The 266,656-nt window shown below is 38.1% G+C and overlaps 32 protein-coding genes and 2 long non-coding RNA genes across 71 annotated transcripts; 13 read left to right on the top strand and 21 right to left on the bottom strand.

Annotated features, from left to right (window-relative positions):
- The first annotated feature begins 3,215 nt into the window (after window positions 1-3,215).
- On the top strand, window positions 3,216-5,040 carry LOC135643330 (putative UDP-rhamnose:rhamnosyltransferase 1). The gene has a single exon (XM_065160145.1). The coding sequence runs from the start codon at window positions 3,332-3,334 to the stop codon at window positions 4,751-4,753; it is 1,422 nt and encodes a 473-aa protein (XP_065016217.1). The 5' UTR covers window positions 3,216-3,331; the 3' UTR covers window positions 4,754-5,040.
- Window positions 5,041-5,310: 270 nt separating this feature from the next.
- On the bottom strand, window positions 5,311-6,741 carry LOC103990759 (E3 ubiquitin-protein ligase PUB23-like). The gene has a single exon (XM_009410014.3). The coding sequence runs from the start codon at window positions 6,629-6,631 to the stop codon at window positions 5,393-5,395; it is 1,239 nt and encodes a 412-aa protein (XP_009408289.2). The 5' UTR covers window positions 6,632-6,741; the 3' UTR covers window positions 5,311-5,392.
- Window positions 6,742-11,858: 5,117 nt separating this feature from the next.
- LOC135642294 (protein MKS1-like) lies at window positions 11,859-12,961 on the top strand. Its single transcript, XM_065158311.1, has one exon. The coding sequence runs from the start codon at window positions 12,017-12,019 to the stop codon at window positions 12,668-12,670; it is 654 nt and encodes a 217-aa protein (XP_065014383.1). The 5' UTR covers window positions 11,859-12,016; the 3' UTR covers window positions 12,671-12,961.
- Window positions 12,962-19,754: 6,793 nt separating this feature from the next.
- Window positions 19,755-38,326, bottom strand: LOC135643664 (serine/threonine-protein kinase STY46-like). Of its 9 annotated transcripts, XR_010498336.1 has the most exons (17): window positions 37,664-38,326; window positions 37,237-37,360; window positions 35,120-35,235; window positions 34,829-34,942; window positions 32,301-32,373; window positions 30,274-30,384; window positions 28,521-28,574; window positions 28,202-28,338; window positions 27,987-28,094; window positions 27,809-27,882; window positions 24,441-24,616; window positions 23,815-23,910; window positions 22,211-22,291; window positions 22,057-22,107; window positions 21,498-21,638; window positions 20,508-20,586; window positions 19,755-20,380 (listed from the first exon to the last, which is right to left on the bottom strand). XR_010498336.1 is itself a non-coding variant. In XM_065160923.1 (16 exons), the coding sequence occupies exons 1-16, from the start codon at window positions 37,840-37,842 to the stop codon at window positions 21,195-21,197; spliced, it is 1,650 nt and encodes a 549-aa protein (XP_065016995.1). In that variant the 5' UTR covers window positions 37,843-38,305; the 3' UTR covers window positions 20,871-21,194. The 9 variants fall into 9 exon arrangements, 8 of the variants coding, with proteins under 8 accessions (XP_065016995.1, XP_065016998.1, XP_065016992.1 ...); XM_065160923.1 differs by lacking the exons at window positions 19,755-20,380; window positions 20,508-20,586 and adding an exon at window positions 20,871-21,218 and having other exon boundaries at window positions 37,246-37,360; window positions 37,664-38,305; XM_065160926.1 differs by lacking the exons at window positions 19,755-20,380; window positions 20,508-20,586 and adding an exon at window positions 20,871-21,218 and having other exon boundaries at window positions 35,120-35,226; window positions 37,246-37,360; window positions 37,664-38,202.
- A 560-nt stretch (window positions 38,327-38,886) lies between these two features.
- Window positions 38,887-51,494, bottom strand: LOC103990763 (soluble inorganic pyrophosphatase). Of its 2 annotated transcripts, none has more exons than XM_065160928.1 (13): window positions 51,350-51,494; window positions 50,446-50,573; window positions 50,333-50,361; window positions 48,313-48,378; window positions 48,057-48,164; window positions 47,764-47,829; window positions 47,565-47,685; window positions 47,369-47,450; window positions 46,104-47,213; window positions 40,384-40,576; window positions 39,640-39,793; window positions 39,124-39,543; window positions 38,887-39,057 (listed from the first exon to the last, which is right to left on the bottom strand). In XM_065160928.1, the coding sequence occupies exons 2-9, from the start codon at window positions 50,567-50,569 to the stop codon at window positions 47,171-47,173; spliced, it is 639 nt and encodes a 212-aa protein (XP_065017000.1). In that variant the 5' UTR covers window positions 50,570-50,573; window positions 51,350-51,494; the 3' UTR covers window positions 38,887-39,057; window positions 39,124-39,543; window positions 39,640-39,793; window positions 40,384-40,576; window positions 46,104-47,170. The 2 variants fall into 2 exon arrangements, with proteins under 2 accessions (XP_065017000.1, XP_065017002.1); XM_065160930.1 differs by having other exon boundaries at window positions 51,343-51,481.
- A 4,572-nt stretch (window positions 51,495-56,066) lies between these two features.
- LOC135643482 (sterol 3-beta-glucosyltransferase UGT80B1-like) lies at window positions 56,067-79,737 on the top strand. Of its 3 annotated transcripts, none has more exons than XM_065160489.1 (14): window positions 56,067-56,719; window positions 60,014-60,165; window positions 60,550-60,792; window positions 62,542-62,653; window positions 63,682-63,852; window positions 65,512-65,575; window positions 66,856-66,913; window positions 66,993-67,170; window positions 69,812-69,969; window positions 76,318-76,420; window positions 76,796-76,872; window positions 77,579-77,626; window positions 78,521-78,670; window positions 79,301-79,737. In XM_065160489.1, exons 1-14 carry the CDS (start codon window positions 56,569-56,571, stop codon window positions 79,490-79,492), a joined length of 1,857 nt encoding a protein of 618 aa, XP_065016561.1. In that variant the 5' UTR covers window positions 56,067-56,568; the 3' UTR covers window positions 79,493-79,737. The 3 variants fall into 3 exon arrangements, with proteins under 3 accessions (XP_065016561.1, XP_065016560.1, XP_065016563.1); XM_065160488.1 differs by having other exon boundaries at window positions 56,076-56,719; window positions 79,295-79,737; XM_065160491.1 differs by having other exon boundaries at window positions 56,085-56,719; window positions 69,839-69,969; window positions 79,295-79,737.
- A 2,068-nt stretch (window positions 79,738-81,805) lies between these two features.
- Window positions 81,806-86,182, top strand: LOC135643491 (large ribosomal subunit protein uL3). Its single transcript, XM_065160511.1, has 6 exons — window positions 81,806-81,859; window positions 82,026-82,130; window positions 82,791-82,901; window positions 83,882-84,186; window positions 85,164-85,573; window positions 85,727-86,182. The coding sequence occupies exons 2-6, from the start codon at window positions 82,046-82,048 to the stop codon at window positions 85,983-85,985; spliced, it is 1,170 nt and encodes a 389-aa protein (XP_065016583.1). The 5' UTR covers window positions 81,806-81,859; window positions 82,026-82,045; the 3' UTR covers window positions 85,986-86,182.
- Window positions 86,183-86,829: 647 nt separating this feature from the next.
- Window positions 86,830-88,914, bottom strand: LOC135643492 (ethylene-responsive transcription factor ERF037-like). 2 transcript variants are annotated; one of them, XM_065160514.1, is made up of 2 exons: window positions 88,397-88,914; window positions 86,830-87,776 (listed from the first exon to the last, which is right to left on the bottom strand). In XM_065160514.1, exons 1-2 carry the CDS (start codon window positions 88,755-88,757, stop codon window positions 87,061-87,063), a joined length of 1,077 nt encoding a protein of 358 aa, XP_065016586.1. In that variant the 5' UTR covers window positions 88,758-88,914; the 3' UTR covers window positions 86,830-87,060. The 2 variants fall into 2 exon arrangements, with proteins under 2 accessions (XP_065016586.1, XP_065016584.1); XM_065160512.1 differs by having other exon boundaries at window positions 86,830-87,782; window positions 88,397-88,910.
- Window positions 88,915-95,032: 6,118 nt separating this feature from the next.
- Window positions 95,033-95,972, top strand: LOC135642406 (uncharacterized). The gene is made up of 2 exons (XM_065158538.1): window positions 95,033-95,371; window positions 95,585-95,972. The coding sequence occupies exons 1-2, from the start codon at window positions 95,092-95,094 to the stop codon at window positions 95,902-95,904; spliced, it is 600 nt and encodes a 199-aa protein (XP_065014610.1). The 5' UTR covers window positions 95,033-95,091; the 3' UTR covers window positions 95,905-95,972.
- A 1,115-nt stretch (window positions 95,973-97,087) lies between these two features.
- Window positions 97,088-101,775, top strand: LOC135642787 (prohibitin-1, mitochondrial-like). The gene is made up of 5 exons (XM_065159223.1): window positions 97,088-97,425; window positions 98,286-98,402; window positions 100,456-100,626; window positions 100,744-100,956; window positions 101,415-101,775. Exons 1-5 carry the CDS (start codon window positions 97,255-97,257, stop codon window positions 101,613-101,615), a joined length of 873 nt encoding a protein of 290 aa, XP_065015295.1. The 5' UTR covers window positions 97,088-97,254; the 3' UTR covers window positions 101,616-101,775.
- Window positions 101,776-102,090: 315 nt separating this feature from the next.
- LOC135642687 (uncharacterized) lies at window positions 102,091-111,424 on the top strand. 7 transcript variants are annotated; one of them, XR_010498034.1, is made up of 7 exons: window positions 102,091-102,320; window positions 102,453-102,553; window positions 103,486-103,597; window positions 106,784-107,632; window positions 107,729-107,976; window positions 110,642-110,786; window positions 110,891-111,424. It is a non-coding gene; the product is annotated as an uncharacterized LOC135642687 (long non-coding RNA). The 7 variants fall into 7 exon arrangements; XR_010498030.1 differs by having other exon boundaries at window positions 102,092-102,320; window positions 103,467-103,597; XR_010498031.1 differs by having other exon boundaries at window positions 102,094-102,553; window positions 103,467-103,597; window positions 107,729-107,792; window positions 107,882-107,976.
- LOC135642686 (auxin-responsive protein IAA25-like) lies at window positions 104,005-107,227 on the bottom strand. Its single transcript, XM_065159032.1, has 5 exons — window positions 106,860-107,227; window positions 105,434-105,723; window positions 104,695-104,812; window positions 104,501-104,562; window positions 104,005-104,297 (listed from the first exon to the last, which is right to left on the bottom strand). Exons 1-5 carry the CDS (start codon window positions 107,225-107,227, stop codon window positions 104,293-104,295), a joined length of 843 nt encoding a protein of 280 aa, XP_065015104.1. The 3' UTR covers window positions 104,005-104,292.
- Window positions 111,425-112,743: 1,319 nt separating the features above from the next.
- On the top strand, window positions 112,744-113,453 carry LOC103991121 (uncharacterized). Its single transcript, XM_009410479.3, has one exon. The coding sequence runs from the start codon at window positions 112,761-112,763 to the stop codon at window positions 113,214-113,216; it is 456 nt and encodes a 151-aa protein (XP_009408754.2). The 5' UTR covers window positions 112,744-112,760; the 3' UTR covers window positions 113,217-113,453.
- A 653-nt stretch (window positions 113,454-114,106) lies between these two features.
- LOC135581544 (uncharacterized) lies at window positions 114,107-118,917 on the top strand. Of its 5 annotated transcripts, none has more exons than XM_065159187.1 (7): window positions 114,107-114,400; window positions 115,095-115,209; window positions 116,304-116,465; window positions 117,309-117,355; window positions 118,200-118,356; window positions 118,586-118,639; window positions 118,730-118,917. In XM_065159187.1, exons 1-7 carry the CDS (start codon window positions 114,185-114,187, stop codon window positions 118,843-118,845), a joined length of 867 nt encoding a protein of 288 aa, XP_065015259.1. In that variant the 5' UTR covers window positions 114,107-114,184; the 3' UTR covers window positions 118,846-118,917. The 5 variants fall into 5 exon arrangements, 4 of the variants coding, with proteins under 4 accessions (XP_065015259.1, XP_065015258.1, XP_065015261.1 ...); XM_065159186.1 differs by having other exon boundaries at window positions 114,108-114,400; window positions 118,577-118,639; XR_010498061.1 differs by having other exon boundaries at window positions 114,109-114,400; window positions 118,439-118,643; window positions 118,730-118,810.
- Window positions 118,918-121,868: 2,951 nt separating this feature from the next.
- On the bottom strand, window positions 121,869-128,028 carry LOC135642528 (ras-related protein RABC1-like). 4 transcript variants are annotated; one of them, XM_065158749.1, is made up of 7 exons: window positions 127,863-128,028; window positions 127,639-127,798; window positions 127,231-127,299; window positions 126,266-126,331; window positions 124,189-124,310; window positions 123,881-124,009; window positions 121,869-122,236 (listed from the first exon to the last, which is right to left on the bottom strand). In XM_065158749.1, exons 2-7 carry the CDS (start codon window positions 127,775-127,777, stop codon window positions 122,129-122,131), a joined length of 633 nt encoding a protein of 210 aa, XP_065014821.1. In that variant the 5' UTR covers window positions 127,778-127,798; window positions 127,863-128,028; the 3' UTR covers window positions 121,869-122,128. The 4 variants fall into 4 exon arrangements, with proteins under 4 accessions (XP_065014821.1, XP_065014820.1, XP_065014818.1 ...); XM_065158748.1 differs by having other exon boundaries at window positions 127,881-128,028; XM_065158746.1 differs by having other exon boundaries at window positions 121,894-122,236; window positions 126,266-126,346; window positions 127,881-128,020.
- Window positions 128,029-129,650: 1,622 nt separating this feature from the next.
- On the bottom strand, window positions 129,651-133,218 carry LOC135642673 (BTB/POZ domain-containing protein At2g13690-like). Its single transcript, XM_065158999.1, has 2 exons — window positions 132,364-133,218; window positions 129,651-130,778 (listed from the first exon to the last, which is right to left on the bottom strand). Exons 1-2 carry the CDS (start codon window positions 133,069-133,071, stop codon window positions 129,855-129,857), a joined length of 1,632 nt encoding a protein of 543 aa, XP_065015071.1. The 5' UTR covers window positions 133,072-133,218; the 3' UTR covers window positions 129,651-129,854.
- Window positions 133,219-133,711: 493 nt separating this feature from the next.
- On the bottom strand, window positions 133,712-135,371 carry LOC135642674 (stearoyl-[acyl-carrier-protein] 9-desaturase 1, chloroplastic-like). Its single transcript, XM_065159001.1, has 2 exons — window positions 134,762-135,371; window positions 133,712-134,670 (listed from the first exon to the last, which is right to left on the bottom strand). Exons 1-2 carry the CDS (start codon window positions 135,347-135,349, stop codon window positions 134,113-134,115), a joined length of 1,146 nt encoding a protein of 381 aa, XP_065015073.1. The 5' UTR covers window positions 135,350-135,371; the 3' UTR covers window positions 133,712-134,112.
- Window positions 135,372-136,047: 676 nt separating this feature from the next.
- Window positions 136,048-139,301, bottom strand: LOC135642672 (UDP-glucuronate:xylan alpha-glucuronosyltransferase 1-like). Its single transcript, XM_065158998.1, has 4 exons — window positions 139,028-139,301; window positions 138,025-138,225; window positions 137,311-137,954; window positions 136,048-137,247 (listed from the first exon to the last, which is right to left on the bottom strand). The coding sequence occupies exons 1-4, from the start codon at window positions 139,093-139,095 to the stop codon at window positions 136,265-136,267; spliced, it is 1,896 nt and encodes a 631-aa protein (XP_065015070.1). The 5' UTR covers window positions 139,096-139,301; the 3' UTR covers window positions 136,048-136,264.
- Window positions 139,302-142,005: 2,704 nt separating this feature from the next.
- Window positions 142,006-143,435, bottom strand: LOC135642597 (uncharacterized). Its single transcript, XM_065158872.1, has 3 exons — window positions 143,189-143,435; window positions 142,901-143,090; window positions 142,006-142,713 (listed from the first exon to the last, which is right to left on the bottom strand). Exons 1-3 carry the CDS (start codon window positions 143,324-143,326, stop codon window positions 142,259-142,261), a joined length of 783 nt encoding a protein of 260 aa, XP_065014944.1. The 5' UTR covers window positions 143,327-143,435; the 3' UTR covers window positions 142,006-142,258.
- Window positions 143,436-148,734: 5,299 nt separating this feature from the next.
- Window positions 148,735-151,238, bottom strand: DNAJ (uncharacterized). The gene is made up of 3 exons (XM_009410040.3): window positions 150,920-151,238; window positions 150,512-150,843; window positions 148,735-149,410 (listed from the first exon to the last, which is right to left on the bottom strand). Exons 1-3 carry the CDS (start codon window positions 151,094-151,096, stop codon window positions 148,963-148,965), a joined length of 957 nt encoding a protein of 318 aa, XP_009408315.2. The 5' UTR covers window positions 151,097-151,238; the 3' UTR covers window positions 148,735-148,962.
- A 2,533-nt stretch (window positions 151,239-153,771) lies between these two features.
- Window positions 153,772-154,943, bottom strand: LOC103990780 (uncharacterized). Its single transcript, XM_009410041.3, has 3 exons — window positions 154,473-154,943; window positions 154,199-154,317; window positions 153,772-154,111 (listed from the first exon to the last, which is right to left on the bottom strand). Exons 1-3 carry the CDS (start codon window positions 154,806-154,808, stop codon window positions 153,964-153,966), a joined length of 603 nt encoding a protein of 200 aa, XP_009408316.2. The 5' UTR covers window positions 154,809-154,943; the 3' UTR covers window positions 153,772-153,963.
- Window positions 154,944-155,615: 672 nt separating this feature from the next.
- Window positions 155,616-161,830, bottom strand: LOC135643203 (receptor homology region, transmembrane domain- and RING domain-containing protein 1-like). The gene is made up of 4 exons (XM_065159898.1): window positions 161,211-161,830; window positions 159,498-159,722; window positions 157,803-158,207; window positions 155,616-156,680 (listed from the first exon to the last, which is right to left on the bottom strand). The coding sequence occupies exons 1-4, from the start codon at window positions 161,356-161,358 to the stop codon at window positions 156,043-156,045; spliced, it is 1,416 nt and encodes a 471-aa protein (XP_065015970.1). The 5' UTR covers window positions 161,359-161,830; the 3' UTR covers window positions 155,616-156,042.
- A 2,614-nt stretch (window positions 161,831-164,444) lies between these two features.
- On the top strand, window positions 164,445-168,272 carry LOC103990782 (uncharacterized). Of its 3 annotated transcripts, XM_009410043.3 has the most exons (3): window positions 164,467-164,552; window positions 165,542-165,705; window positions 167,769-168,272. In XM_009410043.3, the coding sequence occupies exons 2-3, from the start codon at window positions 165,687-165,689 to the stop codon at window positions 168,098-168,100; spliced, it is 351 nt and encodes a 116-aa protein (XP_009408318.1). In that variant the 5' UTR covers window positions 164,467-164,552; window positions 165,542-165,686; the 3' UTR covers window positions 168,101-168,272. The 3 variants fall into 3 exon arrangements, with proteins under 3 accessions (XP_009408319.2, XP_009408318.1, XP_018684147.1); XM_009410044.3 differs by lacking the exon at window positions 165,542-165,705 and having other exon boundaries at window positions 164,445-164,552; XM_018828602.2 differs by lacking the exons at window positions 164,467-164,552; window positions 165,542-165,705 and adding an exon at window positions 164,559-164,700.
- A 3,588-nt stretch (window positions 168,273-171,860) lies between these two features.
- LOC135642232 (putative methylesterase 14, chloroplastic) lies at window positions 171,861-177,074 on the top strand. 2 transcript variants are annotated; one of them, XM_065158201.1, is made up of 6 exons: window positions 171,861-172,018; window positions 172,521-172,808; window positions 173,633-173,872; window positions 173,954-174,097; window positions 175,311-175,448; window positions 176,353-177,074. In XM_065158201.1, the coding sequence occupies exons 2-6, from the start codon at window positions 172,551-172,553 to the stop codon at window positions 176,623-176,625; spliced, it is 1,053 nt and encodes a 350-aa protein (XP_065014273.1). In that variant the 5' UTR covers window positions 171,861-172,018; window positions 172,521-172,550; the 3' UTR covers window positions 176,626-177,074. The 2 variants fall into 2 exon arrangements, with proteins under 2 accessions (XP_065014273.1, XP_065014271.1); XM_065158199.1 differs by having other exon boundaries at window positions 172,465-172,808.
- A 1,177-nt stretch (window positions 177,075-178,251) lies between these two features.
- Window positions 178,252-180,193, bottom strand: LOC103990784 (phytolongin Phyl1.1). Its single transcript, XM_009410048.3, has 2 exons — window positions 179,877-180,193; window positions 178,252-179,757 (listed from the first exon to the last, which is right to left on the bottom strand). The coding sequence occupies exon 2, from the start codon at window positions 179,508-179,510 to the stop codon at window positions 178,692-178,694; it is 819 nt and encodes a 272-aa protein (XP_009408323.2). The 5' UTR covers window positions 179,511-179,757; window positions 179,877-180,193; the 3' UTR covers window positions 178,252-178,691.
- A 1,130-nt stretch (window positions 180,194-181,323) lies between these two features.
- Window positions 181,324-185,260, bottom strand: LOC103991124 (11-beta-hydroxysteroid dehydrogenase B-like). Its single transcript, XM_018828959.2, has 6 exons — window positions 184,789-185,260; window positions 183,646-183,838; window positions 182,521-182,606; window positions 182,082-182,213; window positions 181,820-181,984; window positions 181,324-181,739 (listed from the first exon to the last, which is right to left on the bottom strand). The coding sequence occupies exons 1-6, from the start codon at window positions 185,140-185,142 to the stop codon at window positions 181,458-181,460; spliced, it is 1,212 nt and encodes a 403-aa protein (XP_018684504.2). The 5' UTR covers window positions 185,143-185,260; the 3' UTR covers window positions 181,324-181,457.
- A 205-nt stretch (window positions 185,261-185,465) lies between these two features.
- Window positions 185,466-190,092, bottom strand: LOC103990785 (uncharacterized). Its single transcript, XM_009410049.3, has 3 exons — window positions 189,827-190,092; window positions 187,481-187,595; window positions 185,466-185,777 (listed from the first exon to the last, which is right to left on the bottom strand). The coding sequence occupies exons 1-3, from the start codon at window positions 190,043-190,045 to the stop codon at window positions 185,704-185,706; spliced, it is 408 nt and encodes a 135-aa protein (XP_009408324.2). The 5' UTR covers window positions 190,046-190,092; the 3' UTR covers window positions 185,466-185,703.
- A 1,341-nt stretch (window positions 190,093-191,433) lies between these two features.
- LOC103990786 (MADS-box transcription factor 26-like) lies at window positions 191,434-194,462 on the bottom strand. The gene is made up of 7 exons (XM_009410050.3): window positions 194,208-194,462; window positions 194,018-194,105; window positions 192,981-193,042; window positions 192,138-192,240; window positions 192,002-192,043; window positions 191,813-191,854; window positions 191,434-191,735 (listed from the first exon to the last, which is right to left on the bottom strand). The coding sequence occupies exons 1-7, from the start codon at window positions 194,387-194,389 to the stop codon at window positions 191,574-191,576; spliced, it is 681 nt and encodes a 226-aa protein (XP_009408325.2). The 5' UTR covers window positions 194,390-194,462; the 3' UTR covers window positions 191,434-191,573.
- A 6,926-nt stretch (window positions 194,463-201,388) lies between these two features.
- On the top strand, window positions 201,389-211,217 carry LOC103990787 (protein root UVB sensitive 6-like). 6 transcript variants are annotated; one of them, XR_672166.3, is made up of 15 exons: window positions 201,389-201,993; window positions 202,895-202,993; window positions 203,132-203,245; window positions 204,473-204,544; window positions 204,649-204,759; window positions 204,849-204,968; window positions 206,941-207,042; window positions 207,142-207,214; window positions 208,028-208,111; window positions 208,197-208,261; window positions 208,471-208,572; window positions 208,643-208,834; window positions 210,360-210,592; window positions 210,692-210,819; window positions 210,892-211,217. XR_672166.3 is itself a non-coding variant. In XM_065160729.1 (13 exons), the coding sequence occupies exons 1-13, from the start codon at window positions 201,640-201,642 to the stop codon at window positions 210,426-210,428; spliced, it is 1,557 nt and encodes a 518-aa protein (XP_065016801.1). In that variant the 5' UTR covers window positions 201,389-201,639; the 3' UTR covers window positions 210,429-211,217. The 6 variants fall into 6 exon arrangements, 2 of the variants coding, with proteins under 2 accessions (XP_065016801.1, XP_065016802.1); XR_010498313.1 differs by having other exon boundaries at window positions 210,692-211,217; XR_010498312.1 differs by having other exon boundaries at window positions 210,360-210,819; window positions 210,895-211,217.
- A 1,889-nt stretch (window positions 211,218-213,106) lies between these two features.
- LOC135643849 (PHD finger protein ALFIN-LIKE 8-like) lies at window positions 213,107-221,577 on the bottom strand. Of its 2 annotated transcripts, none has more exons than XM_065161216.1 (5): window positions 221,297-221,577; window positions 221,161-221,193; window positions 216,329-216,557; window positions 213,731-213,857; window positions 213,107-213,649 (listed from the first exon to the last, which is right to left on the bottom strand). In XM_065161216.1, exons 1-5 carry the CDS (start codon window positions 221,388-221,390, stop codon window positions 213,371-213,373), a joined length of 762 nt encoding a protein of 253 aa, XP_065017288.1. In that variant the 5' UTR covers window positions 221,391-221,577; the 3' UTR covers window positions 213,107-213,370. The 2 variants fall into 2 exon arrangements, with proteins under 2 accessions (XP_065017288.1, XP_065017289.1); XM_065161217.1 differs by having other exon boundaries at window positions 213,107-213,646; window positions 221,297-221,549.
- A 1,869-nt stretch (window positions 221,578-223,446) lies between these two features.
- Window positions 223,447-227,838, bottom strand: LOC135642461 (uncharacterized). The gene is made up of 3 exons (XR_010497980.1): window positions 227,643-227,838; window positions 225,961-226,171; window positions 223,447-225,859 (listed from the first exon to the last, which is right to left on the bottom strand). It is a non-coding gene; the product is annotated as an uncharacterized LOC135642461 (long non-coding RNA).
- An 8,423-nt stretch (window positions 227,839-236,261) lies between these two features.
- On the top strand, window positions 236,262-251,406 carry LOC135643191 (sister chromatid cohesion 1 protein 4-like). 3 transcript variants are annotated; one of them, XM_065159874.1, is made up of 16 exons: window positions 236,573-236,841; window positions 240,275-240,524; window positions 240,663-240,760; window positions 240,860-240,909; window positions 242,420-242,487; window positions 244,004-244,086; window positions 244,207-245,091; window positions 245,233-245,583; window positions 245,751-245,892; window positions 246,308-246,444; window positions 247,900-248,295; window positions 248,377-248,867; window positions 249,174-249,207; window positions 250,537-250,645; window positions 250,727-250,856; window positions 251,040-251,344. In XM_065159874.1, the coding sequence occupies exons 1-16, from the start codon at window positions 236,718-236,720 to the stop codon at window positions 251,136-251,138; spliced, it is 3,447 nt and encodes a 1,148-aa protein (XP_065015946.1). In that variant the 5' UTR covers window positions 236,573-236,717; the 3' UTR covers window positions 251,139-251,344. The 3 variants fall into 3 exon arrangements, with proteins under 3 accessions (XP_065015945.1, XP_065015946.1, XP_065015944.1); XM_065159873.1 differs by having other exon boundaries at window positions 236,262-236,841; window positions 244,007-244,086; window positions 247,900-248,867; window positions 251,040-251,406; XM_065159872.1 differs by having other exon boundaries at window positions 247,900-248,867.
- Window positions 251,407-255,366: 3,960 nt separating this feature from the next.
- LOC103990791 (small ribosomal subunit protein mS80 (rPPR6)) lies at window positions 255,367-257,617 on the bottom strand. The gene has a single exon (XM_009410058.3). It carries the CDS (start codon window positions 257,442-257,444, stop codon window positions 255,630-255,632), a length of 1,815 nt encoding a protein of 604 aa, XP_009408333.2. The 5' UTR covers window positions 257,445-257,617; the 3' UTR covers window positions 255,367-255,629.
- A 261-nt stretch (window positions 257,618-257,878) lies between these two features.
- Window positions 257,879-262,737, bottom strand: LOC108952092 (protein IQ-DOMAIN 13-like). 2 transcript variants are annotated; one of them, XM_065159489.1, is made up of 7 exons: window positions 262,588-262,737; window positions 261,993-262,513; window positions 260,437-260,563; window positions 259,691-259,963; window positions 259,064-259,309; window positions 258,845-258,976; window positions 257,879-258,609 (listed from the first exon to the last, which is right to left on the bottom strand). In XM_065159489.1, the coding sequence occupies exons 3-7, from the start codon at window positions 260,527-260,529 to the stop codon at window positions 258,037-258,039; spliced, it is 1,317 nt and encodes a 438-aa protein (XP_065015561.1). In that variant the 5' UTR covers window positions 260,530-260,563; window positions 261,993-262,513; window positions 262,588-262,737; the 3' UTR covers window positions 257,879-258,036. The 2 variants fall into 2 exon arrangements, with proteins under 2 accessions (XP_065015561.1, XP_065015560.1); XM_065159488.1 differs by having other exon boundaries at window positions 261,966-262,513; window positions 262,588-262,736.
- Between the last annotated feature and the right edge of the window lie 3,919 nt (window positions 262,738-266,656).

Raw genomic sequence — 266,656 nt, 5'->3', positions numbered from 1 at the left:
ATTGGGTCCCGCCGCACCTCAAGGAGGGCCTGCCTCTGCTCGGTCCACCCGTCCCGGGGCCGCCTCAACTCCCTAGGAGGCAGTGGTCTTGGCTTTCTTCCGAGGATGCTCGTCCTCAATCTCCAGCGGGGCATCCTTCGAGCCAGGCTTCGGGTCGGCCGATGGGCGTGGAGAAGAAGCCGACGACGCCCGACCGCCTAGAAGGGATCGGAGGTTCACCATTTCTGTAAGAAGTCGGACAAAAGTTAGGACTAAGGGCGAGCCACGGAATACCCGGACCGGGCACTATTAACATACCCCGAGGCGTCGGACTGAGACCTGCCTCGACCAGCCACCGCTCGGTCATGTTCTGGATGCCCTGGGAACTGGGGAGAATCTCACGGAGCCTCCCCAGAGCCCGGCGCTCTTCGTCGCTGAGGCTCGGGGCGGTGTTATCGATCACTCTCGCGGACCACCGGACCCCGAAACCCCAATCTCTCGCACAACTGACATAAAAAAAACCTCCCATTTCATCCTTTGTTACTGGAAGGGGCCCCCCCGACTCGAAAACCCACTCGGGCTGACAGGAAATAACCCCTCAACCCCTTGGAAAGGCGATAATATGAAAGGAACAGGTTGAGGGTGGGGGTGATATTGGCGTAGTGACATTCCCCCAAGAACGCCACTGGGTAGCGCCAAGAGTTCGACGCCACCTGGGATGGCGAGATTCACCTCATAGAGATACAAGAGACAATGAGAGGGTGAAGGGGAAGGCGCAGACCCGCCTCTAGGGCGTCTAGGGTTAGCGCAAAACCCATCGAAATCAGGTCGTAGGCCCACTGCCCCGGTTCGGGGGCGCTGAGGATATAATCCTCCGGGATACTATAGCGCTCCCGAAGTCTCTTCAGCGACGACCCACTCACGGTGGAGTCGAGGTCATGCAGCCACATTAAGGCCTTAAGGGCCTGCGCCGCTTCCCTATTGGAGGACTCCACGGGGGATGGCGAAAGGGGTCTCTCCCTAGCTCTATTGGAGGATGAAGAAGAGGAAGAAGAAGAGGAGGTCATCCTCACCGACCTTAACGGGAAACAGGAAGGGGCTACGTGGGGAAGGGAGGTGACACTGGAGGTGAGGAGAACGACTAGAAAGTGGACGACGAGATTCGAAGGAGAAGACTCAGCAGCGAGAGATGGGAACGAAGCCGGACGCGCCCTATTTAAAGGAGAGATCCCGCCGAAACCAACGTCCCTTTGCCTCCCAAAAGTGGGCGACAGCCCACTCACGTGCTCGCCTGCCCGCCACGTCGCGTCAGGGAGGCCAAAGGCCTAACGCGGCAACTCAGGGGCAAGCCAAGCAAATGGTAGAGTCCTGGCGCCTCGATCTCGATGCCTGAAAGCATACTACAATGCAAAGAGCTGGCCCCCAAGAACTCACAAGGAAGGGGGGTTCTCAGTCCCCCACCACGGGCAAGTTGGTATAAAGGGACAACAACGCAAGTAGCTTCTCGGCTGCACGCCTCCCGAGACCACACCGGCGTGGCCAACCTGCCTGCGTCGTGCTCCTCGACTTTATGCTTCCCGAGACCACACCTGCACGGTCAGCCCGCCTGCGTCGTGCTCCTCGGCTCCATGCTTCCCAAGACCACACCCGCGCGGCCAGCCCGCCTGTGTCGTGCTCCTCGGCTCCATGCTTCCTGAGACCACACCTGCGCGGCCAGCCCGCCTGCGTCGTGCTTCTTGGCTCCACGTGCTCCTCGGCTGCATGCCTCCCAAGACCACACCTGTGCGGCCAGCCCGCCTGCGTCGTGCTCCTCGGCTCCATGCTTCCTGAGACCACACCTGCGTGGCCAGCTCGCCTATGTCGTGCTCCTCGACTCCACGCTTCCCAAGACCACACCTGCGCCGCCAGCCCGCCTGCGTCGTGCTCCTCGGCTCCATGCTTCCCGAGACCACACCTGTGCAGCCAGCCCGCCTGCGTCATGTTCCTAGACTCCACGCTTCCGGAGACCACACCTGCGCAGCCAGCTCGCCTACGAAACTCCACGACCCCCGCACCCCTAGCAACGGACCGGCTAACGCCCGACAGGGACAGTTTCTCAAAGCCGAAGCCATGCATCGGACTCCCAGTATGACAACCGACGCATAGCTTCTTTCCGGGGGGGAATAATGATGAGGATAATAATTGCGATAAGACTCGCATGACGTCAGCTGTCCCAAATAACGCCTCACAGCACCTAGTCAATGCAGATCGGAACACCGACCGAGGCACTTTAACACCCTGCTCAAGCTCAATCCTTCACGCTACGCCAACACCAGTGTCAGACGCTACCAGCTTGCCCCCTACAAGCGGGCAACTCAGGAAGCAGTAAGCTTCCCTATAAATACCCTCTCGTTCATCGGGGAGAGGGGCATCGGGGACCACTATCATATGACTTGATCGTCGGAGGGGTCGGGTCGAGCACCCCGACCCGACCTTTGTGCAGGTGCGAAGCAGAGGCCGCCCCGCCGGATGTGAAGGCGAGGAGTTCCTACCCGGAGGAAACAATGATCCCATCCCGACCACCGCATCATACCACCTCGGCGGATTCGAAGGCCGTCTCGAGAAGATCCCCTATCATCCGGACTTAACTGAGCTGCGTCGACCCAGAGGCAATGGCTCAAAGAGTGTTTCCATCAACAACTTCTAATACTAGGGTCCTGTAATTTTTTTTTGTGTCAAGCAAACTATTTGGTGAGTCAAATGAATACATATTCTACCAGAATAGTTAGCAAAGCTCAATTTGTTTTTGGAGAGATCATGGCAAATACAATCCGCCCTTTGAGTCTAATTTCTCTGTTACTGAGCTTTTGTCAGTTTATGTGATATTATTATTATTGTTGTTTGTGCTTCATTTTGCTTAGTATTGCTTACTGTAAAATTAAGTTCGGCAACTCAGCTTGATGCTCGTCTTTGTCAGTCAAGAAATTTATGCTCTATACATGTTAGTCAATATATACGACATGCACATTTATATGTTTACTGTTGTATCTGTCGGTGCAAATACTGTTCCATCGTTTTCCTTATCATTTATTATTATTGTCCTTGTGGATGTCACCCGACCGTCATTGGCGTGATGCTTCTGCCGACACCAAATTGTGGGGTAGGATGTTTAGATATTGGCCAGGTCGATCAACAGCGACGGCTGAGAGAGGAAGGCTTCTCCTATGACATGGCAGGATCGTCGTCATGCGAATAGAGTCTCTGCTTTGTTGCCCCATTCATTCGTCCTTCTTTCCCCAGTCTTCCCTTGCCGCATCTCTGTCTTCCACAAACAGCCCTGTCTTTGCTCTTCATTCTTCATCCTTCTCCCTCCATGGACAATGGCAGTCTGCATATTGTCATGCTCCCATGGGTGGCCTTCGGCCACATGCTTCCGTTCATGGAGCTCTCCAAGCGCATTGCCCAACATGGCCATCGCGTCTCCTTGCTCGTCACCAAGAGAAACATAGAGAGGCTCCCCAGAGTTCCTCCCCATCTCTCTTCCCTCCTCCAGTTTGTCGAACTTCCCATGCCAAGCATCGAACACCTGCCGGAGAACGCAGAGGCGTCGGTCGACCTTCCGTCCGACGAGCTCAGACCGTACCTGAGGCAGGCCTTCGACACCTTCCAACACCAGTTATCCAGCTTCCTCCGGCAAACGTTGCCCCGCGTGCCCGATTGGATCGTCTTCGACTACGCCGCCTACTGGGCGCCCCGAGTGGCCGCCGAGTTCGGCGTGCCGTGCGCCTATCTTAGCATCTTCAACGCCGCGGAGCTGAGCTTCGTAGGGCCGTCCGCATCGTTAATGGGGTCTGAAGGAGTGAGGGCGACGCCTGAGCAGTTCATGGAGCTGCCTGAGTGGGTTCCTTTCGAGTCCACCATCTTTTTAAAGCCCTACGAGGCTCGCGAGCTCTTCAAGCCCTGCGTTCTGCCGGACGCCTCCGGTGTGTCAGAAACTTATCGGTTCGGTAGGACCTTCGAAGATTGCCAATTGATAGCTGTTCGGAGCTGCCCAGAGTTCGAACCAGATTGGCTTCACCTCCTCGGGAAGCTACACAAAAGGCCAGTGATTCCCGTAGGATTCTTCCCTCCCTCACCTCAGGAATCAGACACCGATGCAGAGAGCGAAAGCAGGTGGCGCAGCATCTTCCAGTGGCTAGCGAAACAAAAGCCAGAATCAGTCGTTTACGTTGCATTCGGCAGCGAGGTAAAGCTGACAAGCTCTCAAGTGCATGAGATTGCTCTCGGCCTGGAGCGATCCCAATTACCCTTCGTTTTGGTTCTGAGAGCACCGGCAGACTCGCACGGCAGCCCCGCCGCACTGCCCGAAGGATTCGAGGAGCGGACGCAGGGGCGCGGGCTGGTGTGCTTGGGTTGGGTCCCTCAAGCCCGGCTCCTTGCGCACCCGTCCATGGGCGGATTCCTAACGCATGCCGGTTGGAGCTCGATCATCGAGGGGCTCGCGCTCGGGCTCCCGGTCGTGCTCATGCCGCTGATGTTCGGTCAAGGTCTGAATGCAAGAAACCTGGTCGAGCGGAAGATTAGCGTGGAGGTGCCGCGGAACGAGGAAGATGGATCGTTCACAGGAGAGGGGATAGCGACGACCTTGAGGTTGGTCATGGTAGAAGAACAAGGTCAGCCACTGAGAGCGAAGGCCAAGGAGTACAGAGAGGTGTTTGGAGACGAGAAGCTGCATGATCGACATGTGTGGGAATTCCTCAAATACTTGATAGAACATAGAAGACAACAAGCTTAACTCAGCTGCAATCGATATGAGATCTCAGTCTTGTCGTCGCTGTTCTCTGCTTTATTCGTGTTGTTGGATTCTCCTCGGTCACATGAAGCTTGGTGTCAACGTTACTTACTGCTCTGACCCCAAAGCTTCACCGTCTACTAGTAATTCCAACTTGGACTCTGGATTTTAATGGAGAATCACATGCTCCATCCAATCTTCTTAAATACTTATCCACCAAAACCTCTGTGACTGTCTTACGCACGCAATTACTTTTCCATTATGTCGTCAAGTTCATTACAGTTTCTTGATGTTGTTGGTGTTCGTATCAGTTGATTGGCAGCTTTGTGAGTCTTGTTGAGAGAGAACAGAGATATTATCTTTTGTTAATGCTCCAAACTATTCATCAGTAGAAGAAGAGCTTTCCCCTGCCAAATTTGAGGTCATTAACATAGACAAAAACGTAACATAGTATGGGCACGATCGGCACCATTATTTCCCAAACTCACTACAATTTCCTTGGATTTGAAGCTAGATGAGGTAAAAATGATGTTTTTGCTGATAAAAAACAAGCAATCAACTTATTGCTGGACTATTATCGTATATGTGTTCTTTGATACTGTGAGATTGAATCTACAAATTTGACTGTCTTCAATTTGACTGTCACGAAGAAGGATATGAAACCTGGAACTGTGGGGAAAGACAAGGGGAGCTCCTCCACACCCTCGAATGCATACTGAGGATGTCCTTCGCTTTCTCCCTGGTCTTAGCTTTGCAATCCACTTGGATCACCAGGCAGAGTTTGGACACCACTCCCATCTGCATCATCTCCTGCAGCAATCGAGGAGTAGCCGAGTGCCGCGCCACCGAGTGCAGTATCCTGACCGCCCTCTCGCTCGCCATCTCCGACACCCGCAATATCTTCTTCGACACCACCGGGATGCCGGCCGCGTGCCCCACGAGCTCCGCCCTCCCCTCGGCGCACCCGCAGAGCCGGTCCATCGCCACCAGCGCCAACTCGCAAATCCTCCTGTCGTCTTCTTCGAGCAGCAGCTCGATCAGGACGTGCACGGCGCCGGCATTTACCGCCTTGATTCGGTTCCTCGCACATGGGCACGCCTCGATGAGGGCATGCAATGCCGCCCTCGTCTCCTGGTTCGAGATCCGGTCGTGTATGACGTTCACTATCTCTTGGAATAGCTCCTCACCGAGATTGATCAGCTTCTCCTGCGAGAGCACTCCAAGCATCGATCTCAGCAACAGCGTCGCGTAGGCTCGTGACTGGTAACTCGATCGTCTCAGTATCGTCGTCAGTGACTCGATCATGCCGGCATGTCTCGTCACGAGGTCGAGGAGACCACCTTCGGAGATCGGAAGCGAGTGGAGAATGTTGAGTGCTTCGTCGCAGGCACCTGTGGACTCCAATCCATCATCGACCTCTTCGTTCGAGCTATATCCGTCGTTCGCTATGACGGATGCCAGGAAGTCCACGACACCGGCAGTCGCCTCGACGCACCGCTTGTTCCGCTCGCTCTCGGATACGATCGCCCGCAGCCTGGCCAGCGACCTGAGCTGGGACTGCGGCAGCTTCGCCTCATCGAGGAGCTTCACGATCTGGCCCTGCTCGACGGGGGCCTTCGGGGTGGGAACCCGCTCCACGCCGCTCGACGCGTTAACGGTGCACCAAGCTTGGATCAACCGCCGGAGAGTGTGGTTCGGAGTGACCTCGCAGTCCGGCAAGGCCCGCTTGGTGACCGGACACGTATTGTGCCCTCCGGAAAAGATCCACCGCTCGATGCTTTCGCGGTCGTAGGTGATCCCCGTCGACAGCGTCACCGGGTCCTTCATCAGTTGCAGAGATATAGGGCAAAGGAAGTAAGGCGGGATCTCTACTCCCTCCATCAACACCAACCAAAACCACAAGAACTAAACAGACGAGAAAGCTGAACGAGGATGCCTTTACTTGGTGCAACGCTTGAGACAGTTGGTGGGAGAAGAAGACGATCAGGTACTTAAAGACAGAAGGAAGAAGAAGCCGGCGAGGTCCACGCGGAGGGTACGCAAAGGGAGTCTACAAATGCATCGCTTGCTACGCGAGGAGGGAGAGTGTGGTCAAAGAGTTGACATAGCCATATGTAACACGGATGTAAATCCGCCCTCGTGTTGACCGGACCCTTTTCTATTCCACTTTGAGCTGTGTTTGAGGTGGAAGCACCGTCGCCATTACTTTGGGAACATGGACAGCATGCCCGACGAGACAAGGAAGCAAATCCAAGTATAAATCACTGCCGACGGCTCGTCCATCTTCCTCGTGTTGACTTTTCCAACACAATTGCGGCGGTGCATGTAATAGATCATCACGTGGCCTTCCGCGAATCTAATCTGTTCGGGCCAGGTTCATTGTCACGCAGTTAAACTACACTTAGGTGCCTTCAAATACTTGACGTATCTAATAACATTGTCAGCCAATCTCAGTTGCCAGAGGGAATCTCTCTGTAAGCCAATGGAAGAATACTATATAAAAATACTAATAGGATATCGGATGAATAGAGAGAGAGGAGTAAGTTTGAAATGGAGAATCGTAATACCAAAAGATTAAGCTGATAGGAGAATTGTAATGGAAAGTCAACGCCATGCGAGTAGTTTAATGTGGTGGGTGCATGGATCCAAGGCCAAGCCGTGGGTGGACAGCGTTGGAACAGTGGGAGGACAAGATGCCAGAGCACATGATGGTGATGATAGAGAGAAGAACTTAATGCAACCCACCACCCATCATACGGAAGAGAGATGAGGAAAGACTTTGACTTGTAATCCTACACTCTTTTGATTTTGTTTAGTGCTCCATTCTTTTATTTGTAATATTCATATATATATATATATATATATATATATATATATATATATATATGCATTTGTTTTCCTAAATAACATTAATAGAATTAAGAATTAAACGAAGAAAATTTTCTCAATTTGCAAGATTTATGAGTTCTCTTGTTAGTAGTAACATAAGAATGCCAATGTAGATTGGATCAAAGTTCCATATCACGGAGATTAAGTGGGTTCGGTAGGTGGCACTGTATCCATGGAAGAAACGAGGGGGATAAGTTAGGATGAATAATCATTAGGGATGTATATGAGCCAAATGGATAAGGTCTCCACAAAGTTACAGCCTATTGTTCCATTAAATTAATCGAGACATTGATGTTTGAACCACGGAATCCGATACTGAATCGAAGTCGGCAATCCCATGAGTGCATGAACTTTGACTTTTGATTACTTGCCTCTTGACCAATTTAATGGTTTATTAAGAGAGTTTAAAGCGTTCTATTCGGTCATCAATTCTTGTAATTGTATGCTTATGTGATCGAGTTTGAAACTTGTTTCAAAAGGAAAAAAGAAAGTGTTCGAGACTACTTGTTTAGTGTTACCATTAGGACATTGTTTGGTGTCTAAGTAGGAATGTAATAGGGAGTACCGAATTCAAATGTATTAATTAGATAGGTGTCCATATCTAAACTTAAATAAGATCAAAAGAAGATTTTAGTTTTCTATTTACATTGGGGAGGTCAATCGATTTCGGTCAATCTCCTTTCACATCGATGTGGTCCGGATGTCTACTGTAATTGCTGGATTCAATCACATACAAAATGTGTCGGGTCGCAATAACATTAAAGTTGGATTGGGCTGCTTGAACTTTGGTTGACTCTAACTCTTCTTGTGAAGATACTATCTTTAGATGCTAAGTTCACATGTTACGCTTTAAAGTTTCTAAGACCCTATCAAAGCCCTCCACATCTCGATTGTAAGTAGGTTTAATTAACATTAATGAAAAATCTACGATACGTCAGGGTCGTGAGCATATTGACGAAAAATATTTTTATACTATGAAGGATTTGAGAAAAAAATATATTTTATACAATAATTATTCGAAAGGATCCTAATAATCCACGTCGTACCTTTTTATAGAAAACTTTCATAAGCTATTGGAATTAAATAAAAAGTTAATCTAAATAGACGTTTACATAAAATAGTCCATCATTACTTGAACATGAGAGGTATGTGAAACCATTAAACATGCATGACTTATTAGATTATGTAGTTATATCTAATTAGATAAAATATATTATGGATATGATTATACTCTAATTACAGTTATCAATCAACATAAAATGATGTTTAATTAAAGTAAGATTATTTAAGAAATAATCTTGATAGAAGAGATTCTTTTAATTAATTATCCTAGACCCTCTTTCTAACTTATAAAAGGATAAGACATCTTAAAGATTTCATGTGAATATGTGACTATGCGAATATGCGAATATATGGATAAGATAAGATGGGATACGTGACATGAGATTATAGATCTTTTCATATATCCTCTTTATCTGACATTGAAAGGTACGTATAGTAAATTTGATCTATTGTTATTTGATTTCATATATATTAAAAAAATTTCGCATAATAAAAGTATAAGAATGATTTTTTATGCTCGTTAAGTGCACATGAATGGGTCCAAGAAGCCCAATTGATATGTCAAGATGATTGCATGTCTAAGATGATATTAAATCAACGTTGATGTTGGTGTAATATTCATTGGATATTATGTGGAGTTGATAATATGTATCGAAAGTATGATATAATAATGGTTCCTCTATATATCACTAAATATATGAGGACGTAATTATCATTTTTCATATATACAAAAAGTTAACTTTAAAGAAATTAAATTATCATCACTTTCTTTAATCCATTAATAAGATATTATATCATTAAAAGGAAATTTGGAAGTTATTGTATACCTCTATACACACATCCATAGAAGTTATGGAGTATCCACTAGTACTGCAAAGAAAACATTAAAAACCTCAATGGATTAAATCATCGTCAATCAAATATGGGCTTATTGTATGCTAAACATTGTGTATAGAACTTACTATGGTCATACAAAGAATACGAGACGGATGACGTCCTATAGTAGGAAGCTATTTACAGGAATATATTACATCACGATTTTGATCCCGACTTAAGCCATGAGTCTCCTACGTGGGGTGCATCCAAGCCGGCCACAGCATACGTCGAGTCGTGAGATGTCGTATGAGTAGGGAAAGCTTGAGAAGGGGATCGTACCAATCAAAACGATTCACGATCGATCTTATGTATTTGTTCTACAATGATCCATCGATCGATCTAGCTTGGATCACGCTAAGTTTAATGTGTTCGAAACACTCACGAAGATGGACACGACATGATCTACGACTCATTCAAAGAAAGCATGCAATAGGATGACCATTCAACTCTAAGGAACTAACTGTTCATCACCCCTCAGTTCTTAAGCAGATATGATTGAGAAGAGAAAGGAGGAGATTGAGAAGAGAAGGAAGAGAATTCCGACAAAGCCAAATCGGTATTCTTCTCATAAGCTAATAAACATGGATCCAAATCCTCTTTTGTTCGAGTTAGAACGAGAAATTCTAACTCGACTCATGTCAATTTGGGTCATCATAGGGATTACTTAGACCCAACAATTCATTAACTTGGGTCCATCTTGACCTCTAATTATATCTCTACTCAATTGGACATAACCATAAATAATACTAGTTAATATTTTTTGACAAAAAATATAACTTATGATAAGCAACTATCATAGAATTAATCAGCTAAGATTCACTTCAGAATAGATATAAAATTTTCTAAATTTAACCATAACAAATAAATAAAAAATTAACTTGAAAATTGAGAATATATATTTATAAGAAACCTCAACACTCACAATAACTGTATATATCTATATATATATATATATATAACATTTTATGCTAATCGAAATATGACATAGAGCCTAGTCACAAAGACATACCAAGTCAGCATAAACTTAAGGAAAGAATATAATAAAAAATATTTTTTACTAATATTATTCATTCTAAAAAATTTCTTTCACCGTCCTATAAATAAAAGTCTCTAAATAAAAAATATCTCTTTCGCTTTCAAAGTAACTTTATAAGGTGTATGACCCCAGCACACGCTAAAAGATTTGTCATAAGAAAGTCATTTCGAGGAAATATTCAACCTCCTTGAAGGTTCGATTTATGAGATTTAATAATTTTAGAAAGTAAATTCAAGTGTGTTTACTATGTGATATGGATCGATGATCAATTCTAGCACTAATGTATATATATACATATATATATATTAAATATTTAATAAGATAAAAAAAAAAATTAAAGTTATATTAGATTTTATTCAAATTATCCCATATCTCCTATCAAAATTTATATCAATGAAGCTAGTTAAATAAATATAACATCTCTCATCTCCTCTCTACCCTTCTTTTGGTCGAAGCCTTAGCATTATATAATGCGGCCGGCCGTCCCAATCGATGTGTATTCTCTCCGACATCCTCTTATACTTTTGTTTTATAGGCATCACAAAGTCATCAAAACTTGGTGTCGGAGAGACAAACTTCCCAACATTCTCGGTGACTTGCCATGTGGAGCTCTTAAGCTACTCAAGATTTATCTTTCATAACAACAAGACATGCAAGATTAGAGATTCCTCCGAGGAAGGCATCCAAAGTGCTTGCTTATTTATCAAGCTCGATAGAAATGGATCTGTCTTATCTATAAATATCGTATATTTTAAGATTAATTATCGCGTCATCATAAAAGAAGGAGTCTTTCTCTGGATTTCCTTTTTTCTCTAGTCTTCTTCTAATTAGTGGGCTGAATAATTGCTCATCAATCAGGTGTTTGTTTTCGTTTGGATGCCTTCAAAGGTTTGACCGGTTCTTGAACATTGACCGACCGATTGACTGCACGGGACGCGCAGAAGGTTCAAAGCCGGCAACTTGGTATCTTTCCTTCGCCTTTTTGGCAATTCCTGTTTGGCTTCCGACATGGACGTTATCAGAGCACCAATAACCATTCACCACCTATCACAATATACAATTTCCCACACCAAAGCACGATCGTGGCAGCGAATCCTCCATCTCTCGTTCATTGGTTGATGAAGCTGTTTGCTGAGTCGAATCTATATCACTGCATCCTTGTGTTAACCCCTCATGCACGTAGCCATCTCCGGAGGCCGTATTCAACACCGCCACAACTGCTGCTTTCTTCTCTCTCTCTCTCTCTCTCTCTGGCCTTTGGTTTGGATAAACTATTCGGGCACTGCATTGACCTTTTTGGCGTTTTAAGGAACTCTGGCGGAGTCCGAAGCTGTGCGTTGGATCTCCTGTCGAACGAGGTCTTTCGAGCTTTCTTCTTGGGCAGCTGTGACATCTCAAGCGACATGGAACCTTCCGATCTCTCCTTGAGCCGGCCGTCGCCCCGGCGCGAGCTCCAAGGCCCCCGACCGACCCCCCTCCAGGTCCGAAAGGACTCCCACAAGATCAGGAAGCCACCGGCCGCGGCGCCTTCCCAGACTCGGCAACCGGTCATCATCTACACCGTCTCGCCCAAGGTCATCCACGCCAGCCGCAGCGAGTTCATGTCGCTGGTGCAACGCCTCACCGGCGCCGCCTCGTCTTCCGCCGATCCTACTGCGGCTGCTTCGCGTTCTCGCGGGGACTCGGCCGGAGGAGCACCGCTGTCGCCGGCAGCTCGGTTAGCCGTGTTCGAGAGGACGTCTCACCCGGCGTCTAACCGAGATGTTCTGGATCAACTGGAGATCGATGGTCCGATGACATCGAGTCGAGCCGGTCTCTTCCCCGGCATCCTGTCCCCGGTCCCTTCTTCTCTGCCACCGGTGTCCCCCAACCTGTTCTCGGCGTCCACCGTCCCGAGTGAGCTTAACCTCTTCAACGAACTCAGCCCTGCTTTCCATGGGGGCAAGAGCTATGTCGAGAATCCCTTCTTGCCCAGCCCCAACAACTTCCTATCCACTCCCATCCTCCCTTCTCCCGGTGCATTTTGGGACCTCTTCAATCAAAACGAGGAGTGTTAGCTCAAGAGAAGGGCAAAGAAGACATGGTGAGGCCTTCTTATTCCTCTTGTGGGAGCTAATCGCATCTCATATGTAACAACAACAACCTCAACAATCGATCGATTTAGAGTAGTTGATGAATTCTTATTACACCATCAGATCATGATTCATGCAACACAGAATTGTAAGTTCTTTTTGTTTGCCTAATACTTGATTATTCTTTTGCCTTTCATTCATTCTCTCTTTATAGTTCTGCATGTTGCAAGATGAGATCAATTTAGAGTATGCAAATATGAACAACATTCGATCCTTCGAGTATGCTCTCATTTCTTCTGTAGCAGTAAGATCACATCCATCTATCTTAGCATGCCAAAAGTACAGACAGGTAGGTTGAGAACTGCATGTCATGAGCAGCTTCGAAGCACATGGAATCAATCCATTAACATGGAAAAGCCTGTCCTGCATAGAGTTATGGAGTACAAGCAAGTCACAATACAGAGACATGTATAGCCATTCTAAGAATAATTCTCCTCCTGTAACTTTGCAAACAAGAAAAATCTCATCTCAGGACAATGATAGAGAGAGACTAGCAGGCAGTGCACCGGAAAACTTCCAACCTATGCCTTTGTTCAGGTCAATGCCATCCTTTTCTTGTTCTTCATTTAGAACATTACTGACAAATTTGAGTAGGTACTTCAATTACCGGATCCACCTAAGCCTTGATTCTTTTAGAGGAAAGCCGAAACTTTGATTCTTATTAGTGGTAGCCAATATATATTTGCTTGAAAAGATCTATATTTAGTAGTTGACAATGGACATGGACAAATTAAGAGGCCTAAGCATGTGTAAACAAGAGAACTTTGATGTGTTCTTGTGGGCATTTCTTTAATGCTTTGAATATGAAAACCAAGTTGCATAAGCAAAACCAACAGTTGAAAAGGAGACCACAATCTAAAGGATTAGTTGATGCTTTCCACAGTGCTCTTATTCTTTAAACAAGCAAATCAGAATGGTGAGGGGAAGAACACAAGCCAAAGGATTAATTGGTCGATTGGCTTCACATTCTTTAACTTTATTTGCGCGTGGATTGGGTATGTCATGGATTGAAATCTTCCACAAATAAAAAGTATTTTTGGTGACCTGCCCATAGCTTTACAAGAAACATCCCACATAAGATAATGCATGCTTGGTGTATGTTAGATACCATTTCAAAGTAAATAATAATGAAGCCACCATCTCAAAATCTACTTTGTCGCCTTCCATCCTCTAACTCGTCGGACCTCCCAATGGTCGAGATCTGTAGTACGTTTTTGACTACTTTACTCGGACAATATATTCATGTGGGAGACGTCTAAGAATAGTACTTTGTTACTGAGAACTACAAAAGTCAAATGATATATATTGACCCGAAAGTTATCTACAAAATCACTATGAGATTGAATATTATTAAGTCGTAGATGAGACCCAATAATTTCTTATTAATGAATGACTTTTTCAGTCCTGATTAATGTTCTCTTGTGGAGCAACGTTTTAGTCTTTGATGATGATGATTCATCGGGAACTTATTGGAGCTATCTATGCATTTCCAATAATATTGTGAAATGACACAACGTAGGATTGCTTGGTTGTGGAAGAAAGCAACCAAAACAAAAGGGAGTCCTGTCTCTTTCTCCTCCCTGAACTCATCCCATGCTTCCTAGTACCAAATCCTTTGGATGAATCAGTCGACCAAACTGAGTTAATCTTTGATCGTTACTCTGAATCGTATGTGCTCAACAGTTGTTGTCTCTTTCTCGAAGGAAAACAAACAGTCTGAAGAGCATACGAAGCATGACAGAATGATCGAAGTAGGAATACTTTGCATCCATCAGTCAGGCGAGAGAGAGAGAGAGAGAGAGAGAGAGGCACGTGAATGCGTGCGAGGCATTGCTTCACCATGAACTGCTAATTCCTTGTAACACTGTGACTGCACACAACCCCTACCCCTCTTCCACTGTACGAAAAGAGGACCCATCGCTTCAGAGCTCAGCGGTGTTACAGGTGCAAGCAACAAGGACAGAGTGCTATCTTTTTCCTTAGTTTAGGGCTGCACACGGATGGCTTCCGAGGAGAAGACGACTGTGGCCACCGTTCACGTACATGGCCCGTGGCGCCCATGCCATGCCATGCCCCTACAGCAGTACCTTGCTCTTGGGGTCAAAATGATGGCCATGGATCACAAGACTAATAATGGTGACCAGTACCGCACAGCTGCGTCTACAATTTCCCCCAAGCTTTCCCTGTCATATCTCTCGTGGGATTCCTGCTCCGATAAGAGAAAGGTCACCCTCTGCAAGCGTCACCACACCTCCATATCTTTGTCCCCATTGAACTTCCAAGCAAGCAAGTAATATTTTCTTGGATGACATAAAGGTCGATATCATTCAAGATCGATGTAGAGATGAATCACCAAACAGTGGAAATAATTAGCGTAGTAGAGATAGATTCTTAATCTTCACAACTCCATGCTGCGAGCTGTCATAGAAGGAGCACTATGATGGGTTGGTTCTTAAAAGGAGGAGACAACAATTCATCCTTCAACTTGAAAAGGAGCATTTCATTTCTACACATTTTGACATTGAAGTCAACATTTTGCTTTGCTGCACATAATCAAAAGTGCAAGCCCAGTGGCATCTCTCTCTCTCTCTCTCTCTCTCTCTCTCTCTCTCTCTCTCTGACTATAGATATATGGGATATATAGAAAGAGATGGGACGCTGTGTGAAGCTTCGATCCCATAAAGGAGGAGAGAAAACAAAGAATGTGTTGAGGATATGAGAAGCCCACCTTTGGATGCAATCAATCACATTCCTTCTTAGAGCTGCAGCTGACACCTTCCTTTAAGGCGTCGTTTGACCATGCAAACCGATCGAGTTATGGCGCTTGGAAGGACCTGATGGAGGGATCGGCATCGCTCTAGGCAAGAACTCAAAGAAACCACCTGACTTCTTCTTACCTGCCGGGTTCTGATACCAGGCATGCATGGTTCTTGAGCCATCACAGCATGAAACCAAGAAGAGGATGAGAATTACCAGAGATATCGATCCTTTAGAGAGCAGTCCCATTGGAGCAAACCAAACAAAAAGAAGACACACCTACAAGTAATGAGAAAGAGGGTAAGCAAAGAGTAGATATCTCGACAAAGTCGAGGAATAGAGAGGACAGTGTGAGTTGGCAATAAAGTTACTATCGAGATGTCAAAGACAAGCATAATGAACGGGGAAGATATGCGTATGAATCATAGAAAGCTGTGTAGAGAAGTCCATTAATGTTGATAGAAGATGCAAGAGAAGTAGAAGATCCATGATCAGATGGGGAAGGCAAGAAGAAGACGAAGAAGACTCCAAGGAACACGAGAACACTTGAAGGCCGACTAAGAAATGGCTAGTGTTTGATGTGATATTACCTTTTCTCTCTCTCTCTCTCTCTCTCTCTCTCTCTCTCTCTCTCTCTCTCTCTCCTCCTCTATTTTTGGTCCATATTAACCTTATTTTTTGGATGCAGCAGGAGAAGTTATACAGGAGAGGCAATGAGTTATTTATTATCTGCTACAGCGGTATCGGAATAAACAGTATATAATATATACTGCATGGGATAGAAATCTTATGGGTGCTGCTCTCATTTTCCTCATACCATCCATATGTAAAATATCAGGATTGTTTGAAGGGTGATAAGCCTTTTTGATATTAATCATCTCACTAGCTGTAGTATGATCTGTCTATTCGGAGAAATTGAATCATTGATAAATTTGGTTCTTAATATAAAGTTTTGAAAAAATATATATATTCTCGACTTTTTTATATATCATAAAAGATATTAAACTATGTTATAAAGATATTTTTTCACTTCTCATTATATGAGGTGGTGTCGACTAGTTGATCAATCCAAGGAGCGGATAGTTATCTTTTGGACACATCTTTTTTAATCAGTATAGTTAACATATTTCTTCTAATTTCTATTTAACTTTTTAACAAGTATAACTTTGGTAAGTCACTACAAGCAATATACCTCGATAATAAACCTTGCTCCTAATAGTTTGTTAACTTTATTACTAATCGCCTACTAACGATTCAGGAGTACACTTGTTAGGCTTTTGTTTGATTGGTCGTGCTTCTAGAGAGATGTTCAGGTGATGTTGGGCTGCACCCGGATCAATTCTCGGTATATCGATCTATCTTTCAATCGACCCCTAAGGTTACGGTAATAGCTCTCAAAGTCTTCAAATGAACTCCCCGAGGTGTTCTCATCGTATGAGCTTCTTACTTTGCTCATTCAGATCGCGACAGTCTATTGTGTCATGGGCGTAATCGTGATAGAAATGATAATACTTGGATTCGTCTCTTTTCTCAAGTGGAGTCCTCGTCGATCAAGAATCTTTCAATAAGCCATTTTTTCTCTCTATAAAAAAACTTTAGTCCTAGTCAAGTTTAGGGGTAGTCAATTCGGACCTCGGGCTACATAGGTTGAGTCATTAACTTTTCTTCCACCGTGACGATCTTGGGGTGGGGGCGGATTGTGGTCACTCTTGCCTCAATTTCTTATGAGGTTCTCCACGTTTGCTCGAGATCATTACATTAGTGATAATGTATTGAATGGCCCTTTGAAGCACCTCGGGGATCGTCGATAATGTCCTTTCTACCAACAACCAAAATAGGCGAGAGAGTTTCAGTCCCATCATAAAGGACTGAATCACGAGCTACGGGTAAGCATTATTTATACCTCGGATCTCGTTAGTGAATCGGGTGACGAAATTTGAGAGTGTCTCCTCCTAGCTTGTTTAAGTCCAAGAAACATCGTCATCGTCGGCCTCGGGCACACATTTATAAGGAAGTGGAGCTTGAACTCTTTTATTAGTTGAGTAAAGGAGATAATATAGAGCAACTTTAGACAAGTGTATCATTCTCTTGCCAGACCTCTTAAGGTAGTCGGGACGGCACGACACATTAGGGCATCCGAAGTACTTTATAGTGATATCTGAGTTCAGAAGGTGATAACGTGCTCCACTAGGTCAATAGTGCCATCAAAGACTTCCAATAATGGGAGGCGAAAGTTTGTTGGGATCGGCTCTTCTTGAATATCCTGGATAAATGGTGATTGACCAAAGATAGGGTTGACTTGCCCATCACCCCTAGATTGATGAAAGTCTCGACGCATATCTTTCGAGCATTGGTTTATTTAATACAGTTGTATCCTAAGAGAGTTATCTATTAAATCAATTTAGTGGATCTTATATTCAAGCATAGTAGAGCGATGGTGGGGCATTCTACTGAACTCTACAATTGGGGAGTGGGGTGCTTCCTTAGCTGATGGTTTGATAGGCCTCGGATGCCTCTGAGATGCTGGCAACTCATTGGGTGGGGGGACCCCAACGGTCGTTGATGCTAATGGTTGCTAAACTAACGATAGTGGCTAAGGCGATAGCGTTGTCTATTGGTCTAGCCAAGGTAGAAGTGAGGGTAATGACCTGTATCATATTGGCTAGTGTTTCCATTTGCTAGGTGAGATTTAAGAATGCTTTGACATAAACGAGTAAATGGCTCAGTGGCACTCCCAGAGATGAGGGTCTAGGGTCGGATGCCAATATTGTATTGGTATTTGTGGCAAGGTGGATGTGTATATGTGGGGAAAGGGTGGTTATCACCCTATCTAAGTAAAAATACTATAGGTCGAGGGCATAGCCTCACCCAAGCGTGCATTGATAGAGTCAGTCTATGGACGCTCCTGAACTTCGAACAACCTTACACATATGAATCAGGGCCACGTCGTGTTGACAAATACGTCAACGACATTTTCCCTTAACATTTTGGCACTAGGAGGGCCCGATATCATAGGAGCGTCCATAGACTGACTCTATCAATGCACGCTTGGGTGAGGCTATGCCCTCGACCCATAGTATTTTTACTTAGATAAAAGTAAGTTAGTATTGAGGTGGCCCTGATTCTTATGTGTAAGTTAGTATTGAGGTCCACTCTTTAGCCTTGAGTCCTTTTTATCTAAAGTTCAGGGTTTGTTTTTTAACCTAATATTGAGAAGGCAAAATATCCCATAAAGATTCTACATAGAAGGTAATTTGTAACTGGTCCGAGTTGCCCTTTGAACTCCTAGGAATATTTATGTGAATATTCTGTAAATGAGATAGGTAATCGTCCCGAGCTGCCCCTAGATCCCCAAGAATATTCTTGTGATATATTTTACAAGGGAGGTAGTTTGATAACTGAGCCGCCCCTTAGACTTTCAGAATATTTCTATGAAGATTCTATAAAGGAGGCAGTACAGTAACTAACCCGAGCATTCTATAAAGGAGGCAGTACAATAACTAACCCGAGCTATCTCTTATACTCCTATCTATACTGGCGAATGGGTGTTGAGCCGTCTAGGCCTTTTTTTCTCCTATAGTCCTTATGTGGTATTTGCGCGATGATTGACAGATTATATATTCTCTATAATTATTTTTTATATAAAATTATCCAAAAAATATTACACTCGATTACACTCATTCATAAAACATATTAAAAAATTAATTTTTATATAAAATTATCCTAAATTCATCAAAAAAAACTTGAATTATCCTAAAAAATAATTTTTATATAAAAATTATTTTAAATTATCTAAAAATATTATACTCGAATTATACTAAGGTTATACTCAAGTTATACTCTTTTATAGTTATACTCTTATATATATATATATATATATATATATATATATATATATATATATATATATATATATATATATATATATATATATATATATAAAGCTATCATGAATTCATCATAAAATCAATCATAAAACCTATATTTTTTTTATTTTAAATATCGACTTAGTTACACTCAAAATTGAAATAAGTTAAACTTAATTATCTAACTTATTTTAAAATTAATATTTCTATTTTTATATAATTTTAGAAATTTTAAAATCAATCAAGCTTGAAACAAGCCGAATCAATAATATTATCGAAATTTTTCAAAAATGAGGAAAAACCAATTAAGATGTGCCATCCCATAATACCCTATTACTATGAGTATTCTCGATAAATTGTTCAATTTTTTTTTAAGTGAAAAAAAGTTAAACTGTGCTTATTACTTCTTTTACTTCGACCAATGGATGCATCTCTTTACAGCTCATTACTCCAATGTCAAACATTTATTTATTTGTTGTTGCGTGCAGAGATCGAATAAAAGACACGCTCTCCTTCTCTCACTTTTACGTCTATAAATGCATTCCTCTCGTCGCTGTTTCGTCTCACTCCCAAATCAACAGCAAAAGCGAGTAACCCAAGGCACGTGACGGCCGGTCGCGTTCCGTTCCATCAGCGTCTTACCGTCACGTGTGCCGCGGTGAGGGAGGGCTTACGGTCGTAGCACAGCGGCGTCGGCTGTCGTGGCCGCCGCACGCGAACCTCGCACCTGTGGGCGTCCCCCCTTGGAAATCCAAATCCATCCACGGTCGGTAGATGGATGATATCATTTGCGTGGCTTTCTAACACTGGAGCTGCTCCCAGTTGTGATGCAGAACTAATACATGGATAGTTGTGTTTTATGGGAGACATCAACAATCTGCTGTCACGATGGATGTGTTGTTCAAGCTGGAAATATAGTCTCCGTCAGAGCTCCTAAACATAGCTTGTTCTTTAGATCTGTTTGACTTCCTTGATTTGCGGGATCCTTCGATGGATTCTTACTTCGTATCACCTGTGTCCAAGAATCCGACCAATGTCAACTATACAACATTGTCTTTCATACATCAATCAAGTTTTCCTCCACAATAATTTGCTAATTTCACATTAAAAAATGGATATGTAATTGTCCGATAACACACCTGACGTCTGATTGCAAAGAAAATAACCAGAAGTTGCCCATAAAATGTCGAAAAGCAAATTTCCAAATTCTTAGTCTCCCTGCCAAACAAACACTTGAAAGGTAATTGTCCAGTGGAAATTTTCCTTGGGGTATTTTTGTTGCCACGGCACCATGCCATTAACATACTGTTTCAGCATTCCTCTACGAATTATAGATCGGCATGCATATCGATCGATCAGTTAACAGCACATATTCAAGCTTATCTTTGCATAGCAATTGATCTCTATAAGTTTGTTACAGTGAAATAGTCGTTAAATAACAATGATTGGGTTCAAACTACCATAAAAAGAGTTTGGCTGCCAAAGGTTGATGCACAAAAACACATCCGAAACCGTCCATTTGTGATTTCCCAGTTCTATTTGACAGGAAAAAGGGTTAGTATATGTGAGACACAGGCATGGATGCCTCATCCATGAAAAAGCTCGAGGAATATTTACAGTAGAATTCAATGTCTCAGCTTCGTTGTAGGGGGACAGAACATGTACTTCCATGTAAAAACCTATAGTGGCGGTATGATGTATGAATCAATGCGACCGAGAAATCTCAAGTCCTTTGTACACAATGCCAAACCTAATGTCCTGCAAGGTAGACCGTAAAACTTTGGTGCTCACAATTGACATTAAACTTGAATCTCTGGGTACGTTCATCATGGGCTTGTTTTACTCGATGCCTGCAAGATGAACATTACCCAAAATGTGTAAACTTCCATTGAAATGGCTTGTCAAAGAGAGCACCATATTCTTAGGATATTCTATGATGACCGTGATCGCAATTAAACAAGCCTAATATGCAAGTAGTCGGTCATAGCTATTGCCTTTACGAACAAAATCTATTTAGAAAGATTAACAGCTCAAAGATAGCAGTTGCAATAGTTAGTTGAATAATGGCATTGATGTATCATTGACACCATATCTGAAAAATTAGTTGAATAGCTAGTTAGAAGGTGAACCTGAACTTGGTGCAAGAGTTCCTCGAGTTCTTGAGTTATCTCTTCAAAAGAGGGTCGTTTAGAAGGAACCTCGTCCCAGCATCTCTGCATCAAAGCTGCTAATCTAGGATGCATATCCTTTGGAATATCTGGCCGTAGGCCCTGGCATCACACAAGTATCAGTTATACAATATTATTAAGCACCTTAACAAAAAGTTTATTGCTTCTGAACAAGTATCTTAAACAAAGGGATATGCAGGTCTAAAACAAGCTAGCCATCTACAAACTATGCAATAAAAATCAATCATATCTTACCCATCCCACAAAAAACTTGATACTCCAAAAGAAATTAGTGTGAAGCAAAGCAATAACAAAATTTTCTATCCTTTCTATGATTATTAGTTCTCTTGAAGCATTCTACAAAAGCTATAACCTCTTTCGGGTGTCCAAAGTGCATTTTAAAAAAGGGCAATCATGTTACTTCAATTTTGCATGAAGGTATCAGTAATTGGAACTTTTTCCAAAATCCGAGCAGGTGTAAAAGAATACATTTATCCAGGGTGTGAGAGAAAAGAAAGACCTGTCTTACTCCCAGAGCAGCTTGCAAGGGTGTCATATTATCATATGGAACCTTCAGGACAAAAGAAACTTTTTACTGTTACAGATATTAACATAGGTCCAATTTCTTGACCACAAATCAGTATCATGAAGTAGGATGTTTCTCAAGTGCTTACCCTTGATGTTGCTAACTCCCATAGAACAATTGCAAAACTGAACACGTCTGCCTTATTATCATAGTGTTGATGGTTTATAACCTTCAAAAACAATAGTATAAAAGCACATTAGAAACAATAATTTTTAAAGCCGTAAAGGCACAGTAGCATTATACATAAGGTGTAAAATTTGTTAAGATTCATCCAGAGATTGGAAGGACCTAAATGTGCAGAACTTTATGCTTTAACACCTACATATCAGCATTTACCATAGTCATCATCATGATAAAAGAGTCAAGCTGTTGCAATTCCGAGAAAGTGCACAATTTTATGTTTTAACTTATACATATTATCACTAACTATGGCCGTGATATGGCCCATGACATGTAAATATTTTCTGTAGTAACAACAATTTCCAAAACCCATGATATTTTACTCTTTTTTGAAAATTCGCTTTCCGTATTCCTTCTTCCCACAAGGATTCATAACCTCACATTGTAGGTAGAAACAAATCTGGAAATTTTAGCAGGGAAAAATTTTGCACAGACTTAGAAACATGTTAGATTCAGTCAGGCATCCAGGATATTAAAATTTCAAATGCATTTGAAGTTAATTTACCTTGTTATTATTGTCATTTTTTTCTACTAAACTGGTATCTCTTTGATGGGCATTCACCATTATGCTCAAATTAATCATAGAACCATCAGAATCTTTAAAAATCTTTAATGTCTCATGGCTTCGGATTCTAAAATCAAAAGAAATTCATCTAAATTAAAGCATTACCTCATTGTAAATGATGCAATTAATTTGCTCTCAAGCATAAATTCTTACAATGTTCCATTTGGTTCCAAAGATAATTTTTGACAGCCCAAAAAGAATGGCCACATGCATGATACACCTACAAATATAAGGTCTAAGGAGGATCAATGCATGAAACCTTACCCTAAGTGGAGAGATTGTTTTTGTTACTCAAACTCAAACCCTAGTCACTCAGATCACAAGAACAACTTTACTGTTGTACCAAAGCCCACCATCTAAAACATTTGATAGTATAAACCGACATATGATTTTACAGTTGTATATCTTGTTTCAATCAAAATGTTCCATAATCTAAATCATTCTGTTTCTGGCAAACATTTTAGCCCGAAGGTAATTTTTTTGTATTACAAAGTACAATGACTGTACCATTTCCATATAGTTTGCTCCCACACCCAGAAATTTGGTGACTTTGTATCAGTTTCGCCAATCTTGTTGAAGTACAATGATCACCAAAGACCATGTGCACTAGAAGAACAAAGACATCGAATGTCATACATGGTATCATGCAATTTATTCTCCGACGTGATGTTGTTTTAATTTATAACTAACAGAATTTATACTTTCATATTAACATTCGAGAAATAATCAATATCATCATCTAGTGACCCAATGCTGAAACTGCATTTTGTGTTTTGATGACACAATTTAAGCAACCAAGTTAGTAGAAGTCACTAAGAATGAAAAGTCTGCTAAAATTTAATGGTAAGAGAAACTCAAAGACTGAGGTAAATTAATAAAGTGTAAATCAGTTTTTACTACCAGGTGATAACAGCAAAAAGGACAGTCTATAAACAGAATAAACCTACCTCAGGGGCCATCCATCTGTATGTACCAGTTTCAGCAGTCATGACTCCCTCTTGATTCTGAAACCGAGCCACACCAAAGTCACCCACCTTTACAACCTACATTGATTGACAAATTGCACTGGAATTTATCAAACAAAACAAGATAGCATTACCTCATGGAATTCATTAATTACATTAGCATTATTAACGGAAAGAACAGCCACTCGCCTAAATGGGTGTAAAGATAGATTCCTGTAACTCAAATAAATCACTACAACCCCAAACAAATGTCAAAATGCATCTCTTCAACTAAAATAAACACTCACAAGAACAAGCATACAAACAAACAAGGGCAAGAAGAATATTCTGGACTAACAAACTTACAAACTGAAGCCATAAATAAGAACAGAATCCACTGAAAATCAAATTAAATTTATAGGTGTCCTGAGCAATGGCTTGATTCTGCGTCCCCCTTCCATTTGGAAGAGGTGACATGTAACTTCAGTGAGATTTTTTCCCTAGTTATGGACAAGTACAGTATTTGGAAAAAAATGATATATGACATAAATGAAATATACACACAAAACTAAGGTGGCATCAAATCTGAGTGATAATACAGGATAAAAAAAAAAAAAAAAGCTGCATACACTGTTGGCATCCAACAGCAGGTTTGCTGTCTTGAGATCCCTATGAATAATGTTGTTTTGGTGCAAATAGTCCATTCCTTTGCAGATATCAATGGAGAACTTCAGCAAGTGTGGGAGCTCCAAAGATATGTGCTGCTTATGTAGATGATCATAAAGGTTTCCACCAGTCATGTATTCTGAATAAAAAATATTTCACTTGTAAGCAAAGAATTTAAACAAAATGTTAACAAGAAACACTGAAGTAACAACATGCTAATAAAATTGGAGGGAAAAAAAAAATACTGTTTTAATGTCGTACTCACTCTAATTATTAACAAACTAACCATCGACAGTTTGTTGCAGTTTATTGTTTGAAGAATTATAATGATATGGGGCTCTTGATGCAAGAGAGTTTATTTCAGTTTTAATCAATAAAAATTTAGAGACTTCATCCTTTTCCCTTCAATCTAATTCTTGAGAGGGTGATATGTTGCTATTAAACCTAGGTGTTCCTCCTGCGAGATTTCTCTTTCCTCCTTTATTTTCTATTCATTTCATGGTGTATTCTCTACATAAGCTTCTCAGTTGGACTATTATTCATGTTTCCTTTAATATGTTTCTGCTGATTTCAGAGATCATAACCTTGGTCTAGGCCTACTGTATAGATTATAAGCTGTAAGAAACTTTTAACAACGTCCCAAGTACTGGTTGAACTAGCATGTAGAAATTGATATTTATAAATCTGATTTTTTTTTTCACAATTTTCTTTTTCTGGTGAAGCCGGTCGGTACAGGTTGGGTACATAGCTTGGTATACCAGTTTATCCACCTGCCAAAACTGGTATCAGATAGGCCCTCAAGAAGAATATTAACATATCTTTTTGGAGAGGTCAAATATACTAGTTTGGTTTCTAGAGAAAATTAGTGATGCAACTATAACCCAAAAGGAAAAAATCTAGTGTTTATAGGTCTGCTACAAAATTCTAATATAGCCATATTGAGTCACCAACATGATTTGCATTGAAGCACTGATTAATGTAACATATCCACTTTTCTTAAGTCTTTTACACTTTTCAACAATCTATCAGTCTTCTTTATGCATTTAATGTTGTCTAATTCTGTACTTCTCTTTCCTCAATTAACAAGTTTGTCTGTATCCTTTATTAGATGTGGAAGTGGTCTGTAGGTAAAAAAGTTGCCAACTAGCTCCTTTAAAGAAGGGGACTTTTTACACATTTCCTAGCAGAGTTGAGAATAATATATTTGCCAATACAAATCCCAGTGTAGCATACATGTCCTGTCAAATATTATGATTTTCCTTATATAACCATTTGATTAAAATTTATATGGAAAATTCAGGTTAACCACTAGCAACCATGGTTTTTAGTAGCTAGTCTAAAATTAAAAGATATAAGAGAATACAAAACAACCAAAATACACCTTAATATTTTTTATCATCATAGTTTTGAAGTACCAAATTGATGATTATCAATTCCAATTAAAGTTTGAAAGTCAACTATCAAATGATAGTCGACTGATGAATATGCAAGTTTCTTGGTCTTGCAGATGCTATACTTAAATCCAGAGAGATAAACATGAAAAATTATTGAAGGGATACTTGTTGCAACTTTGTCTTCAAAGAAAATTAGAATGCAAGCAAGAAACTGACATAAGGAGAAAATACACATTGAATTTTTATTATAAAAATCAAAGAAAATATTTAATGCTGTATGAAGTACTTTAACTTGAAGCACCTTTATCTTTTTCTTACATAATATCTAGACTAACAAACTAGATCTAGCACACTGATATATCAAACCCAGAAAAGTCTTAAAATTGTAGCAGAGCCACAAAATACTAGATTTTTCCTACCAGGCTATATGGCTAACCTCATCATTCTTTTCTGTCACATCCAGGTTCAGGTGTTGCAAGAGGTGGATGCTAATGTGTCTCTATGAAAAGTTAATATTTAGACTATTATAAAAGCCAGCTGCTAGCGTTCTGAACTATCAACATAAAGATACACTTGTTAATAGTTTTTTTTTCTACATAAAACAAAACAAGAAACCACTACATGAAAAGTCTAAAAAGTTATTTGACTAAAAGAACCTTACATTCTAACGCAGTTCCTCATAATTATATATATAGTCTGTGAAAGGACAGGACAGAGGTTTATCTCATAGTGCTAGAATATAATCCATCGCACAAGAAAATATTTTGATACCTCACATGGGCAAACAAAAAACTTACCTGTCTGTCTACACAGATGTGTCAAAATGCTATGATTTTACTATGACACATAAATGTACTGATGTATTCTTTTTGCCTATAATTCAGGCAAACATAATATTATAATCACATTCTAGTGGTGTAGTTTAACTTCAAGTACTAACAAGGAGCGGGAAAAAGCATCATACATGTTGTTAATTTAATTAAGAGAGAATGACTATTGAAGACAACTTTAGCAAGACCATAGAAGAGTTGAAACTTTAGCCAAAACCGATGTTCAAGAAGGCCCAAAAGATTGTGCCTAATATGTTTGATCTATTTGTTATCAAGTACAGAAGATTAAAGAAGAAATCATAATAAATTAAGTAAGATGACTAAAGTGAACAGTGTATCCCAAGAGTGTTGTCTGACTGTTGTCTGCACCTCATCATCCCAGAACATTAACAATTTTACAGACAAATACAATTAGAAAACAGCGTATCCAAAGAGACAATGTGCCATGAGGATGGTGAGATGAATATGTGGATTAGTAAAAAAGAAAGAGCAAGAGATGTTTGCAACTGTGAATTACTGAAGGTGATAACTATCAAAAATAAAATGAAGGATGCACATTTAAGATTGTTTAGACATCCAATAAAGATCCAGAAATCAAGTTTCAGGACACCAACTAATCCCAAGGCTTAAATAAGGCATAAGTTCAGACCTTAACATCATGGCTTCTGGATTCACTAGTATCATCATAAGATTGATGATCATTGTCATCCAAATCAATCTAATGAGAAGCAAAAAGAGAAAGGAGAAAAGGAATAAATCAGAAAAGAGCATAGCAAAATTGAGGGCTTAGGAAGGCTGGTGATCTGCCTTTAGGGTGATACATGATACATGCATGGGCCTAGCAAGGACGTCAGGGACTTTAGTGAATGGCTTTCATTAGCATGTGTTTCTACCCATCCTCAAAGGGCAACTTCTAATAACTTAACCCAGGTGGTATTCAGGCTCGGGATGTGACAGTCATTACTGAAAAGTATTAGCATCAAGATAAAAGTGAATCTTTAGCTTAACATCAACCTAATACTGGTATGAGCTAACTTAAAGAATGAAATAATGCCCTTTCTTCTAAACCGTGAAAAAAAAAATTGTCATTGTCAATTTAAGATTTACCTGTTATTATGCAAAGTTCTGTAGGCTTCACACATGCACCTATATAGTGAACAATGTTTTTATGGTGAACTCTCCTGAAATAAAAAGAGACTTCAGAACAATAATGACTAAGTTGACATAGTATAATAGGAGTTATAAGACGTTGAAAGTCTCAAATGCAGTTATATTTATGAAACACCTTAAAATATCTACTTCTTGATTAAATTCCAGCAACAAAGCTTCATTTAGCTGATCAGCTCTAAGAATCTTCACCGCAACATCCTGACCCAAGTAAGTTGCACGATACCTTTATGAAGCATCAAAACACCAATACACATACAGTTAAGATATAAAACTATAAGACAAAAGGTGAAGAAGCAGAAGCAGCAATATCTCATAAATTTCCAGACTTACAAATCTCCACAAGATCCACGTGCAATCTTTTTTCCCATCTTCAAAAATCTTCTATCAATTTCCCAATCAACAACCTTTGATTGTGAACCCAGCACCTTTTCGGTGGACGAACAACGAGATGCGCCAGACAAGGAACCCTATATTAATCCCAGAAAAAAGAGCATCATTCATTTTAAGTATTGCATCATTGATTAAGCAGGAACTGCTAAATGTTTAAATATACAAAATTTTGAAAATATACAAAGTTCTTCTTTTTGACACAAATAAATCCAATAAAAAAAGTAAAAGTAATTTCTTGTGGAACATAACATAACTATACCTCATTATATGCAATGGCTGCATCATCCAGCTCCTTCAGCAAACCATCTGTTTCCTGACCACACCCATTGCAAAGTCAGCAACATTTTGGCTTGGAATAGATCCCTGCCATTAGAAGAAACCAGGATCACAGTGCCCTTTATTAATTTAAGGGCCCATGTGGACAGAGCATTATCCATCACACACACTATATTACCTGGTTCGTGGGCAGAACAGAAGGAAACAGCTATGCCCAGAGGAACCACACATTACAATTAGAGGATTAATTTGTGCAACATATAACCAGACAAACATAGACAGCAAGGATGCAGTAGGAGAAATATGCAGTGGAACTGAAATAATATAAAGCAAAAACCATAACAGTTAGTCAACCTCCACTTTCACACTGTCAAGAAAAAACTCCAATTGGTTGAAGATATTAGATTAAAATGTGTTCTAAATGGTTAAAATTATCTCAACCTCTAGAATGTTCTACACCACAAAAAAACTAAGATAAATTGGAAAAGCCTATAGTGCAGGAAGATCTCATTATCGAAAACTTATTTTAGTCAACTAGAGGGTCGATCCTTTAACAGATTCCTTCTCTGCTGAATTGTGTATCAATTGGTGACATGTCCACTACAGGTGCTTTGTTTCATGTGATCGAGAATTATGATATGAGTCTCAATTCCAGGTGACTTAAACGTAAAATTCACTTGGAAGTAATTTACAATGCAAAGCATTTCAAGAAATTATTTCTGTTAAGTGCACTTCTATTGGCAAAACAGAGGAGATGCTTGAAACAACTAGCAGAAAGACAATAAGCATAAATGATCACTGCACCAACAACCAAGGATTCTACAACAAACACAAACATAAAATATGCAAACTATAAAGATAATTTGTTTCGTGCAAGGAGACTAAAATTCAATAATAATCGCTGAAGCTGTGATGCTTAGGGATGGCTTAAAGATTGCATGGTAGATTTTGATACAGATTTATAGCTTAAACAAAATAAGAAAATATTGTAGACTTTGATGCCGCCAAAAGGTACATTAAATAATGTCAAATCAAACACACACACACACAGATACACACACATATAACTACCCTAATATACCATTTAATTACATCTATCACAGATCAATTTGGTGGATATATAAACAAAGGTACCATATAAGAATAACGTAGAGATGAAGGAAGAATGAAGCAAAGAAATAATCTTTTACACGATAAGCAGGAGGTCTAACAAGATATCAAGATAGATAGAGGTAGATGTTAGTTGACTGACAAGTATAGGGACTTTGAGTTGCCTTTTCCTGAACGTAGAGGTCCAACAACTGACATTTATTCAAATAATGGACTAACAAGGATAAGACACAATGCCAGCTGCAACATGGAGCAATCAATCTGGTTAAGGCCATAATCTATCAACTAAATCAAATTAAATATAAATAAATCTACTTCGGAAGCCTCTTTACCATGCAAATGTTCTCTTTTTCACACAAAAGGTTGTTCACGTGTAAACTTCCTTTACCTTCTTATTTACACTAATTTACATGATTATTCCAAAGGCTGTGAATTCACAATCAGTAGCCTTTTTTTCTAATTTTCATACATAGCCTTGGGCAAGATTGACTATAAATAAAACAATAAGACTTCCATCTTGGCAAGGAAACTAAATGAGTACAACTCAGCTGTTTAAATAACTTTTTTTGTGGCCACAACTTATCCAGGAAGAAAAAAGAGAAAAAGAAAGAACAAAGAAAGATTACCTCTTCTGGCCAACCATCAACTTCAAACACGTCCAAGGAATAACCATCAGTTGTTGAAAAAACATGAGCTTCACGGATGTTCAACCCAATGTCGGCAAGCAAAGCAGATAACTAAAAGAGTAGATTTAATTTAAACTTGAAAAAAATGTAATGAGAAACAATGGAAGTAATCATAATAATTCACCTTAAACTTATGGAGTGAGATATTTATGTCAACCATAAAAAAGTGTTTATGAAACATCAGTTTGGAAAACAGGAGCAAAGGAAAGAGAATGCAATCCTCATCAGACAACTTTAGCAACACCAGTATACAAAATGCATTAAAATATCACCAGTGCATTTAATATAGATCACATACTTGATCTGCTTCTCTATGAAGTACATCATCATCAAGCAGGTAGAATATGTAGTTGTATAAAAGTTTTGGTTAGTTACTACCTGGTTCCTATGACTAGCTTGATAACCACCATCATACAATTCACCCATATCTAGTATCTAGAGCTTCATGGAACCATCTGCAAAAAGCTGAACCACTTTGCAAATTGGTGGCACCAGTTAGTTCAGTCTAACTCCAAATATGGGCCCACGATGCTCCATCATGAGAATCTCCCACTCCTAGGAGGTGGCATCGGTTAGTTCAGCCTAACACCTAAGGAAGGCCTGCTATATCAATGTTCTATCAGGAGGATATTTAAGCCTATGCCTCAAAAGCTTTGTTATTAATTGAGTAGGATTCTTAAGCCAAGAGGAGCATCTTGTTTCCAAAAATAACATCCAAAATAAGAAGGGAAGAAAAAAAGATTATTGCTTTTTTTAGTGTGTGTGTGTGTGTGTGCTGAAGTTGACTGGTTTCCACCTTTTCTGCCACTAAGGTTTAGGGGTCATGTCATATACAAAAACTAGTTATTTTAGATCTAAAATCCTAGAAATTATATTGAATGAAACCATGTTTTCAGCTTTTGGATGGTGACAACTATTTATGCAGGAACAAGCAACCATGTCAGAGAGCAACAATCTATTTATGCTTCAGTTGCTTGGCAACCATTTAACTAAACAAGGGATATTGCCCTACTTATAGATCAATGGCAGAAAAGGAATCATCTAGCCAATCCCAAATAGTTGGGACATTATGTATTATTGTTCTTGTTATACTTTAGTTGCTGGCAAAAGCCTATACCTTACATATGTGCTCCAAGTTCACCTAATCACTGTATGTTCATCCTACTGGTACTTTTTTTCCATTACTAATCTACCATTCAGCGACTCTGTCAAACATTAAAATTTTTGGAGGTGCAAATATCATGTGTATGCTCATTTAGACATTTAACAAAGTTTAATCAACAATGAAGCAGTTCTAGGCGCTTGTAGGGAGAAGAATGTGGCTGAAATGGGAAAATCAGTTCAAGATGTCGAGCAGGTAAGCACATCCACAGAAAAAGCTCTAATCGTAGTCAGAATATTATATCAGAGATTACAAATATAAAGGCACATATGTATGACATCTAGTACATTTGGTACCCTAGCTTTTTTCTATTTTGGTAAAAAGGGCTAAAACTCTTACAAGGATCAATATAACCCTGACCAGAAACATCAAAGTACAAGCAAGCACAAGAATTTTGGAAATATCCAGTGATTGCCCACAAATATTACGCATTACAGTAGATGTTGCACACTAATGCTGGCCATTATGCTAATGAGTAGATAATATTATAAGGCTAGAATAGTTTCCTATCAGCTACAAAATATTTCAAGCATCATCAACCTCCGCAACTAAATTGTTATATAGGTTCTCTCGCCAAAAAGGCACTGCACAAATGGTGATTCTTTGTTGCACAGAAATCTTAATAGTGCTACTGTGGAAGCATATGCTAAGCAAATCATCCCAGGAACAACATGTATTTCCCCCTTTCCAGAGGACGTCAATGATGAAGAAACTGTAAACAAGAAATCTGGATAGCAAATCTATAGTGCAGAAACATGAAAAAAAAGACAGATCTTATGATTCTGAAAAGAAAAAATCATCCTACCTGGCTAAGGAGCTTGGGCTTGTCAATTGATGAAAATATTATCTCATGAATCGCGACATCCTTGATATCGTGCCTGCACATGACGAAATACAATTTTCTTAGCAAATAGCTAAATATAAAGGATTTCTCATAAGTTTTTAAATGCTGATCAAGGTCTTGATAAATGTGGATAGGTACAATGCAAGCTAGGCACCAAAAGACACCAAGGTGGCAAAATACCCAAGGCGCTAGACGATCGCTTAAGCACCTACCGAAGCGAAGCGAGGCACTCCCGAATATTAAAATTTAAAAATATATATTATGTTTGATAAATATGATCATAAAAATAAAAATGACACATTAAATTAGAATCATATAAAGTACCAAATTACATTATCCATCTTCTAATAACAAAAAATGTCAAAATAGTGAAGTTAAACATCAAATTCAATGATCATCATAATCAACTTCATTATTCTCAAACCCATCATCTTCCTCTTCCCCTTCAATGTTTTTATATCAATGTGATATTCCTACCTAAGTGAAATTAGAACTTCTAAGTTCTAACTCCTAACAGCGCACGACCTCATGTTGGTGCAGCAAGTTAATCAACGCAAGACTATTACCTATAAAATGAGAAAGAGAGGACTAAGGAAACGGAGAAGTAACCAGAGAAAGGCTGCGGAGGAAGGTGGGGAAGGTAGAAACCAATGACAAACGAAGCTGAAGACGACAACAAACGAAGCTGTAGTAGTGAACAAAGCTGCAAACGATGACGGACAAAGTTGCATAACGAAGATGAGCCTTGTGTGTTCAAGAAAGTAAGTGAGAGTGCTATCACCTTCTTGGTGTTATATGTGGATGGCATCTTAATCATGGGGAATGATGTAGGAATGCTCTCCATAGTAAAGACTTGGCTCTCTAGACATTTCTCCACGAACGGACGAAGCGAACGAAGCTGTAGTGGATAATGAAGTTGCTGACAATAATGAGCGAAGCGAATGAAAGCGACGGACAAAGCATACGAAGGTGACCGACGAGCGGTAGGGTTTCACTTCGTTGATTTCTTTCACTAGATTGAGCACGCGGGGGTGTGTTAGGGTAAGTGATATTAGTTGGTTCGATTGAACTAACTTACTCGCCCAATTGAACCAAAGCTCGAACTCGCCTAATTTGGCTCGAGCACATGCCCGAGGCGCCTAGCACTTGGACTGAGGCGTGTGCCTGAGCAACGCTATATTGAAAAGCCTCGCACCAAGGTGTTGCAAGGCACTCAGGTTTCGTCTCGGCCCAAGGTGTTGCATGGTGCTCGAGTCTCACCTTGCTCGAGCATCTGAGTGCGTGCCAAAGCACTTTTTGAAAACACTGGATACCGAGTGGTAGACTGAACCCATACCACCCAATAACACTAGAAAAAATAATAAAAGGTAGACCGAGCAATTTCATGCTATATGGTCCATTATCATTGTTGGACCGGTAAATGTTGATTGGGATATACTAATTGGACTGATAAATACCATATGGTATGTAACAGTTTGACAAGTATTTAGGCCATGGTATCTCAAGCAACTAATGGAGAATAATATTGAGAACATTCAATTTCGCATTTTATTTACTTCGCTCTTGTTTTACAATTCCAAAGCTTGTTCCAAAGTGGTAGGATCTCATGCCACCCCACATACTGGCCCCACCTTGGCCAACAGTAGTAAGGGCTGGGCCAGCCCCCTTAGAATCAAGACGAAGCAAGAAGAATCCCTAGATGAATTGGTTGACTGCTATTATCAAAGTGTTGATTCTAGATTATTTTCTAGTTAGAATAGGAGTATTTTAGGATTTTCTAAATAATTCTATGGTCTTTTGGCAAGATTTGTTCTTAATTTTAGTAGCTATTTTAAAAAATGTCCAGAGTCATTTATAAGCTTATTTGGGGTCTAAGAGGTACAATATAGGTCTATGCTAGACAAGTTGTGTTAACAGTTAGATGCATGTTTTAAGAATTCAAAACTTCTGTCTGCCACTGTGCAGTTTTGCAGAGTGGCAAGTGTAACTTTTCTACATCAACCTCCATACATATGAGAACTTGTAAGGCCTAAAGGTCATGGAGTCAGTCTTGGCTAAATAAAGAATTCCATTTTGTGACTAAATTTAAGCTACCAGAGTCACTTCTGTTCCTTTCTCACATGAACCTTGTCCATGTCAGCAAAATGAACTATTTCTTGAGAACAGGATTCCTTCACAATTTATGTCATATTATTCTCTATCTCTTCACTGAGCTCTCAATTTGTTCAATAATAAACACTGATGTGTACAGAAATTTAAAAAAAATTATCTACATAAAATGAAAATCAAAACTGGAGGTCAATAAATCTGAACTATAAGGGTTTAGCCAATCATTTAACTTTTCAGAGTCCTCCAGATTTGAAAAACAATATATCTATATGACATTTGACTAGTTATATAAGTTATAGGAATTCATATAACTAACATGTAACTAATGGTTTGAACTGAGTCTCACTTATGAGAACTGATTGGTATAATAAGGCATATACCTCATAGAATGAACCTCCTTTGAATCTCTGATTTCTTGAGCAATATCTTTAACATCTAAATTCAGATCTTCAAGCTTTGAACAAGGTTCAAATTCAATTCCCCGGTCTCTGTTTCTTCCAAACTAATTAGTATCAGTTAGCAATACAAAACAAAAGTATCACAAGAAATACGAAAGAGCAAAAAAGTTTGTGTGACAGGTGCAGATCAGGCAGAATTGAACAAAATGTATCAGTTAACTTCAAACAATCAGAAATACCTCATAGTAGAAAAGATTTTGATGGGTAGAGTACCTTAAATTTGGCACCATGTCTCCTTCATGGACAATATCACTATATCCTTTTCCATTTGAATCAATTCTCACAGATTGTTGCTGGGCATCATCCTCACATGCACCGGTCTGAATGCACTACCCAGTATGACATAAAACATACGAGAATTATAACAAAAAGTAATACTTGGGATAACACACATTCAGAATACAAAATCCACAACTTTTGTAAATACAGCGGGAGTCATGTATTGTCAAGGCAAAGTTATAACATTCCAGCCATACGAAGTTACCAATCACATGAAAATTTAAAGGATATGTCATAGCTATCCTGAAGGATCCGATGCAAGAAAAAACTTGTCTTCATTTGGCAGTTTCACGAAGCAAACAATATCTGGTTAACAAAAAAGCTGCAACATACACTGAACATAACAAGTATCGCCTGGCAGTTTTCAGTTTTCGTACAACATAAGGTGAACTCATGACCATAAATCCCTAAAGCAGTCACATAAAGTATAGCACATGTGTGGACTTACTCAAGTCTGCTTAAATTGATATATGAGATTACCTAAAGTTGCGAGAAAGCACTTATCTGCATTGATCACACTTTGCAAAGTGAAAAATGACCAAATTGATAAGAGTGTCTCGAGTGTATATTTTAATTACTTATTCTTTTTGTTGTTTGCCCTAATTCATCCTTTTCTTTTCCTTTCCTTTTGTTTTTCTTTGCGTGTTACGCCTGGCTATAAAAGCAAAGTCACTCTTCCTTGGATACCTACATCATGGTATTTCATGGTTGAATCAATTAAAAAAACCTAGAGTTAATGATTTATCAATAGGTAATGTTGCTCCAATACCTAACCAAACAGCAACTGCGGTACCAATCAAAAAGCTTGTTGTAGCTACTGGACAACGAAATGAAATTTATTAACATTATCCAAAAAGTACCATCAATAATCCCGTTGGTACTGAAACCATTAGAAGAACACCTAATGATTTATTGGCTACTGTGACAAGTATTTGAAATTTAACAAAGATGTGGATCCTACCTACCTACAAATAGAAGTTACATATGAAAACACTAAAAGCGAGACTTAGACAAGTGCATTTAAAGAAGGATTGACTACATAAAAGGTTTGCTTAATTGAACGTTAGGAAGAATGAGAAATTTGAAAACAAAACTAAAAATTGATAAGTGTGATCAAACATGTAGCAAGGAAGGAATTCTCTGTAAGATAGTTGATGAAGTAACCAAATCACAATACATTGTGTTGTGTAGTTGCTGATGATGTTCCTAGCAATCTTTAGTATACAATAAATAAGGTCCAATGATAAAAAAAAAAAAAAACATACGTGATGAGAAAAGCAGGGCAAGATAAGCCACAGCATCTTTTACTCACAACAAAACATATGATCAGAGTTAAGTAATTATATAAATCATGATGATCTCCTGTAGTAGTCAACTTTTTTTCTCTAAACAGCCACAACTGAGACTTGATGCAATCATCTAGAGCATGTTTGCTTAACCTGAAACAGAAGTACCCAAAGCAAGGATCTATGACCCTGGTTTTGGTAAAGCTATTGGAATGGTACAGTACCGAGCAACATACTGACCTACACTGTCCATTATATTAAAAATGCAGTATAAAAAACCAATATCAAGCTACATGTTTTGATATCGATGCTTGGTCAAATTGGTAAATAATAGTCAGTACGTGCTGATCCTTGACTTAGGTGTGAATAATAAGCACAACAAAGTTAAGAAGAATATATGCATAAACATGGTGCAAGAAACAGATCATTTTTCTTTTAGACCATCACACTGAGAGATTTGACACATTCTTCATGGTCTAACCTGTACCTGAAATACCCTCAGGTAAGAACTACACAGTTTCCAAGGCTCTCTTGTGACTAACAAGGTAATTTTTTATGGTCCAAAAGAATGTCATAGTTCATACTGACAATTACAACGATCGAGAGCTAAGTAAGAGGTCAATGATAGAAGGACCTGATAGAAAGACAAGCATACAAATCATGAAACCACAGAACATTTAAAAATCATATTTGATCAGTTCCACAAAACCTGCAACGAAGCTTGTAATGAAAAGGGTTGTATTCATGACAGGCGTTCTCTGGTACCTTTTGTACCTTCATGAAGCGGACATGGAAGATCGGTCGTTTGTCTGGGTCCTCAGCATCTGCAAGAATCTTCTGATGCAATAGCACGTCCTCTACTCTTTCCATGTTCAGATCAAGCCCATATCTAATAAACACATCATACATGGGATAGTAACAATCCCGATAGCGAAAAAATTGGAAACACAACTTCACCTCTTAACAATTTGTTAAACCAATCAGCTCAAACATTACTAACTATAACACCAAACGCGCCAAGACTGCAACTATACATCTTCGCCTCAACAAGTTGAGAAAAAAAGATCGATGTTCAAGTCAAGGTAAAGACTCAGGATATTGATCACGAAGCAGATAACACAAGTGATCCGACTCAAACATCGAACAAGGGCAGAGTCATAAAGAGAGACAAAGAAGCAAGGGGGCGGAGAACCTGAGGGGCAAGCGGCTGAGGTGGGCGTCGAGCAGGTCGCGGAGGTTGGGATTGGATATGACCTCCTCGTTGCCGCTGTCGAGCAGCCGCTCGTAGATTTCGTTCCTTAAGGCGTCGCGGGGGGAGGGGCCGCCGAGGGGCCTCGCGGGCGACGAGCTCTCGCCCTCGCCTTCGTCCATGTCGGTCGCGGGGCTGGAGCTCCGAGGCTAGGACTCGGAAGCGGAACCGCCCATGTCCACGGACCGAAGCTAGGGTTCCGAATGAAAAGGGAACAAGAAGAAGGATCTCCGGCAGTCAAGGAATACTGCAAAGCGGCGGAGATACCGGAGGAACTGAAGCGGAGGAGAAAAGAAAAGCGCAGAATGTTTCGGCGTTAGTGGAAAGTCCGAAGAGACGGCCTAAAGAAGGATTTTTTTTATCCCTTCTTTTCGGATAGGAGCAGCCTTACGATCGCCATGTCACGTCCAAGCCCTCTGCTTCCTTCCTTTCGATACATTCCTTCCGAGAACGAACAATTCCCCCACCCGAAGAAATTTCATCTTTTTAGCCCCTGATATTTTGTTATTTTATTTTGCTCCCTGACAATTATATGAGTTAATTATAAATTATTTCTTAAAATTAATTATTTTTAATATTCTGATTTTTATATTTTTTTTTTAAAATTTTAATTAAAATCTTTATGTTAAACTCATTGCTCCAATAAAACTCTTCTCTTTCTTAATATTTTACTTTCGTAAATATTAAAATTCAAAAACATAGGACTGAAATATTAAAAATAACTAATTATAAAAATAATCTATAATTAACCAAAATCACATACATAAAATCTTGATATAACTACATAATTTTATTATAAAATCATGATATTATGTAAATCCCATGCACATTTTTTTGAACTTCAAGGATCTCTCTTTTGTTAGGAGACTGACATTGTTAAAACTTCTCTTTTTAGAATCATCAATTAGTAGCTGTTCACATTGGTATCATTCAAAATGTTGTTAAAGCATTCATGAACTGTGGGGAGGATCACCAAATTTCTCTATAGTAACACAATTGGTGGTCTCTATTTTTCTCGCCATATGTAGAGATAAATAATGACTGAAATGTTCTGGGATACCTTCCAACCGCTGGATTTAGCACAAATGGGAGGACATTTTAGCATGTCGTGAGCAACATCGAGTCATGGAGAAGGCAAGCGATCGGAGAGATGACTCTTGAGAAGCTGAAGAAGTAAGCATCGGAATTAATAATTGACAAAGGTCAAATCCTAGAACGATGGATAGATTAAAATCTTCCAATAAGCAGTGCCTAAAGGCTGCTATAGACTACATTATATACGCCGTCATTTGTTTCTTCTACAGGTTGACATTAAAGTTTCCTTGGAAAAGTTCCACCTGCATTCAAACGACGTCAGTTGACAGTATAGCACGCAAGATGTCTGACGAAATGGAAAAGCCAACCTGAGTAGTGCTGCTTGATGAGGAGACAGGAATTGGTCCTTGAACATGTCAACTGACGAAGATTCATGTCGTTGGTTCCCTGAAGCCCCAGCTTCGCATATGCAGGAGAAGGCTCCATGGTGGGCCGGCTCTCGAGTGTCTCACACGCATGACATGATTGATTCAGGCGAGGATGATCCTGTTGTCTTGTATTATACTCTTGCCCAATCAATCATGGATCTTGTGCCTGGCTTTGCTAAAGGCAAAATCCAGCTCAAGAACATGCCTCCACTTCCGCCAAGTGGATGATTGACCTGATTGCTTACATCTGGGGCAATGTTCTTTGATTCTGCCTCCCCAGAATAGACGAGGCTTGAAGAATCTGTGGACTGGCCTCTCCATGGCAATGTCAATATCGATTCCAGAAGGAGGTTCTCCATCCTGTAGGGATAAGTATCAAATAGAAGAGAAAACTATAGGAAGAGAGCTCCTCTCAAATAAATAATAATCAAGAGGGGTATATAAGTATGGCCATACCTGCCGACCAATAAGAGCCGTCCCTTTCCTGGATAATGGCTCGATAGAGACAGGTGATTAAATAAACCCTCAAAAGGTTGGGAAACAAAGACATCCAGTGATGCGAGAATGCATGCTGAGCCACCAGGAATTCCTAGATGTTGTCAGTCCCTCTCTGCTGGTGAATAAAGTGGACTGTGAGTGGCCACAACAAGAAAAAACTATGACAATGGATGTACCAGTAGTACAAAAGTATCTTCACTACTGATAAGAAACTACTGTACCAAGATCCCACGACAAAAGGTTGAATTTTCCTACCAAGAGTAGCTCAAACTCTTCTGCTAGGAAAAAAGATTCCATTTCCAATAGGACTAGATGCATCCAACAAGGTCATGTGGCCCTTACACTAGTTTGTGAGTGTGAAAAAAGTCAACCCAGAAAATATTCTTAACTGGAGATGAAGGATCAAGGAAAGTTCCTGCTTTGTCTAAGCTCAGCTTAAATAATAAGTAATAAGCATGTTCCACGACCGACAGTGATGTTTGTGAAGAATATGCATGGAAAATAGGCATGCCATCCATGTCACCCCATGTAGTCCTTTGACAATGGATTAGCTTACCAAATGGTTAACCAGTGTCATAATATATACATCTGCATTGATCAAGTATTAGGTATCACATAATCCAAGCAAATAATTGATAGAAGGTGAGGTTCTCATTGGGTTTAATGCACAAACAAAGATCAATGAAAATGATAGGCATGCACCTTGATTAGTTTTTGATTCTCATGTTCATACAAGCAAGCTGTGGTATCCAATTCCAAGCAGCAGCACCACCACCTTCCTGCAGTAGCTTCCTCTGATGCCAAAGCAGGTCTCTCCATCTCAGGGTTCATGCACATTAGCCTGTTCTACAGGGCTATAACAGACACCGTCAAGCTCACAGAACCATATCATAAGCTGCAGGGAATAAAGAACATTTCATCAAATGGATAAAAGCTAGTCTACTAAAGGAGAGAAAATAAGACGCTCAATTAATTGAACAATAACACAAATGATGTCTTTTTGCAATCCTCATTCAAATAAAAATAGGACGGAGGATAGAAAAGTAGAGGAATGAGGGAACAGAACACTCCAAAGTCATATCTACATTCAGTTAGCTAATGTACCCAAGAAAGTCCACAGATGCAAAAGATACATGTATGACTTAAATCTTTCACATTCTACATCCATAAACACAGTAACAAGCTCACAAACATGACCAGCAACATACTATGATGTGAAGGATCTAAAGCATTTATACCAGCAAGGAGGTGGGTGAAGATTGTCTCTCTTCTGAACAGAATTAAAGTCCATCACATGCTTTAAAATGCTTTCCAAAAAATAAACCAATTAACAACATAGTCTCATTGTTTATTTGCTGACTGAATTTGACATGCTAATAGAAGCAAATGACTAATCTTGCCAACTTGTCATATTTTCACTGAGAAATCTCCAGAGCAACAGTACAATTCAGATTTTGTTTAAGGAAATCTTTGAATGCTGCATATATTTCAAATGTATAGGTTCTGAAGAAAACCTCAAAATGGCTCTCTCCAGAACCATGAGAACCAAAGAAAGCGGATGAAGATCCTACTGACTTGTCGTGCTCATAAAGTATCATTCCAGATATCCCTATCTGTTGGACTAGATCTTCGGTCTTCCAGTGGTCTTGTGAACCTTGAGATGGAATACGAGTTTCAAACTACTAGATAACCATTACATTCCAAAAGTGTAATACTTCCAAGACCAGTTGCAGTCTACTGAAGCTCACTAAGGCATAGTGTGTTTCCTCATCTCCATGCCAAAACAGATTCTCCAAATCAAGGCTCTAGTTGTGAAATGCATATCCTTCTACTGCAGACTCTGCTATGACATAGTGATGTAAACAAAGGAGGTTACAGAAAATAAACATTCTACTACACAAATTCATTGGCACCGGTACTTGGAAATACAAAGTGGACTTGTTTGTCTCAACAAAATATATGTGCATATATATACATATGTGTATTTATTATTATATAATAAGAGAACTTGTCTAGAGGCCTAGTAGATTAATATGAACATGTTCTTCTACCAACAAGTTCTGTTAAGTTGGGCGTTTTCAATCAGCCTTTAGAATGAGGACTTGGTGCAAGAATTTTCAATTCTGAAGTTGCACTACACTACCATAGAAAAGAGGGAAAAAAAACCAAATGAGGTGTCTCTTCAAATTATTATTTCCTCCATAATGAAGGGGTTAGGCAGGTCTCATATGAATATAATTGTTGGCAAAACTAGTGATTTAAAAAGGCGCTCGGGCGCTCGCCTAGGCGCTCGAGCGAGGCGAGGTGAGGCGAGGCCCGAGCGCCTCGCTTCACTTCCACGCGGCGCGCTTCAAAGAGGCGAGCGCCCAGTCACTTTCAAGTGGCGCGCTTCAAAGAGGCGCCGCTTGGGCGCTCGCCCGAGCCCAGGCGCTGGGCGCTTCGGACGAACACCTGGGTTAAACCAGACGATCGAACCAGGATTTTAGGTCTGGTTCGGTCTCCGGTGGTTAGTTGGTTCAATCAAACCAACTAAAACCGATATCAGTTGTCGCTGCCCAACCCTAACCCTGCTCGTTGCCACTGCCGCTCCCGCTCCCGTTGCTCGTCGCTCCTGTTCCCGCTGTCGTTGTCGCTGCTCACCGCTGCCGCTGCTACTACCACTCGCCGCTCCCGCTCCCGCCCCGCTGCCACTGCCGTTGTCGCTTCCTCTTTTCTCAATCAGCACCCCCTTATACTCCTCTTTCTTCTTCTCCTTCTGTATATTGTTAACAGTATACTAATAATAGTATTTGTATTTATTAGATTAATAATATATTATTTTGATTTTGTAACTTAGATTTTCTTAATTTAATAATATATTTTTATTTAAAATTTTAAATAATTATATTTATTAATTATATTTTATATTTTTATATTTTAGCGTCTCGTTTCACTCGGGCGAGCGCCTAGCGCCTCGAGCGTTTTTGGACCTCGGCGCCTAGCGCTTTTTAAATCACTGGGCAAAACTCAACGCAGGCCATTTTGGTTTTGGAACCTTTATCAGATTGGTCCTCGTGTGAGCACATGCACATTTGTCCCAATTTAGTCACTAATAGAAGACCCAACAAATACGTGAATGTATTATTTTAATGTTTCAAATTAAATTGTAAAACTATTTGTCAATAGTAATTTGATTCACACTGTGATGTCACTGCTCTCCATCAGTTGTTTATGAAAAACTGGTTCTGTTTGATTCTAAACATACATAACTAATAGGAATTTTTAAATCAAATTTTAATATTTAAAAATTTTTGATGGAGAATGATGGGAATTAACCCCTGAACATCAATCAAGTCCTATATTGTTAGCCGTATTACAGAAATAGATGCAAGCTGTGAAAGGTACAAATTAAAGAAATTTTATCTTTTCACACAATAAGGCTACAACTACGGCTCCCACAACAAGAAATTGTATATCCCATAAAAATCATTTGGTAATTGCATAATAGACTAAACATGCGGGAAAAAACCATGATAATTTTCAAAATAGCATGAAACTCCCACAACATTTATGTTCTACTAGTCTTAAAGAACTACTGAGTGACTTTTTCTTAAGATTGAAATGTGCAGCCTGTGCTATTGCCTAAGCTCTGTAAAAGTCCATCACCTAGGCTATTTGAATAACGTGATTATATGAGATAAAGAGTGCTAATTCTAGTAAGCAAACTAGTATGAAAACTGTAAAACAGATTTTTTCGATTAACCATCAGTATCAGATTATAAGTCTGCTATTTTGACTTTATAAATAAAACAATATGCAAAAGATTTAAAAAAAGACTCCTGTGGTGGCCTAAGTCCATAAGATGAGCCCATGTTGACCTAAGTATCGAACCAGAAAAGTTATGTTTCCTATCCATACATTTTCTTCCTAAGCAAAACTGAACCAAAACTCGGTACACTTGGTTAATTAATCATACACAAACGTTGACTTTGGTGTAGCTCCAATCGAGCATAAGCCTGTCTTGTCCTTGCCCTCAGCATGATCCACCCTCCTCTCTCAAATTTAGGCTTCATGGAACTTTTCAAAATGCTTGTCCAAATGCTAGTCCAGAATGTCTGCGTCTGTACAGGCTACAGTATGATTCCTGTACTTTGGGGTCTAAAACCAGCCTTTAGGACAAAAAACTGAGGATGACTATGATCAATGACAAAGTCCAGTTGGGTGAAATACCTCATGTAGTTCAACTATATATATATACATATATACATATATACATACATATATATATATATATATACATATATACATACATATATATATATATATATATATACATATATATATATATATATATAATGCCCCCAACCTAGCGGAAAATGCAAAGCCAGAACGATACAGCATCACAATCTTATAGGTTTCCCTATAAGAATGCAAAGCCAGAACCAGAATAAATAGCTTTCACATAATAATTATTACATAATTCAATTCACAATCAATCAACTCACGGGACATTAATAACATAATTCAATTCAAAATCAATTCACCCATAAGATATTTAAAAGATTCAACAACTCTTTAAAAGTCACAACCTTCCAATCTAAATAACATATACACAGTAATTTCAATGTATAGTGATCACAATAGAATAATTACATAATTCAATCAATGAGCAAACCACAACTCAATAAGCATCGTGACTCATATGCTAGATAAAACTTATCATAAATAAATATTTTGTTTAAAAAATGAATTATTTATGCATTCAAAACATGCTTCGAAAGATGCATGAATACCAAATATTTTTCTTATGCTCATTCAAAAACTTAAACTTTACATGCATTTCAAAATCATAACTTATTAACATAAAATGCATGAATATCAAATCTTTTATCACACTTATACAATTTATAAACCATCAGTTTCATATACATTTGAAATCATGTCTTCTTAATAATACTTTTCAAAACAAGATACATTTAAATGTATTTTCATAAAGTATAAGTATAGCAAATGTCACATATTAAAGCATAAACATTGTAGTCCAAAGAATATTATTCATATAAATATAACTAAGAGTTCATAAATATAAATATAGCTAAGGTGTACAATCAAAACAGAAGTTGTAGTAGCATCAATAGCCACGACCACGTATATCCCCATGACAATGCACAGAACCATCTTTAACCCTCATAGTGTAGGTAACACATATCTTCCCCATTTTCCTCCTTTTTATTTCCTTCACAACATAAATATCCAATTAACCAAAAACATCAAGATTCATCAACCTATAATTCAGAACATAAATCTAATTAATAAGGATATAATAGAATTCAAAACCATATCTGATATAATTTTCCTAGGCTTGATCTGAATCCATTCGATAACAAAACGAGTCCTCCATAATTTTCTTCTTATTTTTCTCCTATTTTCTTCCTTTTCTTTTCTTTTTTTCTTTTCTCTCACTGTTTCTTTCTATCCTGCGAACACGGATCCTTTTTTTTTCCTCTTTTTTCCCTTCTCATCCTTTCGTTTTCTTCTCCTGCTTTCCTTTCCTTCCACTTCTTCTTTCTCTCTCACACCCAATCCTCTACTGCTTTTTTTTTCTCTTTTCTTTTCTTTCCCCTCTTCTTCTTCTTCTGTTTCCCTCTTCTCTCCTCCTTTTACTTCTGCTCTTCTTCTCATAGCGGAGACCTCTTTCCTCTCTCTCCTTTCTTCCTTCTCTCGTTACACAGATCCTTTCTCTCCTTCTCTTCTTCTACTTTTCCTTCCTCTCTTCTTCCTCTTTTCTTGTTCTTTTCGTCTCCTTTAATTCCCTCACTGTTTCCCTTTTTCTCTCCCACACGCTCCCACCACCTCAGCCTCATCTTTTTTTTCTACTTCTTGCATTTTAGTCCCTACAATTCTTGTATTTACAAATAGGTTTTCAGGTTAAATTTGGGGTATTACAATATATATGTTGAAAAATTCAGCATGTAGTTCTCACAAACAGCATTCAGAATCCAAGACACCATGTGATCTTAACAGGACATCACACTTATCCCAAAGACCAATCAATTTAGGATTTTGGTCAAAGTGAACCAGAATGGAAAGATACATTACTACAATTACACACTTCAACCTTCCTCTATGAAAATTACCATCATGAAATTGAATTCTTGATTAACAGTACATTTTTTATCTCTATGTTTCTTGGGGATATGAAGAGACTTTAATTTGACGGCTTGAAAAAATTAGTATCCCACTAGAATCAGCTGGAGACAAACCTGTGAATCAAGATAGATGAATTACAAACATCCAAATTGAGCAGTCTCGACAAAATAACTAATTAGTTCCAAGACATCATAAATGCGTCATAACCAATCTATGAGATTATTATTCAGAACACACAAAGAAATAAAACAAGAGCACAAGTTCTACACAAAAGTGAAATAGAAGTAACTCACCAAATTTGGCTATCACTCATGGGGCGGCACCAAATCAAGCACCAAACACGAACCCCCTGGATACCCCATCATTGGCCCCTGTAAAGCCATCGACCTAACTCCACACTCCGCAGCCACCCTTGTCGTCCTCCTCCTCCCACATCACCAACTTTACTCTGACCCCCTCCCTGAGAACCAAACCCTACCATCCCCACCAATCACCTTCACCTTATTATTGGCCCCAGCGGTCGGCAGGACCCAATCCCCTACTGCTGAAAGAACGACAGCCTCGTCCTAGTCCACAGTCACAAGGTCGCGCCTCAACATCAACACTGTCGACCATGACGCGTCGGTTGCGAGCGACGACCGCAGCCCTCCGATCATCAAGATCCGCCCCCCGCCCACCCCCGCGACCAGCCGCGGGCGCTGGAGCGCGGTCCACCCGCCGAGATCGAGGAGGCGGCAGGAGAGGAGCCTCCACAGTCTCGGCCAGGGGTTGCCACGTCGCAGACGGCGAAGATCGCGCCGGCCATCATGACGGGCCTCCGGGAGGGAGAACTTGAGCCAACGGTGTGGGCCCGGGGCGCAGGGCAGCGCCGCAAGCTGGGTAAGTACGAGGGCGTCGCAAGCTGACCATGGCGAGCCTAACGGGGGGCGGAGACGGTGTGACCCGGTGAGTGGGTTGCAGACGGCGAGGTACCGGGAGGAGGCAGGGGTAGGCGGAGCCAGCGGCGGGCGAGGAGGCAAATGCAGGCATAGTCAGCGGAAACGGAGCAGATGGTACAGCGGAGGGCAAGGAGGGGTCGAGGGTTAGAGAGGAGAAAGGGCGGGAGGAGAGGGCGTTGCAGAAATGGCAATCGAATGCCCTGCCACCAAGTTTTCCAGGTCATATCCCTTCTGTATAGTGAAAGCATCTGCCTCCTCTCAGAACAACTTAATTACATTGTTGCACATTTAAGATCAACCCAACAACCATCTAAGCGGATATAACTAAATCCAGCGTTACAAGTTCACAAAGCGGAACAATGTCATGATACAACAGTCTTTAACGCCACATGATTTGAAATGCTCAACCAAAAGCTTGCAATCTACTGCCTCAAGCTCTGTAATATGTACTGAGCATAAAGATCCCTGCGATTGGTCCGCCGATAACAATGCATGAGTTTATTGTTGTTCATGGATGTAAGGGGAACTAGAATACTGAATGTACCAAAGGAGATAAACTTGAATACGAGGCACATATTTGGCATTAGATTCACAGATGAAGTTTTCCTGGAACAACTTACATAGAGTACTGGATGGCTTCACGGGCAGTAGTTGCAGGTAGGAACTCATTCACGGCAACCTCTTTGTTCTCGTTCTTCTTATCTGAAGAACTCAGTCAAGGATGTTAACATTTAGTCATAAACAATGCAATCAAACTAAAACCAAAAGCATTAAAAATTGTAAACTTTTATTGAAAAAGATGGATTGATGGGATACAGTCTTCAAAAAAACGACGAATCTCAGCGAGACGATGAGGAGGCAATTCACTGAGGTCGTTGTAGTGACGATACTCAGGATCATCAGCACAAACAGCAATGATCTTATCATCTTTCTCCCCCTGTTAGAATAGACACCAATAGTGATGCTTAATTTAGAGATATAACGATCATATTTATTTTGTTATCGAGATGACTACCTGATCAATCATAGGCATAAGACCGATGGCCCTGGCTCGTAGAAAGCTACCAGGAAGAACCGGCTCCTGTTTAAAACATTTGGGGTTTGCGATTAGCTAATGACAAGTAAGCCTTGGCATTCTGGTAATGGAAAGATAGAAGAATTCCAAGGGAAACACAAATGCAGTGGAAAAGACAGGCAATTTTCCTAAGAATAAAACAAACTAATAAATTAAGACATGAATTGGTATTTAGATGAGTAACTTTCCAGCAGTCACAAATTTGGCTGTAAGTAATAGAGGTTTTGAGTAACCTGCATAAGGATTAAAACATCCATGGGGTCATTATCTTCACAAAGAGTGCGAGGGATGAAACCATAATTATGAGGATAGACCACTGAGGAATATAAGATTCGATCTACCTGGAACAACATCCAGCAATTAAACAAAAACTATGGCAACAAACTAAACGAAGTAGAAACTATGACAGTCGTACTATGGTTTGTAATATTGATGAATGATATTTCAAAATAAGTGTGCATATCTACAATAATTAGAAAATGGACACACCTTAATCAGCCCAGTCTTCTTGTCAAGTTCGTATTTGACTTTACTTCCTTTTGTTATCTCCACAACCTAAATTAGTACATAAAAGAGGAGTGAGCAACAGTGCAGAAAATCTGAAATGAGAGAACAAGCCAAAATTGCATTTGTTGTAAATCGCTAACAATTGAAAAGGCTGGAAAAAGTCATAAATGGTTTTGATCTGTTAGTCAGAAAACGCTATCATTTTTTCGGAAGTCAACTTAACACCCATTTGTTGTCTTTTCCTATAATTGCAATACAAGTCTTGTACTATCTAGCTGCCTACAAGTAGACTTCCATTTTCTTTTGAACAGACTGGGACTCCATGATGCAATGTTACCTGCTGAGGAGAATGAAAACTGGCATTTCCTTCTTTTGCAGCCAATACAACCAAGCAATTGACTTGATAAATTAGAGAAGTCAGAGTGCACAAGCATTAGATATATAGTAGCTAGGGTACAATGATAGAAATGACAGTACAAAAAATTTGTAAGGTATATAATAACGTATAAGCAAGCAAAATCCGCATTTCGGTTTGTGTTTCCCACTAAGAGTTCTACCATTATCAGGAAGAAACAACGTAGTAACAAAAAATATGCTAATAGCCTGCTGAATTAGACCAAAACACAAAAAAATGAATGAGAATTTAAAATGAGCTGAAATATTTTTATATGCTTACACCCTAAATGGAAATGAGTTAACAAAAAAGAAATTGAATTGGACTAAATTTAAATCTACAGTTAAAAGTTTCCACATCTTAGGGCTGTCCAAATCCTTCATCTTCGCAGGCCTTACCACTGCCAGCTCCTGATAGTCTGCAAACGATTTTCTGCAACTTGCTACCTATTGATCATGTTCATCACTGAAGAAGAAGGTGAACTATCAAAGACAAGGAATAAATATCCTTATTTTTATCAATGAGATTACGTCTTTGTTTTTTCCTCATTTTCCTCTTAAGGAATGGATAGATCGAATATGTAACAATATCTATCTTTCTAATCTTAAATGCCATCTTTCCTATTTTGGTTTCCCCATATTTTTTGCTTCCCTTTTTGCTTTTTATTTTTCTTGTTGTTGGCATACTGGGCTAGCACATTTTATTCCAGTGGGCAGCCAGCAGCAGGTCTACCTCTGGAACATGAAAACACACAAGCATGATTATATGTAACCTTATTATCCCAAAGGTATATCTTTTTAATTAACTAACATTTCTACAATATTAGATGGTAGATTTATGCAGCTAATGCTAAGAGGCTGATGAATCTTTTCATGATGATTAGACACTACAGAAGAATAAAGACACGAGGAAAAAGAGTAAGATGAAAGAAACATCATGATACTATTCTAAGAGAGATCTTAGTTCTAGAAACAGAACCCTATAGTGATATTTTGGTTCTTCTAGAAATTTTACTAAAATTAAGAAAGTTACTGCCCAATAAAGTTTATTGATGCCTTTAAGCTTGTTCACTAATATTTGTATCTTATCATCCATAATAATCCACACATGTTTTCCCCCTCTAATGCTTCAAATAAAAGATATTTTAACACATACATTAAAGTTTACTGATGCTTTTAAGTTTGTTCCCTAATATTTGTATCTTATATCCATAATAATCTACACATGATTTCCTCCTCTAATGCTCCAAATAAAAGATATTTTGACACATACATTAAATGTCTAAAATTATTTCCTGTGTAGTATACATGCTCCAACATATCCTCTTCTTCTCAACAGTTTGATTGGTAGGTGTATATCTTGGGCCATATTAATGTCCATGAGCAACAGATTTTTTACTAAAAGATGATGTTCCTATAATGCGCGATCAATATTTGAGATAGAAGGCTAAATTTGTATTTGTGATGTGCAACACCTTTTCCTATCTGTCAATCATTTGGCTGTTTCAGTCAAGAACCTAACTTTTATATGCTAAAGAGAAGACTTGCTAAATATCATTTTACTTCAGTCAAGCATTCGACTCTGATATGATTAAAGGTGAAGACTTACAACATTAAACACAGCAGGAGCCCCGGGACCTGCATACAAGGTTACATGTTTAGTCAGCTTTGAATGTTTAAGTAGCAAGAATGGATCTACTACTGAAGCATGAGGGTGTATACCTATTTCAAGATCATGCCAAGGATGCGCAGCTACTGATCTCCTTGACATTGATGATAAAATCCTTTCATTGAGCCGTGGGACTGTGCGTGTCTCTGTTGAAGCCGCCCCATTTACTGTGCTCATGTTTCTATCATAAAGGACAAGTGAAAGAATGTCAGTGCATCGAAAGATAATATTTGCATCAAAGAAGTCATGCCACAATTCTATTGAAAATGTTTCCAAGTTCAAGTTGCAAAAGAACTTATATCATGGAAGTTTTGATGGGTATACTTTTAGGTTTTGATGGGTATGTAACCCAATACAGAAGAGAGAGAAGGAATCAACAGTCATTTAGATCAGCATGTCCATCTGAAAAGAATCGATTTCCGTGCAACAGTGGAAACTCGTAGATCGAAAAAAAAGGTCGGAATCAGTAGAAACTTTCATCAGGGAGAACAGATTGATCGATAAAACTCCACATGTGAGACATAAAACCCAAATAAAGGAACTACAGAAGTGAATGAAACTCACAAAGGAAAAAGAAGAAGTAGATGCCACCCCAAAAAAAAAAAGCTTAAAGGAATAATCTCATCTTTTTTCACATTTAAGAACCAAAAATCAAACCCACACATAGCGAATCCAACAACACAAAGTCAAACATGGAACGGCAATACCAGAAAAATCAGAGATCATGATGAGCTCAAGAATCCAAAATCTTCATCTAGATGATATGAAGACAATACAAGGTTTAAAGCCTCCTAATTAAAAAGAAACATCATATCAGAAAATAAGATACACGAAGAACGCACTTAAATCAACCCAAAAAAAAACCATAGAAATGGCGCAAAAAAAAGCTACTGAAACTTTTCACAGATGAACTGCCGTTGATCACCGAGAGATGCAAAGTGAAGAAAAACCTTTGACCTGTTTACGGGGGAGGAGAAGCCGTGAACACCTGGATCAAAGGATGCTGCGAACGCGGCGGAGGCGGTGGGCGTTAAAGCGACTGAGGGGGCAGATCAACCGGTGCTTCGAGGAGGAAGCACGTGCGCCTCGGAGCGGATTCGGTGGAGACAGCACGTGGGCCCTGACCTCCGTTTCCTCTGGGTGCGTGACGAGGCCGCCCGACCGGTCTGTCCTCGATCGCGGCTCGGTCGAACCCGGTTCGGTATCTTCATTTATCACACAACCTGAACCAACCGTTAATTTTTTTTGGATTAAGGTTTATTTTACTATTTTGATTATCGACCACTTAGGTATTTATGATTTATTCGTATCTAAAATAATTTTTATATTTTTAAAAATATAATACATAAGCTTCTCTCGTTAAATCTGAGTTAATAAGTGTTATGTTGACTCACAAACAACTATTGATATAATGATATATGAAATTTAAGTTTAAAAAAATTATGGTTCATTTTAATCCATATAGTTTTAACCATTGATCACTTAAGCCTTTATAGTTTATTTATATCTAAAATAATTTTTATATTTTTAAATATATAGTATATAAGCTTCTCCCGTCAAGTCTAAGTTACTTATGTGACATATTAACTTATGATAAACTATTAATATAATAATATATATAATTTAAATTAAAAAAAATTAAAATCACCATCAATTACAAGATGAGGTATTGTCATGTAAACAACCAGCAGCAGCAGCACCGAGCCATTGTTATCTAATAGGGCATCATACACATATAGCCTCTCTTGTGCTAACGACGAGCTCAAAAGCTTTCGCTTCCGCACCATGTGAATGTGCGGCAACTAATTCAGACGCAAGGTACATAGTGGTCTTCTAGGCTCTCTTCCTCCTCTTGGGTATTTTCATCCCACCACTTTTCACTCCGTCCTCTTCTATGCTCCCACTCACTGTGCCTACAATATTATGGTCTAGCTCTCCCTCTCCTCCGTCTTCGGCCTCTCATATCTCTATCTCTCCGCCTTCATCTACCACTAAGAGTTTTGTTGCTTTCTCTTCCTCGACAAGATAGGTCGTAATCTTTTTTAAACTTGAATTACATATGTAATTATATCGATAGTTTATTGTGAGTTGGTATTATTGAATCTTGGATTTTGATGATGAAATCAATTGATGAAATCTTGGATTTCACTACACTTTCGAACGAGATTTGAAGTTATCTTTCCGAGATCGATTTTATCGTATGAAGAATTTTTCGAACCGATGATTTTATCCACTGCACTAATTCCCCCCCCCCCCCTCTTAGTACCGACTCTTTCTTAACAAGTATGTCACATAAGCCTACTCTAACGTATGTTAACTCAAACTTGACGGAAGAGACTTATATGCTATATATTTTTAAAACATATAGGTTATTTTAGATATGAATAAACTATAATGAATGACTTAAATGGTCCAAGATCAAAATCATAAGGGATAAAATAGATCTTAATATTTTTTAAATATTAAATTAAATATATCATTATATTAATAATTTATTATGAGTCAACTAAGTAAACTTTTAATTCATAGTTAAAAGGAGGGGCTTATATGCTATATTTTTAAAAATATATGAGTTAATTTATATATGAGTAAACCATAAGCGTTTAAGTGATTCATCAAAATTATTGTTGTTAAGATGAAGTTTAATCCAATCTTTTTTATCATCAAAATCATATGTTTGAGGTATCAGTTTTTATTTTTCTTGATGATATTTCAGTGATCAATGGAAAATTGAAATTAGTATCCAACAAGTAGGAGACTAAAGAGGAAAAGTTGGAAGTGTTAAAGCACATGACGTGATGTATATAAAGCCGTCAATCTTTTTATATACAGATCTGAATGGAGGCAGATTATAAAGAAATTAAAAGAGAAAAGGAGACAGCTCATCTTCTCAAGGATCCATTTGGCTGACAACTACATCTAAAGCTATGTCCAGCTGTGACATGTAATTATAGTATGGAGATAGTACAGAGCAATACATGCTGTTGGATTGAATATATTATGTACACATTTCTCGGAAGGTATTCTTTTTCTAGTTTGGAATGGATGTCTCTCTATTTGTTGTAATTCCTAAAATGTCCCCTGACAAAACAGTTGAAATAGTAACATTGGGTGCACCATATGGATAGGGTGAAATGATCAATTTTTTATGTTATAATATTTTTAAACAAATTTATACTGTTTTGATTGATGCATTAAAAATATTATAACTAATATAAAAAATATCTACATGATTTTTTTTTCTTAAACCAATATGGATACTTGTTTGGAGTCCTATTTTTATAGACGAGTTTTAAATTTATTTTACCTAAGTTATAGTGTTTTGATCGACGAAGGTGTCAAAAATTAAGTCTATTTAAAAATACTATGACTAATCACGTAAATCTTGTACACTAGAGATTGGATCTATCGGATCAATTCTAATTGTCTTATCGAAGGATATTTCAATGATCATGACGAATAGGATATACCTTTTGAAAAATAAAAAATATATATCTCATGAAAAATAAAAAACCTTAAAAATAATTATTTCGATAATCAAAATTTTAAGTGGCGATAATCGATGATAGTATTGCATAATAGATGATAAAATTTAATAGAGCAGTTGCTATTATATTGGAGAGGGTTCTATCTATCCAGTTGGTGTTTTTAGCTTAACTTTGATTGACAACCGATTTCTTCTTTTTCAAAAGATAATGATTAATGCAATTGCTACAGTATGACAGTCTCTAAATAACTACAACAGCTCATCATATGCACTCACACTTCCAAATAATTCATCCGCTTCATACATGGCGTTCGATTGATTGGGTGCCGCATGAGAAGGCAAAGTGCGAGAGGCAGTGCTCATTACTCATTCATTAGCACTAGAATATACTGCCTGATTGATGCAAACACCTTTGCTTTGGGCTAACGCGTCTTAGCAAATCCTTCTTTTCTTTGCCTATCACAGCTGCGTTGGGTACTAAAAAAGGGAATCAATAGTGGAATAAAATAATGCTGGTTCCGTATATAAAATATAATAAATTAAACATAGATAGTTGGATGATTTATCGAGGAAGACCTTCACTCAAATAAAATCATATTTTTATTCATTCATTTAGATGCGAATATGAAAGACTAAGGATCGAGCCACCCCTTTGGGACTATGATGTAGAGGCCACTCGAGTTGGCCTTGTCAGTCTCCGTGAACAACAATCTATGAGCAATCGTTCTTCGAGTCTATCCCTTTTCGATTGACCTCCGTGGATAAAACACCGAAGGAAAAGTATTACGATCATTATAGACCTGTCGACACTTAGATAAAATACTAGGGGGAAGATGTTATGATCATTATAGACCTGCCACTCTCATAGATAAAACACTAAATGGAAGACATTACGATTATTATGAGATAGTGGTTCCATTGATTGGATAGATATAAAAGTCAACTTCCAACATCAACCCAAGAGTTGGATCTCGCGGTAATTATTCTTTTACACTACATTCCACTTCAAGAGCTAACCCGAACATCAGAAGAGTCTAATCGGGAAACTCCCTCGATACTAACCTTTGTGTAGGAACCCATCAGAACAATCTTGTATACCTCGATGTCCCCTCAACCGCTTCGTAAGACACCCACACGGATCTACCTTATACATCCTTGCACCTTCGGGTCAGATCGAATCGAGCCGACTTACATTAGACGGTACATTCCCAGACTAATAATATATTTAATTATCATACTAAAAATAATTGAATGAGTTTCGATGTTAATCAATAAAACTAATTCATAAAGCTCTTTGTTAAGTTTTTAGTTCCACAAGGATACACTAATCTAAAATTTAGAGGGATAAATATGAGAATATAAATTCTACAGGGATATAACTTGTAATGTTGTCTTAATATAATATAATATAATATATAATGGCAGCCTGGATCTAGTGCTCAACATGGCCCAGCAACATCCAACTGTCCGACGGCTCCTCGGTCAGCATTAAGTTGCGGTCAAATAAGCGATATAAATTAGGTCGCTTCACTTCCTGCCTTAAATGACCAATTACACGATCCGTTATAAGTTACGATATATTGACGTGACAACATCGTCTCAGACTGTGACGCCATCGTTTCGTCCGTCCATCCGTCGGACTTTATTAAGGCGTCAAGTATTTAATAGAGCCAATTTGATATTATTTTATATCTGTAATATATAAAAATAGGAGCACTTGCAACGGCCAGCTATTTAACCCGCGACTAACTTGGAGATTCGGATCTGGTTCGTGATTGGCACGCTCATTAAAGCATCGCACAAGTCCACATCATCAAGGTAGCGGTCTGTCTGAAGACACGTTTCACCCGGGCCCGTGGGGCCCATCCTGCCACGGAGACATTCCGCCGTTGCTATTCTCCACGTCACCTCAAGGGTCCCGGGATGGTCCAGCCGTCTCGTTTCGAGCAGAAGTTTTGATGGCATCTTGGCCGTTCACTGATTCAAACCACCGTGCCGACGACGAGTTATGACGCACGAACGAGCGGTTTTGGACAAGCTCGTCATTTCACGTCGGGCACAATGGTGTGTAATTTGCCGATGTGCGATGGGTATGGGATCGCATGTTGTTCTAGGTCGCGTAAGTTGGAACTTAGAACACTATCCTCTCCTTCCGCGTGTCATTCAGCGATGAATCCCTGCTTGGGTGGATCTCTTCTGATGCGCTTCGATTCTGTTAAAAGAAATGGTCTGAAAACCAGATCCAACTCGTCTTGCCGATGTTCTCCGTCGCTCCCTCCTTGTGAAAGGGATCTTCTACAGATTCCCGCTCGCTTCGGCTCCCGTTTCACCGATTCCGTTCCTCCTCCCCCTTTTTTTCCTCATCTGTATAAATCGATGCTCCTACATCCCTTCCCTTGGGATCTCCGACTAGGGTTTGGGGAAACCCGGAACTCCTCGGGGTTTTGTTAGGGCTTTGAAATTTCCTGGTTGGAATTCGTGTGTTTTAGGGTTCGTTAGGAACATGTGCTCTACTGTTGTAGTTTTGACTGGTAGTTGGTGCGAAGAATTTGTTCAACTAAAGTAAGACTTGCTCAGAAGTTGATATATCTATAGAGTTGTCGTCACTGATTCAATTTTGGAGTATTAGAAGCCGGAATCGGGTAGTTTCAAGGGAATCTGTGGCTTTGATGCGACTTGAGTGGATGAAATGGCGAGCACCGGGGTGGTCCAAAGGGAGGCGGAGTCGCCAGGCGAGGTGGGTAGCGGGAAAGAGCCTGGTATCTTCTCTGATATAGATGGGGTTGGCTATCCTCTGGCTGAATCATGGGCAACTCGCTCGTGGACATCGCCTCGGCCAGGTTGGTTTTCTAGCTAATGTTTAACGATTGTTTTTTCTCCTCTATGTGATGGTTGTGTCGAGTATGGACCGCTGAGTAACATTTTGGCCCAGGTTATAGGTGCCTAAATTGAAAAATGTCATCTTTTTCCCTTCCACGGACTTGGATCAAGATGTTCTTGGAGTACTCCATAAATTTGCAGGTTCAAACAGAGTCTATGCTATGTTTAGACAAAGATCAACACCACCATTGGATCTGTCTTTATAGATTTAATTGTTTAAGTTAATTTGACTAAATTTGGCTGGACAGTTTTCTGGCTCCAAATTTAAGGGGCTAGCATCTAGTTGACATCTGATTCTAAAAACTGTCGTAATTGTCTCTGTAGTGCTCATCCTACTAATTGGTGGGATCAATATAACACTTTTGTTTTTCTTCCAAAACAGAATTCACTGACAAGTGTTTTTTAGGTATCGTGTTAAAATTGTACTCTGTGTCCAGTTTGGTATTGAAATTGTACTAAATGTCCATGATGTAAAATATTTTCAAACTGCTTGTTAATATCATATATCTCGGTTTAACATATCTTTACATTGCCAATTTTAACCTTTTTAAAGCATCTCCAAGACTTTTTACATTGCTCCTGCCAATGTTCTTTCTTGTCTGTTCCTCGGCTTCCATCTCAAACAGGAGACAATGTGCTTTTAGTGTGCCTTGAACCCTTCTCATCTATGCAACCCTTATTGATGGCTGATTGCCTCAATTTTTCACTAATAAGATCACAAATTGCAGCTAGTATATACTGTGTGAATAGGTGTAGATAATTCAGTTCATTTTTTCATTGATGTAATTGATGCACATTTTTGTGACCAGCTGTAGCTTGGGCTACAACCTAACCAGTAACCACAAACCATAGAATAAGCTATGGCTGCATAGTTTAACACAGACCACAAAACATATGTACATGTACATATTCATTTGTGAATATGTATCCATGTGTACTCATACATTAAATGCAATTGTTTCTTGCAGTATAATAGTTGTATATCTTATGACAGCATTATATTTATCATAATTGCATTATGTTATGAAATTTATTAATTAATGCTGACTTATGATTTTAAATGTTGTATTCGACACTCTGAATTATGATATGTTTTTATATTATTTACCTATAGAGTATGAAACTTCAATTAAAAAACAAAGAGTAATGAGTTTACTTTAGTCATGGATTATATATATACATATCATAAGATTAGGAGACTTAGTCACAAGATTCACTGAATTTCTGATATATATACATATCACATTTTGTTTCCTGGCCAAATAGTTCTGTGCTTTTTTCTCCTGTCTGTGATTATTTACCAAATTAAATGAACGATGAACTAGACAAACTATTCATGGATTAGATAGATAAATGATGTTTGTTGTAATAAATTTTGTTATATAAGTTGGTTATATTGTGATATATATCTAAGCACTTATGGCATTTCTAATACTCCATACTTTTCATGAGCTTTCTCTGACTTTACGAAACCTTTTCCCTAAATCCAAATAACTATGTTTAGGAGCCTATGTTTCAACTTGGATTTTAGGCTACTTCTTCGCTTAGGTAATTTAACAAGGACACCAGTGTTGGAAAAAAGGAGACACAATGACATGCAGAAAAAATTAGCCGGTTTTACATTGAGAAGCAAATAGTTCCACCCATTTTGCTTTAATAATTGATATATAATTAAAGAGTGTGCTAACATTTAACTAGCAGATATGTATATAACTTTCTGACACATGCATGATGATTTTAGTGTGGTTTTGCCATCCTCGTTTGCAAACATATTCAATCTGATTTCATATTTGTATGTGCTGCAAAGTGACTAAAGATGTTTTAGGTAATTCAAGACGAGATATCGTTGTTTCTTCCTCTAGTTTTCTGATATTTCAATTTGTGGAAGACTGCTTGTTTAAACTTTATACACTGGTTTGCCATGCTGAGATATTAAACTTTCGGACAAATATGCAGGAACCTGGACTTTTTCTTTCTTTTCTTTTGGGAAATACATGAAACTGATAATTGACTTGAATGGTTCAACTCCTAAGAGTAATGATGCATGGCACATCATGTTTGGCTAAATTCATGATTTTGATACTTCTGTTAGTCAATCTTGCTCTGAGACAACTCTCAACTCTTAGCTGAAATAGCAAATAAAAAGGAATGAAGACCACAATCTGAGCAGCCATTGATTTGATGGTCAATTCCTCATGTAATTTATTTGATACAACCATTGATCTGAACCTTGATCTGAACCGTGAGAATCTATTTGTTGGTCTGTTCATTTAATTGCATACTGTTCGAGTAAGTTTAAGTTGTGCTTAATAATTAGATCTCTATTTGTTACAAATGTAAATAAATAAATTTGACATAGTAGGTCATGACAACTAAGTATTAATGAATGATAGTCTCCTAATTTTGGTATAGTATTGCACATCTGTTACTTTGGGAAAGATCCATGTAGCCAACTCCATATGGTAGGGACATACAGTTTTGATGGACTGCACACACAGTCATGAACTTCTAATTGCACATATAGTTAAAGTTGTCCAAGTGTGGGAAATTCTTATATGACCCGTGCAACCCCAGGTAGCTAGTTTTGACTGTATAGTGTGCCCATTAAAGAAGTTTAATACCTAGCTGAATCTGTATCATTTTTTTCCTGACATGGCTTATTTCCAATTAGAGGGTGTAAATAATGATGAGTACTTCCTTAGTTCCTTTTCGGTGTCCTACTCTTCTTCTTCCTGTTGGATTTTGAAGCCAAGGGTTGGAGGGGTTCAAGCTAGAGGGCCAGTGGAAGGAGCTCTTCTCTTCTTTATCCTTTTCCTGGTTGGGTTTGTTATGTGCTTCAAACGTTGGAGGCTGACCAGTTAGGCATTTAAAACTAGTCCAACCATATAGCTTTTACCGGACCTGTACTGATTCACTCTTAGTGAAACAAGAATACTAGTTTTAACTTACTGGTTCCATTTTAACTGGCATTATTCATCGAACATAATCAGTATGAGAAGTATTTGAAGAATAATGCGTATTTTGGTACATGCAGGGAAACACTGCCTCATAGGGTGGTTTTTTATCCAGTCACAACTCAAACAGGAAATTCTGATTACTGTACTCAATATTGGTTGGCTTTTTATTCTGTACTTGGGATCAAATACAGCTTTTTTTACCTTGACGCCTACCCTTGAGTTTCCTTGATGCTGTTAAAATAAAATTATAACTTCTTTCAGTAGAAAGCTTATTTTTTTTCCATAATATTAATTTAGGGTTGGAGCATTGTTATACTGCACCGGTGCGATCTAATAGTAGTGGACTATTGCCTAAAGGTCCAGAGCGTACCTTGCCTCGACCAAAGACAGAAAAAAAGGAAATTCCAAAGTATGACTTGAAATTGGATAGATTGCCGGAGAGTGAAAAGGTAAATATTTATCACAGATCATATATGTACTTTATGTTCATTTTTGAAGCAGTACCTGTTCTTCAGTGCTACAACTCCATGAAAATGTTCACGTGCTTTAATTTGAGTACATGCATGCTATTATATATGTTAACCAATTGTGTTAGCATCCGGTGAGTTAGTCATACCTAGGTCAGCCAGAGAAATGCTTGAACACGTCACTACTGTCGTTGATATACTACTTATAAGGTCATATTCCCTGTAAGCATATCTCTGTACATCATCATAAACAGTTCTGCTGGTCCTTGTCTTCTTGTTTATTCTGGAAACATTTCTTTAGGTATAAACTTTTATTTTCATTCTTTCTTCTGAGTTTTCCAGCTAAATTGTACTGTAACTTTTCAGAAAAAGCTAATTGAAAACCTAGTAAAGATCCAGAATGATGGTACATTGGAGGTGGATGTTGCAAGGACAGGCCCTGTAGCATCAGAACTATTGGAGCTTGATGCCATTGGTTCTATTCCAGGAGATATTAAAGACACCATCTTTGACTTCAGCAAATCAATCCCAAGACTGAAGATTGCAATTCTTGTGGTTGGAACAAGAGGAGATGTTCAGCCTTTTATTGCTTTTGCAAAGAAACTTCAGGCATGTATTCTTACAGTATTATACAGTATGGCACAAGTTTTAAAAGTTTATATCTTGTGTCTGTCACAAAATTGTTTTTACTAACAATGTTGGAGTTTAGCAGCATTCACTTGTGTGGTTTTTTTGTTATTTGGAACCTATTTGGATTTTGCTGGCCTAACTGCTCATGTTTTAGTGGTTAACATTTTTTTTTGTTGGAGTTAAATTATCTGAACATCAATCTAGCGGGAACAGAAGCAATCTCATATAAAAATTGGCCTATTGGAATTTTGATAAGGAGGTGAAGTTGGAAGTCTACAATATGTTTGTTCTTTTGTATTTACTTTTCCTGCTAGATTGTATAGTTGTGCTATCTTTATCTTTAATGGGCAAACCTACTTACAGATCTTTCACTTTAGTGACTTTTGGGGTTTCATTTTTCAAAGTTGCCAAGATAATGAATTCCATTACTATGGTACTGTTACTTGGAAGTTGCCAAGATTGTGTTATCTTTATCTTTAATGGGCAAACCTGTACTTATAGACCTCCAACTTCCCCTCCTTATCAAAATTCCAACTTCACCTCCTTATCAAAATTCTTTGTTCTACTGGCTGGTGAGGAACATTACAACAGTGTTGGTGAACAGAAAATATGATGGTTGCAGTAATTACTGTAGCAACAACAAGCAAAGTATTGGCAATTTGAACTGTTTCACAATGATAGTCAAATGCCTTTTTTTTGTCTTTCTTTTGCGTTGTCTTCCATTCCTTCATCTCTGTCCCTTCCCTGCATCTTTTTCTTCTTTGTTGGTTGTTGAATCATCTATAATAGACCAAGATTGGCAACCATGGTTGTATTCAGTCAACACTTGTTGATTTCAGTATTTTAATTGAATTAATCCTAGATGATATTGATACAGATCAGATGTATGTGAACTATGATTCTGAGCATTCCAATAGCACAAAGGATGAAAAGAAAATCCTTTAGTGCCTAATACCAGGTTTAATCTATCGAAAAATGAACATTACAAGGTGCCCTTCCCCCTTTCCCTTGTGCCCTATGAAAAGAGTAAAAAGGAAAATCCACAGGAGCTGAAAAAACATATGCATGTGAATTTTTTATGTCTGACAAGGTTTGCCATATCTTGGCATATGGATGGGCTGATACCTTTCTAACATGGTATTATTTCATGTTGTGCCAGTTGACACACCTATATGCCTGTTTGCAATGGCCAAAGATTGGCTTAGCTATATGTTGGCCTCTTCAGGACAGGTTGACACGACACAAGTTAGTGCCTTTTTAGAATGGTAAGAATCAATCCATGCCAACATTTGTTAGTTGGCCCTTGGCATGGTTATTATTGTATGGACATTCCAAAATATCAAATATTTCTTTGCAGAATAAAAAGAAAATACTACAGAATTATATGAATGTGCACATTGAGAAAAATATTGAGGGCTAGGCTAGATGCTTATATACAAAATAAGAAGATTTTGGATTGTCAAGGTGCACAGCTAAACAAAAGGACTGCTTCAAGATGTTTTTGTATTAATAATCTTCAGGGCATCAAATCTAATAAAGCATTGGAGTATTGGACTAACCAGAACTTTTTATGGAGTAAACAAAAACATATGGGCATATGGTTTGTGGCATGTTTTGTCCTTGCATTTAATTTTCAAGGAAGTGATAATTTATTTGCAGTTTATGAAGATGACTTTGTATTTTGGTTAGTCTGTGTTCACTGATGGATGATTTACCTGTCCTTTTCAGGAATTTGGTCATCGTGTTAGATTGGCAACTCATGTCAATTTCAGTACTTTTGTAAAGTCATGTGGTCTGGAATTTTACCCTTTGGGTGGTGATCCTCGAGTAATGGCTGGGTGTAAGTATTGAGAATTCTTGTCCAAAATCATTCTCTTTTTGTTCAAATTTCATACCATGACTCTTCTTTGTATAATTCACTGAATTTTTTATTTTTTATTGATTAGTCCTCTTTTTATTGTATGGGCAACATATCTATAGGTTTAACTAATAATAGTAGGCCTTTGCAGCATTTTCTCAACTACTAGGTCTAGGCCATATGAATTATATTTTTTCATTTATTTGTGAGATGAATACACTAATGTAATTCTCTTTTAGAGGTGAAAAGATTGGCTGGACAGCTATCCAATCTCACTGTATAGCAGAATGAAATAAAGTCCAAACTCCAAAGTAAACAAAAAATAAACAAAGAAAGTATAAGGAGAGAAAGGCAAGGATGGAACACAGGAAGAGGCAATTACATGGGTTCATAAGAACTAACAAGAACTTTAATGAAAAATTAAAAAATATAGAAAGCTCTTTCTGGTATATAGTTTCCCCAAGAGTGAAACCAACTAAGAGTGTCATTTCGAAATTCTTGTTCACTGTGAACCTTGCATTGTTTTTTTTTATCTTTCCAAATCATCCACTATAGTTTTCCATGTATCTAGATGGTGTATGTTAAATCGAGCCTATTTTAAAATGTATTGTGCATGCTACATCTTTGTGGACCTTAATGCCAGATCTTCATATTAACCTAGTAAAAACTCCCAAATTGTAATGGTACCTTAACATCTAAAAATTGAAAATGAACATCTTCAAGTGGCTTCCTGGTGAAGGTACTGATGATACATGATGTGATGCTTCATGCCATCAGATTCCTTTAGTATATGTACATAACATACATTTGCAATTTGAAAGGTTGATTTTTAGTACCAACCTAAGTAAATGATTTTGCATTTGGTTTGCATGGCCTGATAATCTGAGTACGAGTGGGTTTGAGGATCTCATTGCCTGTTCCTTAGCTCTAATTTTTTTAAATATATTGATACTAATTAGAGTTAGTCTCTACTTTCAAATTTATTACTCCTGGAATATTTTCAAATACAGATATGGCAAGAAACAAGGGTTTCATATTATCAGGACCAGCAGAGATTAATACACAACGGAAGCAACTGAAGGAAATAATTGATTCTCTACTCCCAGCATGCACAGAACCTGATTTAGATTCTGGGATGCCTTTCAGAGCTCAGGCAATTATAGCAAATCCACCTGCTTATGGTGAGATTGATAATAATGCATTTGCAGATATCTGAACTTTTTTGATTATATATGTATTTCAACCTTTCATAATTTTTATAAATCCAAAAGGAATTAGTGTTTCTTTATCAGCAATTAAGGAATTTCTTGATAATATCTTTTGATTGTTGTCTTTGATGTCGCCAGTTAGTCATTTTATAATGGATTTTTCGCTGTGGATCACATTTTATAAGAAGAAGATTTCAGCATTCTTTCTTCTCGTAGAATTTGTGTCAGCAAAAAACCAGATGCCGTTTTAATTATTTAATCACTCTCATGTGTGTGGGTGGGGTTGAAGGTCCCTCTAACCCAAACTGAAATAAAATTCTCGAAACACACCACCACCAAATGCAGCCTTGCATTGAAATTGGGTTGAAGGTCCCTCTAACCCAAACTGAAATAAAATTCTCGAAACACACTGCCACCAAATGCAGCCTTGCATTGAAATTTCCCTATCGTACCTGCATTAACTTCAGGTGGTTAAGTTGATTGGGTCTGGATGCAATGGGATAGGTCTGGTTGCATTATTGGTTTCATATTATACCAAATCGAATTTGTTTCAGGTTCAGGTATGTTTAGTTGAACTTCATTTGACTTGGATCTAAAGCTAGGCCACATTGAATTTGGTTGAGTTTTGAGATTTTTAACCTAAGTTCCAAAATTCTACCGTAATGGATTTGAAATGTAAACTTATATTAAGGTAAATTAATTGCAAAATGCTTTCATAGAGTGTCCGAAATCTCTTTTGCTACTTCTAGATCTGCTATTTGATTGGGTTGGGTTTAGTGGGTTCAGGTTGATCACAATCCACGTTGCAATCCTACTCATCTGTAATTTATTAGCATGCTTTCTGACCATTGTGGATTGACATGTTTGTATGATAGTTTAAAACGATATCCAACATGTTTTTAGGACTTTTTCTTATGTGTTATCTGCCTGAATATACACAATTGGGATGCTTATTTGTGGTGTGTACAGAAGAGAATATGTCATGGTTGAATTCTAATTTATATTTTCTTAATCTTGAATTCCCATGAAACAATTGTACTTCCAATCAACAAAATTACAATTGAAATACTATTATTTTCAATCATTCATTGGGATGACAGTTTCAATTTGGACTCCTGTTGCACCTGCTTGATCTGGCCTGATTTTTTCAGGTTTAAGCAGTTTTAACAGGGCAATGGGGTGAGCATACTTTTTAAAAATAATTTTCCCCTCCGTTAACTCAACCTGCCCTGTGAAAAAGTCATCCTAAAAGCTATATATGAATAATTTTCTTCATTATATTATAAATATAAATTAAATATGAAATAGGTCAGGGAGAAACCAATAGCATTGGCTTTTGTGCTATTCAAGATTGATATTTCATTTCTTTAACCGGATCAAAGTTGGTGCGGAGAAGTGGCTGGATTTTGAAGTGGCAGGGTGAGGATGGTCACGGTGAAACTCACCCCTTCTTGGCCAAACCACCCCCACCTGCCCATTACCATCCTTTATTCAAGCATCAGTATTGTTGATATCAGGTTGTCCATTTTTCGCTTAACAAAAACATCATAATTGAATTTGTTAGGAAACATAAATCCTCAGTCAAATACCAACTCTTGTACACTAACACCAACTCATGTCTACACTCTACAGGCCATTTACATGTAGCTGAAGCTCTTGGCGTGCCTCTTCACATCTTCTTCACAATGCCTTGGACGTAAGCCATAATTACCATGCTTTTCAGCAACTTTTTTTTATATTTTAACAGCTATTTTGTTGAAAGCTCAAGCATGGCTTATTTCCAGTGTGCACAAGTTGCAGTCCTCCATCATCTCAAATCTTGCAATCTACCATGTTCGACTAATTTATCTGGACCCTCAAATGTTCCAACTAGGACAATTTATTCAATCTTTTACTGGTCCAAACTTACTAAAGTTATAATGTTCATGATGTCTGAGCACTATATATCTTATTTTCCTTTATTTGGGAAATGCTCTAGATGACAAAACTGTTACTTATTTCTTTTTCTTGTACTTTTTTATACGTAGTAATTATCTGTTTCTTCAAAATATCAATTCAAATAGTAAAAGATTATGATTTTTTATTTGCTATTGGAACAGAAGTATCATATGTTTGCTGTCGTGATTGATGATCACAAGAATTTGTTTATTATGAAATAAAAGATTTTTTTGTTCCTACTAAAATTTATAGATTTGTAGTAAGGTTTCTCCTTTGTAACTTGGGAGACCAAGGTTGGAGTCATGAAAACAGCCTATTTAAATATTTAGAAATAAGGTTGTGTACATCAACCGTCCCCAGATCCTGTATTGGTGGGAGCCTCGTGCACTGGGTATGCCCCTTTTAGTAAAATTTACATATTTCTTTTTTCTTATCAACCTGTGAGTGAATGACTTTAGGCTCCATTTTAAGTTGATTATTATCCGTCATAATTAAGAAACACACATTAGTGTGTGGTAGCCAGCATTAGTTCCAAATATTTAACTCAGCTACATGGATTTCTACACCATATTAGCACTGTGACGGTGATCTTCCTCTGATTATTGAATGGCCATTGTGTTATTACTCACTGTTTATGATCAAAATTTCAGAATATTTGAACCCCCAGAGTCTTCTATTTTCTATTTAAGTTTAGCTGATGGAAGTAAAATGCAGAACAAACTGTTGTATGTATGGAATGGGATACTTGGTTGTAGTCTATGGGATTCTCCATCTATATAAGGTGTAGTTGAATGAACTTTTAAGTGTCAGTAACTGAATTAAAGTTGGAGTATTCAATTACAACCACTCTGTGGTTTGGAAACCTCATTGAATTAGCCTTGACAACCCAAACTTCTACTCTCTGGGTAGTCATAGGATGATTTGTCTTGGGTTGAAGACTGCAACCTTGAATTAATTCATTTTTTTTTGTTTGCTATATTCTTCTAACTTGATTATAGACAATAACACTTGCTCATTAACTTTTATTTTGTGTGGCAGGCCAACTAATGAATTTCCACATCCTTTCGCACGTGTTCCTCAAAGTGCAGCATACAGGGTATGCTTCTTGTATGCTTCTTTTTGCATCATGCATATTTTCTAGTTGGTTTATTTAGTATTTTTTTTGTTTTATTCAGCTATCATATCTTATTGTGGACTTAATAGTCTGGTGGGGTATAAGGGGATTTATTAATGACTTCAGAAAAAGGAAGTTGAAATTACCTCCGATTGCTTACTTCAGTACGTATCATGGATCTATATCTCATTTGCCAACAGGATACATGTGGAGTCCCCATCTTGTACCAAAGCCAACTGGTAAGTTGGCCATTTGTTTGATATATCGAGCAATCCGTTGGTTTATAATTATTCATTTGCCATTTTAAAGTTTATTTCATAGGCTGGAACTGTATTTTATCACTGTATTCCACTTTGACATATTCATATGTGTGAACATGCATGTAATGTCGAATTTAGACATTCTCATTCACGGAAATACTCATGTTAGGTGGAAAGTAATATATATGGTTAGGTAGTTTGAGATTTGAGACATAGACCAATGTTTAATAATTAATCATATGGAGCTTAATCCCACATAAATGGTGTCTGACATTTGTGTGCATGGCACAATCAAGATTAGTTTTTAGCTGCTGAGGTTCGATAGATCTGTTGTACTGTTCAGTGCAAAACGATGTTTTTATGAGCTCATAGTATATTAGATGACTCAGTTAAGGATGTATAAACTTTTATGCCAGTGTGGGAAGTGCATGGCCAAGTGTGGTAGTTAACCGACAATTATCTGATGTGCCAATGTGCTGTTAATGTAGTGCTATAACCAACTTACAATTATATCTATTATTATGTTGATGCCCGTAATTTATGATATCCATTGATTATGTGGCATTATCATAGAAATAGATGGGACTAGATGACTAGTACATGTCCACGTTAGCTTAGAATACATTAACATATTGTGCATTACTTTGGTTTCTACAAACAATGAGTTACATGAGCAACATGAATGAAATACATATGTGGGTCGACACTTTAAACATAATTGTAGGTTGAGCAGATAACCTGAAAAGAAGCTACCTATGATGTGCACTAGATCTTTGGGGCCTACCGGATTGTGTAACATAGTCGGATTGCACAAGGAGTCTGCTTATTGGTTTGGCAGTTGGTTACATGGTCAAATAACATATTAACATTGTAAGCTTACAACTTGTCTCAATATGAACCAATGTTTTCAAGCTTAGAAATATGTTACCTCAGAGAAATGGGTTACAAGTAAACGGGCAAAAGAGGCAAAAGGCAAGAGGGCAAGTGAAATCATCCTGATGTCATCATTTTGGAATCATATGGACGAGTTCTCAATAGGGGAAGAAGCGATCGGCGGAGGAAGACGCGGCCACAACCGTTGGAGGAAGACTCGTCGCTACTGCTGGAGGAAGATGTGCCACTATCGCTGCTTCCATCTTTCGCCGATGGCAAGAATGCCGTCACAAGAAACACAGTGTGAAAGAACGAGAACGACTTGTATGTTAGGGCTGCGGGCCGTTTACTATTCTGCGACATAAACTGGTTCAATCAAACTAGATGAGTTTTGGGTCGACTTAGGCTTGACCTGGCATGAGTTGAACCAAGTGGGCGCTTGGCCTGCTCAACGCCTAGACCCAGGCTCTTGCTTGGGCGATGCCCAAGTCAAGTCGCCTACTTAGACTAATAGGCAGGTGCTCGAGCCTTGCCTCACCTCGCCTGGGCGCCCAGTGGCTTCATTGTCATAGCCACACGAACCCTACCTGAGTCAAAGAACCCAACCTTTGTCATGCATTGTTGCCTTCCTCGGTGACATATTCCATAGCCTTTTGTCAATTGGTTATCTCCTCTTTCTTAGTTTATAGGTTACAGCAACTTTGTTAAATGATCTCCTATTTCCTGCACAAGTTTGAACACTTTGTTTAATGATATCCTATTTCCTAGATTTGTAAAATTGTTACGACAACATTGTTAGGTGGATACACTGTTAGGAGTTATGACATAACAGTACACTATCAGGTAGATAATAGGAACACCTCACTTTGCTCGCTCGGTATATATTTTTAAAATTATAAATAAAAAACAGGTATATATTTTTTGCATAATAATATTTGGGGGTGCCTTGCATTGCTTGGGCAAGTGCCTAATGCCTCGGGTGTTTTGGCATCCTTTGACGCCTAATGCTTTTGAAAACATTGATATGAACTTTTAGCATCACATTATATAACTAGACAATGATGAAAGCGAACAAGGTTGCATTGCACTTGACTAGGTGATAACTGGGCCCACTATATGTTTGCTCTGCTAAATGGTGTATACAACTTGCAAGATTGGTGTAAAATTTACTTTTATCAATTTTATAAGAGATGATTCTGTTTGAGGATTACGCCATCCGCCTTCTAAAATTTGTAAGCCTCTTAACAATTCGAGTGGTTATAATATGGCTACTGTCTCTTGAGCTACTGTTAGAGATGCATGATGGACATCAGATCGCCATCACAAAATTGTGATTTATTGTGGCTTATTGTAATTCAAGTCTTGTAGAATGCATTTAGGACTGTAAATTATGGAATATGTTTTGTCTGAACTTGAATGTCTACTGATTTCCATTTGCAAATTGCAGGTTGAAATACTTCTGTCAAGGTTCTCTGATGTAATATCTCTTTGTGAGTAACTTGAATGGGGTGTGCTAAGGCTAATCTTTAAGTAGAAACTGATATCAATGGGTCTAGATTAGATTATGTTACTAGACGCATATCTAGAATAGTATATAATATTATCACTAAATTGATTACATGCAAGTGCTCTTCTTTTTATTCAAACTTTCAGTTGCATATTTCTGTTGCTATTATCTTCAGATTCTCCGAGTAACAAAATATTTTCTTATTAAAATGTGAACCAAATATACTATTTTATCTGTCAGGAACCAAAATCTCACTTCCTTTTGCAGATTGGGGTGCCTTGGTTGATGTTGTTGGTTTCTGTTTCTTAAACCTTGGGATTGAATATCAACCTGAAAAGGAGTTTGTGCAGTGGATTGAACACGGACCAAAACCTATATACATAGGATTTGGTAGCATGGTATGTCTCTTAATTTATTAGTTTCTTGATTGGATAGTACTTGCTTTCCACTAGCAATATGACCATCTTGTTTGTGGTAACCATGGTTCATTTCTCTGCCTTGATAGGACCAAGGACTGCCATTCTGTCCGAAATGGATGAAACTGGTATTTCATATCGGTCTGCCAATTAATCGGAATGTGACCAGCCCGTTTCAGGCAGTACAAAGATGGGTTAGGTGTTGGTTGGTACGAGATGTATCGGTCGACACAATGTTGTATCAGCCCAGACAAATCAGTATCAATCAGAATTTGTTCAATAACAACCCATATTGGGTCAAGTTTTAACCCAACGCTCAAATTGATTGTTGGGGCCTCTTCTGGGCTTTAAGTCTCCTATCCTCTTACCTTTTTCACTCACTCTCCACTCTCATTCTCCCTCTCTTTCTCACTCTCCCTTTCTCACACTCTCACTTGTCATTAAAGTTTCTAGTCAGCAATTAGTGATAATCAAGCTATTGATTTGGATTTGGATAAAAGAGAGATTATAAAGTCTAACTAAAGTTTAATTAGAGTTAATAAGTGTTATTTTGATTGGTGTAGACGTAATTAGTGGTCATTAGGTATAATTTAGGCCTACTTAGGGGTTATTTGAAAGATAAATTCATTTGCTTATCCTTATTACTAGAATTTCTATTTATTTATGTCTAATATACACTCTACTTTTTATTTAAATACAATAAAAATATCACTAAATAAAGAACCTAAAATGGTTTTCTTTTGAATTTTCAGTCATTTTCTGACCTTTTTCCCGAAAATCAGCATTGACTCATCACGAATTTAGTTAGCTTTGCCTAAGCCGTGCGGCACCCTTATATGTCCGTTCGCAAAGGTCAGCCTCCCCGAAACCTCCTATAGTTCCTTAGGACCTACAAAAAAGAAAACGAGTTAGAGAAATCATTTCACTCAAGATCCATAAGGAATCATTTCAACAAACACTTTATAGTCAATGCAAATTACAACCATAGACTTCACAAGCTCTGAACGGTCGTAGAACAAAGGGTCCAAATTGGTCCACTACAGACCGAAATGTCCACAAGTGCTCATATGACACAACATTGGTTTACAAGCCTAAAATGACCACCAAGGCCAACCAAAATGAGGCAGTCAAGCCAACGACCAGCCCTCTCTATGCTGTGCAAAGTATGAACAAAACCGAAGAGCATAGACATACATGAGCATTACATTAAACACCTCGTTTATAATTTTGTCCATGACATTCTCCTCCACTTATTCCTTTGACGTCCTCGTCGAAGCCTTTGCAGACGTTGCATCTCCGTGCTTTTACTGAGTCTTCAATCTTCTGCCCTAGCTGCAACGCGCCTCTTGGCTCCCAGGTGCTCTCCGTCGTTATTGTTGAGTAGTCGAACTTTGATCTGCCATGCTGCTTCAACTCGCCAATGACTTTGATTCTGGTGTGGGGTCGGTTGAGTTGTGTCGATCCTTGTTGGTTTATGCGGATCCTTAAGATGAAAGAAAAGACATTCCTTATTATGTGCTAATCTCTCAAACGTCTCATGCTGCTTGAATTGGGTCGATGCTTGTTAGAGCTTTAATAAGTATCACTTCGCAAACTTTGAAGTTTTTAAGGTCTTTCCTTCACAAAATTTGCCTATCGATTCTTCTTCCACTTAATTGTCACTTCTTAGTAGGTTCGTATCACTTCCGCTTTTGATTGACATTTTGTTGAGAAATGAAGCGGACAATCTACTTTTAGTAGCACCAATCACCATTGGTGAGGATTTGACAACTATTGTCTTTCATTAGGTTTTTTTCGAAGGGCCTTTGAACCTGTGTAGAGCTTCTCTGTTGGATAAATAAGAGAATTGGGGTACTCGGTTTCGCCCATTCTCTTAAGAGTTGAGAAGACAAAGGTTATTTGACTTCGTCTGCCTCCTTGAGGTTTGTACTCCATGCATCGTGCTGGTCGGTAGCCTTCGCCTACTCTTTGCTCACACTTCCGAAGCACCCGAAGTGTTTCTACTCTTTATGTTGAGTTAGCTACTGTGATTCATCTTCTCAATGCCATTGAACTTCTAGAATGCAAGAAGTTTTTACCCAAACTTGGAGCAAGTCTCTAATAGTTTTAGTCGCATATGGGATTGTACCGTCTTCAACATCTCTATCGTCTACTCCTTTGAGTAGCAAATGTACAACATCACGTACTACTTCATTCCTTGGTGTTGCACTCTTGCATCGACCCGAAGTCCTCCACTTTCGGCTATCTTAATGTGAAGCTCGTTGACATCGGTCTTATAAAGTTTCCTGGACTTTTCCCTTTAGCCTTGTCTCGATACTTGGAGTTTGCCTCTGCATTCTCCACTACCTCATCCCCTTTCACGACCAAGCGCTCTCCCTCCATGAGAGCAAGGGATCGATGACTCCATAGAAGTCTCGCCTTTGCAGTACCATGACGTTGCTATGCCCACGACCCTACTATCCGTCACCTCACATCTGCGTCCCTTTCTTTGTGATTGGTAGATTCGCCTTTGCAGCACTATGACACTCCTCCGAGTCCATCTCCATTCTAACCGATGCTTGGTTTTTGGGTAGCTGAGTCACTCTGGACTCATCGTCGGTTCCTCGTCCCTTTCGACCACCTGCTTCAACACCTATATGTTCTCCGAACAGTTCCCCTTGGTTGATGGAAAGTCGGATTGCAACTCTCATGCATGGTCTTCACCATCATGTTGTAGGGCTCGCGCCGATTATGTTCTCCTTAGCTTCCTTGGTAGCAACGTTCGCTCACTCAGCCTTGTCATTTGACTTACCGGGTTCCTTTAAGCGAATATGAGCTCTGGAGTAATCCAACTCTTCAGTCGCTCCGATCATACAACCTATGTATGATCAAGTCCCCTCATGGGACTCACTTGTACTTGCATTTGGAATTCTCCCTCGGTGGTACACAACCCCCATATGTCGATGACCAAGGCTATCATCCGATACAAAATTTGATGCATGCATGGAAGACCCACCTTTGCGGTATGAAGACCCGCCTTTGCGGTACCATGACATTTACTCCTTGAATACATAGCCCTTCTCGTCGTCGTATTGTTCATCGAAGTGGAGCTTCTAGTGACACCCGATCATACCTTCGTATGATCTAGTCCCTCACGAGACCTGTCTCGTGTGTGTTGCATTGCCTCGAACCGCTCTAAAATGTCACGAACTTAGTTGGTTTTGTTTAAGTTGTACGGCACCCTTGCGTGTCCGTTCTTAAAGGTCTGCCTCCTCGAAATCTCCTATGGTCCCTTTAGACCTACAAAAAAAAAAAAGGGTTAGAGAAAATGTTTCACTCGGGATCTACAAGCAACAATTTCAACAAACACTTTATAGTCAATGCAAATTACAACCATAGACTTTATAAGCTCTGAACGATCGTACAACAAACGGTCCAAAATGATCCACTATAGGCCGAAATGTCCACAAGTGCTCACATGATACAACCTACGTTTATAAGCCTAAAACGACCATCAAAGCCAACCAAAATGGGGCTGCCAAGCCTACGGCCAGCCCTCTCCATGCTGTGCAAAGCATGAATACAACTGAAAGACACGGACATACATGAGCATTACATCAAACACCCCGTTTACAATTTTGTCCGTGACAGACCGGTTTGTATCGACCAGCTCAGGATGGATACCATTGGTTGACACGAGATAATAATCGTTGGATAGGACATCTTCTTAGTATAAGAATAATCTTCTATGGTTCTTAAGGTAAAATAAGTTTATTTTTTGATAGCTTAAAACTTAAATAGATCTTGTTTGTCTGTGCCAGTTTGGTGGAAGCATTTGTGGTGGACCATGTCATCTACCAACCAGGTTAATGCGTCTATCAATGGATTGAGCTTATGCTTCTAGATGGATTGGTAGGGTTCAAAACTTAAGAATTTAAGAGAACCAGAGCGGTTGAAGATAACTGTCCCTTATTCAGCTTAGTTGGATAAACTTCAAGCCTCAGCCCTTGCTTTCTCTTAACCCAAATTTACATGATCCCATAGGGTCTCTGGGAATAATCCTTGTTGGAATTGGCGCCTCCCACCCCTTTCCTAAACTGAGTGAGCCTCTGTGGCACTGCTACTTGTGTACTCACTACCTGTGTCCAATATAGATTTGGGAACCCAGGTTGTGGTTGTGTGAACTATTTGAAGCGTGCTATCAGTTTGCTACCTGAGAGAAATAGAGAGTCATGATGCTTACTGATGCCAGGATGGAGAGGAAATGAGTCAAAAATGGAATATAAGAGAAGATAAACCATCTCATTTTCACGATAACGTTCAAGGGATACAGATATCACTACCCAAAGGCTACCCTAAGGAGTCTAGATTTATATAAGACTTACGAACTCAGCACTTTAAGTAATCAACAAAAGAGATTCAGACTTATATGAGAAGGACAATACCTCTCAAGAAACTAGACTTGTATTAAAAATACTCTATGCTTTTGAGGCTTATAAGACATGATATGAGATACATATAATGATATGCTTGGAACACCCCTCCAAGCGTGAGTTATTAATTCTTCATTGTTTTCAATTTAAAATAAATGAAAACTAATTAAAGACCCATAGAGAATTATTAAAATTCAAAAGGTGATAAAAACTTTATTCCAATCTCGGTAGAGCAGCCATCATGACCTTTGTAGAGAGAATCGAGTATAAACTTTCTTCAGAGAACTTCAAATCAAATTGCATTGGGTTCCTACTCAAGAAGCTTTGCAATGATAATTATGTATAATTCATGTTATAAAAATCATATAATTCATCTCAGAATTAATGTGAAATGAGGATTAAAATTTTGATTCATTGGAAAATGAAAAACTATTGTGACTATCTTGACTTCCCTTGATTCAGAGTTTGGAGACACTCCCGTGTCACCTACCCACTCGTTACCTGTGACCAAAGAGCTTTGGTCTTCAGTGTCAGTGGCTTTTAACTTTGCTGACATGTTTCATTCATGCTATTGACCAGATAAAAATTTTCAAAAACAATCATAGAAAAGGTAGGTTGGTAAATGTAATGGCGTATTCCTTGATCATACGACAATTTTTGCTAGTATCTTGTCACAGACCAAGTGGCATATCATATGTGCACTTGTATGGTGACCTGGAACATGCATTTCTAGTTATATGTGATTCTAACCATATTCCTTTCCCAGCCATTAGTTTCCATGGGTATGCATAAACATAAGCCCATATGGTTCGAATATAGAAAAAAATGACCCAATTACGTGCTTCACTAGTTGCAAACCTGATAGTTCTACATAAATAAATCTTTAAAATGGTGATGCTTACTGCATCACTTCCTTGTCAGTTAATTTGGCATGCCAAGTGAGTACATACCATTTGGTAATTTTACTAAATAAAGGTTTAGAGTGGTTTAAATATCTACCGATGCTTGCCGAGTGAGTACTGTACCATGCTAATGCATGGGATGTACTACAAGTAACTCTTCGTTGCATAGGCTATGGCATGTTAATGTGTCACCTTGTGCTGGTTTTAACATGTTATGCAATTTTCTAACACTTAGTTTTGAACCAGTTGGGCAAGTTCTGGTTCTAATTTGAAATTTTGATGCCATGTTTAGCCAGTGAGTGTTTTAGCTCTGATTTTAGTTCAACGATGACAAACATATATTCTTCTCATTCTATGAATATTGCAAGAGCATTTAATTAGCTGGTTCTACTTTTATATAATCTAAAATCATGTTGTTATAGATGAGAAAACTCAGTCATGTTTGTAAGCCATCTTGACAGAGAAGATAAGCAAGTAATGCAGAATAGTAGAAGAGATAAAAGGTTTTTAATATGCTCATGGTACTTGATTGACTATTACATAGCAGGAAGCAATGCACACAGGCCGAAATGATACATTTATGAACGTCAAATTTCTAAATTATAATAAAATCTGAGTGCCAAAATCAAGGATCATTGTTTAGCTAAGGATCATGGATGAGATTTAAAGTTCAATATTCACATGTTTATTTGGTGATTGTAGTTGCACCTAACGCATATTGCAAAGAGAGCTTAAGCATTTAAGGGATCAAGTAATCCTCTTAGAATGTCTAATTGTCAATAAATTTGATACCCATCTCAAACTTTCTTTCTTTTTCTTCTAGGCTATATTTCTTGTTTTTGCAAGAGCATATTGTCTGTGTCATCCACTTGAGATACTTTTGTTATGCATGTAAGTGTAGTTCATAAGTTTATAACAGCTCCTGCTGATCTTAAGGCCTTAAGTCTTTCTTTATTACTTTTGATTGAAAGCTGTATATGATGTTTTGTTCTGGTTTTCAATATGTCTTTGTCAAGCCACTTGAAGATGCAAAGAAGACTACGACTATCATTTTGGAGGCACTAAGAGAGACAGGACAAAGGGGGATTATCAGCCGTGGTTGGGGAGATCTTGGAAGTTGTATGTATTTCCCATTTTGTTGTAATATACATACACATCTTAAATTGTCAGTAGGATTATTCTTGTTGGTTAGATGCAGTGAGTTTCCCATACTTTCCTACTAAGTGGAAACATATATATTATTTCTTTGTATGTTAATGTAATGCGTTATGTGCTAGAAGATTTTTCAAAGCTGTTTGTCCAATATGCAATTTAAATTTTAAAATATTTCACAAAGACACACTTAATGTTTGTGATATTCTTTCTTCTGTTCATGATATTAAATTCTTTCTTCTGTTCCCTTAGTTGTAGATAATATTGACATATGAATCAGTTTTTTTTTTGCATTTTATTTCTTTTGTAAAATAACTTCAGTTCTGTATCTCACTAATGCAGTGTCTGAAGTCCCTGTAGATGTCTATCTTCTTGGGGATTGCCCACACGATTGGTTGTTCCCTCATTGTGCTGCAGTGGTAAGCTTTCTATTTGGCGGTCAATTTTTTCATAATATGGTCTAGAAATGTGTGTATACACTTGGTCAAATAGATCTGTATTAGACATAACAAGCTATATTGTCTAATTGTTGTAGTTTGACACTTTGAATAATTATAATCTACACTTTTTATTCCTACAAAACATGTTTTTTTACTTCTGTTATTACAGACAATAACCTAAATTTATGTCTTTGTAATTCTGTCGTCAGAAATTTCTGGTACCACTAATTAAGCTTATACTCCGCTGGAAAATCTGATTCATTTACTGGTCTTGTATGCAGGATTTATAAATTCTAGATAAATTCTTGTCGATACTCCTCATAAATCACTCGTATAAAGCAACCTCTGCAGCAGAAAGCTAATATACAGTTAATATTGTGAATAATTGAATAGGAATGTTCTGCTACTTGGATGTCTTGTTTAAGTTGTTACATTTGAGATGATAATTTACAGCCTTCTTCTTAAGCTGGTTGAATGGCTGGTTTTGGATACCTATTTGACAAATAAGACATCATTAATTATTTCATATTTATTTTGTTTTTGTATTCTCAGAGGCTTTAGTTGCCTTCAAAAGAAAGAATTTTTTGTTTGATGAGACCAACTGCAAACTAGTTGCTATCTCATTTACTGAACTAAAATGGTGGTTTTCTCATCTTGGTGACTGATAATTCTGAAAAATGCTCAGGTTCACCATGGTGGAGCTGGGACAACGGCTTCAGGATTGAGAGCTGGGGTAATTGCCTCTTAGAACTTCTTATTATGTATTCTAAATAAACATGTGCATATATATAGCAACATGCATAAAGTCCCCCCTCTCTTTTCCTCTTTTCCCAAGCGCTACTATCTCCTTTGAGCATCTTTTGAAAGATGATGATGGTTGTTGTCAAAATTCTATTCTTTTTCCTAAAGGCACATGGGAAAAAAAAGGAAAATACAGAGAGAGGAGAAAAGAAATAAGTTGAGAGAAGCAAGGAGGTTAAAGAGGGAGAAAGAAAAGGGAAGGAAAAGAAAAAAAAAGAGCATTACAGTTGGGGAACCTTATTTTAAATGGTATAGCCCAGCAGTTATCGTGATTCCTATTGCAGCAGCAGCAGCAGCAGATGGAATTTTGCAGTCATGGAACTTGACTTTAAATGCTATAACCCAGCAATTATCATGTTTCCTACTGCTGCAGGAGCAGATGGAATTTTTGAATGTCAGTCATTATTGCTAAATGTGGACGATGCATGCGAGACCCAATGGCATGGCATTGGCTTTTTGTATGGAATGGGACATCGTAATGGCAGATGAAGTACTTGCCTTTGTGTTGCTTTATAATAGGGTTGCAGTAATGATGGTTTTTATTTTCCATTTTTAGAGGGTTTGGCAAGCTCGAATATAAGCTTGGAAGTATGTTTCTAATACTACAGTTCTTTTCACTTTGTTGTCTAGCAGACAAACATATTTGATGAATTCTTTGTGGTATTTCTTGCTTAGCAGTTCATTGGACAACATTGTGTCATTTCAAATGGGTTGATAGTTGTGGCTGCCTAAGTCAAATTTTGATTTGCTGGTGGAACATATGTTTCTATTAATATCATTATACATGTTTGTGCTATTAATTTACAATTGTACCTTTCTTGTGCAGTGTCCAACCACGATTGTACCTTTCTTCGGTGACCAGTTTTTCTGGGGTGAGAGGATTCATGCAATAGGAGTTGGACCTGCACCGATTCCCATATCTGAGCTCAATGTTGAACGCCTTTCAAGTGCTATAGAATTTATGCTTGACCCAGAGGTAACTGAAAGTGTTTGATTTAGACTATATGCCTATGACGTATCATGTTGTCTTGTTTTCTGTAGAAACAAGTTTTCCTGCAATAGCTAGGCAACAAAATCATCACATTGAATCATTTGAGCAGATAGTTGTGATGGACTGTGACATGCTTTTTCCATTGGCATCCTGATTACCAAGAAAATTTGCAAGCATCACATTTTGATAAGCCGTTGAGTTGGTTCTTATGCTTGCAATGAACTCTTAAGCATGGTTCCCTTAGTTACCTATTTTGTATGCATTCACACGTCCCCACCTTATCAATGATCCTGCATTACGAGGCCTAAATTTCTGCTCTGAAAATACTATTAGCTTTTAGGTCTTCTAAGTTGTAGTATCTGCATGCGTTTAACAATCCTTTTCTGATTTGTTGGTTGCATGACCTAAACATAGTTCTGGCTGTTGCATGTTTTCTTGAAATACTATAAACTCTTAGGCCTTCTAAGTTGTGGTATCTGCTTGCATTTAACAATCCTTTTCTGATTTGTTGGTTGCATGACTTAAACATAGTTCTGGCTGTCGCATGCATTTTTTCCTTTTCACCCTCCCTGACGATTTGTTTCTTTCTTTTTTTTCCCACTTATGGAGGTTAAGATGTGTACCATGGAATTAGCAAAGCAAATAGAGAATGAAGATGGTGTTGCCACTGCTGTAGATGCATTCCATAAGCATTTGCCTGCTGAATTACCGATTCCTCCTGCTTCATTGGATGATGAACCTCCAAATCCCATACGATGGCTGCTTCAGTTCTTTGAGAAATGGTGCTGTCTTCCATGCAGTTCATAGTCCTTTCTGAACTGTGTGTGCATAGTTGTTCATTATTCTTGGTTCTTTGCTAGCCATCATTTGTTATATTCTTTTTTGTGAATATGTGCAATAAAAGATAATTATATAGTTTTGATCTTTCTTGAATGTTTAGAGATTCATGAGATATGACTTACAATAGAATTTTGGTGTGTAATACTGTCAGTGGTGCACATTATCACTTTGTAAACAACTCCATCCTCTATGGTCTAAGTTGGTTGGTTTTAGCAGGTTGTTTGGTTATACCATTTGTATGATTCTTTTCTTTTAGAGAGTAGAACATCAAATCCCTTAAATCTTTTCTGGCAATCCTAATGTTATAATGCTCTTGCCATTCTTGGCTAAATGGTTCATGTGCTTTGGTGTATCAGTGAATTTTGTAACTTAAATGATAAGTAATTTGAAGTGGAGCAGCAGTGGGTGGATGAGCTGGATAAGCAGTATGCAACGTCCTCTCTTTTTTTTTGTGAAAACCAAACCAAAATGTAATATGTATTTTACTTTTTACTATGTATTTATATATACATATATTATTTTCGTATTTTAATTAAAATTTGAAGGTCTTCTTACTTGAAGACATACTATCTTTGTTATTTCTTCTTTCAATTATCTTTCGTTTCTTTAATGTTCTTGTGACATGCTTTTTAATTCTGCAGTGTTAATATTAAGAATGTTCAAAAGATTATTTGGTTTATACAGAAATTAAAGTCTTTTAGAAACCGAGTTGGTTTCTGTAGTGAAACGATTTCATTTGATTTGGTTTGTGATATTTCTGAAGTGTAATATATTGGTATCATTCATTTATACATCGAACCATGCATACACCAAAGCTGGATGCAGTTTTTTATTTTTGAAAGTGATAATACCTGATGATTGCATCACATACATTTAATTGGATCATTGGAACATCATCTTCCAATATGTTTGGCTATTTCCTCTTTCCTCTCTACATGGTTGCTCTAATCTGCATGCTGGAAAGCATGTTATCGTTAAGACAGTCGTCTCCATAACATTTTCATGGAACTCTTAGACATGCATGGGTGCATCTGCTAGCCTCAGGTGTTCTTAAATCTTGGATCCTTTTTCGCTCATATATATATGCGTTGGCTTTTTGTTCGTTGCAGTAGATCGAAGCATCAATGTTTTGAGATTGGCCGTCATTCAAGTTTCTGGGTTTCAAAGTCTCTTCCATCTCACCAATCAATTAGATTCAATTATGGACAGACATTTCCATTACATCGTTCTTTTCATGCTTGTCTTGTTAGTATTATGTGCAGTTTTGAAAACTCAAAGTCCTATTTGGTTGTGTTGCAAAATGTGGTTTATTGTTTGTGCCCATCAAAAAAAAATCCTCTACTCGTGGAATATTTGGTGTCTTACCGAAACGTACCACTCGTATCGGGTCCGTATCAAGCGGTATGTATCGGTTTGACAGGTTACCGGTACGCGGACCTTCCGGAATCATTATAGTGCTACAGTACTATACTATAGCACTGCTACAGTATGAAAAAAAAAATAAAATTATTCGGTACATCACGGTGTACCACTTGGTACGCCCGGGTCGAAACGTCGGTATAATACAGTACAAACTTTCGACTTTTGATTTTTACTGTTCAGGTTCACATAAAAGGTTGTTTTTGCATGTAATCTGTTTCTATTTCTTTAAATAGATTGGTGTTAGATCAATAATTACATATTAATTTATCATCAGGAATTGTCAATACTATTGATTTTTAATTTCCGTTATCTGCTCAGATAAGTAATTTACTATAGCTCAGGTTTATAATTACCCGCTTGAATATGATGATCTCTCCTTTTGAGTTACGCACACATACACATAAATAAAAGATCTTTGCCCTAACGAATTTAAATATAAGATATATATATTTGTTTCTCAAAAATCTAAGTTAATAAAATAAAAAATGTATGTTAATATAAAATAATTGAAAGTACTCTTTATATTATTATCATTAGGCTAATTATTGAAGGATATTAGTTGTATGTAAATGTACGTATGTACATTAAACTAAAATTTAGATACCATGCATTATTATTATCATCCTTTTAATCTGGACCGTCCATTGAAGATCATTCGACGAGCGCTTGATGTCTTCGGCAGTGCAAATTCTTCGAAATCAGCCGTCAATCTGCTTGATGTCAGTACGCCGTGATTCGCATTTGTTGATTATTCACGGACCATAAATTGTAGTTGACGATCATATTGTCGAAAGAAGAGGCCATTTTGGTCATTCTCGTTTGTAGGTCGCGCCGTGCCGTCTCATCTCGCAACTATATAAGCTTTAGGGCTTCGAAGGGATCGTGGGAGAAGGTCGCCGCCGCCGCTGCGTGGTAAGAACATGCTCACTCCTTTTCAATCCCTGGGCGTATCCTTCTTTCGTTCCTTCTGTTATCCTCGTCGGTTCCACAAATCTTATGATTCGCTCAGTTTAATTCATAGTTTTCTGTATTCGCCTCCTCTTTCGTAAGCATTGAATCGACCTGGTTCTATATTCAGGGTGAAGGGAGGTAAGAAGGATGTCTCATCGGAAGTTTGAACACCCAAGGCATGGGTCTCTTGGGTTTCTTCCCAGGAAGAGAGCCTCCCGCCATCGTGGGAAAGGTAAGTTAAATGTTTTTATCTGGATCTGAAGTTGTCATGGTTGTAAGTTAGTTAATTGTGTGTTTGTCTAATTTTTATTTTGAGCATATGCTCCATCGTCAGTGTATCTTGTGCTCAATTTTTCTGCACTGATGTGCTTTATTACTGATCTGATCGTTTATACATTATATCTTGTTATTTCTGGAACGAAATTGCAATGGAATTTTCCTTTCTGGAGCTTGTTTATTTCATGTATCTTTATCTTGTTAATATTGTTAAATACTGCCTTGAATCACTGATGTATGATAACAACGCATTCTGGCTTGCGAGCATTGTATCATTGAGCACAGCCTTGTATCATGCAGCAAAAGTTAATTGTGTGTTTATCTTTTATTGTGAGCTTGTGTTCCGTTCTCAGTGTATTATGTGTTCAACTTTGTTGCATTAATGTTCTTTGTTCCTGATCTGATTATTTATGTCTTGTTATTTCTGGAATGGAATTGCAATGTATTTTTTGCTTTCTGGAGCTTGTTATCTTATGTTTCATTTATCTTATTAATTTTACTAAATACTGCCTTGAGTCACTGCGGTATGAAAACAACACAATCTTGGTGGACCAGTTCTACGCGTTGACATTGCTGTATCATAGTGATGAGAAATATATATGATTTCTTGATGCAGTGAAGTCGTTCCCCAAGGATGACCCAAGAAAGCCCTGTAAGCTCACAGCTTTCCTTGGATACAAGTCTGGGATGACACACATTGTCCGTGAGGTCGACAAACCAGGATCGAGTAAGTATTTAGTAGCCAAATTTAGCTATAGTGCTTGAAGCAATATAGTGTAAGGCAGATTTGGAAGAATTATCATTTTCTATGCTATATTGAGTTTTTTCTCTTTTAGTTATTAACTTTTTACTATAACCAAATTCATTCAGTTGTTCCAAACTTAACATTCAATATTAGATATATATTGCTTGGTTGCCGAACCTAATATAATAAGATCATATCATATTTCATAGGGTGTTTTTGGCATCATCTATGCATTTCAAACTTCTAAAACTAAGAAAGCTGCTCTTTGCTTTGGATTTGTTGTTTTCTAAGAGTAGGTTGTGGTCACAATTTAACTATAACTTGTAGAAATGAAAAATAGAAGTGTTTAGCAATATCCAAACCAAAAAAAGAACTTTGAGAAGAAATTCCGCAACAATGGGGACGGGCTTCTTAGAGGGGGCAGGAGGCTTAATAGATATCATATTGCATGGGATGATGTTATATGATCCAAATCTCATGACTTTGGACATTCAAGATCTCACATTTTTTGTCATGTTGTCAAAATCAAGAGAAATGAATTCATAAATCTCTGGACTTTATTTATGCAGATATTTGCTGTATGTTTCTGTTTGTCTGTGACTTCTTGTATCACAAACATATTGCTTTTCTCTCTGGCGATGAATGTTTGATGCCTAGGTTTTGTCTATTTAACTGGATTTTTAAAACTATCTTTATTATGCTCGGGAGAACTGACAATGCATTAGTTCTCATTTGGTTGAGACTGGTAATTTATTTCATGTTTTGCAATTTTTTCTTTTTAATGGGCCCATGGACATCATATTCTACTATTGAATTCTTTAATTCCTTTTTAAATTGGAATTTTTTATACTGTCTGATGCTGCACCTTGTTTTTTTTAATGGAGATTGGACTTCTTTTGTATTCTACTCCACAATGCCTTTTCTCAAACTTGGAAGTTCTTATGCTATCTGATTCATTGCAGAGCTTCACAAGAAAGAGACCTGTGAGGCTGTGACTATCATAGAAACTCCACCAATGGTTGTTGTTGGAGTTGTCGCTTATGTGAAAACCCCACGTGGACTTCGTTCTCTTAATACAGTATGGGCTCAGCACCTGAGTGAAGAAGTGAGGAGGAGATTCTACAAAAGTTGGTGCAAGAGCAAAAAGAAAGCTTTTACGAAGTACTCTAAGAAATATGAAAGTGAAGAAGGAAAGAAGGAAATTCAGGTGCAGCTGGAGAAGATGAAGAAATATGCATCTGTTATTCGTGTGCTGGCTCATACCCAGGTACGTTCTGGTGCAATCATCCATTGTTGATATTAGTTAACTCTTGATATCTCATATTCATATGTCGAAGCTACACTATCAGCTGCTAGCACTCTTAATCCTTAATATACAATACAACCGTCTCATGGATTCCCAAATATCTAACCCTCTTCTCATATCTGAATGTCTTAAAGAAGTGTGGTTTACTAATATATTTGACCTGGTTAACATGTTTGTTGCAAAGTTCTCTGAAGGCTGGCTACATATTTTTATTGTTTTCTTTTCTAATACATAAGTTTGAGATGTGCATTTTTTTCTTATAGGGTGTATCTCCTTAAAAAAGAACATAATATGTCTTAAGTTTAGCATTGGCCTCATTATTGGCTGTGAATTTTATCAAAATTGCTAGTTCAGACTGAATTATTTGTTACCTTTTATATCAATCTAATTAGCCAAAAAATTCAGGATGATATTAATGTAATGTGCTGCTCCTTGCTTGTGTTATTTCAAACTACTATTTTCTGCAGTATCCTGTTGATAATATTTTTTTATAATTCTGGAGTTTTACTTCTGTTGCTATTATCCTATAGTTGTAGGCCATCATATGAAGTACACTCATGGTTCCAGTTTTTCTTTGACAATTATCATTGAGGCAATTACTGTTCCTAAATATTATTCCATGTCATAATGCCAAATTGTACAGGATGGTACAATATATTCTGTCAATTAATAAATCAACTTGTTGAGATTATAGTACATAAACAAATCACCAATTGGCTTTTCTTTTGATGGCAATTTTTCTAAAGTCAACCTAGGATTGGATGAATTTGCAAAATTTGCAATGAGTATTAAATGTGTTTTCTTTATGGCAGTGGAAGTATATCTGAAAGGTGCTTTGTATAGTTCACTTTGATATCATCTATTTTGTGTAGTCTTCTTTGATTCTATTATTTATTGAAGTTTGCTGATGCTCTTTCATGACCTGCTGTTTATGCCAGATAAGGAAGATGAAGGGTCTGAAACAGAAAAAAGCTCACCTGATGGAGATCCAGGTTAATGGAGGGACAGTCGCTCAGAAGGTGGACTTTGCATACAGCTTCTTTGAGAAGCAAATCCCCATTGATGCTGTTTTCCAGAAAGATGAGATGATTGATGTGATTGGTGTCACCAAAGGTAAGGGTTATGAAGGTGTTGTTACTCGTTGGGGTGTCACCCGCCTTCCACGAAAAACACACAGAGGTCTCCGCAAGGTCGCTTGTATTGGTGCGTGGCATCCTGCCAGAGTCTCCTACACTGTTGCACGTGCAGGACAGAACGGTTACCACCATCGTACTGAAATGAACAAAAAGATCTACAAAGTTGGTAAAACTGGAGATGAGTCACACAGTGCTATCACGGAGTTCGACAGGTAATCAGTTATCTATGCTTCGGTTGGTTTTATCACAGTGTCTAGAATATTGTTCAAGCTTATAGAGATTAAATTTTTATGTTACTAACAAATGCCAGTGCTAAGTTACCAAGAGGACTTCTGATTGATTGTCTGGCTCAATTGTTTGAACAGAACCGAGAAAGATATCACACCAATGGGTGGTTTCCCTCACTATGGTATCGTGAAAGATGATTACATAATGATCAAGGGTTGCTGTGTTGGGCCAAAGAAGAGGGTCGTCACGCTTAGACAGTCCCTATTGAAGCAGACTTCTCGTTTGGCCCTCGAGGAGATTAAGCTGAAGTTCATCGATACATCATCCAAGTTCGGGCATGGCCGGTTCCAGACGACTGAGGAGAAGAGGAAGTTCTATGGTAGGATGAAGGCTTGATTTGTTACATCTCTCTCTCTCTCTTTAGAAGCTTGGTTGTCGGTGTAGGCAGCACGGTTTAATTGTTCGTTGTGAGAGCAGAGAAAGAGGATAGTGGATACTAAGTTGAGCTACATTTCATCTTTGATTTGTCCTGTGATGATTTGAATTTTGGACTTGCCGACGATATCTAAATCTATTTCTGATTTGGAACCCTACCATGTTATATTTTCTTCCTTATGTTCATTTACAGCATGTAGGAGCTAAACAAAGAACCTGAAACAATGTTGGCAATTGCATTTGGGCTCAAAACCAGGGTAGGTCAACGAGTGATATTGTGCCGCACCAGAGCATGAGGTCATCTTCCTGCTCATAAACCCAAGGGAAGAACATGAGGATCCCGAAAGAGGCCACAAGACAGAAGCAGAGAAGACAGAACAGTATCAGAAAGATAGGATTGAAGATGATGAAGACAAAGACAGAAGCAGAGAAGACAGAAAAATATCAGAAAGATAAGATTGAAGATGATGAAGACCGAGATAGCGGGAAGAAGACATAAGGTTTTGGTTCTCAATGGGACAAAGAACAACGCGGAATGCTTTGCTTCAGGTAGTAGAAAAGGATGTTTGAGATTCTTTGAATTCGATCGTATTTTTTCTGTGGACATGCTTGAATGATATTTCACGTCAATTGTGTTCTAATCACAGAAAGATTTGGATAGCAAGGTTCAGCTCCTTAAGAGTCTTTGAGGCCTCATTTTTTATGATCATATTCAAACACTGGCAAATCCACGGGCATAGTTCTTGATGAGACAAGTTCTGGTTGCATGGAAGAGGTCGATGGCAGATCTAAAAGTGGATGAGAGTTGGATCTCAAAATGCAATCTTCAAATTGATTCCATCTGACAGAAGTGATTTGATGCAAGCAATGCAAAACAAGGAAACAACATCTTTATCGGCCGCCTTTCTGCAGAGTCCTATCTAGGCAATCACGACCCCTTTGTCACCATCCTACTTGATCTCCCAAAGCAGACCAAGTAACAAGAGAGAGAGAGAGAGAGAGAGAGAGAGAGAGAGAGAGACCGAGTGGCCTTTGTTCAGGTGTACCCAGAAGAAGATGGAGGAAACCCGGTTGAATCCATCCATGATGGGAGCTCGGCACCCACTGTCCAATTCATCTGATGCTCGATCGCACCAGAGTCGTAGAACAGAGGATAAGCGGAAGAAGAAGACGAAACAGAGGAAGAGGAAACAGAAAAGGTGGGAAAGGAATGAGAAGCCAAAGAGCCATCGTCCACCGCCGAAACCATCGTCGGCGCATAGCTGGAGTACATCACGCTATCAAAGAGGCTCGTTGCAGGAAGCCTTTGGTACTCCCCCGCTCCCTGCAACAGCCTCGAGTACTCCAAGTAGTCAGCCGTCGAGCTCTGAGCATCCCAAGGCGGCGCCGCCACCGAGCAGGAGACCGTCAACTGCGTCATAGGAGACACAGGTGGCGGCGGCTGATGCAGGCGGACGTTCTCGGGGAAGTTGAGCTTGGCTCTGCTGCCCCTGAAACGAAGGGCGGCCTCATCGTAGGCGCGCGCCGCCTGCTCTGCGGTCTCGAACGTCCCTAGCCACACCCTGGCCGCCTTGTGGGGGTCCCGTATCTCCGCCGCCCATTTTCCCCACGGCCTCTGGCGCACGCCGCGGTACTTCCTTTGGGCCGCCGCCTCCTCGTCCTTCTGGTGAGGAGGAGGAGGAGGAGGAGGAGGGGAGGGCTCTTCCATGGACATCGTTGGAGCTGCTGCTATCGGGCTCTGCTTGCGTTGGTCTGTAGCTGTATTGTCACAAAGCTTAGATGCAATGGATGGCCCGAATGGGTTATATAGGAGGAGATAAGCATCTTGGACGGAACAGTGGGATTACCATGGCGAGATAAAGCCAGAGATGACAACTTAGGTTCATGCATGTTTAACATAATTCTCCATTAAAATATGGATAAGAAAAGATGTACTTTATCCATTGTTCAATGTCACAAGGGATCAAACATCAGCACTGAGGTCATGTGGAGGTGCAAAGGTCGACCAGAGAGCTTATCTTCTGTTGTGTCTTGCGCAGGAACGCACAAGGGATAGGCGATCAGTGTTCTGTCGACATGCAGCCGAGGGGTGTTTCATATGTTGGCAGCATGCATTAAAAGATACAGGTGAGGATGGAAGAGCACCATCCTCTGCTCTGTCCTGTTTCTCCAGTTTGTGTGACATGCAAGATGCAGAGTTTGGCATGTCGCATAACTGGCAATCTTAATGTTGATGTCACTCTTGCAGACAGAATTAATTCGACAGCAACATTTTGGTGCTGCATTTACAACTCGATTGGATAATAGATAAGCCACGGGAATCATAGGAAGGACTCCGATGACCGAATGAAAACAGAGCGTTGCAGATTCACCTGCAACATGTAAAGGAGGAGTCTCCACTGGATGGCTTCCGGCGCCGACGAAGGCTCGGAAGTACGTCGATGGCACCTCCGGTGGCAGAGCCTCCCTCACTCTGCTCTGCCTGCCGGCCAAGCCGGTCTCGTCTCCCAGAGACTGCAGGGAGCAGGAAGAAGAGATGCAGGAGGAGGAGGAAGGAGAAGAGGAAGAGGAAGCCGAGATCGGCTCGGTGCCGGAGACGACACGGGTCAAGGCCGAGACGATGGCCGACATCTCCCAGGCCAACCGGTGGCCGGAGAGCAGTGGCGCCACGTTGTCGTCTTCTACCTCGCCGACTCCCGGCAACGGGCGCAGGCTCGCCACCTTGTGAGACATGGACGGCTGGGGATCGCTTCGAACGCTTTGCTTTGGGAACGAGGGAGGGAACGCATGCGTTTAAAAGGAAGCCAAAGATGGGGTGCCACAGATACGAACAAGCCGCCAATTCATGGAAGTGTTTTCCCGAGCTACAAACCTCTCTCTCTCTCTCTCTCTCTCTCTCTCTCTATCTTCTTGTGGTGTGGGGTTTCATGGGGGGGCTGTTAATCTCAGAAGTGGGAGGGAAGGGTGTATGTGCTGTTCACACATCCGTTGACTGTGAGAGAGAGAGAGAGAGAGAGAGAGAGAGAGAGAGAGAGAGATGCATGGGTGGGGAGAAGGACAAGTCGGCGTTGCACTGTGAGAGACGATAAGGCGACGGAGAGAGAGAGGTGAAGTGTTGCGGCCGACATAAAAAAATCGGCATTTCGTGGGTTTTTACCAAACTGTGTATAAAACATTAAAAAGGCTGTTTCTTTCTAAAGATGGGTGACATGGCAGAATCACCACCGTGTCTGATTGCCTCTCATGTTTTTTCCCACTCACCATTTTAGTGCATTTTATTGTTTATTTTTTTTATTATGTAAAAATACGTGCTCTACATGTCCCTTAACCATGAGAATATGTCAACTATTGAGCACTTAATTGTGTATATACATAAAAATTATACCATTTAATCTCTGTTATGACATTAGTATATTGTTGCACAAATGATAAGTATCAAATTTAAGTCCATATGTGTTAGATCTTGACCACTGGTTAAGCATGATTTAATATCTTTAATTTTTTTTAAAAAATATATATTCTATAAATTTCATAAGATGGTTTTTTTGAAAAAAAAATTATTTTTCGTTTTTTCCCCAAACGCATCCCATATTTTTGTTTTTCTTAGATAAAACTCTTATTTGTTGTAATCTCGTAAATGTTCTTCCCTTTCCTTTTCTGCTCATTGTATTCACCCTATCAACATTACATGTCCTTCCTCGATCATCATCTTTACCTCTTGCTCCCACCATGAGCCTCAATCGCCTTTGTGCAATACCCTCCCCTTCCTGTTATCGAGAGGCTTTACTTTTTTCTCATCGTGACCCATTTACGATGGCTCTCCTTCCCATTACGACTCTTTTTCGTGATGCTCGAGCGACCATTGGCTCTTGTCGTGTCACTATCCTATTACGGTCTTTGGTCCTGTAATAAGAAATAACTGGTTGTTGGAAATGGCACAAGGGCCAATGGCCCTATTGAGGACGACGATTGCTCGGGCATCATAGAAGGGAGTCATGATAGAAAAGTGGGGCATTATAGATGGGTCGTAGTAAGGAAGAATGCATAAAGGTGGAGGTGAGAGGCACGATGGGTGAGGCCTTACGACGACAAGTGAAGAAGGACATTATACAAAGATGACACTCGAGCGACCATTGGCCCTTGTCGTGTCACTATTCTACTACGATCCTTGGTCTTGTCATAAGAAACAACTTGTTGTTGGCAATGGCACAAGGGGCAACAGCCCTATTGAGGACAACGATTGCTCAGGCATCATAGAAGGGAGTCATGATAGAAAGGAGAGGAATTGTAGGTGAGTCATAGTGAAGAAGAATGCATAGAGGTGAAGGTGAGGGGTACGATGGGTGAGGCTTTACGATGACAAGTAAAGAAGGACATCATACAAAGATACGCTCGAGCGACCATTGGCCCTTGTCGTGTCACTATTCTACTACGATCTTTGGTCTTGTCATAAGAAACAACTTGTTGTTGGCAATGGCATAATGGGAAACGACCCTAATGAGGACGATGATTGTTCGGGCATCATAGAAGGGAGTCATGATAGAAAGAAGAGGCATTGTAGGTGGGTCGTAGTGACGAAGAATACATAGAGGTGGAGGTAAGGGGCACGATGGGTGAGGCTTTACGACGACAAGTGAAGAAGGATATCATACAAAGATACGCTCGAGCAACCATTGGCCCTTGTCGTGTCACTATTCTAATATGATATTTGGTCCTGTTATAAGAAATAACTTATTGTTGGCAATGGCATAAGGGGCAACGACCCTATAGAGGATGACAATTGCTTGAGCATCATAGAAGGGAGTCATGATAGAAAGGAGAGGCATTGTAGGTGGATCGTAGTGAGGAAGAATGCATAGAGGTGGAGGTGAGGCTTTACGACGACAAGTGAAGAAGGACATCATACAAAGATGACGAGACCTTACGATAGGAGCAGGAGGCAGTGGCAATAGGCGGGGAAGGGTAGGCGACATCGATTGGGCAAATGCGACAAAAGCGATTGGCGGAGAAGAGAAGGAAAGGATATTTGTAAGATTATAGAAAATAAGGGATACTATAGAAAAAACAAAAATAGATAAACCTTTTGATAAAAACAATAAAAAATAATTTTTTTCAGAAAAATAACCTAATTTTATTTCAATCGTATGCTAGACATGTACCCCAACCAATAGGTTGTATCAAACATATTAAAGAAAATATTGTATGTTTTGTTTTTCAGAGAAATAAAAGTATATACAAGATGTGTTTACTGTTGAGATTGCCAACTCAAAGATTATTAGTTTACCACGTTGGCATGTAATAGTTTTATTTTTCTTTTTCGTAAAGAAAAGACAATATATCAAGTCAAAATTGTAATAAATCAGTCTTCCAATTATGATCCATTCTTACATTTTTAACATGTATAATAATTAAGGAACGAGTATTTTTATTGCATCTTTACATCTACAAACAAAATAAATAGTTAAAAATATTATCAGTATAATTAGTCAAAACTTTAATCAAAAACAGATCATCAGACATAATTTTCAGCTTTCTTATTCCTTCCCTCATGACATGTGTTGTGTCTTGCTTGATGGTGAGAACCTGAATGATCTGTGACATGCTAAAAGACAAATCCATCAGCATTAGATCACAGTAGAAATCCAACACCTTCCTGACCAGATGAACTGTAACACAGATCTGTTGTCTATTCCAACCCAAGTTAGATGTGCATCATGTTCTCATCTTCTTGAGGTCCCCCCACTCATTACAGTCTCCTAAATTCTCTGTCTTCTTGTCATTTTACCTGCAGCCAAATCACCAAATTGAGTCCTCTATAATTTGCTCATCATTGAGGTCTTCATTCAGAAACATCACAATTCCCCCACTGTTGTTCTTGTTGCCTAAGACTTGCTACCTTTGGATTCATCTACTGGTCTTCCAAACACCACTAAAAAAAGCAATCCAAATAGATATAACAAAATAAAAATAAAAAAGGTAAAGAAGTCAACTCTTTCTCTCAATAAATACCATGTTTCAATAAGAAAGAATTCACAAGTCCCACTTGCTAAAGTTCATTGAAACAGTGGATTTAGTGGGACCTAATCATTTGGAAGCAAGCAAGCAAACATTCCTCAACTCATATAATATTGTTACTCCCCCACGTTTTCTTCCATGCATGATTTGGTCAGACTTCAACAGTCTCCATTTCCCTTATCAAACTAAAAAGAGAGAACTCACATTTTGTATAGATCAATAACCCCACAATTTGATTGGACTTCACCAGCCTCCATTTCTCTTTAGAGAAAAGGAAGAGAGAGAGAGAGAGAGAGAGCACACCGTTTCATGTTCTGATCTCTTGGTACATGCATTAATACCATGTTAAATGTGCTTTAGATGATGATGATTGATATCTTATGGCTAGATTGGGCAGGTTGGCTTTTAGGTGACTCAAGATGATAAGATGATTAATCTTTGGCACGTAAAAACTCTAAGAACAATGCTATAACAATAAGGGGGATAGAATAGAATAATTAAACACCCATCCAAGGATATATATATTTTTTAGACTGTCTCTCTCTTCTCTCTTCTCTCTCTCTCTCGGTTTTACATAGATTATGGAAGATGGAAATAAAAAGAAAGAAAGAAAGAAAGAAAGAAAATATTACATCGAAATGACTCCCATCATGAGGATGTGGGGCCATTGCAATCTTGCCTCTTGCGTTAGCGAATGTGTCATATCTAACAAACGATTCTACCAAAACAATTGCATGCACCCACTGACACACTTCACATGGATAGTTATGTAAAGGACACCCAAAGGATAAGTAGAGAAGCAAAAATATCTCGCCGTCGTACTATTTTGGCTTCATCCAATGTGGGGTCAAACCCCTTCACAAAGCTTCATGAATGAGAGAGAGAGAGAGAGAGAGAGAGAGAGAGAGGTGAGTACCAGGTTGGAAGAGGTTGGAGGAAGAGGAAGGATAAGCCTGTGTCAGATGTGTTCGAGATGCATGATGAGCACCTCAGATTTGATGTGGATAAAGATGAAGTGGGCCATGGAAGATATTAAGGTTGGTTTGTCCTCTTCTGTGTTGGATGGAAGGATGAGAGAAGACGACCGGACAGCGCTTATCATATGGTTCATGTGGTGGAATTTAGCAGCGTAGTTTGAGACACTTGTTCCCATGCAGACGCTACATTTGTCGTCGTCCTCTATATCTACCTCTCCTGTGGAGCCCGCCGATCCTCCGATTCCAAATTTATCTCGGTTCCAATCAGAATAAAAATCAGATCACAATTTCGAATCGAATGAGATCATACCATTCCATTCTAATTTCCATATTTCAAAATTAAAATACATAAATCGATTCAAGTGATTAATACTTTAAAAATAAAATTTAATAATTTATCTGTTAGTCATACGAAAAAAAATTTATGTCAAGATTGAAATCAAATAAAATTAAATCTAACAATATATTACGATACGTACCTTTCTTGTTGTTCAGAAGAATAAACCATCTACAAACGTTTTATCGTCGGATCTGAAATATCAATATGTAAGGAGAACTAGATCATTATCCTCTCTTCCTATTTTTTTGACAGGACCACCTAGACCACCTAGATCGATGGATTAATAGATAAAAAAAAAAAGAGATTGAGAGCTGAGACTCTGATTGACCAAAGTATTGTCACATCTTCTCTAATTAAATAGGATCACATAATCTAACATTGTCAGCTTTCACAGCCGAAGCTGATTGACCAAAGCAGAAACAAACAGGAAGCGTCGCCAATGAGCGATTAAAGGAATGTTCTGTAGACAAACATTACAAGTTGACGAATAGAGCTCAAAGGTGGCTTTCCCCAACTCGGGCTCCTTCTCCAGTTTCAGACCAGCGAGAGGCTGAGCTCTCTTGGTAGGGTGTGGACGCCATATCTTTTGACGTTGCTGTCAGTCTGCGGATTCCATTAACCTACAGATACTGACCAGGTCGAAAGACCCACTCAAGATTTCTTTCCTGTGATCGTCAAGCTGCTCTGAATCATGATTTCTATCTCCCTCACATCCTGTCGTCTCTATGCTCTGAACACAGACAGATAGATGGCCATGAAGTCAATGTTTTACGTTAGATGAGACGAGGCCTGCTGTCGGCAGAGTCAACTCCAACGAAACCAGCGACGCAGGACAAGGCTTCGTCGTTGGCGAGGGCAAGTAGACGGTGGACGGCCACTCTAGTCAACGAATGACGCGTGATGGTGGGAGGACGATGCACGGTGGAGCAACACTCGTCGAAATGCGGGGTTGACTCCGTGGGTTGACCCGCGTGACAGGACACTGTTTTTTTCTTTGTCACGGTTGATCGGCCAAAATTCTTAGAGAGAGAGAGATCGAGATAACGACGTCTGTGAACTCGATCCGTTCACCGACATGGAGTTTCTATTTCTGGCTTGCAAATTACTGAGACCGGTAAAGATAAATTAGTAAAACTGAACAAATGGTTATAAGTCAACCATTAAAATATTCTTATTTTTTATTCATAATTATTTTTTTAAATATCTAATATAATTTTTAAAGACATATTATGTAATTATATTTTAATTTTCTTATAATTTTAGTATACTTATTATGGTTTGAACTGGTCATCCATTGATTCGATCAATAACCCAATGGGCAGTTGCATCGCATTGGGCTCATTAATGTTACTTAAACATGGGCCGGTCGGGCTGTTTCATCACCGGCCCATGGTTGACTTTGACGTTAATTGACACATTGTTAATTGACACATTCGAGGCCCATCCGAAAGCCATTTGGGCCGTAGCGTTGGTATATGGTTTAGGTTCGGTCGAAAGAGCCTGGATCACAGAATCATGGACGGCTCAGGACGCGGACGCGGCTCCGTCAGGTATTGTTGAGATTCGCATGAAGGCCTGATGAGCGGCATGGATTCGATCAACGAGGGAAAAGAACACCTCGCTTTCATTATCTGAAACTTGAGATTCTTCGAATGACTTGTGATCATCTTCTTCGTTGTTTCTTGCACTTGCCTCCTCTCGTCTCCTTGCTCACTGTTCTACCCTGACAACAGACATGAATGACCGTGGAGAACACAAGCCATGCTGTTATTTCCACCCCATGGAAGCTGTCGAAGGCATCTGTGCTCTCTGCTTGAAGGAGAAGCTCCTGGTTTTGGCCTCCGAGCAAGGTCATCTTCCTCTATGCAGGAGGTACTTGAGAGTGCCGAAGAGGAAACCAGTCATCACGCTTCCTAAGGTCTTTGTTTTGGGCTCTTTCGGCCATCTCCTCGAGTCCCATCATCACACAAACAAAGATCACTCCGGTCGTGAAGGCCCCATTGCCAGCCTCGAAGGTAAAACTCCGTTCCACATTCCTCCATTGTTTAGGCTAATATATGTATGTATGAGATCAGTGTCCTGATCTGCAGTTTACCTTGTTATCATTCTTGCATGACTGATGGTTTGATGTAGTTCAACCTAGAACTTCCCATTCCTAGAGATCATCTTCATGTTTGTGGTTATCTTGGAGAGTGCCATGCATCTAAACGTGGTTTGGGTCTTGATAGACTCGTTCATATCGATTAAGTTTGAGGACGAAGGGCAAGTGTTATCGAAGAACAAGAAAGACAAGAGCTTTGAAGCTTCAACAGACACCACCACCATTGGCAAGGAAACCAAGGAAGTAAAGACAACGGTGGAGCAGTCAGACCACAGCGGGTTCCCGAGGTGGCGAAAGCACATCGGCCGCCTTCTCCATCAGGGAATCTGGAAGCGGTCCAATGAGGCAAGCACATGCCACTTTGGGTTTGGAGGTAAGGTGGAAGGAGTGAAGCGGACAAGAGGTTGGATAAGGAGTCTAACAAGGAGGACCACCACCTCTGGCTAGCGGACGTTCGAGATGGAGACTTGTGCTCTTCTCCACCCGACTTGATGTGTACTTTGTTCCAAACAATGTTCGAGTATATATATATATATATATATATATATATATATATATATATATATATATATATATATATATATATATATATATATATATATATATATATATATATATATATATATATATATCTATGTTCTTTGCTAGAGACTGAGGTAAATGGGTCATAATTCCCTCTACTTTTCCCCACTTTGTTATGGTGTTCTTCAACTGCAAACATAAAAGCATTGTAGATTTCAGGAAAATGGGTTAGCTCTTTTCTATATTTCGAGGATTTCTGATTTAGAAAAAGGAAGGAGACAACAAGAATTCATCTCTCTCGGTCTCCATGGCTGGACAACAAGAACACAACGAAAGGAAATATATTCCATTTGAGAGTAGAGAGCAACCATATCCAAATTGCACAGTCCCAATGCAACTCCATATGATCTCAGCTAAAGCTAGAATCAGCATGGATTAGAAGCCATATTTCGAGGAATCTAAGCATTTCTCGTCCTCCTTTTTCTTGTCTCATGGTTGCTGCAATGGAAGGGCTGCAGACACGCAAGTGTGCAGGTGAAGGACGCGAGATCACGGGCGATGTTGGTCGTCCAATCTATACTTTCTTCTGTGGAGGACTGCTTTGGCATCACGCAATCAATCATGCAAGCAGCTGACGGGAATCCACCATTTCCCTCGGCGAAGAGAACAAAAAGTAAGTCCGGTATCCCTTTCAGTCTTCTCGATTGATGTCGCGTATTGGAACACCAAGTGTTGCACTTGTAGATTTGGCACAAAAAATCTACATTTCCTTTATTGGCACAAAATATCTCGATAAATGCAACATTTGCCTTCGCTACCGCCTCTTGTTAATAAGACTGATCGATAAGGGCAATATGGACAAACATCATGCTAAAAATACTATTTCTAATATTTAATGAGGTCATCACGGGGTAGCACGTGTCATATTGGATGCCACGTCGTTGCCATGTCAATAAATGCTGTCTCAGCCATGGTTGGTTTCTTTGTCCAATTTAGCCTTTCACTCTACTGTTATTTGTGGCGAGAGACGGTTGGGGCATATAGTAAATTTAAGGAAGTTACATGTACCAACCGGTCTTTCTATTTTCGAAAGCCTCACTAGCCCAATCAAAATACCACACCTGTCCGCCGTTCTACCCAAACCCGCCCAAAACCCTAGCAGCTGCCCGACCCGATCGCCGCCGAATCTGTGTGTGTTCTTTACTAGGGTTTAAGGGATTTTGAGGGAGAAGACGAGTGCAGTGAGAAAGGTTCGGGTAGTCCGGGGCGGTAGCGATGAACTTCAAGAACGTGAAGGGACCGAGTGTGCCTTCGGCGGTGGGGACGCTCGTGAAGGTCGCGCTCATCGGAGGGACCGCAGTCTACGCTGCTCTCAACAGCCTTTACAACGTGGATGGCGGTCACCGCGCTATCGTCTTCAATCGCATCGTGGGCATCAAGGACAAGGTCCTGACACCCGATCGGAGATACAGAAATTTCGTTTTATGTGATTATTGTGCAAACTCTGATGGTTTAATTGCTCAAAATGCTCATTTTTTTTTTCCTTTCATCTTTATGCTTTTGTTGATGTAGATGTTGGGCTCCTCAATCAAGGGTTATATCTTTTGAGGTTTAGCTGGTGACTTGCAGAACTTGTTCCTTTTGGTTCTTGCTGTGTGTTGGCAACTGTATCAGTTAGCTGCTTTAAGGTTTACGTTATTCGGGACACAAGCACTTTGATGGTTACTAAGGAATCGTGTTTGCTGTGTAATCTATTGACAATGCTTAGTAAACCGGTAATTGTCCCAAATAGCTAATGTCCTGTATGTTCACCCACGTAATAAATCTTTATATCATTGCTTCAGGCTGTTAGGCAGTCTATATAGCTCATGTAATTTGGTTTTTATGGAAAATTGGACTAACCTTGCAAGTAAACATCTATTTGAAGTTAGTAATAATATAAGGATGACTATGTTCATTGGCGTGTCAGCAAAGAAGACTATGTAAATCTGAAACATTCGACTGTTACAAGTATGGGTATCTTTAGGTGCACTTATGGTTTGTATTTGGTTATACCGTGTTATTTTGAACTCACATTTTTGTGAAGTTTGATATGTGTGTTTTGTTTGTAAAATTTTAGCAGATTGTATTTTAGCAGTAGTGCTGCTACCCATGTGCTATAAAATGAAATATAAGTTGTGGTAAAATGTCCAGAACATTACCCACTTACTATGTTCACATCTTTTTCACAAGACTTTTGTCTGCACTATCGTTATTGGAAATTCATTCCCTTTCCTAGATGTATATTAAGAAAGGCTTGTCTACAGGTCTATCCTGAGGGAACTCATTTGATGATTCCCTGGTTTGAATGGCCTGTCATTTATGATGTTCGTGCCCGCCCGCATCTTGTGGAGAGTACTTCTGGGAGCCGTGATCTTCAAATGGTACCTGTCCTTTTCTTTCGTAAACTTTTGTTGGAGCTATTGCTTTTAACCGGTGTGTCTCTGTTTATGGATTATAAACTAATGTGAGAAATATCAGTCTCCTTTATTTTCATTATGAAATATCTGCCTGACTTTATGTTACAATGTGTCTGCAAGGGAACCATCCATGGTTGTATGCTAGTATGTCATTTAAGTTTACAAAGTTTTGGAGAAGCACTTTACAAAAGGGGAAATGGCTTAGATTCCTGTCAATAATATGTCTAAATATATCTTCTTACATGACCGATGGCATTTGCTGCTTTTGATGAACTACCCAGAAGCCAGGGATAACAAGATTAGGATCAGCGGGAACAATCGGTTTGAATTGGTGAGATTTAATTTGGTTAATATAGTATTTTAAAAATATATAAAACATAAAAATAACAAAACATTAAGAAATAAAAATATTATATATGTTAATTATATTCTTATATCTTTGTATTCTATAAGTTAAGATATCTGACTATAATATTTTATACGCCGTATCCTTTTATTTTTTGTCTCACCACACTTTTGTGGTCTTCCTTAACAGTGGACAACAATCATTGTGATAGTGGTGGTAGATGGTGAATGTGATGACTATAGTGAATGGGGAATGTATCAGCAGTAGCATCTAATATCTCCTTGGTTTCACATTCATAATTAGATTTTTTTTTCCTTGTATGGCTGTCACCTATGTTTAGCCATTGGCCTCCTTCCTCTCTCTCTCTCTCTCTCTCTCTCTCTCTCTATATATATATATATATATATATATATATATATATATATATATATATATCTTGTGATGTTGTCCAATTGGCTAAAAGTGGCCAAAATAGGGCAACTCTAACCAAGTTTATTTGTTTCTTGCTGATTTTAACTAATATTTGGTGTAAGTTCAGGAGGACTAAATTGTCCTTGGTCGATACCAGTACAGATCAGGGTGATTGTGTTGGAAAGATTGGATGGTTGGGTTCAGTTTCATGGTCAAATAGGTCGAGTTGGGTTACTTTGGCTTATTTATAGCTATGAGATAATAATTTTAGGTATATGAATGGTAGTAAACAAAGATATAAATTTTCATGCTGTATATTGTATATACTTCATATGCCAAATCAGAGATGAGAAGACTAGGTGCAGGTTAGATTCAATTTGGATTTGTATTAGGTTTTTGGCCAATGGAAACCAACATCCAACCCTTTCATTGGGATAGTTCATGAGTATTCACTTTAAACACATCCCAAGTTTGCACTCTAATTCAACGTGTATCCCTGATTACATTTTCAGATGAGTGTTTTGGGTGGTTGCAAGTCCATTAATTTTTTTTAAGGAAGAGAACAAGATTTATATCATGGGATATATATCTGTTATTAAAAGTAACCTGCTTTAGGCTTTTACGAGACCTTGCCCATGCAATGAATGACCTTTAGTCCATTATTATCTAGGATAATAATCCGTCGATGAGCTAGGCTGGTAAATTGTATCAAGTGAAGCTGGAATATGTCAATTTTTGGCCCAACAATTCTTGAAGATCATGCTGGCTTTTCCCTAGCAATGTGAATTTGGTAGTGTTTTTTTTGTCCCCCAGATTACTCTTTTAATGTAACCTTGCTGAATGGCAGTAAGTTTGCTGTTCCTTGCATCAGGAAGCAGCAACAAAAAGAACTTTACAATTATTTCTATGTGGGATACACACCAAATTGAATTTAGTCATTTATTTTGTGTTTCATACATGAGAAATACATCTAGAGTTATTTTGCATTTCATCTGTTATGAATAACTTGTCATTGTTTAACACTCCATTTTTCTCTCAGATTAATGTATGTGGATTATTAGCTCATTGTTGTTGTGACACTTGAGACCAGATAACTGACAATAGTTGCATGATTGACCTTTTTAATTTTTATTTTGTTGTTGTATGTTGCAGTATCTCACTCTGCTAGATGCAATTACTGATTTCCAGATTTTGGATGGTAGCTGTTACATGCATTGGTTCATTGGCATTCTAATGTTTGAAACATGGCATCTTATGCAGGTTAATATTGGGCTTAGGGTTCTTACTAGACCCATCCCAGATCAGCTACCTACAATCTACCGAACTCTTGGGGGGAACTACAATGAAAGGGTCCTTCCATCCATTATTCATGAAACCTTGAAGGCTGTGGTTGCACAATACAATGCTAGCCAACTGATCACACAAAGAGAGGTCTTCTGTTACAATAAAATTTCATATTATAATTTCTTGGTTGATAGTATATTAAGGAATGATAACTATGCAACCTACTGATACATATGAATTTGAAGAATCCACCTTTTGTTGTAGGCTGTAAGTAGGGAAATTCGAAAGATATTGACAGAAAGGGCCAGAAACTTCAATATTGTTCTGGATGATGTGTCCATAACGACCCTTAGCTTTGGGAAGGAGTTTACTATTGCAATCGAATCTAAACAGGTGGCTGCACAAGAAGCGGAACGTGCTAAGTTCATTGTTGAAAAGGCAGAGCAAGATAAGAAAAGTGCTATTATCAGAGCGCAGGTGAGAAAGATGTTTTATGGTAGTCAAGCATTACCTTGTACTTGTGAGATTTCAGCATATTATCTACATATTATCTATATCTACACAGATCCAGGACACTTGAATAGCTTTCATGGAAGAATGAAGTTTTTTACCTTCATCCACATTTAGTCAACAAGCTACTCTTAATCTAAATTTACAGAGCCTTTCTCATCATCGTTCCCGACTGCTAAAAAGTTAAATCTGTTTTGTGCAGTTAGGGTATGACCATGAGCTACAATCTCATTATGATGATAAATTTGATCCTTTTATTTGCTATCTGAAACTGTGTCATCTTGATGCTGGCAATGTTGTATTACCATCTTTACTTCGCTATAAGTATTGGAAAACTGCTTATGTTTATACGGCTAAATAAAAAGCAACTGCTTATTCTGATATTTATGGAGAATATGTGAATCTTATTTTCGTCGTCTTGACAGGGTGAGGCAACGAGTGCCCAGCTTATAGGTCAAGCTATTGCAAACAACCCTGCGTTCCTTGCTTTACGACAGATCGAGTCTGCAAGGGAGATAGCTCACACAATCGCAAATTCGTCAAACCGTGTTTTCCTGCAGTCTGATGATTTATTGCTTAACCTTCATGAACTCAACTTCGATGGCAAAGCCACGCTGAAGAAGTGAGAAGCCTGATTTGTCTGTTTTCTTTATGCTATATGTTTGTACTGAGAAAGTCCAACACCCTATCTATTTTCAGAAAACCAGAAATTTCATGTAGAAATTGTAAATCTACCGTCAAGGAATTTGCATGGTAGTGCATTTATGTTTTTTTTTTCTTGCGGCATTTAACATGGATCTATGATAATCCTTGAGCTACTTAATTTTTCTATGGAGTTCTAAGGAACGAAACCATGCAGTGGGTTGGTCAATTTTATTAGGATGAACAATTATAACTTTTTTGGTGAAGATTGTTGGAGCTTTTGATCTCCTGTGGTGATCGGTGTATGAGACTTCTTTCTTGATATAAATTAGTTCCATTTTCTGGAAAAAAAGAAGTCTGTTGTGTTTGGAAGCATTTAATTAGATCCTATGTTGTTCAAAATTGCATCTATTGATTTATGTGCAGCAGCAATTGGTCCTTGAGATGCCCATTTAGATTATGCTTTTAAAGAGGATTCAAGCAGGTAATCATGACGTGTCCGTCCTATTTAGTACAGGTAACCATGACATGACCCGTTTGAGTATATCTTTGCTTTCCCGAACATAGTTAAAAGTTTAGGTCGCCGCCGCCAATGGCTCCTCTCCCGTACTCCGCCGCGCCCACCACGGAAACCGCCTCTCCGCCTGCGTCCGCCGCCATTCCACCAACGATGGTCGGCCGTCCGTTAGGTCGTGGTTTCGCACTTGCATGAGCTCCTTCCGCTTTTTACGAATCTCTTGCGGTTCCTAAGACTGCACTTAAGACGCTTGCAAGAATGCCAAACCCTGTTTCTTCTGCAATTGGTATATTCTTGGAACCAGGTTTATGTGGATTCTAGGTGCTGTTCTGATATCCAGTACGAGAGAAGAGAACCAGATACGCAGGATGATGCTGACATTCTCGATTTGCTCATGAGCGTAAGGTCCGTCACACTAGCAATTCTTCGGCTTGTCAAGAATGTTAATGAACGCATGGCCCTCGTCTTCTTTCACATTGTCGAGTTTGCAACTCCTACCTGCAAGTCAAACCTCTTCATGATTTAATAATCTCCTTCACGTTTACGCAATACTACGGCTACTAGTTAATGCTTCTTTTTGGTTGTAAAAACTGTCAGCATATATTTTTTATCTTCACATTATGATGTAAGTTTATTATATCTCCCTTAGCATCCATATTTAGTCTTTGGTATTAAATCTTGACAATACAAGATCTACATTCATTGAGAATGAGCTTTCGCTACATGCGGACATATAGTTAAGCAGATTTGTCATCTGACATTCTGATTCAGTTAAAAAGACCTCTTGCTGATGTGATCATCATGTCTTTAAGTCACCATGATGTAGTGTTTCGGTTCCTTGCTTTAGCAAGTTGCAGCATTTCTTACAGCTGTAGGAATCATGCCCAAAGAGAGTTTTCTGAAGCTTTTTGAGTCTATATATTATTTAATTAGCATCATTTTATGGTTTGTCATCTAAACTCATGGGGGGTTGGTTGTGTAAGATCAAGTTTATATGTTAGATTTCTGTCTTGCGCTTTACGATTTTATGAGTTTATCATTTTGTTCTGTATGAATAATTTTCTAATCATAAGAATATATCTTTTTCTGCAAAAATTACTGAGGGATATTGCAAATAGCTTTCCCGTTTTCTGATGGTTACCAATTACGCTAACAGAGCCAATTATATAAGACAGTGTAAGATACAACTACATATGTTTTTATCTCACCGCAATTAAAATTTTGAATCCAATTAGATGCTGTCAAGTATCATCTATAATTAAATCTTCATCATGTTAAACTCATAACAGTGTATTTTTATTTTTGTTTGTCTTGACAGGTTATTGCCTTCCTTGCAGACATAGGAAGTATGCCAAAAGAGTAACATAGATCGCTTTCAAGCTGTACCTGAAGTATAGACTCATAAAATTCCATTGCAATGAAGTTGCATCCAACCATTCATGTAAGAAGGTTGGTATTGCTAATGTTCTTCAACACAATCTTCTCAATTTTCATTTTCCTTCAGATAGCTTATTCTTTTTGTAATTCTAGGTGCTGCAGATTTCTTGATACATACCAAATGAATGGAAGTACACCTTTCAATTTCAATAGTGGTTATGATTTTGTTTCACCAAAGACATTTTGTCTAACATAGTAACATTTGATGACTAAATTGCATCAGGATAATGCATTGCTAAATAAATAGCATTGAGAAGTGGACAAGTATATAAACAAACAATATTTTGATAAAATAGCCGTTGCATAATTATAGTTTGTAGTTTGGTCTGGAAAATCATGTCTGGAAGCCAAGCCAAAAGAAATATTAAAGAAGTAATACAAATTTACCATGACGTATCTCAAGTATCAAGGAAGTAAACTAGTCACAAAAATTTCCAAAATAATCATAGATTCTAAACTATAGAACACAATAAATAACTCATTGTTCTTGAGATTATTTATCACACAACCATATATGTTACACTGCCAAGATAAGCAACCTTCCAATCACCTCAAGTGGAAATCTAGTTTTAGATTGTGCGGCAACATCGCCACACTGAAATTCTGAAATATTTTCATGAAATCAACTCTTTTTCTTCATCATATCTTCAACTAAGCAAGTTGATACCTCTTCATTCTTCTGTATCTTTCATAGGTCCCGAATGTAATCAATCTGCAAAATCAATACCTACATTAACAAGCTGAAATCTGTAATTCCATATCTTTCATCTCTTTGTTAGTATAAGGTTTTGAATTTATAGAATGGACTGTTTATATCCATACTATAGTAAAGTTAATTCAAAGCATTAGCGCAAGGAACCTCATATAATTAAGAATGTTTATTAAAGAAAGCAGTATAAAAAGATTGTCACAAACCACATTTGTGTGCTCTAGGATCAAGTGTTATATATAATCTCTTCACTGAATGGATGAACAACCTGCAACAGTTCCTTAGCATCAGGAATGTCTTGTAATATGCATTCTCATATAGGGGTAAAACACCTCATATTGTTTGGAAGTAATTAATGATATCAAATAGACATCGGAAAATAAAAAATCCAAAGACATACTCCCAAGGCACATCACCAACAAGCATCCGGTCACCTTCACTGTCTTCATAAAGAAGAATATAACTTGGAGAAAGAACCTCTTCTTTTTCATCTTGCTTTGGATTGTTCAAGTAATTAGCTGATTCAGAAAGAAAGAAATGATCATGGTTAGCTTCTGTACATCTCAGACTTCTTATTAGACAAAATGGTTTTCTTCTAGAAAAATGATAAAAACAGGGATCAGGTACGAATTGAGCGAGTAGGGGAAAGGTCAGCATTAGGGTAATTATTTTCATGAAAAATAACAAATATGTAGTGGAAGTAACACAGAATACTTTTGGAAGAAAAGTAAAATTATTATGATTAAAGATAGAGACCTGTAGGTCTTTTTGGAGCTTAAATAATTTTACCTTCATAATATATAATGTACAACAAGAAATAATTCAACAACAATGGTATATGAAGAAAATCCATATGACTACATGAATATGTAACCTCCAAGGAGAACTCTATAAAGATGCCATTGTCATGTATAGTTTTTACCAAAAACAAATGTCGATTATTATATTTGACTGGATCTTTTATGATCATTCTCAAGATACTAATCATGTGCTTCCTATGATGATGTTTATACTATAGACCAGATGTTATACCATTGATTATAATTGAATAATTAAAACTAATAGAAAACGTGGTAATAAGAAGCAGGTAACTGCATGCAGTTGAAAATTCATATACTTCATAGTTTATAGTTATTTACCAGAGAACAAATTATGGAACATCTTCTGAAGAGCACGAGAGAGCGAGTCATAGCCATTGTGGAGTTTTAGGTCAATCTTCCTGCCCACTGTGCAACCTTCCATGTTCACCTTTACAAACATTGTGGGTCTCTCTTGCAGTTCATTGTTCACTTTCTCATCTTTTGCTACCTTTATTTTCTCAGGATTTGCCTCCGAGCTCATCGTAGAATTTGATTGGTTTTGATTCCCCAAGTTCTTTCGAAATGAACAGACTGGAGGCCAGCCCACCACTTGTGGAGGATGTGTGGATCTAATAATATTTTTCCCATATCATCATGAGAAGCACAATGACCGCAGAAAGTAGCATAACGAAAGAGAGTAATTGATGGATAACATCATTCACCAATTTAGAAGGGACATTGAAAAGTGAATTACCATTTAGATTTTCGATTGGGTGTTTGGCCAAGTATTTTATCAAGTTGGGTATACAAAGTATTTTGAGTTGTTTTATGTCAAGGGTAGGATAGTCAGATAACCCAGAAAAGGTGATGTTATGTGAGAGTAAAAAGATGTTAGGTATTCATTCTAAATTACTTAGAAAACGGTAAGTAGCATTGGTTGTGCAAAAAGACATATAAGTAGTTAAACCAAAATTCAATACTGATATATTTATTAGGAAAAAATAAGTAGCTAATCCTTTTTTTTGGATGAGCTGCTTCTTCCTCTAATGCACAGAATTCACTGCTTAAACCAACTACCGGTCTACCAGATCCAATCAAATCAAATAACCTATGTTGACAAAAAAAAGCCTAAAGAAAACAGAAAGAGCAAGAGAAGGTAGGGTAAGATTTTGTACCTTTTTTTTGATATATGGCTTGCTTGGCATAGACTATTTGTTATGTTTCTTATATCAAAATTTTGCCTTTTTCCTGTGCTTATGTTTATATGCACTTGTATCTCTTTGTAATTTTCATATTAGCCATTGGAATTACAAATATTAGTTCACTTCTTTAAGGGGAACTTACACAAAATTTGAGAACATTCTAACATGTTTTCACTCTTGATCCTGAACAACTTCATGGACTGAAATAAATTTAACAATATGTTAAGAATGTTCTCTCACTCTTGGCTAAGAACAGGCCTGTACAAAGGTTGATGCCAATATTTTAGAAAAAGAACAATATGTTCGATATGTTTTTTCACATTATGGGAAAAAATCTATGGTACATTAAATGAACACAAAAGATGAAGCAGAAATATCAATTAGAATCTTGAGCTTTTATTTATATTTTTCTTTTCAGGTAGGTGAATCCTGTTTCTTGCAACCCTTACGTTCTTCTATCGAATCATACTTTATCATACGGATGCAGTTAAACTTTCTGATAAATCTAGAGATTTGTGAGAGAATTTTAATATCTCATGGAGGGATAAGGGCAGCATTTGAACCTTGAGATTGCAAAAGGACCGAGCTTTTGGTGAGCTTGCTCTAAAGCTGCTGTCTCTTGCCGAGCTGCCAGACTCCATGGGTCGACAAAACCACCTGTGGTATCAGAGAAACACCTCTTGGCTCCTCCAAGACTGTGTCTATTCTTCTGGTGTTGCATGATTCCATCTTGGGTGGTGATATACCTTGGGATCGTTCCACCTGCACAACTGCCACGTTTCCCGTCACCAACTTCCTGACCATTCACTAGTGACATGCCAAGCCTCAGCTCCAAATTGTTCAGGTAGCCACTTGCAGTTTTATTAGCTCTGTCTTCATGAACTTCTCTTCTCCCATCTTTAGGAGGTGGTTCAAGTACTGTGGCCTTCATGGTCCTTCCTCTTGCTTGGGTGAGATGAGCTTTGTGGCTGTAAGGAATGATGAAAGGCAGGGTGCAAGACTGCTCTTTTTGTTGGGTGTTTGCGAGGTGAGAAAAATGAGGTGGAATGATGGTGGGAGGAGGGGTTGGATGAAAAAGGAAGGGAGCTTTGTGGGGACTCTGGTGGCTATTGAAGTGGAGTGGTGGGAGCAAGAATGTGAGAACTGTGAAGGGCAGGCAGGCTTTGCTTTGTGGGGCTGGAGAGAGCTACTTTATTTTGCTTTCTGCTTCTCTACCCATCAAATTCCTTTAGCTAAGTGGATATGTTTCCCACTTTTCTACCACACTGCCGATACATGCAGCCTCTCTATCACCTCACATAACCTGTTCAATGGGCCTTGAACAGGTACTACTTAGGTGAGTAATGAAATTCTTTATGTAAGGATCTATTTATGCTTTTCTTTTTAAGTACCCTTTCTAATAATTGTGATCTGTGATTGCATCTTTTACCAGGTTTATCATTTTGTGACTATCATGATGAGATATATGAGGATTGCTGCTCCATGCAAGGTCATTGGTACTCTAGCATGTCAAGGATTTTTTTTTTTTTTCTAATAAACATATGGGCTTATGTTTGGGTTGATGCAATATTGTTGTTGATTGCAGGAAATGATTAGCCAAATACAACCTGGAAAATTATAAGCCAAGATTTCCCAGCTGTAAGATGGGAAACTTGGGACATGAGTCTTCAGCTTAACACAGTGAGTTAACCAGCTTCTTGTTGTTCAATAGTTATCTATATGTTTAGTAGCCAAGTGAAGAAGACCAAAGCAGATTGCCATAGGTTTGTTGTGGTATCCGTTTTTCTCATTTCACTTCATCTAATTTAGGCAGACTAAAGACAATATTTGCTGAAATTGGATTAATATATAATCCAGCTATGATCTCACTTGAATCCACAGGAATTGCGTATCTTTTAAAACAAAGAATTGTGTTATGTACTCCAAGCAAACTTTATTACAAAGGTTTGCACATGACTAAATAATATCAGCATATTTGACATGCTGCAGCTGATTCTTATCCTATTCTTCACTTTTGCCCAAGATTGGTCTGTCTGCCATTCACTAGATAGATTGCACTCTTAGTTAGATCTGCGGCTCAGTGCAAGTGTCATCAGCTACTCCATAAATAAATATTCTTGTAAAGATCAGATGTGTCATTTTAACCAATGTACTTTATATTAATCATGCATTGTGATTGAAATTTTTCCACTAAGTATCTGCATATCTTTATTCTCAACACAAGTCACAGCTCTTGTTATAGTTGTTTTAAAGCATAAGGGTTGATTTCTCTCTCATAGATTGCAAGTTTTATGTGAAGAACTGTGTTTATAGCATTAGCACCATTGATGTTTAACTGCTGGACCAATCAACAAATGATGGTGTTACACGATTAGGGTTTATATTCTGAAGGTACCATAGAAATCATTAGTCATCTGATTAACATTTTCTTGATTCTTTTTCTTCTTCCTATAAAAAATAATTAGTCATCTTATGGATCACTCAATCTATTATGTTAGAAGATTCAAGAACTAACACTTGCTCGACTTGTCAATTCAATCTTAAAAGTCAGCCAGTCTTTTCAAGGTAAACTAACTTGGTGGAATTTGTTAGATACATTGATGTGAAGGGCACATTGTGGAGGCACATAAGAGTGGGTTTGGCCTAGTATGTAATAAATGTAATAATCTTATAAATATTAGATAGAGTGCATTATAAATTTTGAAGATTAAAAAAATTATGTACATATAAACTTCATTGTCTTAGCATATTTCTAGTTTGAAGTTTACCTTATTGATATTTACATTTCAGCACCACCAATCAATTTTTAATATTAAATTTCAGTTCATGCAACAATGGACTAACATAATGCAGATATTCAAAAATTTTAATTTTTAATTCCAAAACTTATTTAAATTTATGGATGAAACCATCCTGTTATTTTTCAAGACATAAAAAAGTTAGACTGAACAATCAAGAAGGTTTAATCAAAGAAATGAAAAAAATAAAAAATGGAAAAGAGAGGCCTTTAATGGTCACATGTATTTTGGAAGCTTATTTCTTTTTTTCTCCTAGTGTTAGATTAGAACGATGGAGATAAACTAAGTAAAAAGTGAGGACTTAAGTTCAGTGATCAAGGGAGAGCTTGAATTAGAGCATAAATTGTTATTAGGTTATCTAGCATAAACTTCAAACTTATAGCATCCGAAGAGTCCTGTGATGGATACCCACAATGGCAAATCATGTTCTTTTCATGTTAGTCTGATCCTTCATTTGTGCCAACCTTTCTCGGTGGTGGTGGACCAAAATATCATGTTATCCCCTGAGATCCAATCAGTAATTAGCAAATAGTTTGACTCTATTGTTCTATTACTACAATACACTGTTTGTTATGAGAGTCATCAGTCCACACAATGAGAATTGCTCAATTGTCATGCAGCTCAGCTGCAAATAGACATAGCTATGTTGAGTCACATCCATTTAGCACAAGGGCACTCATGAGTGTCTTTTTTGGTGGCCCTCCAAGCCCAAGGTATCATGAAGTTGCATTATGCTCAATGGCAGCTTGTCAAGTAGTGTCCTGCATGGTCCAGCTTGGAAGTGGCAATGTTCAAACAAGAAATCAATTAGCCAATTCCTCTCTGGTTCTCTTGTACAAGGTTGCAAATTGGAAGAGCCTTCTTGAGTAGATGATGAAGTTGCATATCATGTGATGCTAAAGTGCAATGGTGAGTCATGATCTCTCACAGTTGAGTTGCATCCAAACCACCATCTATGCTACAACAATCATCACAGATAAAGTTTCATCTCATTTCAGTCTACTCCAGCATGATAACCTCATACCCTTTTCTTCCATTGTTTCTCCTTTTCAGCCTGTATCATGTCTTGGTGGGATCAGAACCCAATGACTAAAAAAAAACAATTCCTCATCAGAGGAATTACATGTGCACCATCTTCCTTCAAAGAAGATCAACTAAAATTGAACTGAAAGCTGAGTGATGTTTCAATCCTTTTTGAGCCTGGTTTCTTGATCAAAAGTCATCTCTATGCAAGAAACAACAACAACAACAAAGTTGACTACATGGATCTCTTATGACTGTTAAGCTCTGTATAAAGTCTTTATTTATAGCCGTTTCTATGCAAGATTCAAGTTATTTTTGCATCACCAATTAATCATTCTCATTCATCCAAGGAAGTCATGGTTTCACTTCTTCTTAGCTTAAACAAGTTCCCACTCTGTTTCCAGCAGGAGATGGTTAAAAAAATATTGACCAATATTTATTTTTCATGGAGGCATACTGAATTTTTCTGATGATAAATTTAACCGGTCTTATTTGCTCATCACCACATTTATCATAATGCTCAGATACTAGATGGGAATGGGAAGAGTATACAAGTGGAGTAGAGCCTCTTGCGAAGAAATGGCCATCATCTCGATGTACCCCGAATGAACAGGAGAGAGAAGCCTTTTTGCTCCTTGTCAAGAGCAACATGGTTATCATCTTGGCATGGTAACCTTGTCTTCCTCCTGAAAGCTTCTTTAATTTTTTTTTATCTCTATCTATTCATCTTTATCTTCATAGTTGATGTTTGATTTCACATGCCAAATGAACAGGAGAGAAGGAAGTCATGTTTATCTCCCTCGGGAGACAACAAGATGGCAGTGAAGATACAGCAAGCTTGTTTTGGGATAGTCGTAATCATCAAAGCAAATCCACCATGAGAAGCTTGTCCTGAGGTTGAGCTTGTTCTGTTCTTGTCACTTGAGATTCCTGGTGGAGTTCCCTACACTTCTCTTTGTGGCTGTCTCTTTCCACCAAACCAACAACAGCTCAGTTCTTGACAATCTAATTGAGTGACAAATCTTCCATGGATGAATTATTTTACCAAGTTATGAGTTGAGAATAAATGGAAATAGAAGAGTGTAATATATTGAATGTGTTGTTAAATAGCTTTATGTGCAATCAAGAGGTCTGGATTTTGAGTTCTATTGTTGACCTCCAAAATCAGCATGAGGTGCAGCCCCATTTCTCATTCAGATAAAACTGAGAATTTGTATAGCATTAGAGGTCCTTAAAAGTTGTTACTTAATAGTCTTTTTGTATATATGTCTTATAATTTTATGTGAGGTTCTAAAACTATTTTTTTATATTGGAAATGACACCAATGCATGATAGTAAGATGGATTCATCCAATAATTATGCACATGCAAGGCATTGAAACCACAGGAATTATGGATAAAAAAACATGGGTTGTGGCATGGATTAATATACTCCCCATTTGCAACTTAATGAAGGTTTGGTCACAAAATGCATGCGATGATCGATAAAATTCCTTTTATTTTATTACCGTTTGTCCGAAAAGCTTAAACTCAAAGTAAAATATAACTTAAATTCTGAGATATGTGAATCGAATTAGATCTCACACATGAATCATCAAGTGAAACAAAAGAGACAGATAAACTACCATGATAATATTTTTGATTGGGCACCAATTCGAATAGTTTAAGGTATTAGGAAAGAATCGACTTTCCTAAAACTAACAATAATAACATCAAACCATTGGAATCCTTCTTTAATAATGATTGTAATCTCATGCCATGTGCCCAACATTAAGGTAATTAGATTGATGATATGAATCATTTAATAATTGTATCATGTGATACGGTGGTAGTATTATGTTTAGGTTAGTTGAGTACTATTCCTCCATTCATCTTTCTTGCTTAGCAACTCATTGACAAGACAATCAATTGTAGAGGCAATAATCTTATTGTTTGGTCCATCATTAGCCTCTCTAATCATTTCCTCTATCAATAGATAAGAAAGCTCTTTCTTATGTTAAGTACAGAAATCTACAACAACAGTCGATGCTATCTTTTAGTCCTACAATTGAATGGAAAAGAGTGTGCCTAATCTCATTGACTTCTTTGTGGTAGCAATTCCTATCTACATTGCATGCCCACCTGACTCTCTCTCTCTCTCTCTCTCTCTCTCTCTCTCTTGTTGTTTTGGTGGGTACAAAGCCATTACCTTGCATTAGACTAAATGACTCATTTTGTGCCCAACTTATGGAGCTTTATCATGCAATGTTTCGCTTAAGACATGTCAAAAGGCTTTATGAACCAAAAAGGAGTGCACTCATTTGTTTATTGGATCGTATGGATTGCATGTATATATTTTAGGTTAACATGATCAACATGGGATGCTTATATCCATCAAACCAATATAGTTTATTCTTTCATTTTGAGCCTAAAAATAAAATCTAAACAAAATTTTTTGTTTGTTTTGACTTGACTTTCCCAACAAATCCATTTACCGCATGGAAAAGGCGTTCATATTGCATGCATTATTGGAGTCTTTAACAACCGTTCATTTAGGAGATCAACGGCTGAGATGCTCCGATCTCGTAACACCCTGCGATAGCGGTCGGTGGTAATCCTCACCATAAGACGACGACGACGACGTGAAACAAAGAAGGAAAGAGCGATGGAAGAGCTCAGCTTCCCCACAGTCGATGACGAGGAAGACGACAGGTATCTCCGGAGAAGCTTCTCCGAGGGCGACGTCTACGTCACGCGGAGCTCCCCCGCGCTGCTCGGCGACGGCGATTCGGTGGAGTGCGAGGAGAGGATGGACTCGCTGTGGGAGGACCTGAACGAGGAGCTCTACCGCGTCCCGATCGATGCGGAGAAGAGCACGAGGAGGTGGAGGAGGAGGTCGGCGGGCATGGACGCACTGGCCGCCGCCGAGAGAAAGCTGCTGGTGGCCAAGAAGGAGCAGCAGGGAGCGGTGGAGCTGCGCTTGCTGCCGGCGTTGGAGGTGTCGAGGGGCGCCTCCCTGCGCCGGAAGCCTGGCTTCGTGGTGATGCTGAGGATGCTGAAGAACCTGTTCCGTGTGCGGAAAACGCACTCATCCAAGAGGAGATCGCAGCAGCAGAAGTAAGAGACGAAGCTGAATCATCTGAAAGGGAATCCAAGAAACAAAAGCGAGAGATCAAGTTATGTATTAGGGTTTGTGGAGCAGAAGGGATGTAGATGGAGGTGATGCATGTCAGATCTGCATCACAAAGCTGCAAAAATAAGGCATGAAAGTTCCAAGAATTTTGTTGTGTGTATAGTATATACATATATTCGACTGTAAATTTGTTGCATATATGAAACAAGTTCTGATTACAATCAACTGCTTGGGTCGATACTTCTCAATGATTTGGATTTCTTCTTCTTCTTCTTCTTCTTCTTCTATAGATACCAGTTCAAGATTCAAAGCAATGATCTGTAGGGAACTGTTTCTTCTGAACCCTAAGAAGGTGTGCCATTGCCTTTGTGATTCATGTTCTTCTTTGATTGCCATGAGTTTGGCATTGCATCAATAATTTTAGAAATAAAAGAATCAAACTAGAAAATATCATAGATGGGATTGTACTCAAAATCTTGTGATTATAATAGGGTTTTTTTTATTGCCTATCTAATGTTCAAAAGCTAATGTGTTTATCCCTATAAATTTTAATAGAAACATTTATATCTCATCTAAAAAATATATATATATATATATACATATTTATTATATAAAGCAATTAGACACTTTGATGTATTATATATATATAATACAAAATGAAAATAATAATAATATTCAAATTGGATTGGAAATAGATTTGAAGGCCTCACAGATTAAGTTCCTTTTAAAAATTAAAATTAATTGCATTGTTCTTTTATAAAATGAAAATAATTTTTTTTAAATTAAAGATTAATTTTTTATTTATCTCATTTTTGCTTCATAACGTTGAAACGTTGTTCCTAACGGCGTCGATGATAACGTTGAAACGTTGTTCCTAACGGCGTCAATTCTTGGTCGGTTCTCTTGCCGTTCTGTTCCGCCCTTCTCCCCTTGCCGGCCTCCTCTTTCGCCTTCTGATGGCAGCAGAGAAGGGTTTCGAAGACTTCGGCGATGTCTTCGGGGAAGCGACGCCGGAGTGGGATTCTGCGACCGCTACCACCGCTGCCGTGCCCCTCTTCCCCTCCCTCTTCTACGCCTACGCCCCCGACCCGTCCCGCGTCGAAGTCCTCGCCACCGACTTCCACTCCTTCACCTTCGCCCGCGTCCTCACGGTGCATGACATCGAAGACCTCGTAAGAACCCCATCCCCCCCTTCTCTATCTCTCATTCTAATAACCAAAAACCTTACTTGACCTATGCTTAATGATCCTGTTGTCGTCTTGCTTCGTTCTCTCGATTCTTGCCATTTGAATCTTAAGTTGCGGTTCGCAGTCTCGTGTCTTTCTATTGTGATTCGCGAATGGTGATTCATCTTCCAAGACGTATGTAGAAGACCCCTTCTATTTCTTTTTCTGTTCATCCGTATTCAGTATCAGCGGGTTAGGTGTTGCTGTTTGATCCGTCGTTTGGTTTAAGGTGTTGATGCCTTGAATGTTGATAGCACTATTGTTGACTGTGGTGAATAATTATGTTTGTTGACCACGAGAGGTGACGCCAATAAAAGGATTATGTCGCCCTTTGGTGAGTGGACTTCTTTTATGTCTGCGCTGCATGTTTACCTATTCACGTCGACATTGTAAGCTATCGAAGGTGAAGATCACATCGTTCAGAAAACTGTTTTCTTGATTTTTCTGGCTCATATTATCTCACAATCTCATCGTTCAGAAAATTTTGGTTTATGCAAACACTTTCTGATTTCATTCTATAATCAACAAGAAATTTTGTTTTACTTAATCGTACATTGTGATTTTGCTCTCATGAGAGATGTTCTAGTTTAGTTTTCCTTTGACAAAGGAGTTAAGCTTATATCTACATATTCCTATGCAGAGAGATGACATTGGAATTGGTGGCTCATGGTCTGAATTTGTTGACTACCTCAAATCATCTCTGTCTTCCGGAGATGTTAAGCTTATATTGGGTGGTTTGCAAAATGTAGGCTCTGGTGAGCCTTTCAGTCCTATAAACATCTTTATGTATGTATTCTGCATCAAGATGTATTGCTTTAATACATAAATATCATTATGAATCTGGGAAAAAAAAGTTTGCCATTTAAGTGCTAAACACAAATTTTAACATGCTGAGAAAATTTTGGTGGCCATTTTAAATGTAGGTTAACTTTAACTACTGTAACTTGCCCTCTTTATATATGTTTAGCTATAACTTTGATAAATATGTCTTCTTTCCATTTATAAGGCCTTGATAAGATTCTTAGCAAAGGAACTGTCTAAGAAAGTCCTTGACATGACTCCTGACTCCTTGAAACTTGTATATCAAGAATAGACAAACTGGAAAACATAAATTTGCTATTCATACATTTTTAATGCAAAAAACGTTTCAATTTCTTTCAGGGTTAATTGCATCAGATTTGAACCAACAGACATTGAGAATTATCATAGTGTTTTTGAATGGTTTTTGGTTGAGCTCTCCGAGGTCACACTTCTATATGCTGAATAATTGGAATTTCTTTTTCTACGGAGGAATTCATATCTTGGCACACCCTGTTGTACTTTGTTTGATTTCAGGAGTCCTAAGTAGTTTCTTTTTACATGTATTGGTTGTTCAATTTGAGATAAAGGCATTTAATATGCAAATGATATGTAATTATGTATAATCTTTAACTTGTTGGCTAATGTTTTATTTGCTTATGTGATTGTCTTTCTATTTCAAGTAATTACAGTTTTCTTAATTGTCGTACATGAGTAACTCACATCATTTAAAGGCTATTTTCTAAAGTAAATGTTGGGTGGTAAGAAAAATCCAAGATCTGAAATTTTGTGCATATCCATGAATTTCTTTTACTCTACTGACCACAGTGGCCTTGCATGGTTAGTTTTATTTAATCAGTTATGCCTACCGAGTTAGATTATTGTGATGGACTGATGGTTAAACTAAGAAGTCTCATTTATTTCCCTTTATGTATCAAATGACATAACAATAAGCAATTCTATGCATTGACTTGATACTTACCATACCTACTGTCTGTTCTCATAAGGATGCAATTTGATGCATGTCATAAATGCACGTCTGTTAATTCAGGGAACGTCCATGCAACCTTAATTGCTCTCAAGTCAAAGGGATTGCCTCGCATATCTCTGTCTCTCAACATAGTCTCAAATGTGCCAGCTAGTGATGCAATGGGAACACTGTCTCTAGCACTTTTCAGGGCATTTAAGAAAACACAAAGTGATGCTGTGAAAGGTTTCCATATCTTCCTCATACACTCTATTATCACTTTTTTTTAATATTTTTTGTTTCCTTGCATATTTGCTGACAAAAATCATTGATTTTGAGTTGATGAGAAAAATACTTATTGTTTATTTAAACATTTATGTACTTGCTATTTCTGAGTTAATCTTCTTAATTAGGTATTTAGTTATTCAGGTGCATGTGGTTAATTTATTTGTTTGAAGCTTATTCTTGATTTTCTATGTTTCCACATTATCTTTTTAGTCATTGAGGTTCCAATTTCTAAACTTACAAAAAAGGGAGCTCACTTACATGTTAAATCATTCTAGATTCTTCATTCTTTATTAGACCTTTTCAAGCCCGTGTATATTAAATATATTTTTCTTTAAGGTACTCCTCTACCAGTGTTTGTATATCATGACATTGAAGTGGCATTTGACAGTATCAGCTGGATTCTTCAGCTGAGAGACTTTACAAGGTTCAGCTCACGGGAATCGCTAGATGAAAATTTAATATTTGATTCTGGAATCCATTAGTCACCCGCCAAATGATTCTTAGTATACTAAACATTTAGGCATCAAGAATATCTCATTTTCTTCATGTGCCTACGTGTGTATTCCAGGCATTCATACATATGATTTGAGTTTGACTGAATCATTCTCCATAAATTACACTATATAAATAGGTTTTTTTTTCTTATTTTGCTGACAATCATATCATTCTCCTTAAATTTCTTTTTTTTTCTTATAATTTGTATCTATGCATATGCATAGGGTATAATATGCTTATCTGCATAACATGCATTTGTTTTTTTAAATTGATGGTAATCCTCTGATACTTGATTTTCTATTTTAGAACATCAACGCTCGTCTCAATTAATGGAATCCTTATCGTCTGAAAGGGTAGGCTACCTGTTATAGTTTATTATTAGTGACTTCATTTAAGTTGTTTTATTTTTCTTTTTGACAAATACATGTATATAATTCCTTTTTATAAAGTCCTAGTCTTACAATTGCTAATTCATTTGCATTTGCTGGATATGTTTAATCTCATTTGCTGCTGATATAAAGTCCAAGAATGTTGAAATTGTCATCCAATAATTGAATGGATAAGTTCATCAAATTTTCTTTTGCTACCATGTTGTTTGTTATATTTTGCATACATATGATACACTTGTAAGAATGCATATGCTTTTATATTTTTTAGAAAGGTTGTCTAGTTATCTCTTTTCAATGTTTTCGTGTTCTTTTGATATTCTCATTTGCTAAGTTACTCTTAGCATTTGTGTGTTATCTTTGAGAGCATCAATTTTTTCTGTTCATATTTCTTTATATTTGTTTTTTTCTCAATACATGATTATCTGACATAAAAGCTTTCGGTATCAATTTATATAATGAGTCTGATGAGATACGAGTTCGAAAGCTTATTTCTAGAAAATTATATACTTGCCTATGCTTTTGATCAGTTCAATCATCATGTTCCAATCCATGTGGATCCTTTCTATTGAGTTTTTAGTAAATATTAAGTCAAAAACATTGAATCAGCTGTTACATGTAGATAGATTTTCAGATATTAACTGTGTCTGTTTATCTAAATGGTAAAAGGTTTGAATCTTGTATCTGATTTGCCTTGGTTTTCTTCCTCAGTTATTTTTCACAATGCTTACAGCTTCTCATATTAGTATATGATGGAGAATTTGAAGCAGCTGACATGACAAATCAGCATGTTATTTCTTTTGTTAACCAGGAAAAGAATGATAATCTCGAAAAACAGCTTGATTCTCTTTCATTTCTAAGTAAACGGAAGGCATCTAAGCCAAATTTGGCGGTGAAGGCATCCACTGCTTCTGATGTCCTTCTCAACAACTTTGAAACATCTGATTCAGGACTGCAACAATTTTCAGGTAAGATGTCGATCTATCACCATGATTTTTTTTTTAATGTGTGTTTAACATCTTGTTGAGAATGAGGTCCAATTACTTGCAGAGTATATTATATTGGATTGGCATGGTGTTTTGTATAATATATCTTTGGTAGCAAGATTAATTTATACGAGGGATAAACCTTATGACGAAAATTATAGTTACCCGTAAGCCACTTTGGGTTACTGAACTTGTGATGTAGATGTCGCAGCTACAAAGGGTCCCCAAGTTACCAAAACTAGTAAGCGAGGTGCCCTGGTCTCTCGTAGGTAACTTTTTCTTGTTTCTATAATGCTTTCTACCCAGGTATATTCATGATGCATTGTCCTGTTTCTTTATTTTTTTTGTGGTCCAGGTCAAGAGTTAGAGGTGTTCTCTTGCAAGATATCAAGGATACTGATGACAACTAGGATGCAGGATTCCTCAAAAAGTTTCACTTGCAGACTTGTTGGTTTTCAAACTCCTGTGTAAGTCTAAAAAATAACGTACCAGTGCAAAAAGCTCGATCTTACTTTTAAATATTTAAAGAGATTATTTCTGTGACTCGATTCTTGAACTCTCATGTTACGAAAAAAACAATCTTATCGTTGTACCAAGGTTCGTCCTCTTAAGTGTATCGCTCCTAAGGAACAATCCGCTTTCTTGAGCCAACTTAGTATCATTTAATTTCACATTTGATCTCCTCATGCTCCCGAATCTCTGGCCCAATATATGCCCCACCCGAGCTTTGGAATTCATAAAAATGTGAGGACCTTTATCTATTGTACATGAATGTTTTCTCCGATAAGCTTCAAATTCTTTGCCATGGGGTGAAGACTATGTGCTACAAATCTCTAATCTCTGCTCATTATTTCCATATTTGCTTTATAGTTCTGAACCTTTCTTTATTGGGGTGAAGACTATGTGCAAGGCAACCCTCTCTTTAGTTTTCTTTTTCTCATGCTCTTTTGGAATCTTGATTTTGATTTTGCCTTTCAAACTGATGTCGTGAAAGGTAAACCTATTTATAAAAGACCGAGATTTCGAGGCACTCTACTGTAAAACTGAAAAACATAAAAATGAAAAAAAAAAAAAAAAAAGATAAATGTTGGAAGTGGGACAAAGGTGATTATTATTATTATTATTATTTTTGATAAATTTTTTAACTTGGGTAAAACATTGTGAAATGCTCAAGTCACATGAAGGAAGTCGATATAGCAGATAAAACATAAAGTAGATCCACAAAGTTTTCCTTAAAAAGAGGTCAAAGATACGAGACGTTAAAGATACAAACTCTTGTAGAGACAAAAATGAGATCATGTCGTTCCATGAGTCCCTCGTTCTAATAGAGCAGACTCATTTTGCATTGGGCTAAGTCAAAAGAAGCTTAAAGTTACATGCACCTTGTGTTGGCAATGAGAAGATGAATTGTAGTAGCTAACTCAACGCAAGGAGTGCAAACACTTCAGGTATTTCATAAGTGTGAGCAAAAAGCAGGCAAAGGCTAGCAACCGACTTGATGCATAAAGTACAACCCTCGAGGAGGCAAGCGAAGTCAAGAAAAATTTGCTTTCTCAACTCTTAAGAGAAATTGTGAAACAAAATACTCTAGTTCTTTTATTTATCCAGTAAAAGAGCTATGCAAATGTTCAAAGATCATTCGAAGAAATTTAATGGAAAACAATAATTATCAAATCCTCACCAATGGTGATCGATTCTATCGAGGGTAGACTATTCGCTTCATTTTTCAATATGATATCAAATGAAAGTGGAAGTGATGCGAAACTACTTGGAAGCGACAACTAAGTAGAATAGGAATTGATGATCAAATTTTATAGAGGAAAGACTAAAAGAACTTTAAAGTATGTGAGGGGATGCTCATTAAAACTCCAATAGACATCAACCTAATTCAAGCAACGTGAGACGTTTAAGTAATGACGTACAATAGGGAAGGTTTTTTCCTTTATACGAGGGATCCATAAGAACCAGCAAAAATCAACACAACTCAATTGACCTTACACTAGAGTCAGAGTCATTGGCGAGTTGAAGTGGCATTAGCGGATCAAAGCTCGACTACTCAACAACAATGACGAAGAGCAACTAGAAGCTAAGAGACACATTGCAACTAGAGCAGAAGATTAAAAATTCAGGAAAGACGAGGAGATGCGACATCTATAAAGACTATAATGAGGACGTTGAAGGAATAAATGAGGGAGAATGTCATAGGTAAAGCTGTAAACAAGGTGTTCGATGTAATGCTTGTATATGCCTATGTCTTTCGGTTTTGTTTATGATTTGCACAACATGTAAAGGACTTGCAGTAGGCTTGGTAGCACCATTATGGTTGGCTTTTGTGGTTGTTTCGGTCTTGTAAATGCAGGTTGTGTAATCATCGTGTAGAGGTAAAACTATCCAGAAATATGTCATGCAAACAACCATTTTGGGGGCTTTCTAGCTTCGTAGAGTGGTTTGGGGTGTCAGCCAACATAATACCCTGGAGCTACCTAGGTGGCACATGATTGGATGGGTCTTTGGGGCAAAGTCTATGGCTGGTTTACTGTCTTATTTCATAGCAATGTCATGTGAGCACTTGTGAGAACTTTTAGTTGCGACGGACCACCTTGGACCCTTTGTCGCGTGATAGCTCAAAGCTTGCGAAGTCTATATTTGTAATTTATATTCTCTATCAAGTGTTTCCTAAAATGACTGCTTGTAGGATCTCGAATTAAATACTTCCTTTGACCTGTTTTTTCTTTTGCAGGTCTTTAAAGGATCATAAAAGGATTTGAGGATGTTAACTCTTTACGAACAAACGTACCGTATAACTTAGGTAAAACCAGTTAAGTTTATGATAATAAAAATTCACTAGTGGATTTGGTGGGGGATTCGGTAGTGACACAATCGAGAAGGCGATGGTGATGCTGGGAAGCCTAGCGACCATCTAGGAGGGTCATGAGGCTCGTGGAGGTCAATAGCATCCCAACATTAGTCGTGACGATCTAGGTCGGGCTGACATGGGAGAGGGAGTTCACTATGCATGCCCTGCTCTGCTCTTACTCTGCACCGATAGCCCCGCAAAACCGTAGTGCGCCTCGATCATGATGAACGAGGACGAGGCCATAGCTAACATCCTTGGGCATGATGGCAACAATGAATGAGAGCATTACCGACGACAGCGGTAATAGCAAAGATGGATGATGGTGCAATGGCAACGACGGAGGTAGAAGATCATCTATATTTTTAGATTATAAGAAATGTTTTACAAAAATAAAGTAAAAAAAAGAATTATTTTATGAAAAAATAATTTTAAAAAAATATTTGCCTACCTTTTCCCCTCTCCGAGTATCAAAATTCATCACCCATATGCAAGATTCTCATTGATCAGTCTCCCACTCGAAAACTCGTAGGAAGAGAATGTTTGGGGATTGACCCATTTGGCTTCTCTATGACGAACTCGAGAGTTACCTCAGCACTAATGGAATATTTTGCTATGCATCCGTGGCCTGCCAAAGATATAACCAAAGTTGGCTGCCCAACAACTTCACAGAAAACTAAAATGGTAATATGTGTGAAATGGAACAGATTGCAGGACTATGACGAGATCCCATGAAAATACACAAAGAGTAACAACAGCCACAAATAAAAGGTGAAATATGCATATTATGATGGGGATTAAATGAGCTCGATTTCAATCTCTAGTGTACGTGCAGGAGAGAGGTATCACCACCAACCACCGTGTGCAACCAATCCATCATGAGGAGTCCGGCAATAGTTGTCAACAGCAGCTGCTGGCAGAAGCATCAGCTTGCGCTGGTTTTTGCGTAAAAATGTTCTTTTTAACACCTGCTGAACCCTCAGCACACAGACTTGGTGTGTCCAATATCTACATGATTGATGCCAAATCATTAGCCTATAGCTTACCAAAGGAAACAAGCAGATCGATCAGAGTAAATAAAGAGAATAGCCCGTTCAAAGAAGAGACATTTTTTTTAGTTAGTTCATCAAATGCAGCACCAGCAAATGTCAAGAGAAAAATCACTAACACAGCAAAACCAAAGAACAAAGTGCATCTTCCAGGTGTGGCACCGCCAGTGTTCACTGGTTGCTGGCGGTACCACACTTGTGAAGAGACAATTGAGTGCTCGGGTGTGAGGTGACGCCCCGATACTACTACTACATTACAGATGATAATGGATTAACAGCATATGGAATTACTACCAATAACTTCACTTCAGCCTTTTGGGAATGCTGGACAAAGTTAAATGATAATGGATTAATTACTACTAATTACTACTATGTCACAAATGATAATGGATTAGTAGGGAGATATGCTCTATTCAAGTTAAATGGACAAGGCCACACGAAGGCTGTGGACAAAGTTGAATGCCGATGGCTCTTTTGAGGCTGGGATGGAACTAGGAGGGGCAGGCTTCGTGCTTCAATCTGGTGATGCTGCTATTCAGGTTGCTGGATGCAAATTCCTATAAGGTGGTAGCTGCTGGGCCAGTGAACTCTTTATGGTCATAAAGGAAGGTGTCATTCACTTGGGTGTAACAAAACTCTTGATCGAGACTAATGTTGAGTGGATTGTAAATGTTTTGAGGGAGGAGGAACCTCCTAATTGGTTTTTGATTAATCCCATTAGGGATCTTTTTGCTGCCCTCTGATTTTTTGCAGGTCATACCTCTAGAGAGGGGAATAGGTGTGCCCATTGGTTGGCTAGCCATGTCAAGAAGTCCAAGGCTGACCATGTTTGGACTGCAGAGTGGCATCCAGAACTTAGGCTCATTTTGTGCTTAGATGAGCAAGGTGTAGTTTGTAATAGGCTTTTGAAGTAATCTATATATTTCTCTTTTTGGAGAATTTTTTTTTTTTTCAGGAATGCAACTAAGGAATGTTCTATTGATATTATTGGGCTATTAAGTCTATTGGGTTGGATCATGTCAAACAATATCATAACCTAGATAGAACAATGGAGGTACAGATTTAAAGGGTTAACATGAGTGGTGCAAGAGCATATTATGCAAAAGTTGTCACTATAGCACTATGCTTCAAATAAGTAGCCTGCTAGAGGATGATTCTAGATTGGGTGCTGTATGTAAGGCATTAAAATGGACATCAAACATTTAAACAAACAATAGTCCCACTGATGGGTCATGGCCTCAAACAGACAGGGAACTGTAGATAAGGGTCTCTCAAGGGGGAGTCTAAATTGCAACTAAGGCTTTTGTTATTAGAGCTTAAGCATTTTATCTGCATTGTCAAGGCCGATGTCTTTATAGCTATTGGCTGATAAGTCTATCTGGTTGGATCATGATAAGTTCAATGTAAGTAGGACTTGGTTTATGTAAATTTTATATAAATAATATGAGAAATAAATACCATAAGTGATATAGTTTAAAAATGAAACCACTTGCATTAAAGCTATAGAAGTTTCATTATATTAGAAGTTGCCAAGTAATACTACTCTATGAGCAAAAATCTGATAGAATTTGCAAAAACACACCATAACTTGAACATGACAAACCTTTAAGACAAGCTCCTCGAAGCATTTCTCCACATTGACCCGTGTTTTTGCGCTGCATTCCAAAAACAAGCATCCATATTCCCTAGCAAAGTCAATACCCTCTTTCTTGGTTACAGCTCTCTCACTTTCCTGCAACCAGGCAGAGATTCGTAACTCATCAAAGATATCTATAACAAGTCAAAGAACAGTGCAACAGATTAACAGGTAATGACAGCAGTATGGAAATGGCCAAAAAGGGAAGGGATCAATGGTGATGGCTGGCAACAAAAACAATCATCAACTATGAAGTGATGCACAGTGCAAACTACCTTGTCAACCTTGTTCCCTACTAGCATCTTAATGCAATCCTGATTGGTTGAATAAAGATCAATTTCCCTCGCCCATACATCAGAAAGATTGGTGAATGTCTCCCTTCGTGTCACATCATAAACTAAAAATTGTTAAAAAGAAAACAAAGATCAGCAAAATGTCAACCCTGCAATTATTTTTACTAAAGCAAATATATACTATTGGAACAAGGATCATACACTCAAAAAAACTTGATGATCAATGTTAGAACAGAAAGAAAATAATTTACCAGCATGGAACATGTTATCAGGATCATCTGGTGATATGGTGAGTCATCTAATTGAAGAAAATACCCTACCAGCATAGACCATATTATTGGGATCTTCAGGGCATATGGTGAGCCATCTAATTTAATGATTTAAACATGCAAATTGTAAGATAGTGCATAATTTACCGGGGAAACCCTAGACTTGATAAATGACTAAAAATGCCCCTGTTGTGATCTGTTTGACAAATAGCATCTGAAAGTGATCTTCCATTTCTGACCCTACTTTATCGTTGTAAATGGATGTAAATTTTCACCTCAAAGACGTTAGCTCACTAAGGGGCTATCCCACCTTGCATTATTAGGAGAAGCAGATTAGAAGTGAAGCTTCACCCTATGTTAGACTTACACTGTGTCATCCTTAGACAGATATGCTGTTTCCTCCTAAGCAAAGGGTACACTGGTTCATCCCTTCTCCATATTGAGTTCTATTCTTATGCTCTTGGCACTATTTCCTTTTAGCTTGACAGAGGTGGGCACCCAAAAGAGATGAAGAGAACAAACGGCAATAATGACATTGCTCACTCTGTCATGCTAATAGGGAATAATGCAAAGAGAATAATTTTCATGTCAAGCTAAAAGGGAATAATGACAGAACATGTTATGCATAAACAAAACATTTCAATAATTTATATATATTTTCAAGGTAAAACTCTTGCATACATCATCCAAGACAGTTATTGTCACCACTATTTTCCTTTTATTGGCATTAGTTACTAATATGTGTAGAAAATGAAGAGAACAAAAGCGTGAGATATCACCATAACAATTAAAGAGAAAGAGGTAACAGGAAGGACAATTTAAGGAAGGGAGCAAAGTGAGAGGGGAGGAAGCTGACCAAGGAAACGCCAATAATTCTTCCCCATCATTGTGTTGCAATAGGTTAGTTTGTTGTGTGGTGAGGAGAGAGAGGTGGGTGGCTAGGAGTCCAAGAGGGAATAGGGGCGAAGAGACTCTCATTCACAAGGTACTAAACTGTGACTATTCACATGTTATTAACTCTTGGTCCACCCCTTTTTATACTTGGTTAATAAAAACATATACAAAAGAATTTTTTTAAAGGGGAAAGTTCTCATGTATCAGTGTGAAATGACATAATATCTCATGTTCCTCTAGAAAATGCAAATATCTGAGAAACCCTCACAAACTTTGCAAATCCCTCCTTATCAGCCTTGTTAGATCTCATTAAGATCCAATTGCCTTAGCTCGGTTAAGGATGTAATAAGACTGCCGTTAGTAACCCTAATCCGTTGGTGACTCCCAGTGGGATCTAGGAGGGTCTAACATCAAGGGCACAGAAAGGATTTTGTTAAAATTTGCAAGTATAAATAAGAAATTTGCAAATTTAGATATAGGATATCATGGCTGTTTTCAGAAGTACACCAAAAGTTCTCCTTTTGAATCATTAATTATAAAAACTTCTACTCTTATTTTCAAATTTTCACTCATTTCAAATTTCTACTGTATTTGTTTATTTATAAATTATGTTTTGGATGATCTTGAACCGGCTGATCTAAATTGATGATCTCAGCACCAAATTCTACACCCTAACTGGACCCGAATCCATTTCTCATGCAATTGACCTAATTGATAGAATACACTATAGAACATAAACTCAATAATTCCAACAAGAACAACATAGAAACACAAGTTTTCTTTTTTAAAAGAACTTGTTAAATGACTGATAACATAAAACAACTTTCCCCTAACAAATATGAAATAAATCAATACTAGATCACAACATTATAATATTACAAAAAAAAGTTCCATACCCATGATGATGCCCTGTGCTCCTCTATAATATGAACTTGTTAAAGTTCTAAACCTCTCCTGCCCAGCTGCAACAGAGGTAGCTATTGCATTACCATTCATCTATGTTAATAGCATAGCACTTAACTGAAGTAAAAAAAATGGTATTGCAGGTTATTAGAAACATGCAGATGCTAGTTGCAAAGTAGAACTAGACCAAGGAAGACAGGTTGAATTAAATAACCAAAGAAGTTACAAGAGAAAAATCACCCAGGAGAAAGAAAAGGAGGAACGACACTTATAGGACTTAAGTATTGCTTTGACTAGATCCTCATAGTGTGCCTCATCTAAGGTTTTCAATTTTCATCCCTTATTAGCTTCTCGTTACTTGTAATCTGCTCTTTACCTCACATAATGTAAAACTTAACCATACTATCTCGTAGACAATAGAGTGAGGAGTGAATAGAATAACTTACATAATTGTGCTACTTTTTAGTTTAAACATAATTTTGAAATCACAACTTCATAGTTGCAAATCTGCATGATGAATACCAACAGAATATCTAGAAATGCAGTTCAAATTTCTTCAATGTTCTTAAGAGTGGTTGTGTATCCCTTTATGACTTTCATCCTCCTTCATAGTTATAGTACCCGTTCCTAGATGTAACATCAGTTTCCATCATTGATTTTTTCAAACCGCAAAGAAAACAACAATAGCACTATATTAAGCAGCAAAAAAATTAAGCCTAGTGCATGAGGCTTGTATTGGCTAGGGTCTACAGAGGGTCAACAAGTGTGGTCGTATACCTATGAGCAGAGTGGCTAACTTATGCAACCATGGACATCCAAGTTACAGACAAGCAATTTGCCCATCTTATTCAAGAAGCAAAAGAATAATTTATCTAGACCCCCAAAGTACAAATAAATAAGGCAAAACCAGGAAGTTGGAATTACGTCGTAAGAAACCAACAATGGGGAAAAAAATCACCTGTGTCCCAGATTGCAAGCTTTAGCTTTTTTCCGCCTAATGTAACCATCTTTACCTTGAAGTCCACACCTGAACATTGTAATTGAAACATCTAATCAAATTAGAGATGGAACAGAGAAAATTACCAAGGTAACAAATAGACTGGAAGTATTTGCTGAAAAGCCTTGACAAAGTATTACTGATCAATTCCTAACATTATGAGAACGAAAAGAGGAAACCTAGACACCAACATCCACAGGCAATCTACCATCACTTAAATCAACTTAGTATCTTATACAGTGATTACACTAAAAAGATTACTGCCTTCAAGATGCATACAAAAAAGTTCCAATTACAACCAACTAATGAGAAAAATAAATTATCCTGCATCGAGCGATGGAGCAGCGCAACGAACGAGAAGAATCGCACCTATAGTAGGAGAAAGATCCTCGAAAGAATCCAAAGTAAATCTCAGCAAGAGGCTGCTCTTCCCAACGCCGGAATCCCCGATCATCAACAGCTTGAACAAGTAATCGAACTCCGGCTGGCTTGACAAAGACGAATCCATCGGATCGCGCCCTCAGAAACCCTACAAAACGGAGAACAGATCAGGGGAACCGAAACGACAAGCCAAGATCGAAAAGACCACCAACCTCAGCGACGGCGCCTACCTGGAGCACGGAATCGTGCGGGACGGGGTAGAGACTGTAGCTGGAGATCGATAGGGATGCAATCGGTGCAAAAGGGACCGACAGGGATGGATTAGCAGACGGGAGGAAGAAAGGAATCGCGGGCCGGTAAGGAAAGCTGGAAAGTTCACAGTATTACTACGCAGAGAAGGAGCGAGGCGGTTGTGAATGTACCCCTCATAGATGACATATTTACTGTGTAAGGAGACGTACATGTATACGTATACATATACGAGTACAGCTAATAAAGCACTTTAATGTTATGAAATGGCTCTAAATTAGTGTACGTATGAGCTAATCTATATGTGCTGTTGGAAGAAGGAAGACCACGTAATTTAATTTAAGATGAGGGGTATTACAGTCTCTCTAGTGGCGGTCAACGAGTCCAGTGAGATTAATTCTGACCACATGGTGTTGTATCAAATGTTTTGGGTTCATCTCAGGATTGTAGGATCCAATAATGTGGATCCGATAGGTCAACCACCAAATCTAATGCTCATGTTGGATTAATTTGGATTTCTAATCAGACATGTTTTTGGTTAATCAAGATCTATAGGGACAAATATTTGTACTTACTTAAATCCAGCCTAAATTTCAATTTCAATTCCTTATCTTCATAATTAAATTGAATTGCGAATTATCAAATCGATAAAAAAAATATTAATAAAAAAATAATTATCATTATTGAGATTTGAATTTCTAAGACATATGATCCATTCAAATAGTAGTTGATATTTGTCATGATAAAGTTCCTACGAGAAGGATGTAAACAATGGTGATTAGGATATGGTTTGGAGGAAATCAATGGAGATTTTGGAATCTTGTCCATGGATTTTTTTTGTCATGAAGGAAGCTAATCTGCAAAGCTGCAATGGAAAGATGAGGTAGAAGTTTTGAGCAAAGAACAGTCTCAGCAAAGTCACAAGAACTGTAGCAAAGCCTCTCTTCACAGACTCCTTTGAATCAGTAAAAGATGAGCAATGTTGGAGTTAGAAAAAATTAAGGCAGTCATGGCAGATGAAACTGAAACCATCTGAAGGTGTACTGATTCTGGTGGTACATCATTCTAGAGTAGGGAGTTACTGAAAGCACTGCTAAATCTGAGAATGTGGTGACTGACCATAACAAAAGGATTTCTGATGCCATCACAGCTAAAGGTAAGAAAAATGTTGAAGATATTGCATATAATGGCAGTGATAAACAGAGAAGTCAGATAAAATTACTATTAGTTTGGAGTTAAAAAGTGGTGAAGAGGCACTCTTGACCACTGACAGAGGGGTAGTTAGTTGACAATACTACAGTTCAGCTGCACAAGTATGACTCTGGGAGGAAAGAACTCATTACTGCTAGTGCATCAGCATCATCAAGTTCTAATATTTCTCCTCTTGTGGTTGCACTCTGACATTATTACAAATACTGGTTTTGTGTTCCCTATTTCAAACAAAATTTAAAAAATCTGCAAGAGAGTGAACCAGACAAACAAGAAAACAGGAAATTTAACACAAAATGAGAAACTTGTATCTAAGTGATGAACCTGTTGACTCAAAATCCATCTCAAAGAGTATGTAGTTACTAGAAGGACAACTAGATATATCTCGATCAAAGAATGAAAAAGTTGAAAGATTCAGACACTGTAATTACACAACATCTTATTACTGACTAGAAACATGATGCTACCTGCACACTTTGAAATCAGAATAGTGGTAAAGAATAATTTTGTTAGGTCACAATGACTTCATGAAAACAGCAACCTCCAGAAAGAATAATTTGCATTAACTAGAAACAAAACCAGAGCAAATACTACATTATAAGCCACCATTCCTTCCAGTTAATCCTACATTTCTTTGTAAAAACATGGGGTACATTAAACAACATTACATTATTGAACTCTACCAGTAGTTAGTCTACAGGATACTTACACCACACGACAAATCTAACATTAGAAAATAGAAGATATCATCTACGTGCTTCACAAGTTCTTACAAATGACCTTCGCCACCATACCTGAAAGGCCTTGCACAAATTTGGGCATTCAGTTCCATGACCGGCAAAGCAGCGGAACCATTCCTCAAATAAGATCTGTTGCTGCTTCAGCCTAAGGGTAAGAATCACTTGACCCAAGCTTTCCTCCAACATCCTCATGTCAAGCCCCTTTGAACAACGTTGTAACCAGCCAAAGTCCATTAACATTGGGCCAAACCATAATTGAAGAATGCTGAATCTCATGCCACCTGGACACTGCAACTTCCTCAAGCCTAATGCAATAAACACATTTGCTGATATCCTACTGAGTTCATACCTCAACATCGGTGATGCCCTCTCATGCATCATAATCAATTCTTTTTGGTTTGCCCATAAACCCACAAAATCTTCTGCCATCTCCTTGTCTATAAGAATTTCTAGCAACCAATTAAGGTTTTCGACTTGCTTAGAGACCCTTTCAATCAGTGGCTTTGTTCGTTTCCCAGCTGTAATTTGATCCATAGGAATTAAGTTCAAGGCTTCTTCAAAGAGCTTGACCAGGGAATTCAGACAAGAATGGCAAACGTTGTATAGGCTGTCCTTGTTAAGGCCGACAGGTTCTTTCTGATAGACTGAGCTTTTGGATAGGAGACCATTCACTAAAGACCGCATCTCCCTCCTCGCATTGCCATTTGTTGCATTTGTAACAGACTGAATGAGCTGCACTGCGAGATCCTCTGAGTGGTTACAATCTTGTGGGTCTAACCTAGTTAACACATCTTCACATATTGCCTTATCAATTGTACTTGTTGCAAACAATCTCTTCAGCTTCTCCTCCTCAGTTTCAGTCCATGGAACAGCCTCAATATACTTCAAACAGGACCTCATGCCTCTATCGAACATAATTTTCAAACATACCTGAAGGACCAAGAAGCAATTAGTACTAAAAACAAGATTACAAAGAAAGATTGCATAATGAGCAACCTTTGACCATTTCGAGAATATTGTCCGTTCATATTTTATTTTGCCATTTAGCCACTACCACCAACACTAATTTCTGAGTCATCGTACCATCAAACTTCGAAACAAATAGTCCAGATGTGAACCAAAATAGCTTGCTTGTAAAAGATACACATGAAGGGAGTTAGCACTTGATTTTCAGAAATACAAGAGAGAAAACCGAGCTGATCACACATTTTGGAGAGACCAAATGATTCTAACTTGAACCAGACCCCAAATCAAGCATATTGTATCATGTTGAACAGAAAGTGTACAAAAAAGTATGATGGAGGTGGGACAAGAAGTAGTTCGATTAGAAACGTACATACGGTCAAAGAAAATGCATCATTCAAAGCCTGCTGAAGAGATTATTCTTGAAATGCATCATCTATGAGAGAGAATAATCAGCAAGCTGCCTCCTCATCACTTACTGTACAAGGATCACCACTAGAAGAGTAATTATGCAGCAGTGATGTTGTCGACATATGAATTTGCTTCTTTTTAGCTTACAAACTTTTGATTGCCTCTTCTTACTGACATATTTATTGCATTAGAGATATGTAATCAAGGTAATTGGTAACTTGGTTCCATCATAAAATAAAATACTTGTATATGATAATATACTCATAGCAGGGAGGAATTGTAAACTAGAATATTGTAAGCTATACCTGTACAATAGTCACCTTTGACAGAGTTATTATGTGGTGGGGCTAGTATGGGCCAATACATGTTCACTTGTTTTGTAGTCTACACACCTTTGCTTGCCTCTTCTTGTTGCCGTATTTATCTTAATGCATTGATAATACGTAATCAAGGTGATTGGTAGCTTGGGTCCTTTATTTATTTGTAACCGTTCAAATATCACTTGAGGGATGATGGACTACTCTGATGTAACAAAATTTGTTAATTAAACATTTGTTTTTTATAAACACATTTAGTCTCACATCGATTAAGTAGCAGAGGAACCAAAACCTTATAGGCGGTAGAGTCACCTCTACTCTACCCTCAAATGCTTTTCTTTATCCACCCAAAGGGACGAAAACGTGCAAGGCTCATCCAAAGAGGACAATTCCTAATGGACCCTTATGCTTGTGCGGATGAAGAGTTGAAGACAAATGATGACAAAGCAATTTGAGATTTTATAGGTCATGGATTCTTTAACACAAACATGAACTTTAGTTGCAAATGATGGTTCGGATGCTATATAATTAGAGAACCAAACTTAGTTATAGATTTCTTTTTCTGTCAAACAATCTGATGAAAGAACACAGACTCCTAAATTGTTCTCTACCAAGTTAATACTAAGTTATTATGTTACTTAATAGTTATATTCCATACTCTCCACTAAAAAAAAACTGTGATGGCATCATATTGCAACATTAGCATAACTTAATATTTTGAACATGCGAATTTCCTACACAGGTTCTCAAAGATAATAAGCTAAGCTAGATGACTAAAAGTGCAAACCCATCTTAAGATCTAGTCAAAAGTGAAGCATTCTAACCTCCAGAACACCGATTGCTCGAGACACTCCTGCCTTCATGAGCCATCTTGATGCATCCTTCTCATACATCAGCTCAATGGTCTCCTTAAAGACATCCACATCTTCGACACCAGCAACCTCGATCTTCTGGCAATCAGCATCCGAGACCTTCCGAGTAGAATCCATAACCCTGGCCGCAAAGAATGCGCTGCTTTCACACAGAACCGCAGAATCCAGTTCCAACACCAAGCATCTCCCATCTTTTCCCCTCAAACAAAGCCTCAAATCCAAAGATCTCTCCCTTAGCGAAACCCTAGTGTCCGTCTTTGGCTTATCTGGAACCAAAGATCGCTCCTTTGGGGCCGGATCTGGGCATTCCGGCTCCGATTCGACGGCCGTCGTAGAGATCGAGGCGGAATCGAGGATCCCCGGCAGGGGGCCGAGGGGAGTGTCGGAGTCGATGGGGGAGACCCTTCCGGGGGAGAGGATACGGCGGGGGTCGATGATGCCGAGGCCGAGCTTGCTGCTGGGGGAGGGGGAGCTGTGGAAGGAGCCCGGGTGGGAGAGTTTGGGCGGGGTCTTGGAGGGTCGGAGCTCACGGTGGGTGGAGGAGCTGCGGCGGTGGTCAGGGCTGTCGGGGGCGGCAACGAAGGAGCAGCACCAGACACGGCGGAGGCCGGGCGCCCGGCGGCCTGCGGAGGCGGATCTCACGCCTCTGGTTTCCGCCATTGCTTCGGCGATCGAGGAGTAGGATGATAAAAACCAGTACCGGTAAGGGTCAGGGTTTCCTCTCCGGCGCCATCGGAGAGAGATCCCCGAGGTATCTTTGCAAAGCTCTCGTCTTTGCTTGCTTTATTGGCTTTCGCCATTGTCGTCTTCTTAAAAGTGGGAGGCGACGACGAGAAAGGAGTAACGTTAGAAAAGAGGAAGAAACGGGATCAGATCCAAGGTAGAGAGCTCAAGGTGCTCGGACAATCGGTGTTCATATCGTGACACGTGGAGACGAGAAACGTCCAGATGGATATCGGCCGTTCGATGATCATTTCAGGACGTGAATTCATTCGATGGATGCCATGTGGATTTTCGTTAATATATATATATATATAGAAAGCATTTTTACAGGAAAAAGGCTCTAATATTATATTTTTACCTCATGACATCTATCGTATTTATTTTTTAATTCGAGACACTTTTTTTATATAATTATATACAATAATATTCATCTTAAAATTATTAATACTATTTTTTTATCATAAACTAGTACTGTTTTTAACATGCTATTTATTATTATACATGGTAAGATACTGTTCTTAACATGGTATTTATTATATATATATGGAAATGGATGCTGGTAACAGTGGATAGGTCGAAACATGAAAGAGATTTGTACTATATGCTTGTTTAAATGTATTTTCAATGTCACTACATCGATGATGAAACATAATTCTCCAGGTTTTCAGTCCCCTAAGTATTAAACAAATTTGCATTTCTACTCATTATGAAGCATAATGCAGTAACTCTATCACAAACTATGTTATTCCTGCAAAGATGACTTGTTCTTGTTCTTGTTCCTTCTCCTATCTGCCAAACATGTTGAATCCCAGTTCTTGGTATTGCTTGACATTCCACAATGCATCAAAAACTTGCAACATGATCCAACCAGAATGAAACTGGACATAGAGGAAGACAAATCCAACAATTAAGTTCACCAAATTGATCGGAAGTTACCAATCTGCATTGCCACGGTCTCTACCCTGAACTTTGTTATCTTTAGATCGTCACCTCCCTGTCGAAGATCCAGCTGAACTTTACTCTCTTTGGCTCCGCCACCTTGGCCCGCTCCTGCACCCTCCGCATCCTGGCCGGCAGACCGCAGACGAAGTCCCTCGCGCGACGACCCTCCCCGCTGAGCCCGGCCTCCAGCTTCTCCAGCCGCCACCGATCCACTAGGAACTCCACGATGGCCACGTAGTCGGCCACCGTGTATACTCCGAGCCGCTGCGCCACGGCCGAGTAGTGGTCGAACAGCCGCGAGTCGCGGCCGTCGACCATGAGGTGGGCCGGCATTGTGATCTTCTTGCGCATCATGTCGGCGATGGCGAGCATGGCGCCGTCCGGGTCCAGCTCCAGCAGCTTCTCGACGATGCGGGCGTAGGCGTTCTCGTGCCGCTTCTCGTCGGCCGCGATGGTGCCGCAGACGCGCGCCAGCACGGCGTCGCCCCGATCCTTGGCGAGGCGGGCGGTGTTGCCGTGCGAGATGAAGGTAGCGCGCTCCTGGAAGGAGGTGTACACGAAGCCCAGGTAGGGGTTGTTCTCTGTCCCCGGATCCTGCCATCGACCAAATGCACCATGAGAACTCACCTTGCAGCACATCACATTAAATTACATAAAGGTTCGATAAATCGAAGGATTCACACACCATGCCGGCGCCGATAAGGTACTGCACGGTCTTCTCGAGCATGCGCATGTCGACGCGGCCGGAGAGGTAGAGGTACTTCCCCAGGATGTCGCCGTGGCGGTTCTCCTCGGCGGTCCACTTCCGCGTCCACACGGCCCAGGGGCATTCGCTCGCCCCCGTCTCGTCCCGCACCCCGTCGAGCGTGTTGATCATCGTCTGGTACGTCGGCAGCGCCTCCTCCGTGATCATGTCGCCCACCAGCACCACGAAGTAGTCGTCCGGCAGCTCCGCCGTCCGGGCCCGCAGCGCCCGCACCTCCTCCTCGAACTCCTCTGTCGGGCGAGACGAGTCCGGCAGGAAGTCGGTCGGCTGCCAGCACTGCTCCACGGGCTTCAGTAGCGGCAGCAACGCCCGCGTGGCCCACCCCTCCAGCGACCGAAACACCTCCACCTTCTCCGGCGGCATCGAGTGCTGGACCGCATTGCGACGCAGGGGCGGCACAGCGATGGCCGACACTCGGAGTCTCCTCGACTCGCCCACTTTCGGGCTGATCAAGGGGGAGGAGAGGAGGCGGTGGTGTGGGGAGAGGGCGAGGGAATGGGCCTGCATGGCTGTAACGACGGGCGGTGAGGAGGAGCTGTTGGCGACAGCAAGGTGTTTGTCTGTGATTTATACAGGTGTGGCGATCCAAACGCCCATGGTAACCTAGAGAAGCCATCGGAATACCGGTGGTTTCCGTGTCACAGTGTGCGACGAGGCCATCCAAGGGGAGGAGGGGGGTTGATGGAATCCAAAAAGCACGCTAAGCCCACAATAACTGTGCTTTGCTGTTTCTGAGAAGCAAGAACAGAACAAGTGGGTGCAGTGGTTTCGAGGATTCCTGTGGGTGTTTCCATTGTTACAGAGGTGGAATTCGGAGAGGATTGGGAGGGATATCATTGTTAAGATCGAGCGGTTTGTTTTTAGGTTGGAGATGGCATTGAAGGAGGTAATGGCGAGCAACTACTCGACCACTGGGAGACTGGGGAGTGTCACTCCATATCTATCTACCTTTGACTTCACGTGGGAATCTTGTTGACAGTGGGACCCATTGTTTAGGAGAGGAAACCAGGATTACGGACCAGTGGTGGCTTAAGATTGGGTGGGAATCAGTGTGCTGTATCTTAAACCCACCGCGGTTATTCGTTACAAGTTAAATTTAAAGATTAAAATAATAATTTTACATTTTAATATATATATATATATATAGCTTGATTTCAGGATTAATCTATAGGTTGAAGTTGACCATGTAAAGAGTTGATACAAGATTAAGTAACTATGTCAACATGTCCTTATTGCATGTTTTAGGATGCACTTATTCTTCTGGCATTTTGTTGCCTACATTTGTGCAGTATAAATATATAGCTTTTCTGCAAGTTAAAGCTTGCTCTGTCTCCTCCATGTACTACTCTCTGTAAACCTCGACAGAGTAGTACATGGAGGTTCTTTTGCGGGGATCCGCCGCGGAGCTCGTGGTAATGGCTCTTATCCGGTGATTGATGCGTGCGGCTCGTCCCAGTGAAGCAACATGGCCTCCCACCGGCAGAATTTCTCGAAGCACACATGGCGTCTTGGGTCCGTCACGTTGCGCCTCCAGTGACGGTCGGGGAAGTTCGCCTTCTCCGCCTCCCGCCGAGCGTACTCCAGCCCAGCCTTCGTCAGCGTGGACAGCAGGCAGAAGCTCTGAAGGCTCTCCGGCATGCTGTCGTGCACCTTCCACCACGTGGCGTGCGCCTCGTCGCTGGCGAAGCTCCGGTAGGTGACGGAGTTCCAGTTGCAGTCGAAGTCCCGGAAGCACATCCATGGCTTCACCCCCAGGTAGTGCAGGACGTAGAGGCCGGGCGTCTCGGCCGCGAACAGTGCCGTCTTCTTTGCCCTCACCCGCTCGCTGTCGCCCTCCCAGAAGTGCTTCAGGAAGTTCATGTGCCTGGGGATGCGGTGCCACCACGTGAAGATCTCGTTGAGGTAGCCCTGGTCGCCCCCGTTGTACGACGTGATATCGTCGATGTGAGCCATCAGCAGCTGGAAGGTGAAGTTGCAGGGTTCGATCACCATCACGCCGGAGTTGAAGATGGTGGCGTTGTTCCCCGTCGCGGACACCTCCGGCATCCCGAACAGGAAGTCGATGTTCCTCAGGACGAGCAGGTCGGCGTCGATGAAGATGATCTTGTCGTAGTCAGTGAGCTGCCACAGCCGGAACTTGCTGTAGTTCCACTCGTTGTAGGCGTTCTTCTCGGCCTTGGGGTTTCGGATCCGTCGGATGGTTCGGACCTTCCACCCTGCAGCTTCGAGACCGCTCCGGTGACGGCCGCTGATCGACTCATCCACCAGTACGACGAGGTCCCTCGTCGACCCCGCCAAGCGGATGCTCCGAGCCACGGCGATCGCCCCGCAGGCGTATACCTCCACAGAGTGCAGTATCGTGGCATAAGCTTCTCGAGCTCCTCGACCTCCTGCTTGCGGCCGCACTGCAGGAAGAAACATGATGGTTCATTGTCATGATAGAAACCAAAGATGATCGAACAACTCACCTGCTGGTTTCAGTGGAACCGCGAGTTCGCACGACCCGACCGGAAGCTGGAGCTTCTCCTGCAACGCCGGTACGTCAGGCTTGTACAGCCAAGCATTGCCTTCTCTTCCGACGAGGCTTTTGCAGCTGAACAGGTTGGGGATCGGGAAGCACTCGGTGAGGAGGAGCACATGGACAGCGGAGGCTCCTCCTGCAGAAGCTACCGCGAGCTTGGCTGCCGAGAGCTGCAAGTGCAGCCTCGCGACGTCTCTGGCCCAGCTCTTCGACCTGCGGCAGGGCAGCTTCACGGCGACAACATCGAACCTTGATCCTTTCTTTAGTCGGGCCTGAGGCAGAGATGGACAAGTAGGCACTTCGTCTTCTTCTTCCTCGTCGATCCATTCGGGGTAGAGAACATCCCAAGTGATGCTCGCGTCTGCGTAGTCCAGCTGCACGACAGAAAGCTCTGCATTTGGCATCGTCCGCCTCCACACGCCGATCTCCGTGACATTGAAGTTGAGCAAGCCAATCCTGAGACTTCCTTCTCTGCCATCTACGCTTCGGAGAACATCCGATACCTGTCGCCAATCAACAACCAAGTCGGACAAGTATCGAGGATCCGAGAGTTTCTTCTGCCAAATCCGCCCAACATCTGCAAATCTGGACCTGCATTCGCAAACAAACCATTCAACGTCTACAAATCTAGACCTGCATTTGACAGCCAACATCTACAAACCTAGAACTGGACTGCAGGAGCTGCTCATTATGTGCTGCTGGGCAGTGGAGAAGGGTTAAGGCCGCACAACATGTCATCACAAACAGGGCCAGTTTCAATGAGTGGAACTTGCAGCCTGAGCTCCAACCCGAAAACATGACCCTGTACCTGTCTCCTTCCCTGGAATCTCTGCACCTCATCTTTCTTTTGCTTGTTTCATCACTGAAACAGAAACACACAAGGCATGAATCAAGGAAAGATAAATTCTCTTTCCAAATTATGCAATGAGATCTATGTATCCATTAGAAGTTTAGCCATCACTGTACACTACGGACATTCGACATTCAATCCCATATCTGCTTTTTCCCACATTCAATGCCACCTCTGCTTTTCCGCTTCCTCTGGCACATTAATGTTTCCATCTTAATCTGTGTTCCTCTGTCATCTATCTCTTCATTCATCCATCGACATCGTACATTGTGCAGTGACTAAAGAGATGGCCTTCCAGCTCAAGCTCACACCCACAAATTTGATCAGAGACAGCTATAGATTATGCGGTGGCTGATGCAGGGAACCTTCTTTTCCATGGTGCATGCCCCTCTCATGCTGTCATCGTTGTCCAGCTAAACTAAAGGGATGCCGTGGGAGATTAAGCATGACCAGACTCGCATCCTCAACAATCAAAGATGGTGTTCATGACATGGATGATCAGAATTCTGAGTCACAGAAATAGCCGTTCTGGTTGCAGAAAGAAATCACGATGGCCAGATCAGAGCATTCTTTTTTTGGTCATTGCGATGGAGAAATCACAATTCCAGAAGCTTATAGTGTTTCCTATGATTATTTCAGTGGTTCTTTAATTGGAAGATTTCTCCATCACACTGACCACAAAAAAAATGCTCTACACACAGTACGAAATGTCACAAACATTATCATCTATAAGAAGAGAGAGAGCAGAACAATAGGATACTACAGGATAAACCAATTCCAGAAGAATTCATGATCTATAAGAAGGAAAATGGACCTTATAGCCGATGAATACCGTCCTTCTGCGAGGTTGGGAGATGCGGTGTTTAGCCCTCTCATGTTCATCAGTCTGATGCAGGGGAAGGTCTCACCTGGTCTCCCATCAACAAAAAGAAGAAGATGAAGACATAATTCTCATGGCAGCAATCTGAGTGCTTCTCAAGAAAAGCTTCGAACTGTGACATGGAAGGCATGACCACTGGTAGGAGTATATAAAGATGACTATGGTTGGCAGCTGCAAGAAGGAAGGTTCAAGTAAGCAGTAAATAATGTGCTGCTGGTGCTGCTAGTAGACAACCAAAAGGAGTAGAAATGGGAAGACGCAGGGTGAGAAACTCACTTCCTAGTACGACATAGTCCAAGAAGCACGTTGAATACTGACCCTAAATCTCCGGAAGAAACCAGTCACTACAGGACAGTGAAGAGAACCAAATCAATCGCTGCGTCGACAGGGATACATTTACTGGAACGATCATCCTCACTAGAGAGCAGAAGATTAGATTATTGCAATGATCATTCTCTTTCGGCGTTAGATTACTGAACGCTGATGCTCCTTCCACAAGATTCTCGTCGGAGAACAGATTGATAACCATATCACCATGACATACGTAGCGTTGAATTGATCCAATGGGTAGCATTTTGATGAACAGGTTTTGCTTGTCGTCTTTGGAAGATAATGTTGGGAGTCACTCCATGCTCGAGTAGTAGAAGACCACAGTGTGTGCTGGGCCTTCGTTGTCGTGGGGTCGGGACGTGGGGCCATCTCACGTGGCGGACAACGACACACACAAATAAATAAATAAATAAATAAATAAATATATATATATATATATATATATATATATATATATATATATTAGAAATACAGACAAAATAATATTCATAAATTCTTGGTATCTTAGGTCGGAAAAAAATAATATTTTTATTATTATTTAGAAAAGTGATACTTGAGTGATCCGTATAAGCCCAATCTATCACGTCTCATTTGAGTGACTAGTCGAAAAGATCAAATATACAAGGATAATTCGATGATTCTGATCGCACGTTATTTGGGTGACTATTAAAAAAGATAAAATATGCAAGGATAATTAGTTGATTATGACTGATATGGATCACATAATTTACGTGGTCCAATAGATTCGATCAAATGATACGATAATTTTGTTTGTACGATGACCTTGTCTTCATCATAGATTACGATTTGTAGCTCGTGAATTAGGGTTTGATGCAATTGCACATCAACTTGATACCTACAATAAAAGATGGAGTATTTCCTACAGCTCTACCCTCTTATAAACATCAGTGTGTTCATTATATATGTGCATACTCATTTATCATTAGGAATCAAATCAATCTCTCATCTTTTCCTTCCAATTTGGCAAAATAGAATTCATCGAACACGACTGCATCGAGATGCGTGCAGCGCATCAATCTGACATGGTTTCCGGCCGCCCGGTCATCACCGCCGTCCACTTTACATCACGCGGTCCGGATCTGACGCCTGTCGCAGCTGACGCCACTTCCGAGTTAGGGGCCGGGACCCACCGGTGTGAGCCACAAGCAAGCTGGGGACCCACTAGATCCGAGGGTGGTCATCATTTCTGGTGGGTACAACCACCGTGGCACGGTTGGTACTGTCGAGGGGGCTATCGGTAATTATGGGACGTGTGGACATTTACTGCGAGGGGCAGGGCGGCATGAATGGACGGGTGCAACTCTTCGACATCACATCACCTCACATCATTTCATTTGGGGTGGACGAGAGATCTGTGTGAGTTGACATCAACATAAATTAGCAGATCAAGTAATCTCAGAATGACGAACATTTATATCCAAATTTAGGCGAACTTTACATCTTAAAAAAGGATGGTTTAGTACATACCATTCTCCTTTAATATAATAACTTTGTAAAAAATCAAATATTTTATTACTCAAAATTGATGGGATGATATTGAAAAGTTAATTTGGCCCCAACATCAAGAAGAGTTGAATGGTGTTGAAATTTGGCATTTGATCACATCAGATTCATTAGTGTTTCAACAAATTGGGTGAGAGAGAGAACATCTCATATCTCCTCATGGTAGCTAATCTTTCTAGAGAAGTAGAGGTCAAGCATCAGCACCAACTAAAGGTTGTGTTCTTTGCAGGCAAACTGAAGCTTAGTAGCTTCTTGCAGTGGCAGTATTTGCCAAGAAGTTGCAGTAAACCAGTGTGATGTATAGGAATCACAGTGCAAGTGGCAACCATGCAACTCAAGGTCTCATTCCTTCCAACAACCAAGAAGAAAAATAAGATGCAGAGAGTACAAGAAGCCCATGAGTTCTAACTCTTTCCATGTCCTGCTTGTCTCCCAACTAAGAGAAGCATTACACTTTCAGTGCCTTGTTAATGTCTTTACATCTGCAAATATGTTCCTACCATGATCTCTTTTACTCCCTATTGTACTGGCCTTCTCTTGCTCTCATGGCAAACCTCACCACAGCTCAAGCCTCTATTTTTATTCCTCTATTTTTATTGCCATGACACATACTGGCACTGCAACCCTTTTCTCTCTCTCTCTCTCTCTCTGCATGAATGTAGAGGACCCTAAAGCTGGGGATGGACATTTGGAAACCATGGCCTTGTCCTTTGCTCTTCATTTATGGGAAAAGGGACAGTTCCACATAGATTCACTGATAAAGGTTACATCATTAATCTCTTGTTTCATGCTACTCCCTCACCCACATAAAATGTTGATATATATATACACCTATGCTTTTTGCAGTTAAATGGATTGAGTTGGAGTTGATGTCAGGCCCATGCTTTCCCCCCATCCCCACCCTCACTCTTTTGAGAAGATTCCAAGCACCAAAACCTTCTCCCTGTTCTTTTCTCTTCAGTGGTTTTGGCTGCAGCGAGCACTCATTAATAGAAGACTGCTACTTGGCTTCAAACCAGCAACATATTTATGGAGGACAAAAAGTCATACATGCTCCCATAGAGAGCAGCCAAAACCAGGCAAGGAAGTGTTTACAAGGGGCAGCCACCAGCCCCTGCCAAAATGACCTTCCCATCTATTTCTAGAAGATGGACTCACATTCCAAAACTATTTCTCTCTGTCTCACTCTCACTACTTCCTTTAGCAAAACTGATTCAGTGTCTCAGTGCAGAAAGACATGACAAAAGTCCTGGTGACCCAAAGCCCCAAACTCATGAGGCCACAAACTACAATGTAAGACTGGAATCCAACTTAGCAGCAATTTATACTCAGGTGAGAGAACTGGCTGGAGAGAGCAGACCCTTTTGGCCCCTTGGATTCAGCATCCCTACCCTTGCTCTTGGTGGAGGCATGCCTTCCCTTGAGCTTGGCAATGTCCTGGATGGAGCTGCTGGTGTAGGGAATGGTTGAAGCCTTCTGACAGCAGGAGAGCCACTTGGCCTGCATGTAGCTGGATCTCCTCCATGGGGGGATGTGGAGCCCCCTCTCTCTCAGGGACTGCTGTGCAGCTGAGCACAGCAGGGAGACAACCTTCTTAAGCTTCTCTTCCTTGCCAACAAAGATAGGAGGCAGAATGCTGGAGAGCTGAGTGTAGGCTAAGGTGGGCCTGGCAAGCTCAAACTGGGACCTGAAGTCTATGTCTATTATTATCCTTGCTGAGACACCATTCCCATCCACCATTACTATATCTATGAATTCGTAATCACCTGCAGTAAGAAGAAGATGACTAGTTAAAGTTTGCTTTGGCTGCACTGATTCAGAGCACAATGCAAACTGCTTCTCTCTACAATCCACGAAATATTAAGAAAGACAATGGATTAAGGCCTATAATATGGATACAAACGCAAGAACGAGGACCTTCCGCCTCAGCAGAACATAAGTGAGAAGCATCACCTCCAGGACACTCCATGGTTGCAACCCAAGAAGACCTACAGAGTGAAGCATCATAGCCATCCATTCTTAGTCTCATCATTAGCCTCTTATTCACTTTGCTCCTCTTCCTTTCATCCCCTGCATCCCTAACATGCTTCAGGGCCTTCTCAAAGACCTCCATTTCAGCATGCGTGTTGTCCCCAAGAATTCCCTGTCACCAACAGGATCACCACGAGAAGAGATATATCATTGCAAAACCAGTGCATGCATGGAGTGAAGAGATGGACTAAGGAGATGTCTACTAAAGACCTCAAGGAGGAGGAGAGTTTGCTGGTGGAGGGAGATGGTTCCGGTGGTGGATGGAGTGGTGGGTGGTGGTGGTGGTGCGTCTGATTCCATGAAGTCATGGACCATCTGAACCAGCCTCTCTTCCTCTGAGCTGCCCATTCCCTCCTCTTTCTCCCCTCTTGCTCTGATGTAGCAGAGATGGAGGGAGGAAGTGAAGGAGGAGTGGTGCTTACTTGAGACTCTTGGTGGTGGTGGTGGGGAAAGTCCAAGACAGTGATGACAAGTGATGTCAACAGAGTGAAGAAGGGTGCTTGAAAGGTAAAGGAGGACTTGTGAGCTTTAGACTTGCAGAGAGTGGGATATGCAGCAATGATATCTATGGGCATATACTGTTCAGCACCCCACTGATCATGTGTATATACATATGTCACCTTGAAATTTGATTTATTTTCCATATATATCCTTCAAAAGAATTATATTATATATATATATATATATATATTGAAAGTTAATTCATTTAAATTAGTGGAATATCATAATTGTCATGATCCAAGATTTGACTCAAACTTGGACTAACATAATAAATACTCAACACATAGTAACTCATATAGAAATAGTGTGCTAATCTTAGTGGAACCTAAGCTCCAGTTAAGGACATATGGATCCCTTTATCGAAGTTGAGATTTCATCTCATATATCTTTTACACCTACAATATTAGTTGAAACATACAGACTTCCTAATTAATATTGGAGTCTGTAATAACTGATGGACTATTTATCATATACATTTCCAATAAGGACTTACTTATAATTCATGTATATTTATTTCTATGATAAGGACATGAAATATATGATAGTATATACGTAATATCTTTTACTATTATGGCTAGAATGTATTAAATGTCCCTTTATGATGATTGAGCATTTGCATATGAATGGGAGGTGGCAGACATTATACCTGTGGTAATTAGAAATGCTGTTTCCAGTTGTATTGTGAACACCAAAGCTCAGGTGAAGTATTACTCTCCTTGCTTGCTTTCATCATTACTTGCCTACTGCAGGCAATCAGGAGATGTAAGTGACCTAAATTAATACAGCAATAACTTGCAGTTAATTGAAGTTAATAGCTTGGGACTCTCTCCTTCCCTTCTTCTTAATGGGCAATAATAGCCCGTGTACATTCATATTTACTAGCAATTAATATACTCATAAAATACTTCAGCTCACCATGTACATGCCCCTCTTCAATACCAATTAAGTAACCTCTCTCTCTCTCTCTCTCTCTCTCATATACACCATGAGCATATGATATGTCTCTGGATATTATGGGTCCCGTGCACTTCTCTTTGGTTGTCTGTTTTATGGGTTATAAGTTATTGGTGATGAGTGTTAAAATGGTTTTGAGTTGTGAATTGCTGAGCTGATGAAGAGGAGGATAAAGGACTGAGATATGATGCTGCTGTCATGCACTTCATTGTAAGCATTGAAACAGAAGAAGGTGGACCAGTGGATATATGCACGACGGTGAGGTACAAGGATTAGGAGATGAAACAGCAGCAGCCCCAGAAGAGGAAGATGAGGGAGGCGAGGAGGCAGTATCGGAGAGATCAACGAGCTTCTCCTTGAGAAGATGGGAGCCGATGTGGCCGAAAGGATCGTCGGCGTAGCATCTGCTAACACATGAATTCTATGCATGGGATCACAATGGCAAACGTTCACCTTCATGTGACACACGGACACACTATCTCACGTAACACAGCAGCATTAAGGAACTAAGTTGTGGGTAGCCACTCTCACAAACTGGAACTAATGGTGGAATATAGTTAATACAATGGATTACGACAGAGAGGATATGTGATAGATAAGATTTTTTCAACTATAAGAGAAAATCTAAAAAATCCTTCCTCGTAATCTGCATAAATAGAAGAGGGAACATGTTAATGTATTTAAGCTTCTTTACTTTTTTAATAAAGTTTCTTCAATAAAATTTCTTTAATAATTATTATTATCTTTTATTCGAGGCTCCACGGTCAATCCTCATCTTCCTCATCGCGGTAGTATTTGCTAATCTGCTTACTGTATTTAAGCTTCTTCACTTTTTCAATAAAGCTTCTTCAATAATTATTTTTATCTTCTATTCTTTTCATCAATATGGTGGTGGCAGCTATGTTATATAAATTACTCATCTAATGACAGCTTCACTCCTTCATAGGAGTTGTAATGGTAGGCACAAACAAGATATTGGATCTAATATTTTAGTCGGAATAAGATTCTATCTAATATGAGTTTTTAGGTTTGAAATGTATCTTAAAAGACTAGTAAGTACTGTTAAGAGTGCAAAAGAATAGATTTTGTCTCAATTTAAATACTCGAGCTTTTAGATGACTTACGGTGTTTACTAATTTAATAAGATGAATTTGTCAATCTTAAATATAAATTTCACATATTAGATTTGAGTTAATCTTAATAATCTCTATGTGAGCGGGAGTGTTAAGAATATATCCTCGTAGAAAATTAAAAAAATCCCTGTGATTAATAAGTGAGGGAGTGGTAATCGATCTCTTAGTAATTAGAACTTTAATCTTAATGATATATTGTCAAAGTTATTTTTCAACATAGTACTATAGAAATTAACTAATGCAAAGATAATAAATGACTTGGAAATAGTGAAAAAGTGGATGCATGTTTAATAAGAAAACTCAATCTAAAAAAATTAAAGAAAAATATGATCAACATAAAATTCAAGAACGTTACATTTAGTTTGAGCATATAGCTAAGGAACTAAAATATAACGTTATGTATATGGTTGATGATGAGCTCGATTTTATTATGATCTCAATGTCGTCGACCAAGAGTCAGCATGGCTCGGTTTTGATTTAAAAGCACAGAATCGTCCACGTAATCCTTGAGATGAATGGATGGGATGGTCACAATGGGGGACGAGATGTCTGAGGTGGATTTGAGATGCTCTTCGTGCATCCAATGTCGGTTCCGATCTCCTTGGAGATTCTACACAAAGGTTAATATGGGGAGGGAGCAATGAGAGCAAGAGGGTTCAGCATGAGAGAGAAGGATCCAGCCTTTTAGGCAAGCACAAAGGGTCAACTTTTATACCTAGGCAGTCCGGAGGGACCATTCATGATTGTAATATATTTTCCTTTTGTTATTTATCCATGTGGACAACTGGTCCGTATGACTCCCTACGACTTGTCATTAACATAGGCTAATATAAGATGATATAGGTATGTTTAGTCGCTCGGGGACCCCTACCCCCAGTGGTTAGCGAGGTGGGCTCGAACAACTCCTTACGACCTATCATCCACAGAGATTGACAAAAGAGGGGTGCCAATTTGTTCGATCGTTTAGGGGCCATTGTCCTTGGCAACCGCTAAGGTCGACTCGTATTGCTCGTCAAGGACTATTATCCATGATGACTGATAGGTCATTGCCCAACTGCTGAGTGGGGGGATGACCTGACCTTTGACCTCCATGTCAGCTCCTCGTGACAGTCAGTTGGTGGGCTATAATTATTGTCATGATATATCCTATCAAATTCAATATCGAGAAGACAAGTCTTTCGATTGATATAGCTATTAATTTCTTTCTATCCAGACCTACCAAAACGATTTCTTTTAAGTATGTTTTTGTTCGAAACTTACCAAAAAGAGTTTTGTCGAACAAATTAGAATATTAAGAAACATGCATCTTTTTGGCCCTCCAACTAAAGTGAAACAATGACCCAACGTTATAATACTCGATCAAATCAACTTCATCATTAAGTCAAATCAACGTTCAAATTTAGCCTTATTATTAACCAAAGACGAATCCTCCTCCCTGAGATTATAAGAGCAAAAGCACTTGCAACTCCGACAAACCTTAACATGAAAATGGACACGACATAAAAATTAAGTGAAGACAAATCAGAAGCTCACAACTATCTCAAGCTAATGAGAGTAGAACCAGTTCCTAGTGATATTGATTCTGAGCCGAGTGGTTGATGGGCTTTGATGCATCCACTTGTTGCCACCCTTAACCTCGGAAACACCTCCTTGTGCGATCTCAAGAGATCAATCGTTTGATGCAACCGCTTCTCGGCTTCCTCCCAATCTTTCTTTTCTCTTATGGTAGTGTTGCATTGGATTAATTATAGATTATCCTACGGTCTCTTTGACATGCTGATCTCTAGATTTAAAAATTTATATTGAAATCCTTACTGTTGGACCTCTTTAGCATCATGATCTCTACACTTTAAAAATTTATATTAAAATTTTTACATTTTAATCTGATTTACTTATCCTATCGTCGTCGGTTTTATCGACGAAAAAGATGTAGCACGTAATAATACGTACATAAATAACATGAAAATAATTTATAAAAAGATAATTTCAACGATGGTGGTGGACGATGATATCGCGTGTGACTGTTATGGTAGTGATCGACGAAAACAACACGATGATCATCCTTGTCGATGTCACAAATTATATAAAACTGATTAGCAAAATGTAATTCCGATTCGATCTATATTTTACCCTAATGTCGGTAAAATCAACTTCACTTTCATAATCATAGAGATTTGAATGTAAATTTTTTTAAGTCCAGAGATCATCGAGATATTAAGAAGATTTAACTAAAAATAATAATTTTTAAAATTTTAAAAATTAAAATACTAAAAAAATCAGATAATTTATAATTAGCTTCGATGAAAACTCAGATCGACACGATTGCTACTGTGACCACGACCACAAGATGAACGGTGCCACCTTGGGGACCAATGCTTTACGATGGGTGACAGACGGCACATCACAGTCGTCTGATCGTGATCTGATGGGTCATCTGACTTGGACCCACAAAGACACCCTGGAGATCCATGAAGTGCCATGCTTTTCTCAATATAATATATATATTTTTTGTTTATAATTAAAAAATATTTGTTAGTACACCAAACAGGGGATAAGGTTTTAGAATCACGCCAAAGCCTATTTATTCTTTATGAGTTGGATGAGCAGAAGCCTAAAAAGATAGTTTCTTTATTCGAAATGATAGACTCGCAGACGTGGATCAACCTCGAACACAATCATCTTCTTTTTAATCGAGTGGGCTCTGTCAATGATGAATCCCAGAAAGTGATCATCCGGTGGTGACAAAAAGGTTGCTCGAACGTCTAGTTCTTGTGTGGGGGGATTTCATGAATAGAATCAACCTGACATTTCGATTGCCTAATTTTAAGATGTGGGCTGCTGAATGTGGTGGTGACATACAATTCCACAGAGAGAGCTTTGTATTCTTTGCTAAGTGGATAGGGTAATCTCTTTTGGAGGGCTCCTGTAAGAGTACAGGTTTGGTTATGCCATCACATGGACGATGGAAAGCAGCCAAGACAACAGCAAGACTTGCTGCATCCCCAACTGGTGGGAAAGAAAGAACACAAGGAATGTGGACATTCCTCCCATCGAAAGTATTGTACACATCAGAGGCACGGGTCTGAAAGCATTCTGATGAGAGCAAAGAATCATTGGCACATCAAGGAAGCATGCAAGAGGACATCATCATCGATATTATGCCTTGAGTGGCTGCTTGAAGAAAGCACCTCATTACCTAAAGGAAGATACAACATCTCCATCATGTCCTCAACTATAAAGAGTACAAACAAAGGGTGTGCGACGAGCACTACTTTATTCTCAGACCTACGAGCACCTCTTACATTGACATTTCCTCTATATATCTGGAAATATTTACGAATAAGATTCGTATATTCACAGTGAGACCGAAGTGGAAGAACGAATCTAGCTTCGAGTTCAGGTCATGTCCTTCAGAAGCTCTTTGATACCTGAAAGCTGCTCGTCGCTCAACTGAGTCGGGAACACAATGTGGAACTTAATTCGCAGATCTCCTCGGACTCCCTTGTCGTGAGCTGAGGGCATGCCCTGGCCTTTGATGACTTTCTCATATCCCGGGTAAATGATTTCGTCCTGGAAAGAGCAGCTCATCTTTTCCCCGGTTAGAAGACGGAAAGAGAAGAACCATCCTGTGAGAGCATTCACCAGAGGAACCTCGACTTTCATGACCAAGTCATTGCCTTTCCTCTTAAAAACGGGGTGTTCTTTCTCTGATATCACGAAGATGGCATCGGCAGGGAGGCAACCTCGTCGCTCGTCCCCCATCCCTTCGAATGTTATCTTTGTTCCTTTCTTCCATCCCGGCTTGACTCTGACCGTTTGTGTTTCTTCCTTGCGAACAATTAATCTACCAAAACCAAATCAGCATGCACATAAACAGTCAGCTCATGGTATTATCGTCAGAAAAAGTTAGAATCTTGAACTGACCAGAAAAGCTGCGTATGTAACTGAAAATTCAGACTACATCAAACAAATTCTTAATTGTTCCTGAGCTTTTGATGCATCTGCATTGTTGTTACAGAAGAAAAGAATCAAATACATGCCAACTTCATGTTTCCACCATCTGGACACCGAATTAACCATCCTTCAAGCTTACTCGAGCAATAGATCCGAGCCAGTTAATCAGTTGCTATAAAACCGAGAAGTTTAGCTTGCTGACAAGCTCTACAGAGTGAAAGACAAATACTAGCATTTGGGACTGTACATATGCTAGACAAAATCTGATTGTTCGATAAACTAGAAGGTGCAGGTTAAAGAAGGTTTTGACAGAAAAGAACTTGCATTCTTGATGACTTTGCCAACATCAATGCCGAGCCTCACGTTGCAACTAACATCGGAATTAAGTGAATTAATCAGGCCTAAGTTGAGGTGATAACGTTTGTTTTTAAGATTCCAGTGTACATAGGCAGAGCTACTCCAAAGGGTCAATACTTAAATAAATTTTCCGATTATAAATTTACTCAAATTATGCAAATAAAGAATTAAGCCCCCAAACATTACCCTCTCTATGATGGAAGATCAAAATGGACAATCTTAAAAACCTACTCAACTTAAACAACAAGTAGCACAAGTGTGATTTTGAAGAAATCATAGCACAGTTTATATACAATTGTGTGTTCTGAAGATGGAATTTACTTGGTGATTTTTCTACAATCCAACTCATAAAATAAATAAATAGAATATCTGATCTCTGAAAGTTATACATATATGAGAAGAACATACACCAAACTCTGAGTTCTTTATCTTCTCTAGACTTGACATTGTGGAATTTTGGGTAGAAGATCAAACAGAGAAATTTCCATTGAATTTATAAAGCTAGATTGAAATAATTTAGCAGCTACGAATTGTGGCTATTCAGTATAATTTCCACTTTCCAATCTCAGTTTTAATCACTCGAGAAATAACCAAAAAGAAAATAGAAATCAAAGAGAAGGAGCGGAGGATATACCCCTTGTTGGTGATGACGTTCCTCGTGAACTTGATCTCCTTCTTGCTGCCGCGACAGAGCTCCTCCAGCGTGCACTCAAGTTTCCTCTCGACGGGAGGAGGCTTTGTCTTGACGGGACCCGAAAACGACGAGAACGCCGGCCTCGCCACCGCCGTGGCCGCCACAGTGCCGGCCTTGGTCGAACGGTACTCATCCTTAAACTCCCTCGCCGAATTGCCCGCGCACCGCGGTTTCTGGAGCTCCTGGCTCCGGTGTCGCGGCTCCACGCCGCCTCCGGGCCGATCGTTATTGGCCCCAACCATCGATCTATTCTCCTGCTGATCATTCAGGGCCTAAAGAGAACAGAATCAACGACGGCAACAACAACGAGAAGAAGGAAACGGAGTTGGAAAGAGACCGAGGGGACACCTCATAGGCTTGAGAGATGGCTTTGAACTTGGCCTCGGCTTCGGGGCGGGAAGAAGGAGGGTGCTTGTCGGGGTGCCATTTCTTGACCAGGGCTCTGTAGGCGGTGCGGATTTCCTGGGGAGAGGAGTCCTTGGCAATGTTGAGCACCTGGTAGTAGACCTCCGCGGGGTTGCCCATTGCAGGCAAATACTGGCAGCACACCAACCGAGACGGAATCCCTAATGATGGTGCGCGATCGCCATGGAAGTGGGAGGAGGTGAGTGACAAGAAAGAGTGGGAGGAGGAAAGGAGATGCTAAAGAAAGGGATGAAGGAATGACCGAGAGGATATGAGGGTTTTCTTTCTTATTAGTGTTTTATATTATTATTATTATTATTATTATTATTATTATTATTATTTTATATATATATATATATATATATATATATATCCCCTTTGAAAGTCAATAATACTTTTTATTTATCCTTTTAAATTTAATTATAATTTATGTAAGACTGAATTATATAATTATTTTAAAAATCAAATAAACACTTTTTAGTTAATGAATATAATACATATGTGGAGCATCTTAATATTTAGAGTATATTATAATTTACATGGGAAAATATGCTATTTCTAAATGCTACAAAAAAAATTATACTATTGTGTCCATATTGTTTTTGTATGTTTCTTTTGTAAGAGATTATTTATATTTGGATACATATTCAAAGCTAAGAAAAAGAAGGCTTAAAATGATGTAAAATTCTGGTGAATTAAGATTGTATTCACTTTTTCAGTTGATAAAGATATTATAAAATGATATTACATAAACAAAAAAGAAGAAATGGTAGATGAAGCTTTGTCAAGCAAGTGTCTTCATCAAGACAGGATGGTGAACATAAGAGTTAATGTCATCTTTAAATGCAGGAAGACATTGTTGCTCCACTGGAGATGTGACTGAAGAATTGTGCATTGATGAGGGAGTGAAGAATAATACCTAAGAAACTTTTACTGGTGGCACAAACTTGATGTGGACTTTAATGGCTGCAGCCATATGGAGGACACTTATCAGTGCTGTGTGTGCTGGTGACAATTACATCATCCAAAAATGATTGGCCATACTGTATGGTTGAGATTCTTCTTACATCTTCTTCTTCTTCTTCTTCTTCTTCTTCTTTGATGGTGCATATTACTTGTCAGAGTTAATCCATACTTATGTTATCCTTCTTATTGATTTCAGTGTTTCAATATATTTTTCTCTTGAAGAAGATCACAAGAAGAAAATGATAGCAATTCATTAGAGTTACTAAACAAGCAATTATTCCTATCAAATCAAAAGATTTTGGGACATCAAATATTGCAGAAGAAACCAGTCTCCATCCTGGATATAGCTCACCAAGTGATGAGCACCCTTCAGTGTGTGGGACACAACCCCAAAGGAATCCTTGCGCAGGAAAACAATACGGAAAGTACCTCTCAGGAGAAGTCCAAGAAATGACTGCAACCAATGTCGCACGTTAGGACACTGATTCATGACCTCACGCTGGTCAGAGCAAGAAAGATGAAGCAGGGCCATGGAGGATGCTGTTGAGGGGTCGCTTTGGCCGACAATTATAACAAGTAAGAGATGCGAAGAAAGAAGAAGACTCTTCCTGTCGTGTACATTTCGATGAGCCTTTCCCTGTCTCCCGCAAACTCGAACTCTCAATGATGAATCAAAGCACAGCTGAGCGCCATCCTTAAACTCCGGTGGTGGATGAGCCACTCGGTGAGTGAGTCCAATCCTGAGCTGTGATGATGAGCCGAGGTTCATGCTTCTTCTTGTTTGTCTAATCCGATGAGCTCACGAGAGCTTAACATCTTGAAGATGTGGAGTTCTATCTTGCACCTGATTACAAAAGGATCCTTCTGCTTTAACATTTGAAAGCTTAGAGACGATTAAACGACAGACGATTCTCTCTTAGTGGGGAATCACCTCTCCCCCTGTTTGTACCCCAAAGATCTCAGAGACGCTGCCCTCATGAAACATGGGCCTCAAACCTTGCAAACCATCTCACAGCCACATGATTCATATCTTCTCTGGCACTTTACACATACATCAAACATATGTCTTTTGGCTCGACATGTTTAATTCCAGACATTGATGTACTAAATCATTTCATGTAGTGTCACCAAGATGTGGACCTGTGCAAGGAAGTCAGAGCAAAGCAATCAAGGCCATGAGACTCTGCAACTCTGCAAGTCTAATTTTCCTTTTTCTTTCTTGTAAGAACTCTCATCGATCTCATCCTAATAGATCTCTCACCATTTAGATTTTTCAGATGTATCTTACGAAAGCTTATCATAATTCTAACTTACAGTACTCCAAGAAGATGATAAATCAAGTAGATTCGGAGCAGGATTTAATAGTTGTCTTGCATGAACTAAACTCTGCCGCAATAGAAGCCATCCTAATGAAGTCTTCTCAGATAGAACAGTAGCAGGTCACTGAGGTTTTAGCACCCATTGCATCCTTGACATCAGCAGTTCCAGCAACGCTAATAGAGGGAGCTGTAGCAGTCAAACCGGTCGGACAGCCACCAATGAATTTGTTCATCAATGCCCATTATTATCTGTTCACGAGTGTTGGCCTTTTGCCTTCTCGGCCTTTAATGTCATGCATCCAATGCAAGCGCAGTCGCCTTCAGCATCAATGGAGATCACAAGAGAGTTTACTCTTCTTCTTGTTTACCGAATGATTGGTGATTAAGAGAAGATTTCTCTTATTTCGGATGGAGAGTGAGACAGGTTTTCGATCGAATTTAACCATACCAACAATACTATAGCTTGATTCAGGAACAGTGCGTAGGCCTGAATGGGATTCTGTGCTAAGATTTGCCATCATAATAGCAGATCCATCAAACATGCATTCATTGCTAATGAGATTTCAGCAGAAGAACATGGTGATGGGATCGGGGCAGGTGAGGTTGAGGTCAGTGCCATTAAGCTTTACATGTGTGAGCATCACTACAGCAGAAAGAAGGCGAGGCTCATTCTTTTGGGAGAGAGGATGAAGAGGATGTGAATTAGGCCAACAGCCAGAAGTCCTTCTGCCACCGAGTGCTGATCAAGTAGCCACCCACTCCCTTGCTCTGCTTCCTCACTGCCAGCGTGAGACACTCAGCTTTGTTGATGCACTGCTCCACGAACTCCTCACTTCTGCATCTGAACAGGCTACATTCCCACGAGCAAGAAAGAGGAGAAGATAACTACACTCAGAGTAAACAACGTACTCTAATGCAGAGAGAGAGCTAAGCTTACCAAGAGAAAGGGGAAGGCTTGGCTTGACCCAAGACCAGAACAGAAGCCTCCAGTTTCCTGACTTGGCTTAGCACAGTTGCCACCTTGGGTCCCTGAATCACCAGTGCTTCCACCTCCACCTTCTCATCAGATTTCAAGTAAATGATATCAGTCAAAAAGTTGTTCTCTATCTGATCTTTACCTTTATACATCACATAAAATGGACAAAGTTACTATGCCCACAGAAATGGAAGAAGATGACAACATCAAGGCAGGGAAAGATGAGCAGTAACACCTCAGGCTTGCAAGCTTTGCACAGGGCTTGCAGGGTTGCAAGGTTGGGTACATCATCCTCTCCTCCACCACTGTGAGGGACAACATGGAGAAGGGCGAGGCGATCCCCCTTGTTAGCCACATGGGTCAGTGCCCACATCATGGCATGCTTGGCCCTCGAACTCTGATCGATCACCACCATGACCCTCTTCTTGGCCACCATCCCACCACCGGTCTCCCCCCACCACCCCATGGCCTCCTCCCTCTCCTTTTGGCATCTCCTCCTTCCCCACCTCCTTGAGCCCCTCGAGGACTTGGAGAAGGAGGAGTTCCATCCCTCACTTCCACCAACCTCCATCACTTCCTCGACTCTCCTCTTGCTGTCAGTACTGATACTCGTAGTTGGAAGGCTTTTGGTGCAGTGGTTTTAAGTATAGGAGGGTCGGAAATGGACAAAAGGCCGCAAAGGAGAGATGGTTTAGTTTTATTGGACTTTCCAGCTCTGCCTTTATCTTTACAGTGAAGAAGAAGATGGGTGATCAGTATTATTACATTAGCACTTTGGAAGAATAACTCATCAGCACATACCAATCCTCCACCCAAGCAGACATTACATTGCAAGCTTCCAAAGCAAGCAGGTGGGATGGAGGAAATGATTTGAAGCAAATATTTGAAACAAAGCTTTATATTTGATTATATAATGACATCTAATAGACACATTTTAATGAAATTACAATCAGGAACAAAAAATTATGATTACAACATTCTAGTCCTCCAGACATTTACTACAACATCACCTATTGCTGATTCTTTATGCTATCTCAAACCAAAACAACCACACTTTACTATTTCTTTATCATCACTTCACAATATCATTAGTTTGTGTGTGTGAGTGTGTGTGTGTGTGTGTGTGTGTGTGAGAGAGAGAGAGAGAGAGAGAGAGAGAGAGAGCATGTTTCCAATCTTACAGCATTCAAGTTTGTGCCAAAATGAGACATCATTTTGTGACAAGATACACAACTTAGTGAATGAAATGCAAGTAACTGAAGAAAAAAGTTTTTGACTTGTCTGAGTAAATGTAGAACAGAAATTTAAGTTTTACTATTAAGAGTAGAAAAATGACTAATAGGGATTATCGGCAACAATTTACTAAGCAGACAAGATGTAGCCGTAACAACAGTTGATAAACTACAGAAAGTCCATAACATATCTATTTTACACGGATCAAGATAACCAGTAAAGAACCACAATATCTCATACTGGCAGAGCCTCACAACAATGGTTTCATGGGTTATTATAAACTGCAAGATTAACGCAATAACATATTACAGAATCCTCATTTTCGACCCATTCTGTACACAAACAATGATAGAATCTAGCTATCTCCTGGCGCGATGACAGTTGAATCATAGAACCCAAAATCACCATGTAGAGCACAGGAACCATCATACTGTTACAGTATGTGAACCAAATTATTGTTGTAGTATGATAACTGCCATTAATGCTGGCAACACATGCAATTAAGAACACATTGATCTTTAGCTTGCAGCCGTATCCGGTTTAAGACCTCATTGCAAAAAAGTTGACACAGATCAACATCCTGGTAGAGATTGCGCCGAGGCTAATGCTGACAGACTTGCCCCTGATTCAGTGCAATGTCTTAAGTATGACTGTTGACTGGAAGATGCCGCAAGATAGCTGGAGGACACATTACTTGAACATGGAATATAAGAGGATCCAAGTATTGAATTGATAGATGGTGATCTGGGAAAGCCCAAGGAGTGAGAAGATAGAAGATAAGCATGAGATCTCTGAGACGAAGCATTTCTAAGGTCAAGAGAACTTCGACTTGTCCTAAAAGCTGGTGAGTGGCCATAAGACCTATGCGGGTTAGGGATATGTGCAGTATAGTATGCACTTGATTGTGAGTGGGGAGTCATTGGAGCTATTTGAATAGCTGGGGAACAAGCACCAGACAACAAATGAGGTTGGGAGTTTGATTCTGGCCCGGAAGGCACTGGAAATATTTGGAGGGCTGGGGATGCTGCCATGGATGAACGAAATGATGACAATCCCACATTGGAAGATACGGTCACCTCACCAGAAGAAAGTAGAGGAGTGCACTCGGAAGCTGGAAGATTAGATCTGCCTGCTCTAGCATCTTGCTTGCAAACAGGGCAGAATGTTCTCCAAGTGGTAAGCCAGAAATCGACGCAAAATGCATGAAACTCTGTTCAATAATTTAACAAAGCATATTAGCATGGAAGACTTAGATAGACATCATAGACTTATATATACAAGTTATAATGATCGATAAAAGAAATGGTTGAACATAATATAGAAACAGTTATAAATCATATCCAACCACAAAGACACAATATAACATCCTATTACATTATTGATGCATCCTTGACATATGAAAGGTGAAAAAAAGTTCTGTAACACATCCCTCAATTAGATAGTGGTTTTACGCCTTTGTTTAATTCACTGATAATCTAGTCACCATAAATATACTACAGTTATACCTTAAGAAGACAATAAAGAGACACAACGCACAAATTGGAATATTAAGGAATAAGCAACAACTGAATCTACACACGTATTGTTAACAATTGACATGTACCTTGTATTGATGATATAAATCAAGGTTCGCCGTACCGTACCGTACCGGCGTTTCGACCCGCGCTCGGTACGGTACGGTACGGGTGTACCGACTGGTATACCGAGGTGTACCGAGCGGTACACCCGGGTGTGCCGAGCACTGTAGCAGTGCTACAGTGCTACAGTACTGCTACAGTACCGGAACGGCAAGAGGCGGTCCGCGTACCGAAAGTCTATCGGACCGGTACGTACCGCCCGTACCGAGCGGTACTGTTCGGTACGGCAAACCATGATATAAATATCCATCATATATGCAATATGTCAGTGTAAATGTCAATAGTACAAAGTGTTATACCATAAGCTTAAGTACTTAAGATGTATCAGAAAGAATACCGATCTTGATTCTTGAGGTGTTTGACACATACACAACAGACATTTTGAAGTATCCATGCTTTATAAATGCTGCAAAATTTTGAATGGTAAAAAAGATCATGAAGATAAAATCTAGTATTTAACAAGTACCTTTCAAAAAGAGGATGCAGACACATTTTATTTGAAAACATCTAAGTCATCATAATCAAAGAAAAGAATTTAATGTATGCAGTTCATTAAGAGTCCACATAACTTAGCAAAGTGTTGAAGAAAATAGCACTAAAGATTGACGTAGGCAACCAGAATAAAATAGGCCCTTTGCTTGCTATTATTATAAATAAGAAACTCTGGTGATTTAAATGGTGACCAAGATACTCACTGTGATGACATGGCAATATCCTAAGCTTCTCCCCAACACTATAGTCTTCCAAGCAAATTGCACAAGTTGTTGCAGTGCAATTATCTTCCACAACTGAGGTGAATATGAGACTTGGCATTGCTTTCACCAACTGGCTGCTCATTCCATGGAATTCTCGGATGTTAGGAGCTCTAGTCTGTTCAGGCCTGCCAAAGTGTCTGCGTATGAAAAAGCATGTAGCAAGCACAGCAGAGATGACGAGGAGTGCTATGAAGGAGATGACCATTATTGGCCATGCTGAATTCTCAAAGGTGGGTATAATCCACAACTCCAAATCAGTATTGCCAGCATATTTCATTAGCATTTCACCAGAAGCCTTGGAAACAAACACAGCGTATATATATATGCCAATTGAACTTCCTGCCACTGCAATATATTTATTGATATATGGATCAGTAGAAATCAAACTATTAGGAATTTGACAATAATGTCCAACAAATCAGGTTCTGGCACTGCTTCCAAGAAGGAACCAGTATTCATATATCAGAAAATGACATAGCACAAGAGGCTGACACAATTTGGGAGTTGCAGGGAGAACTAAGAAGGAAATAGGGAACTGACACCAAAACTTCTCTAATGCAGGAATAGGAAAATGTAATAGATAGAACAATCTCACAATGTATGTGTAAGAATTTGTTAAGAATATAGGTAAAATTTTGAAACTACATTTATTATAGATTCCTTCTAGAGGACAGACAAAACCTTAAGGTTTGCTAAGCAGTAGCTTCTTTTTCCTAGTGGTGTACCCATTAAGACCGCCGATGAAGAAACCATTACAGGGAGTTTGCTTCTTTCTTTGTCCTACTTTTGCCCTTTCCACAAAATACCTATTTTTGCTAACATGCAGACTTTGAAGATCCAGAATAAAGCAGTTGATCACAAATGGTAACCATCAAGGGAAACTATGATTGGTTGCAAAGAATGGAAATGATGGAAGTGAAAGCTGTCACAATATTTTTGTGTACTACAAAGAATAAACTGCATCTTGAACAAAGCTGGCCAGACGGTAAAGAGAAAGTACTTGTTTGATTTTAATCAAATGATTATTGCAATGAATGGATGTAGATTCTCGAACAAACCAACATATTAGTTCAACTAGACCTGCGATCTCTTGGAGTTGGAGGTAACTAACTTAATTTTATTAATGTTTGTTTGTTAATCACTAAGGTTGCTAATCAACATCAAATTACTTAAACAGTTGTTCTATCTTGTAACGGAAGTTACTTGGTATTTACTATTAGTAGCTGCATGATCATATCATGAAATGGTGTGATCATATATGATTATGCCTATTCCTAGGTGTTTCTATTACTTATGTTGGTGCATTACAAAGCAGAAGCATAGAAACCTATTTACCACTTCAGAGTGATTGTTTCCAAACAAGCTCCATTCATATTATGTTGAAGTCATGCTTCCTCAAAACTGATATATTTGTGATAAAATGCTTAGAATAATGTCTTGTTACATGGGTTATGATTGCAAAAAGGAGTGCAAAGTCTTTATAGAATGCATTAAATATGTAAATTTCTTTATAGAATACTTTAAACCATAGAATTCTTAATGATTTTTAATACATTTTGAATCATAAAATGTTCACGTCATAAAATATAACAGCTAATGCTAAAGCAGTTGATAAACCAAAAAAAGGGACCTTACTTGAAATCAGGGTTCCTCTATCTTCATTGTCGTATACAATTGCAGCTTTGAACCCAGCATTTTGTGCATTTCTGACTTTAACATCAAATGTACATCCTCCTCTTATAATTAGTGCAAATGGAGAATCTAAACCTTTAGCAACTTCATTAGTTAATGGAGCACATGCATCTAAAGGTTCTGCAACATATAATACCCCACATTCACCAGATCCTTTTACTGATGGAGCTGAACATACAAACAAAAGCAATTTAGTGGTAACTCCATATGAGAAAAAAATAAAAGAGATGTGATGTTCAATGGTAAGGTTGTTGTGATTCTTCGACCTTAATCGGGAACAAGAATATCGTAAGGAACCAAGATATTCTTAACTAACAAAATGACAGAATCAACATAAGCGATAAGTTGTAAGAAATTACAAAAATATAAGTACTATCATGGGTCACATGTATCATATTACCAAGATAACAATACCAGTTGAAACAATACTAACAAGGAGAACATATAAACCACATATATAATCATATTGTCATGTTTGCCAGAGCACAAGTGCAGTGAATTTCACATGGACACTTACACCACATATTGGTGATATAAGTGACATGGCTGCCTTGCACAGGGCAGTCATATGATTGGACATGCATATACATCCACATATATGGTCAGCTCGACCATATATTAAAACACTGATTAGCCACATGTTTCCTTCTACTTTGAAATAAGGCGGTTAACATAACTGCGATGAAGAAGAAGAAAGAAGGAAATAAAAAATTCAATTCTGGGTTTATGGATCTCAACGTCACATTGTACCCAATAAGTCATCGAGTCTATCAAGGAGTTATAATCCTTTAATAGGTGAGCCCTTGAGACAATTCTTACTGCTTTAAATTAAAGTATTGTCATCATTCTTTACCAAATATGGCACCTCTGTATGTGATATCCCTCCTTAATGATGCATTGTTGAACCATGGATCTAACATTCATCAATCAGAGTCTTCTACCTTGACAAAAATCCTTTTTAGATTTCATCACAAACTCCTTAAGTTTTAATATTTTGGCCGAAAAACCGGAAAAATATCAAGCCAAGAACATTTATCTCTTCACAGCTGAAAAAAGCTCCTCTTGGTTTCCTATACATCTACGCGAATTTCTTCTCTTAACAATAACAGATACTTTGCAGCATAAAATGTTCATGATTTTATCAATCAATCTTCCTAAAAAGAAAAAAATTACAATGCATTACTTACTCTTATTGTAGCTTTCAAATAACCAGCATCAGTTACATATTCCCTTGTGCATTTTGTTTAGAATAAAGTTCCAAGTATATCGATCTAATAAAATTCCTCAGATACAACTAAATCTGGTAAAACCCTTAGTCTGATCTGAATTATTCAACTTCATACTCCAACCAATCTTCTTTAGCTTTCTTATCAAGATAATATAGCCAGCACAACGTCAGACAACAAAAAGCTTAATTTTCCACCTGTTTAGTTTTAACATGTTGGTCTAAGATTTTCTTTTTTGCAGTCCTAGAATCAAATTGAAGTTCACCTCATGTATACACAGAATGTTCTATAATGACATGATGAGTATTTTGCAAACCACCAGAACGTACAAGAAAACCATGGAAACCACATGAAATCTACAATACAACTATATGATGCTACCTGCAGACTCAAAACAACAGGGGGAGAAGATAGGGGATGAAGCACTCACCAAAGGTGGCCTCGATGTCCGGAAACGACAAGGATACATTTCTCCCAATCAGCACTACGTCGCCACCCGCCGAACCAACCAACAGATCAAGAAGAAGGAAAGCAAATAAAGCAAACTTCCCCACAACCTCATACTTCAACACCCCCATCCCCCAGAACTCGCTTCCAGAAACACCACACCGTCTAGCTACTTCCAAAACCCAATATTTTTCTATGTGCTTCCTCTTCTCAACTGCAACAGCCCACACCTAATCCAAATCCGGGAACTCTGAGGGTAATGCACGCGAGTCAAAAACTTAAACGACCGAAGGCGGAGTTTCCGCGACCAAAACGGAAAATAGGACAATCAGAATCTAATATTTCGCGGAAAGAAAGATCTTTCTCAAAATCGAGGAGAAAAAAGGGGAGAACTGGAGCTCTGGGCGGTAGAAAAGGATCGGAAGAAGATCAGCAGAGACATCCGAACGAGCACAGGAGCAGTGTGGAGCGGAAGAAGCGAGACATCGGATTCCATGAGAAGGGCGAGAAATCGGAGGGGGGGAGGGCGCCGGAGCAGGTCAAGGAAGGAAGTGGAGCATCGAGCTTCGATCTCCACGAGCGGCGGAGCCTATCAATACCTCCCCAGGCGCCCCTAGAATCCTCTAATTATGCCCTTTCTTTTAACCTTTTTACGATTTCTTGTAATTTCCCAAATTTATCGCCACAAAGAAATCCATTATCCGGAAAAAGGTTAATATCTTATAAACATGTGACCACAATAATTAACTATCTAAAATAAAATTAAATTAAAAATATTTATCTTTGAAAATTCTCTGCAGGCTCCAAATTAAATAATATTAAATTGATTAAATAATTTTATTTTTAAATAATAATTTCATCTCTAATTTTTTAAACAAATAAAAAATTAGATTTTTATCATTAATACATAATTAATAAAAATAAAATAATGATATAAAGATTTAAGAAAACAAAGTATTTTAAGCGAATAAAATTAATTATTTTTAAATAATTTTAATCTTAATTAAAATATGCAAATTTAATCGCCATTCCAATCACCAATCAAATCGCGACGTTACGTTGCGGACGGAAACGGGTTTTGTCCGCCCGAAGGCGGCGAGTCGATGTATCATGCGGACTGGGGTCCACCGATTCCCATCGAACCTATGACGTCGTCTCTGCGGGTCCCGCGTCATTGACGAGACTCCATCAGTTCTGCATGCTCCACGTGGATCATATGATTCTCGCAGCCTCTGATGACGAGGAGGAGGAGAAAGTAGCAAGAACTCGAATTGCCGACTTCCTTCATCCTCTCTCTCTCTCTCAAAGTAGCAAGAACTCGAATTGCCGACTTCCTTCATCCCCCCTCCCCTCTCTCTCTCTCTCTCTCTCTCTCTCGTGTGTGTACAAGGAAACTTCCGCGCCACAGATGTTTAGATTTGTCTTCGTTCTTCTTATCTTATCTTCTGAGGAGTAGGACAAAGCTGGAAGAGGAGTCAGAGACTGCATCTATCTCTATCTTGTATCGACGGTGAGAGAGGAGAGAGAAATAGTTGTCTCTTTTGGATTTGTGCACGGTTCTGATGCATGGCGACGGTAAGCTTTGTAGCCTTGTTCGAAATTTTAGGAACTGATCAGAATGGACTCCATTTTACTTTGGTCATGTCATGTCCTTTTAGTGCAAATGCCTTCCCAGATGAGTTTTCATTGTAAAGGGAGTCTTTTTCTACGTTAAATCTGATAAATCTATTGTTATAATACATCCATACTCGAAGGAAGCATCGGTGTTGATATGGTATCATCACTCGATAGATAATAGATACTTATCATTATTGGATTATATTATTTTCTTTTATTAGATAAAATATATTTTAAATGTGATTAAATTCATTAGGAATTCATTTATAATAAGATTTTTTAGAAGATGAAAGAGACTATCTTAATTACTTATCCTGTAATCTCCTAAAGACTCAAAATGTATGACAACAAAACAAACACGAGTTTATAGATCTTTTCTCATCTTTCTTTAATTGTTATTCTATCATTCATAACGATCCTATAAAGAATAAAAAGATGGTCTTGTTATATTTTTATAGTTTAAATTATGAAGCATATTCTTATATTAAATAAATATTTTTTTTAAATGACATCGAAATGTATACCCATCTAATTTTTGATTTTATGATTATTTGATATTAGTTCTTAACATTAAATTTTTTATATAATAATTTTTTTTAATACTTAGGACAATAATTAGAGTTAATTATTACTTTTACAGATGATTCTCAAGTGATCAAATCACAAACTTTCGGACTATTCTTTACTTTTTATTTTCTTATACATTTGTTTGATTTCATGTTTTGCATGATTTTTATATCTTTTTCTAGCTTTTGAATGAGTTCGAATATTTATCCGTTTTAAATGAGTTCGAATGACTTTATCCCTTCCAAATGAACATTTATGAGGATAAAAGATTATTTTGATTTCTTGATTCTCCTTACCAAAATCAATTTTTAATGGTAAATATACAAGAATATATAATAATAATAATAATAATAATAATAATAATAATAATAATAATAATAATAATAATAATATGATCCTTCACCTATATTCCTATATGTAACACATAAATTATTATAACTATACAGAAAATAAAAAAGTTATAAAATTATTTTAAAGAAAAGTTTGACTAGTATAAGTGTCGATTGGAGTTTCAACATGTTGACCAAAACAGTCAACGAATGAATTCCACCGGATGACAGATGGGACATCACAATTTTGCCAAATACCTATTACATATCAACCTTAAAAGTACAATCAGATGTCCAATTATTTGGGTTTAATCATATGAATCTTTTTCGCAAATGCACATAATTAAATAAACAGGAATTATTTTATTATTTATAATAAATTTTAGATATTTTACTAAACAATTAAATATTATAAAATTCCCAAAGAATAGAAAAAGTTATACTAATGATCTTAAAATTAGTCCCAAACATGATTAGTTGATTTTTTTTTTCTATTTTATGATGATTAATTACTAAATTAATTTTTTTTTGAATAACATAAGTAAAAATATGAGGACATTTTTTTGAATAACATAAGTAAAATATCCAAAATATTTTCTTTTCTCCTTTTCAACACTGTTTTATTTTTTTGGTAATTCTAAAAACTAAAATGAAGATTATACATCAATTTATATTTTTATTGAAAGGAAAAGGAATATAATATGATATGATTCCTTTCTTTGGATACTTTCTTCTATTGTTTGGCTCCCCATTCGATCTCTTCTCTCTCACGCCCCTTTTTGGTCTTCTGCCGTTCGCTCGCACACTGAAAGGTCAGCGCCTCTCTCTCTCTTTTGTTCTTCCTTCGGTAGTAATTCGGTCAAAATCGGTTTTTTGGTACGTATTAGATCGAAAGGTTTTGTCTTGTTGACGATTTCCGAAAAGAGTTAGTTTGGCTGAGTGTCATCTCCGCCTTTTCGTGTAGGTTCTCTTTCTTTTCCTTTCCCCTCCTCCTCCAACAGATGTAGAATTCATTTGAGATTCCTTGTGTCTGGATCGGCTTTCTCTTCGTCATTTTTTGTTATGATGGTTGATCTTTTTCTTTCGCGAGATTGTGTGATCGGTTTGTTATGAGATCTTGATGATTGATGTGATGATCAAGTTGAGAACTTTGTAGCCTGGGATTGGATGCTTCCCAATTGAATGCAGAAAGAAAGATGAGTATCGGGTGAAATCTCGATGCCTTGGACTTGTGCATGGAACCGGATAATTCAATTCGTTGGAAAACATAATAAGATATACCGTATGGCTTAGAATGGTTGTAGGAAAAGGTGGATATTATTTATATAATTGGGCAAAGAAAGAGATTTCAGTTTTATATAGATGTATATGGGTCTTTTTGTTGAAGGAAGATATTTGAATCTGATTGAATCTTTTCATTTTCATTATTTAACTGTGATGCTAAAACTACAGAACATGAAAAACTGTAATTATAATGCTGATTTTTAATGTATCAAACCAAATTGGCTAATAATGTTAGTATCATGTGAAACAACCTAAATCGTCTTAATGTTTTAGTAGTTACCTAAATATGGTGCAAAATTATGCTTGAGATAAAGCTTTAAAGTATTTTAAACATATTTTTTTTTGTTTTAACAGGGGATTTGGGGAAAAAAAACACTTAAGCTACTTAGTTATTTATTCAACAAAATTGTGCCTGTTGCTGTCAATTTTTACTGATTTTATCACAATGCATGTTCAATAAAGACTAACCATACACTGATAACGTGTTTACTTGTTGTGGTTTCCTTTTCGATGGAAGAACTACATATCAGTAACAGACGGTGCCACCAATGACATTTTTTCATGTATCGTTGACTTTGAAAGAGTGACCACAAAGTTTTGTCAGCTATGAAAACCTATTATCATCGTATGTAAAAAGGTTGAAATGCTTGCTTTGATGTTCAATGGTCAAACATCATCAAGGTTTCTCTCTGCTTTCCCTTTGATGCATTTTGGAAGTACCAAACATCATTCTTAACAATACTGTTGCAAATTTGAATGTTTTGCATTTTTCAGCATTTTAACTGCCTGGGTGTATCATGAATTTAGAAATTTTCTATAATTTTCTTTTCATGGAGATGGAACCTATTGATTGATGGGTTTTAATCTTACTGTGGTTATTCATATTCTAGCTTTCAATATTGCATTCTTTTTTAGTTGTAGCAGATGTGCCTTTCATTGATATTATGTCAAGACACCGAACTACTTGACTGTTTAGGATGCCATATAAAAAATTTGTTTGGATGCAGCTTGATCTCTACCATGTGGGTGGAAATTTCAGACTTGACAAGTATTGCCTTGGTCATTTATTATTTACTTCATGGGTTAATTTTATTTTTCAAGCTGGTTAACCTTTCCATTAGTATGATTTTAGAGTGATTTATTTACTTTTTTGGAGATTTCTAAAACCCTTTCTGCCTATAATTCTCCAGATTACCTCTCAGTAAATAATGGTCATCTGATATTTGTTCCATTTCTCTTCACAGGGATTCTCAGTCAATCTCTGAATGAACTTTTTGTCTAATCTATTCTGATCTTACAAAACACGTGGAATTAATATTACAGTAAGAAGGAAATGAGTGATTTTGATTCACATTTTTTTCGTTTTAACTCGTATTTAGTTCACCCCAACCTTTTTTAGATTTAAAGGAAGATCATTGCAGTACCCCAAGATAACCTGGTTTTTCAAAGGAAAATAGCAACAGAAATAATAAAATTATGATCACTTCTGTTACTTATGGCCTGACAAAAAATGGAGGCTCATGGTGAGATAATGAAATTTCCTGAATATAATTCAGGTTTAGTACGTTCAGATAGAAACATTACAAAATAGAAAATAGCACTCTATAATCAAAGAGGACCAATAACATCGAGGGTTAAAAAGGAGAGAAAACATGGATTGAAGAGGTGTCACCCCGAACATAGTGTTCATAGTAGAATTATCACAGAAATTTTTTATGTTCACGACTTGAACTCACTCATCCCCTTCAACCAAAAGAAAATGAAGAAGGAAAAAACCAAAGATAATTATTAGGTCCCATCTTGTAAGCAAATGGTCTATTTGTCCTCCCCTTGAGTTCAATCATATAAATAAATATATTCATTTCTGAACTTTTTAAACACCATTGATCATCTTCAATGGAGTCAAATTTCAAATTTAAAGCCTCTATGTTTAGATTTGAGGTTATAGAATTGAGGCCTCAAACTTCTTCATAGGATTTTATTTTAGTTTCTTTCTTTTCGAGAAGTCAGTTTAAGATCTTCTATTTAGAAAAATTTGGGGTAAATTGAAGAAAACTTGAGACAGAAAGGAGATTCATTGTAAATTATGGTAGCTGGTACTTAGTTGGATTGAGGTAGTTATTTAAGCATCATATTCTTAAGCAATATGAATATTTTATATGCTTCTTCATAATAAGCTTAGGTGACAACTTAATTTCAAACAGTCTGCCAGATACTTTTAAAACTGTGTTATATACCTAAAAGAAAAATAAGGTGCACTTTGAGGGGTTTATATTGGTAATTCCTTAATTTTCTTCAAATGCATATGTTCAGTAGTTAGGTGCCAACAAAAAGGTAAAATATCTGAATGAAAAAATCATTTAAATTTTTAGTAATTGTTTAACAGTTTTCTTTCAGAATATGTCTTCTATGTTATAGTTACATATACTGTTAGTTCTAAATTGTGAAGGTTATTTTCCCCAAGAATAAATTCTTGGCTTCACCACTGTCAGATCTCGTGATAACTTTACCATTAGCTGCACACATCGTTGACTGTGTTATGAATCCTTCTTGTTTTTGTTACTTGTTTTAGATAAACAAGTCTCTGCATAGACACATAAGAAAAAACTTTGCAAATATCACGGTAATCACTTTGCCTGACAATGGCCTGAATATACCAGAAAGTGGAGTTATTTTTTGTTACCATTTATTGATTATTTCATCTCTATGTAGATGGATATTGACAATTGTCCTATGTATTACAGTTGCTGCTGTTCTCATCTGTATCCCAGCAATGAGTTTATCATGTCTTGTTTGTCATAGCATGGATAGCCGATCACGATCTTTTAGGAGTTACTCTGTTTCAAGTTCAGAAGACGAGGGGCGATGTTCTGCAGTTGTTACCTGCTTGACTCGGAAGGTCGCCGTTGCTACCGCTGGTACAGCTAATGCCATTTCGACGGCCAAAGTGACACCATTCCCCATGATGGCAAGTGGTCAAGGTATGACAGGAACTCCGCGCCTTTTGCGAAGCCGAGCTGTGAGTAGGGACTTGGTTAGAGACTGGAATTTTGATCAAGTTCATGTGGAGGGCTAGCGGTGTAAGAAGAGCTTAAGAGTTACCTCGAAAAGGAGATATTGTTAGTTTTGTAACTACTTTAAGTGGTTTTCTCAACTAGATTTCTTGTACTTACGGTTAGCTGTTGTGAGTCCATGATACATATTGGACATTTTGGAACATTGCCGCATTAAATATTTTGAACATGTCACTGGTTTTCTTTGTTTCTATTGTGAATTGTGATGATTTGATGCATATATCAATAAAAATAAAAAGAGATACATCCATCAGTGGAGTGTTCATGTTGATGTGTTGGTTGTTCTTTTCCCAACATATAAACATTAACAGAACAGGATGCTATATATTTCCCTGTTGTGTTTGATTATTTATGCAGTCCCCCCATAAAACATGTTTGTCAGGTTTCATGATCATGGTTATCCTTATCCCATCCTTAATTGAATCACTTTAAGATAATGACATTAATCAACTTTTCAGAAGGATTGCTGCTGATGGCTTAATGATCATGAAGATTCAGAAGGATTGACTGAATGAATGATCCTTCTCTAAAAGATTGGACGAATAAATCCTTGATTTCTATACTTGAAATCAAATTTATATATTACATCAACAATACATCAAACAAAACAATACTAATTTGATTTCAAAAATAAATATAAAACTAATAAATACATCAATGAGCAACTATTCATGCTCAGAACGAGCATCTTGACGCAATAAATTTTGATACCCTCCTTAGAACTGTGTCACGCGGGTACTGTTCCCTATTAAATGGCCTAAACAATTGGGTCCGCCCAACTTAGCTTTCCATCGACATGCTTCGAGCTCACGACGAGCTCATCAATGGCGTCCCAATAGATCAATTAGCTGAGTTGTGTGAGACACAGCCCCACATGCACGCAATAGGAAGGCCAGCAAATGCACGCAACTTGTGCCTTCTTTTGCTCTCTACCTCTGTCTTCACTTGTCCATTCTTTACAAAGCACATGATTTGCATTATATTATCAAGGATTAAAGTGCTGCTTGTGTTCTTGTTGTCAAGGAGAGAGAGGTAGCATCCAATCTGGAGTTTGGCAGCTCTTTAAACTAAGAGAAGACTTAGCTGTGGCCTCATACTGACATGTGGTGGGTGATTGGATAATTACATTAAAATTATCCTATTAATGTAAATAAATAATTAGTTAAGGAGTTAATATGATTATTATTTTCGGTCAATCGAGACTCGATATATAAAATTCATTCGCTTATCGAACATGTCATGTCATGTCAGTTTTTAGAGATCAGTATTATACATTGTTAAATCAATTATTATAAGATCGGTACCATATAAATCAATCTTTTCAATTATTTCTTTGTTCTAAAATCAATAAATTAAAATTACATCCATTACAAGCTTTTCTAGTCAACAACAAACTTATGAATGCTAACTATATTTCTCCCTTATCAATCAGTTCATTAACTATCCATTTTATGTAATATTTTTATGATTTTAGTATTTTGTTATCCTAAAATTCATTGAAATAGAGTATCCAATTTAGATAATGGAAACTAATATTAATATTAAAAAAATTTATAAAATAATCATAAGATATTAAATATAAAATTATAGAAAAAAATTAAATATATGTCAAATATTTGCCTAATATAATATCCGATCCTGGGATCAATTGAGATTAAGACACAATAAGATTTACTCATCCTATATACATAAATAACAAAAAAAAAACTCGATAAAATTGAGATTCTTGTCTCAAGACACAATAAAAGATTTACTCATCATATATACATAAATAACAACAAAAAAACTCGATAAAATTGAGATTCTCATCTCAAGACACAATAAAAGATTTACTCATCCTATATACATAAATAACAAAAAAAACTTAATAAAATTGAGATTCTCGTCTCAAGACACAATAAGATTTACTCATCCTATATACATAAATAACAAAAAAAACTCGATAAAATTGAGATTCTTGTCTCAAGACACAATAAGATTTATTCATCCTATATACATAAATAATAAAAACAACTCAATAAAATTGAGATTTCCATCTCAAGACATAATAAGATTTACTCATCCTATATACATAAATAACAAAAAAAACTCAATAAAATTGAGATTCTCATCTCAAGACATAATAAGATTTATTCGTCCTATATACATAAATAATAAAAAAACTTAATAAAATTGAGATTCTCATCTCAAGACACAATAAGATTTACTCATCCTATATACATAAATAACAAAAAAAAATTAATAAAATTAAGATTCTCGTCTCAAGACATAATAAGATCTACTCATTCTATATACATAAATAACAAAAAAAAACTCGATAAAAACAAATTTAAAACAAGCCAAAATACCATGCCCTACTTTTATGACCTAAATGAAACAGTGCACAAGCCACACTCCAATGGTTCTATCCATCATTAAAATCAAATCCCACTTGATGTCTCAACTTTTAACTAGATTTAAAGGTAAGTAGATAAATTAGAAAGGGTTAGATAACACTTCTTAACCATCATTTTATTCCATCTTTCCTGTAAATATTTTTAGAGATGTCATGCAATAATGTCATTTGCCTTCCCCTTCTAGTAAAGAATAATTCAATGGTTGTGGGTTGTCTTCTATTTATTTCGGCATCACCGTTCAACTCACTCATTTATTGCTCAAATAATGGCAAAGAATGCCAAAGTGAATGTGGCCTTTATGTTAGCTTCATATACAGTACAGAAGGCCAAAGTGGTTGGAGAATTCATTGTGGCATGATGTGAAGAATGAAGACATGCCAAAGCCAATATCTTGTGGATGAGAAGTACCCAACTTTAAGCATGCGATAAAGACATTCTTTATTTTCTTTGTCATGAGATCGAGTGATCATGCACGATTTTTGGCACAGTGGAGATCTTTGTGTGATGGATTATCAATTTAGGTTTTCATTTGTAGTATAAGCTTCAAATTTGTTTTCTTGATCTTTGATTCACTTATTTCTTATTTTTTTTTTATCAAATAAGTTAAATATCAATTCGAGTTCGAATGCTAGCCTCCTCTATCACATCATCACAATCATAATCACAATCGACTCTATTGACTTTTGTCCCCTTCGTGATTTATGAGCATAACCGTATGATGAATTCAAAGTCAATAAGGTGGGGTTGGCCTTCAGTGTCGAGTAAGAGGTTAGCGAACTTGATATCGTGATAAGTGACATGGAGATATATGAGGATGATTGGAGAGACAACGAGGGTAAAAATATGCTAGAGGTCCATAACGAAGGACTACACGAGAATATGACGAAAATGATATGACGAAAAGTAACAAGATCTCGTAATAGAGCAGAGGTGATCTCGTAACGGAGCAGAGGTGAAGATATTATGAATATTATAAGAAATAATAGTATAGAAGGTAAAAAGTGAAAGAAAAAGACAGTATCTTCCATCAAAAACATTAAAAGATGATTTTTTTGTTTTCATAAAAATGGTCCTCCAAATAAGGATATATATATATATATATATATATATATATATATATATATATATATATATCACTAAATCCAATATGAAATAGAAGAATATAAAGAAGTGCAATGGCTCATCATCCCACCACAATTATTCTATAAAGTTGATCTGTGCATGCAGGCTTTTAGGGTAATGCATTTGCTCATAATAATCTTTTATAGAATACAAATCCTTGGAAAGCAAAGCCACTGCCAAATTGAGTCTTTTGGCAGTACCTGCGCCCCTTTTTAATGGTGGCAGTGGCGGTCGCAGTAGCTCACAAAACAAATCCTCCCGAAGGCCTTTCATCTCGCTCCCACCACCCGTTGAAATCCATCTTCCCTCGCCGACGCTCTGTTCTCCGACCCCAAGACCAAATCTTTGACCGCGGGGGATTCTGACCTTGATCTGGTGCCGCTGCGGCTTCATCTGTCCTCGGTAAAGGAGATGGATTTATTTGGCTGTATCTTGTAGATTCTAATCGACGCTGCTTCAATTTAGATTTTTTTTGTTTTTTTGGGTCGTTTCTGGTAATTTTGGAAGGGTTTCTTGTGATCACGTCCTCGAAATCCGCTTTTGATCCGGTTGTCGAAATTCCTTCCTGTTTAAGCTCTATTGTGCGCGGGTTTTAGCCTTCTCTGCTGAGTATCTCATCGAGATCCATCTTTGTTGCTTGCCCTCTGTTGAATTATTATCGACATCCATCTCTTGAATTATCTCGTCTACAGCTACATTGAATACGAAAATCTCTTCGGATTTTTTTTTGGAAACGTTGTGATTTTTTCCTCTGTTTCGGTTCCATCCAAAAAATTGCTTCTTTCTGGTTCTTCAGCATCGGATTTTGTGGTACTTTTAGGGTTTCTAAAGCTCTTTTTTCTCCTCAGATCACAAAATTTCTGGACGAGACTCATCTCTTGGTCCTCCTGATCTTGAATTTTAGACTCGATTCGTCGTGTTCTTCAATACAACCATGGGCAGCGCGTTCGGCTGTATGCCTAAAGAGGACTTGAGTGGTGGCGTGGGGTCGCGGAGCAAGCGGGGCTCCAAGTCGAGGTCACAGAGGAAGATGGCGGCGTCCGAGGAGGAGCTGTTGCACCGCCAGGCCCTCGCAATGGCGATTCAGCAGCACCAGCTGTCGCAGCGGTTCGAAGGATCCATGTCGCGGAGGATTGGGTCCACGAGTTCTCGCCGGCGGGACCTCCCTGATTCGATCACTAATGGAAAACAGGTAACTTCGTATCACATTTTTCTTGAGGAATCCAATCTTACGTCTTGTTTCTTTGTAGTTCATGGATGGTTGATCATTTGCATGATACTTGTACGTCTAAGCACTAAAAGATCCTTTGATAACATGGTAGACAGTGGTTGTGATGTTGTGCATTACTCTAACAGTTTCATCTGGTAGATATAAGAGAATTCAGATGTAAAATTGTGATAGACAACTAAATTGTTTATCATTGTACCTCAATCATGCCATGCTGAGAGACTGGAACATATGATATTAGTAGGATTCATGGGCCACATCCTGCTTTTGCAGATATACCCTGATGACAGTCATAAACAATCTTTCCCATGATGAAGTAGTAACTAGCTACTTATTTGTGCTGCTTTCAAGTCTTTTAGAGCTGTGTGTGCAGCATTAGATCTGGGACAGAAGATGACAAATTTCCAGGTTACACAATGGACTGAGAAAATGCTGTTGACATCCCCCCCTGGGTCATTAGACTTGGAATCACATTCCTTTTCCCTACCAGCTTCACATGCAATTTGAAGAGAATCCTTCTAGATCTTTCTTCTGATGATAAAAAGAAGATGAAAAAAGGACTTTGAGTCAACACAGAATTGTCCAGTAGTCAATGTTCTTTTTTCTTAAGCTCATAATTTTGCAATATCTTGTGATTTTAAAAGATGATACTTATGTAAGTTATGTAAGACCCTTGCTCTGGGTTTGTGGTCGGCATCTCTATTTTATAGTTGATGCAAAAACTATTTTCGTCAGGTGAAAATCCTAACAATTTGTTCTCTGTCAACTTTTGGAAATTGTATTTTCAGCAACAACTCGTACTTGAGGATCTCGAGACAAGGAAAATTATTCTAGTCCATGGAGAAGGATTTGGAGCTTGGTGTTGGTATAAGATTATCTCTCTTCTAGAGGAAGTAGGACTGAATCCTGTTGCCTTGGATCTCAGAGGTTCTGGGATAGACAACACAGATCCAAACAGCATAACAACCTTAGCAGATTACTCAAAGCCTCTAACTGATTATCTACACAATCTTCTTGATGACGAAAAGGTGAAAGGAACTCTTTCTATGGCTTTTGTTTCTTTGTATCGTACTGAAATTTTGCTTTTGGTTGGCAAATGTATTTTACAGGTCATACTGGTTGGCCATAGCTGTGGAGGTGCTAGCATATCCTATGCAATGGAATGTTACCCAAAAAAGATATCGAAGGCAGTATTTCTTACTGCGACAATGGTATTGGATGGACAGAAACCTTTTGATGTGTTCTCTGAGGAAGTAAGTAATACTTTTCAAGAAAATCTCAAAATCTTAAAATAATACACCAAGGATTGCAATTTCGATCCGTACTGGTATACCGAGCCCTACTCGGTATGGTACATATCGAGGTGTATCGATGGTACGTTCAAAATTATAAAAAAAACCTCCAAAAATATCTGAAAATAGAAAAAAATAGATTAGGATTTTTAAGTTAGAAATAAATATAAATTTAGTATAATTTTCACAAAAATAATGTAAATTGATCCAATATCGATCAAATTATGATTAAATTATTATTAAAACCACTAATCACAGTATTAAAAAACTTAATTAAACCTATTATACCTTCACAAGCATATAACTCAATCCATAATATGTATGAAATATAAAGATTTGACCTAAGTATCTAATTTTGAAAAAATCAATATTAAACACACTAATCACAACATTAAAGACTTTAATTACTCCCTAATTAACATCATTCTACCATCAAAAATATATCAAACAACATATTAGACATTAAGTCATACACAACATAAAATAGGTTTAATCATCTCATAAATCAATAAAAATATAGAAAGAGAATACATACCTCTTAATTAGAGTGTTCTTCCTCTTAATCCTCTCAAATTAACCTTCTAAATTTGATCCAATCCATAAATTCTAGCTTTGTTGAGTTTAGGAGAGTGAAAATGTAAGAATAAGAAAGATATGTGAGTAAAAAATGTTTGAGAGAGTTTAAGAGATTGAGAGAGTGAAATGAGTTGAAAGGGGAGGGGGAGGAAAGGGTTTAAAAATCTTTTTCTAAGCTTCAAACGATCAAATTAACCGTTTGAAATAGGAAAATCTCAGCCCTTGATGGGTAACGATCAAAATCCAACCGTTACCGACTGGTCGGGTTTCGATCGTTACCACCCGTACAGACCCCATATCGCTCAATACAGGGTCAAGTGACCGGTACCGCTCGGTAGAAGGCAGTTCGTATCCTGTCGAATTGGTACATACCGCCTGTACTGGGCAATACTCATCGGCACAGCAAACCCTATCATGCACTTCAATCTTGCATGAATCTTTTTATGCAAAATCCGAGAGCTCTTGCAATATTTTGATTAGACTGATAAAGCTCAGACAGAAATTTCATGGACTATTAGTCATGTCAGTTTAAAATTTTAATATTGGTACTCATGTCTCCTCTTCACTGTCTAACTTGTTTATTTGTAACACTTTGCAGCTAGCATCTGCTGATGTTTTCCTGAAAGAGTCACAGTTTCTAGTTTATGGAAATGGAAGTGACAACCCGCCTACAGGTCTCATGTTTGACAAACAACATATCAGAAGTGGTCTATATTTCAACCAGAGTCCTCCCAAGGTTTGAGTGGATGCCATCTCATCTAGTTCCACTTCTCTTTTCTTCAAAAATATGTATATACAGTTGCATTTAACTTTGCATGACTCATGAAGAAACAGATGATCCAATGCACAAGACTTCTGCCAATGTCGAATATAGGAAGGGTTAATGTACAACCTTACCCTAGACGCAAAGAGGTTTTCATAATTTGGATCTTGATCACCCAAGATAATAGAGCAACCTTACCATTATAACAAGCTACCCTCTACGACTTGCCTGTTCTAAAATTCTTAATTGATCAATCATACTAAATGCATGTTAAGTTTTGTTCTGTTACTTTTTCCTATGTTTATTTATGTATATCCTGCGGTTTCCAAATATAACAGAATTTTAGCTTATTGTTGGCTGTCACATAATTTTGCAAATGAAAAGACCTTGTCATCAATGAATTTGACTAGACCAACACTGTGACCGTGATATATGGATGGTTAACAGTAATGAACCAGCTAAATCAGTTGAATATACTAATATATACAAAATAGTCTCCTTTGGAAAAGAGAGGCTGCTATTTTGTTACACTAGGTTATATCTGACAAACTTGTATCTTCCTGTCAACCATGTCTGCAGTGTATAAGCAATCAAATACATATTACATAGCATGCTAGCTTAACTCAAAATTTAGGTCCATAAGCAAGATCTGCATATGTTAGGTATATTAATTCGCATAAGACTCACATCTGAGTAAATTTAGTTGAATGTGCAGTTTTATCAGAGATGTTTCATGCGAGAAACCTGGTTTAACATGACTGTGGTGTTCCTGAAACTTTCTTGACCATTATTCTGGATGTCATTGTCGAATAAATCATCAGCTTTCATTCAGAATGAGTTTCTCTCTTTTAAAGAAACAGTGCATGATTCTTTGCAGGACATTTCTCTGGCCACGGTATCCATGAGAACTATTCCACTGGAACCGATCATGGAGAAGCTCTCCCTCACCCCCGAAAACTATGGCATGGTCCGGCGATTTTTCATCCAGACGCTGGATGACCGCATGCTCTCACCTGACGTCCAAGAGAAGCTGGTCAGGGAGAACCCCCCGCATGGGATCTACAAGATCAAAGGGAGCGACCACTGCCCCTTCTTCTCGAAGCCACAGTCACTGTATAAGATTTTGCTTGAGATTGCACAGCTCCCATAACAAAAAACATACTGTTGTTATTCTACATCAGAAAGAGGAGACACCTTGCCCTGTGGGGGTTGTATAGAAAAAGGCTAGCAATTAGATAGCAGGAAGGTTAGTTTTGGTTACAGGAAATTGGAAGGCAGAGAAGAAGTTATGCATTTGTATTTAGGAAGACAAGATTCTCTTTGAAGTATGAGGTCATTAGCAACTTAGCAGTTACGGTTCTTTTGGTCACTTGCCTGTCAGATTATAATTTGGAACACCTGTTCTATCCGATTGTGCATTTTTTATTATGCTGTAGGAACTCTATCCTTCCCTCAATAAGTTCTAGTTGCATTGTAACTTCATAGAGTGGACAGAAGTAATCATCAAAATCTTTGTTGCATGCCACATGTAGCAGTGCACAAACTCTGTAATCGATACTTTTTACTCTCACAAATGAAGTTTACAGAACGATTCTAGTATTTTGTGTTGTTAGTCAAGGTTGCAGAAGGATAACCATATATACCCACTACAGGATTCAGAAAGAAATGAAAGTATTTGCTGGACTTGAAAGCTTTTCTTTTTTCAGATTTAATCATGCTGTAACTCCTTGAGCCATTCCTTGGTTGATTACTATGTATTTAGCACACACTTTAGTGCATTGTTATTTTTCCATTGATTTAGGAAGAATAGAAACTTTTGATTATATAGAGGCAATGTATGATTCATTCAATATTGGACATGGAAGGATATTTGAGTTGGTTTATAGGAGGACTAGATGAATCCATGATGGCTGGTGGTTTATGGCATGAGCATATTGCTCATACTCAAGATGAACATGTTATCAGCTCTGAAGGTTTTTTTTGTCTTGTTCTTGTTGTATGAGCCAATTGCTCATCTTGTGGAGTATATATATAAGGCCTTATTAACTTCCTAAAGAGAACATTAGATTATACACCAATGAAAAAGCATATCCATGTGAAAATTTACTGCATATGAATAAGATTTTGAATCACACCAGATTGTTACTTTGTGGGATTGCGTTACTGCATTTCCAATCACCAGCATAACTTTGTAATGGGGGATTACCATTGATCCTGGGTGTGGATGATGCTTCTGTTCACATCTAACTTGTCCAGGTAGATACTAGACAATCCAAGCAATCTATAAGGAAACAAACAACAAAAGTTTACTCTGATTCAAACAAACATCACATGTTATAGAAAAGCTGCATTTTGATCACTTCAAAAGCAGAAACAATCAAGGAAGAAGCAACAAAATTACTCGAGAAGAAGCCAAACTTTATAGAACATATGGAGAAGTTCTAATAGCCAGTTGATTTCTGGACCTGATTATGAATATGGTTTAGGATGGTAGAAAAGACAACACAGTTAAAAAAATAACAACAGAGAAATGATTAAAATTACCCAGAAACTGAAAACCTGATAAAAATTCATGTAAGATGAAAAGAGCAAATGAGAAGGTTGGCATAACTAAAGGGAAGAAATAATTGGATGTCTGCTCTCCAGAATAAATGGAAGAAATTTTGATGAATCTTTAATGATATCTAAGAGAAGCCTTCATGCTTAGTTGAATCAAGAAGGCAACTGAATTCTGCAGTTCCAGAGGAAACTGGAAAATCTCAACTCGGCACACAGATTGAAAAGCCTGAATATCTTAAGCATTGTCATCATGCTGTAAAATCCTCCCAAGTATAACAGGTCGATTTAAGAAGAAGATACATATGAACAGCACTTGACATATTGCTAACATACACAAGAACAAAAAAGAGACGAGCCAATACACAGTACAGAAACAACAAGCATCATAGATTTTCTCCCATGTAGAGCAATGACTAAATATGCTGCATATCCAAAAACTTCTCCACTTCCAAGTGAATCCTCTCATACATATCACTCCCTATGGAAAGTGCATGCTTCCATTCCTGTTCTTTTTGAGAGTATTCAACTGCATATTTACCATGTTTGTGCGACTACCTCAGTTTCCGAAGCAGACATATACTTAGAAACCCATATAACAAAGTGTTTCCGCCTTATTCCTTGGAAAATTCTTGGTCCCAAAATCCAACCTCTTCTCTACTACTTTCCTGAAACACAATGGAAACCCTTGCACACAGCCAACCAAGCACCAAACAGGACCAAGCAGATAATTACATCGGCAGCTACGACTATCTTCACATGGCGCCACCACAGCCTCCTCCCTGGTTGTTGCGAGTGAGGCCTTGATGAGCTCGAGCTCCTTTGCAGTGACATTGTCCCCATTGTCTGTTGTGCCACATTAATATTTACCGTGCCATCAGCATGGTCTTCAACCACATCATCACTTTGAACTACTTTATCCTTCATCTTCTTCTTCTTCTCGTGATGCTTGATCCCCAGCAATGGCGCCTCTGTAGAAACAGAACCATCACTAGATGCAACCTGCTCAGAATTGTCATCCAATGCAAAGGCAGATTTGGGCATGTTCTCCAATGATGCTATAAGCCTCTGGATGACGGGCACCAACTCGTCGTGAAAACCATTCTTCACCACCTTCTTAAAGCCTTCCTGAATGTGCTCCAGGAACCGAAGAATGGCCAAATTCCCTACGCTTGGATCTACGATGGCAAAATACGTGTGCCCATCGACCATCAAGAACCCGAAGGTCCTGGCTCCCACAGTGTGGAAATACCACTTGTGGAAAGCCGGTGCATTCTCGAGGCAGAGAACGGCCAAGGTCTCAAGCTCGCAGCCATTGCTATTGTGAGAGTACAGAATCTTGTTCCCCTTGGCGACACAGCAGTAGACTGTGTTGTCAATGGAAGAAGAACCCATCATAGAGCTCTCTCCCAATCCTACTTCTATGGATTGGGAATTGGATGAAACAAGCCTCACGGGTTTGGACCGCCGCGAATTCATCAAAGCTCTGAGCTTTAAAAGACTTACGAATTAACATCCGAATCCCTCAAAAAGAATGCTTTTTTCCCCTCTCCTTATGGGAGATCAGACCGCAGTTCTTTCTAGGGTTTTGGAATTTGCTCACAGGCAAACCAACTCAAATTAATGTATCCAACGCTAGGGTTTCAAAACCTTATCCTTGCACTCCGCCCTCTTCATCAAAGGATCTAAATTCCAAAGACTCCTGATCAAAATTCCAGCTGAATATCTACAAAAAGACGATTTTTTTTTTAACTTGCAACCAATCAAAGTGGAACAGGAACCGATCAGAGAACAACTCAGCGAAGATCTATGATGATAAAAGAATCAGATCGAGGGGAGTAGTACCGCGAGTGGAGGCGATCGATCCTCTTCTCCTCCACAGCAGCTTCCGAGTAGCAAAGCGAGGCTTTAAGGATTTGATTCTCAGGGCTCGCAGAAGTCGATTAGAAGATACATGAATCGCATATCTGATACGAAGAACATCAACATAGATTTTTTTCTGTAAATTTTGTGGGAATTAAAGGAGAGATTGGATTAATGGGCAACGATTTCACCGTCCGAGGCGCAAAAAAACTGGTTTATGGAACATTCGTATCGACAGTCGTCTCTTTAATCGTACAGGTTTATGGAAGGGTTGCAATTGGGCTTCTCAGATAGGAATTGAAAGCATAATGGAGTTAGGTATAAGAATGTGATGTTTCGTTTCAATTGACCATTTATTTATTAGAGTCTTTATTTTATTCTTCCCTCAATTATCAATTTTGATTAGTGAGACTTTATGATATATATATATATATATATATATATATATATATATATATATATATATATATATATATATATATATATATAATTAACAGGTCTAAGTGAAAGACTTTACAATTATTGTTATTATATTATTTGACACACAATGAATTTACATTAAGTTAAATTAGTTAGTTAACTATTTAAGCTAATCAGTACTAACCATGATTATTAATAATTATTTATACAAAAATTTGAAATATCTAAATATCATTGATAATTCTGAAATTTTAAAGGACATTAATGATAACTGGAATCTCAACTCTTTGTCTTTTTTTTGACAATCCAATTATAGTTGATTTAAAAAGATTAGTAAGTAAATTATTGAAATATATATTTTTAAAATTATTATAGTAAAATATCATTGACAACCTGATTGGCTCGACATAGTCCAGACCCAATGAGCAAGGTTATCTAATGTACATCCAAGGTAAAAATATCGAACGTTCGATGTGTCACCTACATTCAAATTAGTAACTCGAGGTAGATGAATGTCATCGTAAGTGGTGAAAAAAATGATCCCTTTTTTTTTAGTCTGGACATCATGTGAAGGTCATGAGTGGAATGACGATTGATCGACGATGCTCTCCTTATAAAAAATATTAGATGAAATTTTAATATTAATATTAATATTATATAATTTTTATTTAAATTTAAATACATGCCCGATATTAATGGTGAAAGATTATTTTCATAATTTACATGACTTTAAATTTAAATAAAGATAAAAACTACAAATAAAAACTTAAATACACTTAATTTAATTAAAATATATACAATTTTCTAAAATTTAAAATATAATTTTTTACATACGATAAAAAAAATGGAATATTAATGGTTAGAAAATAAACTTTGGATCAAACAGCAAAACCAGCAAAAGAAAAATTCAACAACCAATGATTAAAAGGATCCAAACTACAAAGTCAGTAGCATCTCTCACTGACCACATAATACAGAATCCATTTTGCAATGCTGATGACTTGTTGGCTGCATTCAACTCTTACATAAATACGAAGGAAACAACTCTCTCAAAGATCCACAGCAAGTAGTTTCTACTCGGTCCTGATCATGAAACACACACTCACCCACAAAGACGACGACGACCTGCAGAACACAAAAGCTTCATTCAACTTCCGATAGACGCCGGGGAGAAGCTGAAGAGAAGGCGGCGATCGGCTTTCGAGGAGACGAGGCCTCCGGAAATAGTCGTCCCGAAGTCGGCTTGGCTCTGTCGTCGTTCGGCAACAGCAAGCGGAATGCCCAACCAAGGATGTCCGGCGCGAAAACTCGATACAGCAGGAAGATGTCGTACCAGCTCGGATGCTTCGCGTGTGCGTAGCCCCGACACACGTCTGCGACCATCAGCTTCGCAAACTCTTCGACATGCCCTCCGGCGAGGGGCGCCTACGAATCAAAATCACACTTGTTTGATGACTTGCACACTTCTGAGTTCGAGTGGTGATCGCTATTCCAAGTTGACTTACCTCTCTGTCTTCCTTCCATTGCATCTCTGCTCCCTCCTCGAGCATAAACCTCCCTCTGCTAACATCGCTACCTATCCACCCATGGGTTGCAATCGTGATGCCTACATCTTCTTCCAGTTCAAATCTTAAGGTCTCGTAGAAATTAACCACGGCCGCCTTTGCTGCCTACAAACCAATGAAGAATCAGACGTACTCAAAAACATTCATCCGTCCATAATATAGCATAAATATAAGAACACTCAGATTCTTTCTGAGCACCGACTGCATAAAGGCTCATCCTTGGCATAGGAAGCCAACTCTCCATGGATGCATCGACAAGGATTCGGCCGCGGGTTTGCCTCAAGTATGGAAGGGCAACATAGGTTGGATAAACATTTCCCCAGAAATTGATATCCTGATACATTCCACAAAACACTCAGGTTTACTGCTCAACATCTGATTTGTCACAGTAATTTTATGCAAATTAAACCCAAAAATTGGATAATTCAGTATCTTTTTGAAACAAAACTAATGTGTGCAGCATTGCATTTCAGAATCCTATCAACATAACATACAGATTATGACTGTGATGCTCAAGTGGTGGGACTCTCAAACCTTCAGAACAAATAGTCAGGTAATGGAGCCTTAGTTAGATCGGACCTAGTGATTAACATGGATGTGTCAGAAGAAAGCGAAGCAAGCAGATGTGGCAGTGGTCATACCATCATGTGTGGAAAGACAGCAGGGTCTGTGGCCTCCTCAAAGTAGAAGTTATGCCCCAGGCTTGCAGTGTTGACAAGATGATGCACTGCCAAGTACAAATATTTAGAACAAGTATCATAATTGCGACAAAGGTGTAATCCCTATATCGTATCGTATCGTCGATCGACTATTACATACCATCTGAAAGATTCAGAGATATCAAGAAACATGTATCGTCGATCGACTATTACATACCATCTGAAAAGATTCAAAGATATCAAGAAACATGTTCGCCTCGCTAAACTGACTAGGCATCGATAATTTGAAGTTGCTATTTGAATTAAATGATAGAGTTTTCTCAAGCTAACATTAATCGATCATCCCTAGATTATGAGAACAATAAAGCTTTGTGATTCATGGCAGCTAATTGACAGTTGTATTAACAGCAGAGCCTTACATGAACCTATCAAGCCGAGATAGATATGGAACTCAATACAAGTACAGAACAAACATTAGAAAACTGCTGAATAAAATTTGCATTCAAACAATTAATCTTAGAAACAACACAGACTCTCTTGTTATGCAGCACACAAAGCAAAACATGTTCAGAAGATCACTGCATATCGTGCCTAGTCGCAAACATTGATTCACTTGCGTAGCTTGGTCATATGAGTAGTCTTAGAACAGCTAGAGAAGCTTCAATTTATATTGTAACATTCGTAAAAGGATTAGATTGGTGTGTATGGATGACAATGAAGAACAGATAAAATCAGAGTCCAGTCGACGCCAATCAATTACTGAAAACTACAAATTTATGTCATATGAGTAGTCTTAGAACAGCTAGAGAAGCTTCAATTTATATTGTAACATTCATAAAAGGATTAGATTGGTGTGTATGGATGACAATGAAGAACAGATACAATCAGAGTCCAGTCGACGCCAATCAATTACTAAAAACTACAAATTTACGTCATATGAGTAGTCTTAGATCAGCTAGAGAAGCTTCAATTTATATTGTAACATTGGTAAAAGGACTAGATTGGTGTGTGTGGATGACAATGAAGAACAAATTCAATCAGAGTCCAGTCGATGCCAATCGATTACTAAAAACCTACAAATTTACATAACAGAATATCGAAACTTACAATGGCCAAAGTAACTTATGGTGTCACTTATAAATCTTCTGCACTCCTCTTCCTTGACAACATCAGCAGCCATCACAAGTACATGCTTGGCACCCAAGAGTCTAGCGTTCTCCCTGATTCCCCAAAGTCGATTCTCCCTCCTTGCTACCAACACCAAATTTGCTTTTCTTCTTGCATATTCATAAGCTAATTGCTGCATTTGTAATTACTTATGAGAACATTAAATTTAGATCAAAATCTTGCGATGAATGAGTGTTTGTAGTAATGAATGTAACTCAGCAACCATAACCATCAACAAAGAGATAGATTCTGTTAAGTTGCTGCATTTAGAGCGGTTTATGTGAATAAATAAATGTTTTTTATTTCCATCATTTCCTTTGCAATCTAAAAATAGAGATACTGTGATCTTAATACACATTAGTCTACTACTTAGCACACACCAAACTTTGACTTGGTTTTATAGTCAACATTAAACAAACAGATAGAAGTTATTTAAAATTGTCGATCGGTTCGTAGGAACAACATAAAATTAACGACATTTTCACCATCTGAAGTTGTGTTCGATGAAATGGCGCAAGTATGCAATTGAGCTAACATAATATACTATCCGAAAAATAACATACAACATTTAGGATACAAATAGCTACCAAAATTTCCAATTTATGGTTCATCGTTCATCTCAATATGCTTTTGCATATATTTCTGTACTTGTTATCGATTCATGAACTGCAAAATGCAGCTTTCTAGATGGACTACTATTGAGACTCGCCTCTCCACCTGCACTGCCCCGCCGCCGATGGCCAGAATCTTACATGCTCGTGTAAACGATTGTATACAAATGCGATACTCAAACTTCCCAGATACCAATTCACAACCTGTAGCGCACTAATGACCTGCTTCTCCATGTAAAGATTCAGTAGATTGACATCCTTCTATGAAAGACATGTCTACAAGTTCTTCTCACGTAGTCGATTGTTCAGTAGTAAATCCAGTAATGCACGAAACCTTTTGAACTCATTCATCACTGGACAATATAAGGATGAATTAAGCAACAGGATGAAAAAGGGGCAAATTCCTACAGTGAGACGGTGGTATGGATCATATGAGCTAAGTTGTAGTGAATTGACTAGTGCACAACCGTACCTCTCCGATGGCCGAGGAGGCTCCAGTGATGAGAACCACCTTGTTCTCCATGTTCTCTCTGTACAAGGTCTTGAAGAACCACTCCAAGGCATGGAGGAAGGAGATGGTTGGCCAGGCGAAGGCCAGAATGATCATGCTTGCCGGTGGCACCACAGAGTTCAGGACGGCGTTCAACAGATCCATCGATCGAACGATAGAGAGAGAATGGCCGATAGGGGTCGTAAGCGTTTTGTTGAGAGGTCCTGTTGAGGAGATCAGAACCCAGAGAGATAGAGAAGGGTTGGCGCATGTGAGCCATGCACACACCACACGTCGTCGTTGCAGGACGAGAGCGCGACGAGTGTGAGGAGCCATTTTGGAGCTTCTCCTGAGGCGTTCTGTTTCGTCTTCTCCTCTCCGAGTGCTGCTCTTCTCGTCATCATACAAATCTCACATCTCAAAGTTCCCACTGCTCCGATGATGTATGTTTCTGTATTCTATTCGGATCATTTTATCGCATCCTAAACTCATCAACAATGGGATTATTTCAATATATATATATATATATATATATATATATATATATATATATATATATATATATATATATATATATATAATGAAATTTATAGTATATGTCTCGATATCATAGATACAAAATCCGAACTGTTCTGATCAAAAAAATTGAGAGCAGGATCTGAACCATTTTGATTCACTATTTATATTATTTGAGCCTCCAAAAGATAAAATAATGCACAAGTCTACCAAAGAGTTCCAAAATATAAAGCTGACCAAACGATTGGTTCTGGTTGTATGAAACACGAACAGAGAGATATCATGAGACCAACTCTACTTGTTCAAATCTGAAACAAAGAACAAATTCGTGACAGGCTAAGCATAATAGAACTGAATATTACTGAAGAAGGCATGCATCAGTCAGTCGACGCGACGAGCCTTATCTTCCTGTCCTAACCCAAGTGATTTCTGAGCATTTGCAATTCCCTCTGGATCTGCAAGATGGTCACCAAGATTAAATAGTTAATTAATTAAAATATCTTTATTTACAGATGCAGAAATTACAGATATAGGCTTTATTTTATGATACTCAAAATGGGTTGTGAACAATTTGACATAAATTACATAGCATTATCATGAGTAAGTCGCATTCGCCATCACCTCGAGTATTCCTCACGATTCTAGATGGGGTTGATATAAGCCTCTCTTTGTGAAAGGGAGTGATTCTCCAGTATTAAAGCAGTAGCATTCTCTCACATGAGTCTTCATTGGCAGCACTAATTTTATCATACATACCATGTGGATTTATTATGCCCGAGAAACAGGCTCCAATTTCAGCAAGACAAGGAATTGGTTCATCAATGCTGAAAATCAATTAGAAGCCACTCGAGTATGACGTTTAGCCATACAATTCCAGTGATTTATCATACATAGAAAGTTTCAAAAGTGTAAAGAAAGCATAACTATAGAACTGAATTATTTACACGAAAATCAGTTCAAGGTGACAGCAAATTTTAAGAAAAATAAAGGATTTATACACTAGGAAGAAAAGAACATAACGAATGAAGGCTGCGATCATTGATCTCACAAATAGATTATCAGCAATGACAATGCAAGTCATACAAAGAAGCAGGACACAAAAGACATGCTATATATATGGACCTGATGAAAGAATTTTACTCAACAAGGAATCTAATGCCAGAGTTTGATTTTTGTCAAAAAGCAGATGTTGATTGTAAGAAAATAGTAGACTGACACATGCACAATTTAATTTCTGCATCAATTGTTGATCTGGGGATTGGATATAGTTACTTAATAAATTTATGAAGATATCTTCTACTTTCTTCACCATATTCCTATGTTTGCACTAGGATAGCAGATTGTTTAAACTTAATAGGAGTCTACATTGTGATAGTAACTGTTCTGAGAATTGTCAAGTGAAACAAGAACTTTATTTCACTTCAGCAAGATGTGGACAGAATTTGTGTAAAGGCCAACCTTTGGGCAAAAGAAGGAAAAAGAGGTTCAGAAGGTGAAACCAAGATATCATGTGTTCTTTGTTATTCCATTCCTGATGGACATAGCATGGACAGCCACGTGAAAACATCTTGACATTATACAACTAGTCTCATTTATAAAGCTAAGGAATTCCTGCAAATGTTTAAGTATCCATCACCAAAAATATCTTAAACTATCAGTTGATTAAGTTAGAAACTGTCAGACTAGTTAAGTGTAATGTAAAACCACATGCAGCAAAGTGTCTACAGTTATGTGAAACATTAGTCCCTTCTTCCATGATGACTTTGTGGTTACATGATAAGGGAGAAACTAGAAAATTGACTTGATGTGATTCATCACCATTGCAGATATATCAATCTTCTTCTCATAAGGACATCAGTGGCTGTTCCTTGTACAAAGTTTTCACATGTGCCATATGTACCCATTACTATTCAGATTATGAAACCAATTAATTTGTATAAACAATTTAATATCCAGATACACACAAATGGGCAAAGAACCAAAGTGCAAAGCACAAACAACGACACTAAAGAAAACTACGCTTACACCGAACTTCAAAGATGAAGCATTGTATGACAAAGGAATTGATGATGCCAACATTGCAAGAGAATGAAGAGAGAACAAAAAGTGGCCGAGCACATTTAAATGATCCAATTTCTGTTAAAATCTGAAGGCTTACCCCAAAATTGTGTAAATATCCGAGTAAAGAAACTCAGATTTCGGGACACATTATATGCCATAGCAGGAGGAAGAGGTTTCACAAGTGTATCTATGCTGAACACTCGTTGAAGAAACTGCAAATACAATAAGAAAATTTTAAAACCAAACATAATAAAGCCATCAAATGATAAGGAACTTGATTAAATACATCTTTTAGTAATTCAATGCAAAGCATGCAGAAACACAGCAATCTCCAAGATACTCATCTTAGATACAATTAAGTACAAAGAGTAAATGGATGAAAAGATCATTCAGATGCATAAATATCTTCATTCTGGTTTAATACAAGGTTTAGAATCTCAGTTCTATATCGGTTTTATACAAAGTTAAGCCAGCATCGTACCAGTATATCAACCAATATACCAATTTGTACAGCCCAACATCCCTAAAAAAAATGAATCCTAAATGGAACCAAGTTATATGATCGGGTACTGATCAAGGTTTTTTTTAGTAGTTTAATGGCAAGGCACATAATGAATCTCTAAAATACATATTCTGGATACAGTCAAGCATAAAACGAAAATAGTTGAAAATCACTTACATGCATAAAGTATCTTCATATTAGTTTGCTACAATCTTTAAAGACTCAGTCCGATATTGATTTTACATTTTATCAGATACCAGATAGTGCACTGACCTATAATGTCCAGGATCACTTGAAAAGAAAAAAAAACACTCTTGAATGGTACCAAGTTATATTGTCCATTATCCATCCTTGATTAGACCGGTAAGTACAAATAGATACACAGTAGTTCAACTTATATTTGAAACCTCATTTGGACATCTAGTTCCAATAGCAAGAACCAGTACACACACACACACACACACACACACACACATATATATATATATATATATATATATCATACTAAAAACTTATCGAAATAATAGCATACATATGATTGTCACACTTATGTACTGAACTATCTGTGGAAGTCATCTTAACAAAATCCAGTGAGACATGGTTATGTGCAGCTAGTCATTAAGTGCTGTCTGCACATACCACAGCATGTACTTTTGTGTACACAAGAATCAAGGCCCACAATTCAGATGAATCATATGGATATTTGTGCAGAATCCAGATCCATCTAACACTCTATCTCTGCCTGGCCTTATTCAGGCCCATTCCATTGGAAGATCAACACATCAATAAGAAGCTCATGATTAAAACAAGGCAGAAAGAGGTAGCTGAATATTTGCAGATGGTATTCTAAGACAAACTCAAACATGGTTAATCAAATTACTACATGTTAGAGAGTCTATAAAGTATCAACATAATTGATAAGTCAACATTTGTCGTCGTTAGAGCGACCATGTAGGCTCACGATGAATTGTCTACTTTGGGCGTGCCCACATGGTTTTGCCCTTTTAGGGCTTGTGAGCTCCAAAAGAAACCTCTGAGAGTAAGGGTGACCTGACGAGCTTATAAGCTCTTGGTTCCCCTACTCTTCAACCAATGTTGAACTAAATGTCCTTATCACTGCTCGTCCCGTAGGGAAGTCAAGGGCTCATGGCCCTTCTTCTAGTGCCATTTAGGGGGAGCATTGATAAAAACATTTAGTCCTACATTAGTTGAGAAGTAAGAGAATCAAGATATTATAAACCCACCAGGTCACCTTTACCCTCAGATTATGCAAATAGATTGACAGTAGCTACCCATTTTGCAAGGCTTATTATGAAATGCACATTATGGCACAGGCATTACAGAAAGAGGAAAATAGATTGGGCCAACAAAAGAAATGTAGCAAAAAACTAAGTTACCAATGAGCACACTCATAAGGCTGCATCAAACAAGCGCAATAATGCAGTAAAAAGATGGGAAAAGTAGAAAAAGAAATCAAGATACAAATTCCATAACACATTATTTCATGATTCTATAAAACTTCTTAGACGCAAGTAAGTTGGCCTTGCTAAAAGCATCAACGCTGTGAGTGAACTCCAATTTTTACCAATATAAAGGTCAATCTAGGTTTCCGTCTTTCCCCAACTCGGCATCTCATCTTGCGTCACCTGGTATTCACGAATCGGAAGAGAACCACCAAAATTCTTTCTTTTAACATGAAGACCTACCATCATCATCTTTTAGGTTACCAACCACCAAAAAACCCCCCGAGCAAATCGGGAGCAATTAGCGACCCAACCACACCACTCTTATCTGAGTACTAAATCTAAACCGCGAACCAGTTTCAAGAAAGCAGGGAAGAAAACAAAAGAAAGATTTGAACTTTGCAGTCCACATGCTTTCAATTTCGTGAATTAGCATAAGAAAAGATGAAAGAGGATTGGAAGGGGTGGATTAAATGACCCTGAAATTCCTCTGGAAGCTGTATCTAAGCTCGGGATCGATCTCGGCTTCGAGGTCCTCGTCGGTCTTGGAGGAGGCGGCGGACCTTTTCTTGCGGGGGACGTGCATGGTGGGCGTGCCACCCGGTTCGTTGGTGGCCTTCAGCTTCGCGTCCGCGAACTTCTCGCGCGGCTGCTCCTCGCCCCGCCATGGCGCCGACGCCAGTAGCTCTTTCTTCATCGCCCCTGCTCGAGCTTGGAGATAACGGAGAGGATAAAGAGAAAGCAAAGAGCCCTATGGGGGTACTCAAATATTAACTCTTTTTTTGCTTTTTTATATATTTTATTCAATTTACATAATTTAAGAAATAATTTTAACACATAATTATTATTTTTTCTTAAATCCCTTTGGTATTAATCTTATTTTCAGTATTTCTAAATAATCATATTTTTCCTATTTAGTTTTTTTTCTTGTTTATTTTCCTAAATGTCGCTATGTCAATCATCATATACATTATAGAAAAGGAAAAATATTTTAAGATTCTGAGAAATAATTTTTATGATATATTTTCAAAAAAATAAATTTTTTTAATAATAATAATATAATTACTATTAAAAATACTTCATTTATATCAAGACTTTGTAACTCACTCTAAATTAAAGGATTGTGAGTTTGTAGGATTAGATGTATCTGTAATTAATAATTTGTGTTTATTCTCTTTACATTATTGGAAAAAAGAAAAAAAGTCTTTCAAGTTGGGTCTTAACATATGGCTTCTAAAATAAACAGATGGCAAAGAAAAAATAAATTGATTTAGCATTATAACACATAAATATGTATGGCGATATTATACATAAACATACATGAATAATGTCTTCTTGTCTAGATATATTTATATGCATAATTGCATTTGTATTCATAGTTCATTCATAAGCATTAGAGCAACCCTATTGAAATGTGAAAATTTTGTGAATGTATTAGATTAAATTAGATTAATGGATGTATATGAAAGGAATAAATATAATATATAAATATCATAAGCATATGCTAAACTGAGATTGAAGGGATTAATAAGAATGTCACCAATTCTGGAAGCATTTTTTGTAATTAAAAATCAAATAAAGAATAATGAATGGCACTTATTTGGAATCCAAAAACACTAAGTTAACTCTGTTTATTTCATGATTATATGTCAAACTAACAAGATTTGGCACTTTGAAGAAGCATTGTTCACTTCCATCTCTTGAAATCATGATTGATGAGAAGAGTAATCTTGTTCTTATGAAAGCCATATGCACTATATTAGGATGCCTACAACATATGAAATCCCATCTACAGAAATGCATATGATTTAGAGCTTAATTGTATATAAGCTAAGTTATAATTTCCTCTGGTTGTCCACTATGGATGATAGCTCTGAACTTTCAGTTGTATGGTGGAACACAAAGATCTGTGACTTCAATGATCAAAAAGACAATGTCAACAAGAGATTAACCACCAAGTCTTGAAATGGTTTAAGCATGCAGAAAACCAGACCACAGTTCAATCACTAAATTCTCCTTTGCTGCTAATGCTACTCGAGTAGTATAGATAGGAAGGACAGCAGTCATGCACAGATCAAAGCTTACACATAAATGGGATAGTCCATCATAGTTCAAACATATCAGTACAAACCCCAGCCTTTGGGAATATTACACAGTTCTGAGAACCATATGACACAACAAGACAGACTCGAATCTTACAAGGTTCTTTCCAAACCTTATTGTGATCAGTAAGAGAAGCCCATATCAGAGCCCCCAAGATTTGAATGCTCATATTGTACGGTTAGTGGGTATGGAATGTCAGCTGCTACCATTTGACCTGCATCAAAATGCCCATTTTGCTGTACAAGCATTGGAGACACATCAAAGAGGCTATTTTGCTCCAATATCTGCACCAGCAAGCAATAAATTGGTCAACTCTTTCATTCCATAATGGAGTATCTATCACAGTCCGATTGCATACTACCTTTTCTTGGAGAAACACATTTGCTGCCTTCAAGATGCCCTCCTGAACAACAAACCAACAATTCAAAGTCCAAAGGCAATGTATGTAGTCATCTAAGATAACAATTTAGTCCAATTCATGACGGTGAAATTTTCATGCTGATTAGTCACTGGATAATCTAGAATTTGAAGGACTTGTAAAAGTAGATACCTTGTTCTTCAGGGATTGGATCTCTTGGAACATGATCTGCATCTGAATTTGGAAGCTTTCAATTAAGATCACATCCACTTTGATGTAGATTAGTCATTCTGTCAGTTCATCTAGTAAAAAGGAAGATCCTTCTAACCTTTGTGGCACGGATGTGATACATCCACATCTCAAGATGCTTTTCTAGGACGAGCAGTTCATCCAGTGTCATGTGTCCAGCAATTCCCTCTCCAAGCATGCATCTGTTGTAGAAAAAACCAATACTTGAATTTAAATGCAAAACATATCATCGTTGTTCCGAAGCTCTTTTTTTTTTTTCCGATATGTTCTGATAGCTTTCTTTCGGCGATGAAAAATAGTATGATAAAGATTACTGATACGAGTAGAAATGAAAGGAAAAGAATTTTGTATCAGATTTCTAAACCGGCAGCCGACGACAGGGTTTTTATGTATGACTGCAAGCATATGTAAGTCTGCTGAATGCATGAACCAAGCATCATGGCTTTGCATAAATGAATCCTTATTCTCATTCATAAACTATGAAATGATCAGTAATCCATTATCCATTTTTTATGTAACATGAATATGCCTATATCTCGACAATATCGTCTTAAGCTTCATATCAAATTTCTCCTCTTTTTCTTTTGTTGGTATTTAAGTATAAAGAATAAGATCTTGATTACATAATAAAGAAGTTAAATATAACAAAAAGGCATGGTAATGATTTCAAGAATATTCAAGCATGCGGTTATGAGAACCTCCTGCAGGATGTTGTCAAGCAAGAAGATGCAGGCTAAGGTATAAATTGCATTGACTCATTGCAGAGATTAGCTGAAGGCACACATCTAATCATGAAATGTCTTTCTAGATCTGCTCTTTCTTGTTGGCATAATGAAAGATGTACATGGTTTATTAATGATATTACATGTAGCTAATTCTATGAAGAAGTACAGATTAATCTAACTGTGGAATCAAATGTTACCTTAGACTCTTGTGCAGCAGATCAATTTCTTTCTTCAACATGGAAATCTCTTGCTTAAATTCCTAATGGAAGGAAGACAATGCTGAACCATCAGAAGACAATGTTTACCTTACACTACACATAAGCATAGGAGTTATAAAAGAGTCACACAGTATGGTTGTTCCACATCTCAACAAAAGTATTCATTTTGTTGTCCCTTAGAAGTACTCATTCCATCTAAATAGTCATACTGTCAGTGAGGTATTACTCTCTGACTTTGGATCTGAAGAAGAAAATTTTGATTGCAGGTATGTCACAATCTCTCTCTCTCTCTCTCTCTTTTTCTCAATTTAAAGGCCATAAGATGACATTATTGTGGACATGAATGTATCTATTATGTTTAAGAAGTTGGAAACACATAAAATAATATGAAAGCAATTGGTGTACTCCCCAAATATAGAATTTTCCCCGAGAAGTGACATGAAAGCACTTGGTGTACTCTCCATAATAATTTCTACCCATGCTTGCAATCTCATACAAACTTATTTCTGAAAGACCCAACCCCTGTGTGGAATAGATATGGTCTCCCAGTTTACAGATAGAGATCTTCTCCTTAATGCGCACAGAGTACATGAAGCTGAGGTTACTGCAATTTTATCATGAAGCAATGGTCACCATGACTGTGTTCTACAAAGCATGGCAATGGAGAGAAGCAGATACAGGACTTTCACAGTGGAAATGATGGAAAGAACATGGAGCGATGGAGGTAGAACTCAACCTTCCTCGGTTCCATGCCAGACCAAAATCCAAATCTACTACAAGCCTTTTACACCATTTCTATAGGGTTACTTTGCATGGGTCCATGCCCTCCTACATGTCAAGATGTGGAAACAGAAGACCCCCAATAATCTTATTAGGAGAAGAACAATAGGTATATAGATCCAAGAAACCAACATGATCCCTCCTCAAACTGCTTGCTTAAATCATTCTTGCAGTGCTAATCTATCTATCGTCTATAGATGGATCAGTGAAGGAGGTGCAAGCATACATAAACTCACCTGAGATTGGTTTGCATCACCACCTCCTGCGGTACTGTGAGCATCTCCACATGCCGTCTTGTACCTGTCGATCAGACCTTCCATCGTCCTTTAGATGGTTGCCACATAGTTCATCAGTCTAAAGTTCCTCGTCTGCATCTCTAGGAGTAGTGAGTTAATGGAAGGCAACGAGCAGAAAAAAAGTACCCACCCCTTTGTGGCTAGCTCGTAGAGCTTGCCATGTGTGGAGAAGATGATGATGCCGATCTCGGCATCACACAGCACCGACAGCTCGTTAGCTTTCTTGAGCAGGCTCATTCGACGCTTGCAGAAGGTGACCTGTCGGTGGACCGGGTTCTCGATCCTTTTCAGCTGCACCTTGCCGCGTGCCATCCCTGCAGACAACCTCCCACTAGTTTAGACTAGCTTCGAGGTTGTTGCCCTACCCTGAGATCTCGTCCTCTCAACCTCGCTCAAGGTCGGATAGATCCATGAACTTTAGTTAGCCTTATATAGTAGTTTTTGTGAGCTTCGTTCCCACATCTTTACACACTGTAGTACAACCTCCATTACTTTGAATATATGGGCTAAGATCTCTAAAGTTCATCGGCACTGAGTTCTGTAGACGGCATAGCAGCACAAGGGCCTTCGATGGCCTTCATGTACATCCTATTCTCCCCCACTTGGTGTTCTTTGAATCATGTCATCATGCTTCCATGAGTGTTATTCTTTTTGCTTTGCGACTGCCTCCTCCTCTTCGTGAGAAAGCTAGGAAGCTTTACCTAAACAAAATGTTTCCACAAGTCACATCACATCCTTTCCTCCTCTTTTGTGGGTGAGGCAAGAACCTGTCCCTAAACAAATTTAGTTTTCTTTTTCTTCTTGGTGAAGCTAAATTGAACTCTTTGCATAGAAGAAATCTACCTGCATCCATCATCCAATCCCATGCTGCATTACTAGGGTTTTGGAGAGTGACAACATGGAGACTTTTAGCATGACAAACCCTTGTGGGGTGCCTCATGGATGCTTGTGGTTTGGGGTATAACGCTTGATTAGATTCCAATAACCCTTTTCCTTAATAAAATGTAAAGCCAGGTGAAGATCTTATTGGAGCTTCGTAAAAGGAAGATTGCTCTCATTTTATGCATGCCTATTGGGTGGATAGGCTACTCTTATATTTCCACTTGCTCCCCTTTTATGCTGCACCAACAGCTTGAGAAATTGCTAGATAGGACATGCAAACAAGGGGCTAATCTAAGTTAACCAGCTGATGTTGGAGTGACCTCATAATTTAGCTGTAACTTCTTTCTCTTTGCAGCTTCAAGATAAGCATGCTGTGCTGCCTCAAAGTGAAGAATTCCTTTGAAAGCACATACTTAGATGCTCATTTAAAGGGAATATCTAAGTGTAATCTTAAAATCTAGATGCCTTTTAATGATGAGCCTCATCCATTAGTTTCAGCAATTAAAATGATGCCTCTTGATCTTATTCTTAGCTCAAGGCAATCACAAATGGAAGCAAGGCATATATAGACTATCCAAAAATCTGTTTGAACCCAACAAAGTTAGTATTTTATCTTCTTCTACCACTTCACTCAATTCCTAGCAAAGAGGTATCATAGATAACTATCAATATATCATTCCCTATCCCCCGTCTCACCAATAACTATAAAAATTAGAGCATCCAAATGAAAGCCTTGCTTCGATCATAAGATATATAGAAGATAGTAGTGAAGGGGTACAATGAGCCCCTACACTCATGGTGAACTAAAATGATTCTTTGAGAGACATGAGAAAGAGAAATAAGAAAGCTCTCTTCTTGATCTATCAAGTGCTTGATAAAGAAGCATTTGGAAAATTGCCATCGCCACCAACTCCAAACAAGCATAGGAGATCTTTAAAATTCTTATAAAGGAATAAAAAAGATAAAGAAGTATGACTCCAAATTCTAAAGGATGAATTTAAAGCATTAAAGACGAAAGAGATAGAGTTCATTTTGGACTATTTCGTAAGCGTCTTGGTTATTATTAATTAATTAAGAAAAATGATGAGACATTACAAGACAACCGAGTGGTGGAGAAAATTTGAAGATCCTTAGATGCAAAATTTGACTATATTGTGATTGTCATTGAAGAATAAGCCATGACCATTGATAAGCTTATGGGCTTATTACAAGCATATGAATAAAGAATATAAAAGAAGAAGTAAAAATAAATGAAGCAAGCTATTCAAAATAAGATTTCTCTTAAAGATAAAAATGAAGAAGCCAAAGGAGAAAGAACCCAAAGGGATCATGATCGTGGCCATAGTTGTAGTCGAGGTCATGGTAGAAGCTATAGAAGAGACTAAGGACAAGCACAACACAATAAAGATAATAAAGAATGTCCCAAGAAAGAAGGAAGATGTGATTCTTTAAAAGAAAGATGGTATGACAAATCCAAAGTTTATTATTATACTTGCAATAAGATTTGTCATTACTCATTAGAATATTGGTATAATGATTCTAGCCAAGTTGATGAGAAGACTAACTATGTGAAAAAAGATAAAAAAGAGAATGATTATATTTTATTACTAGCACAAAAAAAAAGAGACATTTACAATATTAACCTTTGGTACTTAAATAGTGGAGTAAGCAACCATATGTGTCGGTACAAGCATATGTTCTTCAAGCTAGATGAATAAGTCAATAAACAAGTTTTTTTTTTTTGGAGATTTCTTAAAGGTGGAAGTAAAGGAGAAAAGTAAAATCCTTATTTAAACTAAAAATAAATTTTATTATTTTATTTCTAATACCTATTATATGCCCAACATGAAGATAAATATTTTAATATTATAATAATTTTTGAAAAAAGGATATAATCTATACATGGAGAATAGAACTCTCACACTAAGAAATCAAGGTATGAAGATAATTACACAAGTTCAAATGACCAAAAATATATTATTTATATTAAACATAAAGCATGTTGATGACAAATACTTTAATGCTAGCTTGAAAGATAACTCTTCGATATAACACTTGAGGTTTAGATATCTCAATTTTGGTGTACTCAACTTATTATCAAACAAAAAGATAATGAAAGGACTACCATACATCGACTCTCAAAATTAATTTTATAAAATATATATTCTTCACAAGCTACCATGCAAAAAAAGCCTCTTAAGCTAATCCACACTGATATATCGATGATTTTAGTAAAAAACATGAGTGTACTTCCTAAAGGAGAAATTAAAGGCTTTTGAATCATTCAAGAAGTTGAAAGCACAAGTGAAAAGCCAAAGTGGTACACCATCAAAGCTTTATAATTAGATCGTGGAGGAGAATTCATATCAAAGGAGTTTGAATGCTTTTGTGAAGCATGTGATATTCAAAGACTATTGATGGCACCCTAGTCTTCTTAACAAAATGATTAACAAAATGATATGATGGAGAGAAAGAATTGAACCATCCTCAACATGGTTAGAAGCATGCTACAAAGCAAAAAAGAGATCAAAGGAGTTTTGGGGTGAAATTGTTGTGTGATCTATCTAATAGATGTCTAACAATGAACTTAGAAAACACAACGCTATAAAAAAACTTAACATTTCTTATTTAAGTTTAACATCTCTTATTTAAAGATTTTGGATTCATTACCTATACTTATGTTTCGGGTGAAGGAAAATTAAAATTGGATGACAAAAGCTCCAAATATATTATCATTGGTTATAAGACTCGATTCAAAGCCTACAAGTTATTTGATCTAAACGAACACAAATTATACATGAGTAGAGATATAGAGTATTAGGACAAAGATGTCCTGATACTATAGAATTGGAGTACAAATATAATGGAAGTACGAGATGAAGACAAAGATAAAAATAAAGTGATAAATGAAGAGTCCAACCTCCATCATCTCCTGTATTAATCTCATCTTTGGAAAGAAGTCTAATACCAAAAAAGACAAGGAGCATACAAAAATTATATAAAGTGACAAACCAAACCAACCCAATCTTATTTGTCTTTATGCTATTGAAGAAGTTATTTCTTTTAAAGATGTAATTAAAGTGGAGGAAAGCAATGGATGAAGAGATCAATGACAAAAAAAAAAAAAAAGATATAAGAGATCACAACTTTGCCTAAAGGTCATGAACCCATGGGAGTCTAGTGGATTTTCAAAGTAAACAAGAATGCTCAAGAAGAAATTAAAAAATACAAAGCAAGATTAGTAGCAAAAAAAATACAAGCAAAAGGTTGAAATTAACTATGATGAGGTACATACTCTCGTTGCTCGAATAAAATTTATTAGATTACTCATCTCATTAATCGCTCAAAATAAATGATAAATTTATTAATTAGATATAAATTTTATATTTTAAATAGTTTTTTTTTGAAGAAAAGGTTTATGTCGAACTACCTATGCAATATATTAAGAAAGGACATGAAAATAATGGTCTAAGATTGAAAAAGGGTCTATATGGGTTAAAAGAAGCTTGAAATGCTATAATTGATATTTATTTTAAAGATGATAATTTCATGTAATATCCTTATGAAAAATCATTATACTTTAAAGAAGATAGAACAATGCTATATATTTGCTTGTACGTAGATAATCTAATCTTTATTGGGAATAAACCTCGTATGTTTCAAAACTTCAAGCAAGTCATGACAAAGGAGTTTGATATAACCGATATGGGTTGATGTCCTATTTTCTTGGCATAAAAGTGAAACAAAACAAAGAAGACATTTTTATTTCACAAGAAGCATATGCAAAACAAATAGTTAAGAGGTTTAAGATGGAAGATGGTAACCTAAGTAGCATATCAGTAGATTGTGATATTAAATTATCAAAGAATGATGAAGGTGGATGAAACTCTTTATAAGAACTTGATTGAAAGCTTAAAATATTTGACATGATCGAATGTTTTATATGGTGTTGGATTGATGAGCCAATTGATGGAAGAGACTAAATCAACTCATTAAAAAGGTCACTAAAAGAATATTACGTTACATCAAAGGTACTTTCTCCCATGATTTATTTTATTCAAATTCTAATAATTTTTAACTTCTTGAATATTCCAATAGCGATTGGGAGGAGACATTAATGATAAAAGAAACAAATTTGGATTTGTATTCTATATAAAAAATATTACAATCACTTGGACACTCTCAACTTACAAAGCTGAATACATTGCAACATGTATTACGAAAGAAGCAAACACAACGATTTGAAATTTCAGGAACACATTCGTGTCAAGACTCATGATCAAGTGGTTGATATATTCACTAAACCACTTACAGCACTTCTTAGCACGATGGATAGAAGAAAAATTAAGGAGCGTTGAGACTAAGCTTAATTTAGTTAAAGATTATCTTAATTGATCATTTTGGGTGAAGAAAGATTTTGATATTTTAAAAAATATATAAATCTTTTGAAAAATTGAAGAATATATTGGATATGTTGAAAGAAGGCAAAATCATCTCGGAAGATATTGTAAACTTACGTCTAAGAAATTATTAAGATATCTTATACATCGTGTGAAGATAAAAGATATTATTTTAAAAATCGAAGAAATTATAAGGTTTTATTATTAAGAATATATATTCATTTTTATACTCTCATCTTCATGAAACAATGACATTATAATGTCATTATAATTATAAGCTTAAACATTTAAACGCATTTATTTGTTCCTCAACCACTCTTCTTTCATGACTCTATCCGAATTCTAACAAAAACAAGTCATGTCTAGGGACTTCTCAAACCATGCTGGTGTCCTTCCACTGAACCCTAGGGTTCTTGGGACTGGAGAAGGAATATTTTGCACACGAAATAGACCAGTACCATTGCAGAATGATATGGTACGATTGATTCTGCAAATCTTCTTTATGGGACTGCTTATCCGAACAAGACGAGCACTAGAACACTGTCTTTGATTAGTTTATTGCTGATACTTGGATTAGTTTTCTGAGAGAGGTACTTGGTCATTGACTGCTTCCCATGTAGGTAGGCCATCCAAGATATGCTAGCAGGTAGTAGAGAACCATGGCCTCATCCAGGCTTAGTTTCATCACTCCTGCCATTACTGAAAGCTCCAATATAATACTTGCTGCAGCATCCTTAAGTGGGTGATTAAATGCTGTATGTATATATTCTCCACCACATAATGGAACTTTCTGATTCCCAAAGACCATTATATTTGCTTGTTGAAATGCTGCAGAACTCTCAGGAGTCTGTCAAGTGTTGGGTTGATAAGAAAACATCTCCATCGAGAAGGCAGGTGTTGAGAGGGAAGAAGAAGGCACATAAATCCTACCATTGTTGGATATTCTTCCGACTGAGGTTAAAGAAGAATGCCACCACCCATGAACTGTTCTTTAGCAAAGATGCCAACGATGAACTATTCTTTATCCCCCCCCCACTCCCCCAGAAGGCAGCATATCTGAGTGGAAATCATATGGTGCAAACAAAAAGCAAGTGCATAGCTAATCGGCATGACATCTAGTGATGAAATATTTAGGACTGATCTCATTAGTGATGAAACACTGTCAAACACAGTCTTCATGCTTGCACAAATTGTGTCTTCACTCCACCAACTTGAGGAACTCATCTTCTCTGTGAGATCCTTACGACTATGATGTCTGTCAACATATGCAAGACAATGGGTTGCTTATTTCGGATTATACGGCAAGCATAATTCATTCTCAACACACATATATAATGGGAATGTCCATAAGAAAGCCCATAATTTTGAATGGGCTCACTACTCTTCTCTTTTGTAACCTTTGGGTAAGTTATTATTAGAGAGAGAGAGAGAGAGAGAGAGAGAGAGAGAGAGCAATGTTTGGATTTTGCTTGAGAACAAATCATATAGGAATTTACAGGTTGATCATAATAAGTTGCTGTAATGCTATGTATCTTCCTTTTTATCCATTCAAATCCAATACCTGGATCCCAGTGCCAATTGTGTGAACTGCAAATAATAATAATAATAATAATAATAATAATAATAATAATAATATTATTATTATTATTATTATTATTATTATTATTATTTACCTGGCAATTCTTAGGTCTTGATATTAAGTTTTTGTTCATATGTGAGGAGTCAATACCATCCTTCATTTTAACACATGGCTTATTGCCATCAGATCATTCAATCAACTTTATAGCTGATGAGACCTAAATGTGTGTCAAATTGTACCATCAGTAATTATACAGTTTAATATATATAATGTATATACATATATATATATATATATATATATATATAATGTTGTATATAAGCCAGAGAATAATAGTAGTTGATATATATATATATATATATATATATAGATGAAATAATGTTATATATAAAAGAAGAGAATAATAGTGGTTGATATATATGCAGATTAAATGAGGCGTTCCTCATCGACAGCCAACCATGCAACACTATTCCCAACAGTCCCACTACCGCCCTCCACCCTCTTCACCTCTATTACTCCGCTCCTATGTTCGGTTGTTGTCGCGATCGCCATCGCCCACGCCCACGCCCACGCTCACGCCCACGCCTTCCAAATGCGGCCGCGATCAAACCGAGGCTCTCTTCCTCCTCCTCCATAGCCTCTTCTTCTTCTTCTTCTTCTTCATCACCTAATCTAATCCCTTCCCTCCTCTTGTTCGATCGATGGCTCCGATCGCGTTGAAGAAATCTGCCAGCTCCGCCCAGGGCCTGACCCGTGGGGGCGCCCCGGATGCCCGTGGCCTCGTCCGGGACGCCGTTCGGGCCACCCTCGCCTCGGCCCCGCTCGGATCCCACCCCCCTCTGCCGCAGCGGCAGGCGGATTGGGTTCAGGCGGAGATCAGGTTCGGACCGCCCGTGGGCGGGCTCGCCCTCGATGCGGCGCCCGCGCCCAGGGTCCTCTGCTGCGAGGAGATCGACGGGCGGAGGTGGAGCTACGTGGTGGACGATGGTGGTCACCCGCGCAGGGGCTCGGCCGTCCGGGCCGTGCCGATGCAGAGCCCGATGGCTCCCTTGGAGGTGAGATGTCTATCAGTTGCTTCTGGATCGTGTAATTGGAATATCCGAAGAAGTTATTGCCTCCTTTTTCTCCTCTTACTTGTTTGATCCAGGACGGTGCTCAATTTTCTTTGCGATTTAATCGTTTAACGGGTAAAAAATGTATCTTTTTTCTTTTTTGTACTTCATTCTTCCCAATCGCATGAATTATTTTTTTTCCTATCTTCCCTGGGATGCCTGCAGCGACATAGAAAAAACATCGGTTTTAGATTGTTGAGGAGGAAGTTTTGTCTCCTTCATGTTACGGTTGCTTTTTGTTGCACCGTACAGAACAAATAGTTTGGACTGACTAGATTAAGCAAGAGGAGAGATGGTAATTAACATGATGCCATCAAGACATTGTTGCTGAAATTGATGTGGAACATGAATAATATATTGGAAAATTATAGTACAATTCAGATATATAAGCCTAAGAAGGGTGACCGACAGGAGTGTCCTGTAAAATGAGAAAGGATATTCATTAGGAACACATATTGGTATATTTAAGTTTGATCTTCACATGCGGTGTCTTATTTCACAAATGCCCCTTGTTTGCCAAAAAGAAGGTGAATGTTTGAGGTTATTAAGATCTGTCATCTTTTTCATTCCAGTTTCGATTTGTGTATTCCCAGTTTGTAAATTCTTTTAGGACGCTGGAAAGGAAAGCATTTACAAACTTAAATTTTCATATGTTCTGTAATGTGATATTGCATGTAATATTATCCATTAATTCATGGGAAAACTCTGGGTTGTGCAGTGTATGCATAGGATATCTGTCGCACCTATCAGGAAAATGAATGCTGGTTTATATTTTCTTGTAGAAATTTAAGCAAAGACAAAGTTCTCGGTCATCCCTGCATCATGAGTTTACATTTTGGTGCAGGAATTGATGTCATTTGTAAGATCTTATGTAGTGCCTGAAGGCTTTCCCGATAGTGTTACCCCTTCATATGTTCCATACATGACTTGGAGAGCTCTGAAGGTACCTTTTTTGTCTGAAACATTCTGAAATGAATAATTTTTTCTATACATGTCTCAAAATTATTTAGAAGGATTCATTTTGAATCTTTTTTTATTTTTCTTGAGCCCCTTGTTACTAATGATTGACATTATTGATTAGTATTTCTTTGGTGGAGCCATGGGTGTTTTCGCGACACGGACACTATTGAGCTCCGTTGGAGTATCCAAAAATAGAGCAACATCAGGTGCTGTTGCCATTAATTGGATACTCAAGGTAAAAAAATCTGCGTCTTCTGGCATAACAATAATAGCTAACATTATGTGTTTTTAACACAGAAGTTTGGATTTCAGCGACAGTATTTTAGATATCCACTTTACCTCAATTGTGCAAGTGAAAATGGTTAATGTTGCATGTATAGCTTATGGTCATTATCCACTTTAAATGCAATGATATGGATATAATATAGGTTATGCGTATTTTCCTAATGAAAGTGCCTTGCACCCATTTATTACGTTTTTTGTCTCAACGGTCCTAAAAAATAATAGCTTCTATTGGTCCTTGCCAGATCTATTTGATCAGGTGTAGACCACCATGTACAATGCAATTTTGCAGGCTTATTTGTTGCATCCATTTTGAATTTGGTAAAGCGCACACCATGTTAGTTGTTTCCCAGACTGTGTAAATAGATTTTTGCTAACAGGTTTAATTTGATATCAATGAACATTTCATTTCCTATGAGCAGTTTCGTAGCAACTGATCCATGGTGCTTTTTCCATTACTTCTGATTTTTATGTATGTACGTGAAATTCTTTTAGTTTTATCATTTGATCTTTCACTGCATAAACATATGAATTAACTCATCTTCTCTGCAGAAGATATTTGTTAAAAGTAATTGTTCATTAAACAACTTCTTATTATGAATTTTCTTTTAAATAACTGTTGAGGTAAGATCCAATTCTAATGACAACTGTTGCTCAAATACTGAAGCTCGACCTTTACTTTTTGGGACTAATCAACTCGTAGATGTTTTCCTCCCACATCTGGCTTTCCCGTTCTGGAATTCACTGGCTTTACCTATTGACATGTTGTGATCTTGACTTAATTTTTTTTAGAGTTTCCTGATCTTATAGTCAACCTGGTGAAAGCAACTGCTTTTTAGATAGCTGTCATCGCAATCAAGCTATAATAAAGTTACTTCAGTTGATGTTACTGGTAGCTGATCCTTTCACATGCATGTAGCTGTTCCATTTGATAGAATACTTATGAATTTTAAACCATAACCATTGCACTTATATTTAGATACTTACGAAGCAAAAAACCATACTCTTCATTGCTTGATTAGTGGCATGAATCTCTCTCTCTCTCTCCCCCCTCTTCTCTAGAGAAGATCATAGGCATGTTTCTTACTCTTATTATCCTGTAATTTCTGTCAGTTCTATTTTTTTAATTGATTTTCATTTAGACTATTTTAAATTTTTAACCACATTCAGTATTATTCAGGATGGTGCTGGACGCATTGGCAAAATGCTCTTTGCACGACAAGGAAAGAAGTTTGACTATGATCTAAAGCAGGTAAGCTCTTGTGCTCTTGTAATTTTATTTTAATGGAGATACAGATATTTGCCAGTGATTGACAGATACAGATACCAGTGATTGATGATTGATATTTGCCGCAGCTTCGCTTTGCAGGTGATCTTTTAATGGAGTTAGGTGCTGGGGTAGAATTAGCAACTGCTGCTGTTCCACACCTTTTCTTGCCATTGGCTTGTGCAGCTAACGTGGTGAAGGTTGAAGAAACAAATTCATGTCCTCAGTTTCTGGCTTCTACCTGGGGATGTTCATGACATATGATGTCTCCAATTTTTGTCCTTTACAGAATGTTGCTGCTGTGACATCAACATCGACACGCACTCCAATCTACAAGGCCTATGCCAAAGGTGAAAATATTGGAGATGTTACTGCTAAAGGAGAATCTGTTGGTAATATGGCTGATCTGGTATGTTATTCGAGGATATGCTCACTTACCTGGCACAAGCAATTCTATATGAATAAATGCAGCTATCATTTCTAGTATCGTCTTACTTGTCTTTCACTTTTTAAGTTATAGAAAGCATTTTCTCAAGACTCAACTGAATCTTTCAAGCTGTTAGCAAAATTGTCATTTAGTAGGGAGAGAGAAGGTGAAAAACAATGTAGTTACCTAAGAAACATTTTAGCTTCATAAATATTAGAAATAAAATTGTTATATTCTCAATCTAAATTGCAGAATTAGGGAAGAAACAATGGTGACTATTTAAATCAAAACTCATTTGGTATTTGCTGAGAGACTACATGATAGGCATATCCTGATATTTGACAAGCTTTATATTTTTATGTTTATTAACTATTAAAGGTATCTGCAGCTTCAACATAATGACAACAGATGACAAGTAAGCATGCCAGCTTACATAATTTAGTTAATGAAAAAGGTCTCACTTTATAAAGAATGAAGGTCGCAAAGCAAGAAAAATAGTGAAACCTATGTCTATCAACCATTCTCGAATGATCCTCTCAATGATAACAATGCTTTAATACAAGTAAATCTTTTTATCATTTTCAGGTAGACAATTATAAAGAAAAAATATCATAAATTTCTGATAAGTACCAGAAAGATCCTTAAAAGTATCTACTTTTTCATTTTGTGAGAAAAGGGGATATCTAATTATTACAGATACGTTAAAAAGGTACAGATTCTTCAAAATGGTGATACTAATTATACTGTCTCACTGATGTGGATCAGCATGGAATTTATGTCATCTGGCATTGGATTTTCTCTCATATGCAAACACAGTACTGGCACACTTTCAAGATGGCATAAAACAACATGCTGACACCAAGATGATATTCTAGTTACCAGCTAGCCAAAATCGACATGAATCACCAATGAAATCCATGGCCTGGTGGCACTTCTAAGAATTCCCTCAATTACAAGGCTTTTTTGACCTTGCTACCATCCGAGTGGTTTATCAAATCACCTATTAAAAAGGAAACTAATGAGGTGGGAAAGACATTACCTGGCTTGAATTATAAAAGCCTTGTGCAGAAGCAACTTCTCTCAAATATATGAAACCCTGAAAATAAAACTGTGACAGGTGGACAAGTATCTTGCCTCAAGAATAAGGTGGACAGATCACAGACAAGGTCACAGACATTCTATAATGGTTTAGTTTATCAACAATATTGAGATACTTAAGGCATGGAGATTACATAGTGCTGGTAAACATGGATAGTTGGGAATCACTTTAACATTCATTTCCAGAATCTAATTAGGGGTTGCTGTGATGATCCTTAAATTTTATTTTATTTCCAGCACCTTGTTCAATTTGTTTGTTCAGGATTCTCCTAATGAAGTTTTGTGTCTCTTGACAAGCTTACCCTACTTTGAATCTGGACTGGGGTTGTGGTATATCTGTGTGCCAAACCAGAGATTGATTAGTACCCTAATATAAGGTCCCTGAACCAGAATGGATGGTAGTTGATAGTCCACATATTGGTTTTGGACCAGACCCGGTCTGTCTGGTATTTAAAACATAGGTGCCAAGCATCTCAGCTGGACCTTTTTTAATATTTTACTGTTCAATGTTGTGAATTTCGCTAATTCTTGCATGTTATAAGTGCATCTCCAGTTTCTAACTTTGCTGCTATAAGACATTTAACTCAATCTTAAAAGCTAGATATTTTGGATAATTAAAATGTCAAACTATCCTTTGCTTGCGGACTCTTCAACCTATGTTACTATCAATAACGGGAATTGATTTCTACAAATGAGAGAGAGAGGCATGTAGATCTTTTTCAGAGGAATAGTGTTTTCTTAAGATTACACATAATACTTCATTTGGTTTATACACCGTTTTTGATGTTTTATTAAGCATTGTGATAAAAATGCATTATAAACTACTATGACCATATATATTTCGCATTATTTTCAGTTGGGAACTGGACTCTGCATCTTAATTTCAAAAAGGAACCCATCTTTGGTGGCCTCATTTGCATTCTTGTCATGTGGATATGTTTTTAGTGCATATCAAGAGGTCAGTATTGGTTAGCCTTTACTGTTTACATATGTTGCTTTTCTAATTAAGAGTTATCTCTGACACATGCTTAATGTAATCTTTTATCCATCTTAACAGGTGAAATCCGTTGTATTAAATACATTAAACAGAGCAAGATTCACTGTTGCAGTGGATTCCTTCATCAAGACTGGTAGGTCAAACAAGTCTTCTAAAATATAATTGAATTTCTGTCACCATTATAAAGGATTTAACATGTGATGTGGTAGTTTGGCGTGGTTTACAAATTTTGAAGTTTGGCCAGTAAAAGAGAAAGTAAGAACAAACTAGAGGAAGAAAGGGTGACACATATATACAAGCACATAATGAACATAATAGTAGGAGCAGTCCGAACAGATGGAGCTCCTATCAATGCAGGGTCAAGAGAGGATCAATATGATCAGCTTTATATATGTTGTTGGTAATAAATATTAGATGAATATTAATGACAATGATGATAGGAATACAAAGAATAATAGTAATTAGAAAAAATGAACCATAACCCTCATTGTGTCGCCACACATTCTGCTTATGTGGACTGCATATTTAATCACATTTTATGTCATGTTAAACATGTAGAACTATCTCGAATAGTGTGGCTTCATATATTATGTGAGGTTGTAACCTAACTGCATTTATTTATGTGGTTAAGCATGCGGCCACATTTCACTGCACAATAGAATGTTGCCAAACAATAATTAGACATTAGGCTAACCATGTCATTCATAATAATCAGAAATACTTATTTGTTATGTTCTTTGTTACAATTCTGTATCAGTTTGAACTGCTTTTCTAAACATATGTTTGTACTAAATAAATCAAGCTGAGTACCCTCTCATAGTCTTCATTTGTCAGTCTACAAGCTTAACTAATATTTTGCTATATGATAAAAGCCTTGCTAGTGATTTGGTTCTAAAATTATAATTTTTTAACCTCAACTTAATGTTCGATTCTTGCAATTTTCTAGGGCATGTTCCATCACTTAAGGAAGGAAATTCTAAGGAAAATATTTTTCGTCCTCCATGGTCGAAACATACATCAGTTGTTCTAGGTATTCAACCACTGGGTTGTTGTACTTCTATCCATCTTTCAGAAGTCTAAACTTTTATATTTACTTCTGCATGCTGGCATTTTAGGCCCAAGATTTTGTGATGCATTCCAGGAGCCAACTTCATTTATTGCCATAGAGCACTTGTTTGAGGTAGTATTTTTACCTTTTGCTCTTGGTATTTGTTTGATGCAATGTACTTCATGTAAATGTTTATGATTGTTCTACATGCATGCTTCAGTTTGCTACATATTTTATCAAGTTTTTTAAATCAACACTAGTGTCATGAATTTTCTTTCCCACATTTTTTTTCAGCCAAGTTGCATTATTTGTTCTTTTCTTTATACACTGTGTAACTACAGAAGGAAAGATACATGGTGTCCTACAACCCTTCAAAGGACAAAATATATGCATTACTGAAGGATCAAGCAAAATCAGATGATATATTGAAAGCAGCTTTTCATGTGAGTATGGGCTATTGATGGTGGATTAGCCAGAAACACCTGCTTGATTAATATTGTGTCTTCATGACAGGCTCATGTTCTTCTTTATTTCATCCAATTGTCAAACACAAATCAAGCTTTGAAAAAGCTGAGGAATTCTAACCAATCAAAATATGAAGAGCCCATACTTCCTACAAATGCCAACTTCCTTGCTCATATGGTGGAGTCTTGCAAGATTGTTTCATCATCATATGCGATATTCAAGAGGAAAGCAGCGGAACAGGTGATGCATGGAAGACTTGCTACTTCATGGTAGCTTAGGTGCACTCATTTTTTCGGGATGTTCTACTCTAGACACTGCTATGACCTTTCTGCTTAAACACGCATTTGATTATATTCAATCTAAACCTAGCTGGACATAGTAGCAATTTATAATCATAATTTAATTCTGTAAGATTGGATAATATTTACGTACAGTGATTGGGTCCTCACTTTAGATTATCTTAGACAAGGATTAAATCTCAGTCTAGTACGGATACCTGTTGTCAATTGGATTCATATATACTAGTACCATACAGTAGTACACCGAGTGCCGACACAGGATATTACTGGTTGGAACCAAGCAGAGAGGCAAGAGAGAGAAGATGTTGTTGGAGAATATATTGCCGCTTGGGCGGTGACAAAGGAGGCGAGGATGCTGCTACAGAATTGACCAATGCCAAAACCCACAATCCTGTCAGTGGAGATGACATTAGGAGGGGACAAGAAGTGGCGGAGAGTGGAGGATGCTGAGCTCAAGCGGAACTCAACTGTAGGCATTGCTAGTTGAGTAAGACATGAGTGAGAAAGACAATGCCCTTGGCACTGCAGTCAAGACAGAAGCGAGAAGTCAAAGGTGACATGGAGGCAAAGGAGGTGGAGGCTGGAGTGGCAGAGGAGGGGAGAGAGAAGGAGAGTACAACATTATTCAACTGCATAAGCTGGAACCATCTGCATTGGTTTTGCTAGACAGTACAACAATATTGGGCTGCATCATCTGCAATCGTCTTGTTGGTTGACCATTAGACTAGTAAACACCGACCTATATACAACTGGCTTGTAGAACCTTGGTCTTCACTTGAAAAGATGAATTGTGTAATCACAATATCAAAGTACTTACGATAGTCCATTGTCAGATCAAAGAAAAAGAAACTAAGCAATTTTGAATATTTTGAAAGGACATCAGAATTACCCATAGTCATTATCAGGATATTGATGGTGTTCACTTCAATCGATTTTTATATATACCTCTGTTATGGTATATTCATTCTCTTAATTGTTTTTTTTCCAATGGGAATATGGAATACATGTTATGCAGGGGTGATGACAAATTCCTCTGATATTTCATTGCATATTCAAAAGGACTCCGCAAGTCCTGTGTCTCTTATCCTAATTGCTGGTGTATGAGTATGGGTGGTTGCCGTAAAATGCAACATTTATTCGGAGCTGAGAGACCACAAAAGATATTATGGCCAATCCCAAACATTTTGAATTAGGCATGTAGCTCTAATGTTGCACTTTAGTGTTGGTATGCTATATGCATCAGAGATGCCCATAAGTGACAATTTTATGAAGATGTACAAAGCCACGAGGATGAAAACTCTGATATCCTTGTTAACATGTTTCTGCATTTGTTATGTAGGAAATAAATGTATGGCAATGAACTGACCAGCATTCATGCCTTTCATAATTCATAACGTTTCTGCATTCATCTGAACAAACTTTATTGAGAACCAAGCGTGAGCATAGGTTTTTGTTACTTTTTGCAGGGATGGATAATGTCAGAGTCATTGCTGAACCCTGGCAGAGCTAGGCTATTTAGTGCTGTTCATAGTTAAGATTGCATTGATCTCAGAACTTCAGCAGATGCATCACTTCACGGACTGTTCATAGTTAAGATTGTGCACTGAGAACTTGATGGTCGAATTATTGCTTCATATCACATCATGAGAAGACGGTGGATTGCCACGTTCAAGTAGTTAACACTTCATGCAATTGCAGGGTACACAAATCTTCCATCTATCATGCAATGTGGAGATGGCTCATTATGGTGATGGGACTTTATGTTTCACTGACTCTTTGATATGCTGCTTTTTGCAAGTTATAAAGCCCGACTATATCTGAAGCAATTTTGATCTTCTGAAGTCGCAAGCTTCTCATTCTTCTATGCGATATAGATGGGTAGTCTTTTCTTTGCAGATTTGTGGGCCTTTTTCTTTGCCGGTTGAGGTACCTTTTTTCTCATCTTAATGTTGTAAATTTCTTTGTATCATTATTCAGGAATATTTTGTTGTAACATAGTAGGTTTGAGGTTCAAGATGATGGAAAAACGGCTCCGAGGCTAAGCGATGGGTTCAATTGAAGGTTTTACAACAACATAAAATGTTTTTTGTAGGAAGATAATTTTGTAGATCCGTTTGTATTATATTTGGTCGAAATATGGTTGGTCATTTTTAGCTGCTTGAATCTTAATTCTCCTCCTATATATTTGTTTTTGTTATTCCTGTGTCTTGATGACGATGTGTAAACAAATGTCAAAATCTTCCAAGCAGAGTTATCTGTCATGGAGTTATTTTGGCATTAACATGCATAGTTTTAGGGAGACGCATATCCTGTATCGTCTGTTTAGAATCGGTTCATTTCAGCTTAAATGCCTGCACAAACTAAACAGCTATCAGCACAGATGTAGACATTTAATGGGGTTAATTACATATTATCTATAATATTATAGTTAGATCTTTTTATTATCTTGATTTTTTTAGATTTAAAAATTTTATATTAAAAATTTTATAGTGATGAAGTAAAATATTTAATCTCATTTATCCTAATATCGTCGTTGGTTTTACTGATGAAAGATATAGTACGTGCATAAATAACATAAAAATGATAGATAAAAAGATAACCGGTGACAATGATGCAATGATCGGTCTTGTCGTTGTCAATTTGAACATTGATGATGAGAAGGAATATAAGACATAGTAGTGAGGCGTTTGCGTCGACTCCATAGGAGGAAGAGGGGGGAGGTGAGGAGTTTGTGTTAACGTCACATTGCTCTGCCTCCTCTTCCTCCTCCGGAGCCGCTCTACATTTACGTTAGTGCTAGAGGAGGAAGATGAGGCATCTACGTCGCTGACGACGTGAAGGGAGGAGGAAGATGAGGCAAGTGAGACTGAGCGGATACGACCGATCGATCTTGAAACCCTAGCCAAAATAACGATTCCTAATTCGAAGGCTAACCGTAATGCGTCGTTTCTTCGTCGTCTCGCTTGTCGTATTTGTCGCGTATCTTTCTAATACTCTCCCCCACTACCACAACGTCGGAGGTGAGTGGGAAGGAGGATGAGGGTTTGTTGTCTCTTCCGCTATTAAATTTGTACTATTCGAGCCTCCATTTTGTGGGACGATCAATCCTCGTCGTTTGATTAGATCTCCTCCGGTCGCAGGCGAAGATAATCCAAAAGCAAGTTGCGACCACGTCGTTGTGGTTGGGGCATACGCATCGTTCACACCGGCTAAAGCTCAAAAGCTGAAAGCAAGTGTGCCTCTTTGTCGAGCTCTCTCGCAACCTCTCTCTCCTTATCGCCCATCGCCCCTTCCTCGAATCCGTCGGGCTACTGGACAAAGCTCCTATCCAAGGATTTGAGCATGACGCAGATACAGATGCCTCACTTGCCTCTTCTTCCTCCTTCGACATTACATTGCTCTACCTCACTAGCCTCCTCTTCATCCTCCCTCCTCGTCGTCAGCGACACAAATGCCTCTCTTGCCTTCTCTTCCTCTTCCGTTATCGACACAGATGTAGAGCGATGCCAAAGGAGGAAGAGGAGGTAGAGCGGTGCGACGCTGACGCAAATGTCTCACCTCTCTCCTCTTTCTCCTCCAACATCAATGTAGATGCCTCGTCGCATTGCCTTCTCCTCATCGTCATCAATGTTCAGATCGGCATCAACAAAACTAACCATCGCGTCGTTATCGTCGACTACTACCACAACAACCACCCACGATGCCACCATCCTATTTTATTTTTCGTTAATAAAACCAACGATATTAAGGTAAATAAAATTAAATATTTCATCTTTTAATATAAATTTTTTAGTCTAAAAATAATCTGACCCATACTGACCCAGTTCAAGAATAACCTCGTGAAAATAAAAGATTCCAAATTAATCACTAACTAAGACAAATAGAAACTAATTAATATATTATAACACAAGTGATAGGTATGTGTGAATAGGATATTATGTTCGAGTTTACGTGTAAAAGTCACACTTCTTTCAATTTAAAAAAATAAATCTTCTTTTAATTTAAAAAAACAAATGGAACTCTCACACTTATTTCAATTAAAAAAGAAATAAATCTAACTCTCACGAGATCCTTTTTCATCTAATTTTTCACCTTGCAACCACCAACACGATTGCGTATGATCAATCAATCGCAACCAAGGCGGCAAAACAATGATCCGCCAACCCATCTGGTGTCAGAAATCAGAAGAAATCATCAGTCGTGAAAGCCTCACTAAAACAAACACATCCTAATATAGTTTTCCTTCTAAAACAACACTTGGTCAAATCCGAGAGTCCCTACCTTACGTGACCAAGTTACATGTTGCAAATGGAGGTTGATCTAACACACAACAAGCCCTCGTGCAAATGGACACAGACAGCACCAATTAACTACAATCTGAACAAGGACACAGAAACAAAGTCTACAACCTACTTGCATGTCTGCTGTTTGCAAGGAACTGTTCTGGCGTAATGAAGAACTAGTAACACTTCTTGCTTCATACTCTGGCCCTCTTACTGGTGCTGCAACTGGGACACTTGTACTGCTTTATGTGCTCGGCTCGGGCAGGTGTGATCTTGACGCACTTTCCATGAAACCACTTTTCACATACGTCACAGCATATCCAGAACTCGTCGTTAGCATAATTGTCACCGCATGCACCGCATAAAGTGTTCTCGTGGTCCTCTTCATCTTCTTCGTCCTCTGCACCACTATCCTCATCTTCTTTTGGAGGCATCTTTGAAACCTTGGCCTGGGGCTCGGCCGGTCTGGACTGCTGAACCCACGTAGGAAAGTAACAATTAAGAATAAATGGATAAATTAAAAAGCAATGGAAGGATATAACATGAGAACTTACCGTCTTGGAGTTCGACTTGTTCTTGCTGTTGCTATTCGAGGTCTTTTCCTTGGACTGTTTCGTGGTTGTTCCAGTTACAACTTCATATATGGTAGGGAGATTGTTAATCATATTGAAAAGTCGCCTCCTGTAATAGTCACAACATCAAGGATAACTGATATGAATTTCCTAATCAGGGAAACTTCTAAAATCCAGAAATACAAGAAAAATAAAGACATTCAAAACTTTAACACCATAGCAATTAACAGTAACAACTCCAAAAACAAGTGACAAAAAAAAAAAAAAGAAAGCTTAGTACCTAACAGAAGCATCTGCTTAGGTATCACCATAGCAATATGTATGCATACATACATACATATGTATATATATGCACATTGTTGATTCCAATGACTATACGAGTATTCTAAATTTAAAATACTTGATAGAAACTGTTAGCTTCAAGAAGACAGTAATAACTCCATTCACAGAAAGCAAGTATTAGCCATTAAAGCTCTTTGCCAAAATCGAGTTTATTCTTACAGCACTTATTGTTTGCAAAAGAGGTCAGGTAAAGATAGCATATCTGATCAAGATTTGGAAATTATTGCATGTACATGCCTTCACTACATAACAAAATAAAGGAAATAAAAATAAAGCTCTCATCATGACTATCAATAACAGCCACTTGAGGCAAGTTTTGCAGCAAGTCAATAGTGACTTATAAGCACTTAAGTCAACATAAAGAAAATAAATAACAGAACTGACCTCTGTATGTGGATCTTTCTTTTTCAAAGTATTATTCCTCCTTGCCAGCATTTATTGAATTTGAGAAGAAAAGTTAAAAATTGGATAATATTAACTAGTAGTATCAAAATTGTTAGTACTTCAAGGGTCTATTTCATGCTACAGGGATATGCAAACTAATAAATCTCCTTGTCAGTCTTAAGAGACTGATAAGTTCACTAATGTGGGAATGAAGACATGGATGGATGGCTTCTCATCGAATAAAGCACAACGCTAAAGCAAATTAGTCATCAATCTCTCTATCCAAGGTTCTTAATTTCGGTCCGTACCGATGTACCAAACCCTGCTCGGTACGGTGGTACGCATCGAGGCATACCGATGGTATGCCGAGGTGTACCAGCGATATGCCCAAAAAGAGCTGAAAAACCTCCAAAAATACTTGGAGGTAACAGTCCAACAATACCGAGATGTACCGATCGATATGCCTCGATAACGATCAAAATTCGCAACGTACTAACCAATACACCTTGATAATGGTCGAAATCCGAGACATATCAACTGGTACACCTCGGTATCGATCGGATTTCGACCATTACCGTCGGGTACAAACCTCGTATCACTCGATACAGGGTCAAAACACTAGTGCCGCCCGGTAGAGGGTGGTCCGCGTATCGATATCCTCTTGGACCAATACGTACCACCCATACCAAGCAGTACACATCGAAATTGAGAACCCTGTCTCTATCTCAATGGTCCAAAAAGAAGCTTTTGGAGGGATTTAGCTAATACCTAAGATCACACTACACAAAATTGCACAAAATGAAACTACACAATGAACCAACCAACCTTATAAGTTTGCCACATATAATAGATTTAGACTAATTAGCATAACCATCACCATGAGCAACAAACTCATGATATACGAGATGGTTAACTAGCATTTAGAAGATAAAAATATTAGTTGCAAAGTTTATAAATCAGAATAAGACAAACTACAGGGTAGATTCTTGGAACATATACAACATATGACTGTTTTTGACCAAATTGTAAAGAAAATTTTATTACATTTAATAATATGAAACAAATGCAGTTTCTAATGAGTTATAGTGATATTGTGAACAGTAAACAATTATTATAAGAATATTAAGGAAGAGAAAGAACATTAACCACAGGAAAAAAATCCTGGATGTCATACAAATTCAAGCAAAACATGAACATAACTATAAACAATAGTTTTCAAGGGCCTCACTTAATGGTTCCCATAGTCTTTAAGGATGCATTTGTATTGACATTGAAGTAACTAGCTTGTATTATTCTAGCCCAGCTTTCTAACATTAACCCTGTTTCTGGTTTGGTGACCTAAATGGCATATTAGCTGGATTAACAAAAAAATGTGACTCTTTTAAGCCACAATTTACTGGGTTGTATTATCCCACATCATCCAAATTAAACTCCTTTGACTGGATTACTAAGACGAGCAGTTGCCAGTTAAACCAATACCCACAATCTTCACTTTCCATATCCCCAAAACAAACATAACTAAGAAACTTCAGCTTACTTGAAGATGTTAGGGGAAAACAACAATGCGCTTCTGTTTTCAATAATCCTCATCCATGATGTTTCATCAGCAGCAAGTCCTCCCAGTTGTATACAAAACACATGACAGCTGCATGTTACTGCCTATAGCTTGCCAATTGCCATAAAAGAATGAAAATTTAACCAAGAACTAATATGCAATTAAACATGCAGTATCTCATAATTAAGCCTAACAGACTGATAATGTTCAGAACTTGCAAACAAGAACATAATAACAAAAAAAAGATAATTGCATCAGTGTTTAGGTGATTTACCACAGCTCCACTCAGATAACATTACCTTGACTCCTTATCAAATCCAAAACGTGCCCCAAAATAGAAGGCAACAGAAAGTAACCATGCATCACTGTGGACGGCAACTAAAGCAAGCCAGTCCTTTTCTTCCATGCCATCTCTAGCAAAGTTAATTCCCAAGGCTGGCTCAGGAAGTTCTGGAGGTACTTCCTCTGCAGGCAAGGTTACTTCCCAAGTCTCTGTAGGAAGCCCATAGAGACATAAGTTCTCTTTCTCTGCCAAAAAAAAGGGAAAAACAACAATTATCAGCAGTCACATTTAACACTTGATTAACATACAAAAGGGGATCAAAGAATATAGCACCCTGCATGACCCCATCACAAAGCTCTTCTACAGATCTGTGCTGAAAGTTGATATTGATATACCATACAACATGGCCCATAGTTGTAGAAAACACATCTCAAATACTACAGGACTACACATGTAAAGGAAACCAAGGTTACATTTGGTAATTTAGAGATAGACATATGATTGTTAGGATCGTCAAGTTTATCAAAACTAAAAAAAAGTCTATTAAGGATAAATTATTAGCCTTAGGTAACATGGATTTTACTCAAACTTACACCTTTTACTTCAATTTTGCTAAGGACCTAAAGTCATCATGATCATTCATGAAGCCCCATTAAGATCATGTAATATTTATAGAAGCAGTAATGACAAGTTTTGACAAAGATGATATCAATTATAAAGAAGGTGTTTCCCTTTTTTGGAATTGACACCAAAAAAATATCCTTGAGAGAGCCACAATCAGGTGATGGTAAATTATAGTTGCTATGCACGCTATAACAGCATATTTTTGTATTTTGTTAAAAAAACTCAGAGTAGTGAACTTAAATGTTATGAAAATAACATACAAAAATAGAAACAAGGTCACACTTACAAAGTTATGCCCAAAGTTGTTGGGAAACCCATTTTCCAACAACTTTGCATTTTCCTTGGAAAGAATCTTAGAAAAACTAATTACATTCTCTTTTCAAGGCCTATGAGAGACTGGACACTCATCCAATCCAACCCATAACAGGATCCCATAGTTAACAAAGAACCCATGACTGACATTATGGTTTGCAACATAATTAACAGCTTGGGACAGAATCCACCTGTCACAAACCCAGTTTCTGACTAAGCTTATGGTTTGCAACATAAAAAAGTTTGGTATCTAGACACCACTAACATAGATTGACCAAATTAATTATTGGATCAGAAAATCTTAAATGCATGCATTTGGTTTGCATGTCAATCATATCATGTTTGGTTAAACTTGTGAGTCAACCATGTAATTGTGGAAAAATCGTGTTAATTGTGAGGGTTCAAAACGAAAAGGAATTAGAATAAAAGGGGAAAACAAGTTAAAAAATTGAAATCAGAAACCAAAAATACCATCATCTTAATTTCTGTTAGACAAACCCATTGTAGATGATGCTACAACATCCAATGACTTCCACTTTTGTATTTAATTCAACCACATATACTCCTAATCAAGAATGCCTAGAGCCTCTGGAACTAGAAACTGTTTTGAGGACACTTATCTGAACTAGAATTTTCTATACGTCCCCACTAACCTTTATGATAGCCATAAAAGTAATCAAAAAAAATATTAAAATAACAAAAATTAAATGGCCAAGACATGATTGGCCATAACCAGGACACTAAATCTGGAACAGTGCTGGTCATTTCATCAACATGTCGCTGTACTAAACTCGTCCATGAGATCTTCCAAAGGTCACAAATTTTGGTTCAACTTTAACTTAGCTCTGGACTATGAATAGAATTCCAACAACCGAACTTCAAGAATTATTTATATCAAGATACATAATGGTGCAATGATCATCTAATGTAGAGGGGATTCAAACATGTCAAAGATTGCAATCTTCCCAAGAGTCAACCTGACCCATATGACTTGGTCAAGCCTATCAGCCACAATGGAAAAGGCACAGGCTCAGGCAGCCAACAATAATTATAATGCCCCCAGACTGCATGGGATAGCTAGGAGACCTCCGGTCATTTTTGAAGCTATGATAAAACTGCCCAAAATTGAATAAGGAATTTAAGTCATAAGAAGATGAGGATTTATCATGAGAGGTTGCTGTTTGACTATAAGATAAAATCAGGCTTCATGTTGAGCTAATCAATCAAGCATCAACCTCATAAAACATATCTCAGCTTCTTGAAGAGTGGATCATTAATGACAATTTCAAAATTACATCTTCCGGATGTGGGTCTTTCTTTTGATCTTTTTGGCTAGATCTTTTTATTCTATGTACCTTGAGAATAATGTCTGAGATGCTACCCAAAGCTCACTCCAATAGAGAGGATTGATAAAAACTGAGTCCGAATCACAAATTAAAGTGCTCCAAAATGGGATCCCAACTAGCTCCTGATATTTCCATATGGTCAATTTGCCTGATATAAGCTTAAAATTTCCCAAATTTTGAATATCAGCCCCATGTATGTTTTTAGCATTTGAATGACTTGTATTGGCCAAAACAAAACCGGAACTACCAGAACCCTAACAAATCATCAAAAAACATGACAGAATTCCCAGTACATTTTTCAAAAAAAAATATATCCCTCCCTCTATATTAACCTTGACTCTATCTAGAATTGTTGTGGCCGAGGAGAAGGCGAGGACAACAAGAGGGGAGCAATCGGAGGAGGAAGAGGAGGGCTGTTGGAGTCCAGGTTCGCTCGGCGGGGAGAGGGAACAGGTGATGGTGGAGGAGACGGTGAGGACAACGAGTGGGGAGCTATCTGGAGAGGAGGCAAAGGAGGAGGGAGAGGGGGGTTGTCGGGATTCGGGGAGGCTTGACAGGAAGAGGGAGGGGCTGATGACACAAGAGAAGAAACGATAATGGGAGGGGGGGGAGAGAGAAAGAAAGAGTTACCATGAGAAGAAAAAAGACTTCGATAGAGAGTGGAGTCGACTATCCCTCCGCACAGAAGCCTCTCGCCATTAGAGAGGAAGACAACGCCATCGATTAGGTTTTCTAGGGGGAGAAATAAGGATTCTTGTGTGCGAGGGGGGAGGAGCGAGGGAAGGAATTGGGCTCACGCCTATATGGTTCGATTGAACCAAAATCAACAAACCACAACCAATTAGGCATAGTTCAGATTTGACTCAACAGAATTTGGTTGAGGCGAGCACCTCAACCGCCCGACGATAGGGCACAAACATGTGCCAAGGCGATGCTCAATTGAAGGCGCCTTGCCTGGACCAGTTACCAAGCACTCGACCCTCACCTCGTCTTGCCCAAGCACCTAAGTGAGCACTCGATGACTTCATTGGTTTTATATGATTTGGATCAATTTGGTATTGTTTTGGTTAGGTGTCTAAGTAACTAGATGTTTAAATCCATGAAGGTAGGACTAATCTAAGAATATATATGGTTCTTAATAGATAGTATTTAATAAAATTAGATTTGAACAAGAATTCTATCCATTTTTTGCTAACTTAGGTCACATGCAAGCAAGTAATAAATGGAAGCATTGGCCTCCTTAGTAATAAGTTTATATGGAAAAAATACTAAGGTTAGTATCTATCGATAATGGGCATCTATCTTCATTTTCTCCTGTTCCTCATCTCTAGTCGAGCATTGGCTTCCCTCCTACCTCCACCCCTTTTTTATCTCTCTTACTACTCAAACAACTACTTGTGTTAGTTGCTGAAATCTAGTACCACAAAACAAAATCCTGAAGAACTGCTATAATACAGTTACAAGCTGCAAAGCTTTTCCGCATCAAATCTGACCTAAACAAGATAGATCTTAGCAGCTGCACAGTAAAACAAATTTAGTTGCACCTATTCACTTTAAGACCCACAGAAGCCTCAGATATGCAGATCAATCTACAATTTGAAACATTTCCTCCCCCTGGTTCACAAAAGAGTTCTCAAGCTGCATCAGCTTTCTTTAGGGAACAATATACAATATACAATGTCTTTCCATCTCTTGTGCTCTGTCACAATGACAGAAAATCAGCATCACCATTAAGAATCACTAGAATTTTCAAATCTGATGGATCCAAACCACATATATTCAGTGTTCTGCATGAGCTGCCTCCAACTTTGATCTAGTTAATTTATCAATCACCCACCCCAACCCCCCAAAACGACAACAAGCAAATTTAATCACATGTAATGAGATCTTATCCTCTGACTACGAGATTTACAAATGAGAAAAGAAAGAAAAAAGAGAAGGAGAAGGTGAAAAGGAATGAAGGAAAAAAGAAGGAAGAGGGAAACATCATGCCTGGTCCTCATTGCTTGCCACATGTATGTTGTCACAGATAATAACCCAACTAGCTATCTAGAAAAATAGTGGCAGAGAGAGATTGCATTGAGTTTACATGCTTCTGCATGCATAACAAAGAGAAGGGTGGTCAAGAATTAGAGACTCGGTTCATAATCAGACCCAAGCAATCCTGCAAACCTCAAGCTAATTCCAGCACCCAACCACTACCCTAACCTGATTCATAAATGTAGCGTTCCCAAACATAATAAATTTCTGGTCAAAGTTGGAATTTTCCATCATACAACGGAAGGATTTAACTAGTACATGACTACTGGACATAATTTTTTCACAAGAAACTACGGTTTGAATGAGAAGTAGCTTTCACGGATTACAGGAGACACATTGCAAGACAAGGACACACTCCCGATAGCCAAAGACCAAAATAGAAAACCAAAATAAGATTCCGTTGATAATCCATCAGCAAAATATCTAATAAACGCGAGGAGAAAACTGTGGAACTAAAAGAACATACTACCCACAGGCGTCGCCTAAGCAAAGAGAGGAACACCAAGAAAGAGGTAAAACCTTTTACCTGGATCGCACTGCTGATAGAACTTCTCGACATCTGCATCACCGCCAGAAGCAAGATAACACGTCAAAATCGAGAAGCCACAACAACGACTCAAGCAAATCAGTGAAAGCAAAAAAACAATATTGCGATTAGACACCAGTCGTGAGCGCCTTGATCATGCCAGCTCTTCGACCTCTGAAGTCGCGGAAGACATCCTCGGCGGTGCGAAAAGGCCCTCCGCCCGCGTCCATCGCTCGGCACGACTACAAGCCCGGAGGAAGGGAATCGAGCAGGACCCGGCCTCGAAGACGACGGAGAACGGGGTCGAGGGAGGGGGAAGAGGCTAGGGCCTTGGATTCATCGGGGGCAGAGATTGGATTAGGGTTGAAGACTTCGAGCGGTGGGCGGGATTCAAATCCCCGCTCAATCACGAGCGAGAGGGTTTTATTTCGAGTTATGGATTTTAATATTAATATAATTATATTATTGTTTGGAATGGGATTTGGCGTCCGATTCCGTATCGACTCCGATTCGTCCAATTTGGCTATGCTATTTCATCCCAAATAATAATAATAATAATAGATAGTGTCTCTTTACTAAGTGGGGACCGATCTCGCTAGATCACGAGGTGGCGTAGTACGTCATCAATGGTAAAGCAGGTAAGTCGCCGGGTAACGGTCAAACGAGTAGGAATATATAATATTGCTTCGGTGGAGCAAATATATTTTTGGTACCGTTTGCTCGTTTACCTTCATTGTCACTGGAACAAGCAGCGAGCCCACATGGGACCCGAGCGCTACACGGTAACTATTCAGGTCGGGACCACGTCCTGCCCACGGTGGCAAGTGACGCGGTTAGAAACAGCTGGTACGTAGCGCTAGTAACCCGGCTCAGCTACCAGCCTTGTCTTCCTAGACCTCTCTGGGGTCCAGCATGTGGTTAGCCTTGTCTTCCTAGACCTCTCTGTGGTACAAGGCATTTTTAGCTTTTTTTTTTTTTCTACATACCCATCCTTTCATCGTTCAGAAATAGCAGATTTGCCTCTCCAAATTTTAATAATATTTCTTAAAAATTTAAATTATATATATATATATATATATATATATATATATATATATATATATATATATATATATACATGATAAATTCTTGAAAAAAAATCCACCTTTGAGAAATCCCACAAAGCATCCCTTTGTTATTTGAAAAAAAATAATTTACTCTTATGTCCATCGGATCTGTATTCGCTTCCGTCTTACACGTCGTCCCCTCTCGCTTTTGTCCCATCGAACTTATTGTCATCTCTACAAATCACAATAGACTCACCTAATCAATGTGCAAGGAAAAAAAGGGCATGATGACGATAGCCCTCATGTAAGTAAAGAGAGAAGTCCTTGTTGCCCTCACACGAGGAAGGAGAGGATGCAACGACAATAACCCTCGTACACAAGAGAGGGTCCAACGAGATCCGCAAAGGCAATGGCAATCTTCACTGTCCTCGCCCGCAAGAAAGGGTCCAACAAGGTCACCGTCATTACTGACTATATAAAGGCAAAGGTGACAAGTTCAACGGAGGCCAAGGGTAAAAGCGACAACATATCTGGTAAGGCAAAAAGGAGGGGAGACAATGATGAATGCAGCATATGACAAGGGTGTAAGATAGAGATCTGATAATGGTTCAAGGTAAAATGATTATTTATATTAAAAAAATACTCTATAAAAATTTTTGAAAATTGAGAAGCTTTATAAAAATTTATCAAAGATAGAGGATTGTTTCAAAATTTTACATACATACATACATACATACATATATATATATATATATATATATATATATATATATATATATATATATATATGCAAATTTACCAGAAAATCCAGTATAAAATGACAACTACGAGGTTCTTTTCTCTACCTAAAAGCAGTTGCTATTTTAGGGTGAAGCAGAAAAATACTTGAGATTGATGGCATCTATCCTCCTAAATGATGTACCTATGCACACTTGACATCAAAATGGAATCCCAAGGTGTTTCTTTCTGAGACATCCTGGTGATAAATCTCATATTTGAATCCATGGGAGCAATCTAATATGCAATTTAATGTAATGAAAATTCCAGTTAAAAAGAATTATAAAATCCAAAGGTGATGCATTTGTGGTTTCTGAATCTGGAAACTATATACAAGCTTAGAAACTATGATATGTGTTCAATGTAAGATGATTTGGTGCATGCACTTCAATAGTCTAACTTAGAAAGCAATTTATCCTCTCCTATGCATGAGACAAAAAAAAAGAGCATGATATCCACAGCATCCAACACAACTCTGAAGCATGATTCTCTTTAAGCAACAGGTTTGTTTTGACCAATGAAACAAAAGAGTGGACAAACTGACAAAGAATGCAACGAACACAGGAGAGAAACATCATTCTTCTAAAGCATAATCCATCTCTGATACAACCTTGACAACAGTGAAACCCATCAAAAACAATGAATCTTAATGTACAATGTTAACTTAATAGTTATGCTATGTTCAGGGAGAATATATTCAAGAAGCACATATCATCATTGCAGATCCATTCAGCTTCAAATATAATGCTATATTGATATGATCATATGATGAAAAATACTGAGATGAGAACTTTCCTGTCATATACCCTGGATGCAGTCATCATTCTTCAGCAGCACTTAGATCAATGCTGAGATCAACAGTCTGTAAAAAGAAAAGAACATTTAGGACATTGTACAATGTTTCTATAATTTTCCATAATACAAAACCCTGCACTTGTCACTTCAGGAATTGATGTTGCACCAAAAAAACCATACAATTGAGTTCTACAAGAAAATCTCGATACAAGAAAAAAGTATAGAACATCAAGAAATTTGTAAATATGAGGAATTGCTACAGTGTGGCCTGACCTCTGACCAATCCTTGCAACAAATACTCATGGATTCAACCTTGGATGAAGTTTTTGGAATCAACTCTGACATCACCCACATTCTATGATTCGGACAACCGTCTGATATTAACCAGTTGGTGGTTGGACGATTGGACCGTGTTTTGGTGAGGATAAGTATGTGACCTTTTACATTTACCCATGACCTATTAATAAGCATACCAGGAAAAGAACATATGTAAAACATAAAAAATCTAAAGTTAGCATACAAGGTCAATCATACATGAGAGTTTGAGACCGAGAAAAAAAACTTCGATATTCACAAGTTGAGTAGAAGATGCATCATCCTCCCCCTACTGATACCAAAACCTAATTTGCGGTGCCTTAGGAGGCGGTTATGGTGAATATTGCTCCTTCAGCATATAATATTGGTAGATATTACAATGCATGATATGTGATGCCTCAGGAAGTGCCTGTGTCTAGAGATCAATAGCATCAATTTATGGAACCCAGGAATAGTATTGCTCTCAATATATGATATTAGTCAACATTGTCAATACATGATAGAAGCTAATCAATAGGTAAACTACATATTGCAACATAATATGTTGCTACACCTAGTAGAGGCGGGAAAGGGAGCTATGATGCTGATAATCCAAAATTCCACATTCTGATCCACTTTTGCAATACATTATAAAATGAAATTTGATGGATACAGTGAACCTCTTACCTCATCGAGCAGTGGATCATCCTGGTAGTAGATCGTGTAGCATTGCAAACTAACAAAAATGAAATGATATTATCAATTTGAACTAAAACTTATAGGGTTTCTCAAGCTTTGATCTTGTAATGAAATGAAGAGTGCAGGAGATAGTGTAAAAGCTTGAAATAAGGCTATAGAGGCTTAAAATGAGACTCCCTTGGCTGAAAATGTCAGCAAAGAGACCTTTTAAAACAACGGAATGATGTTAAGCAGCAGGTTTAAGCCCATAGTAATCCCTACTGATGGAGGCTATGATTCAGGATTGGATTGGTAAATATTGATCTCTCTCCCTCTCCAATACTAATGGCTTGGGTTGCTCGAGTTGTTCTTGTAGGCCTAGTCCATAAAAACTCTAGTGACAGAATTTTAGTTAACAAGAAGCAGATAATAAGGAAAAGGATCATGCCACAAACATCCTACTAGCAATTTATCATGTTAGGGAAAAAAAGAATCATTGCTCACGAAAAATAAATTTGGTGAAAAATGTAGTCCTTAACAGGAGAATATAAGGAATAAGGCCATAATAAAGGAGGTTGAATACAAAATGCCAATAATACTGTCTGCTAGATACATTATTGCCATAACTTATAGTCTTATATAACATGGATAAACAGATGTAAAATGCCACAAACAACAAGATCTAACCAGCATAAAATCAAAACTTGAACCAGGCAGTAGCCATATACCTCCTAAGTGTCGAATCCCAAAATAACCCGAGAAGGTATCATTAAGTATGGTAATGTGGGAACCAGATTCTAGATTAACTACTTGGTCCTAGAAGTTCACCTCAGAATGAAAAAGTCAAAATGATCAAGTATGCAAGTTGTAAATATATTTTAGATTGCCGAGAGTTGGAAAGTGCCATACACAGAGGTAGTACACTAAAAATATAAAGAGTGACTGCCTAACTTGATACATGGATATTTTTACTATGGATGAAAGAAGGAGAATGTCAAGGGAAGTCTGATTGAAAAGCACAAAAAAGATGTTACCCTTCCGGTGATCTTGGTATACATAGAAAGAACATCCACAACAGTTGATTCAAAATGAGTTGTAGCACCATAGCTCTGCCAGATAGTAGAATTGTCAATGTTCTTCTAGAAAAATGAGCATAAAATATATTTTTTTTTTGGTAATTGTAACTACATATAATATCAGTGAGACTTACAGTTGAAATGAAGCAATTATCAAGTGAAGGTTCGTTGACTGGTTCATATCCGTCATAAGTATCAAAAAATAATTCATCTACCCGTCCCAGAAGATCAATTCCTGGCTTTAGTTCTATATCTGGATGGTCAGTCTCAGCTTCAGTTGAGACAAAAGCAATGAACTTCCATTTTGGGACAACATTGTGGGAATAAGAACAGCAGAAAAGATACCTGTTAAAACAAAAGGACATTGTGACATGTTAGGTTTTGCAAAAAAAAGACAAAATTTCCTTTTTGTAACAACTTAATGCATAAGCAGTTATTCTATCTCAGAACTCAACAAAAATGTTTTGAGCATCAACAGAAATAAAAAGAATGCTGTTCCCCTTAAATTGCCTAAAAACTATTTCCTGCTCAAATACAGTTTTTCATTTATAAAAAAATTGATAAAAAGCTGAAGAAAATATATAACCATATCATCAATCTTTCAGTTACAAGGATGATTACAGATCCTGTATTGTTGGCAGAGAAGGCCAGCTCTGCAGATGAAGGTTTGACCAGACAAGATAAAAGGGAAAGACAGTGCCAAAAATTTAATTGCAAAAACTATCAGGATCAGGAACCAAAGAATCCTTTCATTTATTATTTGCCTCATAGCTGAAAGAATTACAAGCTAGAACTGCAAATCAATTTCCTTCAGAGAATCAGAAATAGTGACCAGTTAACAATTCATCACTTTGACGTGAATCATTCCCCATAGGTTTCAAACTAAATTGAAATGTTCTGTTAAGCACAGGTTTCTAACAATTCAGAACTTTATCTTTTCCAGATTTTGTTTTTTTAACTAACTTAAAAACCAGACACAAATGAGTAAAGGCCATTAGTGTATTCATTAAATAGAAAGCACTGAATAATTTATTTTTAATTGATTTATAATCTATCCAAAAAACTTTGGTACTTATATGACTTCAAAATGCAAAATTTTCACAATGAACTAAATGCAAACTCTTCCATCCTGAATTCACTTCATGGATTGTTACTAATAAAATCAACATTATTCTGTTTAAATATTTTAAAAAAACAACATTCTTTTTACACTGACCTGCAAGAGTATTTTTATATCAAGTTAATATCACATAGCATTTGTACTGAGATTTAGCCAATCGGGATCATATCTCTGATTCAACAGTGTCAGACATGAAAGCTATATTTCAGTGTATTTTTACTTTTGTTTATAGTAAAATATAGTGTGTCAGCTTTTCTTTCTAAGAAATGATAAGCTTTAATTCATCTCTTTATAACAATATCATTAGTTAGAAATTAAAGTATGTAATATGTTCAATCTAGTATCCTCAGCACCCTTCTATTTAATTTAATAAAATAGCTTGTCAAGGTGACAAGTTTGAACATCAAACCTTGATGTAAATCTCATGAAATACCTGCTTATGATATTTTGATCTAGTTTTGGATAATTCCACCAAAAAAGAAAAAAACATAGCAATAACATCAACTAACAAAATCAAATGCTCTACAAATAGCACAAACTGCTCATCTCTTTTTGATGATGATCAATCACTTTGTGAATGTTATGACTAGTTCTATTTAGTCAAATAATTTAAGAAAATAGTATTCACTCATACAGAGTAAACATACTACAGTGATTTTACATATCGAGAGTTGAATGAGAAGAAGATGAACAAACCTTTGGAATCATGTCAACATTGTAATCTCTGCTGGAACCCAAAAATGCTGGGGGGCTATCACTGCCCCTAAACCTTTTCCAGAGCTGTGCAAAAGATTATGTGTAAGCTTGAATAGGATGATAAAGGAAGGTCAGTACGACAATATTGCTCACTTGAACTTGAAAAAAAATGTAACATGTTTCAGAACTAAGATGAAAAATAATAGTTTGATCTAGTCAAATTTCCATTCATTTCTCAAGGAAAAAAATAATGAATTGACGGATGCGTACAAATATTAGCGCAGTTGTAAACAAGTTTTGTTAAGTGGAACTGTAATGAAGAACCACAAAAATTCTTTAGTTTATTCACACTGTATTGCACCTACAAAATAAAAAAGACCAAGAAATCAAAGACTGTAGAAGTACACTGTCAAAAGCTAATCTGATCGCTTTTCCCTTCATCTCTCAAGGGCAAAAGTAATGAGGCAAAAGTAATGACAGTTTTATGGTTTTCCTAACACTTTGCTTATAATGGTTGGAATAACCAAAGATTGCCATGTGGCATGGGGCATGCCAATACATTTCTGGCATGGCACATTTTTATACCGTGCCAATCAGCACCACCATGTGCTGGTCAGCATAGGATAAATTTTCATCTAGCCATAAAATGGCACTCCAACTTGGCTTGGCATGGCATGATCACTAAATGCTATGACACATTTCAACCCATGCAATCACATGTTGATTGACATGACAATACTGAGGCCTAATACAGTGTTGTTATGCTAATATATTTGTCATGAGGAAGTGTAGTGGGAACCCATAGAACAAATAGCATGTCCACTCACAAGCAAGCAAAACACACATGCACAATGGATTGTTCTCTGTTTATGTTTCTTGCCTGGATGAGATTGAGTGAAGTCGACTTTCCTCCATAGTAATCATTCCTGTCCATGTGTAGGACCCGAAACATTTTGGCAAGCAAAAGAAACTCATTAGAGAACAACTGAAATACAGATTTACAGCATATTGCATGTGCAAATTTAAAAATATTTCCATTAATACTCATAATAACATCTCCAGTGATCATCACATAAGTATCTAGACATGTCCTAAAACTAGTTGGTACAGTACAAATGCATTTGTCAAAAGCAAAGCCAAGAGAAAAAAAAAAGCAAAAGAATAATATGAATATGCAAACACTTAGTGTTCTTTTTTCTTTGAATCCCTGTTGCAATAAATGACATTAAGCATTGGATTCATGAATCAACAACAACAAAGCTGTAAGCAACAGAATCATGAATGGCCAACCAAAAATACATTAATAATTCCTTGTAAGAAATTTGTAAAAATATGAATACTGAAAATGAAGATAAAAGATGGTTGTAGTTTGACGTCCATATTTATGTAAACAATAACCGTTGGATATATTTACACATATGTCCTCTGTTGTTTTCTTTTATTCAGGTTGCAAAAGAGGGCATGTTAAGCAATCCTAAGAATACTTCCTCTATAAAAAAATGTATGGATATGGACACTGCAAATAAAAATGCAGGAAAGATTCCTGGAGAAAAAACAGTTCAGTGTCAATATCAATGCAGCACACTGAGAATACTAGGACGAAAATAGACACTTTAGCACACTTATAAAACTTTTTTATGCAAGCGTTAAATTCTAAATTTAGGGAGAAAAAAAGAAAAGAAACACTTGAATTGGGGTTATTCTTAATGCACCACATTCATAGAGGTGAATATATTAACACGTGATAGAATAAAGACAGGCCTCAGATGAGTCTAGGCTGATTTGGCAATGATTTTTGGTGGGGGTACTGTTAATTAATTGGATTAGATGGTAAGAGAAGGAAGGAAGAAGAGGATGGAAACAAAAGGAAGAATAAGAGAAAGAGGAGTTACTGGTGTTAACTGTAGAACCAAAACTGGAAGAATAAGAGGAAGAGGAAGAAAAAAACTTAATCTCGTACTTAAATGGTAAGTCCTAAGTTCATCTGTCACTTCTCTGGTGCGAATTGCAGCATTGGCTATTATTCAACACGTAGCTGTATTCAAAATCCTGGTTGATACATATTCCGGCCTACATGTTGTTCGACCTAGTACTACATCGACACGATAACAGTATAACAGAAACAAACTACCAGCATATAATGATCTATCATTCGGGCATAAAAGTTAGAAATCTATAATCCAATTCTAATTCATAAAGGCATAAACTCTACTAAACCAACGACTAATTGAAATCACATTCCTACTCAAAGAGGAAACACATCAAAAACTCAACAAGCTTTCATCCATTTCTAGATCTTGAATTAAAATCATGTGAATCACGATCGTAACAAGGACAACCAATCGGTACGACAGACCAAAATGCGGCCTTTCATGAACAATCGTGATATATGCCATATTAAAATCGAAACAAGTACAAAGAATAAGACTTCAAAAACTCGGCACGCAGGTCGAAAACGAAATTTTGTCGCAAAACGGCCTCTAAGCAAGTCGATGAGCGAACTTAAAATCAAAAGCAGCAAATCGCGCCAAGCGCAAAACGGGAAGGACTATAACAAAAAGAGGCCAACAGAAGGGCGTGGCAAGAGAAAACCTTGAGGCCATCGACGGACGGCAGGCCGCTGAGGATGCATTCCTTGAGCCCAGTCCCTAGGACGATGACGTCGTACTCCTCATCCATAACGAGAACGAGAGACCTAGGAGGGGGTCGGAAATATTTCTGCGGGAGAACAGGAAGGAATCGAGGGAAAGGAGATGCTTTGCGGAAGAACCGGTGAATGGAAGCAGACTCGGTGGACTCCTTTCCCTCGAAAGAGGTCACACTGGTTAAAAGCCGACCAAGAACAAGAGAATTCAAATAAAATATTATAAATTAATAAACTACGACGATATATATATATATATATATATATATATATATATATATATATATATATATATATATATATATATATAGAAAGATTTCTCAATCAGCATCTTCATTTTATTTGTTTCAAATAATATCTCTAATTTAAAAATGTCCAAACTCTCTCTTAAAAACATGTTCATCTTTTATTATTTATAATGTTTGGATCACTATAATGTTATAATGTTTTGGTCACCATAATAAAAACAATATAAAGCCTACTTGAAAATACTATAAATAAGTTAAATAAAATCAAAACACATTATAAATCATTTGATATATCATTATTCAAATATATATTTATAATAATTTAATAATAATATCACCTAAATAAAAATAAAAAAAATTAATTTATTATAATATTTTTGCTACCATAATAGAAACATATATTCGAAAACATTGTAAGCGATCTAAATCAACTTCTAACCTCAATCAGACCAATTACAAGTATAAAAATATTACTTATAATATTTTTTAAATAATATTTATAATTTTTTACTATATTAATAAAAATATTATAAACGCTATCGAAAAACACGTAAATGAGTCAAATGAAAATCGTATAATAGTGAAAAAATAAAAGAAAGATACTTTAAAAAATACATAAAATCTGATGAACATATGGCACTCATGTAGAGAAAATAAAAATACCAATAAAATTTAATTTTATATTTTTATGATAATTTTATATAAAGATACCAATTGAATGATAAATAAAGTTAAATTATTTTTTTAAACAATGTACTTTTATTAATATAAACTTATTGAGGTTTTTATGAAAAATTTTAATTTCTGTCAACATCTTTTTTGGTATAAAATATGATGAAAATATGTGCTAAAAAATATAAATGACAAACTCCCATAATTTCAAACTATATCATTTATGACTTTACGTTGTATTTTTTTATTTTAACTGATTTTAGCACATATTTTCACTTGAAATATGATCTCCTTCTTGCCACTGCTTGTTGATTTTTCATTTGAAATACTCTGAGAGCAGGAAGTGGATGGAGTTGCCTGAAACTATAAAAAATGGTTTGCAATCTGAAATCATAAAAAGAACATAATTAAAAAGAGTCATTGTTTTGTGGATTGATTGTGGCATCATTCCTCACCTTTTTTTCTGAATTAATACAGATTTTTGGATGCACTTTGTCTGATCCAGCAAAGTCCTCTTTCTTCCACCTTCACATGCCAATGTGCAGTGTGAGCTCTGAAAGATCCCCAACCTCTTATGTCAGTGTGCAGTGTCCTGTTTCTTCTGAAATATGCATAACATTCACATTTATACTCACAAAAAATATATATCAATCCCTCCAGATCATGGTAACAATGCATCCCAAGTTCTACAGGGGCAAAGAACATAGAATTGAAATCCAAAGGAAGTTGGTCAGTAAGTCTCTGCCCATAATTTGCTCCCCACTGTAGTGAAGACAGGAAATGAACATACATCTCCCTTGGGAGAAACTCCAGCAACATCCACAGGAAATGGCAAAACCATCAGCCATTCCTGCGGGAAGTTTAAATTTGCCCATGAAACTAAGAACATACATGTTTATTTGATCCTTCTAGAGTTCCATGTTGGCAGTCTTCTTCATTAGATTATTGAGCTTAATGGTGTTTATTCTGTGTATTTGCTAATGCATCAGCATTAGGCATCTCTTAGGTTACCTCATCGTTTCAACAAACAGGATTTGGAGCAACTCTGAGTCCAACAGATGACTTCAGCATGATAGGGCCTTCGAAACTGCTACTTCCAGTTTGAAATTTCCAACCAAAGCCTACAGAAAAAGGAAGGAAAAAGAATCCAATGCATAGAGTGTTGATGTCAAAACGAGGCAATCGTAAATCATATAAATCATGAAAAGGAAGTCATGTTTGTTGAATTCATACTGCAAACTGGCTTTACTAATGTCTCCAACCAAAAGCAACAAGGCAATGTAAGCTGCAAGGATCACAGGTTTCCTCAGAGGCTTGTTACATGGGATCATGAAGGCAAAGAATTCGATTTAGTCAAGAGATTTGGACATTATTTCAAGGTGTTTCTTCAGGTAGAACTTGCTTGGGACCAAGAAAGAGCATTTGTTTGTCTCTCTATTGAACCTGGAGATGAAGATGCAAGTAGGCTACGCAAAAAAAACACTGATGGTTTTTGATTCCTTGATCAAATGAAGATGGATGTGGCCCTCTTGGCTTCTGTTTTGGCCATTTTTAATGACCCTCAAATCTCCTCGAAAGATTAATCTTTTTGTCTGCTATGTTCAGTTTCAGCTCTGAATGTAGGAAAGTCATCAGAAAGGTTTACAACTTTTTGCACCACACTATTTCATAAATTGTTGGGTGGCACATTCATGTAGAAAAAGATAAGATAAAGTAGTGGCAAGTGGAAGTGTTCAAAATGTGAGGCATGGCAATACTTTAGATGATTGTGATCAATGAAGGTCAGTTAAAAGTGCCCCCATATGCACCTTCCTGGAAGGTAAGATTAGTTGACCAAGAACTGTTCATACACAAGTGTTGCAGAAGCAAACAGCTTTGCTCCACAAAGGAGCCAACTTAGACTGCCATCCTCTGAAGGCTCCATTTCTTGACCCACCAACCCATGGAGACACTTATTTCTACAAAGCAATGATGCTGAAGAGAACTGTCTTGAAAGTGACAAGTCAACTTCAAACATGACAAGATTAAAAGCTATAACATGAATACAACAGTTCATGCAGTGTAGATAGTGTCCAAAAACTTCTCTTTGTATGATTGTATATTTTTATTTTAGAGTATAAAGAAAAAAGAAAGATCAAAACTGCAACTCAATCCTTAAAATTTCTGTTTCTTCTGATAATATTTTAAATATTTTTTCTACCAAATACGCAAGCCTAATCCAGTTTTGATAAGTATGATTATATATGACAAGTGGTTGACTGGCGCATTCTGTCATCTTTATTCTTAATATCTACTAACAGTGGGTGACAGGAAGATCTTTATCTTATTCAAACTCTTTGTTCTTGTCCACATGAATGTATTGCCAGCCAAGACAAGATTCTCCTTCCATGATGATCCATGAGTCATCCACGAACCAAAGTCACAAGAACCATCGTAGAGATGGAACTCCACAACGTTGCTCATCTTTCTTATAAGAGAGGTTTAGTAAAGCTTCCATTTCCACAGACCAAAGCGCTTCAAACACAAGAAAGAATGGAAGGATTGATCCCATACATCTACAGAGCAATAAAGAGAAGAAAGGCTCCCAGATACTACCGCTCGATGTCGACTGGTGCTTCGCAGTGGTTTGGCATCCCCAACACCAACAAGTTCCTGCGGCCAAAACCGATCAAGCTTGGCAGCTTCCATGAAGACCAGAATGGCCACAGGAGGCAGTACTCATCGGAGGATTTCTCGGAGCCGCCTTTCTCGCCGGACAAGGCTGGCCGACATGGCCGTTTGGTGAAGGAGACAAGGTTTGGGAGCAGCCGCTTCCTCGCATGCATTACTGGTGCGAATTAGGATCGACGGATGCAAGTAATTTATGTAGTGATATGAGGATTAGATCATGCCATTATAGTCTTTTAAGGAAGGTGAACAAATCAGAGAGGCTGTGTTTTCCTGATCAAACGTGAAGGAAAATAACAAGAGAATAAGAAGAAGAAGAAGAAGAAGAAGAAAGCCTTCTTCTACCTACTCTGATATGAATCATGTCCTGTTGTCTCTCTCGAGAAATTAGCTGCAAAATTTGCAGACTTTGAACATATATCTTGCTTGTAAAAGGGAGAAATGCTCACACAATCGCGTTTTTAGTAAAGATATGATTGAATTCTCATAGTTTTAGCAGTTTTCTATCATATGCTGAGTTGATTTCTAGTTGTTGATATTAAGATCAACATTTGAGCAATTCAAGAAAATCTTTGTATCGAGAGACTACCAAGTCAAAGAACTTGTGAGACAGCAAGCCAAGATCATAGATATGCATCACTATTTGGAAAGAGTATAAGCTTATCCGAAAGGTATATGAGCTTTGCAGAGAACAATAACAAGAAGCACTAGTAGATTTATTTTTCTATGTATGTGTTTGACAGCTGATGGTAGAATTATTTGCAACAGTTTGAAGAACATTAGAGCAAAACACATACAGCTTGATGAATCTAACGATGAGAGGATCGACTATAAAAGGTGAACAGAGCATGATTAATGAGGTCAAACTCTTGTTTTTGAAAGGTTGACTTGAGATCAAGAGATAACCTTTTAATTTGGGAAAAGACACATCGAGATTGGTGCCACAAAAGGCGATCAATTCATCGGACGGGATTAGAATTCTGACTCCATTTAGGTTCGAACCAACGAAGTCGGACTGGCCAAATCACTCACGACATTAGAGGATAACAAGATCAAATAAAAATTAAAGCCTGGACAAAATTTGGCACCTCGAATGAAATTAATGGTACAAATCCCAAAATGAGAAATAAATATTACATAAATATAAATTAAATACCAGGTGAAATAAAAAGATAAATATAGATATTGATATATATATATATATATATATATATATATATATATAAGGAAAAGACCCGAATCAATAATTATGATCTTACATATGGATAATTTCTCACTATCTTGTTCATGCTCAATAAAATATTTTCATCGTGCGTCATAGGTATCTAATATATTCATACCTAAAGATTTTTCACAAAGTAGTGACAAAATATATAACTTATACAAATCTTTATGTTTTCCAATTCGATCTGAGTCATTCGTTCGTATAGCTATTTATTCGATCGTAGACATTTCTGCAATACCTCTAACAGAAAAATAAAGAGTCAATTTTGGAAGAACTTGCATCGGTATCTTAGTTTCAATTCAAATATGAGTTTGATTCATATTCCATGTTTTAAGAAATATTTACCATCTGAAAAGAGGGAAAAAAATTGAGTCTTTATGTAAAGAAATACGTTAAGAAATGACAGATAAAACCTTTGAACGAGATAATGCTTTTTCAAATCTCTCAAAATAGAATATTTTCCAAACAAAATGGAATCCGTTCCAAAAATATATGCCAGGGTTCTTTACTTCGACATAGTGCAAATATCTAAATTTCACTCTTTTAGATATTTTTTCATGATATTATGCATGGATCACATATATATATATATATATATATATATATATAACACTTGTAAACTTATTGAAGTTATCATAAAAATTAAATTAAGCAAAAGAATAAATTGAGAAAAAAAAAGCAAAAAGAAAAACCCCTCAAAAGTTCTAAAATACGCATATAAGCCTTTCATACCCCATAGATGTTCTCCTTTGATTTTTATGATTGGTAAAATTAATTATAAAATGTCTATATATTTAATTTGCTTTAAATATGTGTTATACTCGTGTGCAGTGCACGTGCCAACGAACCCATCATAAAGCTCGTGTAAACGTGGAGATTTCTCATTGGATAGAATCTTGTGTCAAGTTCGAGTCCATGCATCGCCAAATGACTAAATTGCCCCTTCGAGACTGTCATAACTAAAAACCCGCGTCATGTCCAAGTGGCCGTCGTCTAATCCTCGCGATATCTCCCACGCTTATATCTAATGGCGTACAACGCGCCGTATGAGCATCAAAGTCACTTTCAGCCGTTAGATCACGAGATGTGGAGAGACCGACACGATACTTTCTCGCTATCATTGCTCGTTGGTAATCCGAGAGCACTCCACCGGACTCCAAAAGCCGAAAGCAGTGTTCTCTTTTCCCTTTGGCCTTTTAGTGTTGCGTTTCTCTGTCATTCCGTCGAGTTCTATGATTCTATCCCTTCGATCCGGACCCGTACGGATCCGTCGTTCGAGCCCTCCCGTTTTTAAGATCCCGCCAATGGTTTTCATCGGTTTTAGGGCTTCAAAACGTCAAGTTCTGATGGGCTCCATGGTCGACGCGCCCGCATGTGAAGATTGGTGATTCTGGAGCTCGAGTTCGGTTCCTGCTGTCGGAATCGGCGAAAGGTGGAGTCTTGGGCAACTCCGAGGTGCTGGGGCAGCTGGGGTTTCGAAAAAGCTCGGATCTTGGCGCTCGTTTTGGTGGGAGCTGCGGGCCTTAGGGTTGTGAGAATGCTTTGAATTGGGGCGATTGATCTTCGGAGGGAGCTTGCTACGGGCTTCTAGGGTTTTCTGGAAGCGGAGGAGGAGTAAAATGTTCTATTCTCAGTTTATTTTGGCCAAGAAGGGGCCGCTAGGGACCATATGGATTGCGGCGCATTTGGAACGGAAGCTGAGGAAGAATCAGGTGGCAGATACTGATATTGGTGTCTCTGTAGGTCGGTATCTTGTAATTCTTCAATTTCTTAGACTTCTGCTTGTTAATCTTTTGAGTTTAACTTGTTTCAGTTGTGTTTAATCCTGTTGCATTGCTATTCCACCTTAAATTAGTGAAGTAATCCCCAGAGGCATCTGGTTTTTCAGTGGTGAAGTAGAGTAATAAGACCCAAAAGTTGGTGTTTGGTTTGTCTGTGACTCACATTGTTTTCTCAAGCACACAAAAGTTTTGAATTTTTGAAATTTATTTCTGTTCTTTGATTTGGACACTGGTATGATGGAGGTACCAACTGATATCAGCATTGATATGATAGGGTTTGGATGTAGCCTCTTGTATCTGCCAGTCTTAATACTGTCACCTAGGAAAACTAGGACACAGTACATTGTTGACTGGGATATTAATGTCTCTGCTTAAGGAAGATTCTGCCATCCATTTTGGACAGTTCACACTGATCATAATTTACATCTCTGGTACCTAATTTAGCGATGCACCCCGGCATTTAATGATCTGGATTTTATCCTCTTACATGAGCATTATCATTATTTTTTGTTTGTTATGACCAAATTTGTACTTTTGTTGGGATTCATCTACAATCTTGCCATTCATGGCTTTATTGCTCATACATTGTGGTTGTGCTAAACTTGTTCATCCTAGTTGATGAGTGTTAAATTTTTTTTTCCTCTTACATTAAGTAATCTTACCGAATGATCTGATTGTATATAAGTAACCTTGAATATATTAGGTTTGTGGTGAGTTATGCTTATTAATAGCATTTAATCTCCTACCAGTTTAATCTCATAGCACATGCTAACATAATGTTTTCATCTCAATTTATGAAGGCTACAATAGAGAACCTGTTGATGTGTCTATATCCTTGCCCATGTATGCATGTCTGTATAAGAATAACAGCAACAAACCATAATGTGCCGACCATTTGGGTTCAGCTACTAGAGCTCTCCTTAGGGAACATCAACTATGTAGAGTGGGCTACATGAGAAATATGCCTTAAACGCATTTTTTGGATGGCTATTGGTATGCTTCATCTTACTAGGAGGGTATTGAAAGTTTAGATGTGTTCGATTACTATGAAGTAGCTCATTTTTAATGTGAGATTTTCATATCGAATGAATCAAAACATCTTATATGTCATTTCTCTTTGCTAGGCAAAGCTAACAACTGTGGCTACAAATTTTCTTTGTTCTATAAGAATGAAATTAATATTTGATAATTTTCTTTTTGATATAAGAATCAAGTTAATATTTGACTAAACTAAACCTTTGTTAGCAGCTGCTTTAAATTAAAATGAGCCGACAGGTTGGTGTGGTGGTTGTGTTCATGTGATCATGACTAAATTGTAGAAATATTGAGACAAATTAGAAAAGAAAGTAAAACTTTGATAAACTTATTCTGGTATTTAACATGTATGAAATGTAGGCAAGTCCATATAGATGCAGTAAAAGATTCTGATTTTTGGTATTTTAACAGAAATACTGTCCATTAAGATTTTTGTTTGTGCTTATTCAAATTGATTCAGAATTTAGGTGGAGAAAAGGAATGGGCAGCAGCTATTTTGGTTATATGGTACTTCTCCATGTTTATTTGTTATGCGTGAACATGAATTACAAAAGTTGTGTGGTTGCTTGGCTATCTATCATGTAGGTAATAGACAAAAGTAAGGACACCTGAGCTTGGGCTGGTTTATGTACACATGTACAATTGTGCACATAGGGCAAAGCATGTATTATATAAGAATGATAATTTCAAGCTGTGAACTGTTGTTATGTTGTGCTAGTCGAAGAACGTTCATGCCATCCTTCTGATATTTTGTATCAGTGAGTTCCCTTTTTATCATGTTTTTATATCATACAACTTTCCACAAATGTTCATGCTCATTAAGTGCTAAGTATGTGATGGATGCTAGTTTTAGGGGGGGGTGTGTGTGTGTATGAAGTTGCAGCAAACATATCTATAATAATTTGCTCAGGAAATAATTGCCTTTGCAATGGCCTACAAGCCTAAGCTAGTGCTGGAACATTAGGCTATCTGTTGCCTGATCTTGAATATTTGAAAACTATGCATGAAATTATGATTGATTTTTCCAAGACGTGTATAACAAAACAATATTGGTAATTTCAAAAATGATTTTCTTCAACTTGATAATTGAAAAATATCACAATAATTAAGAGGGGAAACATCTTTGAATTGTGCACTCCTTATCCCCTTCAATAGGCATTTAACAATTTATAGTTTTTATCTCAACCATTTTATGATCAGATATATATATTAAAATTGCCTACTTGTACAAATCTGAGCATCACTATTTTTTGTTTAAGATGTTCATAACTTTATATGATTTTGATGTGTTGGATGGGCATTGACTTTCTGAACTTTATGTTGATACCAAAGCTTCCCATTATTGGGATTGGGATGGTTGATTCAGGGATCCAGGATCAGGATTGGTAGGAATTGGTTGGCTCTAATGAACATAAAAAATAAAAACAGAAAATATAGGGGTAATTAGAAAAATTGTACCTTTGCTAAAAGTTAAGTTTTAGGTAAATATTCTTAACAAAGGATATATACAAAAGTGTTTTAAAGGTATATTTGACATCACAAGAAGTCTAGCTTCTTCTATGCACGAAAAAGAAAACAAGGTTTACAAATCGTTCGACCCTGACCTAAATCTACTAATGTAGATCAAGATTGAGAATAGCCCATACTAACGACGGTCAAAGAGTTACATTTTTTGTTTTTATATTATTAGCATCAAGTTGACCTAGATACATGTTGATGCACATTGGGTGAAGTTTGGCACTTAATTGGTGGAACTGTGGAAGAACCTGCAGCTATATTAAATTCTTCTTTGGAGCTTAAATAAATATCACGTCCATGGTGTGTGTGTGCCATACAGATTAAGTTCAAGGAAGAGATTGAAAATTCCGCTGCTTACATATGTTCACACTTGAGCAACATAAATAAATTTAAACTAAATTTTCGCTTGCAAAACACCGAGTAGCCATAAAACAAAAACAGAATACAGTTACTTGTTAAATTCTTATGTTTAGCAATTAATAATCAGATTTTCAAAGTTGGAGTTTGACACAACAAACTCCAATGACATTACAAATTCTTAGGTTTAGCAATTATTAGATTTTGATTATCCATTGTGTGTTTATTTTGGAATATTAGTTAGCAACCTATTTCTCCAATGACACAACAAAAATTAGTTGCTTCTTGAAATTAGTGCAACCATGTATTATAAGATAGCTTATAAATTTCATAGAATCTGTAAATTTAAAGATAGTAGTAATTGCATGATTGAAGCAGCCTTAATGATTTCTTGCCGCATTTATATGATACTTTTTCCAAACTTAGCTTTAATAAGTTATTTCTCTTGTTTCCTTAATATCTTTTTCTTTTAATTTGCCATGCAGATTCAATTCTTTGTCCTGATGTCCCAATTGCACTTCGGTTATCTAGCCATCTTCTGCTAGGTGTGGTGAGAATATATTCTAGGAAGGTGAACTATCTCTTCCATGATTGCAGTGAGGCTTTGCTCAAGATAAAACAGGCCTTCAGATCAGCAGCAGTAGATCTTCCCCCAGAAGAATCAACTGCTCCTTATCATTCAATAACCTTACCTGAAACTTTTCATCTCGATGATTTTGAGCTGCCTGATAGTGGGTCTGTACTTGACATTGCTTTTAGTATTGCATATATGCACAGTTCTAATTTTTTTATTTATGATTATGATGATGGAGTTGTCAGCATGCTGGAATTGACATTTCTGGTCCTTTACGAGTTTGACTTATGTTTTGGCAGTGACTTTGTTGACCACCATGTCAGTACAAAAGAGCAGATTACACTTCAAGATACTGTTGGTGGCATGGAGTTTTCATCTATGCAATTTGGATCTGATGGTCTGTTATCTAGTCAGAGCACTTAACACATCTGCAGTTTAATTTCATGCTTCTCGTTGCAAGTAGGTTGAACCTTATTTATTAAGTTTGTTATTACAGAAAGATTTGGTGATGGAATTGATTCTCAGATTGGCTTAGACATTGATGAAGTAAGTTCCACCACTTGTATTTATGCTTTGCACTTGTGCATATCATTATATTTTCAGTTTTTGCTGATGGAAACAATCAGCAATGCAATGAGTCTTAAGCCTGTACTGTAAGGGGTGCAAGAAGAATTTTGTTCTCATTAACAAATGCAAGATGTTTTTGTTATTGAATTTTTACCTTTTGCATAAATTTTTATCCTAATTCCTCAATCTTGTTTTGGCTTGCCGTGTCTCTTACCTTACCTTTTTTGGAGCTAGAGATGGCTTTAACAAATGGTCCTATGAGGGCCTCCTTATCAACTCCCATCATGGCTAGGTAAGTCATAGTGGGTATGCCATAAGGAGGTAGGGAAATTTATACTAGGAAAACCTACTCTCAAATGTGTCCAAAAGCTAGTTGTTTCTATCATTCAACAAATTTGCCCATGTGTCATTGGCCTCGGAAGTGTGTCCCATATGGACCCAAAGTTACTACCAAAGGCTGGTAAGGCAGTTAAACCAAAACAGGTTTGAAAAATAGGAAATCAAAAAGATGTGAATAAAACAAGTAGTATTAAAAAATTGATTTTCTCGAGTTAAAAAAATTAAGAACCCATCAAATTCATAAAATCCACTAAATAATATTAGGATAATCTGTAATAGTAGATATGACAAGATTGGGAGTTCTGGAGTATGACACCCTCGATAAAGCTGGAAATCACAAATTGATGAAAATAAACTGCCCGGTTAATATCAGAGTTGTGCTTTTCTAGACTTTTTTTTGCAAAATGGGTAAAACATGATGTTGCAACATCTTCAGATGCAAGCTCCTGGCTTATATTGAATTCTTAGCAATATGCAGTTGCTTTCTTACATCAGGACTCTGCAGGGTGCTATGATGTTTTGTGCAGTTGCTTCTCATCTTTAGTCTCTATAAACATTGTTCGTTTATGTGCTTATGCATGCAATATACTATTGATTATTCTACTGAAACATTTGGACACAGTGAAATGAAAGACATTTTTTATGATTATTCAAACATAAAGGCAAAACACTAGGTCAGCTTTAGTTTTTATTGTACCTATGATAGTGTAATGATGCTACTCTTAAATGTAGCCTTCCTGGTTATCTATGTCCACTGATACTCCAAAAAGTTTTTATAGACGGAGGGGTACGAGGGAATTAAACTATTGATAAATTTGACAATAACAATTTGTTTTACTTATAGTGTATGTTACTAAGTTGACCCTAACTAGTTGGGACTTTCGGCTTTGTTGTTATTGTTGTATAGTGTATGTTACCAAATTGCAGAAAGCTAATAAATTATGATCTATTGAGCTGCAAACTGACAGGGCAATCAAAGTTCCTGTGATGGAAATTCATTGTGATCCAAATTATTATTTAGAGGATAATTAAGTTAATGAAAGGCTGCACCAGGGAGCCCTGAAGAATGCAATTAACCTCTGATGTCTCTATATCTATCATGCACATTTGAAGTGTTGGCTTTTAACTAATTTATTTTCCTCTTCATTAGTTGCAGGACTTGTTCTTAGATAAGCATCCCTCGCATGAGCATACTTCAGTTGCAGGCTCAGACGAGTGGTAAACTTTCTTTTAACCCATGGGTTTTACATGTTTATCTGCATCCTCTATCTCTGCCTTTTCTATTTATCATCCATCAGTGACCATCATCCCTTAATGTTCACTTTGCTGAATGTTAATCAGGTTTTTTCCTTTGAAGTTAATTTTGTCCTGGCTATAAAAAAAACCTAGCTTATGTTGTTTGATGGATTACTTTTCTGATCTTTGTGCAGCAATATTTTCAAGTAGGAATTTTTGTATATAACAAAAGAAAAAAAACACTATCAATGCATTCTTTCTCTCTCTGTGTTTGGTGGCTGTGGCTACAAACAGTATTAACCTTTCAATTAACATAAAAAACACTATCATGCTGGACCTGCAATTCTAGGCACTAAGTTTAGGTTGTAGACATGGACCTTGTTGGTGTCCCAAGGGCGAGAGTGCTACTGCCAATGGCTTAATTTTGCACACTCTTGATTACATAAAGATATCATTACTTCAGAATTCCATCATCTAGACCTCCATCTGTGCCATTACCTCAATTATCCATTATCTAAACCTCCTTTACACCATTGAAACAGTTTGAAATCACCACCTTGCTAGTTGTACCCTGCCCTTAAGCCAGTATAGATGCATCTCAAAACCATGTGCTGTTATGAGTAGTGAACAGCCTGTTATGATCAGCCTCTATCATTTGTTTGTTTGGTTGATAAAATGCATGAAAGCCTCTAATATTTCCATTCTGGTATGCTATAGATTGCTTCAGAACTGTCATTTTGATAATAACAATTAGAGAACTTAGTTATACTACCCATTTGGTTGACCCTTGCCCACAAACAAGTCTTCAAAATGCTTCAAAGCCTTCAATATGATTTGAGTATCCTGTCATCTGGTTCTAAATTCGCTTCATTTTGATTTGATTCTTGATTTGATCCTGTCATTTTGATAATATTTCCATTCTAGCGAACTTAGTTTTAGAAGTTCTCATTTTATTCCTTCTTTAATATCCGAATTTGATGGTAAGGTAGCTTTATGGATTTTTTTAGGGGCTAAGCATAAATAATAGGCAAGGATTCTTTATATTGGACAAAGTAGAGGGTTATGTACAAAAGCCCCTTGAAAATAAATTTATAGCAGAAACCTATGTTTGAGTCTCAAAAATAGAGGTGTGCGAGTGTCGAAAATAGACTCTCTATGAAGAAATAGAAGCAAGGTTGCGTACATTAAGCCTCCCAAATCCTGTATCAGCAGGAGTATCATGCACTAACCAACCTTTTATTGATGTTTTGCACGAATTGGCGATTACTTCTCATATTCCAAAGTCTATTTCCAATTTCATTTTTAGCTATATTTGGTGTATTTATCAGTTGAGACAGTTTTTATGTTTTCTTCACTTCAGATGGTGGTGCTTGTAAAATGGCTGTTGTTGAGTTTTCATGTTATATCAATAGCTGATATTATCCATATAGTTTGGTTTTTCAGTCTGTCATTCAGTATGTCTGATTATGTTCCATTAATGTCTATATGCTTGTTTTAGCAGCATGCTTCAGGGTCAATCTTCATCTTCCATGCTTGTCACAGAGATGGGTATTGATAAAGACGAAGGAGGTTCTGTTAAAGGTACTAAGTTGAAATTCCAATGGACCTTTGTAAACTTTCTAATTATCATGATATATAATTGTTATAAATATTCAAATATTCAAATTACGGGGAAGAATGACATATCTTCTGATTGGCTAGGCTACAACATCCAGACTTCTAATCTCAATGAAGCATTTTCCCCCAACGATCATAATGTTGACCAAATTGGTCATAGTTCTATTGCTGATGTTCCAAATCTGGAATCAACATATTGTGCTCATGCTCCACTTACTCCTGGATTGATGGGAGAGGCTATTTCAACCCCTATACCTGAAAGTCCTGCTCTGAGTCCCCACATAAAACATTCACCTTCATTTGGTGAAGAAGACTTGAAGACTGATGGTGGCCTCATACACATGTCAATGATGGAGCCTGAGTTAGCACATGTTCCACAAGTGGTATCCTCTCCTACAGTTTTGTTGGAAGAAGCACAACAAATAGCTGGACTGGGTGAGCATTGTGAACAGGAGAGCACAGATGATTTTCAGATTAAATTTGTTGCAAAAGAAGCAAAAGATCTGTCATGTGACGATCAGAACCTTGAAAATGGAGAGAACACATTTCCTGATATATCTCAGATGGAGGGCTTGGTATCTTCCAGTTGTTCTTTAGAAGCATCTAATTCTGAAGTTCCTCAAGACAAGTCTCCAGTTGAGACTGGAGTTGTAACTGCAACTTCTGAAGCATCAACTGAAAATCTATTGGCACCTGCAGTGACCTCATCTACCAAAATTAGTTCACTTGGGGTTGAAGCTCAGCCATCAAGTAATCAAGACCTTGAAGTAGTTGTTGACCCTTGCCCACAAACAAGTCTTCATTTGAGAGCTTCTAGTTCAGAATCAAATCAAGCGAATACACATTCTTTAGAGAATTTAGAACCAGTACAAGATGCTCCAGAAGCTTCTCTTGAAGATCTTTGTGTCCCTTCACAAATGCCACTGAGAGAGAAGGCACTGCATAGTATTGAATGTATCGAGAATCAAGGTTTGTTTGTTTACTTGGCTCTCTTTTGTTTGCATTTTCCATAAATTGGGAAGTCTAAGCTGTTATGATTTTCATATATAGATTATCATGTTTCTAGTGCTTCAGTCCATGTGCATAACATGTCAGGAACATATTTGACAGGATCTGTCCCTGTAGTTGGCAACACAAATGAGATATCTGTTGACCTTTCTTCGAAAGATACTGAGTTGGATCGGTTGAACTGTTCTTCAAGTCCTGAAAAGATGCTTTTAGCTCCGACAAGTGATGTTGACCAGGCAAAAGAATTAAGTCAGCTAACTGTAGATAAGGGAGTTACCGAGTCTGATGGAAGCGTTGGCAGAATTTCCAGTCTCTCTGGTAGGAAACGCCACCTAATAGACAGTGCACTAGTTCTGCCAAATGGTAGTTCAGCCAAAATGTCTGGCAGAAAACCATTTAGAAGAAGCACAGAATCTATTCCTGATGACGATGATTTGTTAGCATCTATATTAGGTAAGAATTCTTTTGGCTTGCATGTTGTGTTCACTTTCTAAATTGATTACTTAAGTACTAATAAATTGTTTTCTTCTCATCTATTTGGATCCAAGATAACAATCTTGCATGTGAATATACTATAAATCCCTCATTTTTTTACTTAATTATTTTGGTCATTTTTTCAGTAGGAAAGAGGACTCCACTCTTGAGGATTGGTCCCACTCCACCTCTGCCAAAAGCAACTTCTCTAAAACGGCCTAGAGCAACGCCCAAATTAGGCATGCTGAAGAAAGTGCTGTTGGATGATATTACAGTCTTACATGCTGAGTATGCATCTTTCTTTTTTATCTCCACATTTCAGTATTGTTGTTGTCCTTACCATTACAATTTGCTTCCATGATTGGAACCTTTTGTTTAAGCCATCAGGACATCGCACCTTAAACCCCATGTAAGTCTGAGAGATTTTGCAGCTAGTGTCATCTGATTGAGTTCAACTTATCCTTAGAAGAAGGCTTGTGTTTTTCTTGATCTTCCCATACAAAGTAGGGGAACTACTGAGGGCAAGCCTTTACTAGTTGAAATAAGGAAACTATCCTTAAAAGTTCTTGTTTTTGAATATTTGAGTTCCTCATCTTTTTGGTTGTCACTATGAAAAATGTCACCCTATGCTCTTTTCATTTTTTCTTTGGAGCTGCTACTTGTGTTGATGCAATGTGATGAAACTTTCTTTTGCCTATTATAGTGCAATTCGGCAACAGCTAATGCACACTGAAGATATACGACGAGTACGAAGGAAAGCACCCTGTACACATCCTGAAATTTGGATGATTCAGAAAAGTTCTGCAGATGATGAAATTTTCATTGAACCTATTACTACTGGTTAGCTTTTTTTTTTGGCTTATTGATTTATGTTATCTGTGACTTACACACAACTTAAAAGGCATCATTTATTTGTTGGAGCAATTTCTTTATATGCTTAAATTTGTTTGATGAATGCCAAGATATTTATGTGTATTTTTTCCCTTTCTTTCTAACACTATCAAACTTGGAATTTGGGTGCTCTAATTTACCTTTGTGGAGCATATGATAAATTCTATTTATTATAAAGTCATGTCCAAGGATGGTTTAAAAAGCTTGGAAAGTTGAATTGATAACTTTTGACATTAGTTCTACTGCAAGTTATTTGTGGGTGGACTACAACAGACCAATCATAAACTTTAGTAGAGCGATGTCTCAAGTTCATCTGGTTTAGCTAATTTTATTAGCTGAGATCAGGAATTTTGGAATTATTCACTTAACAGCAAACTTGCATCCATTTATTAAACCTTCTTTGTAACATCAGGTAAATACAACCATGTATATTTCTTTTTTCACCTAGTATTATAGGCACTCATCCACCTGTTTGTTGATGATTTTGGGCATGTATACATTTTCTCATAGGACCACACTCGTCAATTATCTATTCATTCTACAAGCGGAAAATTTGTGAATCTGCCTGAAAGACCAACAAGCATCTCACTGCACATTGTTATTGTAATTATCCACTGATTATGCCCACTACATCTGTTTCTATAAGTCATCCCTTCTATTCACCATGTTGCTCTTTCAGTTTGTTGTCATCTCTTAATAGGTCCTTTATGTGAATTAATTTTGTTATTTCTTGTTGCTTATTATCTCGAATCAGTTGGGGTTCTTTTTTACACTTCGGTTTTTTAAAAATTGGAATCAAACTGTTTGACCGAAGCCAAACTGAGACAGCCTAGTAGCCGAACTTGAATTAAATGGAAGCATTGAATCTGTATTATGCAACTTCAGCTTTCACTAGCCTCGAGCTATTTCTGCAGTTACTCCCTGGTCTTACCCAAATGGAGTAATGGCAACCACAAAGTCCAATTATGAAGAGTGCTTCTCATCTCAGTTGTTTCATACCGAGAGCACTTCTAGGCTCAGTTGTTCATCGTTGCCAATTGCTTTTAGTCATTTTCATGTTAGGTAAGTTGAAGCATACCTAATTCATTTTAGGAAAAAGAAGAATATCATAAAATATCGAACTCTACATTTTTAAATGTAGAGAAGGTTGCATACGTTAGTCCTTCCCAACTCGCAACTCATGCATTGGGTTCATCCGTTTTAACAATTATGAAGTATTGACCTATTTGATCTTTTTAGCTTCTTTTCGATGATGTTCTTCTGATTTCTTGTTTTTCTGATACAGAGTTGATGCTGTTGATTAACTCTGTGTCATCAGTTGTATTTGCAATCTTGTTTCATGTCTTTATAATCATGCCATCCTTCCATCGGTATGTAGGCTTGACACGTATATTCTACTTCCAGGTATGTCTGTGGAGCTGAGTGCCCTGCACTCTCAAGTATACGATTATGTAGCAGACCACCTCAATTCTTGTGCAGAGCTGTTGAAAGAATCCAACTATTCTAGAAGGTCAGGCATCATCAGGGAAGCTGATGAGAAAGAAACAGCTGATCCAACAGTGCCAAATAGCACTGGTTTTGGAAGACAGGAATCACCTGGTGTATCTGTGTCAACTGAAGTTGGGAGTAGCATGATTGCTTATAACAGTGATGCTCAAGAACATTTACAATCCCGAGCTGGCCTACCTCAACTTGAGGCTTTAGGCAATAATACACCATGTCCAACAGATATAAATGAACGGGAAAGAAATGATAAAGCTCCTGCTGATGGCTTAGCTACTGGTGAGAATGATCCTGAAGGTAGGTCAGTTGATAAGAAAATGCCTGCAGTTTTGGATAGTGATACCATGATCGATGTTGAAGTTGAATGTGCTGCTACAGATGCATCAGCCATGGAGGAGAGGGGTTCGGTGGATGTGGTAATTCCAAGTGACCCTCAAGATGCTTGTTTTGAAATAGAGAATGAATGTAGTCATTCGTTGGTCTCTACACTAGATAGCTGTTTACCTCAAGTTGATGAAAATTTGCCAGAAGGTAGATTAACTGTCATGCTGGATGTGAGTTCTTCCCAGGATATGATCCAGGAAGTTGGTGAACCAACTGACAAGGCTATGCAGGAAAAAGAAGGTCAACTTGGTAACAGAGTGGAGAATGAAGCTATTGCACACATAGTTATGGATAATAAAGAAGTTTCTATTCCCGATATTAGCTTTTCAGAAGGATCTGAGATAGCTGGTGTATCCTCGCTCAAACCAAATAGTGACATCCAAAATATTCCTTCATTAGTGGGAGAAAATTCTTGTTTGCTGGAATTTAACCTTGCCGGCAGTGGAGAAAGCCCCGTGGACTTCAACACTGCAAAAGAGTGTAGTGTAAGTTCTCGACTTAGCTAATATTAAAAATTGTAGAAGTCATGAATTGTTTATATTTTTCCAGTTCTCAGTGAAAATATTTTTAGCTTCAATTCATATCTTGCAATGGGAATTCTGAAAGCTTCTTGACATTGTGCAAACCTGTGGCATGCTCGAAGCCTGTCACATGTCCTGCAGTGGGTCTTCCTGTATGATTGAATAAATTTTTACACTATTGCTGCCAGTAACCATATATGCAAGTTGTAAGTGTTCTTTTGCTGCACCTGAATTTTATACTTCTATATATTGACATGTTTCCATTTGCAGGACTTTTGCAGTGCAATTGGTGGCAATGGTACAGGTATTCTTCTTATTTAATTTGCAGCACGTTTTCATACTCTTTTTTTTTATAATTTTACTATGAAAAGGAAAACTGTGTTTCTGATGCATGACCTTCAAATGACTGCTTAAATTAAGTATAAGAAGTTATTGCCATACACCATTCTATCATATAAAGGATAATCCCTAATTAATATAGCACATAACAGTTCCCCATATATTCTTGTGTCTTTTTGCTTTTTAAGTAGTGGGGGATAATCTGAAGCACTTCTACTGTCCCTAACGTCTAGAACGAAGTGAGAAAAGAAACCTGTAACCTCAGAATTTATTGGTCCCATATTTTGTCTTTTCTTGCTGTGATTAAGTTCATTACTCTCAGAATTTCTAACAAATCAGTTCTTAATTTTGAGAGATGATTGACCAAATAGGGCACAAAGGTACCTGTAACCTTCAATAGTTTCTCAGAAGAACAAAAATGCCATTATTCTTTTATGATAAAGTGGATTAGCTGTAGTAATATGTTTGTTGTATTAGTATTTCCCATTTCATGTTGATGGGTACAGCTACATCTTACTTGTAAAAACATTAGATGGAACTATCCTGCTGTCAGCAACCATAGAATCTCAAGTTGAGGTTATACTTGGTCTCCCCGACCTTATAAGATCCATGTTTATTGATACTTCATCCCTTTTTTTCTGTTGAGATGTCTTCTTGAGTGAAGATGTCGTCCACCATAATTTGAAAATTCTTCTATGGCAGGAACTAGAAGAATAATGTCAATCACTTACATTTAGTGTTCTACATGGCAAAAATTCTCCAAACTTTTATAAGAAATATTACAAGTTTATATGTTTTATTTCTAGGAAAATATTCCAACTCATGGAAGAAAGATCTTTCTTCGAATTTGAACTAATTTTGTTTAGATACTTCAGACTTGATGCCATGGTCTCTGTGTTTTATTCCAAATGGTTTCTGTATATAAGAAGATTAGAAGTTTTCCTGTAGATGCTTGGAAGGGAGTTCATGAAAAGATCTCCTGGACAGAAGAAGAGATTGTTCTGGAATTAACTATGTTCAGTGTTTATCATGGAATCTAGTAGCACAGTTAATTTAACAGCACCGATACCTACTATTGACATGGATAATCAACATTTCATAGAGTCAACAAGTGACGACATTAGTTGATATTGTGCTGCTTTTGTCTCTTCATCTGATCTTGATTATTGTGAGCTAAAAAAACCATCATAGTCAGCTTTCCCTTTGATGCTTCGAACTAAAGAATATTTTGCCTTTTCATAATACAGGCTGGTGGCATTAACTTCTCTTATACCTTATGCTCGTTTTTTGTCAGAGTTTCTTAATGCAGATGATGAAGCAGACTATAATGAAGAAGCAGATGATGCACTGAATCCTGAAGAGGCCCAATCACTTGAAAATAGCGGTTGGTCTTCCAGGACAAGGTAGATTCTATTTTAGTTTAGTATATATTTATCGTGGTTAATCCCTGAGCATAAACTGATGTTTTCATACAAAAATTTCAGAGGTGTTGCGAGATACTTAAAAAATTTGTTCGAGGGAGAATCCGGACGTGTGAGAAAAAGCCTTGCTATGGACCACATCGTAGCTGGAAGAAGTCGCAAAGAAGCATCAAGGATGTTCTTTGAGACTTTGGTATGCCAATATCTTGCAAACTGCTAAACTCAATTTGCCTTTTCTGTTTTACTGCTCTCATATCTTGAATTGCAATTCATGTAGTGACTGAGGCCCTTTGGCACTTCACATGTGAAAAAAATCTGTCACTCAGCAGTTTTTCCCCATATTTCTTTTTCTTAGTGTGCACTCTCTCTTTTGCAGGTCCTGAAAACAAAGGATTATATACATGTTGAACAGGAGAACCCTTTTTCGTATGTCAACATAGAACCTAGATCGAAGCTCCTCAAGTCGGAGTTCTAAATTCTAAAGACGCATGCATTCGTATGCAACTTTGCACTGATACCTAAGCCAGATGCTCGTGCCACCCGTAGTTGTTACCTTTTGACCTCATCTTGTATGTTTTTACTAAATGGTGTTGTATTGTTTCCTTTCTTTGTACTGATCTTGTACTGCTGCGCCGAGCAGAGATGGTGCTTTGTACTTGTAGACTGATTATAGTGTGTATAGATATGTATGTGTACATTATTATCATCTAATGCTAATATCTTATGGGGAAGTGTAAAAAACAGCATGCTGTTTCACATGGAGATACTCAAGACATGCTAGATTTGATGTTGCTTGCATTCACTGTAACTTTCTGTTTAAGAGAACATTCTATCTTCCTTGAGTTCTCTGTTTCTTTACCTTGCATAAAAGGTGACTTATGTTTGACTAGGTGTTGTGGTTGGGTTTAGATCTGGTCTCCGTTTTAGAATCGATAATTTTGGTTCTTAAAGTTTGGGAACCGAAATCAAATCACATAGGGTTGAAGAACCAAAGGTCCGGTTCAGTTCCTGATCATACCATCGGTTTTTTATTATTATTTTTAATTAAAATAATTATAATTTTAAATGAAAGTTATTTTTTTAAAAGTTTGGAAATTACCAGTTCAGATCAGAGTCAGAGATTTTGATTTTGATTTTGATTTTGATTTTTCAGTGCAGGGACTGTTGATTCTGGTTTTCAAAAACCAAGAATAATAATTGAGTTGTTTCGATTCGATTCGGATTGGAATTGATGAACCATTGGTTGAAGCCGGTTCGAGTTCAAATCCAGTTCGGTTCCAGCTCCAAACTTAACCATGGTCAGGGTTACTTGGGATATATAATGCCACTCTACAATACAACAGCAACCAACCACATAATGTTTGTATTTCTCACATCAACTTTTAGTTTCGAAGATAAATAACATGATTTTTCATAGGTCTCATGGCATCAACACAAATTCACTAGCAAATATCAAAACATGTTTCTCATGCCATTTACCATGTCTTTGTAGACAACTTGATCATGTTGTTCGAGCCCATATCCGCATTCAATCTCCAATTCCAGTTCATGATGCCTGTTTCCTTCAAGCAAAGTATCCGCACTAGCAAACATTCAATCGTTTTAGTGGTCAAACCTTATTTTGCAAACCAAAATCCTCAAAGGCAAGATATATGCAATAGTAGTAGACAATCCTCAAACCTTAATTTGGATTTTTTCCCAAATTCCAAAAGCAGAGTAGACTATGCCAGAGGTTACGAATTCTCAAAAAAAAATTTAAATCAAACTTGCATTCAAGAAAAACCATGAAAGAACATCTCAACTAAAAGTTATTTCCAACAGAGTACAACTCCGAAAGACCTTCAGGGATCAGGAACTGAAAGTGATGGTCTTTGCAGATATAAGTCTCCAAAAATTGCAAGGGAGGTGTTAATATCAGACTAAATCAAACTGCAACAACTCCAATCAACCCAAAGAACCTCATAGCAATAGAGTAATCAAGCCCCGAGTGTCTCCAGATAGCAATTAAAGCTAAACAGACCCACATATTGAAGAAAAGTTCAAAAATTATTATTGACAAAGATCCAGCAGAGCACTGACATTCAATATTCAATTTTCAGCAACATCAAGCGGGCTAATTATATATTATCCCTTATAGTTAGACCTCTTTAGCATCCCGATCCCTATATTTAAAAAATTTACATTGAAATTCCTATAGTTATGAAAGTGAAACATTTAACCCTATTTATCCTAACGTCATCCTCTTTACTGACGAAAGCTATAACACATGATAGCACGTGCATGAATAACACAAAAACGATGAGCAAAAGGTAATTTCACGATGATGGCACCGCGGGTGGCTGTTGTGGTGGTAATCGATGAGAACGATGCGATGGTCGATCTTGCCGATGTCGATTTGAACATCGACGATCAGGAGGCAGAGCGATAAGGCATCTGCGTTGGTGCCGCATCGCTCTACCTCCTCCAATGCCACTCTGCATCTGCGTTGGTGCTAAGAGGAGGCAAGTTAGGCATTTGCGTTGCTGACGACAAAGAAGAGGCAGGTGAGGCAGAGCGGTGCCAAAGGAGGAAGAGGAGGCAAAGCGATGCGGTGCCGACGCAGATGCCTCACCTGCCTCTTCTTCCTCCTCCGGCATCGCACCGTTCTACCTCATCCTCCCGGAATACATTGAGGCAAATGGAGCAATCGATGCCCTGCATCGATCCCTCGCCTTTCTAGTACTTGTGGGCTGCGATCTTGTTGATCAATGCCTTATCAAGCCCGTTCGATGGGGAAGCATATGAAGTTTCATCGAACAAGCTTGATGAGACATTGATGAGCAAGATTGCAGTTCACAAGTACCAAAAAGGTGAGGAATCGGTGCGGAGCACTGATTGCACCATTTGCCTCGACGAATTTTAAGAGGATGTCAGCTTGTGATGCGACACTAGAGGAGGAAGAGGAGGTAGGTGAAGCATTTGTGTCGTCGTCGGATCACTCTGCCTCCTATTCCTCTTCCCTCCTCATCATTGGTGATGCATATGCCTCACTTGTCGTATCTTCCTCTTCCGACGCCGACGCAGATCGATGTCAGAAGAGGAAGAGGAGGCAACGCCAATACAACATCAATGCAAATGCCTCATCGCTCTGCCTTCTCTTTCTCGTTGTTGATGTTTAGATTCACATCGACAAGGTCAACCACCACATCATTCTCACCGACTACCACCACAACAACTACCCACGACGCTATCATCCACTACCATCATTGAAATTATCTTTTTGCCCATCATTTTAGTGTCATTCATGCATGTGCTGTCATGTGCTGTATCTTCCATCGGTAAAACCGACAATGTTAGGATAAATGAGTTAAATGTTTCGCTTTCATATTTATAAGAATTTCAATGTAAATTTTTTAAGTCTAGGGATCGAAATGCTAATTAGATCTAATTAGAAGGGGTAATATGTATTATGTAATTGGCTCAACATCAAGTATAACTACAAACACAATTCACCAATTTAAAGCATGTGAATCTCCAAAGATATTAAAATTATCTACAGTTATGTGTTTGATGCCAAAACACAAACTTCTGCATTCTAGCTAGCATTCTGTGCATACAAAACCTTAGAGCTTAGCAAAATCCATACTTTGAATTAGAATTTGTCTTGAATATGCATTTCTTCAGCTAATCAGAACCTCATCTTAGTTTTAAAACTAAGATACTTAAAAAAAATTATCAACTAAGGATGCCATAGTATGGTGGCTTATATGTAGACTACCATCGCCAGAGTAAAGTCCTGTATTTATCAAGAGTTAAACAAATTGGTAATCAACCTCTAACACAGGCTTAAAGGCAGAATCTAAGCCAGATATTACTATGTATGCTGAAAATAGGACTAGTGAATAAAATTGAACAGAAGTTAAAAATTTATCTGCAAGACCTGCATAACAAACAGTTAACTAACACAAAAGTAATTTTTTTTACCAAACCATTGCAGCAAAATACTCTCCCTTGATGTCCTTCAATATCTTATTTGCAACATGATTCAGTCTTCCTGATATACTTCTGTTGTGCACACATGCACAGTGACCGGTAACTGTACAGGAAAATAATAAACACAGTGAAGATATACATATATAAGATAAGGCAGTTATAAGTATCTATAAGACACTGCATATTGACAAGATAAAGCAGCATAAACTAATCAAAGCATTTACAATTTGCATGTCAATAAACTTAGATCACTTGTAAATCATATTTTGCCCGTCTCAACAATCAAGTGAGCATTTAAAGGAAGAGGGCCTGTAGGAGAGGAGGGTTGCAAGGTAGACGATGATACATGTTATTGAGAATAAGTTTTCGTGGATCAAATAGTAACAATGCAGGTTAATGAACTAAGCAGATGCCGAGGAAAATACAAAATCTCATTTGAGGGAAAAAAAATTTCAAACACAGGCATGCATGAGGGCAACATTTCCATAGTAAATTAAAAAAAAAACATTTCCATAGTAAATAGAAGCTGAGCAACTGGGATCAACAATACCATCACCTTATAGTAAGCAGCACTTTTCAACCAAACCTATAAAATAGTCTTATAAGCATTCTGCAGTTAAGATTCTTAAGTCAACAATGAACCTACCGCTTAAAGCATTATGTTGACTAATAGTTCTCAAATAAAAAATAGCATATATATAAATGGCTGAAATGGAGCTTAAACTATAAAATAAAGGGAAGAACATGAATAGGGTCTATTAGCTTATACAAGATAAGCAACAAAAGACACTATTATTTATTAAGAAGCAACTGAAATTAAATGAAAAGCAAAAAAAATAAAAGGCCCAAAGAAAGATGCCCCTTGAAAGTACAAAATTGTGTGGTAAGAACATATTCATGACTCTGAAGCTCATTTCCATGCCTACATCTTGATGTTAAATAATAATACAACAACTAGGCATAAATAGCCAGCCTCAGTTCAGAATATGTTAACTTATGCTTCAGCGTGAACTGATTCTGACTGTGCTTCCTGTTCCAATTCCTTCACTGCTGTAATAAGACTGCGGGTTGTTCCCTTAAGGAACAGACCACTCTCTTTCATCTCCTCCAGAAGCTTCTCAGCTGTGCACCAATCAACAGCCTTGAGGCATAAAGTCTTTATTAATTTATTGTATTCATCTGCATTAGGTTGTACCCCATAGTCTTTCATCTCCTTCAAGCAATTAAGGGCCTTGTCATATTCCTCCATCTTGCAATAACCACGTATAAGTATGTGATAAGTTACGGGACTAAGTTTAGCATGATTTTTCTTGGCTTCACGATAGATCCCATATGCCTCATCCATCAGGCCGCCTTTTGCAAAGCCACTCATGATTACACAGTAAGTATAAATATCTGGTCGTAGTCCTCTACCTTCCATTATCTTCATCACAGCAATGGCATCCTCCATTTCTCCTCCTTTAGACAAAGCAGTAATAACATAATTGAACACTGCACTTCCAGGTGCTGGCCCTGATTGCGCCATTCTTAGCAGCAATTTCTTTGCCTCCTGTGGCTCTTTAACCCTACATAATCCGTGAACCACTGAACCAAAAGTTGTATTTGCATACTTGAGAGAATCTGTAGGGTAGTTGTCCAATAACTCTAGAGCTATCCGCACAGTTTCATCCTTTCTAGAGAGACTGCTAACCAAATAATCGAAGCTAGATCTTGGAAGGAATATCTTCTTTTCCTGAGCCATCAAATAAACCAAATGGGCCTCTTTTGTCATTTTCCCTTTACATAAGAAAGATATCACCTTACCAAGCTTTTCACCATCAGGAAGGTTTCCTGAGCTAAGCATCTTCTCGCAAACAGACCACGCAGCGTTAAACATGGATCGTTTACGAAGGGCTTCAATTGTTAAGTAGTATGTATTTCCATCTGGGTTACAACTGAATTCATCGAACTTGTCGAAAACTTCAAGACCTGCTCTGGCTTTCTCAAGTCTCCCAAACATTGATATTAATTGATTAAGAATCGAAGTGTTTACCAACCCCTTCTCATTTCCAATTTCCTTGATCAAATCCCACAACATGTATGCCTCCATTTTGTTAAGATCTGCAGAACTGCTGAGAGCATTGACAAGAAGCTCCACCATCTTCAAAGATTTGACCGATTCTTCACTTCTCAAAGCCCATCTGAAGAAGCCAACCAAATTGTGACCCGAGACATAAGGTGTCTGAAGCACCATCGCCACTAACTCTTCACTCAAACTGACCTCAATCTTATCCAAGCTAGATTCCAACGGCTCTTGCGAAGAATCTCGAAGAAGGGACCGTACCTTGTCGACCTGCTGGATATCAATCTCAGTGACCGAGCCCGGATCCTCTGCTGCTTCGCCTACGGGCTCCTTGGCAGCAAAAATGCCCAAGGAATCATCATCCTGAATGCTCTCCTCCCGTAAAGAGCTCAGGCTCTCTGCCCCCACCTGACTTTCATCCTTCCCACCATCCAACTCGGAAGAACCCTCCCCTCCATCATCAACTCCGTCGATCCCAGTTTCGCCGGCATCCGAAATCAATGAATCACTTGACTCCACGAAACCAAAGCTACGGTTTTTATCTTCGTCATCTCCAGAAACAGCTTCGTTTGGCGAAGAGAAGAACCGGAGGTTTTGGAACTGGAGATTGACGGGACGGGCCCATCCGAGCGTGAAAGGAGGGATCGGGGATAGGGTTTTGGAAGAACCGCGCTTCGATTGGGACGGAAAGGGCCGTCGGATCAAGGATCGGAGAAGGAAAACCCTAGCTCTGGAACGCCACCACATCGCTTCACTTCGTCGTCCGGGAGACTCCGGGGGCTGCGACAAACGAGAAGCGAGCGGCCTCTAAGGTTTCTTCTAGGGTTTTCCGTTTCCTTTAATGACTCGCAAAGGCGTCGTGTCTGGTTGGGACCGCAGGAAACGGCGGTCGCAGCTGGGCCTCTTTGGATCCGCGGATTCACCTGCGGCTCCTAAATCCAAAAGCAGCGCCGAAGGTGCTATTATAGACGGCCCAAAGCGGGTCCGGATCGGGTTCTTGAAACCGCATGGTCCGAGTCCGTTTCTGTGATGATGTGATCACTGTTTATGATCGGATCCGTAACCCTTTCTTGGGATGACTCGATTCGATCCATTTTCCGCATACGTAGATTTTATGCATATAGACTCATAAGCATTTTCTCATGTGAGGGAGTAAGAAACATTATCTTAAATGTAAACAATTATAAGATAAGAATTGTTATTATTGATGTTTATTACTGCAATCAACAAAGATCAAACATACAACACACAGTCACAGAGTTCATGGGTTGATACCAAAAACATAAACAGCAGAAAACACAACAAAAACAAAACAAGTCAGATAACACACAAAGAATAACTACACGAAGCTCCTCCGCCCGGCAACAGCGCCCGCAGGCAGCGACACGATGGAGTCGATGCTCATGCCACCCACCGACACCGTCGACCTGTGCTTCCCTCGTCTTCTCGTCCCCTGCGACGCCCCGCAGCCACTGCCGTCACCGCAACCTCCGCCACCCATGGTCTCCTTGCCGCCGAACAGGGAGCCTATGCTCTGCCCCAGAGCAAACGAGAACCTCTTCTTCTTCGGTTCCTGGTTCGCATGGTGGCCCTTCACCTTGGCCTTGGCGGAGGCCGTGGGCGCCATGTAGTTGGGCACCTCGAACGGCGGGCAGCTTGTGAGGCTCGCGTCGTCCGCGTCCTCGTGCCTGCGGCGCAAGCGGTGTCGGTGCGGCCGCTGGGGGGCCGGGGCCGGGGCGGGCGTGGCTCGCGGGAGTCCCGCGACGAGGAAGCTCGGCGTTTCGACTGGCGGCGCCGCGTACGCTTGGTCGGACGGGAGCTGCCGCTCGAGCCATGTCCACCACCATGGGGCGCTGGCGGACCGGAGGCCGGTCAGCATCGCCTCGGCTGACCTGGGCGTCACCTTCAGTAGCTGCCATCAAAGAATCCATGAACAAGTTAGCATTGTTGTTGATGTTTCAGATTAGCTACAGGCTAATAAACATTTAGAAACAATTTGAAGGCCAGATTTGCTTGCAAGATTGCTTTGTGGTTCTAATGAGTTACTCGAGGAAGAGTAAGGCTTTAGAACTCCACATTTCAAGATAGTGTGTTTACTGTAAGATCGATGGCAGAACATGTTTGATTCATCAGCATGGGAACATTACCTGATGGGAATAAGCATAAGCCAATGCTCTCTCTCTCTTGATGACTGCCTCCACCTTCCTTCGCATCCTCGCTTCCTCCTCGTCTTTGGTGAGCAAGCTATCGTCCCATTCTCCGTAGCCTCCTGCTTCGGTCTGCAAGATGTGCACAACCAAAGGTAGTAGATATGCTCATATGCATGAGATGCATTGGGCAAGTAATTGTTGATGGTGATCTCTCACTTGGTGAGCAACGCTCCATTCGCCAAAGTTGCTCTCCATCTCCTTTTCGCTCATTCGTGGAGTGTGGTGGAGTTGAAGGCTCCTGCTCTCCACCATCTGCAGCCTCCTGCTGTGTATTTGTGACTGTACTCGAACAAGCATCTGCATGCATCGCATGGTGTTCATCGTCTGATGCTTCACGTGCTGCCCTCTCATGACTCTTTGAAGTCGCATTAGTCCCCTCAGCGCTCGGTAGCTCTGCCTCGCCTGCTTCATGTAAAGGAATTTTGATTTCTATCTTCTTTTAAGCTCACTAAACAGATCATAGTGCTGAAATTTAATGAACAAAAGGTTGCAAGATACAGTTTTCTGTGCATGGCTCTTTTGATCTTTAGATGAAACTGATATCAACTAATTATGATCTCTGCTAAGGTGCACATCTGTTCTTCGAGGAAAAAGTAGGACAAAAGGCCACCTCTATCATGTTGCAGAATTCTAAATTCTCTATGGCAGGTGGTATTAGTTCTTTTTTCTTGCACATTGACATTCTGATTTTAGTTGACTTGATCCGTGTGTTTTATATCGATAAATCAAATACTAACAAGATAAAAAGAAGGAAGCCGCAATTCAAATACTAATTGAGCTCACCTTGTAACCTCTATAGGCTGCTTGAATTCTGGTTGCTGAAATGTGAACATAGTTGGGGATGACTGCTGGCCGAAGTGCAGGTGATTTAGACTGTTGAATTTTCTTCGGGGGCACCAAATGCAATCTCTGGTGCTGCTCATTTTCAGCATCTTCAAGTATTTTCTCAATGCTGCTTGGTTCTCTATACAGGGGAATGAAGGAACTGAACTCGCCATGCTTCGATTTCCCGAAACCCCATCTTTTCTTCTCTCTTGTAGATTTCTTTTCTAAACCCTGCAATTATCAAGCAGTCCTGTAGGATTAGAATTTTGTTAATTAACAACTGTCATGGTTGATTGATCATTGAACTATAACAAATTTGACATTATAATACCTCATGCAGAAGGTTGAATCATATATATATATTTGAAGTTAACATAATCATACTCTCCATAACATTTTGAGTTTCTATTCCAACATAGATTCTCATAAAAAATAAGATATTGTTTTGGAATTGTCAGATTAAGTAGTGTTGTTTTCTTTTGTTGCGTCAGTGTAGCTGAAATTTCTCTAGAATTGTTCTGTTCTGCAAAGGCATTCTTTGGGTTGCCAGGATAATACCTTTATATGAATTCACATACAATTAATGGATAATCTATTTGATCTCAGTAATTGAGCTTTCTCTCTATGTAGACCTATTGAGACAGTAATTAAAGTAATTAATGCTTGCAGGTTCTCATGCTGGGGGAAACTTTTGTTCAACTTACTTGGGTTGGAATTTTTGAGTCAACAAATTTGTCCTTGGAGCTTGAAGTGAAGGCTCTTTTGATAGCAGAAAACCAACTCCCTTTCTTTCCCATCTCCTTGTCATTAGTGGCTGAACCACAGAGGTGCCTGAAATGCATGAGACAAGTAAGTTTTCAGATGGTGTAATGATAGTAGTATCCTAGATCTTCATTCCATATAAGAAGGTTCAAATCAATTGTGTGTCCATCCTCCAAAGAACATCAAATTTGGCTGCAAAAGGAATCAATATGAATATGACAGTTCTGATTAATCATGTTTTTTTTGTCTATTATCAGACAATTGTCTCCTTTATGGATATGGAAGTGATGGTTGAGTAATAGAGATACATTATACAAGATCAGAGCATTTTAAACTTACATACTTGTTTTCTTCTTTCTCTAAGCCACATTCCAACTTTTCTTTGAGTAAAATGTCATGTGCAAGCAGTTGTTTAATCAATGCTTCTAAGAAGAATGTCTGCTTCCACTATTCTCAAGCATTACATCTCAGCAATCTATGTTTTCCAGCCTTAACATTTTGTTCAAAGAAATTTAGCATATCACTATTAGAACCAAACCAAATTTTGGCAGAGCTTCACATCTTTCTTTGCATTTCCGCAAATCATTTTCTGTTCTAATCAAGTTAATGTAAAAGCTTTATCCGCATCCAAGAAAAGCTGGAGGTGGAGTCCTCTCTTCTTTTAAACGACTACAATTATGGATTCCTAAACTTCCAAATCTAAGATTCAGTGAAGGAAAACAACATCAGTTCTTCTTTGGACATTGTTGAAGAGTGTATGACCATAATCTGTTTACTCATAAACTAAAAGAAAGATGTAATGCTATTGGACTTGAGGATTGCAACCATGTACTTTCATCGATTGAAATTACAAGTACATTTACACCTGCTGGTACTTTTGTTATTCCATTATTCAGACAATAATTGAGTTTACCTGCTGCCCTGTTCTAAACTTTTCATTTCCAGTTTGTCACTATAAAAGCACTTCTTTTGGAGGAAAGTGACTAAAGATTTTTTGCACAATGAGAACCTTTCTGCAGTCATGTTTAGCTGTACTGTTATTTAAGTAGTATTCCCAAAAGCAAACGAAGAAAGCTTTAGAAATTTTATAATAGATTATGTAATAGAAGCTTGATTACTTTGGAGTTTAACCAGTTTTACTCAACTTTCAAGGCTAACCAAATGGCAATCTTTTGTCCCTCCTCACATTCTCAGAATATACATTTTTCAGAAGTTATAAGTAAGATAGTTTCTTAAAACAGTATACTGATAATTCTAGATTATTCAAACACTGCACTAAGTAGATTAGCAAAACTAAATGAGAAATGTAATTGATGTTTTCCATGATCCATTGAACTACATCTTAAGAAAATTTTGAAAAATACAGAAGAAACTTGAACAAACTATTTCCCCATAATGATAACACAAACTTGCTGAGATCTTCATTTTAGTAAGAACATAGATCGGTAAAAACAAGCTATATGGTTACTACCTTGGAAGGTTTTAGGAACCAACTCACTAGCAAAGATCATTCAGCTACAGGAGAAGAGGGAGACATGGCTTGAACTCGGAACACAATTCACCACAGAGAAACTGCCTCAGTCCTCCAAGGTATGCTTGTTTCTTTCTCATTCGATAAACATGGCATCTGGTTCTTCCTTGCAAGGATTGAGATCCTTTTGATCCTGCTCCTTTTCAACTTTTTCTATTAGGTACAGGGTGTTTTATAACACTCTTCTGGATTGATGAGGAAGAAAATGACCACTTTCTCACTCCATGGCCCCAAACCAACTTTGCTTCAGTAGAAAGCCTTCTGAAGACAGCTATGGGCACTCGAGAAACAGTTTGGTTGGCCTTCTTTTCTCAATACAAAATTGCAACACTAGAGTCCCACAGAAGGTTGCTATTTCAAGCTACTCCAAAGACGGAAAGCCAGCACCATATGCTAGATCTCTTTCCCTTGTGTTTGGAGCATGTGGTTACTGAGCTGAATGCAATCAATGATGTGTCACTATGTCTAATACATCTTTAACATGGTACCTGGTAAGTAGTAGTTTGATCAGTGTATGACATGAACAAAGGGTAAGAACCATTATAAGTTGTAGAAGTTGTACCTCTGAATCAACTCCTGAAGGGCAATAAGAAAGGATCAACCTACAAAAACAAAATGTTCACTCTGTGACCAATCTTCAAAAGATTATCTATGATATGTGAGTTCATCAAAAGTTTCTGTAATGCTGATTCTTCTGATTGACTGCTTAACTACATCATCCTCCAACAACTCATGACTGGATTGTGGACACAAATTTAGAGGTGTCTTGCTTATAAGCTACTCAAACTGAAGGAAATGTAAACCCCAACAAAGTAGGGTGGTTCCCTTGTCCAAATCAAGGGTGTTTAGTGGACAGGATTGTTACTAACTACTCTCAAGGTCATTAAACTCTTTGCCAGTGCCTATAATGGTGGGCACATCTCTAACTGGATGTCTTAGCAGAAGAAGAAGAAGGCAACTGACATGACTCACAATAGGTCCTACTCTCCTTGTTTTGCCAGAAAGCCTGTTTGCCTTCTCTCTGATTGCTGCATTCCATTTTCTTCCCTTGTCAACAAAGATTGATGAAGCAGAAACTTTTGAAGTGTGGAGTTGGCTTTTGTGATATTTCTTTTGAAGGGGCTGTCTTGTATCTTAAATCTAAAGTTTGAAATGGGTTGAGCTTCCACATTTAATGCAACATAATTGGAAGCATAAGAATTGTGTTGGACCATGATCAAACCTAAAACTGCATGCTATTTATTACAAGCCCATGATTCATCCTTCTCCAATATGGGAATCTAACTTGGTTAGGTAATCTTCCTTTTACTCAAGTTAGGTAATCTAACTTGGTCAGCTAAGTCACCAACAAATTCTTATGTCACCCCATCTAATTGACAGTATCCTTAAAATATTTATAATTATAAAGATTTATTAGACATGATATGTAGGATCTTTGAATGATTTCTGTGAAGGATCACTTCACTCCAGAGGACTTCATGCGATGATTCAGTCAACCCAACAACATTTCCCACTGCTTAACACTTCCTCAATCATAAGCATGAGTGGATGGAAAGATTTTAGGAGAATTATTATAGAAAAAGTGCACAGACTAATCCATCTAATACAATTTTTTTTCTGTTTCATAATTGTGACAGAGATGTCAAGGCATTGACCTTTTCTGACTCAGTTTTTCCAGTCCTGCATGCTTTTTTGGGGTTGGAATCCTTCAGAGGTGCCATCATTGGTTGGAGGTTCCTCTCAGTCATAACACTGTCATCATCATCATCAACCACCCTCACCCACATATGTGAAACCATTATGACACTGCACATACAAGACTGAGAGCAATTCGATGTGCCACCATCACCTATTATGCTTCCCTCATTACCCATTGTTTCATGAGGATTGTTTACATATTAGCTTCTGCATTTTAAGATATTTGCTAAGTCTCATCATTATCTAATATACTCATTTTCTATAAATAGAGAGGTTATATGATACTATTACCCACTACTAATTCAAATTTTCATGTGACTATTTGAATTTCTTAATTAGATTATTCTTCATTTCTTATGTTAAGAATTTTATTTTTTTCTCGATCTGTTTTTTGAGAAGAACTGAAAAGATAGACTATATATTAGTGCAGAAGCCGATCATCAATCCAAATTTCAAAGATTATTCAACCAAACCTCTAAGAATTGTCAATATCATGAACTTCAAGAAAATAATATAAATCTAATATCCAATCAAATCTCTATGTTTTCTTATGTAAGAAAAAAATAATATCAAGATGATATAATCCCTTTGATAATCAAATTAATCGATACTTGAGTAAACATCTTAAGATAAAGTATATAAAGTTGAGAGAATAGAGAAGAACATATATAACGATCGATGGGATCTTTATTTATATTTATAGTCTCGTATCTTTAATTGAAATAGGTTAGAAAAATATTCTCCAAATAATCTCTAATTCGAAGAATATTTTCCATTGTGGTTCATAGTGATATGACAGATCCTATCGATCACTTTATGATAGGTTGGCATGCACATGTAAAGTCTCTACTGGGTGGTATATTATTAGCCCTATCACTAATGTAACATAAAAATAAAGAGCCTCTTAATTATCAATTATTTATATCTTATCAATGCCCCATTAGGTCCATATATAATAAATCCACACATATCCATGTCAATTATAAATAGTGATAAGAAGAGGAATTCATCATGTAGGAACTTAAATGCAAATGGCCAAAAACTAGTCATTTAGCTAATGTTGAAAGCCACATCATTTCAGGCAAGTAAATGATGAACAAGTCACTGTTGAGGTCAAGGCTGACAAGTTCCATGCTTTGTTGATGAAGCCAGTGAAGAGGCACATTATTGTGTTTGGGATAAATACAACATCTCATACTAATGGTTTTTGCATTAATGCTCAAAACTAGAATGGTGAAGACAAGTTTTGATCTAAAAATAGATCAGAACTTTGTGATAGTCTAATAGTTTTTTCTATTAGTCCAACACCTTCTGATAAAGTAATCATGCTTTATATGTAATATTTCTTCGAATATTAATCAAAGAAACTGTTCCTGTGAATGCCCTCCCACTGTCAACATACTCTTAGATCTTCTCATAATCTGAACATTTGATTACATGTTTCATTTCATAAATCCAGGGTGCCCTCTCTCTCTCTCTCTCTCTCTCTATCTATCTATCCATCTATCTCTATACTTACTGTGGTCTTGTCCAAGAATAGTTTGTGATTACTTAGAATCACCAGTGTATTTGAATCAAAATAATTTACTAACACTCATTCTGTCCCATATTAACTTTATTGATGTACAGAAGAAACGTATGATCATAAGAAACTTTGTTTTTGTGTCCAATGAGTTCAGCTTTAGTCTAATTCGGCAACCACTTCCTCCCCATGTCTCTACTTCACCCACACATAAGAACTTAGATGATCATTGCTTTTGATCTTGTGGTTTTTGACTGCACATCACTTGTGAGCTCCTTTTGGATTTTATGGATCAATAAAAATGATGTCAAATTTCGTATCAATCTGATGCTTAGAATTATTGTTTTTGCTAATAGATTTCTGCTTTGCATTTTGAGTTATTGCGTGAAAAATATGGATTAGGTGGTGGCCAATTCCAAGTTTGTGTACTTTGGTGAACTTGTTATGTGTAGGTGAAGCTCAATTCTAAGTCTCTTATAATCTTGAATCTTGAGAGTTGATGTAGCAACATTGGATCTCATGTGGTCTTTCCAAGCTAACCTACCATTAGAATTGGTTTTTAGGCTCAAATTGCCCTCTGCGTTGATAAACCAAACTCTATTCATATGATGCTCTTCATCTCTCTCTCTCTATTTCTTGCTCCCTCTTGTAAGATGATGGTGTTGAATGAAAAAATCAAAAACTCATAAGGAATGATCCATAGTTGAGATATTTAAATCATCAATTTTGGTGTAGATTAAAGATGATTTTAATCCAGTGATTGTGACATTAGTAAAGAGATTTGTTTAATTTAGACTTTGAAATGATAACTTGATGAGGTAATATTTTTATTTTATTTATTTATTTTTATATAACATGATAATATAATTGATCCATTAATTTTATTGAGTCTAAATTACTGAAATTTAAGCTAATGATAGTAAACTCATGTAGTCTATATTTTAAATTTGGAATTATTTGGATAGACTTGTAGAATTAAATGAGTCTATTATCATTAACTTGAGTTTAGATATTTTAAATTTATTAATTCATACTCAATTAATTAATTATTTATTTATTTTATAGAATCAAATCGATAAATGGTATCAAAATTAACCTAGTAGAAGGGAGCTATATGTGGCTAGGATGGAAGGATACATATTAATTTTTGATGATCATATTAAACCCTAAAGTGAGAGAGATCATAGTATATTTTATAAAAATGAGAAATGAATTTAGTACTATTCACTTGAAACTAAGTATGTGAGGTTGATAATTTTAATAAGCAAATAAATTTATTATCTCATCGAATTAGATCACGACAAATATAATTTAAATCCAAAGTACATATTATATATAAAAAGCTAGAAATTTATTGTAAATTTACTTAAAATATTTTAATTGTAGAGTTTGGTTGCCTCTTCATGACTTC

The sequence above is a fragment of the Musa acuminata genome, chromosome BXJ3-7 (genome assembly GCF_036884655.1).
Source record: "Musa acuminata AAA Group cultivar baxijiao chromosome BXJ3-7, Cavendish_Baxijiao_AAA, whole genome shotgun sequence".
Classification (NCBI taxonomy): Eukaryota; Viridiplantae; Streptophyta; class Magnoliopsida; order Zingiberales; family Musaceae; genus Musa; species Musa acuminata.
The sequence above is the reverse complement of the archived record's forward strand: the minus strand, read 5'-3'. Positions and strand labels throughout refer to the sequence as shown.

Bases quoted from the DNA above. Each gene is read 5' to 3' on its own strand.
- LOC135643330 (XM_065160145.1), top strand. From the start codon at position 3,332: ATGGACAATGGCAGTCTGCATATTGTCATGCTCCCATGGGTGGCCTTC.
- LOC103990759 (XM_009410014.3), bottom strand. From the start codon at position 6,631: ATGGAGGGAGTAGAGATCCCGCCTTACTTCCTTTGCCCTATATCTCTG.
- LOC135642294 (XM_065158311.1), top strand. From the start codon at position 12,017: ATGGAACCTTCCGATCTCTCCTTGAGCCGGCCGTCGCCCCGGCGCGAG.
- LOC135643664 (XM_065160920.1), bottom strand. From the start codon at position 37,842: ATGGACGAAGGCGAGGGCGAGAGCTCGTCGCCCGCGAGGCCCCTCGGC. The intron at 24,617-27,808 runs GTAAATCTTAAA...TTTTTTATTCAG, and splicing joins AGAACTTTGCATAATAACAG to AATACATGACTGGTGGAAAC. The intron at 22,292-23,814 runs GTAGGTTTATTC...TTGTTTTTGAAG, and splicing joins ACAGATGGATGGCCCCTGAG to GTTATAAACCATCAACACTA.
- LOC103990763 (XM_065160928.1), bottom strand. From the start codon at position 50,569: ATGAGCACAGTAAATGGGGCGGCTTCAACAGAGACACGCACAGTCCCA. The intron at 48,379-50,332 runs GTAAGTCTTCAC...GTACTAATTTAG, and splicing joins CTCCTGCTGTGTTTAATGTT to GTTGTGGAGATAACAAAAGG. The intron at 47,686-47,763 runs GTAGTCATCTCG...CTATTCTAACAG, and splicing joins TTATGCCTATGATTGATCAG to GGGGAGAAAGATGATAAGAT.
- LOC135643482 (XM_065160488.1), top strand. From the start codon at position 56,569: ATGGCGAGCACCGGGGTGGTCCAAAGGGAGGCGGAGTCGCCAGGCGAG. The intron at 60,793-62,541 runs GCATGTATTCTT...TGTCCTTTTCAG, and splicing joins CTTTTGCAAAGAAACTTCAG to GAATTTGGTCATCGTGTTAG. The intron at 76,421-76,795 runs GTATGTATTTCC...TCACTAATGCAG, and splicing joins TTGGGGAGATCTTGGAAGTT to TGTCTGAAGTCCCTGTAGAT.
- LOC135643491 (XM_065160511.1), top strand. From the start codon at position 82,046: ATGTCTCATCGGAAGTTTGAACACCCAAGGCATGGGTCTCTTGGGTTT. The intron at 82,131-82,790 runs GTAAGTTAAATG...TTCTTGATGCAG, and splicing joins CTCCCGCCATCGTGGGAAAG to TGAAGTCGTTCCCCAAGGAT. The intron at 84,187-85,163 runs GTACGTTCTGGT...TGTTTATGCCAG, and splicing joins GTGTGCTGGCTCATACCCAG to ATAAGGAAGATGAAGGGTCT.
- LOC135643492 (XM_065160512.1), bottom strand. From the start codon at position 88,757: ATGTCTCACAAGGTGGCGAGCCTGCGCCCGTTGCCGGGAGTCGGCGAG. The intron at 87,783-88,396 runs GTGAATCTGCAA...GTGACAATACAG, and splicing joins TCCTCCTTTACATGTTGCAG to CTACAGACCAACGCAAGCAG.
- LOC135642406 (XM_065158538.1), top strand. From the start codon at position 95,092: ATGAATGACCGTGGAGAACACAAGCCATGCTGTTATTTCCACCCCATG. The intron at 95,372-95,584 runs GTAAAACTCCGT...GGGTCTTGATAG, and splicing joins CCCCATTGCCAGCCTCGAAG to ACTCGTTCATATCGATTAAG.
- LOC135642787 (XM_065159223.1), top strand. From the start codon at position 97,255: ATGAACTTCAAGAACGTGAAGGGACCGAGTGTGCCTTCGGCGGTGGGG. The intron at 98,403-100,455 runs GTACCTGTCCTT...CATCTTATGCAG, and splicing joins GGAGCCGTGATCTTCAAATG to GTTAATATTGGGCTTAGGGT. The intron at 100,627-100,743 runs GTCTTCTGTTAC...CTTTTGTTGTAG, and splicing joins AACTGATCACACAAAGAGAG to GCTGTAAGTAGGGAAATTCG.
- LOC135642686 (XM_065159032.1), bottom strand. From the start codon at position 107,227: ATGAAGGCCACAGTACTTGAACCACCTCCTAAAGATGGGAGAAGAGAA. The intron at 105,724-106,859 runs GTTCAAATGCTG...AAATATTATTAG, and splicing joins GGTCCTTTTGCAATCTCAAG to ATCCACACATCCTCCACAAG. The intron at 104,813-105,433 runs GTAAATAACTAT...TTTCTGAATCAG, and splicing joins GTTCCATAATTTGTTCTCTG to CTAATTACTTGAACAATCCA.
- LOC103991121 (XM_009410479.3), top strand. From the start codon at position 112,761: ATGGAAGAGCTCAGCTTCCCCACAGTCGATGACGAGGAAGACGACAGG.
- LOC135581544 (XM_065159186.1), top strand. From the start codon at position 114,185: ATGGCAGCAGAGAAGGGTTTCGAAGACTTCGGCGATGTCTTCGGGGAA. The intron at 114,401-115,094 runs GTAAGAACCCCA...ATTCCTATGCAG, and splicing joins TGCATGACATCGAAGACCTC to AGAGATGACATTGGAATTGG. The intron at 116,466-117,308 runs GTTTCCATATCT...TTTCTATTTTAG, and splicing joins ACAAAGTGATGCTGTGAAAG to AACATCAACGCTCGTCTCAA.
- LOC135642528 (XM_065158746.1), bottom strand. From the start codon at position 127,777: ATGGATTCGTCTTTGTCAAGCCAGCCGGAGTTCGATTACTTGTTCAAG. The intron at 126,347-127,230 runs GTGATTTTTTTC...GTAATGCAATAG, and splicing joins GCTTGCAATCTGGGACACAG to CTACCTCTGTTGCAGCTGGG. The intron at 124,010-124,188 runs GTAGTTTGCACT...GCCTGGTTGCAG, and splicing joins TAGGGAACAAGGTTGACAAG to GAAAGTGAGAGAGCTGTAAC.
- LOC135642673 (XM_065158999.1), bottom strand. From the start codon at position 133,071: ATGGCGGAAACCAGAGGCGTGAGATCCGCCTCCGCAGGCCGCCGGGCG. The intron at 130,779-132,363 runs GTTAGAATGCTT...TTGGTCCTTCAG, and splicing joins GAGCAATCGGTGTTCTGGAG to GTATGTTTGAAAATTATGTT.
- LOC135642674 (XM_065159001.1), bottom strand. From the start codon at position 135,349: ATGCAGGCCCATTCCCTCGCCCTCTCCCCACACCACCGCCTCCTCTCC. The intron at 134,671-134,761 runs GTGTGTGAATCC...GGTCGATGGCAG, and splicing joins ACCTTATCGGCGCCGGCATG to GATCCGGGGACAGAGAACAA.
- LOC135642672 (XM_065158998.1), bottom strand. From the start codon at position 139,095: ATGAACATGAGAGGGCTAAACACCGCATCTCCCAACCTCGCAGAAGGA. The intron at 137,955-138,024 runs GTTTGTAGATGT...TTGCGAATGCAG, and splicing joins CTCCTGCAGTCCAGTTCTAG to GTCCAGATTTGCAGATGTTG. The intron at 137,248-137,310 runs GTGAGTTGTTCG...TTCTTCCTGCAG, and splicing joins GGTTCCACTGAAACCAGCAG to TGCGGCCGCAAGCAGGAGGT.
- LOC135642597 (XM_065158872.1), bottom strand. From the start codon at position 143,326: ATGGGCAGCTCAGAGGAAGAGAGGCTGGTTCAGATGGTCCATGACTTC. The intron at 143,091-143,188 runs GTCTTTAGTAGA...TGTTGGTGACAG, and splicing joins AAACTCTCCTCCTCCTTGAG to GGAATTCTTGGGGACAACAC. The intron at 142,714-142,900 runs GTGATGCTTCTC...TTCTTACTGCAG, and splicing joins AACCATGGAGTGTCCTGGAG to GTGATTACGAATTCATAGAT.
- DNAJ (XM_009410040.3), bottom strand. From the start codon at position 151,096: ATGGGCAACCCCGCGGAGGTCTACTACCAGGTGCTCAACATTGCCAAG. The intron at 150,844-150,919 runs GTGTCCCCTCGG...TGTTCTCTTTAG, and splicing joins CCATCTCTCAAGCCTATGAG to GCCCTGAATGATCAGCAGGA. The intron at 149,411-150,511 runs GTATATCCTCCG...TGGTTTTGGTAG, and splicing joins AACGTCATCACCAACAAGGG to ATTAATTGTTCGCAAGGAAG.
- LOC103990780 (XM_009410041.3), bottom strand. From the start codon at position 154,808: ATGGAGGTTGGTGGAAGTGAGGGATGGAACTCCTCCTTCTCCAAGTCC. The intron at 154,318-154,472 runs GTGTTACTGCTC...TCTGATGAGAAG, and splicing joins GCAAAGCTTGCAAGCCTGAG to GTGGAGGTGGAAGCACTGGT. The intron at 154,112-154,198 runs GTAAGCTTAGCT...GTGGGAATGTAG, and splicing joins AAGCCTTCCCCTTTCTCTTG to CCTGTTCAGATGCAGAAGTG.
- LOC135643203 (XM_065159898.1), bottom strand. From the start codon at position 161,358: ATGGGGGTGTTGAAGTATGAGGTTGTGGGGAAGTTTGCTTTATTTGCT. The intron at 159,723-161,210 runs GTGAGTGCTTCA...TTGTATGTTCAG, and splicing joins GGACATCGAGGCCACCTTTG to CTCCATCAGTAAAAGGATCT. The intron at 158,208-159,497 runs GTAAGGTCCCTT...AATATATTGCAG, and splicing joins TAGAGGAACCCTGATTTCAA to TGGCAGGAAGTTCAATTGGC.
- LOC103990782 (XM_009410044.3), top strand. From the start codon at position 164,447: ATGATTCCTTTCTTTGGATACTTTCTTCTATTGTTTGGCTCCCCATTC. The intron at 164,553-167,768 runs GTCAGCGCCTCT...TATGTATTACAG, and splicing joins GTTCGCTCGCACACTGAAAG to TTGCTGCTGTTCTCATCTGT.
- LOC135642232 (XM_065158201.1), top strand. From the start codon at position 172,551: ATGGGCAGCGCGTTCGGCTGTATGCCTAAAGAGGACTTGAGTGGTGGC. The intron at 172,809-173,632 runs GTAACTTCGTAT...TTGTATTTTCAG, and splicing joins CGATCACTAATGGAAAACAG to CAACAACTCGTACTTGAGGA. The intron at 175,449-176,352 runs GTTTGAGTGGAT...GATTCTTTGCAG, and splicing joins TCAACCAGAGTCCTCCCAAG to GACATTTCTCTGGCCACGGT.
- LOC103990784 (XM_009410048.3), bottom strand. From the start codon at position 179,510: ATGAATTCGCGGCGGTCCAAACCCGTGAGGCTTGTTTCATCCAATTCC.
- LOC103991124 (XM_018828959.2), bottom strand. From the start codon at position 185,142: ATGGCTCCTCACACTCGTCGCGCTCTCGTCCTGCAACGACGACGTGTG. The intron at 182,214-182,520 runs GTATGACCACTG...GGAATGTATCAG, and splicing joins CTGTCTTTCCACACATGATG to GATATCAATTTCTGGGGAAA. The intron at 181,985-182,081 runs GTCGGTGCTCAG...ATTGGTTTGTAG, and splicing joins CAAGGATGAGCCTTTATGCA to GCAGCAAAGGCGGCCGTGGT.
- LOC103990785 (XM_009410049.3), bottom strand. From the start codon at position 190,045: ATGAAGAAAGAGCTACTGGCGTCGGCGCCATGGCGGGGCGAGGAGCAG. The intron at 187,596-189,826 runs GTCATTTAATCC...TTGTATTTGCAG, and splicing joins GCTTCCAGAGGAATTTCAGG to TTTCTTCAACGAGTGTTCAG. The intron at 185,778-187,480 runs GTAAGCCTTCAG...ACCATCTTGCAG, and splicing joins GATATTTACACAATTTTGGG to ATCCAGAGGGAATTGCAAAT.
- LOC103990786 (XM_009410050.3), bottom strand. From the start codon at position 194,389: ATGGCACGCGGCAAGGTGCAGCTGAAAAGGATCGAGAACCCGGTCCAC. The intron at 192,044-192,137 runs GTTAGAAGGATC...TTCCAAATTCAG, and splicing joins ATCACATCCGTGCCACAAAG to ATGCAGATCATGTTCCAAGA. The intron at 191,736-191,812 runs GTAGTATGCAAT...TTGCTGGTGCAG, and splicing joins ATGTGTTTCTCCAAGAAAAG to ATATTGGAGCAAAATAGCCT.
- LOC103990787 (XM_065160729.1), top strand. From the start codon at position 201,640: ATGGCTCCGATCGCGTTGAAGAAATCTGCCAGCTCCGCCCAGGGCCTG. The intron at 204,969-206,940 runs GTATGTTATTCG...CATTATTTTCAG, and splicing joins TTGGTAATATGGCTGATCTG to TTGGGAACTGGACTCTGCAT. The intron at 207,215-208,027 runs GTAGGTCAAACA...GCAATTTTCTAG, and splicing joins GGATTCCTTCATCAAGACTG to GGCATGTTCCATCACTTAAG.
- LOC135643849 (XM_065161216.1), bottom strand. From the start codon at position 221,390: ATGGACGCGGGCGGAGGGCCTTTTCGCACCGCCGAGGATGTCTTCCGC. The intron at 221,194-221,296 runs GTGTCTAATCGC...GCGGTGATGCAG, and splicing joins GATCAAGGCGCTCACGACTG to ATGTCGAGAAGTTCTATCAG. The intron at 213,858-216,328 runs GTAATGTTATCT...TGACTATTACAG, and splicing joins GGATTTGATAAGGAGTCAAG to GAGGCGACTTTTCAATATGA.
- LOC135643191 (XM_065159872.1), top strand. From the start codon at position 236,718: ATGTTCTATTCTCAGTTTATTTTGGCCAAGAAGGGGCCGCTAGGGACC. The intron at 236,842-240,274 runs GTCGGTATCTTG...TTTGCCATGCAG, and splicing joins TGATATTGGTGTCTCTGTAG to ATTCAATTCTTTGTCCTGAT. The intron at 245,092-245,232 runs GTTTGTTTGTTT...CATATTTGACAG, and splicing joins TGAATGTATCGAGAATCAAG to GATCTGTCCCTGTAGTTGGC.
- LOC103990791 (XM_009410058.3), bottom strand. From the start codon at position 257,444: ATGTGGTGGCGTTCCAGAGCTAGGGTTTTCCTTCTCCGATCCTTGATC.
- LOC108952092 (XM_065159489.1), bottom strand. From the start codon at position 260,529: ATGGGAAAGAAAGGGAGTTGGTTTTCTGCTATCAAAAGAGCCTTCACT. The intron at 258,977-259,063 runs GTGAGAGATCAC...CACATCTTGCAG, and splicing joins AATGGAGCGTTGCTCACCAA to ACCGAAGCAGGAGGCTACGG. The intron at 258,610-258,844 runs GTAATGTTCCCA...CTTTGATGGCAG, and splicing joins CTTATGCTTATTCCCATCAG to CTACTGAAGGTGACGCCCAG.